The sequence below is a fragment of the Melospiza melodia genome, chromosome 3 (genome assembly GCF_035770615.1).
Source record: "Melospiza melodia melodia isolate bMelMel2 chromosome 3, bMelMel2.pri, whole genome shotgun sequence".
Classification (NCBI taxonomy): domain Eukaryota; kingdom Metazoa; phylum Chordata; class Aves; order Passeriformes; family Passerellidae; genus Melospiza; species Melospiza melodia.
In genome coordinates this window covers 126,365,329-126,653,686 of record NC_086196.1, presented here as the reverse complement: position 1 = coordinate 126,653,686, position 288,358 = coordinate 126,365,329, and the positions used below count along the sequence as shown (strand labels likewise).

Sequence of the window (288,358 nt, the reverse complement as noted above, 5' to 3'; positions counted from 1 at the left end):
GCACCATAGCAAGCTGTTTTAAGTGTGCCTTTTAAAGCCTTTACTAAAGAAAACAGGAAAAAATATATATTCTGATGCTTCTTTCTATACAGGGCCATTAGAAATGAGCAAGAAAACGTTCAGAAGGGGTTGATTTTGTCACTGCAAGTACACTTACAGCAATACAAACCTGGATCAATTAGTGAGGACAACAGATCTCTCTGATCTTGGTAAGGTGATAACAGGAGACATCTGAACTCTCACGTTTCAGGGGATGCTCAGTCCCTACTTGAATTACTGTTGTTATTTCCAAAGCAGCCAGGGCCCTGCAAGTTTGACTTCATGTTCTTAACAAAGAATGTGTTTCACATAGAAACACACACAAATAAAGACACAGAGATACTTGAAAACATGGGAACAAAAGGGTTTTTAAGATATGGTAAATTAATTGCTGTGCAATACCAAGTTTAAAAGCAGTTGCTTAATACAATCCAAGAGATACAAATCATGGCACAGCTCTAGATGTTAAACCATGCATGTGTGACCATACAGTAATTTCAGCAGTGAATGACAGCCAAAATATTCAGCTTCAGAATATTTAGAGTTTTTGAAAAGTAAATAAAGTATCTCAGGTTCTCACTGAGAATGTGAAAAACAAACATCCTTACTGGAGAAAACTGTCACAACTCAGGTATCCCAATATTGTCGCCAACCAAGGAAATCTTCGTATGGAGAAAGGTAGAAAAAGTAATAAACTTGGACAGACATAGCAGCAAAGTGTTCCGAAACACTCAGAGCCAGGGTGTGAACAAAAACATTATTGATGCCATACCATTTATATATATATGTATAGGCAAATATTAGAGTGTAATTTACCAGTACTTTTAGGTAATACTTTAGTAATGCAGTTTTTCACTGCTGTGTTTTATCTGTCTCTGAAAACTGCTAATGCTCATGCATATTAAACTGTTATCTGGTGGAAAATGCTAAAATATTACAGGTTAAAAATACATACTTGTTCTTTATATGTGCCCTTCGAGCTAATTCTGTCTTCTAGCAAGAGTATCTAAAAGCAGCAAGAATAAGCATTCAAGGTAATAGTTTTCTTTATGGATCTTCTTCTCTTAGCGGTGCAGCAGATGAAGTAACAAGGAATCTGCCCAGCAGGTGAATTTCTATTAAAGGCTTTCTGTGTCTTGGCAGCAGCTCACAGCATTGACATTCTTTCACAAAACACTTTGTATCAAGGAATCAGCATTTTTCTAGCGACAAGTCATTTAATAAAATTCCTGACTTGGTCCAAGTACAATGCCTAAACAACAGCGATGCAGTTAGGATGGTTTAAAAGGTGTGCCAGAATGTAAGTTTATTGCCATCTGTAAAAAAATCTGCAGCACACACAAAGGATGGTGGCTCTCTGGAGAAAACAAGAGGTTATTGTCTTTGCAGCCTCATGATTTTGCTCTGCTCCTCAACCTCTCATGAGGCAGAATGTTTCCTGCACATCCCAGAATCACTCTTCTGAATGGGAGCCTCATGCTTTCTAAGCTAAACAGCTTCAGCCCTGGCTGACACCCGTGCCTGCTTCTAGTCTGCCATTAGTCAGCACGTGGTCAGACCTGCCCTGTAAAAGCACGATCACATCAAAGCACGGTTTCACACCACTGGACACATCCAACACCCTCATGTGAAGAATGCATTTGTTTCACATCTGCCCCAACCTGCTTTTATATTCCTCACTGCTTAGCAAATAAAGCCTCCTGCAACACAAAGTACACTCCGGGCTGATGCTCAACATATTACCTCTGTGGTGAAAAGGCTTCACAGGCTGTCAAATAAATTCTTCTTAGGACACCATCGTAAATTTCCATTAAGCTATAGGAAATAAAATGTTTTATAATGTATTTCCAAAGACATAGTCATTTGTCCTCTGAGTGCCCCAAGAATGTTTACAAACTGCTGTGCAGGCTGGATAGTAAAGCAGTTCTGGTTAAAAGGTCAGTTTAAGGGTTTAGGGCAATAATGGCCCAGTTTATAGAAGTGAGGAATAAGAGGCCATAGAAAGGTAAGGGCTCGAAATGAAGCATAATAGAAACTACAATTTCACTCAGTTGTTCTACAGGAATGAACAACATCACCCACTCGACTTCCCCCTGCTGCCCAGAAGGCCCTTATTACAGCTGCAGTTTATAAGGTTGATCACTTGAAGGTAGAAAATTTCCCTTTCTAAGGGCAAGTATGCAAACTACCCAGGTAAGTTTGAACAATAAATAAACTGACCTGCATACTTCAGGAAAATTTAAAAAAAAAAAAAAAAAAGCGTTGGAAAGAGAGGATCTTCAATTCATAAAGGGATGATGGATTTTTTTTATTAAGCGAATAACAGAAATCTGAGACTTTCTGTTCCAGCTCTGTCACAGGCCCTTTTGTGACCCTGACCTGTGGTCTGAATGCATTTCTCTTGAAGTCAACACGAGTTTCATAACTGTCTTTACAAGAATCAGCATGATTTAAGAAATTTCAGCAGCACTTGTTGACCTCATATCCATCATGGAGCAGCACGATGCAGACACTCAGCACTGAGGCTGTGCTCGTGGCATTCAGCTGGTGCAGCCTGGCCCCTTCCCACACAGAGATCCCAGCTGGATGAAAAGAGTGTTACCCAGTGCCATGCTGTGCCCGTGCTAGTAATCTCTCCCTCTCAGCCTATCTACACAAGAGACATCTTGACATTATAACAAAGAGAGTAAATGAAAGACAGACACTTGACGACCGGGCCTGGCAGCTGGCCATTCCACAGGAGTCAGTGCAATAAATGACAGTGCAAACTCAAGCATAGTCTAAATCATCATTGCAGAAGTTTGTCTCATTTTCTTTCCTTCTATAGGAATTGCCCTTTGTTACTGTGAGTGTGGGAACACCAAAATCACCAATATTTTACGTAACAGACTTAATTTAGATTACAACACATTTGATCTGATTGAACTGAACAGCTTTTTGACCTTAACGCTGCCTGATTTAGATTTATTTTAGAAGGGATACCTTCCAAATGAAAAAAAACATACTCCAAGTTGAAGGAAAACATTTTTAATTTAAGTCTAGTACAGCCTAGAACAAGGGTTTGAAAACCACGTCTCCATGATTTTCACTGCTGTCCAAGCTGACAGCCTGCAATGTCCTCCTTCTGCCCCCAACCGCCACCCCAAATTCTAGGCTCCCCCAAAATCCCCCATGTGTCACCTCCTCCTTCCTTTCCATCAGAATTCGGGGTTTGGGGGAGTTTTTGTGGGGGTCCTCAAGGTCAAGGAGGACAAAAACAAGGTCCCCACTCCCCCCACTGGGACCTCCAAATCCCACCCTGCAACCCCCTAATTCCCTGGGATTCCCCCCAATATTACCATCCCAAGCTTTTTATAAATATTGGAATTTGTGGTTGAAGTGTCTTAGGTGTGTTTTGGGGAGATTGAGGGGGGTTGGGGGGTCCTGGATGGATTTTGAATGGTCCTGAATGGATTCTGGGGGGGGTTCTGAATAGATTTTGAGAGTTCTAGGGACAAAAAAAAAAGCAAAAATCAACAATAGGCAGCAAAATTACTCTGGAATGTGCAGAAGATTTGTGCAGCATACGGACTTCAAGTAAGATGCCCAACAAATCTGAAAAATATATTGCCCAATGCATCAAATGCAGCTGAACATTCATTAGACAATATCAATGGGTATTTATCTATTTAATTTATCCTGGCTTCATATACGATTGTATGATAATAAAGACCTGGGTCATGAAAGCTTTACTGGAAACTAAAACATTGAATAAAAATATGTCATGTTTATGAATGCTTTCCAGGATTTCATACTTGCTCCTGCTCCAGAGATAATGCTATTTTCTGTTTTGCAGGCCAAATGCTAGGAAGCTTTTTTTTTCCCAGCTTGTTTTTAATAATACTTTTTGTATGAGAGTTGAGTTCATGACCCTCTTGGCCGGTAGGAAGGGACTGTCCTGTCCACAGTCCTTCCCTTCCCTCTCTGCCAGAGTGATGTGTGTGAGAGCCTGGGAACCAGAGCATGGACAAGAACTGGGACCCCGTCACCTCTCCATGTTCTTTCTGTCCCTTTCCTTCCCTCCCAAGAGAGCCTGAGACACTGTCTTCTCACCCTTCAGCTGGGAGGGAGGAAAGGGAAGAGCTCCAGCAGCAGATAAAGACACAGGGCACTCAAAGCATGGCAAGTGCTGGTTCTAAGGTGTCTCTGACTAATGGGGCTGCCTGGCCCTTTTGTGGGAAGGCAAAATGTCCCATTAGAGCAAGGCTGTGACATTGACAGCCAAAGGCAGGCCTTCTCCTTGCCCACATCCTCATGGTGAAATCCCTCCCCTCCATCCCCTCTGAAAACCTGCTCACAGCAACCACAGGCACGGTGGCACTTGAGTCCTGTGAATTACTCAGCTGCTCTCCATGACAGACATGCCCTTGATGGCTGACAGAAAATATGACAAGAAATGGCTTTTTGAGGTAGGAATTCTTCCCGACTCCCCTCCCGTACGGCAGCAAGCACCGCAGACAGGGAGCCATTTGTAGCTGTCACAATGTGTCCTGCCATTATTGCAACATTAAACTTGAATTATGGAGCTGCAAAAAGGTGGTGAGTTTTTGAAAGCATGAGGATAATCTCACCCTGCCATACATTTACACACTTCCCAAGACTCCAGATAAACACTGAAATGTAACTTGGTTGTTTTTTTCACAGTCCTCAATTGCTTTGTGCCAAATAGCAAGGCTACTAGGAAATCTTTTCTGAGAAATTTTCAAAAGCTTTCTAAAAAAACACAGTGCTTCCCAATTGTGGAGGGTATATCTAAAAACGCAGCAAGAGTGTCTGCAAAATGAAGACTTAAAATAAATCTATAGTCTTCCAGGAAGCTTAGTAGAATAAAAGTCTTTTTCTATCCCAGGAGAAAACATCTTTTAAAGAGGACTTTGTTGGTTTGATTTGGTTTGGTTAGGTTGGGGTTTTTTCCCTACTTTTTACATTATTTTGTTAAGGAATCTGGAAATAATCTTTTCAACAAAAAATAATTTTAATTTATGGATTTGATACTGTGATTTGGGATATCTTGTATTTCATGAACACATTTTGCTTTCATCAGATACAGACATTTGTCATTATAGAACACTTACCATTTAATAAAAAATAATTTCAAGGAAAAATTTGGTTCTGACTGTTTCTAAGCTTAAATTCCCCTCTGGAATTTTGTCTGCCATTTGAAAAGAGTTACCGTACTTCTACTTATATACAGCCACAAGAATTTCTAATAAGAAGTGCTTACTAAGAATTCAGTAAAAAGACATTCTCCAGGTAGAAAATCTAGCACAACTTACATTAAAGTAAGTGTTGTAGCCTGACTTTACAATTTATCTATCAGAATTTTTCAAGAGAAACTCAAAGCTAAATAAATTGTGCTTGAGAGAATGGAAGTCATCTGGGTAGGCAATGGATTAGTGATGGCAGATAATTGACCTGGCTAAGCAATGGATTATAGATAATGATATTCACAATATTCAAAAATAATCCACAACAAAATAAAACACTGATATTTTAATGATAGGTGGTTAACACCCAGATCAAAGCTAATCAAATTTATTTTTACAAATTAATTATCTGAAAACTTTAGCAGTAAATTATCTGTAGATAGGCTGTGATATTTTTGTAGTGTTTAATGACTACATTTTAGCCAGGGGTTTATTCACAAATTGGTGAACAAGAGCTCATTATTTATGACTGCCCCTGCGAATCACACAGGACAATTTCTGTTCCAGAACTGGGTGACCAGCACTCTGGGATTATGCAAATCATATTAAAGTAGGAAAATGGGATTCTCCTTTTTTTTACAAACTATATTCAGTGAACATTGCAGCACCAAAATAGAAAAAAAGCTTTAAAAAGACTATCCTGAGAGAACATTTTTGTACAAATATTTCTGTAACAAGTTACTTAATTTTCCTGATACTCCTGTTTTCATATATATTCATAAATAAAATCTCACACTCCAAAGTTGTGCAGGCACACAAATAAGATGCCAGAGGGAAAATAAGCTTTTTAGACAAGAACATTTACACACATTATTTGGCAACAGTTACACCCAGCTGAGCCTTACACACCTGAGCCGCCACACACACACACCAAGGAAGTGCATCAAAACCATTTCAGAGGCAATTACAGCAGGAAGAAGGAGTGAAGAGAAAGTTGTCTATTATATACATACAGGGGGAAAAAAAACGAAAGAAAGAAACACTGCAAAACCACTTCAAGATGACTTTCATATTCTCTGGAAAGAAAATTCTCTTTCCAGACTGCAAGTTCAACATTTTGAAGTTCCAAGGTGGTGGAAACTTAGGCCTGCAGGGAAATTCCTGGCACAATCTTCCCATGGCAGGGAATTGTTTTTCTGACAAGAAGCAAGAAGTGATGAAAGATGTTCTTAGGCCCTGAATTAGTTTTGGTTTCCTCACTACAGTCAGATACTGAAATTAAAATAAAACGCTACCAAGGTCCAAGAAAAAGGAAGATGCAAAGATTTTCTGTAATAAAATTAGATATAGGAATTACATTTCTGTTTAACTCTTGCTTATCATATGCTTTTATATGCTTAAACTAGCATCTACTTGTGCAAACCCATGGAATCATAGAATCATAAGGGTTAGAAAAGATCTTTAAAATCATGAAGTCCACCATTAACCTGGCACTTTCAATTCCACCTCTAAGCAATGTGTCTTAGCACCACCATAGTACTAGCATGTAAAAAATACACTCTCTAGACAGCTGAAGAAAACCTCTAAGTTTCAAGATCTTTGCAGAAGTTGTAGCTCTGTGTCAAAAATCCTTGTCTCCAAACCCTCTTCTCCAAACTATTCAAACTTTATCTGAACCTATGTGAAAGGACAGCAAGAGGTTAACTAGGATTCCAGCAATATACAGAAGACTTCAAGGAATATCTCCTTTAAATCAGTAACTAACATGATCTCCCAGCACTCATGACTGCACAAAGCTAGCAGCTGTTTGGTCCATGGAGAAGACAGGAGAGAATGGAAGTCCACGAGAAACTTCCTTCCTTTATGACTCCAGGATCACTGTGTCATCACAGGGTAATGGAAAAATTCAGGCTGCAAGGGACTGCAGGGGGTCTCTAACCCAGGTGAAAGCTGGGTCACTGATCTCCACAGACCATGAACCAGCTCACAGCTGGCACCACTTTGAGACCCTTATGTACTACCGTCCCTAAGAAATTGCCTGGGAGATTGTACCTCGTCCTATCAGACTGTGACCCTATCAGTCTGACCATGGTGAGCCATGACTTTGTGGACACCTGAACAGGTCAGATACATCTGAGGATTTCAGTGAGTGCCAAAAGCAATACTCTATTTCCTTCAATCCTCCCCACAGGTCTTTCACCCTGCATTCTCTTTGTTTAAGGCAGAGGACAGACACTTGGTCCCAGAGCCTGCCTTCTTCTCCATGCCTAGGGCTTTGTATAAAGGCAGTTCTGTGCTGCAGTGCTGAGACTATTTATAAATGAAGGGATGTAGCACAGTTAGGTGCCAGTTCTGCACCTAGATTAGAAGAATTATTGTCTTCTGACACAAAACCAAGGCACTACCCTTCATGGAATTCTTTATGCAAGTAATCATATCCAGCCACATATGCTTAAGCAAAACATAGGACAAAGGAAGTGAAAGCAAATTGAAACCACAAAACTGTACACTGATCATCCTGTGTCACTTGCTGACAGAAGAATAAATAAGAAACTGGAAAATGTCATTAGTTCAGCTTGCAATATTGAAGAGGAGTTCATATAGAAAAAGAGCATGGGAACATGCATAACACCACACCATCATTTTTAAGTTTTATTTGAAGAACAAAATCATACCTGACAATTTACATTTGGCCTGTTGTCACTCTTTTTCTGCATCCTCAATGTCTTCTGAATTATGGACTGTATTTCTCAACAGAAAATTGTTTTTATCTTTATTTCTTTGAAATCCTGTCACTGCTTTAAAACTGAGAATTACTGGAAAATATCAGCACACTCACTTAGAAAAAGCTGATGGTCTTCCATCTCAGGTGAGAGCACCAAATAAGACATTCGTGGATTTCAAATAACATTAGCAATTATGCTTTTTTTTCTAGTTAGGTATAGTTTCTGCTGCTTCCTCTACTCCCTGTAAGAAACTGATATTTTTCTCTAGTGAACCAAATATTGTCTGGCTGTCTCTGATATTTTTATCCTTTTTGGAGAGATTTTCCCACCTGATAAAAACTTCACTTAAAAATGAAGGGGGAGTTTATAGATAGCATCTGCAGTATGTAAGCCCCAAAAATGCAGTGTGGAAATCGGGAGCAGGAAGACAGAAGCACAAGCATAAAAGGGGTGGGGTTTTTTTCTGTTTTCTGTAAATATATAACAACTCTTTTAGCGCACCCCAACCACTGCCAGAGGACCCCACAGACCTCATCTACAAAGGATCTCTGTCTTACATTTCTTCTGTAGGGGGCAAATGATCTGTGAGGTTATCCATACTCTCAGTTTCTAAACAGAGTTGATTGGGTTCATGTAACAGAAAAATACCACTAACTTGCAGTGTTAGCTTATGATTTAGGACAAGGGGAATGATTTTTTTCTCCATTGCAAACTTGACTGTATGATCTTCAGTAAGTTGCCTCACCTTCCTGTGCTACCATTTCTCATCTGTAAAGTCAGGACAATAGCATTTTCCAGGTATACTGTGAGGAAAAATACATTAAAGACTGGGAGATTGCCCCGGTAGTACAGCAGTTGGAACATAAAGGAGCCAAAATAGAGTTTTGCTATTGAAGGTTGTCATTAAAATACTGAGTAGTGCTCCTTATTAGAGCTGGCTGGAACACTTCCCATCAAATACATACTGATTTCATCATTTGGCTTTCATCAGAGCCAAAAGCTTTTTTAAAAATCTCAGTTTTGACAATGTTTTTGAAGGAAAGGTTTCTTTGATGAGTGCTGGACACCTCAGTTATTTCCAGAGACAGGGGTCATGCTTTTCAAAGCATCTAAGAGGTTTATCTTTGACCCTATGAAGAAGAAAAGGTTGAAACCTAAAAGGCTACTATGCTACACAATCACCATTGTCCAGCCGGTCCTGCCACTCCTGACTCAGAACACAATGGGGAGAAGAACTCCTGTGCAAAGCAAAGAGAGTGCCTCTTCCAAAAAGGCCATGGAAATGAAAACTGTTGGGCAGGGTTTTCAGCAACTGCCAGCTAATCCATTCAGAGTCAGCCAAAGTGCTTGGTCTGACCTACCAACTTTGGCATAAGTATGAGCTGCAGCCTGATTATTCAAACCATGATTATTTAAACCTGTAGGTACATGCAGTTGCCTTCCATCTACATTTTTCTATTTTTTTCCCCAGTCCCACATCAAGGATATACAATTCCATTTGCACAACATTGGGGCAGTCTGATCCTGGGGAAGTTTTGCAACTTTTTTTTCAGTTTCTATACGCACACTTTGAAGAAGTGTCCCTCATGCCCAGCAGCTCAATAGTTCAAGCAATGCCATTGCCTCTGCAAATTTTTTCTTTTTTTTTTTTTTTTTAAGGGTCTAGCACTAATTTAAGTGTAACCTAATTTAAAGCACATCTATACTGGTACCAGCTGTATCAGGGAGCATATGGATGGATGTGATGGTTTCATTGTCTAGCTTAATGTTCAACAGGCATTACTGTAGAACAAAAAAAAAAATAAAATAATTTAAAAGAATTTTTTTTTTTAAATCCGCAGAAAAACATCTAATTACCTTCCTACCCCCTAGAAATGCCTTCAGGTTTCTATCTGGCTGTGACCTGCTTGGTCTGAGACGGGCGCAAACCCCTCTGTGCGGGAGCGGGGGAAGGAGCGCGAGTGCGGGACTGAAGGGCTCAGGCTCCACCTAGTGGGAACAGCCTCCCTTCCCTCGTAAAATCCGCTCCTGCGAGGGCAGACCGTGCTCCCACACGCGGCTGAGGGCTGGCGATCACCCCCAGCAAGGACAGCTGGAAGGACAGATCCCTGTTTAGAGGCAGTGCTGCTCCCGGGCTGACCCGATGGCACGGCTCCTGCGCTCGGCATCCCGGTGACGCTCAGCATCCTGGGCTTTCCCTGCATCCCAGATGACGAGCTGATCTCTCAGCATACTGAGCCAGTGGGCTGGAGGTAAAGGGCACAATTTGAGCCAAACTGTTTGCTGGGATCTGCACATCCCCCAGAGGACCAAAAATGACTCTCTACTTCCAAAGCATTTCAGGGCAGAATGATTCTTCATAAGCAAATGTGGACTTTCCCTCCAATGTTCAGTCTCTGTCTCCTTTCTCCCTGAGGCAGCAACTCAAAGAAAATGACCCTCAAAGGGTATGATTTTCTGCTTCACACAAAGCTTGTTATCCTGGGGCTGCTTTGTCTGTTTCCTCTCTTCTATTCTCTTTCTCCCCTCCCCTCTCCAGAACAAAAAAGATCATACATCTCATCAGGATCTGTCTTCATGGGAGATTCTTTTTTTTCCTTCTTTTGACAACTTTCTTTTCATAAGGAGAAAAAGTGTATTTTTTTTCCATATAATTGTATTCTGCTTTGAGTACTTTGATATAGTAACGACTGTCATGAAGTAGATACGCTGCTTGCTGTTTTACGAAAAAGACATTTAATCTGAAGTGCTAATCATTTAGTCTCATGACTTTTCCCATCTGTTACAAGCTTCTTATTTTTGGTGGGAGGGGGTTAATTCTGGACTTTTATTTTGTGGGCCAAGTTTCGGATTAATTATCTCTAGTGGAAAAAATCTGTGCCTAGCACGTTAAAAATAGCCCTTCCTGAATTCATTTTTCTTTTTAAGGAATTTTAAAGTCCTTCATTTTCGCCTCTGTAGAAAGTAATTTTTTGTAATTATGATCTAAGGATAGGAGAGAGTCAAAGATTCAGGGAGATCTAACATCTTTTATTAGACTGAAATAGATAGAAAGAAGAACCAAGACACCACACACACACCTAACACCTGAAGGATGCCCTGCAGACCCCAGAGCAGTCTTTTTGCAGTGAAAATAATATAGATATTCTTCAGCTCCCATTGTATTTCTTCAAACAACTGACAGCATTGCAAGGAGTGTCTTAACAGGTTTTGTGTCTTTCTAGCTAACAGTAAACAAGAATACCAAATCAAAACCTGAACACTGGATTTTCCACAGACCATTAAGTTGGACTCCATTTTAAAAATTAAAGTTATGCAGTGAAATTGTTAAAAAGCCCTTTTCATACCCACATCCTGACAAAATTAAAGATCATGTCTGACATTGCAGAGGTCTAACAGTTCAGCTGAGTATGTGAATAGCTTCTCTGCTATCTCCCGGCGTTGGTCACATCACTTATCTGTGCAAGTGTGTTTGGGCCCCTCTCTGGCTCTGTTGCAACCCAAAATAAATTCTCTCAGCTTTCAGCTGGATAAAGGTTTATGTACAAATCCAGCAGAAGGGATCTAAAAAGGCAGGCAGCTCTAGGAGATGTTTGGGCTTGGATACAAGGCTGTGCTATAGATGCTTGGACACAAACAGCATTTTGCCTGCACAGACTCAGCATAGGAGAGATACTGTGACCCTGCAGAAGAGGGACACAGGACCAGGCAACCCAATTGCTGGCATGCAGGCATGCATGAACCAGCAGCAATGACACTGTATGCTGCCAACAGTCTCACAAAGCACTCCTAGAGGTTTGCTATTTTCTCTCCTTGTCTTTGCAAGATCTGAGTTATGCTTTCTGTATTATTTGTTAGTGGCATTTGGTTGTGTTCATACTACTTACTGTGTTTGCTGCTGCTTGACTACTTTTGCATGCTGTTCCTGCTTTTGCTAAGTAATGAGGAGATTCTTTCTTCTATGAAACCTGCTGCATTAAGTAGCCTGTCTTTCATCCCCTCCATGCTTAAACAAAAAAGCTTGAGCTGCTAGTCTAAGGATTTTTGAGACATTTAAGGCTTCATTTTCTCTCTACTCTGCTATTGTATCCCATCACATTTATCTCCTGCCAAAGAGAAGCAGGATCAGGGCCCATTGTAAGCTAGGAGAAAATAAAATTTCCAATTTAAGTTTCACCTCTGCAGGGTAAGGGGCTAGAAAGACAAATTTTGCATGGGAGAGAAAGCAAGCAGTATGGGGTAGAATTGTACCCATCAAATGAAAGCTTTGCTCAGAGAGTTGGTAGATTTTGTGAGGGACCACTTGCCCAGGAATCAGAAAACCAATCTTTCCTTCTATGCTAGCTCACAGAATTTGAAGAAAGCAGTAAGAAAGAGAAGCCACCCACAAGAGATGAGATGTCTTTATCCTGAAGGCAGATAATGAGTTTGTTCATGGGCTCATCACAAGCTTTCTCTGCCACTCCTTCCTCCTCAGAGCAAGGGCTCCACTCATTCTTCCCCCTCTCCAGTGTGGGGATGCTCCCACAGGAGACAGTCCTCCATAAACCTGACCAATGTGAGTCTCTCCCAGGGGCTGCAGTTCTTCATTAACTGCTCCAGTGTGGGTCCCCTGTGGGGTGACATGGCAGTCCCTCAGGAACAGGCTGCTCCAGTGTGGGTCCCCTGTGGGGTGACATGGCAGTCCCTCAGGAACAGGCTGCTCCAATGTGAGTCCCTCCCATGGGGTGACATGGCAGTCCCTCAGGAACAGGCTGCTCCAGTGTGGGTCCCCTGTGGGGTGACATGGCAATCCTTCAGGAACAGGCTGCTCCAGTGTGGGTCCCTCCCATAGGGTGACATGGCAGTCCCTCAGGAACAGGCTGCTCCAATGTGAGTCCCTCCCATGGGATGACATGGCAGTCCCTCAGGAACAGGCTGCTCCAGTGTGGGTCCCCTGTGGGGTGACATGGCAGTCCCTCAGGAACAGGCTGCTCCAGTGTGGGTCCCTCCCATGGGGTGACATGGCAATCCTTCAGGAACAGGCTGCTCCAGTGTGGGTCCCCTGTGGGGTGACATGGCAATCCTTCAGGAACAGGCTGCTCCAGTGTGGGCCCCCTGTGGGGTGACATGGCAGTCCTTCAGGAACAGGCTGCTCCAGTGTGGGTCCCTCCCATGGGGTGACATGGCAGTCCTTCAGGAACAGGCTGCTCCAGTGTGGGCCCCCTGTGGGGTGACATGGCAATCCTTCGGGAACAGGCTGCTCCAGTGTGGGTCCCTCCCATGGGGTGACATGGCAGTCCTTCAGGAACAGGCTGCTCCAGTGTGGGCCCCCTGTGGGGTGACATGGCAATCCTTCAGGAACAGGCTGCTCCAGTGTGGGTCCCCTGTGGGGTGACATGGCAGTCCTTCAGGAACAGGCTGCTCCAGTGTGGGTCCCCTGTGGGGTCACAAGTCCTGCTCTGGTGTGGACTTCTCTTTCCAATGGGTCGTAGATTCTGCCAGAATCCAGGACAGGCTTCCCACAGGGTCACAGCCTCCTTTGGCCATCCACCCATTTCAGTGTGGCATTCTCAGTCTGGTCAATATCTGACCCACTGAGGATCTCCATGGTCTTCATCAGGGGCTGCAGTGGAATCTCAGCTCTGGCACCTGGAGTACTTCCTCCTTATCCTTCTTCACTGGCCTTGGTGTCTGCAGAGCTGTTTCTCACACTGTTCTCTCTTGTCTCTCGTGTTACAGGTTGTTGTACAGGTTTTCTGCCCTTCCCCTTCTTAACTCTATTATTCCAGAGACACTACTACCATCACTGATCACCCTGGCCTTGGCCACCAGCAGGTTCATCTTGGAGCCAGCTGGAATTGGCTCTGCTGGACACAGAGGGAGCTTCTGGCAGTTTCTCACAGAAGCTACCCCTGTAGCCCCCCCACTACCAAAACCTTGTCAAGTGAACACAAGACAAGTAAATATAATAATATTCTTTTTCAGGTATTGTATTTATTTATGTTTTGAAAATATTGCAGACTTTCTGTGCTAGTTTCATTTCTTTCTCATTAAAAGGACAGGTGGAAAAAATGTCAGCAGCTATTTCAAATACATAAAGTTCCACACCTGCATAAATGTCTGGAAGACTTAAGGAACAGCCTGTGGGTGGTTTTGTTCTCTGCGTTGGTTTGAATCTCCTAATAAAATAAATTTTCAACAAATATAATGGTAGATGCAGAACATTATTACTGAACGTGTGCATACAGATGTTACATCTGAGGTATATTAAATAAGCTGTACCACCTGATGAATGGCTTGTGCATGTACAGGCAGGAACCAGGTGAGTTAATGAAAAACTGCTATAATTAGGTGACCTTTTTCATAGTGCATGAAAGATTGAAATTTTGTTTGAATAGGTGAAGTTAAAAAAAGGTATTTCTGTCAATTCCTAAAATAGATATTCTCTTAATATATGGCACCCTGTATCGAAAGAAGCAAAGCTCTTTCATAAATACAGGTTCACCAAATGTTGTCAGTGAGTACTTCTGATTTTTAAGGCCATTGCCACTTACATAAGTAATTTTGTTGTTTCTTTTTCTTTTACTGCTTATTTACAAATCAGTGAGAACCTTAAAATATTAGGTTGTGGTTTTTTTGTTGTTGGTTTTTTTTTTGTTTTTTTGGTTTTTTTTTTTTTTGCTTATTTTTATCCAATTACCAGTGGTCTTCATATGGATAAAAACCAAGTCAGTAGCATGTGGGAAGTGCAAGAGGACTGAGCTCACCCAGGCTCCTGGCCTCCAGTCCCCCAAGCCCTCTTTCCTCCATCTCCTCACACTGACCCTGCTTCTGGTCTTTTGGGTGTCCCAAACAAATCACCTGAAGACTTATTCCCAAGGCACCAATCTTTTAAATGGTATGGGCTCATGAACTGTCCATGTGAAAATATTGGTGGTTTTCCCTGGGTTTCCAGTATCACAGGCTGCAGGCTTTTCTAGGAAAGATTTTGCAGCAGAATAGAAGTTTCCATTACATCATGCATGGAACAACTTTAATATTGATCTAATGTTTTATACAAGGAAATAGTGTAATACTGCTTTATAAAAATGACTTTCAAATGCTAAATGTCAGCATTTTTAAGAAATGTGAGAACAACTGTACCTGGTCAGAGACAAGGTCAGTCTAATTTAGCATTCTGTCTCCAAGAGTACCCAATTCCCTAAGTGCTTTGTAAAAAGTGTAAGAGGTAGGCAAGCATAGTGAGATGCTCACTGAGGTTACTCTCCCAGCCTACAGTAATCTGCAACTCAGGAGCTTTTGGCATCAGGCTTAATGAAAAATACCAGGAAAGCAATAACATGTCAAAGTAAAGCATGCACAAGCCTATTGCTTTATATATTCTCATATATAAATTGAAAACACATATAAGTCTCTCAGTCTGATCCCAAGACCCTTCAAGCAGAAATTTATTTCAAATTTCTTTTTAGTCTTACTAAGAGATAAACCTCTTGCTAGCCAGCCCTCTTCATCTTCCTCATCAGTTCTCATCACGAATAAATTTAAACGTTGAGTGACCCAAGGTAAGTGGTTAAGCAGCAAGGATAAACAACATAAAATGAAGCTTTGCTGGTAATATTCTGGAAATTTAGACTCAAAGCACCTGTGTGTCAGAAGGGGCCAATGTATCCAGCAGATCTTGTGCCAAAATTGTTAAAAATTACTGCTCAAGGTTAGGCATCTAGAGCTAGGTGCGTAAAAGCATTGGTGCACAATAACAGCCATTGGTACTCTGCCATCAGAAGCCTCAGCCACAAAGCTGGGCAATTCTATACAATTCATGGCATGGGAGACAACCATTAAGGAATCAGATTTATAGGGAAAAAAAAAAAGAAATTTAAAGCTTTATGCCTCAGATTGTCATCCTTAAAAACCCTTACCAGCTGCAGCCTAAATCTGGATATACCTAGAATCTATTCCTAACTTCATTTTTCACCTTAATGTACTTCAGGTCCCTGGAGTAGTTCTGAATTTGTGTTGTGTATTTCCCAGTATGCCTGGTTTTGATACTCGTGGTTGTCTGGGGACATCTGAATAAGCGCCTATAATGAAGAAAAAAGGCACCTTCCTGTGAGAGCTCTTATAAACAACAAGTTTATAAGAGCTTGGAGGTGCTCTTTATATGAGTTTAGAGGTGGTCTCACAGCACCGCTGGAAACTGTAGCTTCTTATAGATCAGGCTCCAAAAGGAAAGTACTGAATTGGACAGGACCTCTGATCCAGCCACTGCCCTGAACCTGTTTCTCAGGGGACTGTATCTGCATGCAAGATACTTTTCCTAAAATTACTGGAAATGCTTCTGTCAGATTGCTGTGCCTCTTTCCTTGAGCATGTATCCCTGGACCCTCTCTCAGAAACAGTCGCTAAAGTATTTCATTCAAATGAAATTAATTTTGCAGTCAATCAGAGATGGTCATTTCTTTTCACCCAAAAGCCTGGCAGGATGCTCTTGAGGAGAGGTAGCAGATTTCAGTTCTTTCTCTTTTCTCACACTGAAAGGATTTGAATTTATGTATAACATTCCCACCGCAGTGACTCAGGTACCAGGCAAAAATGTATTTTGGAAAAAAAATCCCCTCCTTTGAAGTGTTCAGCTTTGTATAAAGCACGTCAATGGCTACTGAAGCCCAGTTTGCAACCACCTCTGGCATTAGCTGTTTCAATTTTTCAAGGATGTCCTTTGGTAGCAGTGGCAGTCTGTGTGGGCTAAAGTCTGTTTACAGCCATTTGCAGGTAAAGAAGGCAGTCCTCCCTGTGTGTGTCTTTTACATTCATTTCATACACTTTTGTTCCTTTGCCCAGCTCTGAAATAGAAGAAGCACACCGGGAAAAGTGTGATTGAGGTTTACCTAAGTGTTTGGATTGTTTCTTCCATTCTGTCAGCATAGCTTTAAAACAGAAAATATCTCCACTACAAGATTTGCCTGAAACAATATCAACAGCAGCAAGAAAAGATAATGCTTGAGTACAAGCCTAGCTTATTCTTTTACTAATCTGTTTCTTGATACAAGTAAATCCCTGAAAGGGATCTTCTTTTTTCTTTTCCATGGCTTATGATTTATAAGAGATTGAGAAATGCATCCTCTTTTAGTGTTGCAAGATCTTTTGAAATCCATAGATAGGTATTGCTATGGTAGCATGATTAATATGCCATAGTCCAGAGTGAAGTCTATGAACATTTTTTTAATGTAAAAGGTGTAACTGGAGGAAAATTAGACAATAAGCTTGAAATGAGATGGCAATCTTAGTATTAAGCACTATTATAAAATAAACACTATTTGCATATAAATATAATCTAAAGTACTAACATTGTCATGAAGCAAAAGTATTTATTGCTAGCAGCAAAAATATAAACAGTTCTTGAGGTTGCAAAATAATTACATTTGAAAACACACTTTCCCCAAAGAGGGAATTTTACAAATGTCAACACCAAAGCCAAACCATGTTTGCATTATTATTCTAATGTGCCTTTCTGTTCTGTTTTGTTTCTTTCTTTTACATTTACTTTTTTTTTATAATTCCTTACCTGATCACTCTTATTCCCAGTTGTGCTTTGTCATCACAGCCTTTTGTTATCCTTCATTACTCCTTATAACAGTGCCTTTTCTCCTTGAGATTTCTTTGGTTTTGCCTTTTTCTTCCATGTTGTCCCTTTCAGACATGGATGATTTGGCTTTTCAGTGTCTCTTCAAACGCCAGAGGAAACTTAAAAACACCATCTCTAAACTACCACCAATATCACACTGCCACATCAGAGAAAGCTGGGATGATTTGGAGGTGAAGACACTTAAAGATATCCTTTTGATCTACTGATTCAGACATGACCCGAGGAGTGAGACAGCTTCTGTCCTTCTGTCCCCCACCTGCCCCACTCCCCCCTGATGATGATTTCTCTCTCGTTTCTTTCATGGAATGTTCAGGCAGTCCAGAACAGATTTTCAGTGCCTAACTTCCAAGTTCCTGCTTCCTTGAATAGCAGGTAGGCTGTTATTTAGGAAGATCATTGGGAACATTGAGGGGTTGGACTGGATGGCCTTTAAAGGTGTCCTGCAAGCCAAACTATATTACGGTTCTTTGATTCTAAATGAGGCACTTTCAGCAAGAGTCAACTAGTCTATGTCCTGGTTGAGCTCCACATGCTACAGTATTCATGGCCAGCATGATGCCAAGACTTTAAATTAACACTCAATATTTGCCACCTTTAGATATTTAGATCCAGACTGCAGCAAGGAACCTTTTGCCCATCTAACATTAGCACTTAGCTAACAGTGGTATCTGATATATATTTTATCATACATATCATAAGTAACACATGCCTAAGGATATACCTTTATATTCTTGTTATATACAGCTTGAAATGGTGATTCCAGTACTGGCACTGACTTCCCTAAAAGGTATCACAGACAGTCTGGCAATTTTCAGGTCATCCATAGAGGCAGCACATGCCATTTAGCATCCTAGGTTTTCGTGAAAAGATGCAGCAAAAAGCCTCCCCTGACTTCCATGTGCACACACATGCCCAGAGATGCACAAACTCACAAGTTTTGTCAGTGTTATCTAGGTTCATCCCCTTAAGAGGCCTCATAAGTTACATATATTGCAGTGCCACACACCACAATATATCATAAGTCTGTTTATGGATCTGCTCTTTTTGTTTAGAGCACTTACATGGAAGACACAGACTCTAGATCAATTGTTTCTTTCACTTAAATTAATCTCTTCCTAATTTAAGAATTCTTGAATTGATGTTGTTTTTCTCTGGTTAATAATGAAGGAGAAAATAGTGTAATGACTTGGTCATGAGACCTGGTATTAACTAGTCACATTTGTAATGAAAATACAGGGAACAGGTTTACCACATTAGACAAGAGACTTACACAAAGGTGGAGTTGATATTCATGTAATAAATTGCAGATCCATGTGATAAATTACATTTATCATGCACCTTTGACTGACTTACCTGGGTTCTGCCTACTAATCTATCTCTGTCAATATTCATTCCAGCACTCTTAACCTGTGAGCAGTTCTCAAGTGTCTGCTATTTTTTAATTATCTGTCACCAAAAAAAAAAAAAAAGGTTTTTTGTTCACCAAAAAATGAACAAATTCCTCTCAAATTACATTCTGTTAAGGAGAAAGATGTGGAATACTCAGTTCTGAAGCAAAGAGATGTCTGAGGTTCTCCTTAGTCTCAAAAATGCAGAAGAAGCATATTCCTTTCAAGGGAAAATTACTGGTAGAAAGCTCTCTCCATCTGAATTGGCAAATGTTTCTAGCTGGCATATGCTAGACCTCAAGAGTGGAAGACAGTGATTTATAGGCAAGTTGCTTAAGATCATTTAGAGGTTCAGAACTGTATCAGTAGTCATTCTGAGCCCTATGTAGTTGTCTCATATTATTAAGTTAATTTAGCTTTAATATAGAAGGAAGTGCAATAACAGTATCAATTTAAAAAATCATAAAACCCCCTGAACCATTTCTGAAATAATTTTTGTGTTAAATTTGTAACATAGCATAACTGCATATGTGTTATAAAGTTTTTATTGGCACTCATTAAGGATGATCTCTGTGATAAAGTCAGGAATAAACCACAACTCATGCATACTGTACCTGAGTCCACACACCACTTGGCTAAAAAACACTTGATTTTGTTTATAGAATGAGTATCTGCAAATGCTTTCACCAGCTAAGAATCTACCTCCAAAATACTTAAACATCTTCACTTTTTTTACTTTACTTTTCTTTCTTTTACTTTATTTTCTAAAAATATTTTAATGTGTGTATGATTGAGAAAGAGATAAAAGGGACACATGCTAATGAAAGTGTTCAGACTTTGTACTATATATCTAAGTGCACACTTCCAAAAGGGACTGCCAATTGGTTTTATTCTTATGTATTTTAGAAAAATCACAGTCTAGCAGAGTTTGCATTATTTATTAAATTAATTTGATGATGAATCCCTAATTTCAGTCATTTAGAATTGTGCACATATTTGCTGATTTATTCACAGACATGGAGAGACACATACACTTCTTCACAGCACCCAAATACAAGCATCCTGTGTAGAAAATTTTAAACTTAATGACTTAATTTTGGTGCTGTTACAACCAGCTATACACAGAGTTTTCCAATTGGGAAAATTTCATTTATAAGTCCCTGACACTTGAGCTGCTTGTATTATAGCACATGTTTTTTTTGAGAGCAAAATTACCTACTGCTGTAGATTAGGGTTCAAATTGCAATAAAAAAAAATTAATCCTAAATTAACCAAAAATCAAATTAAATTTATCCAATGGACAGTTTTTGCAAGAGTAATCATGTGAAAAAACTATTCCCAAGAAACATTTTACTTCATAGAATGCTCACAAAGAGTGTTCAGATATTTGTGTTGGCTGGTTAAGTGTATCAAGTAATATTATGTTGCTTTTGGACTGCATGATTTTTTCTTTTTTTTAGTTAATCAGCAGACTACATAAAGGAACTAAAAAATGCAGAATCCATAACAAAATCCAACACCAGCTTCAAAAAGATATTTGATTATTAGACAGTAAATTTGCTTATCTGGAATTTTTCACATTAGTCGTTCTCATTTGATGAATATTTGCAGAAAGCAAACTCAGATATTATATCAACATGCTTGAAGTAAATTTATTTTAAAATCTGAATGAAGATATGTAATGTTTGCCTAGAGCTAAAAGAAATAGGGTTATGAACACATCATAAATACTATGCAAAGCTTTGAATTCTGTTGCTGAGACGCATTATCAAAGGTCATGCTATCAAGCAAGACATAAAACACAATTTTAGGATCATCTCTTATCTGAAAGTTCAGAGCAGTTAGAAATTATAAATTTTAAAGTGATTCCCACACAAGCATACCCATGTTTTGGGGATTACTTCAGTGTCGTCAAATACAATGCTGAAGCAAAATTGTTTTTCTGCATTTTTTCTACATTTATAAAGTTTTTCTTCTTCTAATAAAATTCATGTTGCAAAACATATAATGATCTTCTGCATATACTTCTAAAGATTATGTGCTATGTAGTTATACACATGCACAGGATGTTTTTCTTCAAAGTTTTCTCTGTTAACAAGGATTCTGAACCATACATATGCTACACACATATAAACCAATACACTTGTGCCCAAAGGAAACAGGAAAACATTTATTTATTTTCTTTTTAAGAAGCTTCCAATTTTGGAAATTTTTTATGGGCTATTCTAGTATTTTCTTTTGAAATAAGTAAAGCAGGAAGATGTTGTATAAAACAATAATCATTATTTTTAAGACTTTTTTTTAAGACTCAACCAGTGGATAAAAATTGAGAGCAAAGGGGAAAACTGCTATTCTCTCTTAAATATTATCTGTATACATGGTTATCATTGTCTTTGACTGTGGAACATCAGATTCTCATACATATAGTGGAGGCACCATCAAAATGTATCTTGGTTAAAATTCTCAAGATCACAGTGGAAAGAACCAAATCCTTCAGGGTGTTTTTTGTCAGGAAAGACATAAAAAATGTTGGGATCCTTTTCTAAGCAAAGCACTTCTGCCCTTTGTGAGTGGCAGACCTTTGAGAAGGGAAACTGCTAGATTGTTCTTTAACTGAAGCAAAGGTTCAATTTAGCTGTTTTCTTGTTGCCAAGAGAGAAACTTAAGTATATCAGCTTTCATGTTTTGTGAGAAATGAAAAAGTATAGAACTGGATTACTTTCAGGTTTTTTTTCAGGTCTGGGGTCAACCACGAGCAGCTTTTGGGTCAATCTCCCTGCATTACAATCTCTGTGCATCCAGAGTTTTCCCTCCATCTACGTAAGGCTGGCTGACAGTGGCAGTACTTTGCACTGCTTTCGTAAAGGTTGATGAGGTGATGTATCAAATTGGCAGGATTTTGTAGTGCTGGCAAAGCACAGACATAAGATAGGCCAAAAATCTCAGTCCCAACTGGCGTGTGCAGTGTTAACACCAGGAGTAATTTGTTTTCAGCATTTTTTTGCATTGATAAGAGTCAAGAGAGAAAAAGAAGTATGTTTAGTTGAGTGGAAGATAACAAACATGCAGTGCCACGTTCCCTCTGTGTGCTCTTTGTTATCAGCAGGACTAGTGGCATTATGTACTGTACAATGAAAGATAACCATAGAGTGAGAGATAGCTGGCTTTGTAGCTCTATTGATTAAACAGGACAGCAGGCTAATCAGAAAAAATGTAACAGGGATGGGAGTCAAGCCACTTGGAAAGTGTGAAAGATGATGGCTACACTTGAAATGCTAATTTTTTAATAAGATTGTACTGCAGAAAACTGCTTCCTAGATTATTTGTTTTTATTTAAAAAAACCCAAACCTATGCACAGAGATGTATCCTTCCATTGCCAATTTGCAATGATAATAACCATACATGTATCTGAGAAGGCCACAAGACAATTTACAATACAGGTTTGAAGCCTTCATAAATAAAATTCACTGGTCTAGAGTTTTGCTACATACCAGAATTTACATGGGGGTCACCTGTGAAAAAAATGGATATACCAACTACCTAAAGACTTTAGGGAAGGTTTTTGCATATAGAAATACTTAAAGAAAATACTTCAGAAACCAGTCATGTCAAAAATGAACACACAACCAAAAACTCACAACCAAAAAAACCCCAAAAAATCAAACAACAACAAACCCACAACTTTAAGATCTCATTAAGGCCTTTGTGACTATTTTATGACTTTTTATTTATTTATTGCTTATCTCAGCTCTAAGCATGTAGACTAATATTTTTCACGGCGTATATCTGTCTCAAGATGAATTTGCTTGTAGGTTGTGCATTTGTATAATTTTTCTTCCAGGCTCTTGCTCAGTCTGGGCCTAGGAAGGGACAGATCCAGACTGGAATGCAATGGGTGGGGTAGGTGTATGGCTGCAGAAATTTGGGCCAGCTCTGCAGGACCAGCCTAGAATTATGAGGATTCAGAGGTAAATTCATTATTTTCCCGCTTGACTTTTGACTTTGAGGTCTGTGCTGCATCTCCTGGAGGCACAATATAGAGTCTCACCTGACGTGCTCTGCATCAGAGTGAAAGATTTCCCTGGAAAAGGCTCTTTCCATGCTACTAATATCTCTGTTCTAATTTTATCAGATTGCTCGTGTTCCTTTGAGGCTTCATTCATGATTCCCTCTGGTGGGGTGTAATCTACTGTATCTCTGATCCATCTCTCCCTGCTAGGATCTTCCTCTGCTACCTGCTGTCTCGCAACATAGCAATTTACTATTGATAATGTTACTGCCGGTAGCTGGATATGATGACTCAGTGTAGCAATTTTGGCTCTTTCTTGCCAGTATATGTTGCCAAGGATTCATAGGCACTTCTTTCAGAGTTCATACTTGCCCCAGAAACATGGGAGGGGAAAAGTCACAGGAGGCACAGCACATGCATTTCTGTGTTGGTGAATGTGTCAGTTCCCAGCTCTCTGGGAAGACATATTTTAGGTGCATATTGGATGTTAAATACATTGCTTTAACCTTTCTTTATCCTTTTCCATACAGAATGATGTCATTTAGAAGCAACTGATAGAGCAATTTATACTACATCTTTGAAAAATTGAATTTAATAAACAGCAACAGCTTAGTAGTTTTAACAAATCTGCTCATTCCTCCACTCCTTCACTCCTTCACTCCCGCCTTTGCCAGGTTCCTGGAGCCTACAGCAGCCCCTTGGCAATATTCAGCATTTAGACTGCGAATTGTCCTTTGTCTTCGAGGAACACAAATACTCCCAGGCAGATTCTGGGTTTATCCTGAACTGGGAGGTGAGTCATGATAAAGTAAAGGTCACATCGATGATTTGCAGCTTGATCCTGCAGCCACTGAAGTCAGTGCCTAACCCTTGTTCCTTTAAGAGGAGGAAGATTTGAGCCCAAAGCTTTGTTATGCAGCTGAAGGTATAGTGCTGTGTGCCTTTTCTGTTTTTTTTACATAGAAGCAACCTCAAGACCTTTGTCCAAAATTCTTCTAATTTGGTAGAGCAAGTAATATCAAGAAGTTTTTAGCTGAGGCTTGGATCTTTCAGCAATTTTTTTTATTAGAAATCAGTTTGATTGCAGAGATCAGTTTGATGGTCATGAATTTTAAATTGAAAGTATCAGAACCTGTTTTTTTCTCCAATTATCCCCTGCTGTCAATTCAGCGTTTAATTAATAAATTAGCCACTTCATCTGCTTTTTCAGAACTCACTGAATCAAAAATATTTTTAAGTTATTATCAAAGAAGGCAATTATACAGGTTGATTCATTAAGATACTAGCAGGTTGATTCATTAGGATACTAGCACCACCAATGTTTAAATTATTTGGTGCTCAAACAAATTTTGTCCATGACATGATCAGAGTGTGCCTAAGTCCCACTAACCAGTCAGTGCCTGCTCCCCATGAACACGGGGTGTGGTGAAAGAGAATTCATTTTTAATATCAACCCAAAGCTGCTAGTCATTCTGGTCGGAGTACACACTACATCTTTACTCAAGAGTCAGAGGTTTACTTTATCTTGTGCCTGCCTGTGCATTGCTTCCCTCATTATGCATAACGCCAGAGTATCCCAGAGATTTTACAGACTGCATTATGCAGTGTTTTCACCAGTTGACCAATAATACTACCCCACTTTTTGCTAGGTACGTGTGTTCATAGCTGCTCAAATCCCTTCAAGAGCATAAGATTAATAAAATTAACCTTACCAAAAAATCTTCTGTGCAGTTAATTTCAAATTGCTCCCTTTTCACCCCTATTATAATATCTTGAAGACTTTGCTTCAGGCATGGGCATTTTCACTCATGGATTTACATGATTTTGCACCTGTCGTTGAGCACAAGGTCCCATTGTCAGCCAAAAAGCAAGTGACCAACCTGAAATCAATTGGCACATCCCCAAATTTAATTAAACTTCTCTCCTCAACTCTAGAGGAAACTGATTTCCCTCATTATTGCTTATGTGGATAATATGTAAAAATTAATTCACCTTCACTAAGTTATCACTGCATTGAGCAGACAACACAGACATAATGTTTTTAAAAGTAATGAAATAGGTTCATCAGCAGTTAATGTTAATGTTTTGTGTCATTGCAATCTCATGTGCAGTTCTGGACAGAATTATTCAGCTTTGCAGCTGCAAGATGCAGGTCAGCTGCTCAAGGGTTTGCAAAGGTTTTGTCATAAGGCACTATTTACACAGAGTTTTCTGTTTAAAGAAAAGGAATGCAAAAAATGTGGGAGGTCTTCCTCTCTGTGGGAGGTGAGAGGAAGATCCCTGCAGTGGCCCTGCAGGTCAGGAACACTGTCCTGGTGTTGCCTTTGCTGGTAACGAGCCGCAGGTTTTCACCGAGCTTTCAAGGTCTCAAGGTTTGTCAGGATCCATTTGTCTGAACCTTTCTTTAACTGCAGTCAACTCTGTTTTAACATGTTAGCCGTAAGAGTAGTGTGTCTAATGACCAGTGCTAACAATACTATCAAGTAGTTATGCTGTGGTGAATTAGGTATTTATTACTCTAATGTAGCAATATGCTGAAGAGGAAAAGAAACCTAGTACAGCAGCAGGTGTCTTAAGAAGTGGAGATACAGGATGTGATGTAGACCAGCAGGCAGGGAATGGTAAGAGATGAGAAGTTGGCCAACACCTGAGACTGTAAGAGAGTAACCATGACACTGTTAAACAATGCAAATATGGAGTTGAAAAAAATGAGGTTTAAGTGTAGCAAAGACTAAGAATTTAACAGCCATGGAATGGAACAGAAATTCAGATACAATGTCCAGCTGTAGACCAAGAGAAAGCAAGATACAACAGCATGTTGTAAACTTATAAAATGGCATCTAGTTAATCCAAATAAATAAATAAAGTCACATGAGGGGAAGCAGAAGCCATTGATATCGGACCATCATCGTCCCAGAACAGGATTCAAGATGCCAGTGGCTTATACTCTGATATACACATCCTGGCTGTTGTCACAGGACAAGGAGTGCCTGAAAGCATCTGGAAAAATATCAGGACTGTATCTGAGTAGATCTAACTCATTAGACTATTCTGGTAAACAGTGTGAAAAAAAAGATCACAGGTAATAATCAAAGCTGAACTGTTAAATCTACATCCTTGTAACATGTTTGGGGGAAAGGCTAGAAAGTCATAGCAACCAAGGTATTGACAGCTAATTTAGTCTTAAACAGAGAGAAAAGTCCAAGGCATTTGGCCTTCAACTACATGGCCAACAAAGCTATTGACAGCTTATTCTGACCACATACCCTAGAAAGCAATAAATATTTGAGACAGTAGTGCCGTGGAGTGAACATATCCTCAAATGCCTAGTGCTGGGCAGAAATTTGAGCCCAAGTTAGCACCATTATTTGTGGAAGCCAGGCCACATGTAAAGGCTTGGACACAGTCACCAGCTGTAGTGAGTGTCTGGCATCCTCAACTCCATGGTGCAGGCTGAGACTGGACCAAGGCAGCAGGGCTTTTTTTGATGTGAATGTGACTGCAGTGTGTGTGCATGGTAAAATAGCAATCTTGGAATAGAAACCACTAGCCACCTGCTATGCCCATCCCACTCAGTAAATGAATTTTACATTTTATGTCAGTGAGTGCTGTCGTTCGAGCCCTGAGGTTGCTAAGGACCCTTCCCATGATCATTCCCAAAGCCCCTCCACAGCAGGTGGGTCCAGTGACCCAAGGGGTCCCTGCTTGGCTCCCCACACACCTCACTCACACACAGTAAGACCAGGTTTCCTTACCAGTTCAACCCCAGGACAGCATCTTAAAGATAGTTACAATTCTTATGGGATGTGAGCAAGATTTTGTAATCTCACAGAATGGGTTTTTTTCTGATGTCAGTAATATAAGAGTTCTTTCACCTATTCACACAGTGATGTGATCAGCTAGTTGACTGTGTTGATGCTCTCAGGCCTCTATTGCATATAAATGGCAGATAAATAAATTTATCTGCAAAGATGCTTGTGAAGTAATAGCAAGAGAATTTAACAATCAAACTTAAGGGCAGAAATCAGCGCATAAATTCATACTCAATTTCTCAGACTTACTTCAATATTTTAACCTGAAGAGTTAGAGGTGATTATAACAGTCTAGACAAGGCTGGAAGATGTGAATCCACTTTGATCACCTTGATAAAGAGGAAAAAATAAAAGGCTTAATCTGCTCATCAGCTGGAAACACAAGAAGTAATTTCTCATAGGTATGATCAGATGCCTTTTGGATATCTGATTGTGAGAGCTGGAAGATAGTCTTCCATTCCTTGGTCTGCAGACCATCTTGGACAATTCAGAACAGATATTACCAATCACAACAAAGCCAATCCAAAACAGATTTCCTTCTCCAGTGAAAGGGATATCTGCTGTTTTCCTTTCTGTCTTGCCTTACTGGTGTTGCAAGATGTTTATGAAGGTACTCCTATCATTTTTGCTTCAGGTGGCCAGCTTAGGTTAACGGAAAAGGGTAAACGCTTCCAGAGTAAAATCCATAGCATAAGTTATAGCATTTTAAATATCATGCTGTTTCCTTGTGATTTGCAAAGCTATATTCCAGTCCTGAGATCTAAAATTCTTCTCTATATAACAGAAGCAGGCTGCAAGTATGGTTTTTAGCTCTGGAATGTGGAGCATGGCTGTTACCTACTACTTCTTAAATTACTGAACTGAGAAAATTAAGGTGAATACTAAATTCATGTTAAGGTAGGTAACTGGACAGACAGAATGAGTTCAACAATTACTTGTGAAAGTTAATCATGGCCAAACTCCAGCAGGTATTATTACCTACCTGAATTTCCCCTGTACTTTCAATTAAATTTTATCTTCACTTCCTCCTGTTAAAACACTACTGTGTAATATTGCTGTCCCAGAAGGAGTCACTGTTCTTTCAAGGGAAACTGTATTTCAGCAGCAAGCCCAGCAATCTTTGTAGGGTCTCTGAGAAGTTCTTGGTATCCTTCTGGGTACACGCTTCTATAAAAATGCAAAGTATAACAGTATGCAATGCTATCACTCTGCTATTCATAAAAAGGAAAAAGAAAGTAGGTCAGTGTGTGAAGAACACAGGACGTTGGGAATGCTACCAAATACAGCTTCTGCTTAATGCAAATGAGGCCACACTAAGTGTCCCAACAGAGGTGCTCCTTTTTAAGGATGCCAGACAGCATCAACTAAGAGGTGCAGGGCACCAAAACTTTGGTTTCGATTTGTGTATATTTCCAAGTGGAAAGATAAATAGACTTCCCAATAATCTTACTGACTCTAAGGTGTTAGAACTGCTCTAGAGAAAATCTGTGTTAATATGAGCATGGAGGTCTCTTCTTAAGATATCTGTAGGCACTACATACATTCATATACCATAATGCACATAATGTTTTGATTGAGGTTTTTTTTAAGCTGGCTATAATAGTAATAATGACTTCAGTGCTCAGTATTTCCTAGGGACTAATGACCAGCTGGGATTAATGACCTGAAATGTAGCTGCAGGCCATCAACTCATCCCAGACAACCATTAATCCTATGGAACTACCAGTGCCTCTACTGTTATTGCTTAATTTAGTCTCCCTAATTTCAGCATAGCTTTAAAAACCTTGCTGCAGCCACTGAGCAGCTCCGTATTTTATTAGCCCTGCATTTCTACTGCTGAGCACAGGTTGTTTTCCTAGCTGCTGATCAACTCTAAACACTGAATGGACGTTATTAAAACTTGGTTATCAAGCTGCTGAGCATCTCCAGACATCTAAATATTTTATGTGTGTTTGCTTTGAGTGGCCCTGAGCAATTAATACATTGTTTCATTAGGAGGGCTTTTTACTAACCACTAAGTGACTCTAAACACCTAATATATTTCACAAGAAGTTTGTATTCCAGCCATCGAGCAGCTTTAAACACTAAATTGGCGTCATACATTTAAAAAAGAAATCACTCAGTGTTATACATTTCTCACAAGTAATTTCCTGTCTCTACCCTTCTTAACATTATTATTTCATTTTATGGGGTTTTTTTCAGCTGATACATTCCCATTTAGCTTGTTGGACCTCCAGTACCGTTCATTGAAAAGCTTGGAGCGTCACTGGAATTGGCTTTGCTTCATTTCCATCATCTAATACAAAGAAAAGATGACCCACAGGAGGCAATACAGACCTTAGTTTCCTTTCAGCAACAAATTAAGGAACTAGAAAATTACTGTGTTGCTTTGAACAAGGCAATAATTCAGACTTTAGACTTAAAAATAACCTGTGGTGTATCCCTGCATATGCAACCACCAGCAGCATGACAATCAAAATGACATTGATTCAGTAGGTGCTCTTAATCATCATTACAGGTCTCCAGCCCAGTGCTGTCAACACCAAGATAGGCCAACATCTGCTCTCAGGCATTTCAGCACACAGCCCTCCACACTGTTGTGTGTGTGCCAAGGCTTTGGTAGCAGGGGGGCTGCAGGGCTGGTTTCTGGGCGGTGCTGCCAGAAGAGCCTCCACATCCAACTGAGCCAAAGCCAGGAGGCTCCAGGATGGACCTGCCACAGGTCAAGGCTGGGCCAATCAGCAGTGGTGGTAGTGCCTCTGGGATAATGGATTTAAGGGGAAAAGTTATTGTACAGGAGCAAACTGCAGCAGAGAAGAGAGTGATAATATGCGAGAGGAGCAACTATACCAAGGTCAGTGCAGAAGGAGTGGGAGGAGGTGATCCAGGTACTGGAGCTGAGATTCCCCTGCAGCCCCTGGTGCAGCCCATGGTGAAGCAGCTGTGCCCCTGCAGCACATGCAGATCCACAGTGTAGCAGATTTCCACCTTCAGCCCATAAAGGATCCTACGCCAAAGCAGGTGGATGGTCAAAGGAGGCCGTGACCCCATGGGAAGCCTGTGCTGGATCAGGCTCCTGCCAGGACATGCAGACACTCAGGAAGAGGAGCCCACGCTGGAGCAGGTTTGCGGGCAAAACCTGTGACCCTGCAGGGGTCCCACCCTGGAGCAGCCTGTTCCCATAGAACTGCACCCTGTGGGAATGCTCGCCTTGGAGAAGCTGGTGAAGGACTGTCTCCTGCGGGACAGATCCCACACTGGAGCAGGGAAGAGCCTGAGGAGACCTCCCCCGAGGCAGAGGGAGTGGCAGAGACAAGGTGTGATGAACTGGCGGTCACTGTCACTGCTCATCTCCCCATCCTGCTGGCAGGGAAGAGGCCGAGCAATCAGGAGGGAAGTTGAGCCTGGGAAAAGGGAGGTGTAGGGGAAAATGCTTGTGAGATTTGGTTTTATTTCTCACTGCCCTACTCTGATTTGATTGGTAATAAATTAAATTCATTTTTCCCAAGTCATGTCTGTTTTACCCATGACAGTAAATGGTGAGTGATGTCTCCCTGTGCTTATCTTGACCCATGAGCATTTCATTGTATTTTCTCTCCCATGTCCAACTGAGAAGGAGAGTGATAGAGCAGTATTTGTGGGCACGTTTACAGGAAAAATTACTAAGGAAAATTAAAAAAAAATTTGTTAAGGAGCACATAAAAAAAGAAAAATATGAAAATCAGATTTCCATCTTTTAAAAATAATTTAGAAATTTGTCCTAAGACAATATAGGCATGGATTCAGAAGAATGGAACATTGATGTAACCAAATAAACATGTATTTTTCAATTATTGTCTCACAAGTAATGTTTTTAGAGCTCAGCCTGATTGCACACACCATCTGTCTTCTAACATAATACAGAAATATACTCTCTAATCATATCAGTTGGATTAACTGAATTCAAAATATAGGTTGTATCATTACCTTAGATATTATCCAATTTGATAATCATGGTATAGAACTGTATCCAGTACAAATTTAGAGGTATTTTACCAGGACACACCAGGAGTGTTTTGATTTGTCTAAGTCTCCTCAGGCATTCCTGGTATTCAACAGTTCTGCATTGGTTCTGCAGCAAGAATGGCAAGGCAATTCTTACATTCAAATTATATCTAGTGCAAAATACTTCAAAACTTTGCAATAAGATCTTGCCTTATAATATTTGGATTGCTAGTTATGCATCAGCTTCAACTGCAAATATCTGTCTCTGTGCTGATACACCAGGGCATGAGTCAAGGAATGAGCCAGTATGGGAGAAATGATTGTAGATTATTACTTGGATAACTCCAGTGTTTTCAGTTCTGTGCATTAAAAAATTGACTTTGGATGCTCTGCTTTGGCAAACTTGTAACTCAGACTGATATCTTGTGTGGAGCTGAGTTTGCAGGACTGTATGCAGGACTGCATACAAGAACATGCTTGAATTTCACTTTCAAGCCTCCAATCTCTATTACTTTCCTGAAGTCCTGTCAAAATTACGTGGTTCCCAGGAATCATCTCTGGGACTATAGACTGTTACTTCTGGACCAAATTCATTTTGGCCTACTCCTCATGGGAGGTTTTTGTTTGGGTTTTTTATTTTTTACCTTCCAGGCACTGAAAACCCATATATTTCAAAGCTGAATAACAATTTTTCTTTGGCATGCATATTTTATTTTGCAAACACATGTGGTTTTCATGCAGTTAATATTTTAAGTTTAGAAAGCCTAAAATAAACACAACAAAAATCAAAATCCAAGTAAAGACCTTTAAAAATAAAGGGTATAATGGAAATATAAACCGACCCTCAGTTCTGTAAATACAGAAGCATAACTGTGTTGACTTTGGGTTAGGTTCAGTTCAGAGAGGATGAATGCAATATTTATTTCAGCATGAACTGCAAGCATTGAAGTTACTACCAGTTATAAGTGAAGTCAGTCCTATGATAATCAAAATCATAATTGAAGAATATATTGTCATGAGAGCAATACATTATTCTTGTATTAAAGAGGGAAATACATTATTCTTGCATTGAAAAGGAAGCCTGTCTCTTTTCTCTTACTGTGATTAATGCTCCGAATTTTTAATGTACTTAAGTCTTCCAGAGTTATAATTTCTAGACCTTTACAACAAAAACATGTCTGCTGCAACAAAATAAAATAAATTAAAAAAAGAACAGACAATATTACATTCAAAAAGAGAGATACACTGTTTAAGTTATTTTTTCAGCACTGTCTGATCAAGTATGTTTTACTAATACAGTCTTAAGTGTTGGGATTAGTAGAGGCTTCTATATATAGTTCTGAAGTAGGTCAAAAGTTCCTTTGGATGCATGCATCCTAACAAACCAACAATAAAAATTTGCACCATGATGCACTTTCTGGGGAAAGCCATAGGTTTTACAAGTTCCTTGTCTGTGATGGCGCTATGTGAACTTAAAAGTACAACAGTTGCACTGACAAAATCCATAAATAGCAGAGATTTGCCTGTCTTCTCTGGTAATTAAATTTCATAAGACTGCACTGGAAAAAAAACATATACCTCATTTGGCACAACCCAGCATGTCAAAGGCAAACTTCTCATCAAAAACACTTGTTTTTAAAATTGTTTTTGAAAACAGTCATTTCTGCTAAAAACAGGATAAAACCATTCTCTATAAGTACACTGGCACATCTCTATGTGATGTCATTTTTAATTTTTATTATTTAATAAAGACCAGTTCTTTATTTGTGAGCTCTTAAGAAAAACCTCATGATCAGAAAGCTCTTAAGTTCTGCTTTTGATCCAATTAGTAAATGCAACAAAGATTTTCCCACTGATTTTCAACAAGTTGCTGTACTGCAAATAGTTTTGTTGTATCTAATTGACATGGTCTTAAAGGATATGAAATAGACTGTTTGTGAATATAACCTGAAGTTAAATCAGAGATTTCAAACAACCTTTTATTTCACTATGATATTGTTCCTTCTACAAAGAGATGTTTAACAGAAAAGATCTCAGTCTTTTCTCTTTTTTCATTCATCAGTATATTTCTCAAAGCTTTTGTCAGTCATGGGTTTTTTTCTTTTTTCCATTATATCATTCTCATTTACTTTAGTTCTTTTCTCTTGTTATCTTAAAATTTTTCCATCTAAAAAATCAAATTACACAGTGCCTGTTTCTTAAGACTTTCTAAGATAACAGTGGTCTCAGTCAGCCATTCATTTCTTAAAAATCCTAGATTAACCTTTTGCAAATATGTTGCCTCTGAAACAAATCTGCCTGTTGGGTTCTGCACAGGCTGCTCTTTATTCAAATTGGACACATGTAAGTCTTGTCTTAGGTCAAAAATGGAAATTACACCAGTACTGTCTTCACCCTTTCCCAATGCTAAATATAATGGCATTACTCCACAGTTTATTATGACTATTGACATATCTGTTGGAAATATCCCAGAGTAGAAGACAGTTGGAAAGACAACCTTGCAACCAGAAGCAGCACAAGCTGGTGCAGAAGACGCAGGTGGTGTCTTGTTTCACAGCATAGTGCCAACACTTAGTTTTGGCATGAATCTGCATAAAATCTTAGAATTGCTCCACTTTAAGGAAATGTTTGATGGCTTTGTAATACCTCTCTGCCAGACACATCTCAGGGTACTGATGACACTCCTAAGACACTGAGGTACTCCCTGTGCTCTAGGTAACCTCATCTTTAACTAGAAGTGCTATATCTGGTTTCTTGCCCTCTGTTTCACAGTTGTTGCTATGCCTAGGTACAACCAATCTTTTTTCACTGCAGTAGTTCAAGAAAGGTTTGGGAAATACTCACATGAAAATTCAGACTTGTTTATGCAAAATGTTTCCAAGGAAACCATGACTCCTTTGCACCTCCTTCTCTGGAAAATTGTCTGTTCCTTTAGAGTACCAATGTGGTAGGTAGTGATCGGTGTGTAGCCTAAAATGCCCAGTCTTGTCAAGGAGGGGGTCACAGGTGAGAATGAGTAACTTAGAAGTAGAAGCAGTAACAAGGTAAAACATGCTGAGTTAGAGTGTGGCTTTGAAAACTGCCAAAGCACCATTATTAGTTCTGAGCCCAGGAAACTCTCATAAATGTGCAAGCAATCAAGAGTACAACCTGATAAACCCTTAGGTATTAGAAACTCTACTGTTTGCAATTTGACCATCATTGTCTAAAATCCACTCTGCCATAGTAAAAATTACTGCTCCGAATTCAGAAGTGAAGAAAGCACCAAATTTTCTTCCAATGTGTAAACAGTGGGTGAGCATTGCATTCCCTTTAATTCACTGAACCTAAGGTCGTCAATTCACATACTAAATAGAAAAGCTGTCTGATGGCTTAACTTGAGCTTGACCACCAGACCACTTAAACTAGGTCTCTTAAACTAGAATCACACATAGGTCACCATTCTCCTACCATTCCCAAGGTTTTCAACCATGTAAAAAGCTGAACTCGGTACACTTGTAATAAACAGTTCCCCCCTCATTTCTATTACATAATTTCTAATTCACAGGTTGAATGTCAGAGTACCATGTCACTATCTATCACCAAATTCTTTTAAATTGAAGAACAATTCTTTTTCTTTGTTGAAATATTCACATAATAAAAATGATCAAGATAAGAATCCACACAATTTTTCACAGAAATGTCTTAGATTGTAATAAATCCTGTGATTTCCAGTACTCTGCAGGTTCCCCACAACCTGTTCCTCTTTTCCACACCTCCATTTAACAAGTCTTCTTTGTGGGGATTTAGAAGCATCACTTATAGTATACTTCATTAAACTTTCCATGAGAATTAAATGCTGGAAAAAGAATTTGGAGGAAGCATCCGGAATATGGTCAGCACATAGGCGACTAGAATTTTTATGCCTGTTCTTTAAAATACTTTTCCTAATTTAAGACCAGCTTATTTTTATGGGCATGAGTCTTAGCTGGAAATTAGCCAGCATTCAGACCATGGAAACCTTTCTTATTGAAGAAAGCAAAGCAGTGATCAGTAAGCACAGCAGTGAGATTAGTTCAGTTGGTTGGAGCACGGTGCTAATAACCCCAAGTTTGGGAGTCTGACCCCCATATAGTCCATTAACTTAAGAGTTTGACTCAGTGATCCTTTTAGGTTCCTTCCACTTCAGAATATTCTGGGATTCCTTTCTGTAATTTTTTTATCCTTCTCCCTATTGAAGCAACTGCCCTTCTTCCTAGCTCCTAGCTCCTGCTTCCTAGCTCATGCCAGAGACTGTGCAGAGGGTCCCACCTCTAACCAAGACCCCAAATTTCTGCACTCGGCTCTTGCCTTGCACCAGGTTTTAACAGAATAGAAAAAAAGTATAATTTGAGATTGGGGCCTTAAATAGGACATCTGGTTTGACTTGCATCTGGAAGGAACAACAGTTCAGCCAAAAAAAAGCTCTTGTGATGTAATTAAACACATCTGTGAGAAAAAATGTATTGAGTAATATGAAAGGTTCAGTAATATTGGGCTAGGAGGACTCTCAGGAAATGAGGCAGCTAGTCAAGACAGCCTTGAAGTCTGGAGAAGAAAAAGCAGTATGTACAGAATGCAGATTTCTTATATATTCTTCAATTGAATCACAGAACTGAATGTATGTGCCAAACAAAGTTAAAATGGAACCTTTGAAGAGTCAATGTAAAGATGCACAAACAATAACCATCAGAAAAACCAAAACATAATTTTGCAGAAATTGAATTGAAGACCAAGAAAAAATATAAGAAATTATTGGATTTTTCTGGTACGCAAGTTTCTGCATAAGAACTTGCATGAGATCCTTTGGAATATTATTGAGTGGCAGTCAATATAAAAGTGCCAACCTCATCTTTCCTGTAATCAATTTAAGTTTTCTTGTCCTCAGTAATCCATTGGGGTTCTGCTAGAAAGCCAGATTGTCAAAAACAGAGATGCCAAAGTTCTTTAACAAGAGGACCAGGATATAAAAGAAGATATCAGAGTGTATTTACAGAAATTACTCCTCTTAAAACTGAAAAATTAAATTTCAGATACTGAGCATGGAAATAATTAAAGGAAAATGTCCTGTGAAGAAGTACTGAAAAGGTTATGGCTTTTACATCATCACAAACATGTTCTGGCACAAATCCTTTCAAAATATATGTTTAATGTGTAACAGTGAGAGAACAGCTGAACAAGATGAAACAAACTAGAATGAGCAAATGTGCAAAGGGCTTCTATCATTAAAATCCCTTGATATTAAGAATGTTAAAGAGCCTTCAATGCAGTTTTCTGGAGAACAACATTAACAATATCTTCTGTCCCTCTGTAACAAATGGAAACTTTTTAATTTTTTCTGTAGGATTTAGGTTTATGTAACCAATCCAGTAGGACTGACTGAATCACACTTTGTGCTGTACTTTGTCATTATGCTTTACCAATACATCTCTAATAGAACATTTTGCTTGTTTGTTTGTTTGTTTGTTTTGTTTAAATAGCAGGATCCTGGATTAAGCACATCTTCATGTTGAGACACAATTCAAAACAGAGTATCTAGGAAAGTCTGAAAAGTCACAGTTGTGGGGTGATAACCAGATTATATGTGTAAGTTTTATTTGGTCTCTTATTGGACTCACATTTGTCTCTCACTACACTTTTTCTCATGAGAATTCAAACATCACAGTTTGATTTGTTCTCTGTTTGTGCAAAAAAAGGCAAAGTATGGCTGGGAATGATGCTGCAGCAGCACTGACTAGGATCTCTGAATGCTTTAATGTGATGCCCAGAAGAACTTGCTTCTGGGAACATCAGGCAGAGAAATAAAAACCATGAGTGATTTAAGCACATTTCCTCTTTGGAAAGTTATTCTATAAACATGGAAGTGCTTTATCCAACAGATGTGTAAACTTTGTGTCTTTTGAGCCATTATATCTGCTTATCTAAAGAATATGATTTATTGTATTCTATTCCCATGAAAGAGAGAAATCTGCAATATATGTACAATGTTAGAAATAAGGTAATCCTGACTTGCATATGATTAAAATAATTTTTAACTGAGGGACAACTCTGAAATATTCAGAACATACACACACTACATCCTAAGCATGTAAGCAGTCACAGGGAAATTATTGTGTAAGTATAAATTAAGCAGTGACCAGGGAAACATTCAAATATCATAAAAGAGGTTACTGGTCTCTGTTGAAGTAGATAAAGTAATAGCTTTGGAATGCAGAACAGTTAAAACAACAGTCTAACATGAGAAACATACTGCAATTAGAAAAGAGACAACTTCTTAACAAAATTAACTGAATAAATCTGAAGAGAAAGAAATAGGAATACAATAAGCATAAAAATTTGCAATACCATCTTTTAGATTGCAAACACACTTGCAGGTGACCAAATTTCCAGCAACACTATTTTTCTGTTCACTAACATCAGCATTTTTGACCTTCTCACTATTACAATATATTGATGGACTGACTATTTCACATCCTCCTCACAAAGTACCAAAATTAGAAATGGAGGAGATTGAAAACAGCTAACACACCAAATAGAAAACATTGAATAGGTCTAAGTCACAGACTTTGCTGTAATCCTTTCTGGAATATATGCAGAGGCAGAGCAGTCCATGTTTCATTTCTGTGCTAATCATTGTAAAAATTCTGTGAAATGTCAGTCTGTGAACACATTCACACAGCAAAATCACTTTGTGAAAAAAGGAAAGTAAAAATTCAATCCATATTTACAGAATTTACAGTATACTTAAAGTTGACTAATTCTTTAGTCCGTCTATACACAAAATGACAGGAATGGGCTATTAAAACCAAAACAGACTGAAATTGATAATCTTCTTGTGCACTTTCCAAAAAACTGTCAAAACCTTCAGACAGAAACCTCTTCTTATTGGGAATACTGAACCCTTGGCTACTCATCCTAATTAAAATGTAATTAGGTAAGTGTAATTAGGTAATAATACCACTCAAAACACTTAGCCTGTTTTCCACAATTGAATCCACAGTTGAGCTCACTATGGCATAAAATTCTGAACTCAGATCTCCTGACACTAATTGCATCTTCACCCCAATTTAATCTGACGTGTAGGCAGAAGCCTAGAGCTGCCAGGAATATGTATGGTATGAACTGTGAGAGAGGTCTGGGAAGAACATCCATGACCCCTATGGTGGATGTGCAACAAAGGTAATGTAAATATGACTGCTACGAGTATCTACTTCATGGAAACAAATCTGGTTATTTCAAGGAAAAATGGAATAACCCATTTAGTCCTTGAGGCTTCCTGTCACATAATTTCAGTCATCTGAAAGACAGATATGTCTTTTAAGGTAGTCTTTTTCACTGCCTCTCTAGTCAACAAAAAGAGGCAGGAGATCAAATAATCATTCATTTCACACAAGTGCAAAGTTTAAAACAAATGGAAGGAGCTGCTTTCTTCCTCAACCTGGACTACCAAGAAGAGCTGGCAGAAATGAATTTTTACTAGATCTGCACTTCTAAGATCAATAAAGTGATATGGAACCTGCCTTACCTGCAGCCAATGTCTCCAACTACAACCTCACCATCAGCTTCTCATGTCTAAGGCAATAAATAGAAAATGATAGATGGCCTTAATCAAACATCACATAATATCTTTCACCTCATCAGAGTTTCAGGTTCACTGAAGAGACCCTCAGAAGTCCATTTCAAAACAGTGAAACTGCTCCACCCTTCCCAGGCCAGCCACATCACTGCCTGGCCTTAGCTGCAGTCTGATTTACCTGGAGCAGACCTCAGGGCTAAAGGAGCACGTATGTGTGTGTGCATGCACACACAAGCACAAACACATCACTGTCTGCTTGCAAACCTCTGCAGTAAAAATGCCCAAGCCCTCAGGCCATGCTAAGTGGGCAGCTCTAGTTAACACCGGCACCATCCACAATCTGCTGCAGACAGAAAAGGCTGCCATGAGCTCCATGGTCAAATATTCCTTCAGGGCAACCTGCTGCCTTCCCTGTTTTCTTAGTGTGTACAACTATTAATGTTGTATATTCCTAGAGAAAAGCACCTTGATGACAAACAGCCACTCCAGCTTAATGTATGCAAAACTAGGGTGCTGGAGCCATTCAGACAGGCAACAAAGAGCTGCTTGGACAAATGAACTCATCTCCCAGCCAGAATAAATGCAGTCACTTTTATATTGTGTCATTCAGCTTCTGTGAAGCCTTCAGAGCCTGCTGAATTAGTTAGTAGTTGCCTGTTATAAAATCACTGCCTGTGATTGCAGTGCATGCTTTCCTTTTCTCAAATGCAAGTGCTTTTTTTCTACCCCTTTATCATCTCACACACTCCAGCCTCTTCTGGGGACCATTCCAAGGTTTGGCATTTATGCCAAAATTTTAAAGGGATCAGCACCCGCCTACCACAATTACATCATGATCTGCAATGGTAAATGGACTCCTAAAGGAAAATGCACATTAAACAAAAAAAACAAAACCACTATAAAAAGACCACCTCAACAGGACAATCATGCTTATCTCCGTAATAGCATCCTGTTCAAGATGTTGTAAAGTTTAGGTCAATTACATAATAAGGTATTAGAGGAGAGAAGAAAAATGAAAACAGGGTTTTGTTTGTGATTATGCTTTCATATGAATAATGTTCAAAGGTCAAGAACTAGAACTGAAAATTGTTGGATACCAAGAAATTATATCTTTGTACTTTTATCCTTCTTCTGGCTGTCAAACAATATATCCACCTTAGCTGGCTAGTTTTTATCATTCCTTGAAAATGCAATCATACACATAATATATCAAGCATGCTGCTCACTAATTAAATTTAGAAATTATTAGAAATACTTGACATTAAAAGATTTAAATTAATTTTTTGAATCCTAATGAGTACATTTTTTAATTTAGTATTGTGTGTGTATTTCTCTTGAGGATCTACTGAGGATAGAGGGCATTAAAAAAATAATTGGCTTTAAACCCTGGTAGATTAATGTTTTGTCATGATTTACACTGTCTGTTTTGTATTCAGCTCTAAAGTTGTTTTCCCCTCTCTGAATCATGTATTGATAATTCAAATGTAAGGTTATAATAATGAGAGCAAAATAAGTTAATCACTACATTAATGTCTTTTTTTTTAATAATCACTTTATCACATGCCTGAACAATCTTTTCCTTAAAAATATCTTAAACATATCCTGAAAGAATAGACAGACATATTCTTCTGTGATCAATGGAAAAGTGGATAAAAAATATTAAACTCTATTAAACTTCATGTTATGTTAATATTTTGTTTGAATGCTTTTTCTGAGATGTTTTAAAACATAAAATATTTATGCTTTTAAATAGCTCAGAAAATCACCACCAAGCAGATTTTAAAATGCTATACATTTATCTTTCATTTTTGGTAAGAAATAAATCATAAAAAATTATGTAAAATCTTTTACTAGTTAAAAAAAACCAGTCAATTTTCCGTCAGTCATACCTAAGAGCCTCTTAGGTCTTCCTCTTTGAAGAAATACATTAAAGGGGGTTAGAGGTTTCACAAATAAATTGGTTGGTAAGCAATATCAATGGTGCCCTAGATTGACCCCATCTATAATTGTTTGCATATCATTGCAGTAAAAGCAACAACGTGTTTAATCTCTGTGTGTTTATTTTGATCTATATATGGACCTTAAAGGTCAATGTGATTTACTCACATTTACTGTTGGTTTTTAAAAATGCTGAATAAAGTGATGGAAAGGTGTTAGAAGGCATTTGCAATTAGGAGAGAAAATGACAGTCTGCATGGAACTGCTTACTCACAGTTTTATCACAAGGGTGTTTGGGGCTTTTTCTACTCTATTTTCACAAAGCTTTATAACTCACAGCTTGAGAGAAATATATCAAAGCATTTTTTGCCTTCAGTAAATGGGTGGCAGGACTAATCTTTCCTCCCTGGATCTTACATGATCATGACTATTATAAAATTATGGGAATAGAGAACACAAGGAATACAATATTTTGCACTACCCTGGTTTTGGGTTTAGTTTGGGGCTTTTTCCTGGGAATTTAAATTACATTGTTAGAATTACTGGACTCTTACCAAAACTGAGGAGGAATATCAGAGTACTCCCTAAACATCAACCCGCTGAAGTAAAAAATTTCCTATTCGCTTCAAGAGATTTTGGTTTTCTCTGTACCCTGAAAAGACTTCCAAGTCACAAAACCTAGTGTTCAATCAGAGGGAAATTGCTCAGCTTTCAAATTTTAAGTTGATTCTACTTTACTATTCTGTCTTAGTCAGTATTTTATTCCATTAGGAATTTCTACATGAAATTAAAATAAGAGAAGAAATGAAAAGTAGAAGAAAGAAGTCAGAACAGAAAGCATGAAGAAAAAGAAAATATGAAGACAGGAAAAAAAAAAAAAAACACAGAAAAGAAAAAGACCAAAAGCAGCAAACAAAAGTAGGAGGAAGACAACAAGTCTTCAATACAGTATAACCCATAAGCAAGTCTGTAACTTTAACCACATGAATAGAGGAGCAGAAATCAAAGTCCCATTCAAAACTGAACTAACTATACCCCAAATGGAACATATTGCTGAACCAGTTCCTCTGAGACCAACAGATAATGGGAAGGACTGATCTGAGAAAACATTTTTCCAGCTCTCAAGCTTTGATGAAATCCAATGGCAACATCACATCTGCAGATAAAATTTTTAAATTAAGAAGTTGCAGCTTTTCAAAATAGACTAATGCCTGATTATGGCAAAGCAGTGCTTAGGGAGGGAGCATGGTCAACATTTCTTGTCCTAAATCCAGAGGTTTCTCAAGAGCAGTGGCAATAATAATTCTATTCAGAGATTAGGCTGATAGTTTTACTGAGCTTTTTCTTCTGCCACAACAACCTAAACAAGGTCCTTCACTTGGGACTTTATGATTCAGCATCAAAATCAGCTCCTTTACTGAACCCAGTCAGAATAGTTTCTGATAGAAAAATTGGATATGAAATCCCTATTTTGAAGCTGCTCCAGAAACATGATATTTTGCATGCAGGATTTCAGGATCATGCCCTGACAGCATGACAGGAAGACCTGGAGCAATCCCATCATCCTAAATTTTATTTACAGCTGAGGATAGTCAGAGTAGGAGTTATTCTCTATCATTTCTTGGCTAATTTCCTGCATGCAAAAGCTCTGCTAAGCTCCTAAGAAAGTTCCTGCTGCCTACCTCCTTATTAGAGTCCCAGGATAGCAAAACATTCAAGTTCAGGTTTAAACAATACCCAGAGGTCTAAAATATATGCTGAGGTGCTCTGCAGAATCAGGACTTGAAGCTGGAGCTTTTCATGGAGTCAAGAGATTTCCTGCCCTCAATCCATGTTGTTGAATGCCCAGTACTGCAAATCAGCTTAGCTGATTTCATCCGCAGTCAAGCTGTAATTTTTCTGTTTGTTACTTTACAGGGGCAGCTTGTCTAGCAAGTGTACTCAGCCATCTCTCTTGATATATCTCCTATTTTGCTGAATACCGTGAGCTGCTGAGCAGTTGCTCTGAGAAGTTGTATCTCCCCAGGGTGCAACAGCATTGAAAAATGCCAGTTGCCATTTTTCATTTGTTCCTCAGAGGGACAAGCTCCTTTTGGCCACAAGTACAGATTTTGAAATTCCTTGATTCACTGCAGCCTATTTAAACCATGTATCCAGGCCAGAGAGCTGCCAGAGTCAGATGCAGCCCTCCTAGCTAGAGCACAAGCTTCACAGGGAGCCAGGTGAAAAATTCCTTGCTACCATCAGTGTAAGCAATTCCTGCCTTTCATCATCATTTCCCCAGGGGGAAAAGCAGCCTGGACAATCTGATGGATGTTTAGCAACCACAGGCCTGATGCCCAGGAGCTCACACAGGAGTTCTTTGCTGCAATCATAGACCTGGAGCAGAGAGCAGATCAGGAATGAGCAAAAGCAGTGTCCTTTGCATCTCACATTTCTGTACTCTCCTGCTTCTTTCAGGCCACGTTATCAAATACACTTAGACATTTGCAAGTGGATTTTTAGATAGCACTAGGATAACCACTGATTTGTCTGAGTCTCTTGAACAGATTTGTTTACTATCAGGACAATAACAATACCTGAGAATTATTTATCATGAAAATGCATACTTGGTTTTGACTAAAAATTGTGATTGTCATATCCGGTTTACCTTCTTACTTGCCAAGTCAGCAAGTAATAAATGGACCCAACTAATAATACAAAACTGCAATTTATACCAAATCATTTTCAACCAAATCTTTTTACTTCATGCACTTCTACCAGATTGAACCCAAACTTTTCTCGGAAAATAAAAATAACAAATATTTGAAAGCAGGCAATTATCTTTAGTAAGACATTCCTTATCTGAAAAAAATGCACTTGATATGGTTTTAAAAATGAATTAATTTAAGGGAACACATTAATTCTAAGGGAAATATTTCATCCAAATTATGTTCATCTAGCAAAGCTTAATTTGGTTGCTTATATGTGTCTGGATAACTAAATGCTTTCTTGCCTTTCAGACTTGTCCCATTTTGAAATATTAGGTATATAATTGCTAAGTGTACTTTCCTATTTACAGAAAAATGCCACTAAATTTTTCTTGTCCATCTATAAGCTTTTGGCAAGAGTTGATACAACTGTGGTATAAGGTGATTAGTAAAGTAAAGGCAAGTAAAGGAGTAATTAATCAAACCACATAAGTAAGTAAGAGTAAAAAATAATGCAAAAATGACAAGAATAATCTAAACTACTTGTGCTTTGGCACCACTGAAAACTGACCAGAGAAAAAGACTAAAAAGTTCATGAATGTGCTCCAATTAATCTGTATGCACAATGCAATGCTCTTTAGTTTGGTTCATTTAAATCTGAAATTCCCTTCCCTGTTGATGTCAGCTAGTTAGCCAAGATGGTGCATTACTGTTATGATCACTGCAGCGCATATAATTTAGATTTATCTCTTTAGGGACTCAGCTCCACCCCCTGCTAGCTAATATGCTCACCATGTTTAATGATGCAAAAAATTTCCCTGAGTACAGGTTATTTATCTTTATCAGGGGCTGCTTTCGGCTGGCTGTCAGTTATCAGCCAGAATATTTGTTCCTAAATGGTTTGTACTCATCCATATTCCAGGGCAATTCTGAGGCCCATATTATCACTGATGTTTGCAATAAAAGTGTTTCAGTTCTTCAGATACACCTTAGTAATACTGATTTATGAGTCTGGACTGGCTGTATTTCTGATGCAGTGATATGAACCCTGAAATATCTATAACTGTCATGGAAGTGAAATATCTATCCAAAATCTCAGAAACAAAACCCACTTGTATGGGTCTTGAAGAAATATGAGGAATGAAGATCTTTCTTTGAATACATTTTGAGGGGAATGAGTCAGAAGTGTGTTTTTTAAACTGAAGGTCTGTAGAAAAAAAAAATAAAATTAAGAACAGACCAATGAAAAGAAGACAGATGAAAGTGTGAGGTAAAGGACCAGTGAGAAAGCAACAAGTTGGGACAGAGAGGTAGGGAGAATAAAAGGAAAGAAACAAGAAAAGAAAGAATTTTGACTGTACCAGATGAGTGAACGCTTTGAGCCTATAAGATGGAAAATGATAGTTGGAAAAGCAGAAAACTTAAGTTTTTCACTTGAAAGTACTTTCCTGCACAGCAACATGAACTAGCACTCAGCTTAAAAGTGAGATGCAGATATCCCAAGTGAAGAAAGAGTTCAAAATCCTGAATGTAGCTCTGCAGCACAGACATGAGCATTATGCTACAGTTCAAAGATGAAACCAGTGAGTCTGGCAAGTAAGAAAGAATAAAGACACGAAGTTAAGTAAATTTCAATTTTTTATAGTTTTAACTAGGATGAAAAAAAGAGCAGCAACTGCGTGTCAGATTTGATGTATGCAGTATAATAGGCCGGATTTTCTTTTCATGGCATGCAAACATCTGTGGCACAGAGATTCCCAAGCTCACAACAACCAGGCCTGTTCCAAAACTGGAAGCAAGAAAGCCAGACACGCTCTCCCCAGGGTGGCATGCTGAGATAACACAGCTTCACTGCTTCCCAGACCTGAGCTCATGCCTGAGCTATGCTGGAGAGCCACACCAGCTTGTTCAGCACAAGTTCAGGTGTCTCCAACAAAACACATACTTCAGAGAGTAAGAAAAGTTAATTCCCCAGTTTACAATCCTCACCTGTGTCTATAAAGACACAATAACACCGTTATTCTCTTCTTACTCTCTGTGCACCCACTTAGAAAGGCAGAGAAATAGAATCATAAAATCACAGAATGGTTTGGATTGGAAGAGACCTGAAAGATCATCTAGTTCAATCTTCCTACCTGAGACAGGGACACCTTCCACATAGACCAGATTCCTCAAAGCCAGTCACACAACCAGAGAAGTTGCCATCCATAATTCAAACAAAATTTGGTGTTGAAGCTGGCACATAAAAGGTTGCCTTCAACTCAGGAACGTGCATAAGTGTTGACTGAACAATTTTTATTCCAAAACATTCATATAGCAGACAGGTGCTCCCTAGGGGCAGCACATGCCTGCTGCATCGTGCACACAAAGGATTTTGTAACCACCAACTACAGTCATTGTCCTTGGTCTAGGCTTAGGCACACAATGGCCATTCTTCTGACTGCAGTTCTGCCAGCAAAGAAAGCTGCCATTCAGGAGATAATGGAATATAACCAGAATTCGTGACAATGTCAGGAGTTGCTCATGGGCTTGTCTCTCTTCCCCCTTGTGCTTCACATTTCTCTGTGGCTCAGGTGTGTGTGAGGGTAAAGATCTGTGCTCAAAAATGTCTCCTCTGCCATGATGAAGTAGGGGGTGCCTGCTTATTGAGGAGGCTTTTAACAATAATCAATCTTTCCTGATTATACCACAGGATCAAACAGTTAGGAACACCAGAAATAAAGTGAGTAACAAGAGAGGTTCAAAAGAAGAATAAATCCCTTTGTTGACTTTTGAGAAGATAAAATGCCTGGCAAATTTGAATGCATCAGATTTGGATAAATTTCCTGAATCCTTATGGTGAAAATGAGAATGTACCTTGGATATGTGTAAAAGCATTTTGCACTGAACTTTCTTGGTTTTAAACTGTTTGCAACACTGAAGCTGTTACAGGTTTAAATTATTTATGATTTTTTAAATATGAAAGAAAAAATATACCCTAACACTGCAGAAAATATGATTCATTTCTTTCAAAAGCCTCTTAAGTGTTTTCAGCTTACATCACGTACAAATGTTAATATCACAACCAGAAAACAGGGTGTAGAATGGAAATACAACACACACACTTGGAATCCACTTTTGTTGCTTTAAGATGATATATTTGTTTGATTTCTACCACGACATGCTCTTCCTGCTCTGAAGTTTTCCAGAAGTCTGGATTAATGACAAAATGATCTCCCATATAAACTTCCACAATGATAATAACATATGCTGGCATAGACAGAATACTGCTACAGTACCACTGAGAGCCTCTGAGAGTGTGAAATAAAGGCACAGCACTCAAAAAATAACTTAATTTGTATTTTATTTCCAGTATTACTGAGGTAAATATTTAGGGACTTAACTAACTGACCATTTAGTGCTAATAGGATGATATTTAATATTCACATGCTATGATAAGTATTTGAAATACTCACTCTGTGGTGTTAGATAAATTCTCTATTAGACCCGTCCTTGATAATGGGCATATTGTTTCTGAGTGCAATTTCTGAATTATTTAGAAAAGAGACGTTTTTCTACTGAGACATAAAATGAACTGCAGATTTTCTGCAAGTTCTTATTACCATTAGGTCTAGACCACATTATGGCCAAATTATGGTGAAAACCCTTGAATAAAGTAATTTAACAGGAAGCTGTTAACCTGTTAAAGCACCAAGAAATACAGATCAAACTGAAATGAGTTTTAGTTGTATGCTTCTTGATTCAACTATTTAGATAATGTACTTTCATTTAGATCAGCAGCTAAATGTGTTAAGGATAATAGCCTTTCTTGTGCAGGTATAATGAGACATCAGAGCAGTGGCACAGAATAGCAGCAAAGAAGAAGGGGAAAAAAGAAGTTCTGATGCCTGAGGTTTTCTTGTGACAGACTCTTTTTTGAAAGAATGTGACTATGGAAGCAACAAGTATTTATGTCAGACACTTTCATACAGCTGGAAAACATGAATCTGTCACCTGATGAAAACTGATTATGGGCCATCAAGCTCAGAAGTAGAAATTCTATGTTATTGACTGAAAAAATGCACAAAGTGCACAACATAGAGAAAGGTATTTATGCATAATCCATCTCTTTTCTTAAGTAAAAAATAAGCAAATATTCAAGTTCAATTTTCTTCCCTCCTCCACCCTATCATACATAAAATCAGATCAAAAACTTTAAAGGATGAGACACTTTAAGCATACTCTTCACTCGAAACTTCCTCTAACTATGTCTAATATGTCTTCAAAAAATCTAGTTCAAACTGGCTACTTATTTTCCAGTGGTAAAATTTCTTCTTTAAGTACATTAATATACATTACAATAGTGATAATATGATTTTATTTTCTTTGTGTATTTACATTGTGGCTTAAGCCACACATTTTTTACTTCCCTAACTCACTTTGTTTATATAACAGCTGACCTCAAAACAATGTAGAAACACTTCTGACTTCCTCAATTTTTATCTTTTTTATCAAAATTTGCACACATGTCATATACTATGCCAGAAATATTATTGATCTTGAACAAAGAAAAAATCCTGGAAAATATAAAGGGAAACTTTAGCCTGTACTTAACTCCATACAGAAGGATTCTGATGAATAGAAATCCCTAAACGGGGATGATATTATCAACCCTACTACTATATGACTGCTATTAGTAGAGCCAGCAAAAATGCAGCTTTTCTATTTTTCAAGATCTTTCACTATTTCAAAATTTTTCTTTACTGAACATGAAATGAAAATTTCTATTTTTAGGGTAAAGTACCAGGTGGACTGCATCCATTTGGTTACTCATTTTTTCATCCTATACCAGTTGCAGTAAGTTGTTATACATCATTCAAGGCAGGGCAGAACATGATGCACAATATGTTTACTGTCTACCCCTCCTGGCTTGCTAGGTTACATGAGATATGTGTGCAAATTTAGAATAACAAATAGGGCATTTACATGTGAGCTATTCACACAGATATTGTCCTTTTTTTGCAAACAGAAGGAGCAGCTATGATGAACAATCTGTTTAACTTAATTTATATGTTTACTCACTTTGCAATGCCATAGATCAAGCCCTAGGAATGACTGTTTCTTTCCACTAACCAGCATGAGCAGTTTTGCACTGCTCTTGGTTTTGTGTCATAGGACACTTCAAATAATTTTTACCTTGGATTTACTTTTTTTATTCTGTATTTGAAAAATCTTTACTAAAACAGCAGCTGCACAGATATTACAGGTAGCATGCTTTTTATTTAGTAATTTCTCTTCTGTCTCTAATTTGCGTTTCAATAAAAAAGTTTAGTGCTCAGCACCTTGTGCAAAAAGAGCAAAAGTAGCTTCTGTATACTAACCAAAGTTCTGCGTATTTCAGTAGCCCAGGAAAATTGTTCCAGGAATACTGAGACCACTGATAATTTTTCTTATTGTTGCTATTGCCATTATAATTACAGGAAGCCAAGGTGAAACCTGGACCCCGCTTGGACGCAGCACTGCAGAATGAAGTACAGATCAAAGGACAAAACTGGTAGCCCTGCTGAATAGAGCAGACAGAAATCCAAAAATTTTCAGTCTCTAAGACAGAAGGTACATCTTTTTCTCTTGCCTAAAGGATTTGAATTATCTTTTGTCTACTATATTTCCTATGTGCTTTAGCCATTGGGAAGGGCTTTTTTTCTTTTTCTTTCAAGATAGGCATGATCATAAAAGAAAAAAGGGAGGACACGGCAAAAATCTCCAGGGAATTAGAAGGAGGTATTGCAAACTACTATTAGCACTATGCCTTGTGTTTTAGGAAGAAAACATTGAGAGAAAAAAAAACATTGTGGGATTTTTTTTGCAAAATACTCGTAGAAGCTATGAGAGATACAAAATATCATAACAATATATTAGAGGCAACAGTAGGGTACCGGAGATTGTCCTGATAGCTTACATAAAATTGAAAGCTCATGCTCTCAGATGTAGAAAACAGATGAAAGAATTATTTCTGTGTAGTGATAAATAGAAATACAAGTAAACCTACCTGGCTGGCATTCCAAAGCTGGGAATAGGAAACAAAGGAGGACCTTCACTTCCTAGCTGATGTTCTGAAACCACCAACAGGCTATCTATCTATCTATCTATCTATCTATCTATCTATCTATCTATCTATCTATCTATCTATCTATCTAGGTGCATTGCAGGATGTGTAACGTGGCCAAATGGAGCAGATGAAAGTGGGTTTTTTTTTTGTTTTGCCTTGACTGTTAGCAGTTAGGTAATATACTTACATTTTCAGAACTACTGTACACAAATTATACTAAACATTAATTGTATCATGGGTTGTACTTTTTTGTAAAGTGTCTGGGAGTATACTGTACTTTTTTTGCTAGGATTGCTTGTGTGGATTTTTATATTTCTATTATCCACTGTGTGAGTTTCTTGTTGCTTTTTTACCCACTTTCACAAAATATTGATCATTCGTAGTTTCCACTGACTTGAGAAACACCAACAAATTCCCTGTCTTACCGGGGAGTTTAGTTTCTTTGGTGTCTTCTGTTTTGAAAGAATACTATTATTTCAATGCTTTGCATGATCAGAGATTAAAGTGTCTCAGATTCCACACACAAGGACGCATCCATCCAAAAGTGGTATCCATCCCATGGAAAATCTCAGTAATTTTTTGTCATCCTGAAGTGAAACACAGCATAAAAATTTACTCACACTCCAAGGATATGCTTAAAGGCAATGAATGATCTTAAGAAGCTTCAGTTCATATGAAAACCAGTGTCTGGTACACATGAACTTTAAACTCCCATGAGACACTATGGCAGCTCAGTTAGGCAGAGGCTGTTGATGCCATCCAAAAAAAAAAAAATGGACTGTTAATATTTTTTTTGAGGAAGATTACAGTAGATCAAGTCATTAAAACATATTTTTCTATTAACTTTTTAAAAATAAATTTATATTTTCAAATGCCACTGATATTTTAAGAATGGAGTATTTAGGAATGTGTCCACAAAAGCTATGATTTGTAACAGATAGAGGCTAAAATGATAAAAAAGGAAGAAGAAAAGCATGCAAAAAAAATAGCCACTTCAGAGTTTTTCAATATAAAGTATGATTCTGTTCAAATTCTGTTGAGGTAGCTGAGAATCTTTCCCAGACATTCAGAGATCTTTGGTTCACACTATATAGATGCTCACTGTGTCATAGTAATCTCTTTTGTTTCCTATGCATTAAGAAGATTTTTTTATTACATTAATCCTTCCCATACAGTAGATTTTGAGGTCTTCTCTAAGTCTAAAATTTGACTTGAAGTATGAGATTGGATAGTAATAAATTAAAAAAGAAGTACTTTTTCTGGATATAAGCAGGAATTTAAGTTCTGCTAGAGTTTTCATCAAGCATAACTCCAACCCTGTTAAGTCTCACACTATTAGAATGCTTCTACATATAATAAATAACAGTTGTGCTAAGAGATGCAAGTGTCAGAGCTTTATTCATGTTTTGTATCCCCTAAGTAATGTAGAATACAAGAACACTTAACTAAGTGAATTATGGATCTTCTGTAAACACAAAATAGAAATCTGCCACCAGAGAAGCACAGCAATGACTGATTCCAGGTAAATGTTATTCTAAAGTAAAATGAGACAAATTTGGTACAAAGCACTCTGCTTTCCCCTTGTGTTTGTCTTTGTAGCCAAATTACAAAACCATTTGAAGGTAAAAAAGTTTCTAAGAGGCAGCAAAATTAACTCACTGCCTGTTTTGACCATACCAGAACTCCAGGAAGGAAAGGGCTCTGGGGTGTCTACAGCAGAATTCCCTGGCCTCTGAGCATTATTTGGGATGCCATTAGGGAAACTTAGGGCTGCTACTGCTTTCTGAAAGGCATAGAGAGTAGTTCTACTATCTCAGATCTCCAGCCTTGCTTCCCTTCCTTCCCTTCCCACACTGGGAAAAAAACATTACTCCAACAAGATCTCATCTGCTATCCTTTAGCAACAATATTTGGATTTTATTTGTACCACTGTGAAGCTTTGAAGAAGCTCTGCTGTAGCATATGGGTTGATCTTCCCTCTTTATCTGTGAGCATCATCCAATGCCTGGAAACATCCCTCCAGAAGCCTTGTTAAGTATCTGGCTCCAGGGATGCCATGGCACTCCGAGGTTCCCAGTCACATAATTTTGTTTGCAGCATTTGTAAGACATTTAAGATTCTTCATCATTAAATTTGACCCTCCCAATCCACCACATTTTATTCTGATCAGTCAAGTGTTTGGAACAACAGGAGGTAGCACATTTTTATTTTAACCTTACATGTCTTTTTCTTAGGCCACAGGAAGCTGACAATAACTGTAATGTGAAGCTTACTCCTACTTAGCCAGAACTCCCAAAGAAACCAGATGGAAATTCAGACTATTAAAGAAGAAAGGAGGGAAATATGTTCGGAAGGAAATATATATGTAATGTGTGTAATTGGGCCTACTTTCTGAAGTCATGCTCCCTCGTGCCTATTACTTTCACTCAAGGGTGTCTCAATAAGTGGCACTGTAACTTATTTTGGTGTTTCTTTCAGTAGAATTTAAAGGCATTTATCATGCTGAAATTCTTAGAGCAGCACACTCTGTTTGGTATCATTAAATCTCATTAGCAATCAACATTTAAAAAACATTTTCTCAGGGTTTTTTCCTTGATACCCATACATATAGCTTTCCCATAATTAAGCAGGTTTATTAGTTTCACATCGTGGGTGGAATGGAATTTTAAATAACATCCATTTCTTTCAGAAATAAATAGGAGTCTGAAATGAAAAAGTCCTCAGCTGGCTGTTGCTATAAGGGTGAGGAAAAGGATGGGATGACAATAATGCAAAATTTACTGTGCTGTATTGCTGAGAAAAGGGTGGAAGGTTTTCAATCAACACAAGCCTCAGCAAAGAATGATCACTTCTGTGACAGGCTGTGAAATCCAATTTCTGATGAACACAGATCTAACCTTTCAAGGAGGTTTCACAGAAGGTTAATTTCACTCAAACACTGAACTCAAACCTGGGTGTAACCTGCTGAAACTGGAACATGAAGATGCTTGAAATGTTTGGGGATGCGAAATTGTGCCCAGGGAGAGGGAGACTTGGAGGCCTGGTGTTTTTTTCAGCCCTGTTGCTGCCACTTCTCAGCACACAGGATGTTCAGCACCAAGGGAAATGTTAAGGGTTTAGATTTTAAAAAATATATTTGTTAACATACTTGTGTTAGTGAAGATGGGCGGGGTTGTGGTTTCCAAATTTGTTTCCCTTTGTTTAAGAAATTAGAAGCACACATCAGCCCTGCACCAGGATCTGTTTTGTTGACTTACAAAGAGGAAACAGAAAGCCAAGCCTAACTCAAAAAAAGCGATTAAAAGCAGACATTTTTCTTCTTCAAGAATTCCCAAGTGTACAAGTCCAACAAACACTGTACCCAGGAAGTTCTGCCTTTGCTCTGACTCTAAGTCACATTTGAACTCTTTCTGTAAGATTTCAGCACACAGAGAACATGTCTTGAAACCAATAAACCAGCCCCACCTTGTGTAACCAGGAAAATCCACCAGTTGACAGGGGAGTGTCTGAACTCCTTAGACACAATAAATAGACACAAAGTAGTAAATAAAGTAACATCCAAGCTCATAATATTAATATTAAAAAGTTCTTATATGATTATCTAACAGTACAATGAAACTTGAGGGACTACTAAGGTTACCAATTTTTACACACCAGAAAATTAAAATATAGATGCATACTTCAGCTTAGAGCAGAAAATGCTCAAATTCTGCAAGGCATTTAAGCTCTTTGATTGAGCACACTCTGATTTACACCAGATTTAAGCTTTATTCACCACTTGGGAACATCTTACAAGGAAAAAGGAGGGTTTACCCTTGTGCATCCTACAAAGAAAGATGGAGGGTTTACCCTTCTGTCACTTTGGCACTCCCCTTTTGATAAGCCTTCTTATCTGGCATCAACATCAGAGCTGCATTCATCGTTGTCTCTGTGCTGAGCTGTGTAAGGGGAACATCTAATTGCAGATCAGTCAAAGTGTTTACTTTTTTCTATAGTGGAAAAGCAATAAAAGTAGTTTCTAAAACTACACAAATGGAGTGTGCTTGGCTGGAAGGAACATGGAGATCTGATGATGGCACCAGAAAATAAAAATAATCCTTCCTGTTCTGTCTAAAATATTAATTGCTTTGCAAGTTAGAATTGCATTATTTGCTTCCTTGCTTAGCAGGTCATTGCTCCCAGTGAGCACCTGCCATTGACTGTTTGGACCATGAGGACATATCCTTAATTTTAAACTGCTGCCATTAGCTAGCCAGCTTCTGGTTTTTTGCCTGAACATCATTCTTTTCCCTTGCTATTTTCTCTTCCTCACTGGCAATTCAGACCTTGGGACTACTGCAATTCTCCCCCTAGACATTTAGCTTCAGGAGAAGTATACATACATCTGTGTAGTAGGGAGAAGAGGAACACCTGATGGGAGCTTTAGACTGACCAAATGTCTTCTAAAATGGAGAATGTAAAACTTTCCTCAGATGAAATCAGTGGTACCTCTTCTGTTGGCCTTCGTCACACTGTGGAAAGCTCTGATCTCTCTCCAGGCAGCAGAGCAAATCTGTAACAAAGGGCACCAGATGGGAGGCAGGAATTTCCATTTCTAGCCAGCCTACTGTGAGAATCCTGCCTTTCCTATTCTGAAAAGTCTTGTCATCTCTCAAAATGCAGCTGGAATTTCTCACATCAAAAACAAGTCTGGACTGCTGATAGGTGAAAATTGCAGAGTGGTGGGGTGCTTTTCTGTACAGTGAACCTACACACTCACTGTGCCAGCTACCCCTCTGCCCAGCATTAACTCCAGGTCTGATAAGACATGGGAAGAAGTGATGGGTGTTATCAGTCAACCTGCATCAGGCTCAGCATGCATTAAAGAAAGGGTTGTGATGGGAGCTCTGACAACTTTAATCAATCTACTGCTTCTCCAGACTTGTTCCTACACATGCCTGCAGACCTCCTGCTTCCTCTGTGGCTGTGCCAAGCCTCAGATTTCACAGCGCCAGTCTGTAAAGACCATGCTGTTCATCATCCATCATGAACTCAGGAGTAGGGTGCCCTAACTTTACTGTACAGCTTTGAAATGGATCCTGTAGTGAATAATGACTCTCCATTTATTTCTGATATGATCTAAAACACATTTCCTTCTTTGCTGTACATCTACTTTCCATCCCTGCTTTCCGTCTTATTTTTAAACTTTACCATGGAGCTCCATATGGTGTATAAGATTAAAACTGTTGCACAAAGAAGGCAATGCATTTTGTTGTGCTGATCCTCATCCCACCATATCGAACTGCTATGAGAAGAGGGGAGGTTGTTGTAGAAAAGGAAAAACAAGGCAAAATCTTCTGCTAACCACAAATCACATTCTCTGCAAATCTGGAGACGAGGAAGTCACAGTCAACAGCCATATTGGTTAAAAATCTTCTGTAGCACAGAAATTCCCAAAATAGAGTTAGGCTGCATATAGCAGACAAAATTAATTCCTACTATAATGTATCTTAATTCAGTTCAGAAGAACTTGGACCAATATTATCTAACTTCAAAGTTATTTCTACAAGGAAGAGCTACAACTTGGTGACATTTATAATGGAACTCCACAGAATGAGAACAAAGACTCAGACTTCCAAACGTGTACCACAGAAGCAATTGTATCACCAGCAATATGGATGGGAGGAATAAGCTTATACAATTAAATAAATATGAAATCTTTCAATTAAAGTTAAAGTCTTAGAAGTGCGATTTCATGAACAGTTGGCAGGAGCTGCTGTATTTTTAAGATAATAACAATCAATTCTTCCTGTACAATAAAAATAGTTATAAGAGAAAAATCACTCAAAACTGAAATGTAAGAGGACAAAAGGTCATAAATTGCAATAGAAACCCCTAGGGAATCTGAAAATGTATAGGGGTTGGGGGTTTTAAAAAATTGTCTAGCTATTGAAGAAAAATATTGTATTAACAAATGGACAAATGAGACTAGAGCTATCCCTCAGAGTCGCTTCATCAACCACAATCATATGAAGAATCCAATGTACCTTTTTGAAAAGTAGTTGAAATACTGAATCTGCTAAAGCAGAGAACAAGCCTTTGTTAGCTACTTTTGAAGGTCATCAGTAGCTTTTAGTGTATAGGACGTTTTTACAACAATTAGATCAAAACTGAGATTGAAACTGTTGGTGGATTTCATAAGTTAGAATGACATCAATAGTTGACTCCTAGAGGGCACTGCCTGGGAACAAGGGTTTTATTCTAAAAAAATCTCGCTTCCACTTGGAGCACCACTGGAAACGGACATTAATTTTACGTGGTAACAAATGATTGTTTGTTCATTTTAAATTTAAAGGACATTTGAAAAAAGACAGCTTCATTTTGGTCACCTTGGGTGTTGAAAACCTGAAAACCCCTGTTGCTTGTGCAACTCCTGAGCAGTCATGTGGATCCTAATAATCAAAACAGATGCACATACAATGTCTTTGGCATGGCTGTCCTTATACCATCTGTTAGGCTAAGTTTGCACACTAAGAAGATATAAACCCAATACTAAGAGGTTGTAACTTCAAAACTGAGGTGACCCTCAACAAGCAGGCCTTCAAATCAATGCTAGCATGTCCTGTCTGTGAAAAAGAACTCATTTTATAGTGCTCACAAGTTCCATTAAATGGCATTCCAAATATAAATGCTGTGGATATCAAAAATCTCAGCTCCTTTAGACCACAGCAGCATGCAGAATGTAAAACATAAAGACTTGAGGAACAAGAAAAATTCAGTTTGCCCAACAGGCCTGCCAAATTTTATTCTTCCTTATATCATGTGAGCAGGAAGGAAAGTAATTATTATTTTTCTACATGACACTAAATCCTTTTGCAACTGACAGGCTGAACAAATGCTACACATGTTTCATTTAGCCAAAAGGCTAGTTTCTGGTTGATAGCATAATGGATGATTCATTACTTCAAAAAAGAACCCTGCAAGAAAACAAAGAAAAATGTCATGTTGATGAGGTGCTAAAACAACTGCTGTTTCATGCACTAACAGTATCTGAAACATTGTCTTCTGCTGCATTAGCAGGATATATATTTTTAACAAGACCATTAAAAGGAAGCCAATTACCTCTATTTACTTGTGATTTTAAACTGAAAATGTTCATGTCACTACCTTTTAATTCCTGGAGTCCTCTCCCACAACGTTTCTGGTGCCTCTGTTAGCCTCTGGCACCTGGAGTGTAGACATTACATGCAAACATGCCAAGGTAGGTTCCTGTTAAAACCAGTATGAACTCACGTTAAAAAGGTGGTGTAGCAATGTCAGTTCTGGCAATAACAGTGGCTCTGTGAAGTCACAAAAGAACCTCCCTCCTGAGGGAAGAAACTCCCCTCACCCATTTCCACAGACATGGATTACCTTGCACTCATGAAATTTTTTTCCTTCAGTCTGAGCCATCAACTAATGATGAGGATGAATCAAAGACTTGGAAATAAAAAGACACATGCTGCAGGTAGTGGGTAACACGTTAAAACTCATTAAGCAGGTTGCTCACAGCCAATGGACTAATTTTTTTTCAAAGTCATGACGTCCAAAACAAATTTCAAGTGCAAAAATCATGAAGATTGGAAGCTGAGTGTGCCACTGCAGAAAACTGAAAATGGCATCATCCACTCATGGGTCTGTGAAGTTCTTCCCAATTTTCTCACTGTGTTTTTGAAACAGTTAAATCTGCAGCATTGTCATCACATTGCAACAAAAGATATACTTAGGGAATTAGAAGATTCAAGTTAGTAAAATCTGTGATTATTTTTAAAAAAGCACAGAGAGAACATATATACATAAATATAGCATATGGGCAGGAGTAAATACCTTACTGTGTGAAATTAATTACTTGTTTATTTAAGGGATTAAAGATGTAAAGGATTGGGTAAATTGAAGAAAATAAATGTATATAAGAGGCTTCCAAGTAGAGTGACAGTAAGATTCATACAGCTTCAAAGCAATTCTCAAATGAAGAGATAAAAGTCCATTACATCCAGTGTTCAGCCATCATGCAAGAAAAGCACTGGCAAATGCACATAGGAGGATTAATTTCCCTTGTTAAAGAAAAGGGTGTGCTTTCTTAACTGCAGTGTTAGGCAACATCCCCTGTATTCATTATATTTCTAGCTTTAAAAACTGAGACACTCCATTTTATAAGCATGAAGTTCAGCACTCAACCTTGGTGAAAGAAGGTTTTATTGCACAGACCTAGCACAACTTTTAATATTCATTGTTATATTCTCTTCCAAAGGAGTAACACACATCCAGCAATACTGCATATATTATCACACACTGTAACACAAGGTAGAGAAAAATTATTTTCTGAGATGCTTTGGTCTTTTCTTATTAATAGGATATTGGTCCAGAGATAATATGCATAAAGGTTTCTCTGCTACTTGTTGCATGTCACTGACACTGGAAAGAAATATGACTGAGCATATTTGAGCAAACTCCCATATACTTGGTAGGAAATTTTTCTGAGGTCTCCTTTTGACATAATTGCTTATAATAAAGACAGTTAATCTGTTCTTATTTTTGCCCTTAGTAACCAAAATCTCTTTGTGCCTGAGGATCTATCCAACAGTCAATTTCTTTGGATCGTATTACCCTTTACCTGATGAATGCAATTACTCATGGTGATAAGTAACACAGGCTGCACTCCTAATTTTAATGCTCCTTCACTGACTTAAGGACCCTAAGGACTTAAGGTTCCAGTCTTCATTCTAGCTGACAGCTTGCTTTCAATTTTACTCTGCCTACAGCACATTGCAATTTTTCCAGAAACAAAGGAAATCTTAGAAAGCACCAGTAAAGCTAACCCCATCATTTCCTGACATAATTCCTCAGAAATTACCATTTTTTAAAGTTTCAGAATTTTCACTAAATCCCATTTAGAGGTTTTCAAAATCAGGAAGGTGTCTTTTCTCGGTCAAAATGTCTTTTAGGGGATAACAGAATTAACAGACAATTATGTTTCCAAATGAGAAGCATAACACGAAAAGCTCTTGAACTGAGCTAAATGAAACATTTTGACAGACCCAATCAGATGTTCCTCCCCACTGGATTTTCAGTTCACTCTTGCAAAATATCAGTTTTTCAGTTCCAAATGAGACAGTGCCAACATTAAAAATTTTTATAGTTCTTCTCTTACTCAAGCTGTCAAGCTGATATTTTAAATAAATCAGTACATGTCCAGTCTGTCAGAATTTATTTCAAAACTATTGCCCCAACTATTTTTTTAACAACTGTCAAGCCTTTGGCATTGACAAGTTGGGAACTGTTCATGAACTTGGTATGTCATGCACATCTCCTGGAGTGTGAAGGGTCCAGAAGCAGTGTGACCACATTAGCACAGTGTCACAGCTGAGGAGATAATCCTCTCTGCTGGGTTTATTAGTTGAAGAGGGTCCATGCCATATGCACCCTGCCTCTGATCTCAGAGAAAACGTGGCCAGAGACACTGAGAGTTTGCCCTCCCATCTTCCTCTTACACTGTGTCTCCCCTTGGTTGCAGTCTACGTGGCAATAGCTGAAATCCTCATAGCTTCCATTCATTGCCTCTCACTTCAACCATGGTTCTGAAAAAGTCCATTTTCCTGGCAAGGCTGCTGAGTGGCCTCTTGTGCAGCTGGGACTCTGAGCTAACAACGTCCCCCTTTTTCTTGAGGAATTGAATAGCAAAACAAAATTGCAGTATCATGATGGGCAAATCTCAATCTGTTTTAATAGCAGCTTTCTGATCATGGTTTTCCCCTAAAATATAGATTCACTCTGACTCCTATCCAGGATATTTTAAAACACTGGAAAAAAGGTCTATAGAAAATCCCTTCCCTTTCCTCTTTACCCCCCAAAATGGACACTTGTGGTTCCAACTCATCAGGTCACACTAAGAAGGCTTTTAAATAACCCTGGCTGAGGCTGAAGCTTCTTTTGAAGGAAAAATCAATGGGTTGTTTTATTTTTTAAAGTGTTCTAATTCTACCATTCACAGTATAAAGAGTGGCTGTAGGTAAAGAAAAAGACGACTTCTCCCCCTAACCTCTGCCAACCTGATACTTTTTCCCTTTTGAATGCCTTTAGCCTGAGCTATGGAGACTTCAAAGACTTCAAAGGCAGCTGATACTGCTGCTGGGGCTGACACTGAAAATGCTGGATTCAGCAGAGAATGCAAATGTTATGGAAGATCTTAATTTGTTTCAAAAGAATGGTGTCTTTTATTCATTTCAAATGAATTTAAAGGAGTATCCTAAAACAAGCAAACAAACAAAAACAGAAGAGGGAAAAATCACAGGATGAAGGAATCAGTGTGCAGCAAACAAGTTGCATTTTCTGCCGTATTCAGCACACACTGAGGAGACAGGACATTAGGTATGGCTCTCTCTGGGGTTTCCCCAAGCTGAGAAGGCAGAGCACAGTCAGTCAGCATCTATTTCTTTCTTAGGTGCCTCTGCCCATCATATTCAGGCTGGTTCCTAAACCTTGGCCCTGCAGCTGCTCCAGGCTGTAGCACAAGGGCAGAGAGGCCCACAGAGTGTCCCAGAGGGTACTGGAGGGTCATGGTGCTGGAGGAATCAGGGGCAAAGCCATCACAGGCACAGGGCTCTCTGCTGTGCCACTGGCAAGGGCTACAGGGAGGTGAGGTGAGCTGAGCTGCTGAGGATGAAGTCATAGGCAAGTTCACAGATTAACTAGGGAGAGAGCCCATCTTATTTCTGTTCTGGATCCATTACAGATCCTGAGAGAAAATCCTGTGAAATAAGTTAGGCAGCCCTTTGCTTCTCATGTGTCAGCTGAGCTGTCCCTTTCTAACTGATTTCTTGCCATCTGTGGGGATCCCCGCATCATGTCTGCTGCTGTGTGATCCAACATCTGCTGCAGAGGTCAGAAACTTGGTTAACAAAACATGCAATCTCTACTATTCATTAGGATTTACTGGTGGAATTATCAAAATAATCCTAAAATGCTAATGCTTTATTTATAGAGATACCTGAGAGTCTAGCAGAACCTCCTGAAAAATTCATTAGGTTTGGATACCATGTGAATTTTATTTCAGGCATTATGCTTTTAAGTGCAGCATCATAGCATTTTAACAAGTGCATATTAGCTGTAATAGGTAGGCAATGCAATTAATGCAAAGGGGCTCCACATCTTTTATTACAGAGGATTGTGGGGTTTCAATTTTGGGTTTAAACAATTTAAATAACCACCTTGAAATGGTTTGAGTAAGAGCCCTTCAAAATGAAAAATTATTGTCTTAGCTGGTTTTGGATGAACTACTCTGGTAAAAGTAGTATTGTTTAATTTTCATTTTGAATTAAAGACCTGGAAAGCTGAGTAATACACAGGCTAATTCTGACCTGAGCTGTGCTTCTGCTCATCTGAGTGCTATAAAAATGTATTAAAAGAGAAATTATTTTGTGTACTGTGCTGTACTTCAACATTTAACTCTCAGTAGGCTATAAAATCACTTCCAAGATAATGAAATTACAAAAGAATTTTAATTCCATTTTCAATCCCTTATCATCACAAATTACTAAAAGAAGATCATCAAAATATGATGAGTGATATTGCTACTTTCCCTCGTTTGATGACCAGGGCTTTTTGACTGGAATACCTGCAAAAAACTTGCAGGTAATTTATATAAGGCATAGTGCAGAAAATCATTAAATATGCACCTGGGTACATCAGTTTATGCATTATAAAAACACTTGTGTTAGAAAGGATTCTGAGTAGAATAGACAAAATAATAGTAAATAGTGAAAACAATAACTAGGTAAGACAGTAATAACAAATATCATCACAGTAATGGTTAAGGGTAAAAAGACAAAATTATATACTCCAAGTGTCAGATCAATAAAAAATTAAGTATGTTTTGTGCTATTTCAAAGAAAAAGAAAATGCTCTTCCCTGAAAAATGTAAAATATTCAAGGGTGAATTCTTTTTTTCTTCTTCCTGGGCCAAAGTTCACAGTCTTCGTTCAAGCCAAATTTTCACCAGAAGTAGTAGAGGCTTTCAGACTTTACTTTCTTTTTCACAGTTAGGCAGAGGCAGAAGCAGAGGCCTTACACGGCTGATGCAAAAGTTACCGGCCTGTTACAAAGCAGAACTTAATATAATTCTTCCATGAAGACAGGGTGCATGGCTGGATGTACAGGTCATTTTAAGCTTCTGCACCTTTCAAACGCTGGTTTGAGCTAAAGTTAAAGACTAAGACATTTGTAAAGACCCAGTAAATGAAGGGAATCTTCTCAAAGATCAAGGAATGAAATTTCCAACAACCCGAGAGTAGTTTCCTGTTGGAGAAACAATGACCCTAGGTACCTAAAAGGTGTTTAAGTAGAAATGTCTAGACACACACAGACACCAAAAAAAAAACCCAAGAAAATTCCCTGGACAATTGTCCAGGCAGTTTCCCACACACAGTTCAGCACACACTGTTAGATTGAGCATATCTTGCTTAAGCTCAAGTTCAGTGCAAAGCACAACAGAGCAGCTCAGGGAATTCTCAGGGAAAGGCTTTTAATTATCACATGCAAGCAAGAGATAGGACCAGTCCAAACTTGTGGGAGTGGGCAGCGTATGGTGGGTGGGCAAAGCAAAACACTGTGCCTCCTGCAGCAGCCCCCAGTCCTGGCCAAGCACTGTCTGCGCTTCTGCAAAGACCACCACATGTGGATGACCACCACAGTGACCTGTGACCTTCATCTCCTATGAGAGACCATCTCTGGGATCCAAAGCAGTTCACAACCTTCCCTCTAAGCTGGGATGTAACTTCTGAGAAGGAGCACAACCAGAGGCCTTGACCTCTTCTTGTACTGGACCCTACCCACACAAATCTGCCTATTTATGCATTACAGCCCATCACCCAAAAACAAGGCTGTGTGATCCCTAAGTTTTGGTCCCACTTCCAGTTGCAGTTGGTACAATTTATCCAATTACTTGTAAGAATAAAATGTGTAAAAACAGGGGCTAAGTGACAATAGAGGAAAAGAGAAATAAAACAATGTGCTCAAGTCTCTAGAGCTGGACACAGTCTGAGCCTGCAGCTGAACTTTCCCACAACCCTGGTCAATGCTTTAGGTTCTGCCTCCTTTAAAAAATAGAGAAGCTAAACCAGATAAGAGAGACAAGGGAAAATATAATGGAAATGTGTCATGGTTGTTTGTTTCAGAAATACAGCTATAGTAGTCAGTTTTGTAGTGATTTATACCTGCTTAGCAGATGCCTTTTTTAAGCTCTCATACTTGTTCCCAAATAACCTGTGAAGATAAGTCAGGAGTGCTCTTCCAGATGGAGACTTGAATCATATTTCATTTCTTGTGCAATGCTCCTGCGTTCTGTGTTTAGCAGGTTTCTGTCCTTATTTTATTTAGTTTAGTACAACTTTTTAGGCTAACACAGATAAATTTATGAGTCACATTTATTTACACCCCTAAAACAGCTCTGTTGTGATATATGTGATGGATACTGAAAGAGAAGTGATTCCAGAAGCTGCTCGGGCGTCTGTGTATCTGTGCCAAATTCCACATTATATTTATCTCTCAGCTATCGCCCAAACACAGGCTCAGTTCATACTAAACACTCTTTGTGTTTCCTCAATATTTTCTCTTAACTACATCCATAAAATACAAATTGCAAATTACCTTTACCTTCTGTCACCTCTCTTTAGCAGCTGTCCTCCATTTCCTTTCTTTCTTTGCTTTATTCATCCTAGTGTTGCCACACTGTATAAAAGTTAAACTAAAGAAGAATCTGCCTTCAGGTGTAACTGCCTTTTCCCTCCACATTTAACATGTCACTGATTAAATTACATGCCAAGTGATCCCATTATGTCTTATGGGAGTTCCATTATTGGTTGCAGAAAGCAATGGCAAGGTGAATAAGTAGAAGTGATTTGCCAAAAAATGGACCAATGATGAACAAATCATTTAACATCTACAACTAACTTGCACAGTAGGGCACTTCCATTCAAAGCTATGGCCACGAACAATATCATCAATTCTGTTTTAAAGATATAACCCCTGTGTCATTTTCTTACCCCAAAGAAGCCAAGTCCTTCAGAGAGATTCACAAGTTTATTTGGTTTAATTTCAAAGCAAGTAGACTTCCCAAGGTTCTTTAAGCTGTTTACATAGGTTCCTCTAGGAAGAGAAAACCCTCTGGGAGGTCTAAAACTGCCAAATAAAAATGAAGGTTGTTCACAACTAACTTGCATTAGTCCAGAAAAAATCAGGGACTAGGAAACTTTTTAAGACATTAGGCATAGATGGGTGTGATGATTTAAGAGACATGTATTTGAAGGGTGGACTATTCTGTGCATAAGGAATTGGCTGGATGATCATAGCCAGAGAGTTTTATTTTAACAGCTCTGTGTCCAGGTGGATTCCAGTGATGGCTGGTGTTGCTCAGATCCCTCTCTTGGGACAAGTGTTCTTCAATACCTTTTTCAATTACATAGACAAAGAGATCAGCAGCATCCTCAGCAAGTTTGCAGGTGACACGAAGCTGAGTGGTGCAATTGACACAACTCAAGGAAGGGATGGTATCCAAGGGGACCTGTACAAATGTGAGAAGCAGCAGGTCCAAGTGCATAGTGCTGCAGTGGGTTGGGGCAATCCCAGACATGAGTACAGACTGGGAGGAGAACTCACAGAGAGCAGCCCTGCAGAGAAGGACTTTGGGTTCTCATGGACATGAGCCAACAATGTGTACTTGCAGCCCAAAAATCCAACCCCGTCCTGGGTCGTACCACAAAAAATGTAGCCAGCAGGTTGAGAAAGGTGATTCTTCCCCTCTCCTTTGCTCTTGTGAGACTCCACCTGGAGTGTTGCATCCAGCTCTGGGATCCCGATGTGCTAAGGTCATGGACTTGTTGCCGTGAGTCCAGAGGAGGGCCATGAAGTCGGTCAGCAGGCTGGAGCACCTCTCCCATAAAAACAGGCTGAGAGTAAGGGTTGTTCAGCTTGGAGAAGACTAGACCCATGGGAGATCTTACAGCACCTTCCAGTGCTTAAAGCACGCTTTTAGAAAAGAAGAGGAGCAACTATTTACATGGGCATATAGTAATAGAATAAGGGAAAATGGTTTTGAACTAAAGAGGAGATTCAGATTAGATGCCAAGAAATCTTATTCAGAAGGTGATGAGACTCTGGAACAGGTTTCCCAGTGAACTTGTGAATGCCTCATCCCTGGGGCAGTTCAAGGTCAGGCTGGATGCATCCCTGAGCAACCTGACCTAGTGGAAAATGTCCCCACCTATGGCATAGGGGTTGGAACTAGATGATTTCTAAGATCCTTTTCAACTCAAGCCATCCTACGACTCAATGATTACACAAAGTTTTTTTGGCATTGATTTTTTTGGCAATGCCAAGCACTGGTACAGATTTCTGTCAAAGAGCTTTTCATCCTCACATCTGTTCCAGTGTAAATGAACATCTGGCCTGGCTGTCAAAGACACAGGGATTCAATAGGAAACACATAACCAACAGGCCAGGTGACTGGAAGAAAGAAAACTGACCAACCAAACAAGCAAAAAACCAAAAACCCCCAAACTGGTGTGATCTGAGTATTAGAACTAGGATTTCAGGAGTTTTGTCTATAAGCCACGCTGAAAGGATTTTTATCCCCATTTGCATAGGGTTGGCACTGAGCTCCCAAACCTGTACTTGGATGGGACCTTAATGGCACACTGCTTGAGCCTGATTTTAAAGACTTGTAATATGAATGTTCTTGTTAATTTTTCTTGTTTGGATAGGGAGTGAAGAGGTGACATTTCCCCAGTTATGAACATGTGAATCATCATTCCTTTAAAAATATGCTTTTTCCATTTCAGATCTAAAGTTTTATATTTTCTGACGTCTCAGGTAGTTGTTAGGAGCAGTTAATACTCAGTTCATATTTTTACACTCATTAAAAAAGTTTTAACTTAAATTTTAAGTTGGAAAGCCACCAGAAAGCCAGAAGATTAGGTTTTACTTTCAGCAGGACATCACCACAGAAACCTCTCAGAAATTTCTGTTTGAACTGTGGTATATGTTTCAGAGGGACACTCAATCCTAAAATAAAGGGTCCACATGTTGGAGAATCAATCACATTCTTAGGTAAGTTATGTCTATGTTTAACTACCATCATTGTTAAAAATCAGTTCCGTGCTTCAAATCTAAATTTGTCTTGACTCAGCTTCCAACTGCTGAATCTCATTATGGTTTTTTACTGATAGATTAAATAACTGGCTATGAGAAATCTGTTCCTCAGGTAGGTACTCACAGACCAAAATTAAACCATTCCTTAGCCTTCTTTCAGCAAAATAAGTAGAGGAATCTTCTTAAATTTCTCAGTATGAAATAGGTTTTCCAAACCCAGAATCTTTCATTGACCTGATTTATTACTTCTCACTATTCAGAATGGTTTTAAACTGCAGCACTGGAAAGCTCTCCTGTGTGAAATTATCAGTTGTGCTGACTATAACCATTTTAAATGCAATTATTTTTAGGGACTTTCCAACCTTTTATGTGTGTATCTTGTTTAGAGACATCTGAAGTTCAGCAGAACCAGACAGATATGTTGTAATGCTGTTACATGCTAGTTTGAAGCTAACCACAGAATATTATTCTCAGCAAGAGGCCAGTTGTTTTATGTTATTTCCATATTTCCTGGTGGGTAGATAAGCAAATATGTTTGGGAGACAAATGCATCTAGGGGAGGTGAATAACTGTGCTGCTAGATACTCTTTTTGGTGCTGAACTCTGACAATCCATATTTAGGTGTCGACAACAGAACATGTAAGAGAAGCCTGACTAAGAGATCACCTGTTTTGCATTTAAAATCCAAGGGTGAGCAGCTCAAACCACATGTAAAGAAAAGATAATACTTATGTTTGATCCATACAGCCCTCTCCTCTCATTGCTGCTGCTCCTGCTGAGGAAGGTGTCAGCTCTCCACTGAGGCAGAGGGAGTTTTTACCTGCTCTCTTCACCCACATATTATTTTACTCACTGTTCTTCATTTTTATTAGGTTATCTTACCATCATAGAATTTTGCCTACATGTCTGGGAAGATTTGAACCAGAGCTAATAAAATAAAATAATTTCTGACAAAGGTGATAAGCGTCTTACTTTTTTGTCCATTTTTTACTTTGTAAAATAGTTTGCAAAGAAAAACAGAAAAAATTCTCAGCTTTGAAATTAAAATAAAACAGAGGTTGTGGCATATTTTTTCTTTGTCTCCTTTATCTGTTCTGACAGAAATTGTGTTCTCTCTTTACAGCAATAAAATGAAAATATAGGTCATACTAAATAGGTCTTTATCTAAATGGAAAGGACAATGTCTCTGTGATATAAAAAAGACAAAACCACTTTTGGCAAAAAAGTACCACCTCCCCAAGCAAAAATGCCTGTGTTGAGATGTCAAGACCACACACAGCTTAACTAGCGCTGTGCTATTGATCTTCCCAAATGTCTGTGGCCTGTGCCAGCTATTCCTATCCCTGCTAAACTTGGCTTTACCCTCTTGAATTCACTCCTTCCCACCTTTATTTGCACTTGTCAGTGAGAGAAATAGCAGCTGACAGAAGGAAATAGTTTGTGTCATCTATATCAGAGTTGAGCTCAGGCTCATTTGTATTCTCAGTGAGGTATTTAGTGGGCACTTGAACTTGAGGTGTCATGGTTCTCCCAGTGAGAGCCGTGTGGTGATACCCTCGGTTCAATTCTCTCTGTTCTTCTGTTTCTTTGTGAGTTAATCTGCTGTAGCATCAAAATGCCAATTGCTGAAGCTATGCAATACCAGGGAAGGTTTTTCACTACTGTCACTGGACACAACAATAAATACACATCAATATAATCAGGATTTTTAGTGACCCAAATCCAGCTCCACTACTCCAGATCAGTGTATTAATTTTAGAAAGGCCAGAGAACACCTTTAAGGGAAAACAAAGGGAAGATACTAAGTGCTAATTGTTCAGCACAGTACATGGTAATTAACTTAGCCATGCAGTTCCCATTACTGTTAATAGGAATCAGATGGCTAGATCCCTGTGCTAAAAATGAAGTTTTAAATAGATATCTGCATGTGTGCCAAGCACAAAAATCAAGGTAGCAGAAAATCTCTGTGAGGAAGATGCAAACACTGAGGCACTGGAGGCATCTAGAAAGGTTACAGAAGGACTTGTGAAACTGGGGCAAAATTTTACCATGAGATCATTTACTGGAAGTAGTTTTCTTACAAATTGTATAAGGTTTTAGAGAACAGCATGTGCACTAGCTGGGAACAGAAGTCTTCAAAGGCAGGGGAACAGCTGTGTTATGCAGAAGACATGAGGAGAGTGGGGGCAGGCAGGCTGCAACAGGACCACACAGGAGTACACAGCCTTGACTTGCTGCCCAGGAAACTCCACAAAGACACTTGGTGGTGGGACAGAAAAAGGCATGGCTTTAGCTGCTGAATTTATAACTGATTCTCAAGCCTGGCTTACTGGCCTAAACTCCTTCAGAAGACTGGGATAATACATGAGCTACTTACTCCCTGTAGAACACATGGCAAGCATATGCTGCAACATATAAATTTCTCATTAAAATTTAAGAATATAGATGAGGCATTCAAAGCAAAGACCTGAAATCAACTGAATTTTTAAAATTCAAACCAATATTTTGTTAGATATATTCCTTATACACAAATATAAAAATGAAGATGATAAAGAGACATATTTTTTTCATTGAAGGTCAGCTCTGCTGAAACAAGGGATATCAAATCTACAGTCTGGAATTATATAAATGTTGTAGGTAATTGGTTATGTACAGTTGTTACTAAAACTATTTTTTATTAATTTCCACATAATAATTAAGCCCAAATTAAGGTATTTACATTACTAGATGGCATCAAATAATGAAACAAGACTCAGGGTCTGAAGAATAAGGACTACTCAGTTGCCATGACAAAGTGAGAAATCTGTGCCCAAGTCTGGACATTTATTGACTCAGATACACAAAGGGAAAAGAATCAAAACAAAATAAAGAGTCTTCTCAAACTAAAATAGAGTTTCTGCATGAAGGAAAAAGTATCAAACTGTATCAAAACGCTTTTTTCAGAGAAAGGATTTTGGATACACTCTCTGATTCTGTCTAGTAATCTTTCTTCATCAGGATGAAAGAGCTAGTTCTGTTGTTCAGGTATGAGCTCTGAATGATAGTTTCTTTTCCTGTCTTTGAAAAAACAGGCAGACATGGTTACAAAAGGGAAAAAAGATACACAAAGGTGAAGGAAGTACGGCTTTTATTGATGTTCTCAGGCTTCATGGCAGCTGTCAGGTTACAAACAGACCATTCTGGGCTGCCAAAGGCAGCTGGTATGCTCTTACCCTGAACTTTATCTTGCTGTTCTCATCTGAGTAGGCTGATCAGGGTACTTGCCCAGCCACACTCTCCCAGACCGTGTTTTCTTGCCTTTGGGATGCTATGAAATGGTAGAAGGGGTATTGGCTGACTTACAGGCATCTCAGCATAATCACAGGGCAAACCCTGCTTCTATTCCCTTCCAATGCTGTGGCACATTCAGCACCCTCTCTACACCTTCTCTGAAACCCCCCCTGTGCGCATGGGCTTGTGCCAGCCACAGCTCCAGTGATGAGGCCAAGCCTTTCCTGAACACAGGAGCTGCTTTTACACCAGTAAGTTAAACAGGTTACTGACAAATGGCAAGATGCAGTGCAAGTATGCATTCCTTTCCCTGCCCCCCTAAATGAGGTGAGCCCCCCTGTACTGCTTTTTAGGGACAGTCCCAGGCCTGTGTTATCCTTTCAGCTATGGCCAGGTGTTACCAGTGACAGAACTAGCTGAGCCTGGCCAGAGAGAGTCCTGCCACACCACTGCTGCAGATGTGCCAGCAGCACCCTGGCTGGACCTGGCCTGGTTCAGCTCACTAGAACAGGAAAAGCAAAGAGACTGGTTGAGAGATCTGATCCACAGCGTTACAGACTGGATGCCACATGCTGGCTGCACAGCAGAGGCTGCGAGGCAGCCACTCCTCAGGACCCTGTTGTAAGCCCTTGAGTTCCTTTGGTCACCACTGACAGAGGATTTGAACAAAGAATGATTTTATTACAACTCAGGATTCAGCACTGTACTAAGCTGGCTGTATAGTGAAGCAGTACCTCTGCAGACAGGTATCCAAATATCAAGATCTGCAAAGGACTTCAGTGTTGTGAAACTGAGCCATGCTTTTTGGTGACGATGCTTGGCCTGCTCTTTCTGAGATATCAGGATTGTGCTCCCCAGGAGCACAAACTCAGCATCAAATTGGAATATTTCTTTCTTTGCCCTCTTTTCTGGCTCCAGTTACACCACATTGATTTCATCCCTGTGAAAGACCAGGACACTCTTAAGAGTGCAGAATATGCAGTTTTAAATTCAGACTCAGATGTCACACTTGCTAGGCAGGTGCTGTGTAGAAAAGGCACAGCTCTTTCTCCATCTGGGTCTCTGAAGAGAGGAAAGGAGCTAGAGAACCACCACAAAGGATGAGTTAGTACCGCAGAGCAGAAGGATGCTTTTGTGTTACATTAAGTGCTAAATTCTGGGATATGGGTAATTTTATGAGAAAAGTGGCATTTAAGACACCATTCTCCTTTCTGAACATTCACTTTGGACTATCTCTGGCCTCCTCCCAGTCACTGTGGCCAGCTTCTCCATTCGCTGCACAGGGCTGTGGATGTTTCTGGGGTCTGTGTACTCCATCCCTAAAACTGCAAGACTTGCTAACCCTGCAAGGCCCATGCTTGTTTGTGAATTTGGGTCTGACTGTCCTTGCTTCCAGTTACCTCTCAACTGAACAGCAAAAGCCATTTAACAGACCAGTGAGCTTGGTCCTTTCAAGTCAGTCGGAAATGAGTTGCCCTCAGAAACCATTCTTCCCTTTTGTCCTCTCATCAGGATTTTGCAGTTATCCTTTTTCAGCCCTAACTGTGGCTATTTAGAACTTGAGTCTTTTGTACTGATATGTCACTGCCACAGAAGTGCGCAGATTTGATTATCTTTCTGATCCTTGTGAGTAATCTCATTTCAAACTTTGACCTCCCACAGGCACCGGCTCCTTTTGACATCAAAGCCAGCTCTTTATCACGGAAGTAGCTTAGCCTTATGGCAAAATTATCGATCGCAGATGACTTATATGCTTTCCCTGCTGTGCTTTATCAAAAGCCGATCCACTCTTTTGTTGCCTCTTTTGAAAATTAGGTTGAATTTTTTACTGTCTCAAGTAGCTGGCTCTATGCTGGTTTATAACTTTTCAGGAATTGTCTCCATCTCTCTTCTTTTTGCATGCCTGTCTTCCCTTCCTTGCACTTTGCACCACTATTGCTGGGCACCTCAAAGGCAAGCTGGCACATTGCCTAGGATCCCCCTTTGTAATCCAGACTTTGTGGTAGGGTGCAGTTTCTGCCCACCATAAGTGTCTGTCTGTACTCAACAGACTTGCTCTCTGGAAAACAGCCCTCCTGTGGGAGAACGGGCAAGGCCTCCCTCTAAACCTGAGCAAGCCTCTGGCTTTACTTTCTTTCTCATTGTCTTTCATTTCTTTTGGATGCACCACAGGCCAGGATGAATCTCATCACCTCTATGAGCTGTCACTTGTGACTAAGACATCCATTGATATATCCAGTGGCTAAGGTGATTATGTTTGCATTGCCACATACACAAATGTTTCCTGGAAGGCTCACCAATATCTTAAAAGATAATTTATCACAATTGACAGGTTCCCATTTTTTAGATAATAGGCCTAATTCATCTGGCTGTGATCAGTTCCTTTTCTCAGTAGAATTTTCTTCAATTTTGGCCAGAATCCAATAATTCTTTTCTGGGGCTAATGATGCATTGAATGAATGTATCTGTTTACCAATGCCAGCCTCTTCTATCAAATAAAATTACTTTTGCTACCTTCATGTACTCAACAATTTTCTTAGACTTTTCCTAAAAGGGTAATGACAAGTTTGATACTGTAAGCCAAAAATTAAATAACTACCTTATGTTCTAGCTTCAAGATCTTAAGTAGTCTATTCTTCCAGTTTTAAGAAATTGCTCCTGACAGCCTTTCCCCTTCAGTGCTTTATTCCATTCAATTTCACTTACAACGTTCTGCCTGCTTCCAAAGTATTAGGGAGTAAGTGACCATTGAACACAGACTCTTCAAATCAAGGTTGAGCTGCAGAGCAAAAAACAGAAAAGAAGCCCGGCAGCATTTTCTACCCCTTTATACAAAAGGGCCCAACATGGTGCTTCCCCAGAATTAACTCAAGCCCACATCTCAATTAGAATTTTTCTCCAGTTGCAGGATTGGCATGGCTTTATAGGGATGGCTGATGACATTGCACAGGATGAAATGTGAGCTAAGGGAACATGAAGCTTCAGTCTGTACATCTGGCAAATCAGAACTCCATAGGAAGAACTGCCTGCCCAGCAAGTGTCACCTGCTGAGAGTGATACTGCAACCATGGCCCCACACTCCCCTAAGTCTGGCTATGACTGCTTAATTTAGTACCTTCATTATCATCTGCATTTATTGTCAGAATGTGGAGTTAGAGCTGTAACTGACTTTTTTTTTCTTTTTGTAAGAATGCTGATGATATGATGTTACAACAATAGAGAATGCTGAAGTTTTAGGACTAAAGAAGAATAGAGTGTAGTTGAACAATATCTTTTAAAAGTTTTTTTGAAATAAGCCATGATTCTTATGCTCAAATGAATATAAACAAAAGAAAATAGCATGCTAACAATAAATGGAAACATTCTATCTCAAATCTCATACAACACATGCATAGATGCCTGCATAAAACTATGAACTACCTCATTATTTGAAGAAATGGGAAACATGCTCAAGGACATTTTAGCTAAGAGAAATGAAGATATAAAAAAGTTAACATTTACATGTATCTATTTATAGAAATAAGAAGTATGAACACACATATGTGCACATTACTGTGAATCTTTCCTCACTGCTCTTAATGTGCTACTTTTCTTCACTGAACAGTTCTGTCAGAATAAAGACCCTATCTACGTACAAATAATGCTCTCTGAACAGTGAGTCCACTGTTTGGTCGTATTTATGTCTCTGATACCAGACAAATGCAACAAACTGGACATCATTGATAGGAAATACTGCTTCCAAAACCTAGAAAATGAAAATATTTCTGATTTCAAGGTGAATATTGAGAATAGATTTTGAATCTTTCTTACACATTAGATGATTTGTGACACTATTCCAAACTTGCCTTTTTCCAGTTCAAATTCTGTATTTTTTCTTATATTTTAAATTATTACTAACATAAATAACCTAGGCTGAAGACACAACCATCCCATTAGGACCAGTTTTAGAGGGTTGTACTATAATCACATTCTGACATTTAACACAACACACATAATTTGAGACAATTACAATTCTGGGTCAAATCCAAAACTGATTTATAAGAGGTAAAAGTTAGGCTCTTAATACATAATTGCACCCTCAGGAATAAAACAAAGCATAATAAGGTGATAAGGTGTAAATTAGACTAAAATATATGTTCACCTTTCGGGTTCTTTACAGCTTCAAAGCAAAGCCCATTTAAATTAAAGGAAATTTTACCAAATTTCATGGTATTTGGATTCAAAATTATCGTAAAATACTTTCTACATTATTTGAAATGAATCAATTGCACCTAGAAAGAATAAGGGATTCTGATTTTTTCAAATTATCCTACCCTGTGCACACAGTTAAATCTGACAAAATGATGAGGTGACAGGTTTTTCTCTCTTCCTCCCTCCAGGTAAGAAGTTAAGTATGACAGTCATTAAAGGACTTCAGTCAGGCGCTTGATGGATTTGGGTGCAGATACATCCATTTGTATGTTTTCCATTTCCCTTTGGATTTTTTCCTCTAGCCAACTATACCAAAAACGATCAGCTCACACTTCACTTTCGTGCATGACACAAAATTCCAGGCACAATCTGCCAATGCCAAAAAATCCTGTCTTTGGTGGAATCTATCAAGAGGTCCCTTACAAGCACTCTGAGCATTTAGCATCCATCACCAGCAATCACCACCAGCATCACTGTTCCCACTGGTGTGGACAGGGAGAGGTGATGCCACCACAGCCAGAGCAGTGACCTGATCACTATGTGCTGGCAGCACACCTGTGGTCACACACCCATACTTTGTTGTTGGTCATACTGGATCGCAAAATCCAGAACACGCTGCTGATTTTAGCTGAAATCTTCATATTTCTAGGAATTTTTAAAGCTCTCCATAAAGTGCTGATCTGCCTTGTCCAGAACTGCCACTTGGAGATGGGAAAGCTGGGGTGTCCTGCTTGCAGAACACCTTCCAGATTCACAAATGACCTCAAAGGGATTGGCTACCTAGAACAGATGGCCAAGCAGAGGGCAGCCCCTACAAACCATGTGCTCTCATAGTACACATGAGGCAGATCCAGGTGCTTTCTGGAGGCTGGTTGGCATAGAGGTCCCCTGTGACAGCTCATTCCCACCACTACAGCCACCATCTCCTGGTCAGGGAACTGCTGAGTAGCCTGTGGTAGGACTGGAAGAGAAGCAGTAGGTAAGAAAAAGGTTCTTGTGTCTGAGTGTAAGGCACAGTACGAGCCAAGAGCTGGATAACATTTACAGAGGACACCCTCAAGATAAAGCAGCTCTCAGTTCCCAGTCTTGCAGAATGCTGTTTGACATCTGCTTCCAGCAAGGCTTTGGTCCCCCAGCATGAGACAGCTGATCCTTGCCTTTGGGGTGCTGTGGATCACAATGCATGCTGCTGAGGCACTGAAGTTAAGAGTGCTCAGAAAGCTAAAAAAAAGCAGGGCAGTCCAAGTCACAGAGTTATCAGAGACTTGGCTGACCTAGGCCTTTGAGCCAGTACCTCTGCTCTGTGCTGTGGGATCAGCACTCCCTCCACTGAATAAGTGTAGCTGTGTCCTGTGCAATTTGTAAACACAGTTGCAAAAAAGAGTGATATAGCACGTTTTCATATTTTATGTAGGTCCAGTCAGAAAGCAACTAATTGCCATTATTCTTTTAAGTAGGAAAAAGAGATTTCAATATAATATTACAAAAGAATTGGAGCATATGAGTAACAGGCATATTATGTATTATCTATGTTTGTTATAGAGATATATATGTATACAAAATCTAATTGTCATGGGACTTGGGTCTAAGACTTTTAACCTATTCCCTCTGCCTTGATTTTCCTCATGAGAGAATTTCCCCTTTTGGAGATGGAATAATTATTATCCTTAGGAAATGTACTCTTTTTTGAACATAAGTTCAAAAAGCTGTGCTTTAAACATTCTCAGAGTCCTTGAAACCAAATAACTGATTCATTCTGTCATTTTCATCATCTTTGAAAACTCTAATGAATGCTTGAATAAAATAAGTCTTATATTAGCATTTATTTTATCTAAGTGCCTTGGGAGTGGAAATTAGTGACTTCCATTTTATCACTCAACCTTTTCCTTAATTCAATTCACATGTTTGTCAGCAGCATTGAACCTCCTTATATAGGCACGAGATGCTGGCTTTTTACAAAATTATTCTGTGATCAAATATAATTGCCGGGGGTTTTGCACCTATATCAAATTAATTATGGCCCTTCCTTTCCTTGCATTGAAAATACATGGTTATTCCAACCTAGCCATTTTGTCTGAAGGTCAGCACAGCCCTCTGGGATGCAATGTTTCCCACAGGTGCTTTCCTCCCTTCTTTTCCAAGATATGTCATCACAGAGGCCTCCTCGTCTGTGGAAATTGCACTGCTACTGGAGAGTGGCACAGAAGATTTGCTTGAAAATCCTGATTTAAATTTATGGTTTTATAACGCCAGATATACTCAAATATTTTATTTTTTAAAATAAAAATACAGACATGTGTGCACATATATGTAGGTTGCATTTGTCTTTGGGAGTTTACTGTGCAAGAAATCAAGGGAAGCTAATCTAGTTCACTAGATCCTGTGCCTGGTTCTCAGGCTGAACTCTGCAAATGGAGCCAAATGAAATGTCTCACAGACACCAAATGCCCACTAAGTTGACTAGGAAGGATTTAAGAGAGCTTTTTAGGGGAGTTATCAGCTAGTCTTCCTTAGTTGGCCTCCTTAGCAGTGCATAATCCAATATTGTGCCTTTCACAGGAGTCTTTAGTCTTTATTTTATTGGCAGAAATAAAACTCCCTAATTCTGCAATAATTCCAGGATCACAGGAAACCCAGATCTTCCATTCCCTCTACTTTGACTAAATCTTTTATAAGGAATTTTAATTTTCAAAGAGCAATCAGCAAACAGATCAGCTAATCCTTTTAAATATTGACTGGGAAAGTACACATGGATTCCCACAATGTACACATACAGGCTTGTCTGCTGCGGCATTCCAAATCTGTGGCATATTTTTTCCAATTTTGCCACTTTATTCTTAGTCTGCAGGGATTAGGAAAAGAATCGAAGAGAAAAATTAGTCTGGTATATGTAGCAATCTGCATCTACTTTCCTATAATAAAATCTGAGTCTTTAAGAAATAGGCTATTAAGTTTCATCTTCCAGCAATATTTTTGCTCATTATTTATTATTATAGGCTGAATTTCCTTAAGGAGCCTAAAAGATTTTGCTGTCAAAATGTCAATTAAATTAAGAAAAATGTTTTCACTTAATGCTAGCGATTTCTCTTTAAAATTTTGTTCTTCATACATAATAAATAAGACACTATTAACCATTGCTGCCTAACATCATAATTTGATTTCCCACAGGAGCATGATGACAGAAGTGACTCTCATCTTTGGGTGACTTTCAAAAGAGGAGACAAGGTTAGAGACCTTACCTGAGTGTGCGACTTTAGACACTTAAGAGGCAAGGTAGATAAAAGTTTGTTAAATGAAAAATGGATGGCCTTTTCCTCACAGACTGGAATGTATTCCCCTTGATGAGAAAGGAAATTGTGATGGGAATCTGGGACATCCTGAAATCTTAATGCAGGAATTGGGCTCCTGAGTAGCAACTCATAGCAAGCCAGAACCAAGCAGCAGCTCACTGCTTATTAAAGCATTAGTGGAGTATTGAATTCTAGCAGCAGAAATTACTCATTTTTTTGGACATAATTTATTTCTTTTCAGACAGCCACTGACCCTGAAATTCCACTTGTATGAGTTTTGGATTTTTTCACTGAGTGGGACAGCACTGGAGTCTTCTATTTCCTTAATTTGTGGATTTGTGTTCAGTGATTTCAGTCGTGTGTTTCTTTGCTTCTTTGCTTTGCTTTGCTTCAAAGTGTGATTCCCTTTGGGGTCCCTTGACTCCTGTCAGCGGAACAAACTGTAGCCCTGGTCACCCACTGGTAAACCAGGTACAGATAAAGTGTCACTTCCCAAAGCCAGCAAACTTAAAGGTACCACATTTACCTCTTCCAGAATGAAACTGTAAAAGGTAAAATTAAGATTTGATTTGCATTTCTGAAAATTATTTCTCTAAAAGGAATGTAATTTTGGATTCAGAGGTTTGGAGGGTTTTTTCCCCTTTCTGCTATGCACTGGTTCAGCTATCTGGAAATGGAAATAGAAACTAGGGGGTGATTCTGCTGCTTTTTTTTTTTTTTTTAGTAGACTCTGCTGTGCTGGCAGTATTTTCTCACCTTATCAAGTAATCTATTTTTACAGGTATGCAGACTTTTATAAATTTTTCTCTACATAGAGTGAAAAGGCTTGTTAGTTAACTGAGTCCTGCCTCTTTTTTTGAGGAAACTAAAACAATAACAAAGACTTCAAATAAGCAAGGACTTTTGGACAGGAAACAGCTGAAAAAGAATCTTTAAAGTATTTCAGATTAACTAACTCCAAAAATAAAAGCTATATAAACCAAGGTGTTTTCTGATTTAACTTATAAAATAAAAATTGGAAATCTGTTGAGTAAATAAATGAAAAATAGAATCCTGCATCTGCAGTCTATCCATCTGTTGCCCTGTCTCCAGCTGCAGCCACCTCTGATGTTTCTGAATGACAAGGAAAAAAATAAAGGCAAACAAAGACATGAGCCCTGAGAATACATCTCCCCAGTGCATAAAAGAAATCTTTTCTCTTCACTAATCCCCTGAAGTCTTGATAAATTTTGGTTGCAGTGGTTTTCTTAACACAGGGTTCCAGGTGTTATGGGCACTCTTGGAGCTGTGCATAATTTATTACTCTTTCCCTCAGAAAGAGAAAGAGGACATGAATAAAGGATTCATACATTTATAAGCATTAAGATCAGAAAGTACCAAAACAACAACTCCAACTAAGTCCCTGGACCTACTGGACACAGAATTTGGCCCAGAGGCAGATTAAATTATATCTCATAGAAGGATTTAATTACGTCTATCTTTAAAGATCTAAATCCATGTTGAGTTGTCCCTGTCCTGTCCCCCTCCAGCCTTTTTAGGAGACTGTTACTTAGTTTAATTATCCTCTCTGCTAGCAAGATATGAGTAACTTCAAGGCCTAATTTGTCTAAGTCTTTACAATAGATCTTGTCAGGTCTTTGTCAACTAGCTCAAAAAGACCCTGCTATTGGATCTCTTTCCCATGTGTAAGCACCTAGACATGATCAATCCACTTCTCCATCTCCTCTCAGATAAGCTGAAGAGGCTGAACTCTTTAAGCCTCACGTAGCACAACTTGTTTTCCAGCTGCAGGATCAAACCTCCCAAACCTTTCATCTCTGGCGCTGTTATTAGGCTGCACCACTACCTTGGAATGTACAAGAGCTCTTCAAAGGATTTTAGACTGACCATCTGATATTCACACTGAAGCACTCTCTGAGGGGATTTAGATATTTCTTTTGATTCAGATCTTGGCTTTAAGAAGCTGATGGCTATGGCTGGTTTAGGGCTCAGTAATGGCTTTGCCACAAGTGAGCAGGAGAGCAGCTCACTGCTGTGGAAGGCAGATGTGCCTCCAGGTTTCTCCCTGCTATGCAGAAAATATTCCTGGTACCATTATTTTACTCCCTCTATCCCAGAAAACACAGCCCTGGATAGATATAAGGAGTATAAGGAACAGCAAAACTCTGCTTGCACATTATAAAACATATTGTAGGAATGAAGAAGGGAATTCAGCAACCCCCAAGAAGTGTCTCTCTTCTACAGGTTACAAGCCTTAATTAAAAAAAAAAAAAAAAAAAAAAAAAAAAAAAAAAAAAAAAAAAGTACTAGGGGGACAAGAACACAAATACACAAATGCAGAAATGCGCATAAACACATCAAGTGACATTGCAAATACAAGCACATGTGATCTAGACCAACAATTTTCAAAACACTTCTATACTCAATGAGGGTCTAATGCATTTTCAGGGACATTTCAAATCATTCCCTTTTGGAGGGTGTGCCCCAGAGTCCAGAAATATGGAATGTCATTCCATGTTTTTCCACTGATTTATGTGAGTTCTAATTAGATCCTCATTCTATGAGGGTTTAAACTTCTAAAGGTATCATTAAATTCACTACTTATTTTGTGCTATCCTCTGACTCAGTTTCTAAATGGGATGCATTTTAAACTCATTTTACACTTCTAGTGTGTTATAAACTAATTTACAAGTAAATAGTACTATAATTTAGGAAATAGTTGACCATATATCCCCCTAAAGTTCTATACACTTTTCAAAGGATGAGTAGGCTTGAGTCAGAATAAGTGTAATTGAGAACAATGAAAGGCATTGTGTGAAAGTTCCTGTACATGTATAGGTCTGCCACTTAATAAAATTAAAACTATAAAAATAATTAATATAAACTGAAAGTAAACTCTTGGGTCTCATCTCTGATTTTCTCACATCCTCGTTGTAGATTTCAAACGTTGACAAATGAATCAGCGTGTCTCAGACAAGGGCTGTGATTACAGATATTTTATGCAAGGAAACAAAATAGAACATCTTTACACAGACCAGGTCCCTTGCTTGACAAGATTTTAATATACTTCTCACACACACAGAATCACAGTAGCAGCTCAGTGCCATGTTTATTTCCTCACCTCACAGATGGAATATGTTTTTTTCACCTTTCACATGATGCAGCACATCCCAAGAGAGATTTAAACCTCTTTTTCCTGGCTCCCATGTTCATTTATCAACATCTGACTTCATTGTTTTCTAAAATCACCCCTGAGAAGGCAGTCTGAATATCAATTTGTAATAAACAGCAAGAATTTGTTGCTGTCAAGGTGTCACAGTGCAAAATAATGCATGATTTTTCCAGACACATCTGAAGCTTAAGTAACCTACCCAACAGTCCTCAGCCACGAGGAAAGAACCACGTCACCAGCTCTGCCTCCTGTGTTTGATGCCTCTCCCCTCTGCTCTCTCAATGCAATAACATGAGGTGCTTATTCTAATTTTTGAAGCACACTGCTTAATCTGCAGTATCCAAACAGTATCATTTGCATGTGAAAACTCAGTACTGATAAAGTAAATGCTTTTTCTGAATAAACTTGTGTTGCTGACACCAAAGCCCATTTTGGCACAAAGGAACATGTAACGAGAAAAGGAAATCAGTTCCCCCGTTTTGTCCAGCAGGATCTCACAATTTGCAAAGTTCTGTCCATTGTTTCTCATGAGTAGAGGTCCCCAGGTGAGCAGCATGAGGTGGGACTGAAGCAGTGCAGGGCAGACCTGAGGGTTTGTCCCAACACTGGGGGCAAGACGATCATGCGCCCCCAAACAAATCAAGAACGGAATTCACAAGGGTTGCAATGCAGAAGGTCATACAGTATTTGTGTCCTCTTGGGCTCTTGGTCACTGGCCATGGCTTGGAGAGCTTGTACAGCTTCCAGAAAACACCTGGAGACCTGACCTCCTGTTTTCCTTTTAATGAACAAAGGGAAATTTAAGCCCCCAAATCACAGATGAACTCTGCAAGCTTCAGCGTAGGAGTTCTGAATCATCAGCTTCCAGTCTCCCACATACAGCCCTACCTAGCGCTCCAAGTGCTTTATCTTAACTCATGTTCCATCAATTCCTAATAGTTTAAATGCAACAAAATAAACCTTTGATATGTTTGGTCTCTATAAAGATTGCAGTTACCTGGCAAACATAATAACAAAGTTAGCTTATTACAGCAGCAGCAACAGCCGCATAACAATTTGCATTCTAGATCCATGTCCTCATTTCTTATAACCTTCAGGTGTTCAAAAGAGGTGCCTCATACAGAGCTATTAATTCTTTATTTAGGCACCTTGACTTTAAATGTACTGAGTACCTCTTGGCTCTGATGAATGTCAAATAGCATTCAGATTTGGAAGATTGCATTAATTTCTTTTTTCTTTTTTTTTTTTTTTTCAGGTCTCTGATTCTGTCCTTGAAGGAAAGGCAACCTTTTATATACGTTTATGTATATGTCTGCATTGTGCTAATAGTAACACTAATTTTACCCTTATAATAGTATCAATAATAACATCAAAAGGAGCCAGGGGTATGGTGTTTTAAAAGAAAAGCTAACAAGCAAACCAGGAGGAGAATGGCCCAACCAGCTATTAAAGTTACCAGCGTTTAGGTTTCACAGGAAATACAAAATTTCCTATTGAAAAAATAGCCAGGTTTATTACCAGCTGATTTGCAACACAAACATGAAGAGACACAGGTGTGCATTTATGTACTTTATGTTTTGCATTTCAAGGTTTGTCATTCACATTAATGTTTACATATTTAACTGTTACTTTGCACTAATGTTTTCAGACTCATTTAAAAATGCAAGCCTCAATTCTTCTGTTGCATATTCCTTTATTCCTTTGTTGCACACAAGAAACAGAATTAACTACGGAGTACTGATGTCGTGGCTTTACAACAAGCATTGAAGCAGTAAGATTGCGCTTTCAGGTGTCTGACACAGAGAGGGATTCGTCATATGGATGATTAGTACCTGAACATAAGGATGTGGACAAAAATTTGAAACCATTTGGGAGCTAATGAAACTCTTATATAGCTAGTAGGGGGAAATTCTCAAGGGCTTCAGCACAGGGAAGGAAAATAAATTGCCTGAAGTCACCCAGAGAGCTTTTACAAGGAACAACAGATGAGAACAAAAAGTTGAGTAGGCAACTGGACAAGTTTGTAGAAAAAGTTTTTTGTTTTTTTTTATTGGAAATGTCTTTTAATTGCCGTCTTTTCTGAATCCTGACAAGCAAATTAAGGTATTCAGGGTAATGGAAGAAAGAAAGAATGTTTGAAGGAGAATGAGAGAGAGAGAAGGAGTGTAAGAAAATACCATTTATCTGAGAGGGACTGAGGTGATGACCAGGAAGGTCTTTTCAGCAGTGCAGAGTTTAGAGTGGTCCAGATGGAAGATCTCTGAAGGCCTTTGTATTGCTCAGCTCTCAGCCTTTTTTCTGCCTTTTTTTTCAGAAAAAAATCAGGTTTTGCTCATTTTTCTTTCATTATGGAGAGTATTTTTTTCCCTACTCCTTATACCTGTTCTACAATAAATACCTTCTTAGACATAGACTCCATTTCATTTTAGGTACTGCCAGTTCAAACGTTGAAGTCTTTTGCAAGTTGGGAGTTAAATCCAAATGTTCAATTAATAAGAGACTCAAATTCTGATTAAGTGACCTGTAATTCACTCATCTGCCCTCATATTCATTTTCTAAGGATAATTATTAAATAAACATCCCTTTTTAACTGATTATCTTTTGACCCAAATATGATGTAGGGCTTTGGTAACTTTATACTTAAAATGAACTCAAAAAGAAAACAAAATAAAGAACAGTGATTTTAATAACATACATTATACCAGCAACATTTCATAGAATTAAAAATTGTAATTTTTGGAAAAGGGTTAGCTTGAAATATTTTGTTTAAGCAAAAAGGAGGCTTCTGTCTTACAGAAATAATACTCAGGGAATAGAGTAGAACTCTGCTGTACTTAGTTATCTGGCCAAGTCCCAGACATTCAGGATTAGCTTAAAGTACTCCAGCAAGTTAAAAAACCCTCATAGAGTATCAAGACCCACTCAGATCATCAATGGTAAATTTGATAGAATAGAAAGAACTAAAAAGACATTGCTCAGGTGGGGAACTCATTTCTTGCATCTTGTACTCTTTTTTTTTCAAAAAGAAGTGCCAAAGGCCTTCTGAAAAACAGAAAATGTGCAATTTCTTTCACAAACATAGATCTATGCTTTGTTTTCTTATTGTTGTTGACAGAATCCTTCATTATGCCCTTAAAGAATCATTTTATGTTTATTTGTACTGTCTATACAGATTTGGAGATTTGTTTTATGAATTGCCAGAGAGTGATGTCTTTTTTTAATAAAAGTTTATTACACTTTGATTGATTTCCCTGATATTCATTTTGTGTGTCTGTGTTATAGAAACTCATTTTTGTTCTAAAACCCAAATTACTCTAACTAATGTACCAGAGGAGCACCGTAACTGTTTGCAATTGACAAAGCAAAATGTTTCACAGCTTTATTTGTCAATGCAGATACCATGGAAAAATCATTGAGGGGTAGTTTGCCAGGATCCTTATTTATTAATTCATGGAGGTTTGCAAGAATAACTCATGAGTTTGAAACAGCACAAATGTCAGAAAGAGCTCAGCCACCTGATCATCCTACCACAAATTAACAAATTACTCTACATCTTGTGTGGTGGTGGGTATGTTAAATGCATACAATATGCAAGCATTTACTAGCAACAAATAAATATATATTTAAAATGTTAACTTACCTTAGCACACAGTACAAGACGCTTCCACTGTAAACCAAATATATTCATATTTTCCATAAGCTAAAGGCATATGTAAATACAGTTCCTGTGTCTCTGCTGATGTTTGAGAACTTGCTAAACACCAGTAAATTGAGCACAACTCAGAAATATATGGAAGAACGGCATTGTTGGATTTCCTCATTTTGAAACTCCATATTATTTGCCATCATTTGCAATTGTTCTGGATAACATTAAAATTGCATGTGCTTCATCACCTGGTAAGTCAATTTTTTTCTCCCAATAGAGTACCTTCTTTAACTCAAGTAATGTTTTCAAAAAGTGTCAATGTCTTTTTAGTGAGGCAGAATGGGATGAAATTAAATCTTTCAATGAAACCTGAGGTGTGTGGTATTCCCTCAGTGCTGGTTGAGATTCTCACATTACCTATGGGACAGCAAGATTAGACAAACACACTGAACATATTCGGTAGATACTTTTAGGGAATAATCATCAAAAGAGTTTTGTCTTGCCTTGTATTGCTTCACCTGCTCTCTGAGCAGCGTTCCACATCTCAACAGAGACTGCAGCCACTGATTATTACTGATTATTGCACAGCCAGACATTCACCCTCACTGAAGGACACAACTGAGCTGGCAGGCTTCATCTTGAAGAGAAAGAAATTGGCAACACTTGTTCAGCAACCTTTGGTGAACGGTGGTGAGGCAGCGTGACTTCAGCTGCTGAAAGGACAAAGCTGCCAGGCCCTGCTAGCAAGAGATAGGAATTAAGCCATGAAACTAATGAACAGCAGAGGAGCTGGAAAGCAAGGTTACCCTGTCCTTCTCCTGTTGAGATCGTCCTGGATTTTAATTGTCTGTCCTGCCTCCTGTGCAGTCAATAGCAGCTATTACACATGGTTAAAACAGATTTCTGTACAGATGTGCTGTCCTGAGAAAAGACACAGTGGGCCACCCTGCTGCCTTCCAGTAGTGAATACCAGAAGTGCTCTGGGCAATCTAGATTTGAAGTCAGCTTTTCTTTGGGCAGCACTTAGGCCATGTCATGTCCAGAGGTCCTTTCCAACACAAACTGTGAATCTGTTCCAGTCATTCCCCTCCAGTACTTGGCACCAAGAAATGGCAATGGTGCTGCATTGATCTGTGCTGACCATATTATCATAAAAGCACTCCAGCATCAGGAACGTGGGTTGAAAGCTGGGACTCCTTTTGATTAGAGCTGACATGGGTCTGGTCTCCCTTAGAGGGAAGAAATCACAAAGAATGTTCTTGATAGCAGTGAGATTGCCATGCTACAGAAAACACATCAGATCAGCCAGTTCATTGTTTTCACATAGCTTTGTTTCTTTTTCCTTTAAAGGCTCTTGCTCCCATTGCTATTACACCTCATTCCACCCTCATAAGGGAGGTAATACTCAATTACACAGCATTGCTGTAGGTAGTGCATGCCCATGCTGTCATGTGCAGGCACTCCTCTGCTTTCTGGGGCTTCCCAGGCATTCCAGAGCCCTTTTTTTAATCCATCAGCCAGCATTTGAGACAGAATCTGGAAATTATTTTGCTGCCAAAAGTGTACAAGGGAGGTGAGAGACAATCTGTCGGTTTCTGCTAGAGTAAACACAAAGAACCATTCTCTCATCTAGTAAAACAATAAGATTAGTCCTTTTATCATTAATTTTTTTCTCTCCTTCACTGCTTTGTAAACACTGCTTGTATGACTTTGCCTCTTATCGTCTGCAAACGGAGTCTGCTTTTGTTGAAGCAGTGTCAATCACAAGGGTTTTCCTGCTCATATACTTAGTGATATGACTGATTGAAAAAGAAGACAGCCTTTCATTTGGGTCTGCAATATGTGACATAGTCACTGTTGGAAATATGAGGGAGGGAAAGAAAACAAAGGGAACAATTTGGTAAAATATAACCCCAAGTCCACTTGCTCTGTCAAAGAGATTAAGATTAAACTGAAGGAGGTCAAAGCTATTAACATTTAGACTATAGAGTATATAAGAAATTAGTGTCTCATTAGATATTGGCTTTCTAATTGGAGAGAAGTTTGTTTCTAATTCTTTATGTAAACAACAGCACTAGTAAAAGCTTGGGTGGTCTCAGCATTGTAACCCAGTGGACATATTTGATCCACATCAACCTGAAGAAAATGTCCTCGATGACCAAACTTGCATTTAAATTGTAAATATGTCTCTTGATTCCTTTTTGCCAACTGTGACAGCATTTGCAAAGGGAAAACTTCACAGTGATACTCTGGGGCTGCTTTAAATTTGTTTTCCCAAATGCCAAATTCTCCTTCACACCATACACTTAGTTGCAATCTTATTTATGTTCAGCTCTTTGGACCAAGCAAAAAGATTACTGCAGCCACTAGGAAGGAGCACAGACATGACTTGATTGTTAATTAATTCCCATAGCAAGAGTGACTCTTACACAAGTCAGATTATTTATGGAATATCTTTTGCATTTTCAAATCACATTATTATCTGATTTTACAGTGTTCTCTATCGCATCCTGTCCTGAATCCAATGGCAAGTGAAACAAGGGAAAGTAAATTAGATATCAGCCAGCAGGGTTAGTCATTGGAAGGTGATTTGGTTAATGCTTAGTTGCACTGACCCAATCCATACCTCATGACTGTATTTTGCAGATCTGGTGTGATGGGCTGACCCTGGTTAGATGTCAGGGGCCCACCAAGCCACTCTATCACTCCCCTTGTCAACAGGATGGGGGGGAAGAAAATAAGATGAAAAATAACCTAATGGATCAAGACAAAGTCACTTTAACAAAACAAACACTTAGGTGGAAGCAAAGGAAAACAAAATATTTATTCTCTATTCCCCATGAGCAGACAATGACCAATCACTTCCTGGGAAGCAGGACTTCAGTATGCATAGTGTTTTCTTTGGAAGACAAGGGTAATAATAAATGCTCCCTCTCCTCTTTTCTCTTAGCTTTTATTGCTAAGTATGATATACCCCTCTGGTCAGCTTGGCTTAGCTGTCCTAGCTGTGTCCCTTCCTAAAATCTTTCCCACCCTCAACCTACTGGTCAGAGAAGAATGTTCACAGAATCACAGAACTGCAGTGTCACTGAATCACAGAATCACTAGGCTGGAAGAGACCCTTAAGATCTTCAAGTCCAACCCATGCCCTAACACCTCATCTAAACCATGGCACTGAGTGCCACATCCAATCTCTTTTGAAACACATTCAGGGATGGTGACTCCACACTCTCCCAGGGCAGATGATTTCAGTACTTTATCACCCTTTCTGTAAAAAACTTTTTGCTAAAAGAAGTTGAATAGAATTGATGCTGTGTGTTGGACATATTTGATGCTGCGTGAGCCAAAGCACTGGTGTCTATTCTCAACACCTTTCTAGCTACCAATACAAAGCACAGAACTGTGAGGGTTGCTGTTGGGGAAATTTACTCCATCTCACCCAGACCCAATACATCTGATAATCTCCCACTGCATTAGCATGTTTTCTGAAGATTAACAAGTTTTGATTTGGTATGTGAGCAGCATAACAAGCAAACTCATACAAGGGGATGGATGAGTGCAGGAAGAGTGATGTTGTGGTCCTGTCCTCCTACACTCTGCCATTATTCCTGGTGTGATCTGCCAGAACTTCATATTTTTCCACAGCTTGTACTGCTACAGGGGGATAGGCAAACAATCACAGGAAAAGGATCATGCAAAGTTTGAACTGGAAATAATCCTTATAAATTCATTTGGGCTGCTCTGCTAAAATTTGAGCCATAGGTTTTTAACCCTACAAAAGTGTGGATGCTGGAAAAGGCCAGTGTTCAGTGATCTGTCCCACAGAAAGACCATTACTATGAACCTTCCTGATCCACTGGCCAGTCTCTGTCATCCACTTAGTGGGATTTCTTGCATCACCAGAGGAAGCCCTACATCTAAAACTGCAGTTTAATCATCACCATTTTGCAGTGAATGAATACATTTCCTTGCCCAAACAGCTGCAGCCCAGGGCTTCCTACAAACCTCTTTGAGCACAGAGGGCAGCCCCTCACTGTGATGCCCTTAACCGCGCTATCGCCTCAGCTTTTAAAACTCATTGCAATCCTTTGATATGAGGAAGGCAGTGTGTGTGAAATTCTCACCCTCCCTTTGGAGCACAGCCTCACTGAGTACAGTGAGGGTCATCAAAGCTTTTCAGGCCCAATTGCCTACAAGTTCCATGTGGCTGTCACCTGACACTGTTTTATCTTTTCACCTTCCACTGGTCCATCACTCCATGCCCACTGACACAACAATATTGCCACCACAGAAATCATTGCTAGTCTGCCCAGATCTCATTTGGCCAGATGCTTGTGAAAGCAGGAGAGTGTCACATTACTATCTCATTAGTTAATCCAGTTGGCAATGCTGAGCACACTAGTTTTCTAATGGAAAAGATGGTACGAAATATTTTCAGGGAGAAGAGTTTTCTTCAAACAGATGAATATTTTGTTATTTTGAAAGGAGCAGGACAGTTTATGTTAAGTTTTGAAAGAAATAAAAATAAAATGAGGCAAAAGCACTGGGGTCATATATACTGATGTGTATTCATAAAACGTTTGGCACTGGAGAGCCTACATTTTTCACCAAAAAAGTAATTTCACAAATCTCCATTCTCCAAGAAATGCATTTGCCTGAGCATTTAGAGGCCACAGAAAAATAGATTTTTATTGTTATTAATTATAGTGACAGTCCTGAAGGAAAAAGGTCATTTTATGAAAAACAGATGATTTTGAAGAGAAACACTAAGTGACTAAAATTACTAACTCTGTTGAACATTGATGTAATTTGAAAGATGAACTCATAACTGCAAAAAAATACATTATAAGGTTTCAAATTTAAATATATACAAGTGTATTTTAAATGTTTAACATAAACAAACCAAAGATGAACAGAATCATAAGTGAGGTAGCTTCAGAGTGTTCTAAAAAAGCCCTAGCAGGAAACAACTCCAAATGAAATCATCTTGCCTATCTCAAGCCAGAAAGCTGGCTGTAATTTCTTACTTTTTCTGTTAACAGTAACAATACAGCATCAGATCCTAGAACCACCAAAATTAGCAGTGTCTCCCACTCAAGAACCAGTTTCCTGGATTCTAGGGTACAAGTGATACTGAAGCCTGACTCTCTAAACCACCTTGCCATCTGGCAATCTATTGGTGAGAGCAACAAGAAAGCATGGAAAGATGAGACAGGCACTCTGCCCTTTTTAAAATATCAGTTGGGGTGGAACTGTTAACACATTCCACTTGTTATCCATTCCTTTTCCTTGGGAAAGATTCTTCGGGGAACTAGTTCTCTCCTTCTAAATTCCATTTAGTCATGAAAATAGGGCAGAAGAAATATGATAAAACTAGGAAATAGGCTCAAAGACATAAGTAATTCTTAGTCTGCAACTTGGTCTGTTACACAAGAGGTACAAAAAATATGGGGGTTTTGTGTACATTATTAATGCCTTCTACAAGTAATTATCAGAAGAAGAGGGAAAAACTATCACCTTAAGTAAGTATCCATAAAACAAGAAGAAAAATAAACCATGCAGTGTCAGCACTTCGATATGAACAGCATGGTTTGGAGTTTTCATGCCACCAAATTAATATATCCCTGGAATAAGCCATAAATTATAAGTTCCTTTAAAAGTGCTGCATTCAACATTTTTGGAAAGCTGTATCACATTATTTTATCTTTATAGATGAAAATAAAATATCATAGATGTAGACTTAAGGAATCAGCAGTAGTTTAGATAAAAGGGATCATGATTTGCTTCTGTTTTTTATATACAATCAGAATTAAGTCTGGAGCAGTAATATGTATATTTGATGGATTGCAAGAGCCAATTTTGCAAAGCTGAAAACAATTATGAGCTAAATCATTTGGGAGAAAGAAATTAGACAGGAAATGTGGATAATAACTGGAAAGTGTTTAAAAACATTTTAGCAGAGGTTTAAAAAAAAGAGTCAAAGCTGGACTAAATGTTGACTTGCATAAAAGTGAAACAGCTATGTAAATCAAAATAATTACACCAAAAAAAAAAAAGACATTTATTAGAATATGAATTAGACAGAAAATAAGAACTACAGAAAATTGATAAGGATGGAAGCAAGAAGTAAGGTTTTCCATCAGAGTTAAGGATAACAAGAAAGATTTGTGGTCTTGACTACACACAACTGTAGCCATCTTAATAATATATGCAAAAATTTGTATATTGTGTAAATAAATCTGATCTCTCTTGGAAGGAAAAACAGAAAATCAGTTCTCCTATAAGAGAACAATGCACTGCTGTTCATTCCAGTAAATCAGGAGAATGTTAAATAGCAATTTAAATCAGTAGATCTGCAGGATTTAAAACCCAAGAGATTTGAAAAAGCTGGCTGAAGAAAATTCCAAACCATGGATACTGCTTTTTGCTAAGTCTGAGATGTCCCAAGAAGGACAGGAAAAAAAAAAGTGCAAACAGCTCACCAGTTTTATTTTTTTAAGTTACATGTGTAACCCAGGTGATTGAAGCCCTTTCAGTCTGAGCTGAAATCATAATGTAAAATCTAATAGAGGGCTAGGGGTGTGTGTGCAATTCACCCTAAGCAAAATGGTTTAGTAGAAACAAGAAGTTCTCATAAGCCTTCCTGAAAAATTCAGCATATTTACTGCCTTAGGAAGTAAAAAATAAGACAAATGTTGCCAGGCATATAAAAGACAAAGTGGGCCAGCAAATCGAAGTCCTTCAAAGTCTGCAAAGAACCTGTGAACAAAAACAGCACTAGCATCAGAAAAGTCAGTTTCTGCCAGAGCCCATACAGGTGTGAATAACCTTCCCACAGAATAAAGCACATTTGAAAAGCGGATCCTTCATCTTTTGTAGTCACACTTTTTAAGGCCCCCAAATTTGGCAGTTTTTGTAAACTTGTCTCTTCATTTCAAATGTCCTTTTTTCCAAGATGATTTTCAGGCAAGGTTTTTCTGGCCTAGATGCAGGGGAGAAAGTCTTCAGTGAACCTGGTACTGTTTACTGAGGGTCACTCAGAACAAATGTTTTCTGTATTAATACAATTCTGAAACGGTGAACTAGCTCCTAACCAGGTAACAAAGTGAATAATTGGTACAACTTGCTAACTGGTTAGGGTTAACTGTGTGTAACATCTCCATTGATTTATGACTGTCAGGTTCACAGGTTACTTAGATTGTTCAATTTAGCACTTTTCCCCAGCTTTCAATTGAACATTTTGAACCAGGTGTTCAATGGATTGATCGATACAAAGTACAATAGGTCTCTGCACCAGTCCATAAACAAAGCTGATTTTTATAGCCTTGGTGTGATTTAAACCTTTCACACTTTAAAACATTCTGCAGCACTCTTGCCATGTAAGCATATGCTTCTCTTCACTTTCCTTAATTGACATCAGATTGTGCCTGAGCAACACGCAGGGCAATGAAAGCTGCTGTGTGCCTGGAGGGCCTGATCCTGCAAATGTGTGTGCCTGACACTGCATGCAGGTAAGTAACTCCTTTGATCCCAGTGAGGCTATTCACATATATAACCCTGTTAAGGGGAATTAGTTGTAAGGGAAGGACTGACATTTGAATATTGAGCTTTGTGGTTAGGGAGAGCTTTCCTAGCACTCAGAGGTCATGGGGAAAGGCAAGTCTCATTTGCTCAAAGTGACTTACGCAATTTGCACGAATTCTCCATATGTCAGGTTCCCTCCTCCCCATAAAAACAATCTCATATGTTCACCTTTGCAGCTTGCCCCCCACCTTGTGACTGTACGTATCACATGCCATTTTGTAGGGATTCATGTTCACCTGCCAGCTGAATTTGACTTCTGGCTCAGGGAGGAAAAGGCAGAACATCAGGAGAGAATTGAAATACAGATGCAAGCCCCAGGAGTCGTCAGTCTGTAGACCCCTTACTGGATGCCAAACTCTGGGTCTGCACCAGAGCATTTGAGCGAACACACCAGATATCTCATCCCCCATTGCATGATTTGGCCCAGCTTTTACTCTTTCAATTAGCAAAAACTAGGGTTTCAAAGGTTTGGAGAATGAAGACCTTGAATCAGGTTTTGAGGAGGACCTCACTCTCAGTGCCGCTTGGAGTGCCGATGGCAGAGCAGGGGAGGCTCTTCAGTTCTGAAGCCAGGGTTACTCTCATGAGGGAGCTGAAGAGGAAAGGGCTGCTCCCACTTTCTTTCCCCAGCACATGTCACTGACCTGCCGTTCACACATACACACCCATCCTGAGTAAGTGCTGCTTGTCTGGCTGACCTTCGCCGGAGATTTCTCCAGTACAGAGAGAGTCTGTCTGAGTAAATATCCCTCAGGCATGTGGAAAATGGGTAGGGATAACAGATGAAGTCAACACATGGAAGAATTTACTGTCTTACCCGGAGGTAAGAGGCAGATCCTCCTTAAGTACTTAAACAACTACAAATGTTTTCAACTCAGTGTTGGTATAAAATAATAATGAAAATAACCAGTCCTCCTTCCTTTTAAAAAGTGGGAAGAGAAGAGGAGGGAAGGGATAGGGGGCAGAGAAAGGTGAGGGGGGAGGAAGGAGAAGGGGAAGAGGAAAAAAGGATAGCTCTCTGAGCTATCACCACAACGCATCTTTCATCTCGCACACTAAAAAGGCACAGAAAACGTGAAACAGTTGCAAAAGTCTTAAAGAGCAAGTTAAATGACTACCACAGACCGGGATCTTTTAATATCTATTGAGCTGAGTGTCACAGACTGCACATATTTTTGCATTTAACACAGCTTTAAATAGTATACATAAATGCATGTCATTGAGCAGTGACAGGAGAATCAGGCAAGTACTTTTACTTTAAAAATATCTTCCTTCTGTGTTGCTGTTTCACCTTGAAAAAGTGCCATATTCAGCATCCCAGGCCCTGGTCCCTGAGCACCTTCCTTTGACATCAGTCCCTGTGGATCAGCCTCTTTGAGCCGAGAAGAAGTGTTTGAGAACAGGTCAAGTTTGGCCTCAGAGGGTGTATTTTGAATCAGCTTTCTCATGTTCTTACTCCATCAAAACCTGTGAAAAGGAAATGAATCACGTTTGGATTTCTGCAAGAAGTTGGGGATTATGCAAAGTATTTCCTGGTACATTATAAGGAGAAATGCTTATTTTTATAAATAATGTATTTATCTAAAACTGTAGCCAAATAAAAGGCTCCCATTCCTTAGCAGTTAGATGCAGAAACTGCCATAATTTAACAAACTGCAAATGAAAACATAACTCCTTTATGAAGCTACCCTCATAAAATAGATTTTGTTACAAGAAGAACTTGCTGTAAAATAGAAACAGCACTAAGAGCAGAACAGTGTAAGTCTGGAATGAGATTTTACCTTAAATGCTATTCAGAAAATGAAAAGAATCATTAAATATATTACAAGCTATTACTAGAACAATCCATCCAAGTATTTTTTATTGCCATCTTCTCTTACAAACTCATTGAAAATTTTGAGGGAAAGAGGCCGGAAAATCAAGAAACAGCTAGTTTCATAAGGAATTAATATATTTTTATTGATGATTTCAAGGCCAGTAGAGCTGCCACCAATGACCTGGGTGAGGCCCAGCGTTGCCCCTTAGGCACTGTAGAACTGGACAGCTGAGTCACAATGAATCTTTGTGACACTGATGTTCACTTTATCAGAAAAGGAGAGAGTCTGATGATGGTTTAGCCATTTTATTGTTGCCAGTGTCCAGATCTTAACTCACTTGAATGTGAGGACGCTCCTTCTAGAGCTACATTTGCACCTGTGCAGTGTTTGCACAGTGTTTAGCACAGTGGGCTGCTTTCAGCTCTTGGAGACCAAAGACACTACGGTTCTGCTGCTAGTTATGATGAGCATGGATATGTTGGTTTTCATTCAGGAAAAGGTTGCTAGATTGTCATTAAGTGACAGACCCAAAAACAAGACAGAAAAATTGAATGGAATCATAAAATACAGAATATGCTGAGTTAGAGGGAACACACAAAGATAATTAAAGTCCAACTCCTGGCTCTGCACAAGACACCCCAAGAAACACACTACGTGCCTCAGAGCATTGTTTAAATGCTTCTTGAACTCTGTCAGGCTTGGGCTGTGACCACTGCCCTTGGGACCCTGTTCCAGTGCCCAACTTCCTTCTGGGTGAAGAATCTTTTCCTAATATCCAGCCTAAACCTCCCTGGCACAGCTTCAGGACATTCCCTTGGGTCCCTACATTGGTCACCAGAGGAGACATCAGCGCCTGTCCCTCTGGACCCTCTCCTGGGGAAGCTGCAGACTGCAATAAGGTCTCCACCTTCTCCACTCTCAATATCCCTCTGACAGAAAGTTGTCCAGCCATTTATCCGCTAAATAGCTTGTAGACAATAGTAGTGTATAATTAGAATCACTGGCATTTTGGTTATTTTTAAGCACAGGATTTACCTGAAAATAGCCATACATATGTTGCATTGATTAGAATACCACACTGTTTTAATTTTAAATTAACTTTTAAAATAAAAATTGGTGTAATAAAATACAAGTATTTTTTTATTTTGGTGTAGAGACAGTTGCATATGAAAATTATTTATAACTAGTTTATAACATTTGACAATCCCATTCTTGATCAAAATTAGAGTAAAGATATTTACTAATTTAAAAATTCACAAATTAAGCCCTTTGAAAACTTTTGTACAAACAACTTCAGATCCTCAATTTCTAAATTTTTAATGGTTGTTTATGAAGTTCATTTTTATTTTTTGGTCATATCCCTAAAAGAACCCCAAACTATTAAACAAATGTTAGGCTGAGCTGTGTCCAGACAACAATAATAAATTCTGCAAAAATGGTCTTTTTGAAACTCTTCATTATTAGGGCACCTCTTATAAAAATATATCTGCCCTGCAATATCTCAAATCTATTAATGTCTGTTATAAATTTCCGCTTTCTGCACTGGAATGAAAGACACAGAACTGCACTTCAAGGAATTAAATTCCATAGCCAGGTAGCTTAATTTGCCAATCCGTTTCATCCATAAAACATAGTCTACACACATGGATCACATTATTGGGAATTCAAAGGTGAATGAGAAAGAGCAGCTGAGTGAATAAGGAACAGAGGATGCAGGCATATCCCAAAAGCTTTTTCTAAACAAGTATCGAAAATCTTAAAATTAAACCACCACTGTACCAAATGGTCTCAGTCAGATACAAAATGAGCCATATTCAGCCATAAGCAAGGCCAGACCTCTTGAAACTGAGTGTTACAGAAAGGTCTCAGCTCCAGAAAAACTCCAGTGGCGTGTTAAACAAAATGAGACATTAGCATTTAGACACAGACAAAACAGCCTGGGATGTAAACCTGCCCTAAGTTCCTGGCAGCTTCAGACAGAAAACACACAAATAGATGAAAACCTATTTTAATTACTCACCAGAAAGCTGAAAGAACAAAGTAACTCACTTTTATAATGGCATTTTCTGGAAAGAAAATATTCCCAATTCAAAGAACAGCTGATGAAAAAATTTCAAGACAACTTCAGTTAGAAAAATCACAGTTACTACTTTATAAACAGCATTTAAATGGTACTCTGAAGGCATTCCTAGGAAGACTGCATCTGCCAGTAAACTGTCCCAGGTCATCTGTAGAGCACTGGTCAAACACAAGACCTGAAGCCTGGTCAGCCTTTTATTAAGAGAAGGACCTTTTTGAGAACTGTAGAGCAAATTAATTGATTTGGTTTCAGGTAAGACTATCTCAACCCCTGTTTCCCACATTGCCTCCTGCTGTGGAAATATTACCTTGTCATGTATACAGTGCAGAGAGCTTCAGGATGTAATGAATATTGAGCCAACATTTCTCTTAGTGGCCAGTTTTATAAATGTGGGCAGGCAATCATATGCACATGCACTAATCAAGCTTCACTCTTTCCACAGGAGGCTGCTTAAAGAGATATATGATAGTAGGATTTGTTCTATGTTGCTCAGGGACTAGGGAACAGATGGAGAAAATTTAATTCCCAGGGCCTATGGCTGCTAGGGGATTCCCTCGTGCCACTTAAGTCTTTGAAGTAAAAAGAAAGAAAGTTTCTCAAACCACAAAAAGAAAATTTTACTCCCTACTAACTTGTCTATTTATTTTAAAAAACTCTTTCAGCAGAGAAAACATTTCTCTGCAGCAGATATAACAGCTGCCCCAAATCCGTGGAGCAATCCCATGGTGTACACTTGTGGCTGTCCTGCCAATTTCCTTTTTAACTAAACCACAAAATGATGGGATGCCAACCACAAGAGAGCAAATTATTCTGATGTTCAGCACTTACGTGTGGAGAATATTAACTGACCCCTTTTTTTGATTAATTGGACCTTTTAATGCCATTAGGGACAGGGTTAGGTTATAGTTTCCTACTGAGTGGGACAGGCAAGTGGCACAAAGCGCTTATAAATCACCCCCAGCTCACAGGGGCTTCAGCAGCCGTGTAAATTTACAGATGTGGACAAAATAAAAGTTAATTGTGTTGTTAGTCACATAAACAGAAACACATAGACAAGTGTTACTTTGAAGAAAACAAGCTAATTTTAATAATGGTAAATGCAGTTGTTATTGACGACAGCTGGCTGCTGGACTGAATCATCTCAGGGTTCTCAGTCAGAGTTCAGGAAAGCCAGCAGGGCTTGGCAATGTAGCACAGGAGTCACCAGCACAAAGTGTCAGACAAGTGTGGCTGTCACCAGGCAAGGGGTGATGTCTAGGACATAGCTGTCCACTCTGAGAAGCCTCCTGCCAGGGAATGCTGCTTGTTTATTGCACTTTGAGCAACCAAAAATGCAAGTATTGAGGCTGCTGCCAGGAGAGGACTGAAGACAAGTCAACAAGAACCAAATTCTTGTCCTTTTTAAAGCCATGGGGTTTGCTTCTCTTCTCTCCTCTGGCCTCTAATTTCCAGTCAATATCTAAGAGAACAAATGAAGATAATATTTAACCTGCAATTTAAGCCATGGCAGAAGAAAAAGTGACCAAAGTAGTGTTGGGGATATTTTAGCTAACAGAGCAGTTAGCTGCTCTTTTGTTGACTCAGCTTAAAAGAGTGAAAAATGTTTGTATTTATTTTAGGAAAACATCAAAGGAGCATCCTTCCAACCCTGACTATAGCCTCTAGGTACTTGTGGTGATTACTGCAATAGTAGCTCTTTTTTGAACTTATTCCTTGGAATAGGAGTCTAGTTTCTTTGGTCTTTCCTCTTCTATCTCACCCTGTCAGAGAGTGGAAGAAAACAGTTGCATCCCTGAAATTAAAGTCCATACAAAGACTCATTTTCAGGTTTCAGTTCAATACATACAAGGACTTATTTGCAGGTTTCAGTTCCCAGTGTGGAGCTGGAATGGGATGAAGGGGGATTTAATTGTGTTATAATATCCCTGCCAGAGGAGCAGTCTGGAAAATTACATAGCATTAGGATATAATCTCCCCTCTATCTTATGACCCCCATCTTCTCACTTCACCTGCTCCAGTCCCTCAGAAAGTGGCCAGCCCAGCTGAAGGAGGGTGTTTGCAGGCTGCATCAATCCAAGAATGAGAATTGGACTTACAGCCCCTTTGTGGGAACCTACCTTGAGGCGCTCCCTGAATTTGCAGCAAAATTTCACCCTACACATGGCCTCTTCACCAAAGTTCCTCATTCAGTGGCTTAAACTGTTGGTTTCCACCAAAACTAGTGCAAACCCCAACTTGTGCCATAGCATCCTCCAGCTACAGGTGGGGAGAGTGCAGACACAAACCCTGTGAGATCCTGCACGCTCTCCCTTCACCCACCCTTGTGTCCTAAACCCACAGCGGGACAGCCAAATGCCAGGCACTGAGGGCATGCAGCCCCATCCCACCCTGCAGGAAGCAGCAAAGGTCAGGGACAAGGAGATGATCCTCTTGGGGAGAATCTAGGTGAACATTCCATGCAAGGAAGCGTGCAGCATTTAACCTCATGGCTGTCTCTATGCAGAGATCAAATTGCCCCTTCTCTGGCAGAGCCTAGCACAGGGACATCCCCAGGCTACAGGGATCATCTGGGCTCAGCAGAGAGGGACTGTAGCCCCAAGAGAGGGGGTGAGAGGCGAAAGCTGCTTGGTTCCCTCTCCTACATGCTGCCCCAATGCACAGGAAAATTAACAGCAGAAAAAGGCACGTGAAAAAACGAGAAGTAAAAAGGCACGTGAAAAAAGGAGAAGTGCACTTCACAAACGAGGAGGGAGAGGCAGGACAAACTCCTGCTCTCAGGTCCAATTCCTTTCATGTATACTTCCTGGGGCAGTACAGTTATGTGCCTGCCTAATAACTCAGTCTAGCTCCAGGTAAGCAGTCATTAGTTTTCTTGGGAAATGCTCAAGCAGTAAGATACAAAAAGTGGGTAAATTTATTCAGTCCTCAGTGCTGAAGTATATATAGAGATGTATAGATAATGCACATAAAAACACAGATACAGGGGTACACACACATAGAGAATAATAAAAATAGATAAATCTGGTACTACTTTCTGTAGGGTTGGAATGGAAAGAAAGAAAAAGAGGGGGACATATGAATTTAATAAGCTCAGGCATAATTGCCATGAGTAAATGTTAATGCATAGGGATGAACTTTTATTTTTACTTTATACATATTAATAGGCTGCCTCTTTGTGAAAGAGTGACATCAGACATTGATAAATTTGACAGAAGTGAAAGGAAAAAATGGTTGCACTATTAGGAACATTCCTGAGGTGGTGTTGAACGGTGGCTTTGATATATCAGCCTTCAGTTTCTGAGCACATTCGTATTAACTTGTGTGTACATCCAGAATTCAAATGAGCTGCTCCCTTAGATGCTGACTTTTAGCAGCAGTCCCACCAGACAGGCTGAAATCAAACCTACAGTTTCAGAATGTGGTGTAGTATAATTTTCTCAGTACAGTTTGTGCCTGCTGACTCTCTCAGAAGATTAGAGAAAGAGGAAGCATATTGCAGGTCGCTAAAGATCCACACAAGGCTGAAGAGTGAAAAAGAATCTTCAATGAACACACTGCTCCAAGTACACCCTCCTATGCCAAGAGATCCATGCAAGGCTGTGTTTATAATATTGCTGAAAACAGAGAGATGACAAATTCCTTGGAATGCATTCACTTAAAGGCAAGTGAGTGCTAACCACTGACATCTGAATGCCTCAAAATCATCTGAACATTGGTGCATTGCCCAGCATGGATGCTCTTTATAACCCTTCAGGAAACCTCTGAGAAAACAGTGCTACACCTGCAAGATATGTATTTGTCTAGAAACATCCTACCAGTACAGTAAGTGTCTGAGAATCTTACAGTAAAGCCAGCATGCACAGGTGCATCACATGGCTTGGGATTCACAGTGAGGAATAAATAAAAAGCTGAATCCATGCATCTTTTTCTCATTAGTCCATTGCTTTTAAAAACTAGACACCAGGAGGCTGGAATTTTAAGGTGGGAGTTAATACTACTGACACACACTTCTGAGCAGCTTCAAACCAAAGGGGGGATAAAAAACAAAATACAACCAAGAAAGGAAAATATTTGGGAAGTGGTAAAGAAGGCAGCCATAGAAAATGAATATATAAAGAGAAGAAACAGAGATGAGTGAATGTGTGCTAGATTATATTAATTATTTTACCAGAAAATTTTGGTTTGAAATTTGAGCAATTCAGTGAGATTTCTGTTATAATGTCTGCTTGCAAAAGACAAAAGGAAAATTCTTTTTAAAAAAGTAAAGTATTGAATAACCAATTTCCCCTCCTTTTCCTCATTAGAGTGCAAGTACTCCCTTTGGAGACAGATACAAAAATTAGAAATAAATATTCACCTTTCTGTTCAATGCATAGGAATTAGGTTTTTATCCACTTTTTATCTAGTTTCATACAACAGTTAAAATATTGGATTTTTTTCCCTTTTATAAATATCAGTCTCCTTTTGGTAAGCAAATGTAGGACACCATCTATATTTTTACCTTTTTTTTTCAGGTGTCAACCATAAGACTTCTGGAGAATTAATTAGCCTGTATAGCCAAGATTATGAGTAGCAAATTAGTAACAAAAATTAGCTCTTCTATGCAAAAAAAAACCCAAGCATTTGAATCTATTCAAGACAAACAGTTTTTATCAGACCTACTGTATATTTGAACCTCTCAATGCCTAGTATCACAGCATGCCTAGTAGTTAAAGATAATTAAAGTAATAATACACCTGCTAACTGTGGAGATACTGTGCCTAGCATCAGACTGCTTAGAATTACTAACACAAACTGGCTGAAGGGTTGAGGATGCGGTTTGCATGTTCCTGCTGGCAAAGAGAAGCCTCAACCCTCATCCTGTCATCAGTGAAATAAGGCAAGAGTCCTTTCATTTCAGAGCAGAGGCCACAGCCTAACAGACCAACCATCTCACTGATTTTCTTCTTCATCATCAGGTGGACCAATTTCCCTCTTTTTGAACTGCCAGAAACAAGTGGCTTTTTATTAATATCTCTCTTAAAAGTACTCCAACTGCTTACTTGTGCTCTAAATTGCTGCTAAGTGATTAATTCATCTTTTACCTTCTCTTAAAGAAGCAAGCCTCTTCAAGACGGGACCTGAGTTTCCCTCACCCCACGTTTTCAGCATCATCAACATCAGCATTTTAAGTAAGCATCACTGTCTAAAGAGCAGATTGCTTATGCATGACAGAAGTGCTCAAATACTGTGCTCCTATTCAGCAAAAAATATATTCAAAGACCATAGATAAGCAGAAAGACATTATTTAAAAGATCCTGTTTTTAGTAAGCAATATGCTTACTGTAAGGAGAGAGGTGTTTTATTTAACTGGCAATGACTACACTTACTCTGAGCTGGCAATAGCCTGCAACAACAAACACATCCAAGTGTTTTATGCAGCCCTGGATACTCATTTTCCTCCTCCTGCAGATACATTCTTTCTATGTGTCCAGTGGCTAGAAGCCAAGAAACTCATTTCACGCTTGGTAATTCATTGCTAATCAGCGCTAATCTGTTTGGGAAAACATGTATGGCTCAAGCACAGAGAATCAGATCACTTTGGCTGCTTTGTTGGTGACAGTTCACCACCAAGAGCAGCTCTCTGACCTCTTCCATGGGACCCACATCAAGGTTCACTTACTCATGTAAGTTGTTCCATACAAAGAATTTTTCTTTTTGAGATGTGGACATTTAAAATGAAAATAATAATGAATTTTGGTACAATGTGCACCAATTTCACAATTCACATCTCTGGGATCAGTAATCACTACTAATACAAGTTTACCACTGCAAAGCTTGTGGGAGCCTTCCTTGGTCCTACAGAAATATACTTAAATGAAAAAAAAAAGGGGGGGAGAGAGCTTTGTAAGGAAGGCGCCAGCTTTGCTTTGAATTTTTGGCACTTGAATTTCTATGGGGCAGATATCCATCAGCCCAACATGTTATATGGGCAACGATTAGGAGCAAAATTTGTATCACAGAATCACAGAATATGTTGAGTTGAAAGGAACACACAAGGATCATTGAGTCCTGCTCATGGCCCTGCACAGCACCATCCCCACAAGTCACACCATGTGCCAAAGAGCATCATCCAAATATCTCTCAAGCTCTGTCAGGCTTGGTACAGTGACACTTCCCTGATGAGCCTGTTCCAGTGCCCAACCACTCTTCTGGGTGAAGAACCTTTTTCTAATACCCAACCTAAACGTCCCCTGACACAATTTCTGGCCATTCCCTTGGCCATTCCCTGTCACTGGTGACCACAGAGAAGAGATCAGTGCCTGTGCCTCCTCTTCCCCTCACAAGGAAGTTGTGACAGCAGTGAGTGAGGTCTCCCCTCAGTCTCCTCTGGACTAAACAGACCAAGTGACCTCAGCAGCTCCTCATACAGCTTCACCTCCAACCTTTCACCATCCTCATGGCCCTCCTTTGGAGAAGGCCATTAAGGTCCCCAATGGTTTAATGTCTTTTATGTATTGTGCCACCCAAAACTGCCCCCGGCACTTAAGGTGAGGCTGCCCCAGTGCAGAGCAGGACAATCCCCTCCCTTGCCCAGCTGGTGATGCTGTGCCTGATGCCCCTGAGGACATGCTTGGCCCTCCTGGCTGCCATAGCACTGTTGGCTCATGTTCAACTTGCCAGAACCCCCAGGTCCCTCTCATGGGACTGCATTCCCCAGTCTGTATGTACATCCAGGGGCGGTCCACAAACACAACCCTGAAAATTGCAGCTTCCCCATAAAAACAAATGTTGACTGGGAAATAAATGGAAACAAATACCCCAAACTTAGTGAAATCTACCAACACTTGGCTTTGAAATCCTGGGAAGACGCTCAGACAACAAATATTGATTTTACTTCATGCAAAATAATGTTTATGTTACTGCTGCAAGATTCCGTCCCTGATACTTTCCCGTAGGCGTTGAGCCATATGTTCCTGCAGTACAGCAGAGGCACAATTGAGCTCCTCTGCGGGACGGCGCCCTGCCAACGCCAGCGCTCTCCCAGGCAGCAGCACTGCAGAGAGGAGCCAAGGCACACGCAGGCTGTGGGCACTCCTGCGTCTCACCCTCCATCCCAGGGCTGGATTTTGAGCCGAGGCTGCTGAGGCATGTCTCAGCTCAGCTTGACGGATCTCTCGGGTGGTTATTCAAATGCGATGTTGTCCCAGTCTCATCTGGATCGCCTGCATGACAGCATTTCCCACTCATCCAGCTTTTTTTTTTAGTCATTAAAAATAAGACAGCGCAAGCCTCTGAGAAACCTGTCTGTAAAATAAAGGTCTGCATTAAAGCCAGGTATGAAAAACTGTCTTCCTGACAAGCAGTTGCTATTTGGAGGTGCATCTATCTCTCAGGGAATCGGTTATGTGCCAGCAACAGAGAAACAATCCCATACAAACAGCAACATTAGGGGAATCTTAAGGCCAAAATTTAAGCACTAAAAAGACAGAGCGCACCTCAGGAAAAGCTAGATTAGCTACCTTATCACTGCTTGCAAGCATGCATACAATATTACAGCCCTTAATTAAGCAGACATGTTTTCTCTCTGATAGAATGAATCAGATGGTCTTCTAGATTTTTTGTGTTTAGCATATATTAACAATTTTTCTCTTTTCTGTGTGTCCATCATTTAATTAGCATAAAAGTCCCCTAATCCAATGTTTGCTTGGTCATCTTCATGACATATACTCCTATCTCAAAGGTACTCATTTTAATGATTTCATCAGTACAGATGTACAATGCATTCCACAAGACATTTTTCTCTTAAGAGACAGATGTACTTCTTAGCAGTAATTCATTACTTATTAACTCGCAAGCTGTTTTTCAGACAAATAAGCTCACAGTTCCATTACTAGTATCTTTTAATGATGTTTCTGTTTCAGATTGCTTTATCATTGGAGTCTAATCCAAATTTCACTGAACTTTCCCATTAATTTTAGTGAAAGGTTCTGTTCTTCATTTTCCAAGCAGCTCAAAGCACATCTCAGGAAAATCTGTACACTATTTATTCAAAAAGACATTTTAAAATAGAAAGCAAAATATTTCTTTAGCATTAAATCGCTTCTCTAATGAGCAAAACCTCCTACAGAGGTTTTTCACTAGTTAGCTGAGAGCACATCCTAGAATACAGTAAGTGAAAGAAACCTGCATGCTGAATGATGAATGGGAGCAGGGTGTTTTCAGAATTACTTCAGAGGGCAGCACAAATGAGTTTCATATGTAGCCTTGCAAAATCATCATGTTGGGCAAATTTGAAAACTTATTCAATATGGTATTGTTAAGCCTGAGAACAGATAGATTACTGAGGGTGTTAGAAGAATAAGGTGATCTCTGGATCTCTGGGCTATTCACCAGTTATTCCATGCTTCTAAACACAACAATGAATCTTGAAAGATTTCATGCTAGGGAACACAGTCTGTAAAGAGACATAACACTGAAAGGCAGAATCTCTGTAGAGTGACCCTTTCCTTTATTGCATTCTCCTGAGATTCCACCTGGATTACTGCATCCAACTCTGGAGCACCCAAATTAAGAAGGACACCGACCTGTTAGACAGCTTCAGAGGAGGGCTACTACAGTGATCAGAGGGCTGAAACATTCCTCCTATGAAGTCAGACTGAAAGAGTTGGGTTGCTCAGCCTGGAAAAAAGAAGGCTTCAAGAAGACCTTACAGCAGCCTTCCAGTCCATAAAGGGGACTACAAGAAAGCAGCAGAAGGACTAATCACAAGGACATGTAGTGATAGAACAAGGGGAAAATGGCTTTACACTAAAAGAGGGCAGGCTTAGATTAGATATTAGGAAGAAATTCTTTACTGTGAGGGTGGTGAGGAACTGGAACTAGCTGCCCAGAGGAGTTGTGGATGCCCCATCCCTGGAAGTGTTCAAGGCCAGATTGGATTGGGCTTTGGGCAACCTGATCTAGTGAAAGGTGTCCCTGCCATGGCACGGGAGTTGGAAGTAAATGATCCTTAAGGTTCCTTGCAACTCAGGGCATTCTGTGACTGCCCTGCAATTCTCTGTACTAAGCATATTTCTGATTACTGGAGCCCTGAACTTCACACTGCAAAGGACTTAGGTCTTTGAGGACCTTCTGAAAACCCTAACTTATTTTATAAAGTCCTTGATCTTGTGCATTTTACAACCACAAACCTCTCCAATCATGCCCACTCATTAAATTGATTGGTACAAACTATGAGCACGTGTGAAAGCCAAATCAAACTGGGATTTCCCTGTGATAAACATGGTGATCAGAAAATGCCAAAAGGGAATAATCTGTTTAGGCATGAAGCAGGAATGTCAATATACCCCCAGTTCAGTGGTCATCCTTAATGGTTATGAGATTTCAATACTTCTATCATGATTCACTCTTGAAAGGAATTCTAAAACTTTTAAAGGATACTGAGAATATTGCTGTGTAGAGAATACACCCATATCTTACCTCTTGATTTCCTCCTCTCACTTTTCTCCAAACTTAAAAATTCTGGTGTTTTTTGCTGTTAAGTAGATTCTATGGTTTCAATGATTTGGAAAGAGTAAATGAGAAATTTTTAAAAATTAAGTATTTTAAACATTAACTTCATAACTATGTTTTATTAAATTAGGAATATTAAGTACTAGTCCCTCATACTTCATACAAAGAGAAGGGAGGAATTATCCTAAGGGCACCTTATCATGGGGGACAGCTATGCTTTTCAAAATAGTCAACCAGCAAAATACTAATTATCTATAATTTATATTTTTTTTCTATAGGGTGGGACTGCTGATTGACCCCGTGGTTATTAGAAACTGAGAGGACTTCTTAGACAATCAATTTTCTTTCCTTGTCACAACAAACTTATTCCCTGTAGTTTCTTCTGTAATTACTTATTCAGCAGTTTATTAAAACATAAAAAAGAAAAGCACTTGTCATTCTTTTCTGAACTTTTACAAAAGAATGAAGAGATTTAAGCAAGAGAAAAAAAAGAGATCCTGTACTCCTGTCTTATCAATATCAGAAAGTCATCCTAATAAGGATTATTCCTACACTGACACCACAGCTCTTCCTGTTTCTATAAAACTATTCACAAGTTGCATATATTTCCATATTTGATCTGCATTAATATTAAAATCCTCCTGAAGTTTCTGGAAAGATTTACATGTTTTATCATCAGATAAATCCTTTATTATCTTGTCCCAAAAGTTCATTCTTCTTTAAAATGCAATAAATATTTAATTTGAACAAACAAAGCAAAAGCAATTAAGGAAAAGAGGTGCCCTAAGAAAAAAAAGAAATCTGAAGATTGAATTCACAACTGCATTTGCTGTCTGTGTAAGAATTTCTAGAGTCAATATCAAATAGAAAAAGAAGTAGCAAACACCAAATCTCATATGTAGAAGTCAGAAGATATACCAGGGTATTATCCTCAAGCATTACATTACCATGCACTGATATATTGGATGGATGAGTAGCAGAAGAGACAGGATATTGCTGTGGTTGCTGGAGACAGAATGCAAGAGGCAGGTGGCATGACAGGACTGAATAGACAGCAAACCCTCTGATAACCCTGGCAGGAGGAAGTGGTAAGCAAAACTCAGTATCTTTTGGACTTTGTTTCCCAGGAGCTAGAAGGTGTTGAAAGGTTTTATTTATTTATAGTCAATCCTTTGGAGTTATAAATCTCACAAGAAGCTGCTCAGGAGACCAGAGACTTCTCAAGAACATCACACCTTGTTTTGCTTCAGCACTTTGCATCCACCTTCCTAGAAGCGTGCAGAGGTTTGCATGGAGGGAGGCATTAACAAGAGAACAGGGGGAAGAGAGGAGGACCCAGAAGCTCTTCTTTCATTTGTGCAAAAATACTACAAGAAAAGAGTGAAATAGATTTAAAGGGAGATAATGATAAAAGTGTTGGGACTTGTGTCTGAGGCAAATTTCATTGTCTTTAAACATAGCCTAGATCTCAAATACAATTTCTATTTCACTCAGAATATACACAGCAAATGCTGCTGGTCTCACTCCTGATCTTTCCAAGCAGTTTTCTCCTACAGTAAAAAAAAAAAAATTCATCTTTATCTTATTTGACTATCTCTCTTTTTGTCCCTGCTGTGCCTTGCAATCCCCATCTCTGTGCCATCTGTCAGTGAGACAGGCCAGGGAAATACAGAACCACTGGTACTTACAGCTCTTGAAACTTCTGGATAAATCATTAGAGAACATGCTATAGGGAACAACTTCACAATGACAAGGAAATAAAATCAATTTTATAATAAGTATTCTCGAATTCTTTTTTCCATAGGGTCAATCCTCAGTCATTCCCATAGAAAACTCTACCCAAGAGGGAGGAAAAGAGAAAAATTGTCTGAGGTTTCCCTCTGAGAACATTTACTTCTTCCTTGGAAGTGTGGGAATTTGCTCTCCATGCTCTGTGGAGCAATGGTGAGGGGATTAGTCTACAACTCCATTAGATTTTCCCAGAGCCACAGAGGCTGTGCAATTTCTGGCTCTTTTGTAAATGATAGTTTGCTCAAAAGGCCTCCTGTTACACTTGAAATATAGGACAGGAGTTACCACTTTAGCTATAGACCCACACAGAGAACCCAGAGACAGAGGAGTGAGGTGGTGCCTTGGGGTGCACAAACACTTTTAATTTATAAACCATGCAAAAAAAAAAACAACAGGGGTTGGGGGGCTCTCAGGTAAAGATTACATGGAAAAATATGTTTTCTATTGACATTGTTACTTTAGAGTGGAGTTGAAAGTTTCCTGAATAGGAAATCAGCATCTAAACTAGCACTAAAACATTGGTGCATCATGCAGGACAACACTGGGCTTTAGTACAGATCTTATTCTCATATAAAAAGCCACCAAGCCACTGTGCCTCTAGGATTGCCATCTGCAGAACACATAATCTTTAACATGTCACAAGTCTTTCTTGCTCTCAGAATTCGTTTCATGTGATATCCTTCTCCTTCTATTTCCATTTCAGAGTAAGCTCTTTTACCTCCTCCCACTCCACTAAAATGTTGATGTGTCCCGGCAGCTGAAGGTAAGGGGGAGTCACTGATGTTGTCATGCTTGTGGAAACACTGTGCAGATGACCCACCATGCTGACTACCTGAAGACTGCTTTTTTGATCTGGTACTCACATTTTCTCCTCCTTTGCTACCTCCCAAACATGTCCATGTGTCATTCTCTGTGTGCAACACTGGTTTTCAGGATTTTTTTCTATGTGCAAAGAGTTTTGACTGAGGTCACTGGGTTTTGTTTTGAAGACCCCAGGATTTAATTTGTCCTTTCATACCTGCAAAGAAGGCAAAGTTCCATATCAGTATCATTCATCAAATCTGTGATTTCATGATGGTAAAATGGTGGATGTGAATCTTATTACCACAGTTGTTCCCTTGAGCCTCGGTGGTGGAAAAAAAGGGCATCAAACCATATATGAGTAATTGCTGTAGTCTTTGAGGTCCCTCTGTTGTACTCATATAAATGGAGCATCAGCAAAAATTATTATCAGGTCAGGTAACTCTAAGGGTGAGATCCTCAGCAGATGTGAATCACTATCACTCTAATTAAAAAAAAAAAAGGTCACCATTAATGTCACTTTGAGATTTGGATTTAGGAAGCATTTATCTTACTCTGCTCATCCGAATTTATGAGGAACCTGTACTTAAAAATTAAATTGCATTTGAGAGTCAGGAAAAAAATCAGCTTTACATGAACAATTAAATGTGACAAAACTGTACCAAACAAAATTCAGGACTCTTGAATTGCTAGGTAATTTATCTTAAAGAACATGCAAAAAGGTGTTTCACTGTCATAAGAAGTTGTCTGGTGATAACATCAAAGCTAACATAATACCACTGCTGTTACCCTTCAAAAAAAACTTTATCTGCAGTTAAAAGGATAAACTGGGCACATTAGAAAGGTAATCAAAAATCTAAAATTAAATAGTTTTTAGTGTCCAGTTAAATTAAATGAGTAATGGAACAATCTAAGAAAATACAGCATTTCATTTCATGACTATTAAATGGATGGCTATTGGTGCTTGTTATGATTATAAAATCAAACTTCAGATACTCACATCTCCCCACTTTTCAACTGTTCCAAAGTTATAGCTCTGTCACTTCTCTATAGTACAAAAATACAACACAGCTTCTTGCAATTTCCTGAGACACTGCACCTGTAATATATTCATGCTAATTGCTCGAAACTCATGCATACAGATGACAAAAGAAGCTGAGCGGCAATTCAGCTTTTTCATGCAAAGGAAACATAATTGTTTTATAATATGCTGTAAGTTTTGAACCTGCAGGTTAAGTATTCATTTAATTACTTAGGGAGAGGTTGCACTTCTACTCCTCTCCATGTAGAAGAGGCATACTGCATTGGTGCTATGCCAGGAGAAGGGTGAAGAGGAGCTCAGATTTTGAGTTTTCCTTCCTGTCTCTCTTCTTCCTGCATCTCTTCTTCCTGCATCTCTCCCTTTCCCCTTATTGCTTCCAGTGCCTCTGCTCATCCACTTGCCACTGATATTTTCAGAAAAAAAGTTATTCAAGCCAAATATGTTGAAGAGCAAATAGAGGAAGAGGAGAAGAAATGTGTTTCCTGCACAGACATATGGTTTCAACACAGGTACCTGGTTTCAACACAGGTATTGCAAGTCTCCTAAATAAGATCATTTACTAGTTAAGGGATTTTATTTCAGACCCTATCAACAGAATGGCAGGAAAAAGAATGGTTTCAATACAAAGTCAAAAGTATTTTGGGTTTCTGATAAGAGACCTACTTGTCGCTGCAACAGCAGACCTGGCAAGATGCATCAGTAGCAACCAAGTATCTCCTTTGGCTCATATCATTGAAGTCTGCGTTTTACAAAATTGAGGAAACAATTGAAAAATTTACATCTAGATTTGTGCGATCCAGTAGTTGTAATATATTGTCTGCACCACACAGAGTCATTAACTTTGTCTAAATGTACTTACTACATTAAAAAAATCATCAAATGTCCTGAACATGGCTTAAATTTTCAAAAGACTTCAAGTAATTCAAAGGACCAGTTTCCATTTGTACACTCCAAGTAGTAAAGAGACTTAACAGAATTAAGCAATACATCTTCCTTATAGTCCTAAACACACCTCTTACAATACTCACACAATTTTTCTGTGGATAGGCATATAATTATGGAGGCAACAGAAACCTGCTGAGCAGTGTATGGATCACACTAGTAACAAAAAAAATTCAGGTGAAAGGAATGGTGCTCATATGTGTCCAGAGAGACAAAGTCTCTGTTTAGAGCCATTAAACTCCTAAATAATCTCAGCCACTTGTATGATACAAAACACCAGATCTACATTTTTAAAGATGTAATGGTAGCCCCAGAGATATAAGAGCTTTGGGGTTAGATCACCTTGTGATAGTGTGGAGAACGGAGTCCAACTGCTCCTTCTGACCAAACCACAGCCTGAGCCTGAGTTCAAACCAGCACCCCAAGACAGAATCCCAACAGTCAGCATTCCCTGGGGTAGGAAAATTCTCTCAGACACCAACACAAGAGTTTCCCCTCCTCATAGAAATTATTTGATATGCAAAGGACTGAGGTAAGGAAGAGTGTCTTTAACCCCAGTGACTAGGAAATGTATCTAAGATGGGTGTTCAACTCCACATCTGATAGGTATCACTGCTCCAGAGCAGGAATCTGAACCTGGCTCTTCTACCTTTCTCTCACAGCTACATTTACTTTGAGCATGTTGAGACCATGCTGGTAACATCAGGTCCATAGCAAAGACAGTCCCATTTTGAAGGCTTCAAGGTTTTAACCACAGCAGTCCTTGAAGTAGATCTCAATATTTAGGTGAGTTTGGACAGCAAAATCTTGAGCATATGCAAAACATAACATGCTAAACTAATAGTCAGGAGATAAGTGACAGCTGAGGAGTAATTATTCCAATGGTAGATGAATGCTGGGACAAGGTGATGCCTACATTCTGCAGCAGATTATGATGACAGAAAAGCTTTGAGCTGACTTTCACAGTACATCCACAGAGTTCAGCACAGCACCATGCAGAGACAGTCACACAGGTCTCAAAGGCAGCCTAGCCTTTTTGGTATGGCAGAACATGCATTATTAAATTCAATCCCTGTTTCTCAGCAGAGCTAATTAGTTCAGGTGCAGCTCAACGCTGCTATAATTATACTCCATCTGCTTCCAGAGCTAGCTAGTTTGGGTGCTGAGAGCTTGGAAATTTCTCTGCAGTACCCCCTCATGGGAGAGGGCATGATACTATTATGTCCTTAGGCGTGAAAAGAGATGGATTGACGCTTTGGTCTCTTTGATGATGCCAGCCTTAGCAGCCTAAATCCTGCCGAGTTAAATCCTCTCAAGGGACAGATTTTTTTAAGATGTTTAAATAGCTAAAGCCCCAGGTATGGCCCCAGTGAGATTTTTGAAAAATGCCTCATAAGCACTAAGTGTTTCTTGGTGGTAAATGACTCTGTAAGGCAGCGCTGCAGTGAGAGCCCCATGTCAGACACCCAGCCGAGGCAGTCTGTCGCAGGCAGCAGCCCACGGTGCCCCAGCTCTCACCAAAACTTTGTTGTGCTCAGGTTGGCTCTGCTGCCTTGCAATCCAGCGTGTAAGTGCTAAGACTCATTTGGCTACACAGAGAATATCAAGCCTGTCTGCTTCTCAAGAAACAGATAGTGACAACTCAGATGAATGCTAATTTAGCACGCAGTATTTGCTCGCTTTAAAATGAAGCCTGGATCCAAAGACTACTGCAGAGAATAGACTATCTCTCCTCCATGTCAATTCATATTGGATCAGGCCTTGAATTTGTGGCATGAAGCAATTAGTATAAAATAGATTAGGCAACAACTTCCTTTATTCAGTTGTACAAGTTTTTTCAAGATGAACTGATTGCCCACATTTGTTTCATACAGGCAGCTAAATCATCAATACCAACAAGACTGGCATTAATCAACAGAATTACCTCCTCACTCTCACAGGCATTTAGCCTCATATCACTTCACAAAGGCTGTCAGGGACTGTCTGTAGCTTCAAGCACAATACAGCAGCTCCACAGCATGTTTTTCCAGACACTGGAGTCATCCATATGCATTTGGCCTGCAAGCTTTTCAGCAGCACACTCAAATGAGAACATTTTCAGTGACCACATGAACCCTGCAGCATGTTCTCCCCCCATCTGCTTTGTTTGTCCACTCACCACCACATATAGGTACCTGTAGATACATATGTGCATATGTGACCAGGGAGTGTGTTCTGCTTCCATGTGTGCTGTGCAGGTGTGACTGACACCTGCATTTAACAGGATGGCATCTATGTGAGCATCTGTGTCACTGCCATTATTAATTTGACACTCCACACTGCTGTCAGTGCCAGCTCTCCCAGTATTTTTCTCTCAGCCTCTGCTTGCTTTCTGCTTTCCAGGGGCACTGGCTAAGGCTGCTGAGACTGTTAGACATTGATTGAAACTCAGCCAGTTTCTACTTATTTAACCAATATGCAGACATTACTTTATGAAATTATTTTAGAAAGTGACAAAGGGAGCTGCCCCACATCACCAGCTCTTAGGAGAAGAGCTCTGCATTTCTGCTCTGGTTCGGTTATGGCTGTCTCACTGCCAAGCTACTCTCAGAGTGCAGACAGCTTCCTATGCCTTTTCAGACATGAAATAATTACTTGTTTTATATATATATATAAAGAGTGCTGCCTATTACATGTGTATATTCAGTCTTGCTGTCCTATCTCTCACACTGCACTGCAGCTTTGGACCATGTGAATGGAATGCTGTGAGGTGGCACCCCAAATGCCTGTGTGAGCCCAGCCCTGTGCCCCAGCTCCACAGCCATCCCCACCAGTACCCTGTGCCACCCCACAGCACTGGGCTCACTTGCTCTGAGGAACTCTGGCTCTCTTAGGACACTCCATCAATGGCAGCAGGCTCCCACAAGGCAGATCAGACTGAAAGGCAGTAATTAGTGACTGAGGTGGTAGAGAGCTGGTATAAGGGATTTTTGCCCATTTCTGTGCAAGGCTAGCAGTTTAACTCAAAGCATCCCCTGCAGTGGTTTAGATTGTTAAAGCCTGACTGTACTGAACAGAGGGAGGACTCGCAGGCAGTCACGGCAGAGAGGCATTTTGAGAAGCTGTCTCCACTCAGTCACCTCATCTAGGCTGTGAGTGACTCAAGCCTGTGCAGTGTACATTCGAGCAGGTTAGTTAAAACCACTGACAAATAAAAATAACCTCCCTGGTTTTGCACTGGGCAGTGGAAAAAATGTCACACAAATGATGAAGCTCAGCTGAGAAACCAAACCTAAGAACTGAAAGTCTGGCTTTGGCTGTGGAATGAGCTGGACGCAATAAAAAGGGATCAGGTTGTTCTCAGGTCTGAAGCTCAGCATTAAGGTGTGGGCCAAAATAAAACTCTCTTAGACATGACCATAAGTCATTCAAGAAGTCTCATGAGCTTCACAGCTCCCCTGATGACCAACAGGTCAAAGACAAATGCAGCAAAGGAAAAGGAGTTTTCCAGAACTCAGAATTAATTTTTGCTTTACCTTTTTTCCTTGGTTCTTCCTTTCCTTCTTTATCATTTTGTAACCTTCTCTCTGTAGAAAGAGAAATTTCATTTCAGTGTCTGCTTTAGCTTTAAATTTGAAACTTTCAATTTTTATTTTCCACCTCTCATTAATATGTTGCAGATGACTTATTTTATTAATTGCCATATATTTTACTAGTTTATTTATTTTTCTGGGAAATAAATACTTTCCTGACCTGTTCCAGTCTTGTACTAATGCTTAGCCAAATATCTTAAGGCAGTGAAGGAAAAAACAAACAGCTGAACATCTGCTGAAAAGGTTGGAAGGGTGAATAATCTTTAATAGCTTCTAATGAGCTTCCAGAAATATACTGCAAAGGAGCAATGCACAGATATGAGTTCTAAACCCCTTACTTTTAAGAGCATCCTGCTCAGTTATTTCACTCATTTACAGGCAGGAGCAAACTCAGATGCAAGAATATGTTGCCAGGTATGTTTAAAATGCACCCTACAAGGACATATCTCTTTCTTCAAGCAATCATTAATTGTGCTTAGCACTGCCCCTGCCTTTATGTTTTATTGGTACAACTCAGGTCAGGAAGACAGGAAGGAGTCCCTTATCAGAGCTGAAGCTCTCCATCATTTTGGGGCACCATTTGTCTGTCTTGGAGCTCCACAGAGGCAAACTGAGTGAGTACACATAGGAGCCCACCTGCAACCTGCATCCAAAGGTTCCTTTGGTGATGCAGATCAGTGCTGCTCCTCGAAGAGAGCATTAGAACAACAGGCTCAGCAGTTGAGGCAGCTGTACAGGCATAGAAAAAGTGTTGCTACTATTCCCCTACTTATTGGCCAAAGCAGTAGCATGGAGGTTGCTGAAGAGTGTACCCTTCTCTTTGTCTTGCATTTCAATTTCTCCTCTTTGGGCTGCGCTCATTTCAGCCACATACACCTGCCTACCATGCTCAGGCAGAGCATATAAGTAAATGCAACACAAGGAAAGTCAATAGTTTCACTCACTCACAATAGAAGTGAATTTAGCCATAAATCAATAAAGAAAGGCAAAATGTTCTCTACGTGCCTGTTCTTGCTGCTGTCCTTCATCTGAAGAGTTCAGCCCCACTTAGAGAATCAATGTATCAATAGAGAGTAAACTGTGTTTTCAATAAAACTGAAGATGTGCACAGATTCAGCATTATATGATTATTAATTTCCAAAGTTAGACACAAGCTTTTAACAGTTTCCACTAAATCTCCAAATGAAATTGAAGCACTTGGATAATCATCAAAAAATACTATATTAAAATACTCTCCTCCATCCCTCTCCATGTGCAGAAGCAACTTGGCATACTCCTAGGCAAGCAAGGATACACTCTTGACTGAAAGCAATGGTGCTTCACTGCCTCTTATTTCTGGGACAGCCCTAAGCTCATTCTGCCACCTTGTGTGATCAACATATAATACAGCACAGTCTCATTTTCAGGTCCATATTTCTTATTCCACTCCATTAAGTCTCGCCTCTTATTTAGTACTCCTCCAAGCTGGGAGTCTGTTAAACTATGTGCAGATAACCACTCATCTCTGATATTCTAATACGGACTGCCAGGACGAAGCAAATTTAATGTTCCATTCATACTCCACCTCCCTAAAAGCCACTTAGTTTTATTAGAGAAGTGAATAATTCTTATTAATTATATGAAAGAATGTTCATTCTGTTAGCTTATTGTTAGACAGTGGTTCTCTTGCACTTCATTGAAATTATTTGCTAAATAATGCCTATGAATATTTTTAGCTGGTATTATCCATTCAAAGCAATTTGTTGAAAACAAAAATTCAATTCTTCAAAAAAAAAACACCTTGACCTGTGTGACTAGCCACTCCTTCTCTTATGGCCTATTATTTCACCTTTATAGAAATAGTTTCTTTACATTTAACCTGACTGGAAAACTGTGAATGTTAGAAAAACATTTGGCTTTCAGTGTAAAATGTCTGTTGAAAGAAAATACAAAGGTAGTCTTTCAGAAAGTGTGACCACTGTTTTCTCAATGTTTCTAATTTTTGCTGCTGTGTTCAGTCGTGACATTACAAAGAAAAAGGTTTTTAAAAAAAAGCAAAAGCGTTTAATGAATACCCCAGTTAAAGCCTGTAGGATATAAGTCTTTGTTTTGATTAGCTGAATGAATTCAAATATCTTGTTCTGGAAACAGCCAAAGCATTCCTCAAGTTCATCTACACAAACTGTCTGAAGCTTTAGTTCAGCTACCAGGAGAGGCTCCGCAAGGGATTCACAGAGCCAGGAATGGCATCTGGTACAATGTAAAAATCAATAATGCTGCATGAAGCTGTTACCTACGGGCGTCATCTCTCTTCTGAGCACCAGCAAGTGCCCACATGCATCGTAGGTACTGAAACACATAAATGTGACACCAGCTGCCAGTGCAGAGGGACACTTCTCCCTGTCCACAGGAAGGCACTCAGTGCATCCAGTTTTTAAATGCCTGTGAGCCTGTGTGTGCTGATCCGCCGTTCAGCAAAGGTGACAGAAGGCAGGAGCCAGACAAAACAATTATCAAAAGCTCCTGCTAAATCCTACAAATGCAGATGTTGACATCTTTTATTGCCTTATGCTTGTCAGATACAGAACTACATTTCTTATCAAAGTGAACTACGACTCAGACTTAATTAACCAGAACTGTGGCGCCTACAAGATCTATGCTAAAAGCATAGTGAGTGCAGTCAAAGCAAAATTCATTCCTGTAGTCTGGTGTTAATGCCTTTTACACAGGGAAATAATTATAGCTAAAAGCTGATGTTTTCACTTCATACTTACAGAATACAATTCCTCTTACAGAATCTCATCATCACCTTAACTCGTGGCTGTGGTCAGAAAACTGTTTATGTTAACATCATACCATTTTACTCCCCATATATTCTGCAAGTAATCAAATCACAGGGCTGATCTCCAGTCCTTCTGTGAGGAGAAACAATCGAGGCAGGAAGATTCACAGTGATTTTAATAAGAACCAGGGAAAATATGTCTACAAGATACAAACTCAAAAAAATATGCAATTTGCATGTCAGAGACAGCTTTAGTAAATTTGGAATTTGGCAAAAATCTTCAGGCCACACAAATATCCTTCCACAACTAATAATGAACCAATTTCAGAACAATTTCTTTTGTTTCTTGAATGACCCTGTACAAAATTTTGACCTTTCTTTTACAAGATTTTTACTAAAAGGATTAATAAATATATATATCTAAAACCAAAACTGAAATTTTTGCCTCCAACTGTATGTTTCAGGTTGACCTAAAAGGGAAAATCATATTAAAATATGATTGAAAAGTACAGCCTTCAAAATATGTTACACACAGTTCTAATTTCAAAAGGCTTTGGCTCAAGTTTCAAAAGCACAGAGCAACCCTACAATGTGCATAATTATCCTGGTATAAGGGAACATAGAGTAAAGGGACCCGTAAAGTTTGAATCCCTTTACAGGCTCTTGCAGAGCCCTTGGCAAGTCATTTCATTCCCTTATATCTCTATTTCCCTGTCTATTAAGTCAGGGCAATAATACCTACCTTCCCCGAAGAGGTGACAGTAATTAAGTCAATGTTTAGCATAGCACTTTCAAGACGCAAATCCCTGCATTAAAGTTCTAAGTACTGTTATTATTATCATCATTATCACCGATTATCATTAGGCTAAAGCTACTGTTTAATTCTGTATGTTCTCATTCTGAGAGATACATTCAACTACCATTGTAAGCTAATTATACCATCTACTCTTAAGTATAGGAGTACAAAAGCATACCTTCTGCTGCATTTGCAGTCTGTTCCCACTTTCAAATTCTCTTTGTGTAAAGGGAAGTATATTCTTAACTAATGCCTTAAGGAAGTTTGCATGGTATTGCCAAATTAGCTCATTGCAATTAGTATCTCAGGTTTCTCTGCAATCCCAGGAAAATAGCAGTAGCCACAAACGCAGTTAATAATGATGACTTTGTAAAACAGAACTGGAGGCTGATATTGAAAGGGCTGTCAAAGAGCAAAAGGCTGCATTTCAAATGACCTTTAAATCCGCTGCGACTCCTGCGGAGGATAAGAGGTAACATGAGTGACAAGAAAGGCTTTTCCAGCTCACCAGATTTCACCAGGTCAAAGAAGCATTTGTAATGAATAAATAAATAGATAATTCATCCCCCAGCTGTTTCGGCAACTTTACAGATATGAGAGCAGGTAGGAAGCAGGTCTGTGAAGCTGGATGGATTTCAGAGACCTGAAAAACTGTTAGAGAACCAAAGAACTGAGCCCAAGTTGTTCATTATGCAGGACAGAAAGGAACAGAAATTTGCCCACAGGGCTTCAGATGCACTATGTATCTGTGAAAGCTGAGGCTTTAAAATGCCAGTGTCAAAAGTACTTTCCTAAAGTACTTTCCTAAAATCGTCTTGACTCAGTTTCCTCTGGTTTTGCTCACAGGAACATGCAGCCATGCCCCCCTCTCTGCTCTGGAAAAATAAATGTGTATGAACTTCAATATGAACTTCCAGATGGGCACAAAGGCGGCCAACACCTCAAAGCCTAGCTCTGACACAGACAGACACAAAGACACACAGAAAGACACACACTAAAGAGGTGGTGTGTCACACTTCCACATGCAGCTATGGAGAAAACCACTCTTCTCCTTGTGATTGTTTATGCATGAGGACAGCACATTAGTGTAAATAAATAACTGGTTTTTAACAGATATTGAAATTTTACAACTGTCATCCTTGAAATAACATATTCAAGATGAGACATTTTGTAACAAAAGTGTTTTACATTTACACAATCTTTCTACTTAGTATTATCAATGCAAAAATATTTCTGAAGTCAAATAATTAAAAGTGCATGAAAAGATTAAGAAACAAAGTAAATGTTACTTTTTATAGGGAAGGAAACTGAAACATGGAGACTAAAATCTGTATCTATTCTTAGCCAGCTGGATGAGACAAATAAGGGCTCACATTGTCAGTCCTGGCATATCACAGGTATACCAACCATTTGAGGAACACTGTGGCTCCAGTCTCTCCATGTATCAGGGAATCTCTGTGCTGCAGGGAAGCCTTTTGCTGCAGCCTGGGTCTCACCCATACCAGAGGGCAGGCAAAGGCAGCTGCAGTGCTCACCAGGATCCTAAATGCCAGGCAAGCGCTTCCCAGCTAATAATTAAGAATAGTCTGAAGCACAGGGACTGGTGGGAACTCTTTCCTCTCCCAAAGAAACCTTTCTGTCAATTAATGTGACTCAATATCCACCCCTACATAGGTTTTCCTGTTTTATCCAACCGTCCCATAGAATTTCCCTATGGAAGGACATTCAAGACATTTTTGCTCAATCATATTGAGAAAAAGTGATCAATGAAGCTTTTTCAAAGGAGAAGGCATAAATTACTTCTCTAATGTAAATATGGTGCTGAGAAATGAATGGACAGTATTGAATGGCATTATTACCCAGGAGAATGGGAGAAAAGTCATAAAACGCACACACACATAGACAGTTGTCCATCTGCTCTCTGTCTTTATTTAGGTCTTGTAGAAAGCTATCCTCAGGTAGGGTGGAACTGGCTGTTGGTAGAAGTAACTTTTTATAATTTCAATAAGAAAAGAGAAAGAAATATGCATTGTAAGAAGAGAATTCTTCATATTAATGGTATGTGCATGGTCATGCAGTGCTATCAGCCACTATAACTCAAGTGAAAAAGATTTATTGGTAAGCCAGTATATCCCCTTGCTAAAGTTCCATGCAAGTCATTTCTTCTTTTGATTAAAACATAAAAACAGCCTAATTTTCCCTATATGAGAAATCCAAGGAACAACCTAGAAGCATTATCTCTGTCAGGCAGCTATCAACTGCCTTTCCTTCTTTGTCTGGCATTCTGGCATTCTAAAGTACATTTAAGCATTACCACACTGTTTTAAAAGATAGTGAAAGTGGGGTAGGATCAGGCTGTTCAATAACATCTCAGATGGTTCTCATTCTTTAAAACCAATGCAATTTAAAACCTGTGCAATATGATCAACTTACTGACAAGTTGCAAAATATAATTAATTGTAAAATATCATGTCTTATCATATATAGTATAAAAAATATTTATCACTGTAGTTAAAAATTATGTAGTTCTAGTTCCCAGACAAAACACAACTATAATTCCTTATTTTATTACTTCATTGTTTCTCTTTTAATTAACATTTGAATAGGTTCAGGAGTGGATGAAATTACAAGTCTAACCCCTGCCAAATCTTCAAAACCCCTGGACATTTGTATCTATCTCATTCTGTTACTCAAAGCATCAAACTGATAGTACTGGAAATTAAATTGACCAATTTATTCATCACTGAAGCAGGGCTTAAACCTCAGCAACGTGATTGCCATCATGTCAGTGCTGTCAATGACCTGAGTCTTGAGTTTCAGAGATCGCCCCAGTAACACTCGATAATAAGTGGCAAAACATTATTACTTCCTTTGGTACTCATTATAAAAACATTAATTGGGGTGAAAGGTAATCCACTTCATATGCTAAGTCATGGATCTTCTCTAAGGGTGGACAAGGGGAATTGCAAGACTAAGTATGTCATCATGATTTGTTGCCACAAAATTTCCTTGAAGTTTGAATGAACGGACTTCTAGAGGGCATCACAACAAGGAAAAGCATTTAAATTATCAGGTCTGGCCTGAAAGGTCAGATTTGATTTTTCATCAAAATGAAAACATAACAGAAATGGGATGAGCTCTGACAAAGTGTCTGCACAATTTATGCAGCCCACTTTTTCCATTATCCTGTTTTGACTAGTTTAACTTTATTTATTTTAGGGAAGCACTACATGGCTCACACATTGCAAGTAGTTAAAATTCATGGTTCTTTTACCACACCACCCCTATTTTCTCTCCCTTTTAAGTACTGTTTTCATAAAAAAAAAAGGCCAAAAGAAAAAAAAACCAACCCACACCATCACCAATTTTCTACAGTTTGACTCCTGTTGCAGAAAAGCATTAAACTCACAGCCAGGAAGCTGTTTTCCCCCTTCTCAAGTGCTGTCACCCTACTTCTTTAAGCTCTGTTTTATCAGTTGCATAGAATTTTTTTTCTTCATTTCAAAGAGCACATTAAACTCTCATTAACAGAAAGGGGAATTAAGCATGCACAGTTAGAAAACTAATAAAAAAATTCTGCACTAAGCACAGAAACAGGATTCCCCTGACAAATGTGTATTCACTAAGAAATATCACTGCAGGTAACAAATAAACTCCCTTGGCTAAGTCAGATATCATTTCCAAGGTTTTCTCAAAGCAGGCTCTCTCTTGGAGACATTTCAGCAGGAAAGAATGGGTTCTGCTCAGCCTGGGTTTATCTTGAAATTCTGGACTTTCATGTTCACAGAACAATAATGTTTGAAAAAACCAAAAATTTAAATTAAATCCCACACCTCATAAGGAGGCATCTCAGGGGCCAGCTACTGGCAGGGCTGGAGAGAATGCTGCTGCCAAATGGAAAATGTGATCTGGCAAGTGGACCTGAAATCTTAGATTTTGAACTTGGCAGATCTGAAAAGTCTTGGCATTTGGTTTTAAGGTCCTGGAATGCGAAGCTTGCAAACAAAGTTTTTCCCCATAAGAGCATAAAAAGCACCTTTAATATGTGTAAAGCAAACTTCCATCTGCCCTTCTTATAAACAGACCTGGTGTGTTTTGCTGAGTATGAAGTAGCCTGTAGAAATCATTGATTTTGCCTAGATATCCTATATTCATCTTTCTTTGTCTCATATGGGGCCCCTGTGACTTTTTGACCTTCCCATAAATTTTAGCATCATGCGGAAGGTCAAACAGTCAGGGAAAGCAAAAAAAGGATTAAAAAAAGAAAGAGCTGCAGTGGATGGAGAATTATCATCATAAGCTTATTATATATTTCAAACACTGCAGACTTTAATGGCAGCAAGCTTTTAAAAGTTCAGCCACTGCTTTTACTGGTATAAAGGGATACTGTTATTTTTTTCCATCTGATTTTTAATACCACTAATCCAAAGAGTTACTAAAGTCTTTCTGAAAAGTTATATGAACTATTTAAAATATTTTTCATTCATTTAAAATATTTTTTAAAATTAAAAATATTATTTTTGAAAGTTTCCTATTGTTCACTTGTACCCTTGACAACAGGAAAGAGTCACTACACTATTTGCCTCTCTGTGTTCATCTTGGCCAGAATCCTCTCTGCATTTTCTGGCTTTCAGTTTTTTCTTCCCCCCCTCTCCCCTCTTCCCTCCCCCCAATTTTTTTTACAGGAAAGAGAGGGAACAGGCAGTACTGGCAAAGCACAGCTTTGAAAGTAAATAAAGACGTGGTTGCTGTCTATTTAGTGGCAACATATTCTCATTATTGGTATTGTTAGTGTCATCTTTACCAGCATTATAGCTGGAGCCTAAGCATCTAAGAGACACAATTGTTTTCATAAGTCACATCTCTCCTGCAATTTGCTTAAATGCTGTGAGTGAGTAATTTATCCTGTTAATATCTTGTTCAGCTATTGAGAAGTAGGAGTTAGAAACCACAGAAAAGAAGCCAAAGACATAAGGTGCAAAGGAATTTTAAAAATTGTTCTGTAGCTGAGCCAACCCACCTTGGACCCTGCATGTGCAGAAAGTCTCCAGCCCATGAATCATCTATATAGCATGCTGTGGTCCACTGTGCAAGCTGTAGAGAAACACATGCCAAAAGCTGATCTCCAAAGCCTCAGACAGCTTAGTCGGTATAAATTATCTCTTAGGATGAATTATTCTGCCTTGATTTGAGAATTTGACACTCTCTCCATTTGTAAGTTGCTTCCTTCATCCTTTGCATGTGTTAGCATAGTACTGGAATACATTTAAAATCACAAGAGGTCCATTCCCATTAGTCTGTAAGGGTATTTCATGTAAGTTTTTCTTTGTTTCTAAGTATTCTTTTGCCCAGGTTTTTTTTCCCCTCATTTATCCTGAAAAAGGAAGAGAAAATGGCATAAGCCCTTTGTAATGTTTCACCCTTTCTTTCTTTTTCACTCTTACCTTTACAAGACCACAATATTACCATTTATTCCTCTTCTCATTCACTTGAAACTACATTTTTTAAAAACTTCTCTTTGGATTTACTAGATAAAACATGCATACCTTCCAGTCAGAACTGTTTATTGTCAGTGAGTTTTATAGGTGAAAACCACAGATGTATAGTTTCTAATAAAACAAAAATGAAATTTTATTTCACGCCCCCAGTTGAGCAAACCAGAGAAGCCCTGTTCTGATGCAATGCCTGGGATAGCTGGGACAGTCTGCCCCACAGGAGAACACAGCAAGCTTCTCACACCAGTCTCCCGAGGATACACAGGTGATTTCGGATTCAAATCCTTTCTCCATCTCTCTCCTGAGGATTTCCCCTTCATGAGAGAAATCTCCTGCTGATGCAGAACTACTGTGCTGGAACTCACAGTGCACCCCTCCTGGATACTGGGCTGGGGTGATGCTCTCCAGGATGATAAACTGGCACCTCCAAGGAGGATTTCACTCACAGGCTCACAGGCTAATTTAAAGGAGTGCCTAGCTACAGTAAGATGTATCAGCAAAGACTACTGAAAAAATAATGGGCTTTTAAAAGAAGACATATTCCAGAAATTATCTGCAATCTCCTCCAAAATCCTGTTACACTTGACAGATATTCAGCCAGGATACAGGTAAATCTCAGAGTTAGCCAAAGGCACTGGACTTCAGGGTCTGTTGAAATTCTGAGTTTATTTCCATGAGAAAAAAAAAAACCTATTTCATTTTCATTCATTTATCAAGCGATGACCATAATATCAAAATAATATATAATTGCCAGACTAATGAATACCAGGGATAAATGGCCTTGCCATCCCACAGTTAGTCTCTGCTACTCTTTAGCCAAACTTGGTCCCTAAAAAATGTATGCCTTCCTGAGATTCCCTGAAAGCCAACATTACAGTGAGTGAGACAGCAAAGTGAGCATAAAAAGCAACTGCACAGGTTGGTGTTAAACTACCCAGTTAGACAGACTGGGGAAAGTATGACTTTTTGGGAAAAAACCTCATAAGTGCCGCAAGACAACTTACTGACACAAAAATAGATAAAGGTACCACAAGAAGATAACTTGGTACTATCACATTTTATTCTTTACAATCTCTGAACACCCTTAAATATCTAAAACACCCTGAAGCCAACATTCGGAAGTGGAAGACTTTGACAAAGAATTGAGCTTGCTCCCTGCTTCAGCACATACAGGATCTTGTACATGACCAACATGAAAGGCGGCTGCCGCGGCAGACCTTTGATGCTGCCCGTGCCCTCCAGTGCCGACACATCCGTCTGCAGAGGCAGCTCCTCTTGACAGACACTCGTTCTGGACCTGCATGCATAAGTTCAGAGGCAGAAGCCATAAAACTTTCTCAAACACTTCACAAGTTCACACAGCAGAAGCTTGCTGGTGGATTTGGCCATTGTTTAAGGCTCTCTGAAAACAGATGGAAACATGATGTCTTCTCACGAGTTTCGTTCCCACATTATTGCCACAGATGGTGCTCTCGTACCTTTGAAGAATAGCTCTTCTTTCTTACATAAGCAATAACATGATGCAAACTATTCCACATTACTGCTGATATAACTGATCTCAAGAAATTACTGCTGAGACATTACAATGTTCTACCATTTATTGCTCTCTGCCCCTCCCAGAACAATATTCTGTTTCTCCATTTAATCCCCTTGTACTCAAAACCAAGAACAGGCAAGAACACACGCTGAAATATCAAATCAGGTATTTATCTAAAATTCCTTCTCAAACAGTTCCTATGCCCTTACTGAGTGATTCTATGAATGTCAGTGTTTACTGAAAATTAAGGAAATATTTTTTCAAATTATTTGATTAAAATATTGTTCTGTTCCCTGTGGGAGATTTTTGTCTTTTCTTCCCACCCCACCCCCTCCCCCCCACTATGAACAAGTAACTGGATAATTATATTTCAACCTCCCAAGGCCTCATTCTCCAAATCAATCTAAATAATAAATCAAGCACCAATGGGAGACATCTTGGTTGTCACAAAAGGCCTCTAGATTTCAGTATCCAGAATGTCATACAGCATTTGCACTGTTGTTGCTGTACATTTGCAACTCTTAAACAATGACTTCACTGTTATTTTCTGCTCATGAATATAGGAAAAATCAGGTCCTGTTTACACAGAAAAGAATTTGAAAACCTCCAAGAGGAAAAATGCTTCCTAGTCCTCATTTACATCAACCATCCACTTGCTAAGGAAGCATACAATTCAGCAAGCTCTAAAAATTGAACTGCCTTATTATCACAGTAAATAAATCAAAAATTCATGCAATCAGTCAGTTGTGCCTGTTGATCACCATCTGGCAAACCTGAAGTCCAGTCCAGACAATGACCTCTGGCCTCTAGGTGAAGTGCAGCCTGCTACTTATCATCTATGCTTTCCACACCTGGCTGCTGCTGAAGCAGGTTGACTGCACTTTTAACACATGCAAATTAAGTAATTTTCCTTGGTCACCTCAAAGCCCTCCCATGTGCCCCAGAGGGTCCATGCCTATATCATACTGTGATTTTGGGGTTCACTTCTTCAGGTCAAAATGTCTGAAACGGTAGGATGGCTGCATTATGGTTTGCCACCAGAGAGGTTTTGTGGTGTGGTGAGTATTCTACACGTGGTAGGGTCTGTCATGATGGAGAACAAAAAAGCCTGAGCACAACAGACCCTCTGGATGGTGCTGGAAGTCTACAGAGTGGTGAAATCCATTTAGTTGTACACATGTTGCCCACAAGGCAAAATATTCTTTAATATCCACGTGAACATGGCCACAAACAATTGTTTGAGCACTCTTCAGAGAGTATCCTGAGTGGAAATTTCTGTGAAGAGCCAGGAAAGCTGGGCCCTAGAGCATACTGGGGAGTTATTTTTTAGCCATCTGGGAACTTTGAAATCAAATGGGGGAGACGAAATTTTAGAAGGTTCTACTTATTCTGGCTTTGTGACTCACGAGAGTTTCACGACTGGAAAAATTTCTGTTATAACCTACAGTAAAAATGTTATTCACTTATAATTACGGGGGGGCATCACCTTTGCTAAGTTCCATTGTGCAAAGAATAAATAAAAGAAATAATCTAGAAGTGTATAAATTTCTGTTGCCTGAGATATTATATATTTAATTACATAATTTTAGCTAGTTTCTTCAAGTATTTCCATTGTGTCTTTTCTGATTCATGAAGAGGGATATTTTGATTGAATTTCTCCTTAGACATGGTCCTTTGTTGGCTTTTGTGGCTGATGCCAACTTTCTTTAGGGCCTGATCAAACTCCCACTGAAGTTAAAGACTTTCAGTAACATCAGTAGGAGGAACTGAGATCATATAAGTGTTGAGGATAAAATTTAACTCCAGAGTAGAAAAGTAACTGCACTGTCCATATACCTGTGAAGACAAGATTTTCTACAAACTTCTGAAAACCAAAGATATATGTCAGATACTCATATAATATAATTAAAATGATACAGTAAGCGAATATGTATTTCTAAAAATTGACTCTACTGTTGCTAGATAGACAGATAATTCAATAGATACATTGAATTCCCATGGCTTAAGGGACGTTTTGTACTTCAGATCAAAGATCAATAGAAAAATCTGATTGTATTGCAGACAAGATTAAAAGAAGCATACCCACTTCAACAGGTCCCCTCTCTACCTTCATCTGCACAGAAATCTTAATGGGTTTTGTATGGAAAGTTTAACAGGAAAGTCTGAAAACTTCTTCAATTCCCACCTGTGCTGGCATGCAGGTCTGAGGTGATAGAAGGAGCAGATAAATCTTTTGGGGCAGAAAGCTCTCCAGCAGCCAAGACTGTCTTAAGCTAAAGGGCAGCCTTGAGAAAGACTCGTTACAGTATTATGTTCTTTACACTGACAGACTTGAGATATGTGTAAGAAGCTGGAAAAGAAAGGACTTTTAGCCAAATTAAATGTGCTACTCCATGTTTTAACTGTTTGAGCGTAAAAAAAAATAAGGGTTTGTCTAGATCTTAGAAATTTTGGTGTGTGTAAACAGAGAAGACATCCTCCATTCCTAAATGGAGGCCATTTGTTGCTGGCCAGTTGTTAAAATTATATTTAACCTTCTGGATTTAAAAAAAAAAAAACAGATTATGGAAAATCATTTTAACTCTTCACTTTTAATATATCTTGAGAGAAACAGAAGTTTCTTAATTTGCATTTTCAGAAGTAGATCATTTTGCAAAACATAAAAAAGAATGTGAAATGCAAAAGAATAATGAAATCCCACAAAATCATTGGAAAAAGCATATCCAGGTAAAGCAAGAATAACATGGAGACCTGTTGTCCTATCAAGAGGAATCAAGCCAAAAGATCTCAGATGTATATTAATGTTTGTAAGTGTATCCCAAGTGCAGGTTCTTTGTTCATTCCATTATTACAGGAAAGTGTAACTTGGCTGAAAGTAAGAACACATGACAGGCCCCTGCAATAAGTTAAAACATTGTTGTGTAATAAAGTGTCCGTGTTCAGCATATATGACTCAGTCATCATGCTTACAAATGTTGTCAGTCATGATGTAAAATTCTGTTTAGAATAAGACAGAGGCATTTTATTCAAATGCATCACTTCCTCAATGAGAAATGCAACATGCCTAAATGAGAAAATGCAACATGCCTAAACTTGCACCTGCAAGATTACACTGATTTGCCAGAATAATTTATCAGTATATACATAAATCCACTCATATATATTTGGGAATGCTCAAGAGAAACCTTAGGGTTTGCTTCTTGAGAAAACAAACAGGAGAAAAGGAACCACAGGACTGATGAAGAGCAGTATGTTTAATTCAAGGAAGGGAAACTTCAGCAGTGCTATCATCAGGTAGACAATCAATTTCATGGGAGAAATTTGTTCGAGTGAATAATTTTGGTTTAGATCTCATTCTGGACATAATAGCTGTCTAGTACCATGCATTACTCTTGCCAAAATCAGATCATAAGAGCATTTATTTGAGAAAGGTGTTTAAGTGTGCTAAACATTTAGGTAAGTTTAAGCACTGTCCTGAATCAGGATGAAAAATAACCTGTATCCCCTTTTGTGAATCTTTAACACTTTTTCACTATTCTCTTCTGTTGTTATTATTCTCATTATAATTGTGCAGCAATGGATCACCTAATATCACTGACATTTGTATTCCAGTGACAAAAGCTTTACTTAGAAAATGCCACATGCCAGCTGCCTTCAAAAGATTTCAGGCTCAAAATACATTTTGACAAACTCCAAGCAGGGGTTCAGCCCTCACAAGTACACTGGTGGGCTGAATTCACAGAAGACAAAAATAACCCAGCCAGATTCCAGAGCCTCCAGTGTCTTCAGTGTTTGAGCTAAACAGTTTGATATGGAGAAATAAACAGTGGGGCAAAGAGAGAGAACTGGAAACTTTTCTCAGTCAAATGAATTCTCCATTATCCTGGAGATTTCTATAAGGGACGGTTGCTCTATTAAATACATTACAATCCATCTATCTTTCCACGTAACATTGTCACAGTACTTAAAGGGTTCGGGGTTCTGTTATCTCTATTTTATAGGTGAAACAAGAAACACAGAGGTTCTAAGTGATCTCAAGTTAGGCTGAAAACCTGAGCCATGTGTAGGAACTGAATCTCTCCGGTCCCAGTCAAACCCTTTAGACATGAGATGCTCTTTCTTCAGCTGGTACAGGGCTATCAAGCACTGCTAATACCCACTGGCCATGTCTCCATTAGCAAATGAAATGAGAGCTGGATTCCTCCTTGGCTTCAAGGCCAGCTGACACTGCATGGTTCCGAGCTGCACAGCCAAGTTCTTGTGCCCAAAATGGGGAATTCATGTTCAAGTTCTTTGCCAAGAGCGCTAACTCCCAACCTATGTCCACTCCAGTGTTGCTTGGGAGAACACTCCTTAGCGCTGGCCAAAATTCTGACAAAACCTGTGCTAACAATGTAACAGCAAACACGATTCCAAAGCAGAGTCTGGGGCTATTCCCTGACCATCTCTGGCCTGCTCATAAACGTGTAGTCTTGTTTTCCAGATATCAATTGTTTGGAGGCTTTGTCTGTTGAGAACACAAAGAGTTGTAAGGCCCCTGCCAACAAAGTTGAACTGCAAGCATTTCCTTTTGCTTTCCCAAGGTTCCTATTAGTCAGTGAATTCTCAGTATTATCATGGTTTGCATCAAACCTTTACCCAGTTGTAATGCTCAGAAAATGAGATACATCTTGAAGTTTCATGCCCAAATGCAACTTCAGGCGTAAGATACAGCACTAAAACTCTATTCTTGTCTCTTCTGCCTGCAGTTGGAAAGTTTGGAGACACAAAAATCAATGTCCTATTGTTCAGAGATTTCTTTTTCCATGTTTCTTTGTGCACTGGAGGGAGAATATTCATTTCTCTCTTGTTTGAAATGCATTATTTAGTTATTATTCATTTACTAGCCTAAGACAAAGCTAAAGTATGGCATTAGTGTTCTAAAATCCTATTGATTACCAGTACAAAATGAAAATATATAATTGATGAAAACATCAGGATCCTATGGAGACTTACAGTTCAAAAGGTTAAAAGGAAATGCTGATCTCTCGAAAAAATTTGATCTACATGCAGCCAAACTAAGCTGAGTGTCTAAGCAAGCTGGGAGAGACAAGACAGAGCAGCTTGTTTGTTTTTCATCTGTAGTAAAAATACAATGGCTGTAATTTGAAAAGAGCAAGTGCCACATTTGTGTAAAGTCTTCTGTTTATTCTTCAGTTCATTGCTAGCAATACAGCTTTCTCTATTGCAAATAAACTGTCTCATCTCCATTCCTCACTCCCAGGACTGTTGGGGCTGTGGCAAGCCTGGAAGCTGCATTGCAGTCCTACTGAAGGAAAGTGACAGGCTTTGCTGCTGGGTATGCCCTGTTACCACTTGGTAAGTAATGTTCTCAAACCTCAGAGGCAGAGATATGTCTATCAGTGCACCTAGAAGGATATTGCTACAAAAAGAGTTTTGGTAAGGAAGAGTGCTGGGGGTGGGGGGAAACAGAAAACACTTTCCTCTCTTGGAAGGAGATGGACACCTGGTAGTTACCAGGTGCTGCTGTTCATTGCCATGGAGATTTATACATTCAAATTGTGTCCACCTTTCCTCAGAAGTCCACAGGCTGCCCTAGGAGCAAAACACTCAAGGCTAGATTAAATCATCCTTCCCTTTACTACTGAGTGTCTCCAAAATTAGTAACTTCCCTTCTTCTCTGCTGTGATTGTGATACCAGCTGGTTTGTGTAGGAATATCAGAAATGTTTTGGTGACTTCTCAGGTTTTACCCGCGACCAAGAGCCGCAGATGAATAGGGTTTGCTTTCTCTTATCAACCAGAAGTAACTGGGAAAGGGTAAGAGAAGGATGAAGGCCATCATATGAAAGTAGTAGTTTAGTCTCTCACTAAAAAAAAGATGGCATATGATGGAAAGTTGTCACAGTTTATTCTCTGGTCCATTGCTAAGATGGTTGTCTACTAAACATTCAGTCACTGAAGGAGAACCAGCTCTTCAAAGGGACTCCCTTCCTCCTCATTCCAGGCAAAGAAGATGAAATATAAAGGCAAAAATATATTTTCATCTCTATCCCTTCAGCTGTCTCAGGCACACCAAGCATCTGTCATTGAATCAATGGAAACCAGCAAAGCACAGAGAAGAATATATTTGTCTGTATCTATTTCCTTTTGGAAAGTAAGAACATAAGAATATCTGTGTCAGGAAAGATGAAAGGTCCATCCATCTTGGGATGCTCTCTGATGTGGTCAGTATCAAAAGTGTCCAAAATATATTAGGATAAACAGGAGACAGCAGTTCCCCACAGCTTTCTGCAGCCTGAGCCTACAGAATTTCTTAAACTCAAGGTCATTTCTTTGTGTTCCATAATCCAGAATGGATGCTTCATCCAGAAATTTTTCTATTATGTGTTTTACAACCATCTAACTTTTCTCACCCATAATCCCCTTGGAAAAGGGTCCTGCAGTTTAATTGTATGTTAGGTAAAAAACTAAGTCTACGGCAATTATACAGTGAGAAACTCAGTAATTGCTCCCTTTTCACAACTGCATTGCTTGCCATCACATCCCCACACCCCTGGTTCAGGATGAAGAGTGTTAGTCTATTCAACCTCTCCATGTACTGAAAGTATTACATACCTTTGATCATTTCCACAGCTCTTCTTTGGGTTTGCTACAGGCTTTTTTGAGATGGGTTGATCAGAACTAAATACAATAGCAGAAAGGAGCTCAACGTGAATTCACACAGGGGCATAATCATATGAGATATTCTGAAGCTTCCTAGAGTTGGAAAATCAGCATCCCAAGAGCCTAGTAAGCTATTTATGTTCCCAACACAACTCCAAGATAATGGAGCAACATGACCCTCAATTCTGCTGACAAAAATGGAAGCCTGGTGAACCAAATGTACCAATCAATAACTTACCACTCATTTCATCAGCAGTGTATTTGTTTAAACAGAGAGAGTTATGTGCCTAAAGACATTGGTAAATTTAAACCTGAGAGACAAATTTGCCCGAGGTCAGAGAGGCAGCCTGTGATGGATAAAGGAATTGAAAGCAGGTCTCCTATATCTCACATTAATGCCATAATCACTCACCCTCTCTCATCCTCTGTGCCCGTTACCGACATTTAACATTTTTACCCATTGTATTTATCTGTCATCTCTGAAATCCTTATGTGTTTCTAGACAGAATATAACAAAACTTTCTCACTTTTAAAATCAAAAGGCTATGTAATGAAGGGGGCTTAAATTTTCCTAAACTGAGATTTGGGTTAAAAGGAATGTAGAGATTATGAGCTGCCTGCATATTCATTTCACTGCATTCTTCAGTACTTTGGAAAAAGGGGGAAAAAAGACATAATGTTTACTAGCTCTACCACTGTTGCTCTTGCCAACTGAAAGCACTTAAATTCCCTTCCTACAGCTGCCCCTGCTGCAGACTTCTGAAACAAAGAAAACTGAAATAAAAGAGCAAAGAGCATAACAGCTACCAAGTTGCTGCTTTAAAGTTTAGCTCTGTATTTAAAGGTTGAAAGGTTTGAAAATGTGCCATTAAAATATACCACAGGCATCTACTTGGGTAGAGTTCAGCTTGCACACTCTCCCTTCTATTGACAGCAACGATCCAGAGTCAGGTTTTTTCAATCAGGCTAGGAATTCACTGTTCAATTTACCAGGTTTGCTTTTGGCCTGAAAGAGGGCATATAAATTAAAAGCATACCCCAATAAGACATAAGCTTTGATGTCTAATAGGGTTCTGTGAATTCATTATTTTAATATTTTAGATTTATAATCAGAAGGCTAACCATTTTGCTCCGCTCTACGTAATACGTTTTTCATGGTCCCTTTCCCAGCTCTCTCTGACAAATGTTGTACTCAGATCACATTCATTAATACTGGGGATGTTTTTCAAGCCCTAGAGTACTAAGATTAGGGAAGATTTGAAACAGCAACTTTCCTAGGTATTAAAAATATAGTTCAAAAGAAGTTTAGGGACCTTTGCATCGCTTGAAATATTTATCTTTAATAATGTATCAGCATAAATCTGCTGAAGAAATTACTTTGAAAGGTGTATAATATCTAGCAATGGAGAAATTGGGAAAAAAAAGGCTAAAGAAAAGGGAAAGAACTAGTTTAGAAGAAACTCCTCAAGGTGAGACTTGATACAGGACATTCATAGGTTCAATTTTTTGAAAAAATTGCTGTCACAACTTAAAAGTTGTTCATCCTCTACTGTCTACTTGTACAGTAGAGCACTGAAGCATCACAACATTCCCTTTTGAGCAAAGCAATTAAAACAGTCCCTCAGATTTTTCTAAACCTAAAAAGCTGGTCCTCCTTTTGAACAACCAGTCTACATAGGTAGGATAAATAAAATAGCATGGTTTATCTGCTTTTCCATTCCCTTGACATGAAATGGTCAGAAAAGTAGTTCAGGTGGGTAGCTATTATGAGTTTGCATTTGCTTTGCTTTGATGAAGCAATAAAAATCAGTGGGATGATATCAGCATCTGCAATTCAAGACAATCATCAGGGTCACAACCTGTCCCCAGCAAAGTATGGAAATGTCACATTAGTTCTTTCATGTTAAATCCATCATGCTCTCAGTTGTAGCTAGGTCAGCAGTTACAGGACAGTCATCTTTTCAATTGCTCTGTAATGTTTTTATTTTTCAACTGCTCTGTAGAATTAATTAGACATGGAACTGCAGAATTAATCCTCAATTCTTTTTTTTTTTTTTTTTTTTTTTTTTTTTTTGGAGTATTTGCCTCACAAAAACTTTTTGTACTTCACTTTATTTTTGGAGAAGACCTAACACGCAGAATTTTCCCTTCTGCTATTTTCACTGTATAGTAGTTGAGCAGTGACTGAAAGCAACTCCACATTTATGGAGCTATTCATCTTCTTGAATTTGCTTTGTTCATATTACTATAAGATAAGGTACTCCTACTTCTCTCCAAAATTTTTAGATTTGCACTGCATCACTTAGGATTATCCTTAATTAAAGAGGAAAAAAACACCAGGTGAAATGTTTTTATATATAATGGCAACTTTTCCTTCTGGCATCTGTCATATAGGGGGAACAGAAAGAGAAAAGCAGGTCTGAGACCAAATCACTGCTGGCTTTAGAAAGTTAAACTCTATCAACAAGACCTTTCTCTGAAGAACCTCTCATATTATAGCATCAGTTTCTCATTGTCTTTGTGAGATTCTGATCAAGAGATCCAAACTCATTACAGGTAATTGATATCTGGAACTATACATGTCCCCATTTTCCTAGGTCATGACTTATGTACTTGTATCTGGTCATTTTATGGATATACATTTTCAAGTGAACAGTGTTAATGAGGTGAAAAAGCTCCAACCGAAGTCACAGAATTACAGAATGGTTTGGATTAGTAGAGACCTTAACAGATCATCCAGTCCAAACTCCCTGACATAGGCAAGGGCACCTTTTAGTGGTTCAGGTTGCTGAAAGCCTTGACCAGTCCCACCTTGAACACTTTCAGGGAGGGGACGTCCACAACTACCCTGGAAAATCTGCTTCCGTGAAACATTCTCACTTAAATTTTCTTCCTTATATCCAGTTTAAATCTACCCTCTTTCAGTTTCAAACCATTATCCCTTGTCAGGTCACCAGAGGCCTTCATAAAGAAGTTTCTCCCTCTCTTTCTCTTAAGTCCCATCAAGTACTGAAAATTCTCCCCAGCAAGGTCTCTCCAGAGCCTTCTCTTTTCCACGCGGGACAACCCCAACTGACTAAGTGTGTCTTCAGACCAGAGGATCCAACACTCTGAAAATTTTCATAGCCCTCATCTGGGTCCGCTTTAATAGGTCCCTTGTATCTGTAAATATGTTTTTTAGATATTTTAAAACAAATTAAATGCAATTGAAAAAAATCTCAAAAAAACCCCAGAAAATTGGGAGTTTTAGTGTCTTCAAAAAATAGGCTGTGAGGAAATGAGCTGCATTGCAAAGGACCAAAACATGCCAAAACTAAGCTCACAGATGTTGCAAAAGCAGGGGAAAAAGTCAAGGAGGAAGACAAATCTTGGAGGGGAAGATATGAGGGACATGGCAAGGATACTTAAAAAAAAAATAAAAAAAGGAAAAAAGTCTTTCCCTAAGTCAAAGCCATCAAAAGGCATGGCATGCCATCAAGGGCAGGGACGTGCACCAAAGATTCCTCTATTGGTCCCCATTGAAATTGCAAGATTCCTTTTCCTTTCCTGAAAGGAAATTTCTTGCTGGAATTATTAAAAGCAGTATGAATAACAGTATTAGAGTGGATTAAAGCCCTATCTGCTGCCTAGGACCCTTCTTTAGTGTAGCAATATACCAATCAATAGTGCTCCAACAAGTGTTTCTAGACCACTTGGTTTTTATTAATTAATACTAATTGATTTTGCACTTTTAGCAAAGAATACATTTAAAGAGAAAATAGTTCATGCCATAGGTACTCAGAGGATGCCATTAAAGGCATCCATATTCTTCTCTCTAGGCAGCTTATTTTTTAATTTTTGGAAATTATTCCCCAAAGGCAGTCATCAGGGTTCAAAAAGATGGGATGACAAACCATAAGGGTATGACATACACCTTTCTTTTAAAAATAACAACTAGGCAGTTGAGCAAAATTACATTCAAAGAGATATACTTAAGAAAGGTAACACAGTTATAAGAAAATTATTTTCATCAGCATCAACAGTAGTCATAATCTGAGAGGTTTTAAGGAGCAATTTTTTTTTGTGGCTTTGAACTTGGTTAAGAAGGAGGATAATCAACAATGGAAATTTTAAATCATACTCCTCAAGAAATTAACAATATATCATCCAGGTCCAGGTCATACATAACTTTTTAATGAATTTCTGTTGTGAAACTGGAGAATAAAGTACAGATGTCCCCTTCTGCTTACTGAAAGTTTTATTACTTTCCAGCAGAGTGATAAAAGACAAATATCAGACCAAGCTTTGTAAGGAGCCACAGAGGCAATTTGGGAAATTACAGACTAATGAGTCTGATTAACATACCAGAAAATTCATTTGCCTCCTAATTAGCATAAAATATAATAGAAGCTAGAACAGGTGAGCATATGAATAACTGCAACATGCTGGGGCAGAATCAACATCATTTATATAATTCAAGAGAAAGAGATTTAAAGGACATAGTGAGAAAACAGTGTTTCAGTTGGTATAATGCAGCATGCATTCAAAATAGAAGAAAACCCAAACACAGACTTTAAATGAGGTCCTTCAGCAGCAGTTACAAAGACAAATTAAGGTGGCACAATGTAAGAGAGAAGACCTTTCAGGGATTAATAATAGTTTGGAGGACAGGAAGCAACAGGTTGGAACAAATTATTCCTTCTCAGAAGGTAGGGAATTTGCCAGCACGAGTACCTCAAAAATCAATGCTGGGACCAATGTGGTTCAATAAACTAATGAATGAAAGTAAAAGAATAGTGAGGTCTGACCAACTCTGACGTTGGCCTTCTTGGCTCTCCATGGCAAATTCAAGAATAAACCTGGAACAGGAAGTAGAAGGTCTTGGGTCTTGAAGCAGATGGCAAGTCACTTGTAAGTGATGGAAAAAGAGTTAGTAGAATGAAGCAAAGCAAGAGAAAAGAATGAACAGGACTGGAAGCATTACCATTCCATCCCCTGTCTCAAGAATTGGTTGTTTCTAATATGTTAGATTATCCTTAACAGATGTGGTGGGAAAGCCTCCAAAGACATAGCAGCATTAGGAAAACACACAGCTCAGCTGATTCAGATTCCCTTCTGTCCCTTCCCTTAGGAACCTAAACCCAACATAAGCCTTTCTTGCTGCAGCTCAAACCTATTGAAACACACCATGAATGCAGAGAGCAGTTACTCACAGAAGGCTTTCACATCTTACAGGTTTATTGTCATAATCTCACATTTATCATGCAATGAGGTACTCTAGACCAGTTCATACTCATGGTTCTCCAGTGTGTCCAAGCAGAGCAAAAACATTATGTCACACAACTTGCAAACTTCCTTCAGCTTATAGTTCTCACTGTAAAGTTTGTCCTTGTGTAACAGCAAGACATTGTTGACTCTTGTTCAGGTTGTTATCACTATATTCACAGACTCTTTCCTGAAGGACTGTTGCTTAATCAGTTGTTTCCCATCCCGTATTTGTGTAGGCAATTATCACTGCCTAACTGAATATCCCTATTGATTTAAAGGTTTTTATTAGAAACTATTTCATCATTTCACTGAGATAATTTTGAATTCCAACTTTGTTCTCCAGAGGATTTGCAGTGCCTCCCAGCTTTGTGATAATGCCAAGTTTAGAACATTGGTAAAGTTCAGAAACACTGACCAGAAAAGTCCCAAAGCATTCTGGCTAGAGCTCTGTTTCTATTTAGACAATAACCACAAAGAGTTAGTGTATAGATGTGGCTATCAACCAATTTCATTACCTCCCTTCTGAACTTTTGTGAAGACCATGTTTATCTAAAGAAGACACGCATTTCTTGCTTCTATCCTATCCACGTGGATTGTTATCACACAAAGATACTGAATTTCTTTACTAACTTTTTTTCCTCTCAAGTCTTTTTTGTTGTTAAACACCTTTTTATCTTCAAGGTGAATGCAGTACAGGTTTTGTTCATACGTTGTTCCAGAATTTTGCTGAACTTAAATTAAGGCCTATTTTTCCCTTTTATAAATATAAAAAGGAAAAAATGTCTAGTTTTTTAGTGATTCTTTGTTGTGGTTCTTTTCGGTGCTATGGTTATCAACCATGTAATAAACATAAGCACTGGTATTTTCAAGTTCTTTAAATATCCCTTGGTGATATTAGTCAGTTCTATTCAGCTGAAGACACCTAACATTTCTAAGACTTAAATTTCTTTCCCGTTTTAGACTTGAAACCTCTTTTTCAATTGGTACTAGTTATGCTGTAATTTCCTCCAAGCAGTTTACAAAGACTGATGCAAAAAGGACAACACAACCCTCTAATTCTTCTTACCCTCTTCTTGTAGCAGTTTTACTGCATAGGAGAAAAAGAAACTTATTACATTGGTATTTCCCTTACTAATTACATATACATGGAAAGATGGCCTATTACTCCTAATATCCTCTGCCAGGTATATCCTACTCTGAGCCATGGCCCATTTTTTGCCTCACTGTATTCTGTTTCAGTCATCTTTCAATGCTGAATCTGACTCAGAAGTTTTGTGTGTATGTGTGTGCATGTGTGTGTGTGTTTGTGTCCACATGTTAGAGATTATCAGCGACCTCACCATCTAACAGAGGTGGCTTCTGAAATGCTTCCTCTTGTGCTGTGTCACAGCTGAGCTGCTTTTTCTGTCCATGTCCTCATTACCATCTCTTCAAACACACCACTCTGCATTTAAGGGGTTTTTTTCTTAAAAATATCTGTTGTCTTGTTCATCTCCTTCCTTCCCTTCCTATATTAATGCTACCATTTTTTGTGGTGGTTTAAGCCACACTCCAGTTTCCCATGTCTCAAACTGTAGTTTTGTATCTGTTAATCACTTCTTCCATTGCTTTTACTTACCATTTTTCTAAATCAAAAGTTTGTTGCTTCCATGTGTGACAAACTTGATCGGCCATTGCTTGAAATTACAGTAGGAGTCAACTCAGACACATGGGCAAATTTAATGGGATGGTAAACACAATTTCCAGGGAGGTCATGGCCCAGAAATCTATTGGAATGTTCCTAAAGTATTAAAAAGCATATGAAAAAGTATACTCCAGAAAACACCTTCTCCCCTGCCCCTTTACACAATTCCACCACATGCCCCTCTCAAACATCTCTCTGGGGATAGAAAGGAAGTCCCCCTCATGATATCAAGAATTAATTACTAGTTAAGGGCTATAAAATTAATAATATGAATAAATTTTAAATTTTCATATTTTAGGAAAGTAGCCAACAATGGTTTACTGTGTTAAAGCTAATGCTCCTCAGCACATTTATGAACGGGTTACTTAAGTTTTCTGATTATTCAAAATCACTCACTTGTGAACTGACTGTGAAGGGCTGCAGGAGATACCTGTTTCAAAGTGAAGAGGTAATAACACACCAAATGAAATCCCCTGTCAGTAAATACAAAGCAAAGAACAAGAGAGGGAAATAACCACACAATGTAGATACACCAATGCATTCCAAATTAATTATTATCAATTATAAAAAGATCTTGCTCTCATCTCAAAAAAATTTCATGTTCAGCAGCAGACTTAAAATAAAAAGGAACAACAGAAGAGGAAAAATAAAAATGAACAAAGCAGGCAGCATAATTACATGACTCTGTTACATGGTATGCTCTACTGTACCTCATCCCCCAAAAATTAAGGACAACAATTGTTCACCATATCTTATAACCCAGTAACTAGGGACAACTTAAAATCAAAAAAAGAAGGTTTAGAGCATCTGAAAATTAAGAACTGCCTACATAGGTTCCATAATGGATTTGGAGGTTTGTTATGGAACAAACTGCACCATTCACAGAAGTCTCCATCAAGATGATTACAACAATACAAAGCCACCTTTGACTCAAGGAACCTTTAAATTCTCAAGTGCTGCCTGAAGTGAATTTGTACATCATTTGTCTAACATTTTTTCCCTCACCATTCACACTATAAAGGTAGAATAATAGGCAGATGGTATCTGATGCAGTGCAACTGCCTTTAAATAACTGGAAATATATGCTATTACCCTGTTCCTAATTTCAGTGCTGTAGATTTGCAGTATAGCACATTTTACTTCACAAGCAAAATAGGAGGGTCTACTGAGCTGGAAGAGTTCTTTTTTAAGGCTGCACCATGAGTGAGTTTTCATAGAAATTAAGTTCTTCTTCCAAAAAAAAAAAAAAAAAAAAAAAAAAAAAAAAAAAAAAAACAAGAAAAAAACCACCAAAACAAAAAAAAAAAAAAAAAAAAAAATTTAAAACAATAAGGAAGAAAAAGAAAAAAGAAAATAAGAAGAAAATGAAGACACAAAGAGGGGATAGGATATGAAGGAACCAGTGGAAATGTAAGACTGTACAAGCAAAGACTGGGGCAATTGGCACCAAAAGGGTGAAAGTCGAGGCTATCTCCTGCACAGTTATCATGATCTAATGCAGGCAAAAATTAAGGTGATGGAATTAGAGTGGCAGAAGCAGGAGATGGAGCCCATGAGGTGAGGATAGAAGAAAGACAAGTAAGGAGGGTGGATACAAACAATGGGGCGAGAGTCACAGCTGAGTGGCAGGGGAACCATTACAGCTAGCACTGTATACACATAATGAGATATACCTATTGCTACCTTGCTGGATTTATACAAATATTGCAGAAACATGAGGCTCCCAGTGGAAGAAAAAGTGCTACATTGCCATCTACAGCAGAAAAAAGGAAAGTATAGAAAAATATTGTATGAACACAGCTGCTTTGGAATGTTAAAAAAAATCCAGTTAAAACAGAGAACTGTTCAGAACTTCTTCAACCAGGAAATCCTCAGAAGCAGCAAGGATGCTTTTTTTCAAAACCTCACATGAAGGGGAACCCCCAGCCACAACAGGACTGGCAGATGAGCCTCAAAGTATTAGGCCAGAGAGAAAAAGAGCTACAGGAAGAAAATGCTTGATTTGACAAGACAAATCTCACTAGTTACCTTTCTAAAAGTGCAAGAAGCTTTGCAAAGAAGACCGACCCACTGAGGATTTTGCTGTTTTTTAAACTAATCCGAATAAATCAGTTTGGGTCTAACAGAATATAATGAAAGAGTATTCAATTTCTAAATCAATTTTCATGCCCTTGATATATTTGCATTTTCTCTGCAGCAACATAAATTCAAGCCTGTAAGTTCTTATTATTAATAAAAACAAAGATAAATATCATTTCACTCTGAAATAGCTATAAGAAAAAAAAAATGTTAAATAAATGGATAAGGAAAGCCTTTCAAGGTATTCTTCACAAGCTCAACAGCTTCACAAATTAACTTCCCACCTTGTAAATTTTAAGAGATGTACAAAATCCAAACTAGGACAATGTGTGAAACCGCAGCCAGCCAAACTGTGCCCTGAATTGCACTACCACTGGCTGAAGCCTTATACCTGTGTCAGAAATGCAGCTGTTGGAATGAAGAGAGTTTTACTCATCTTATCTGTTTGTGAGATGCTAAAATCAGCAAAGCACACATTTAGTGATAGGAGAATTAGTAGCAGGGTGGCAGGCGGGAGAGGAAGGCAGGGAAGTGGTGCTGCCCCTCAGAGCCCTTTCCTTGCACTGTCACCGTGATGCACAACAAAAAAATGCACCACTTGCAGCATGCCACGAAGCACAGCAATACCTTTAGGTCCTTAAAGCATCAGTATCCATGCCAGTCCCTACAACACTCAATTTACAATCTGACAGGGCACCTGGTAAACTCCGAACCGCTCTGCTGTCTTCCCTGTGCAAGCTCCACAAATCTGGTAAGTCACAACAGTCAGAACTGTTTGTTTAGAACAGAGCAAGAGCAAAATTGAATTACTTCCTGTTATTAGAGAAATTTGTCCCAGAGGAAGGTGTTGAAACTGCTGAAGCAAGAAAGTGAGAGAGCATTTTATGGCTCACTGCATTATGAATGGTCTATGAATACACAGACAAAGTACTCTCCAAAGCTACCAGACTCCAAGACATGAGCTCCATGTTTGATTAAAAGATTATAAATGGTCATACACACACTCCAGCTCTGTTCTCAAACAGTTTATGACTCCTTTCCATTTTATAGTACTCAGTGGCAAAGTTTGCCTAGTCTAGGCATGCACTGAGGCTCCCAATGTTTACCTTAGTTGATTCTAGCTGACATGTTTGAAAATTATTGCATCTATTTGTTCTGCTAGATGTTTTGTCCTTGCTTATACTCCCTAATTCCTCACTTCTCCTATTATTAGCCCTATGACTAAAGGCTTTAATTTATTCACCATAGAACTTTTACAAATGTTTTCTGTCATTCAGTACACGTTGTCTCGATTGTCTCCTGGTATCTCTAGGGTGTAGTAACAATCAAATATATCAAAATTTACACTATATATTACTTCATATGTCTGTCTTAGACTTTAGCTATTGAACTTCTATGCACTTTAATAAAGCAGACCTTTCCCTACTGAAATTATTCAATCATTAAACTTTAATAGTTGGTGTGAGTCCACATAACATCAAAGTGCACAACCAGGATTGTTAGCAGATACAGACAAATGTAATCAAGACACATCTTAGTACCTCAAAAAATATGAAGAAAAAATTACCAAAATAAGCAAGACAATCCCTGCCTTCTTTTTAAATCCTTTTGCCTTCAAGTTCCATCTCTGTTTTCCTCCTCTATGTTTCTTTTATGTTCACACTTTCATCTGCAAGTGGTTTTTTTAGCACCATCTTCACACAGGTATACCTTAATTTTGAGAAAGAAATTATAAACAAATCAATATATCACTTAATAATGACAGGTTCCCACTGAAGTGCCCTCACTTGTGGGCATAAAAGAAAAACATCTATCACATGTATGAGAAAAGTTTCACTGTCTTTCCTCCCTAAAAATTCTCAGAATTCGTGTCAGAATTTCAATGGATTTGACTTCTTGTAAATTCATTTCTGATACTCTTAAGCAACGTTCCCTACAGTTGCTAAAGTTTCTGAATATTCAGATGTTGTCTGAACAACCATCTCTGGTGGATTTTGCTGTCATGACTAGAAGATTCAAAGCATGGACTTCCCTTCCAAAGCCAACACCTCTGCATATTTGCTTTTAAGACCTGCTATCTGAAATTTATATCTGTATAAAATTTCCTTGCTGCAGTAGGGGAATAGCCAGCAGGTATCCTCTGCAAATGTTTTGTAAAGGAATCACTTAAAGGAGAATTAGCTTGTTCAGATTCAACATTGAATGGTATGAAATAAAAAGAACACAAAAAATCTTAATAAACCTAAAATAATTGCTATACATAGTAAGGAAGCAATTGGTAAAAGTCAACAAATCCAAATTCTGACAGCAGGTTCTCTGATTGCAGGGTTGTTTTGTTTGTTTTTTTTCTGTGACATGTATTGTTAAAATTATTTTAGATCAATTTTGCATTAACAGGCATTGTCTAGTCCATGAGAAACACCTGCAGCTCTCCTTCCTTAGCCACCTCTTACAATCTGACAATAATATCAAAGAGCAAATGTTTTGAAAAGGATCTGGAAATGAACAGAAAGCTAATTAAACCATTTTAGACTCTAAAGTGAAGATTAAAATACAAGTTTCCTTGTATCCTTACAGACAAATTAGGGAAAAAGGCATCAAAATAGAATCTACACAGACATGCTACAGTCTGATAGAAAAATCTAAGTGGTATATAAAAAGAAATATTAAATTAAAGGCCTACTGATGTTGGGAAAATGCACATAACAGACATAGTACCTTACTGACTTTTTCCCAAGTATCACTGTGATGAACTGCTAAAATTTTTTTGGAAGCAGCCAAAAGTCTAACATCAAAGAGAAGTTTTTGATCTCCTTCCCAAGCTCTGGTACTAGAGAACTGCATTAGGAAAGAAGTCTACCTCCTTCAAAATGTAAATGTGCTTTTCTGACTAAGAGACCACCTAGTTATTGTGATGATTGCTTCTAGCTAGCCGGCAAGTAGCAAGCTTCTGGAGGCTAAAAAGAGAGCATGTCATAGCCACAGCTGTCATAATGAGGCACACCTACTACCTTTTTCTCCTTGCCTCAAACAGTACTCAGCTTCAGAAATCATTCTTTCATAAAAGGATAGCAAGATCATTTCAGTCTATATTCATATCACTAAATCTATACAAATGCATTCTAAAACATTAGTTGCACTCATTACAATCACTTTACCAGCCTGAGCATTTTTACATACAGTACTGAATTAATATCTGCTTTCCTCAATAATTCTTCTGCACCTTCAATAACTGCATTCTGTAGAATTTTTTAGGTCTTTTCTATTTCAAAAAATTGAATATGGCTCATTGGAAACTAAAATTGGCAGGTTAAGCACCACCTTGTATTTTTATGGTTTGCATGCATGTAATGAGAATGAGATTTATGTCCCTAACCTTGAAATATTCTGAACCAATTATTTACTTAATATTTATGTTAAATTATCTATGATTGCAGCACTGACTATGAAAGCAACCAGAAAAAAATCTGCAGGTGGCCTGTAAAGCTAATTTTGAAGTTAGCTGTACTAAGCTCAGGCAGTGGTCTCACGGAATATTAATGTAGTGCTATAAACTACAGTACCCTCAGGGTGTTCACCTGCCATGGAATTTAATTTACTTCATATCTCATCTAATAGACTGAATCTCATCTATTAGGTAAATATAATGTGAATACGTTTCCTTGTTTCTCTAAGGAGTTTATTGGTAAAACGTGGAGAGGCATTCCCATAGAATCTTCTACTGCTATAATTAGCTTGAAATTGAGCTATTGTGCCCTTTTCTGTATTAAGGAATATAGAATGTACAGCCTAGGTACAAAATAACACCAAGCCCAGAGCCGATGCAGCAGCTGCATTGCTCACACAACAGCTTTGTGTTTATTCTCTTTATTGCAAAGAGGAAAAATTAGAGCGAGCTGTGGGGATTTGAGCCAGAGGCCGCTGTGCCAAGAACGGCACCAGCCAGGAGAAGCTCTGCCCAGGGACAGCACTGTGCTCTGCCCTTGGTAGCTAAGTGGCACATTCTCCTGTCTAAGGATGGGATTGTGTGAATGGTTAAGTTGCCTGAAAACAAATCTGGCATTGTCTGCAGCCAGCATGTTGGCACAACTTCAGCAGTGGGAGAGGCTTCAAAGATGCTCTGTTCCTCTGCACTTCTTGCAGTGTCTAGTGCCTGGCTGTAGCAGTGCTGTGCAAGTGGCATTTGCTCCCAGTGCATCCAAAGCATCCTGAAACAGCAGCTTGCTGGCAGGTTGATATGCAGCTCACAGAGAGCACATTTTCTGGAAAAAACTTCAAGGGGCTTGTAGAGTAGAGAGGAGCAGGCTTTCTGATTAGCTCTTCTCATATTAAAAACTATCCTGGTAAGAAGAAGACCATAGCAAATTTTGCTCCTTGTACTCTTTTGTGTGCGACCTGCTGCTGCATAACACTGTATACATTTGGTTTGTTATTCTCAGCCTGGGTTCACAACAGGGTTGTTTAACCCCAACTCTACTCCTAGGATTCATTCCTTCCTGCCACTCTGTCTGTCAAATTGACAGACTCATACACACTTTTCCAAAAAAATCATAAGGGAATATAATCTTAGTGAAATCCCAGAGCAAGCTCATTTATCATTGGTCTGTACTTCTGTGCATAAAATTCTGTCAGCCTAACTCCCAGGGACTGGTCCTTCAGAAAAGCTAGTAGGGGTAGGGAATTTAGGCACCTGACATGGTAAGTTTTCTCTTTCTGTGTATGCCATTTATGAACTCGACTTAGTTGGTATGTCAAACAGTGGAAAAAGACATGCAGGATGCATAAAAGCAGAAAAATGTGTCCCAAAAACAGCTTTAGAGAAGGAGAATGAGAAAAAGATAGAACCCATGGGCAACTTAAAAAATAAAAAGTAGATGTTATAGTTCACTGAATCAAATATGACATTATAGTGCAGAGGAAATTGAATTCATCTGTACTCGATAAGGGTGGCTTCATTATTCACTTGTGTCTTTGCTTAGTTGTGACACTCATGACTGATGAGACCATCCCCATCTCATGAAGATAAATTCAATATCCGTAGTATCATTCTAATATATTCTCTATATATAGAGAATGCATTTAATGGATGGTGGTGGGATAGTATTTTTATCTTCAGACTCATGAAAGGAAGGAGCACAATTTCCTGGAGCTGACACTTAGAGCAAGTTTATATGGCCACCTTTTCACAACTGTGTTGACGGTGAAAGTGCTGTTATGGGGACAGAGGAGAGAGAGTAGCACAGAGGTTAACTTCACTGATTTGTCATCTAAGATCTGAATCCAGAATTAGATCAAAATGGAGCAGAGATTTAGCTACTGTGTCCTCATTTTGATAAGATATTTGTCTATGTATGGGCATACAGTTATCACAATGCAGTCAGTTAGAAGCACCACTGAAATGGCCTGACATTAATCCAGTGCTGCTCACTGCTGTAACTTTCCTCCTCTTTCTCCATTCAAACAGTTTTCCAAAGCAGTGAAATATTTCTCCTTGATGAGGCCTCTGACTCACACCTCCTCCCTCCTTCAGTAGCATCCTATATTCATACACAGTTATAGCAGACCAGTTTAGAAATGTGGAAATCCTGGAAGATGTTGAGCAGAAGTCAACCCAGAAGAAATGTGATTAATAAGTAAAGCATATAGGAAGGGGTCAAAGGTAGCTATCATAAATTTAATTTACTACACATCTGTAATTTATCACAACTCTGTCCAGAGTGTTCACATACCTCTTCATGAGCAAGATTTCTCCTGCTAGATCCAGGGGGAAGAGAGAGAGCTCAGGCCAGCACAGGTTTCTAAAATGCCATTTCTGTTCATGCTGCTGCTAATGCAAGTACACACCCACATGTACACCCAGAACAAATACTGGTACAGCTGGCCACTCCAAAACACAGAACTTTCTGTCAGAAAACTTCTGTCTAGATTGGGACAGAGGTCCATTAATTCAGTATTCATACACTTACAACAAGACAAGTGAGAGATTTTACTGACAGGTAGAAGAAATATTGAAGAAGAAAAGTCTGAAATAAGCTGCACACACAGAATTTTCTTTCAAATCCCATCATTTGGCAGCTGGCATACATCCACTGCATAATGATTTATATAACTTCAGCATTGTTCAGTTTGTCAGTGTCTTCATCACAGCCACTTTGAGAGTTCCATACGCAACCATTAAAGTCTGCTTCAGGCTGAAACTTGGCACACAAATGCATAAGGAAGCTAAAGTAAGAAACAGTTACTTTAATTTCTTAGAAAATTATTACATACTGCCTCTCTTCTGGAGTATAGAATATAAATTGCTTTGAGTACCATATGCACAAATTATTAACAGAATAATTAATTCTTCTTGTTTGGCCTAAAGTTGTAATTATATAAAGCAGATATTTTGTCATCATCTACATAACAGAACCAGAATTTGTTAAGCATATTACTCCACCAGACAATCAGTAGCAAAGAGGTGCCATACAAAAATATATGAGTTGTATAGCCAAATGAAATGCGAATTTTAAACTAAGGTTTTCAATAGATAACAAGGAAACAAATGGGGGAAAGTGATGAAGCAAAATAAACAAAAAGAAACTCCCACAAAACAAATACTTTGCTTTTTTTTTTTCATTTCAGTTTGCAAATGTGTAGTACGGCTGTAGTGATTTGGTTTTATGTACAAAGAGCCCTTTGCTGATCATCTCAACTACTTTTCACTGCTGTAAGTCCTGATTCACTGAAATAAAGCTGCACATTATTCTCAGATTCCAGGAGAAATGTAGAAAAGCTATTTTTGTAACTAGAACTTAAAGAGCAATGTCTTTTGTAATTCAGTGAATTCAGGTTAATTTACACCATTTAAAGAACTGCCCCATTAACTTGCAGTGACATTTTCTAGTAAGCTTTAATGAAATTTTACATATCGTTTTTTTCTTCTCATTTTCAATATAGAATTTAATTGATAGGAGAAATAAAATATTATCAGGTAAACTCCTTTCAAATGGAAGTATCACTTTCCAAGTGATAGACTGTCCACCTAGTTGACTCCCCATAAAGCCTCTATTCAGACATGTTTAATATTGATGTTACACTTTTTATTAAAGATTTTCAAGATACCACAGAATTTTTAAATCTTATATACGAAAATGTTTGACAGCATAAAAAATTAGGAAGATGCAAAAATGTGGGGTTTTTTCTCCACACACGCTGAGTTGCAGATTTTTCCTACTGTATAGAACAGACTTCCTCCTGCAGTTCAGACAAAACAAATGCTTAAACTAAAACCTTAATTCTGATCATTAAAGAGAAAGGTATGGTTAATACACCACAAACCAGAGAAAAATATGTTGTCTCATTAGTGGCACTTTGATCCGATTTCTTCTGTATGTTCTCACTTTACAAAAAGTGTGCATTCCAGAGCAGAGGGAGCACACCCCTGGCCTCCCCACTCCATGCAATTCCAGCTCAGCAGCACTCCACACACATTCACTCCCCACTCCATGCAACTCCAGCTCAGCAGCACTCCACACACATTCACTCCCCACTCCATGCAACTCCAGCTCAGCAGCACTCCACACACGTTCATTCCCCAACGCTGCACTGGAAACGCAACCGCTCTAATTACGGCATGAGCATGTCCTGTGGAACCGATACTAGTTCATTAATTAGAAGATGAACGTAATTGATTATTTCAACAGCAAGGCTAAACACAAGGGTAGTCCCACAGAGAGATCTGTAGGGGGAGATCTGTCCAAGGTGTGCCCTTGACTTCATTCCTTGTCCCAGGAGGTGGCTTTAACAGAACACAGCCTAACGAGGTAATAATTACAGATTACTGTTAGTGATATTTAAGTCATTGGTGACCTGTTCCCCTTAGCAAATTGTTCCAGAGCTGATGTGTATTTCAGAGCCGTATTTGCCACTTGCAGCCATCAGCCAGACACTTTGACAGACAATTGACACATGGAGGTACATTGGCTCTCTCTTCTGATGATGTTCCGGTCAGATAATGCTCAGATTCAATCTTACCTTTGCTGTTGATATGTCACAGTGGCTTGATAAGTGTGTGTTATCATTTCTCCCCTGGTGTGGCAACAGAAATCTTTTGAACAAAGGAAGACTGAGCACTGAGTGAGACACCTCTGCTTGTGCCACCATCCTTATCATTGTCACTGAACACACGGCTTACCCAGAAGGCATATTGAAGATGAAAATCCCTTTGGGCAACTTGTGAACAGATATGCAAACCCAGCCCCTACATTTTGGCATTTAGACCCTACACATTCTCTCAAATGCTATTCTGTGTTAGATGACGAACCCCTAATTAGGATCACCAAAGGCCTAATTAGAGCAAAGGCTTAAACCAGTCCATTCATGTTTTAAAAAATGCAGCACCTTTTCTGGAAACATCAAGCCAGCATTGCCAAACTGGAGCAATCACATCCTTCCTTCTCTTTTGCCTTTTCACAGGCTGATTTAAAGGTTACTGCATCTGGCTTAATTCAAACATTGTGCTCAGTCCAGATGGTGGTTGACACAAGTCTTGTTCTGGCAGTAGAGGCACCAACACCACTGTGGAGGGCAAGGACAATGACAGAGTCTCTTGAGACCTTTCAGGCTGTAAGAAGCAGCCAGCTGTCACACTGGAACAGTACATACAACACATCTTCTCAGATGGAGGTGGTCCCTTTCATGATTATTGCCTGGTGAACCAGCCAGAGTTCATCCAGAAAGGCACCAAGAGGGCTGAAGTTACCAGCTAAACCCTGGGCTGTTGGACATTGGTACGAGGGCACTGATCTCCATAAACATATGCTGATGGATGTGTATTAAGGATTCTCTCTGTTACCTTGCCTGAAATGATTAAATCAATACAGATTCTTTGATATGGACACTGTAGACAACAACAATATTAGTCTCAATAAAATGATACTGAGGGGAAAGTCCTTTTCGGTTTCTTTATTTGATTAAAGCGTTTCTGGCTCAATGTCTCCTGCATAGTATCCCATGATGTAACTGAATAACGAGATTGAAACGGAAAGCTGTTTCTAAGTAAGTGAATACTTCACTGGGGCTTTTGTTCTTATTTAGTACAGTTTAACAATTCCTTCCATTCACTGAACACAAATGCCTGAGAAACCTGGAATACCCACTATGCCTGGGCATGGCTATACTCCATAGCCCATCATGTTTGGAAGCACATTTGTAACAGATAAGAATCCAAAATGGTAAAAGTAAACACTTAGGTCAAATTCTTCTCTTGCTCAGACACACACATTAACTCCAGAATATTTGTGTGTGCCACTGGGATAAAAAAAATCTTTGTCTTTTTTTATTGTGTCAAGAAGTCAAAGGAAAGCACTTGACAGCTTGTGTGCTGCTCACTGTTGAACTCTAAATGTCACTATTGGATTTTTTTCTTTCCTATATAGTCTGCTTTGTTCAGAGTAACTGATGATAGCAGTGAAAAAAAACCCAGAACTTCCTCAGTTTTAAACAGAACCCTGTTGAATTAGATTAATATTATATGTTTATTAAATAAACTGACAGTGTAGATGAGCATTAATAATTGGAAACTAAACATTATTAATTAAATCCCTGCTGCAAGTGAAGCCAATAAGAATAGGGTTAGGTCAAATACACCTAAGGGAAAGAATGATTTGATCTAGTGATCAAATGGATGCAGATGTTTAAGGATATGGTCCTTATTAAGCTGCTCCTTTAGTCTGCAATGAAATCTAACTTATAACACATATGAGGCTGACGAGATAATTCATCTCCTTTTAAGCAAGATGTAAGTTATGTATATGTCACAAAGACAAAAAACAGCTTGCAGTCACAAAGATAAAAAACAGCTTGCACTTTTTCCTTATTTAACTACTATTTCTAAATGTCATGTTTCCAGAGCCTTGCAAATCCACTCAGCAAAGCTGGCTACAACATTTGTTATATGCTATGGGTGATAGATATAATCCTGTAATTTCCAATGCAATAATGAGAGGTTTAATTTTCCATTTCTTTGCCCTGTGAGATGGTGTCTGGCTTTGAATGCTCATTTATGTCTGCATGAGTACACAAACCTGATCTACATCATTGTGAAGTCAATACCTGCTCCGACTTCTTTTTTCATTGTTATAAAGCAAAGCCTGACCTGTAATTCAAAGACATAAGAAAAAGTTTATCCCATCAGGAGTCTCTCTCTTCTTTACTTTAAATCTCCTCTAATATGAGGACTCATTGAAGGAGCTGTTAAGAACTGTATCCGTTTGTAAAAGGTTGCCTTCCTTCCTTCTCTGCGACACTCCGTGAAAGGTTAACAATAATTTTAAACTTTGTAAACCAGCACGTTTGCAAACTTGCTAAAGTAACATGCATTTTTTCCTGAAAGACAGAAAATCCCTATCAAATCTGAGACTAATTCACAAGGGACTTAACACAGAAAGAAGCCAGAGCAGTTCCTCCCCACTGCCAGAGGCTGCTGGGACGTGAGAGCTGGATGATTTCCACCGCCAAGGGAGAAGAGGGGGAGGCAAGGCAAAGGGCCAGGAAAACAGTCTTTGTTCTCTCACACAGAAAAGATAGTATGGAGGGCTGCTATTCTCTTTTCTCACTAAGGAGCCTTTCCATCTTCCAGCTACCCAGAAAGAGCTTTCTTCTTTTCCCCTCAATTTTGGAAGCGTGGAGGTAGGTTTGGATAGAGCTGAGAACAGTAACAGCTTATTGTCCAGTATTTTTTGTCCAGAACAAGCTGAAAACCTCAAAAGTTAAATATAAAACACATTTATCTATCTCTCTTTTTATTGTGCTGAGAAGTGGTTGTAGTCTTTTACAACACAGAGTAAAATGGCTTATCTTTAATGCTTGGACTCCCTTTGAGTATATCAGCCAACTAGGGCTGTCTGTGTTTGTACATGCTTGTGTGTGAATACCAGTGAAAAACTGTCCATTACAATAGTGGAAAGAACAGACCAAAACAAATTTTTTCATCAAATATAGTTGTATGTGTGGAAAGGTTCTCAAAATATAGTTTTCTAACAGTAATGTCTTATTTTAATTTTTACTTTTTTTTTTTTTTTTGGTGGGGGGGAACCACAAACATGTGAAAGCAAAAAGAGTTTAAAAAGAAAACACACACACACAAAACTATTTTAGCCAAAGGCTGAAGATTTTTGCAGGGAAATATGAACATACATCTTTTAACTGAGATAAAACATCTCAGCAGTCCCATAAGAAAATGCTTCACTTTGGTTCACTGTTCAATACAATCCTTGTAAGCTGTCACAACACTTCATAAGAACTGTATTTTAGGAGCCAAACACCCCCATTTCCACAAAGCAGCATACTTCCTCTAAACTGCATTCCAACCACAGTTCCCATTTTGTACTGCAAAAAGTCCCTGAAGTAATCTGTGCTGCAGTACAGACAAGGAATGCTGACCCATCGAGGTGAATGAAGTGTGAGCTATTTGCACTTCAAATGGTGGGAAAACCACTGTTGTGCTTTAGAAAAATACAGTTTAGAAAAAACTCAAAAATTTAAAACTACAGTTTTTAACATCGAATTGTCCCAAGATGGTACCTCTTGGTTTGGTTAAATAAACCAAGACAGTGTAAATTATATTGGAACAACTTGAAATAAATATTTTGCATTTTATTTTCAATCAAGTTTTTTTCATGTTTTAAAAGAAAAAAATAGTCTTCCAAGAAGAGTAGGGACACATTTTAATAATCTCTACTATTTATGTAGTGGGACAGAATTTGTACCAGTTTATTCTGGTACAAGTTGGGTTTAAACCTAGCGTACAATTGTGAAATTAAGTTCTGGGCCATTGAAGTGACACTGTATACTCAGATCATAAACTCCATTCTCAAGTTTAGTACCGTGGCCTGGACTGCCAGTACAGGATGTCATACACTGGCATGTCACAGAAGGTCCCTAGGATACCCTACTCCTCCTCCTTCAGCTCTGTGCAGGGCAATGCAGGAAAGACCTTCAAACTCTTTACTATGCCCTTGCTCATACAAAATTTGCAAGGTTTCCAGTTTATCTGGGGAAGGATTTTCAAGGAAGAAATTTTGATATGCAGTTGAGAAAATCCAAACACCCCTTTAGGTATGTATGTATGCCAACTATAGTAATAAAAACAAGGATGACTTCTACTTCACAGTTTCCCAGATCTGCATAAGTTTTGTCTGCATATTTTTACATACCCATTTCTCCAAGGTAGTAGAGTAAATATATTTATGCCATTTTATATGTGAGTTTTCCTCTGGTTTGTTAAAGCCACAGAAGCCACAAAGCAAATTTTTGGATTCCTGTTCTCCTTTTCATCATGGGTCAAATGTCTCTTCAAATCCCATAGCTCTTTGTGAGGCAGTTTTGGTATGCTTGGATAAAACCAAGCACAAGTGAAGTAAAACACAGTTTTCCTGAGCATAATAGAGACTTGCTTATTCTGGAACAACTCCATATATTATTAAAACCATACTACTACCATAATTAGGTTAAAAAAAGAAAAATAAACCACACAGACCCATGGTTGTAATTATGTTTATCTTTATGTAATATCTTGTTATCAGTACAACTGCTGCCCTGCCATTAAGTTGCTTGGTCCCTGAAAATTTACTGACAGGCACTAGTGAGGGATGTATGCACCAACAAAGTTACTCATCCATGCTCCAGCCCCCACACCCTCCTTGAATTCTTTCATTATTTCTGTAACATTTTGTTTGCTATTAGGATTACATGATTTATTTGTTCAGATTGGGAAGTCTCTTCTTGATGAGCTGCTGTGTTCAGTAAACAGCTCCCAACAACAAACAAGGATTTAAATAATCACTGTGTAATCAGTAGGCACCAGCACATCGGATCTCATCTCTTCAAATCCAGGTAGCTGTCTGTCAAATCACGTTTATCAAACTAAAAGTTAGATGTTTAACTGCATCAGAATCATTCCACTCACTTCCTAAGGAGTGAATTTACTAGAAAAGAGTACTGGGCTTCCTGGGTTTGCATGGATTCTGCTGCAATGGGACAGTCTTGAATTAACCATGAAAGTCCCAAGCAACACAAGGAGTAACAAGACCAGAGTACTGAGCAGTACTGACTGGTTATCCCCTAGTTTGGTTTGTGCCTAGGAGGGAGCATTAGAATAACCAAGTATTAGTCCAACAAAAGTCAGCCCCAATTAGACATCTTTCCAGCAGCTGCAGTCAGTATCTTTTGGGTTTGTCAGCTTATTTGATACAAAGATGCCCACAAGCTCTCAAGGAGCTCAAACAATAATGAAAGGAACCTGTGAACTACAAGGTGTATGCACAAGTCAGTGAGTGAGTCCAAACAGTAGATGGTCACAGGCTATTCACCAAGCTTCCTAATGTGAAAGGATTCTTAGTATTTAATCTATAAAGAGGAGGTGAAGAGTAGGTAGAAGGAAAACATGTTAGATGAGATAAAGAAAATCCTGACTATCAATAAAGAAAAAGTGGGCACTTGAAGTGATCACTCTAGAGCATAGAAAGTGATTTTTAAATTACTTATCGGATTAGTGGGAGCTAATCTGTCAAGTAGAAACAAATTCACATAGATATATCATAAATTAAATATTCTCTTGTCATTGAAGCTGCTTTCGATTGTTGGTGGAGATTTTTTTTCATCAGAAGGAGACAGATTATTGCATTGATTTCAGCCTCCAGAATGCATTCTCTAATTACATAATTTTAATTGTCTGGCATTTTTATTTGTATGAATTTCAAAGGTATTGACATGAGTTAGAAAGAAAATCCAGCCTCAAATGTGAAAAAGAGTCAGCTGCAATCCTGTTAGGCAGCGTACTAAAACACAAGCTGAAGCATGTGCTTAAACCCATATAAACTCAATAAAGTGTGTAACCTGTGTTTCATCTTGCCCCTAATGGGACTGAAATAAGTGCAAAGCAGCACATGAACCTACACATCTGTCCTTGGAGCTGCTGAAGGTGTGCACTGCACTCTACCAAGGCATGCAAGAAGAAAGACTCAGGGATCTCATCTTACTAACATTTCAAGAATTTGTTGCTCAGTTGCTGTTTGTTTTCTCTGAAATGTTACTGTGCAGAGCACTTTTGCCAGCTGCAATCTGATTAGGTATCACCTTTTCCATAACACTGCCAAGCCAGTCAAACTCTGGTATAGAGAGAGCCTAACCTTTTGTAGATCTCATAATAAACAACTCCAAGTTTCGGGAGAAAATCTCTGATAGAGAGACCCTGACTACAGCTTGTAAATCAAAGCACTCAGATAAGATGTGAGAGCCAGACCTCTCAGAGTTGATCATGCTGACAGCTGAGCTTTGAATTCTTACTTTATAAATCACTTCCTTACCAGGCATCTCCAAAATCAGGATTTGTAAGCCAAGGGGAAAAAAAAGAAGACGTAGTTTTATTTTGGATTTATTGGTATGATTTGGAAATCTGTTCTAGGACTTACAGATCTGATTTAAGATTTGTTAATCCCGTTTAGGATATGGAAATTTTTTCTCTGACTTACCGTGTACTGAAATGCTTCAGTAAAAACTGAAATAAAAATTACTGGTTTAAAAAGATGGTTTATAAATCAAGGGTTTGCAGTTAAGATTTGCTGGCAGTTTCTATAAACTGCACAGTTCATTTATAACTCAGCCTCTTACAATGGCAGATTTATAAATCCAACTTGCAAATTGTCAGACAACTTATAGGCTCAATTCTAATCTGAGAAACAACAGATGTGCTTCCCTGTGTTTCAAAATCCCGTCCTTTTCCATTGCCTGCATCCCCTGCGGCCATCTCGCTTTCACCAGGGAGGAGAGAAGGGAAGAAAGAGACCTCCTGCATCACCATCACCCTGCCAGAAAAGGAAGAAAGGAGAAAAGGGAAGGGAGAAACAGGAGATGAAATTAGGGTTACAGTTCCTGTGTCCTGTTGCACAGCCTTCTGGAGCAGCCTGAGCTCTCTCCTGCAATTCTACCTGGTACCTGGGGGCATGAAGAAATCAGGTAATCCTAACTCATTCCCAGGCTGCCAGGCCATAGGCACAGGGAAAAATTTAACTTCATGTACAAAACAGTGGAAAACTGGACCTAGCAGGAGCAAACCAGAGCAAGCTGAGGATTTTTTTTCAACACTCCCAATGATGTCTGCCTGTCTAGTTCAGATTACAACGAGGAACTTCTGGGAGAAACCCTGGCCCTGTGACAGCAAATATCCCATTGATTTCACAAGGGTAGGATTTCACCCTATAAAAAGGGCACTGGCCAGATTCACAGGAATGCTCTGCCTGCCCCACATCACCCTGGTCACAGCAAACAGCTGTAAACTCACATCTCTGCTGCAGCAGCCCCCTCTCCCCAGGGAGGAGAACTGGGAGCCAGGAGCCAGGGCTGTGGCAGCATCCTGAGGCTCCAAGGCACTGCCAGGGCTGTGTCTGCCCTCCCCACAGCCCTGTCCATGAGGAAAGTGCAGAAAGCAGCATTCCTCAGTAATTACAAGAAAATTTACACATGTACTGGGAGTTAGTACTGCTTCCTTTCAGGCAGTTTTACAGTAGCCATCAGATTTTATCCTGAAGCTGAGGGTAATAACAATGAAATAATAGCACTATTAAATAGCACATTTTTTTTTCCTAGAATGATTGTTTTTTATACTGTGTGAAAACTTGTTTTGGTAAGCAATGGCTACTTCTAGATCCTATGCAGGAGGTACTAAAATACATTAATGCCTTCTGACTTTTTCTGAATGTCTATCTTCTTGGACTTGACATCAGAAAAAGTCAAAAGCTTTTAAAAGTGACCTAACATATTTTATTGTCTACTATATTTGAAATTCAATTTATTCTCTACTATATTTTGAATTTCAAAGTTTCATCACTGACTTCCTGCTCTCTATTACTGCAATGCTTTTTTTCCCTTGAATTGCTTGTTGCCTTGGATTTCTTACAAAACAAAATAAATACAAAGATGCTAGCAAATATAAATTTCATAATTTCTTCTTTCATACTGGACTATTACTGCTCTGACACGTCGGGTCACCAGATATTACCGCGCCTGAGTGGGTCACAGCTGGTGAGAGAGAGACGGTGAATCTTGTTTCTTGAATCAGAAGGCTGATTTATTAAAATATCATATAGAATACATTATAACTATACTAATATGAATAAAGAGAGGTTTGCAGAGCAGCTAGGCTAGGCTAAGAATCGATAGAAAGAATCTATAACAAAGTTGTGTTCAAGGACTGAGTCCCTGGCTTACACTTTGTGATTGGCCCTTAATTATAAACAAAGAAAATGAGCCAATCAAGGTGCGTCCCATTACATTCCACAGCAGCTGATAATAATTGTTTATGTTGTCTTCTGAGGCCTCTGGCCTCCAGAAGACGCAGAAATCCGAAAGAAAGGATTTCTGTGGAGAAATGTCTGTGACACTGGACAGCATTTTAAAGTCAAAGACCTGATCATTGGAAAACTCAGCAAATATTCATGAGTGTGTATGTGTGTGTGTGTATATATATACCTACATGGAGCTAAATTTTCAGGTACTTTAAGTACATAGAGGATAAACTGCACATTGAACTGACTTTAAATAGTATTACAAGGGGAATTGAAGCAAGCAGTGCAATTAGAAACAGGAAAATTTCCTTAAATAGCTTGGTGCCTAACTTAATGCTCAATTCCACATGCAAAATAAATCTGAACTAGAGGATAGAATTGTAAGAAAAATGGTTAGTATTCTATAAAGTGCTAAGTCAGCTCTTTATATACTATACATTTAAAATATATGAAAATCAATGCATGAAAACAGATGTCTTTTTCATTGTGTATTTCAAAGTATAGAGCCTCACTCTCCCCTCATGCATGTCTGACAGACACAGAGACCTACAGAAGTTTGGCCTTTTCCCTCATGTTTAGCCTAAATAAAAAATGGTAAGAAGAATAGATTTGCAAGGAGAAATAATCTGTGGGAGGCCTCTGAAAGTCAGCTCTCACATCAGAGGTGAGGAATTGTAGCTACAGTTGGGGAAACACTATAAATAATTGCTTTAACAAACAGATGGTGCAATTTAATAGAAATTGAGGTTTTTCACGTAATTATCTTGCAGGTGATGAATGAAATAGACCTTTACAGACAGCAGCCCAACTGACCTGTTGCAGTGCTGGAACTGCTATTTTCCTTGCTCCTTCTTTTCTCCTCTTCTTTGGGGAACACAAGAACAGTTCACCCATGTCAGTAACACTCAGACTCAACCTAGAGGCTATTTCTAGACTGAAGACAAAAGGCATTTCTTAATGTGCCCTGCAATCCCAGTGCTCTGACTCCACCTCAGGAGACAGAACAAGCCATATCCACTTTCCTGGGTTCCCTTTAAATGGAGAGACACAGGAGGGACAGGGACATCCCCTGCAGCACTACGTGGGGCACAACTCTGGAACCCAGGGGAAGAGGCAACAACACAGCCAACAACCCCTACAAACAGAGTTCTTCTCTGAGGGTGTAAAGTATCTGTTGCTAAGCTCTCTTGGCAAAATCAAGGAAAATAAAAGGGGTTTTCTATAGCTGCAGTACAAAGAACACATTGCAAAATCATAAAATCCATAGCATGAGGAGAGGAGTAGGAAGCACAACATTGTGGCTGCAATTGTACAGTTTTATGGAGCGATGAATTTCAGCTCTGCAGAGGACCAAAGACCTAACAGTGAGCATCTTTTATTTAAAGTTTAAGTTGAAGGATTTAGGCCTAAAGTTAAACTGAACATTTTCTAAAATTCTAAGCGTCAAGAGCGCCATCTGATCTACTCCAGCATCAGCAGAGATAAAGGTCAAGGGAGTAGAAATGATAGAGGACAAAAATAGTGGCAAGAGAGAGAAAGCTCCTGGCTTGCCTGTGAAGTAAAAACACATACCTACCAGGCTGCTAGCAGAGAAGCAGACCATTAGCCTGCGGTCTTCATTTGTCTGCTCTAACAGTACCAAGCCCAGCAAGAAAAACAACTCTGCAAGGAACTGAATACATTCCATACCTGTGATACCTAAGCTTTTTTGCTTTATCAGTCCATTCATTTTTCATTCCATAAAGATGAAGCTAACTTGTTCACTACAATTGTTAGGAAAATCTCAGATCACCTAGGAACAGTAGCTACACAGTACAATATGCTTTTTTTGTGGAAAAATCCATACACTGAATACATTTGAATACATTTGAGTTCAATTAAATTTCAAAATTTTTTTTAAAAAGGAGCAGTACTAACAAAAAATTGTAAACAATTTTATATATATATTCCATCACCAGCAGTGGCAGCAGTAAACACTTTTATTGAAGGTTTCAAAAACTATGAAATGAGACAAAAGTGTCCTTATAAAGCTTTGGTAAGTTTGTCATTTACTCTGTTAACTTTTTTCCAAAGGTCACTTCAACAGGCATGATTAGACTACAGCTCCATGGGAGCAGTGGAAATTAGCTTCAGTGTTTGTCTCATTGATGAAGTTCTGAGTATGCTGGTAGAATTGCAATAAGCATATGTGCCTAATAATAAGCACATGTGCTGCTTGCCATCTTGAAAGCAAACTCTTCAGCTAAATCATCTGATCTATTCCTTTGCAATCCCCTTCCCCCACAACTGGCTGGGTAACTCAAAACAGATCTCCTGGAAATGTCTGTACTTCAAGTAAGAGCTATAAGGACTTGTCCTTCTTCTGGAAAGCACTAACATTGCAAGTTTAAAGCACCTGATGCCTTTACCTTTCCACCTATAGGGCCTCACATGGGTTCGAGAGTAAAGATGCCTCATTGTTCATCAACAGTCTAAAGCTAACCAGGGTTTATGGCAAAAAACTCACTGTCAGCCTGCCAGCTGATATTCACTTTTCTCTTCAGGGCAACAGTAAAGCTGGAGCACAGGAATCTAACACAGGTGAAAACACTGCCATACAAGCCCCAAAGTAGCAGGGGAAAGGCTCTTCCTTCAGCCAGGTGTGGGACTGACCCCAGAATCACAAATTCTATGTAAACTGTGATTCTATCCAAATCTCAAACACTAGTATCATGAAACCTTTGGCCCAATAAAGGAAAATCTGGATTCTGGCAAGACTGTCAAAGGCCTTGTTATTTATTCTGTACCATGGTTTAAAACAAATGTCCTGTCTCACACAGAAAGGAAAGAGTGCTATCTAATTCAACTTCTACCCATATTATTACAATGCTGTTGCTCTCCTGTAGCTGAAAAACGCCTTCAAAGTCAGGCATGGAAGGCAAATTAATTACTTTACATGGGACCTCCCAAGGAGTTAAATACAGCTTTCCATCACTCTTCTCAGATGTGGGAAGGCTGGGAGTATTGCTAGCCCAAAACCTTTCTGAGCAGGGATAAAGCAGCACATTGGGCTTTGCCTTTGCTGAGGTGATGCCCATACCCCATTCCTCCCCCTGGGCCTGTATCCCACCCCACAGTGGCCACCAGTCCTTGGCATGCTGCAGGCAATGCTCCTGATCCCTCTCCTGGAGCCCCAGTCCAGCCCCAGGATGGTCAAATGGCTGGAAGGGCCACCTGGAGGATTGGGGAAGTGCGGCGAGGGTGTATCTGGGCTGGGATGGTCAGTGTCCGGCTAGCAGGGGCAGGCTGACACCCTGCTGCAATCCAGTGCGAGCACCCCTCGGCGTCTGAGGGCCTCGGGCTGTGCTCGCCTGCGGACCAGTCTCGCTGCCAACACGAGGGGAATAAGGAGCTGAACTCTCGATGGGGTCAAGTCAGGTTTAATGTGAAGCCCAAGGCAACAACCAGGGAGAGACAAGGAATGGAGAGTGGAACAAGGTTATAAAGGGAGAGGGTGTTTCAGGGAGGGGTTTACACAGAACCAATAAGGGAGAATGTGGGAGTGAACCTAACATAAGGGAAAAGGCGTTAGGGAAAACCCAATCAATACAAAGTAAGGGAGGGGCCCCGGGACCACAGCCAATCATAACCCCCCTACGGAAGAAGATTCTGGAAACTGGGGAGGAGTGGGGGGTGATTGACTGGGCCCAGGAAGGAGAAAAAGTGTACTCATAAGGAGATGAGGGGGAGGAGGCATTATATAACTTAAAAGACTGACAATACCAGCGGCGGGAAAACTGGGGAGGGCAGAACCATTTATATAAAATGGGGGGAACAATACAAAAATGGGGGAGTAATACAGAAAACTTAACAAACACACTACAACAGGGAAGGGCCCACAAAGTCAATCAAAGGGGATTTAACCCAGCGTGGTAAGCATGTGCCCTACCACCTCTTGGAATTTCTATCAGCTGAACACCACTGGAACCAGGAGTGGTACTGATACCTGTTCTTTTCCACACTTTTTCTGTCTCTTCTTTTTCTTCTAAGTCCCTCTTCTTGAAGCTTTGAGTAAGGTAAAGTCAGAGAGGCTTGGAGTTGAATGGGCTAAGTTAATGCCTTGTGAAGTGCTTTATGTTCACTGATTGCTGCTCTAAACTTCTGCCAAAGCCCTCTGATTTTCTGAAGTTGCCACTAAAGTTCTTTTTGTTGTTTTGACCTCTTGAGAATATCTTGTCTGTATTTCTCCTGTGACTCAGGGTACATAAAATACCCTAAACTGCTGTCAGAGGCTCGTTGAGCAAGTTTCCTGGGGCCTTGCACTGGGACACCAGAGAAAAATGCTGGAACTCTGGCTCTTGATGAAGCATGACCAAATTTCTATGGCTTCATAGGTTAAGGTTACTCTGTCAACTGAGCCAACCTAGTCCATAATGTGAGTGCTTTTGGTGCATTTCAGTCACAACTGCTGTCTTCTCGGCAAAAAATGCATTGAAGTTTGACAAGCTTAAAATTTGGCATTAAACTTTTAGCATTTTACATTAAACTGAGGTGTGCTCAGAGCATAAAGGTAACTGTGGCAGAATGACTTCTCAGGTCATCATAATTTAATTGTGACTACTTGAGCCCCAAGAAGTGATAACTCAAAAGTTTGAAAACATTTCAAAAGTTCCACTTTATTGAAAATTGAGAGAAAATATTTTAACCATTACAGAGAGTAAAATGATAAATGGATCAGTCTTCACTAGCAAACAGTAGTAATTAGGTCATACCTCATTTCTTTATTAGAGAAAGGCTTTGGTGTTTAATCATCATTACATAATCATTTAGTCTTCTCCAATCTCTGCCTTTACAGATATTGTAAACTTGGGCCCTGATGCTTCAAATGGTTCTATGCAGGAGGAACCCCATGATCAGTATTTGAATCAGCTACATGATTCTTGCTTTATACCATATTTTCATTTTACAGTCTGTGTTCATATGATAACACAGATAAAATTCCCTGAAGGATTCTAAGAGAAAAGTTCAAAACTGAAATGTCTTTATATGAAGACACTGCTACAAAAATGAGAGAGTCTGAAATCACTAGTAAGGCACAAGACAAAGCACAGCCCAGGGCATAATACCATCCTGGAGAATGTCCAATCTCCCTCTATTGTCTGAAGACAGATGTGCAATTCACCAGATGGACCATGTGTTTGCTTTAGCACAGATCAGTATTGAACTGCTCATTTTCTGAAATAAGCCTCTGAAATCCAAAAAGAATGGAAAACATAATGAATGAGTTCTTAGAGAAATAAACAATGTCAAATCCTCTGAGCCTATGGTTTTCCTTCATGACAGACATTGTCTTAAGCCCACTTCCTCTTAAAGGAACCCAGAAGGTTCTTACTGGCTGCTAAAAATGTAAGTTAGCAGCCACTTACGAGGTCAGTAATGATAAAATCAGTAAGACTTACTCTAACAGGAATTTTTCTTTCCCAAGACATTGAAAATTATTTTGCCTTACAGCAATTACTACAAGGAGGAAAATGAGATGTTGCCTCTGTCAGCTTCCTTAGTGAGACAAGGCGAGTTCACACTTCACCACCTGATAACAAATAGCTCTCCATGAAACACAGGCTCACCTTCTCTTCAGGGGTGTTGGACTATTCTACTTTTCACAAGGAAAAGGAAAAGCAAGTAAAAAGTGTTAAATGTTTCCAAAAACCCAAAGACATTTTAATTGGAATAAAAACAGCCTCAGGGTAGGGTGCCTTTTCTTCAGGCATTTTAGTGCATGTAAAACAAGTTTCCTTCCTAACCACAGGCAGTAAGACCTAAGGCCAACTCAAAGGTGTAATGACAGCCCAACACTGTATTTTAAAAGTAGAAATGCTTAACCATGGTCTTTACCTAAGGGTCCCCACTTGAGGGAATCAGAAAAATAGCCAAAGGAAACTCAGCAGGACTGCTTTAATAAAAACATGAACCTACCCTCCAAACTCTTGTCTCTCTTTCCCACCTTTACCTCTTTTTGTTAAATCTGATGGAATACATTTGGTTGAGCCTCTAAGCCTCCTTCTGCTCACACCACTAAAAATGGAAAGCCTCCTGAGCAGCCCTTCAAGCCCTGTAAGCTCCCAGGAGCAGCAGAGTGGTGTAAACTCAGGACTCTACACAGTGAAAATCACCTGCCTGACCCAGCTGTTGAGCAAATGTCATCATTCCTAGGTCATTGCAGCTTTTTTTAAATTTCCTCTGCTGCTTGGCTATAGTTGTCACATTTGTCCTCAGGTAAGACAGGGAGCAACCTGCTGTTGCAGAAAGGAGAGTTTTTTCTTCCTTCTTTCTGCAGGCACATTCACTCAGCAACATAGTCCTGTGTTCTCAATTTCAGTAGTCCTGGTGCACCATGAACTCTTCCCCTCTCCTTTCTTTTTTTATTTTTTTTTTCTTTTTTTTTTTTTTTTATGCCTTTGCTAAACCACCTTTGGCCATTCATTGTGTTGAAGGAAGGGAAAACTGATAGCAGTGGTAAACAGGGAATGCAAGAGCAAAACTACCCCTTCTGGCATCTGGAAGTCTGGAAACTCTTGGAGCAGCACAGTTATCTTGTCAAATAACATCCTTGTATGACACACACTTTCAACTTCATTCTTCATGTTCTATTCACAAGGTGTCAGATAACTATTAGGTAGTTAGAAATTAAAATAAATAGAAAGCCCCACAAGCTCTGTAGACAAGAAACACTAGAAAATATTGACAATACTAAATAGGAAGTTGTCAGCAGCCGCTGAAATGTATAACGTAACATAATGGATCCAAACTCAAAAAATTCTCCTTTCACATGAGCTTTTGACAAAGTTCCTGCTTTTCTGTTTCCTACAGCACTGGCTGAAGAAACACTAACCTTTTGAACTCATTCTGCTAGCTGAGCAATAAAGAGAAAGGGAGGAGGCAATCAGAGCCCTCACAACAGAGCACAGACAACACGTATCATATACAACCATACCAATATGCATGGGAAGATGGTTCCATGCCTCCATGAGCTGGACAGAGAGGATGTGTCCTGTAATATTATTTCTGGCGGAAAGTGCCCATACGAGCACGATATATATATTTCACATGCACAGAATTGAAAACCAAAACTAAACCAAAGAAACCACAGAGCTTAATTGAGATAATTAGGTACTTTTATGACCCAATACATCCCATCTAAAGTACATGTTGGAAACTGTTCTTGTCCTAAAATTGCCTGGTTTTCTCCATTAGGACAGAGAGATTATCCTGGCTAGCTTAGGTGTAGTGGTTTATATCCCAAACACATGGCAGGCAAGGTGCAACAATTATCAAAGGTTGTGACAATATCCTAAGGTAAACATGGTGTGACTTAATCTAGGTTGGAGCTCCCAAATACCTTCACTTTAAGCATACCCAAATACCTTTACTTTGCATTCCTTAGCTCTAGGTTTCCCTTTCTCATTCACATCCCTCTGATGTGCCCTTCACCACAGCTCCTTTTACCCCACACACCCTTCTTTCCCATTTCTCTTCTAGAGATGCCTCCATCTTTGCCATTGGCTTTCACTGTATTAAAGTGTATTTGGGTTGTTTTTGTTGGCCTGTGTGCAAGGAGATGTGAGACATATCCTCTGCAAAGCCTTCTAAACTAAAAATCACTAATCTGTGATGGCAGGTGACTAGACTCAGTGACTCAGGCAGTGCCTTCTGTATAAAATCTTCTGTTTCAGGCAGAGAGCAGATTTTTTACATGCTACTTTTCACCCTTCTGTTATGGAGGGCCAGTATGCACTGCTAAAGCATTGCAGTATTACCAAAACCATGAAAAATATATTTATACCTAATGTCCTCTGATTGCCTTGTAACTGTAAAAGTGACAAAATGGCATTTAGATTACCACAATGAAGGAATTTTGAACAGACACGACTGAGATGTAAATACAGGTGTTGTTTTCTGACAGCTTCTTACTCTGTTGCTGTCCTAATCTCAGCACTGCTACCCCAAGCTAAGGGGATGGTAGTCATAAGCTAAGTGGCCATTACAACCTACTCAATATAGGCATTAGTATGTACTCTTTACGTGCAGTATATAGAAAACTAGTGGAAGAAATAGGGAGGAAATCACATTTGGTTTTGTATTTAATTGAGTGATTTTCTTTATAATGGCTCTCTGGAGCCCATTCACTTTATCGTGGGTTTAATTTACATCAGGAGATAGTCGGAAATTACGCTGTTCCTGAAGGAAGCACTGGCTGGAATCTCTCACCCTGGCAGCAAGGTGACATTCGATCCATTCCAAAGGGCATCACGGGAGTGCAGGAACGCTTCCCTGCTTCCAGAGAGCCTCTTCTAATGACCAAACTTCAGAAACATTTGACATACAGCTCCGTGCCTAGGAGCACGTGAATATTTTAAATGCTGTTTATAAGAATCAAAGCTGTGCTAAAATGCCTATTTGCCCCCTGCTGCTTAGCAATATTAAAGATTAGAGCCAATTGTTTTGTATACTGAAGAGCCTATAATGGTTTCTAGAGAAGAACATGTCAGCAAACTATATAAGGTTCCTATTAAATTTTTGTTGCTGTGGACTGCTGACTTGGGTCATTATACACTTAAATTGAGTTATTGTCATTGTTATATAATGAAACAGAGAGCTTTTTGCCTCCAGTAATGTAGCATATCTTTTAAAGAATGAGTTCTCCTGACTGATTTATAAAATAGTTCTGTTTGCATTACAGTACAGGCTGCTGGGTGTTTCAAAGTGATTTAGATGAACTGTCCTAAGAGTTCGTGCATATTTCGAAAGACAAATAACAGAGTCTTGTGTGAACCTGCTTCCAATAATCTTTGAAATTTATTGAGTGACAGAGAAAGACATTGTAAAATTACAACTCTCCTCTCTCCCATAATCTAAGAATGTTTCATTCCAAAAAAGGGTCTTAAGGATTTGTGAGGGTTTTTTAATTCCCGATAATCATTTGTTCAGATTTAAAAACGGGACTTGTCCTGTTTTCTTCATTCCAGGAAGATTTGTCTTTCAAAGTCTCAGAGTTTTATTCTTTAGAAACAGTTATGTTAACACTTTTAAATTTGAACAAAGAATGTGAACATTGGAAAGATCAGATGGCCATAAAAATTAACTACTTCAAGCTACTTTATTTCAAACTAACTATACTGCTGGGGGACACCATAACCATTCCTTTTCACCATTGTCTTTGCTGGAGCCAGGATTTTACTCTGCACATTTTCCACAGTTTTTTCCCCTTAGATGCATCTAATGGCAGTTCAAGACAGGATGAAAGCATCTACACATATGCTATTTTACTTAAATTCTTTTAATTCCCCATGCGATGTCTCTGAAGAGCAGCTGTATTTTAAGAGAAATTCCACAGGGAGTAGTAAAAGAACCCAAATCAGCAGATGCAGGAATATCTGACTGGAAGAGTTTCATTCCCATAAGTCTTAGACAAGAATATATTCAAGTGATACAGGCTTATGCTAAACTCTTCCTGAGTCTGCAGTTTGGCTAAAAAATAGAGAGTCTTTTTGTTTTCTCTCCACTCCCCTCACATACTTCATAGCCTTTCTCTGCAGCTTTTCTGGCTTCAAGTATCTTTTACAAACACAGGTCACTGGAGTTGTGCAGTAATAGTGAAGATCACATCCAGTTACATCTCCTTTTCCCTCCCTCTGTCAGCAGATACATCCTAGAATTGAATTTTCTTTCCATAGCATTGCATCATTTCTATTCCTTGTGTCATTCTTTGATCAAGCTTTCTCCTATCTCTGTTCTCATGTTAAGGTTCCAAATCATAGTAGAAAATCTTTATTTGACACTTGTATTTCAGATTTTAAATTCCATCCTCTTTCTGTGATCACAGTTCTCAAGGTCATCCAATTTTGCCACTGTCATATTATGATCCTCTTCTGCAATAATGATGCCTCCTCAATTTAAACCATCAGCAAAATTCATTTGGGCTCTAAATATTGAGCCTTTACACAGACATAAATTAAAAGATTGTAGGAGATATTTTCAAATAGTTTCTCCAGAGGAAGTCTAACAATAACATCCCACTACCCTATATCACAAATATGGCTATATCCTTTTTTCAGACAGTTCCTCTCCTGACAGTTGGGGATTTTTTTTTATCATTATCAATTTTATCTAATCAGAAATTCATATACTATTTTACTGCAGCTCTGATTACTTAAGTATACTGTATTTACCTTGAAAACAATTCATTATAGTAAAGAAGGTGAGAGGATATGCTTGCAGATTTCTACTCTGGTAAAATGTTTTTACATTTTATCCAATCCTTCAATTGTTTTGATATCCTAATTATTATTTTTCTCAAAATATGTTTTTAACTTTATAATGTTCAGCTATAGGTTTCTCTGATTACTTTTCCCTACAGATTCTATACCCAATACAGAACCACTTTGAAACCAAGAAAACTACTGAAAAACTTGAAACTGGATCTGTGGTTCTGTGGGTTCATTTTTCACAATTCTTCAATAACAATTATCTGCTGCCTTGAAATTATCTTTTCTTTCACTTTGGACATTCCTAGGGTACCCATTAAAGTGAACACTGACACAGCTGCATTTCCAACATATTTCCCTCCCTTTCCTGGAGGGACTGAAATTCTAAACTCATTTTCCGTGTTTGACTTATTTACGAGTTTCCTTTACAGACAAGTCTATGAATATCTCACTCTGCTGCTCTCCTTGGCCTAATCCCTTCTTTGGAAGCACTCCTCTCCCATTCAGACTGAGAACTCTGCGGGCTCTCCTTTGTCTGTTCTCTCACTCAGATTGAAAGACAGCAGCGCCATTCAATTCAAAGTAATTTTGTGTTATAGCCTTTGGTCAACCATCTTCATGCAAAATCAAGCTTAAAATAGCATCAGCAATTGCTAGTTCAGTGACTACTGGGGAAAAAAATTAAAAGGCTGCATTTATAAATAAGGTGGTGATGGACTTCTTCACAGCATTTTTTTTCTAATTTATCCTGGATAAGTTAGGATTTAGTTAAATTAATACATTTCCAGTGCTATTTATCGTTCTGAAATCAATAGCAGATCCACAGGTACAGCCAAATCAAGGTCTGATGGTCCATTGCCAATATTATAGCTTTTATCACCTTTCTAAAAGTAATTTTGACTACAAGATAGTTTTATCCACTGTATTTGTTTTTTGGTTTGTTTGGGTGAGTGTTGTGTTTATCACAACTTCTGAGTGAAGATAATCTCATTGATTCTGATCATTTAGACTCTGAATATATCCCTGGTCCAGCCACAGCCACCTCTCTTTCATCTGTGATATTCAGCTTAATTCTGTACATTAACAGTTCTAATGTCTCCATTTCTTGGCCCACACCCTTGCATGGGTATTTCATGTATTGCCTTGTGGCCAGCCTCAACCCAGTACCTACCTATTCAAAGTAACCATTTTTTTTTTGTTTGTTTTTCCCATTTCCTGATATTCGTGTAATGAACTTGTAATTATTGTAGCAAAAATAATTCTCATATAAAGATTTTACAGGTATCTCAGCGCTATCATCTCCTGTCATTTAACAGTTTAGATTTTTTTTTCATTCTTGCAAATCAGAATACAAGTATTCTAGTTGTTCAAATAAAATACATCTGCAAAGAAAAGATTTTTCTATGAATGTGTTCTGAAAATACCTGCCTTTCTTTGATCCATGATTTGATCTCTGTTACTTTGTCATTCTTAGAGCCTCTGTCAGGGATATTGAACAGACAGAATCACAAATGAGTAAAGTTGTAAGGGACCACACTGGGTCATTGGGTTTAACCTCCCCACTCAAGCAGAATCATCCTAGAACACAATTCCTGGGATTGTGAGGGAGACACCACAAAATCTCCAGGAAATCTGTGTCACACACACAGTAAAGAAGTTCTTCCTTCTATTCAGGTGGAACTCCCAGTGCATTATCTTCTGCCCTGCGTTTCTTGTCCTGCTGTTTGGTACAACATTTCATTGAAAGTCTCTCAAGTCTTCTGGTTTTGATTGTTTTGATCCATTCCTGGGTATGTCCAGCTGAATCTGGATATATAATTTATTCTGTAGTGGAAAACAGGCAGTCATTTTTGCCCTACTGTGTGGAGATGTTCAGCATGGTACGGAGGGCTTAAGCCAGCTTTCTTAAGAGCTTGAACTCTTAGCATTAACCACGTTTGAAGAGTGCACAGACGACCAATGTTTGAGGGTATTAAATACAGTTTAGAAAATTTGTCTCTTTTTTAATGCCTAGACAGGTGCTGGAGTTTTTTATTGTTGGGTTTTGCATTGCTTGTGGGGGTTTATTTATGGTGGTTGCTGAATACCACAAAATTTTAAAATACTGACATAATCACTGGCATTTGTCTATAATGACAAAAATAAACCTCTCCAATATTCTCACTTTTGTGTAGCTTTATATTTTTCCAGCAAGCATTCTCTTCAGTAAGTCTCACATTATTTAGCATTGCAGATTCTGAGGCATTCCCACCCTATTCATGTGATTAACAGATATAGTAAGTGGATACATCTGTATGTTTTAACAAAAACTTCTGGAGTTCCATGAATATTTTTGAAGTGCAAATGGCAAAATCCTTTGCAAGAGTCAACAAAATAAAGCTCACGTGTAAATTTATATTTATAAAAATATATAAAAGAATGAAAAGGTTATGCACCAAGTCTTAGTATTTAGCCTCAATCCATCAATATCCATTGCCAATGACATCTCTATCAAGGGACCCACTTAAATCAAACATCCTTTCTTCTGGCAAAGATTTCTGCAGAACCACCAGCCTTAGCAGCCAACACACACACAGGTTTTACCAGTCCAGAGGCAGAGTGAATGTGACACAGGAGTTCTTCACTGAGAATGAGTTTTCACAAGAGTGCTGAGCTGGTCTAACAGCTTCCTACCACTAAAAATATGGTTCAGCTTTCCCCTTTTTCTCAATCTCAGCTGTGTGTACTTACCACTTCCTTTGTGCTAGCTCCAACAGTTTGATGACTCAATTCAGCTCACTCAGCAAGCAAAAAAAGAGAGATAATTTTCTGCCTGTTGAATAAGCTGACATGTCTCATCAAGGGGTCAGACTGGCTTCAGAGACAGCAAAAGAAAATGTACAGGATCACACAGCCAGAGTGCAATAAGAAAGGAAGGCACAGGCTCTCCTGGGCTGGTAAATTAGCACAACCATCTTCTGAAATGCATATTTCTTGTCATCCACACCTCAGCACTGAAAATGGGACTGATAACATGTGTATTGTCAGATTTATTCCAGGTGTTCTACTCTCCATACACCACCTTGTTAAATTCGGGCGGACACCTCAGGAGTTTATCTGAACATAAACAAAACTCTACTGCCTAATCAGTAGCTGAAACACTCACAATGTTCACATCTTTCTTTCCAACAGGATAATCAGATATCAATTTTCCCTTAATAATTTTCTTCTCGCTGGAAGCTACAGTCTCTGATGGTATGTGAAGAATTAAACCAGTCCCATAAGATCCTGTATCTTATATGCAAATTTCATTAAAAATACTTAAAATATCTGCCTAATATTAGGCATTGTAAGTAGTGTTAGCTCTGGTAGTAGTGGTTTCATTTGTCACAGAGACAGCACAGGATCACACTTAGCAGCCTAGCAGTGGAGGTATTTGTATTCATAAATAAACATCCTTTTTGAAATGTGTGTCCCATGCAAAAAAATTAACAAAAAACCCCAACAACCTAAAAAGTCTAAAAAGTCAGGAAATCTTACTTTAGTGAGTTAATGAAACAGTAATAAGAAAATACACCCTTTTTTCCTTATTACGTCTGTTACACAAAGCATAAAAACTATTAATGAGGTCCCTATACCTGAGGCTGTGAGTCATGTGTTCAGTTTTGGGCCACTCACTACCAGAAGGACATTGGGGCGCTGAAGCATGTCCAGAAAAAGGCAACAAAGCTGGTGAAGGGTCTGGAGCACATGTCCTGTGAGGGGAAACTGAGGGATTTGGGGCTGTTTAGCCTGGAGAAAAGGAGGCCCAGAGGGGACCTTATTTTTCTCTATAACTACCTGAGAGAAGGGAGTACCAAGCAGAACCAGTCTCTTCTCCCAAGCAACCAGGGACAGGACAAGAGGAAACAGCCTTAAGTTACCCCAGGGAGGTTTAAGTTGGAGAGGAACAAGTATTTCCTCATGTAAGGTAATGTTAAACATGGGAACAGGCTGTCCAGGGGAGTGCTGGATCCCTATCCCTGGAAGCATTTTAAAAGGTATGGATGTTGCACTTAGGATGTTACACATGTTGCATGATTTAGTTGTGGGCTTGACAGTGCTGGGTTAACAGTTGGACCCAATGATCTGAGAGGTCTTTTCCAACCTAAATGATCCCATGATTCTATTTTATCTGTTGATCCACAGCTCACTGATTGCTGTATCTCATGCTTTTTTTATTAAGAAGCTGGAGAGGAAAGCTGTCCATTAGATTTGTGAGACAAGGTGCTCATTGGGTCAAAGACTCTCTGTGGGGAGTAGAGGTCAGCCCCCAAGCACACTTACCTTTTGGATTCCAGGGTGGAAAAAAGCAGAGACTCTGGGGATCAGGACAAACAACTGGGGTTAAAATCAAAGACCAGATTTTTATATAGTGTCTGCTGTAACCTGGGAAGACACTAAAACTGAAAGCAGAGCTCGAGGAAAGGACCTGTCCTTCAAGGAGCAATGGTTAAGAGAAATAGTTGTTTACAAAGCTTTTCATTTCTGTTCTTCTGTAGCAGACTTCAATTATCTCAGTTTCAAACCTAATGTATTCAAAGCTGGTCCAGTAAACAAGGTTTTTGATACTCAATGCCCTTTCACACCCACTGGAGGAGAAAGGTGCAGGCAGCTCCTCCTTGGTGCTTTGGCTTATTGTACATTCTGTCTCACTTTGATCAGCAGGCTGTGCCCACTGCTAACCACCCCTGACATCTCCACACTGAATCCTGGCAGGCCAACCCTCCTTCTTTAGAGCAGCTTCTGCCCCATCTCAGCCCCCTGACACAGGACCTGCCTGACAGGAACAGCTCCACCACATTCCCTGGAAACTGTTCCAGCCTTGCCCTGCGCTCTGCAGTTAAAACCCCAGCCCCTCTGAGCCAGACAATCTGATATTTCACTCCACCCAGGGGCTAGGCATAGCCTTTATCTCTGCATTTAAGATGCCTTTATTCTTTTTAAATTAAAAACTCTAAAATATTGATTCACATCAAGCAAAACTGCAACAGGAATTCTAAGTCTAATATAAAATATTATTCAAAGACTAAAAACTTTTTCATGAATAAGCTTTCTGCACACTTGAGAGCAAAATATGACATACTGAACCCAAAAGTAATATAAATCTTTGAGAAAGACAAATTTCCTAGTCAGCAAAAATTTGCTGAAGTTGTATACTTTTCACAAAGAAATTAAATCACTGAGCTGCTCTGGAATCCTTTATAGCTAATAATTAAAAATCTAAAATCTTATTTTCTTCCTGTAATAAATATAGCTAACAATCGAGATAGATGAGAAAAAACTAGAAAGGTTTGTAGGATGATTTAAGTTGAAGGAGTTACTACATCAATATTTTGTACTCTAAAAAGGGCATGCATCATTAAAAAAGAAGACTTTATAATTAATATGTTTTCATACAACCTACCTTATTTCCCCTGAGATTACTAACCAAACCCTTTTAAAAATCGATTAGTTCAAGCACTTAGCCTAGTACCACTTCAGAATGTAGCAAGACAGATATTAGCTGAATTTAAAACTACAGCAACTTTATTTTTAATTACTTTCCAAAATGCCAGATTTACATGTTATCAAATACATTTCCATGGCAGAACTGACCAGTAAGCATTTTTGGACAGGGCAAGAAAAATTAATTATATTCTTTCTAAAAAATTCACTTAGCATTCAGAACACCTGCATTGTTGTCAGGGATAATAAATGTGATTAAACTTGTATAAATTTCACTACATTAACCAGTACAATAACTCAATAGCTTTGTTGAACTTAGCTGATGCCATACATTGCAACACTGTAGTACCCAAGCATAATGTAGGAGAGTGCTAGGAAAAAAGTATGATTTTCAAAGGGAAGAATTGCAGCCTGCCAAAGACAAATTCACCTTCTTAAGCTGCCAGTAAAAAGGAAATTTCTGTGACTGAGACATTTTAACAAAAAAATTTTAATCATACATCATGCACTGTTAAGGCGTAGTAATACAATTGTCCTGCTTGTGATAATATATTAATTCTCAGGGTCTGGCTGTTTTTATTAAGAAGAAAAAATTTGTAACAGAACATGGTTTGTGCTTTGAGGCACTGGAGTTGGCTGAACCTGGGGGAATTATGCACTGTCCCAAAGCCATTCCACAGCAGGCTTATGAAACAAGAAGAGTGTTTGGTGCATACAATAAAGCCATACTGCTAACAATTGACACCTGCATCCTGAACAGATAACAAAACATAAATAGATGTATTTCTAGGCAAAAGATTTTTTTCTTTTATTGAGTTGAAGTTCCAGACTCCAGACAGCTGTCTAGGCTGGCAATGAAGCACCCCAAACATCTCTCAGAAACCTGGTACCTGGTGCATGTCGGGAGGTGCACGCCATGAGACAGGAGGAGCTGACCCTGGAGATCCCTGATGGGTGCTCCCGTTCATCCAATGGGAATTTGCTCAGTGCAAGAGAAGGAGATACTGAAAGCACAGGTTTGATGTGTCTCTGAAGTTAGAGAGTGCAAACCAGAGCGTCACGGCTCACCTAGAACCAAGGGATGGACTATGGATATCTGCACAGGACAATTTCTCCTGCTTAATATTGCCTTTTACAAAAAAATATGCCCTTCTCTATGGTGCTTGTTTCTCTGTCTGTTGACTACAGGTGTAGCTTAGATGATGAGAAAAGGTGATTTGCCTGCATTTAGAAAATACTGAAGGAGACCTCACTCTGACCTAAGCTTTGCATTTTTCCAAAAGGGTATGCAAGATTCACTGGAGCCACGCCCAACCTCTCCACCTTAGAAATACAGTTCTTAATAATCAGACAAGAGTGCTTGAGAACCTCGCTGCTCAAGTGCAATGCAGATGATGTGCAAACAAGAGCCAAGAATGGGGATGTGTGGTCTTTGTTGTTGACTCAGTCAATAAAGATGCATAATTTAGAAATAGTGGAGTCAAAACTGAGGAATGAAAATGAAGTGACAGATGTGCTTATTAGAATGTCTGGTCAAACTTGGCACATCTCATTACTCATTCCTAGATAATGTTCAAAAGTTACAAATATCATGAAGGGAGAAAAATACCCAGGGACCTTGAGTTAGCTGATATGAAAAGGGTAAGTTATCGAAGGAGGGTTGCAAGTAGAGAAGCATATGCAATGATGCCAAGAAATTCAGAGAATGAGGAGAAGGCTGAAGGATGAGAAACCATTTACAGGAAAGCTTCTTATCCTTTTAAAAAACCCATCTCAATTAGTATAATACCTCTTTGAAGTGCCACAAATATTTTGTGGTGAGGCAGATTGCTGTGGCTGTCTGGGGGGCACTGTTGAATGATTTCTTTATTTATGTTATGGCCATGAGGAGGGAGACCAAAAATATTTCCATTCACAGGCCACACATCCTACATTAAGGTGTAACACAGCCATTTCTGAGGCAAAACATTCAAATTGCCTTGTAAGACAAGGTGATGTCTTATGATAATTCACTAATTGAAATTCTAGGAATAATGGAAATAAATTATTCCAGGGATTATTTAATCTATAGGAAACTGGCAAAAGTAAGCAAAGACTAAGTCTTGTATCAGTCTACTCAACTAGAGGTTCCTTCTTTCTCTTTTGTATGGAAGACTGATATATATTGTACCTATCAGCGTTGTAGCTGAGCATCTTTTACCATAGAAAATTTGAATACGATGTTGACAGAAGAAAAACACTACATAACAAATCCTGTTTCCTGCAGCACAGAACTCGAACCATTATCACCAAATCTTAGCTTTGTCCTGTAGGAAGGCCCTGGTTTAAGCTTTAGATAAATCCAAATATTTTGGTCAGAACTTGGCCCATTCATCATGTAGTTCCCCAGCTCTGGGGAAAATGAAAGATGAGGAGAAAAAGTCCTCATCTGAGTAGCAAAGTGACTGGAAAGTCAAGATACCTGTCTCTTCCTTCCATGTGGGAAAGCCCCCTAAGCTCTTTTTTCCCATCTCTTTCCCTTCCAGGCCCAAGAGGAGCCCAAGAAACTACAATTTGTCCTCTTCTCAAGGAGTGGGTAATGTAAGGTACCACAGGAGGACCTGTGGAGTAACAATTCCTGGGTGCTTAAAGGTAGGCAGATAGACAGAAATGAGACTAGGGACCAGAACTGCATTTCCCTAAACCTATGGTGAAGAAATAACATTATTTGTAGAATTACAGCACACATGCATGCACATACATGCACACACACACAAACCATGGCATGGGCAAAGGGAGTTCAAAAATTAACAAACCCAAAATATAATATACTCTTTCAAAAAGCAAATATTCATATATGGGGGGCAGTCTCAAATTATGGGGCCTGACTCATGATTTTTGAAACTTTGTTATTAGCAGCACAGCCCTTCATGCTGTAATTACAGCACTCTTAATTAGATTGGGAGATCGCTCCAAGATTCTTGAGACAACTTCTGTAACAAATATAGACACCCTCAAGGCAGTCATATACATTTATGGAAACAGCAATTTAAATAGCAGCTATAAATGGATCAAGAGGATCTGATGACATCATCACAATGAAAAAGTATTTTTGACACCACCATATGAAAAATTATTTTAAAAGTGAGACTTTTTTTTCACTACATCAAAACACACTGATGTGATTTAAAATCACTCTTGAGGGAAACAAAGGCTGTTTTTTCACTCATCTACTAGATCTATATAGAAGTTTATTAAGAAGTTGTGACACCAGAGATAGTTCTGCACACCCTTGTTGGAGCAGTAGGAAGCTATTAAATGCAACCTTGACACGGCATTCTTTGCTGCAGTTGCTCCGTGCATGAGGTTAACAGTTTTTATGATGAGATTTTAAGCACATTCCTTTATGCTCTTCTTGTTTTCCATTTCTTTCCCAGCGTCCACTTTGCTAGACACTAACTTGGTTTTAGCAAATATGAAACAAAGATTGCATTGCCTTGCCAAATTCCCTCCTACCAAATTACTGAATTACTAAAGGCAATCCCTGTTTCAGTAGACCTTGGTTGTTTTGCTTGACTTCCAGCAGGTGTCCAATTAAGTCTGAAAAATGTATATGATATTCCCTTTCCATTGATAGTTCTAGAATTAAACTGATGAGATCTCTAGAGAAGGATCATCAGTGTTACACCTTTCATCTTTAATTACACCAGTTGAAGATGAATGAATGTACCAGAAGGATCCCAGCTGGGAAGTAGCACGCTTATTAGATAGTTGATAATTTAATATACACTCTGAATTCTGATTATTTTCTTAAAACATCTGAGGAGCTTTCAACATATGACAAGATTGTAGTACTTATTCAGCTGAACATTGACTGTGCCCTTTTCCTTTTAAAAGATGCTGCTCAGATGTAGGCAAAGAACTGTGAGCATATAGAACAAAGAATTTCAGACAAGGTGAGTCAAAGGTCCTGGTTAATGCATTCAATCTGTTGTTTCTAACAATTGTATGAACATCTAAGAGACCGCATAGAGAAGCAGAGCAGAAGACTCCTAGAGGACTCCTGGAGTCTCACCATAGAAGAATCAGTCCCTCTGCTCCAATGCTGTAGCTCCAGCTCCTCCTCATGTATTTTAGTCCTGAGAATGCTTCATTGAAAATGAAATGCTAAATGAGTTCAACTTCAGAGTGAAAAAGAGCAAAACAGACTTGCTAGGTAGAGCCTGTAATATAGATACCTAATATTAGGTCTCAGCCACTAGAGGTTGAGAGCTACTTGCCTGGACCTCTTGTAGGCTGTTGAGAGCCATAGGTCTGGAAATAACTCCTTTCATGTTCAGAAAGAGGTAATAAAAGAGATCAGATAGTACTGCAAAAGTACCATGCTTAGGGGCCAGCATGAATGTTGCTGAATTATTTCAGTATTACATTCTTAAAAAATACTCAAGTCTTGCTCAAAGCCAGACACAGTTAAGTAAAAGTACTGGATTTTGTTCAGATGTCTCAAGCTAAGTAAGAACATTGTAGCAGGATGCTCTGCCTAAGCAAGGATACAACAGCTCAAAACTTGCATCTTTTTACAGGTTGATGGCTTGAACAAGGAGAGTTTGCCCTGTGTTGGAGCAAAGAGGGTCTGCTGATTTTAGTATTGGTGAATGCTGGGATCAGTTTGACCAAACCATCAGGCCCCACCACAAGGATGTGCAAGACACTCCCTGAGGCTGGGACCAGTGAGGAAATACAAGCACTGATACAAAAGTGAGAGTCAGAAGTGTTTGGCAGTAAAAAACACAGAGCTGCTAATAACTTCTTTCAGCACAAAGCATCTTTCGCTGAGTAAATCTGACAAAACATAATCTTAAAAATATGTATGGCTGACAGTCCATCACTTTAGAAGGCCAGTCCCACTTTGCATGGTGAGGCCCTTGAGCAGACACCCCTGAGTTGTGTGATGGTCCTTCCTTGAGGTTATTTCTTGAGTCTGAGAGAAAGAGATTTGCTCACAGTCATTAATAATTGGTTTTTCTAGTTTTAATATTATTGCTTCAATATAATTGCATTCATATAATTGCTTCAATATTGCTTCAAAAATAGCACTATACTAGTAATTATACCATGCTGCATGGTAAATAATTCTGATTAATCTCTTTTTTTGTCTAATTATTATCATTTTTAATTACCTCAGATAAATAATTCATTTTAATTATATAAATATATCTGAGTGGCCATCTTTAATCCTGCAGGAAAAAGTTTTATAAAAGTTCAATTATACCTGCATAATCATTTAGACATGAACTGTTGACTGAGCCTGGGAAGATTCAGTCACACCAAGGCTCCACTCTGAGAGCAGTTACAAAAGCAAGGAGGTCCTGTCTGCACCTTGTGACTCAATGGGAGGAACTTCTCTAACAAATTCTGTCTGAAGCTCCCACTCTGCCCCAATCACATTAATTTGTTTTTACTTAAGTAAACTCACTGGCATATGAGCAGTGCCTTTTTCAGTTGTTCAGGGCTTGTCTTAGAAGGGAAAAGGTACAAATGATAGCCTGGCACCTGTGCTTTGTCATTCTAGCCTCCAGCTGAGTCTAACAGAGCTGCTGCAGAAAGCATATCCTCCACAACAGAAACTAAATCTTAGGTCCTCTACTTACTTCTATTCATGGGTAGGCACAGAACAGAACAGAGGTGATTTGAAATAATTATAGAGGAAGCTTGAGAAGTCCTTCCACTGGGCATATTCTTATGCTTCCAGTCTTTCCACTGGGCAAATTCTTATTAATTTGCTGCTTCTTTTTCCAAAAGGAGACAACTCAGAGTACCAGGCATAAGCCTGCTTAAGGATCAAATACATTGAAAGAAAAACATCCACTGAAACCTAAAAAGTAAGTCATGGGTAGCACTAAGGTCCCACAATTTTTTGATAGGATGCACGATTCTGTAAACATAAAATCCAGCCACAATATTCTTTTACTTGTCTTTTCTACCAAGTATTGGCTAGTAGGATTGTCTAGCAGTCAAAAAATATCAGAAAATATTGACTCTTCTTTCTGTCCTGGAAATCAAAGAACATTGTGGCATTTTAAAAAATATTGTGATGTGTGCTTCATTTAAATTCTAAAGAACTTGAAAGTAGATATTGTCCAGTGCCACGTTTAAAGTAATCAGATGTAATATTTGTAGTTACTTTGAGAAACATGAAATGAGACCCTACACAGATGTACAGCAAGATTTACAGAAACATATGTACACAGCCACAAGTGCCTTACACTCTTTGTTTTTCTATACAGAAAGAATCTATTCTGCTATTTCAGATTCAGTCTGTTATCAATTAAAAGTGTTTTACAGCTCCAACACAAAATCAGTCAACCAAGGGGGTTGGTAAATGTGTTATTTATATAGTTATTTGTTAAAATGAGCTTCACTGCATTATAGAATGTTAAGACAAATTGTTGTGCCCTTTAGATTCATTAGAGATGACAAAATACTAAATAAATCTTAAATAAGTATTCACCTTTCATCACACAGGAACATAAATGGTTAGATCTTATCAACAGGGGACTCTTTTTAATCTTCCTTTATTAACCATAGGAAAAAAATTGCTGCTTTTCCTGCCTTCTTTTTTTAAAAAAGTCAAATAATTCTTGGCATGGCAGGGGAGAGTTAAAGAAGATCATCTTTCAAGTGAGGAGCAGATCAGTCTCAGTGAAGGAAAGCCTAACCAGCCTTACTGACTCTGGCCTGCCAGGTACTGTCTCACAGAGAGACTTCAGTGAAGTGTCAAAGGCAAACCAGCACTTTATAAGGGTACTTTATTGTGCACAAGCAAGGAGTGCATTATCTTATCATCTGCTTTTATAACTTCCTGCTTCATTGTGCTGCAGATTAAAAAAAAAAAAAGGATATAAATGTCATCTTCTGTGTCATTAACCTAAAATCTATTAGAATTTTATTAGAAAATAAGTAGCAAGACAGTACAGCTACATTTCCTCCCTTATGCTGTGCTAAATTGCTTGTGAAAGTGATATATTACAACTCTTACTCTACATCTATTGCAAAACATGGAAGAGAAGCCCACATACTGTGTACATTAAATGGTAATGTTAAATTGGCAATGAAGCAATGCACATCTCCTTAAATCTCCAAACAGGGTCTACAAATTTCGCTTTTGAAGGATAAAGATAAATAAAGAAATTGCTTCCACCTAGGACTAAACAAATGATACTAGTAAGCTTCCTTGTTGATATACCCAGGTCACAAGCTATTAACCTTTTTTTAAAGATAACTTTTTTGAAGACTAACCAAAAAAGAAAATGCTCTTGTATTTCTCTGCTCAGGGCAGGCAGCTCCTTTATTATTAAAAGTCAGAAGTCTTCAGAAAGAAAATAGATTTCTGAGCCAATAATTTAGAGTCTATGGAAAGTTATTAAGGTTTCTGCAAAACAGAAAAGGTCTCAGTTCATTTGGGTTTTTTAATCATACATATTGGAAAGCAGAATTCAGGAGGGATTCAATTTATTCCTGAGTTACTGGTCAGCACAAGGTTAAATAAAGAGGCAAGTTATGTGTGGACTTCAGGCTCCCTCTTTAAGGGTCAGTCTTACCCCAAATGGAGCACATGAAGAAACTGCAAAGGGTAGATCCAAAAAGTCAAAACATTACATCAGCATGTAGCAGGTTTAAGCCTCTCTAGGGAGCTGTCTGCTCACAAGTAAATTTGGCACCTTGAAATTTAGCCATTCTCCCAGAAGGACACAGGTAGCCTCTGTAAAGATCCCATTTCTAATTCTCCTGCTCCCATGGCTGTGGATAGTGATGATAGTGCATAAAGCATTCAAGCTGAACAAAAAAGCACCAGGAGAAATTAAAGCTCTTCAGGCTGGACCTGCTGTTGCAGACTATAACTGACCCATCCAACACTGGCTGCTGTTTTCCAGCCTTTGGAGATTTGAGCATGTGTAGTGGGACAGAGATTTCAGAAACTGAAGCAGCCTGCAGGTACAAGCTGAACCAGCCCATTCTCAATCCAGTCTTAGCTCAGTTTAAACTGGGACTAAAATCCTTCCAGCTTTGATCCAAGTTCAAGCCCATAATTAACATGACTGTGCCCAACAATCCCTCGGAGCATTTAACACTGAAAAAAATGCTGTGTTTGAAAACAGGAATGTGACAAAGGCATGTGGCAAAGGTAAAGCATCCAGCTCAGCCAGAGGGATAACCCCTGCTCCCCCAGCAGCACAGGCACTCTTCACTCTTGCAGCACAATGCCACAGGGTCCTCTTACTACTCACATCTGACTTGAGAGGATGGATAGGTGCTGCAGCACTGTGTAGGTGATGCTGTGCTATAGAAATCAAGCAGAAGCATGAGAAAAAACTAAGCTCTCTGCTACCTACATACACCCCAGATGTACAAAAACTCATACATATTTCTACAGTGATGCACCCCACAGGACTGCCAGGGTTCAAAATATATATAAAGGCCTCTGCTGTACAAAAATGTGTTGTTCCATGTTGTAAAACAAAGACCAGAAGAATAGAGCCAAGTGAGCACAAGAAGTACCTGAATTGATAAGCACCCAACTACCAAGCATAATGGCCTTGAATCATGGTGCAGAAATGCGGGCTATTCCTGCCCACACCAGGGCTGGGGAGAGGCAGAGGAGGGTTGGGAGCAGGAGAGGCTTCACATGATGTGTATGTTCTAGAAAGTTTAGACAGGTCCTGTGCTCAATAGCACCCCAGCAAGGATGTTCCTTTATGGTCAACTCAGCATTCTGAAGAGGTAACTGTTTGCTGGTTCAGTCCCAAACTGACTATAATGATTTCAAAGTTAAAGTTTTGTGTCTGTCTCTATCTCAGGTAAAAAACCCCAAGATCTGAACCGGTAATATGCTTAGAATTAGTGCTAGGTTTAGCTAATTGTGAAGAAATGAGGGGATAAATACCCCCACATATGGATAATTACATCAGTTTTTCCTCAGAGTTAACAAATTGTACCTGATTGTCTTTGTCCTGAGACAGAAAAAATAACTGGGTGTTCAAAAGTACTGGGGTTGCTGCTTCTGTCACAAAGGCTGTTGGCGAGCACTTTTCATCAAAGGACATTTGGTGTCTGCATCCACACCCTTCACATTCTGCTGCCAAAGCAATGTCAGCCTGGGTCATCTGCCTTCAAGGCAACTTTAACTTGGGAACATTTCTTCAAAAGATACTAAAAATGATTTACATTTTTCCTTACTAAATCAGCATTTTTGGTATCATTTGTGTCAGTGCCAACTTCCTCTCATTCTTCACCTGTGTTCTGGCCTCCCTTTCCCCTCCCTTGTGTGCTCCTGAATATCACTTGCATGCCAAGAAACCCATATTGATGAATGCAAAGTTTTTTTGCTTATTAGAGGAAACTATATTATGCAGATTCCTATGCAACCTGCAGTAAATTTTTTTCTAACATTGGCTTATATCTTTCATGAATAGGAGTAATTTTTCTGAATAGGATACTTCCTTTACAAATGGCAAATACCCCAGATTTGGACTTCTTGGTCATTACATTTTTTGTCTCAAGCAGTTAATGCCAAGATGACAGAAAGTGGCACACTGTGACCTCTATCCTGCCAGGAGGAGGTTGAGACTTGATGCAGAATTTTGGACTTGGAACAAGCACTCAGATACTGTGGTGATTATTTCACACTGATTACTGTTCTTTACTGCTGATATTTTCCCTGACTGGTTAACTTTTCCCATTCATGTACCTCTTCTATCAAGGTAAATTATTAAACAATTCATTCCATTTTCTTGAGGGCTGTTGGTTTAGTTTGGGGTTGTTTACCCTTTCCCAAAAACACATTTAAGTTACCTTGCAGCAGTGTGCAGCAGAAATCACAGTGCAATTTCAGGAGGAGTTAATGGCAAGAATTGCACATTACTCATATCTCACAGAACTTGATAATAAGTTATTATTCCTCATCCTCAGGGGGACAAACTGAGCTATGAGAAGTGATTGCTGAGATATCCCAGTGCTTTTGCAGGCACAATGGTGTGAATGTTTCCAGTCTGGCTCAGCATACTGTCTTCACTTACATTTACTGCCAATGCCAAGCACACAACATGAGGGCACTGAAGTCCTTTCAGATGTTGATGACTCACACTCTCTAAATACGTAACATGCCCCGACAAATCCACCTTCCCAAAGAAGGCACCAAATGCCATTAGATAAAGCAGATGTTTCTAGGCAACCTGACCATGACCGTGAAGTGACCCCATCTATTTTGGATTTATCAAATCATCAAAGGCTCCTGCTCCTGCCAATAAGACTTGGAACAGGCGATTCAAAGAGGTCATTATATAATGACCAGCTGCCTGAGCCAACTGAGGCAGAAAATGCTGCCTACAGGGGATTGGGGCTCTTCCTGAGGGAAGAGGAGCCCCTGGGAGCCAAGGGGACACAGAACAGCCAGTGTCCTCTCCTTCCAGGGTGCTGATCCACCACATCTGAGAGGAGTGAGCCCAAGGACTGCAGCAGCCATCAACCAGCCAGGGACCATCAGGCAAAGTGAATGAGTCAGACCTGGCGTCTATGCAGGAAGAACTTTTTGGGAGCAGGGGGAGGCAGGGATGGGGATCTGACAGGAGCACACATCTGAGATAATTCCAGAAAATCCCATCTGGAAGTCAAACAGAAAGACTCTGAGCAACCTTCAACATTTCTGAGTCAAAAGCGAGGACCTGTACTGAAATGGAACTCCTTATCCATAGGCAGGGCATGCATGGGTGATAATGGCAACAGAGGCATTTGGATGCTCTTATGGTCCTGAGAGCATCCTTCCCCTTTTAAAAGGCAATAAATACCAAGGTTAACCATAGCCAGCTTCCACAATGCTTTCTTATTGTACACACACCAGAACACAGATAATCACAAACATCTGGAGGGTAGCAGCTCCAGTCAGCCACCTAACACATCATACTAAGTCAGATACCAGATATCAACCACAGTGTCCAAAACAGACATTAAAGCAAAAAAAAAGAACTCAGCCTTTGCAATTTTATTCCCAAAAAATCCTGGATCTCCGAGATCTAGCAATACAACTTGTTACCATAGAAAATCCATAGCTCACTTACTAAGCAAAGATGCCTGAGCTGCAACCATATAAGTCCTGATTATGTCAAAATGGCAATGAGGAATACAGAATGGGTAGTACTCCCAGACATCCACTCAGTAACCTATCAGGAGTGTTACATATGAATTATGTGAAACAAAATGTTGGAGGTGAAACAAGCTATCTGATAAAGAAGCATTGTAGCAGTTCATTAGAAATGTGGGCTGTGTCAAGCCCCTGATTGTAATTACACATGGAATGGATTCTATAGATATGAGGGAGAAATGAAAGCAGATGACTGCACAGAAAAGACTCTTTATGGAGTGCTCAGGCACTAAGAACTTCTCAGGCAACAGTCCTTTTCTGCTTGAGTGCTATTTCCAAGTGGTTTATATTTGGTTCTCAGAGACTTACACAATCAAAACCTGGAGTTAAGATGATGGTTCCACATCAGACAAGTAGCTAAAAGCAGTTTTCAATCCCTGTATTAGGCATATTCTTTTTCAAAATGTATTAAGCATCTAGTTTACTAAATAGTCACCACAAACAATACCAAACTGTCAGTAGGGAGGAAAATCTTTTGATACCTAACATATCCTGTTGCCTTTGAGAATTTTATGGTGCTATAATGCCTTACCAATTCTGGTGTAAACAGGGACAGCACCCAAAAAAAGGGCAAAATCAGCAATTAATTTGGGCAACAGAGCCTGAAAAGTGCAAATTTCTATAAAATCAGGAGTGCTGCTGCCACTGTGGAGGAAGGGTGAGACTGCCTGGAGCAGGCAACTCCACAGGCTCAGCTGCTCCCCAGGCTCTGGTCTGCATCTCCCCCTGTTTCCTCACCCTCCCTTCCCCGTCCTCTCTCTCTCTTTCTCTTCAGAAGCCCCCTGTCCTCCTGGTGCAAATCCTGCTGTGGCTGACACTGCCCAGAAGACAGAGCAGGTTCTTGGAGTGACAGGAGAGAATCACTACACTCAGTTTGGTGGAAATCTGCTGATGCAAAATCAGCCTTCAGTGCTGCCATGCAGCATGCTGCTGTAGCCCCAGTAATAACTGACTTGGCAAAATTCTTTTCCAGACAATCTAGCTCAAAAATGGCAAACAGACTCTTTCTGTGTTGTTTACCTGCTAGGAAGCAGGGAATAAATGAAGCATGCATGTGCATGTGGACAACTTTTTTATATTGGGAAAGTTACCTGTCCTTCACTTTCTCATTTATTAAACTTACTTTGACAGTTTCTTGCACACATGCTTGGACAATTTTTAAAAGTATCATCAATCTAAGTACAGCTGAGTTGCTCTCTCACCTCCCTATCCAGACTTTGACTGAACAGTTTCTTTTAATAAATGAGTGATATGGCTGGGTGTTATCAACCTACTGTAACATTTAATAGATATTCATAACATATATTAATCATGAGCAAGTTTACAAAGGATTCAATCCTGCAAGGTGTGGAGAACACTCGATTCTCCTTGAAGTGAGTGACAGCAGAAAGGGTGAGATTTTTGTCCTTCCAGGTTCTGCATTACAAATGCCAAGTCTTCCTTCTGGACATTAAAAATGTGAGCACAGCTTTCTGAAGCAATGTATGAGCCATTTGGTCAGTTTTTTTTTACAGATACCCTGTTTCATTGTAGACAGAAAACCTGGTTTTGTTTCAAAATTTTTAGCACAAACAAAAGCCTTCCATCAAATTTATCCCAGGTACAGTTCTGCTCTTTAGCAGAACTTTCTGCATTTTCCCTACTTGCTTCAAATCATAGCAATACTGTTTCCCCTAGAAACACTCACATAGAAAATGGTAGCGTTCACATTCCTTTCCACATGCAAAACTCAGAAAAACTTCACCAATTAAAAACCAATCAAGTACGTAAGAACAATAACACAGCTTCCTAAAGTCTAGCAACCTATTAAAGTGAAGTACAGAATTACAATTAAGATTAATGGGAGAGAACTAGAATGAATTTCAATCAGTTCTATTTCAAATGCATGTGGGATCCCGTTCATCATTTATACGAAATTATCAAATCTAACCTCATTACTGTTATTTCTTCCCTATATTGGGATTTTAAAAATAAAGTTCCAATTCCTAACATAAAATAGTAGAGAAAGAAAATAAGAATGCTGAATTGTAGTAAAATACTGTTTGTTGAGACTTTTTTTCATAACAGGAAGATGGCACAGCTGCAATACACATGAGTCTGTTGACTAGATATCCACCAATTTGTCTGGTTTGTGTACAGACATATTCTGACAGCTGTTCAGCCACTTCTTGACACTGTATTGTAATGCTAGATATTCCACAAAAGATTACAAAATATGCCACCCAAGTTCTTTATACCACAGAAGATTATGTTCTTTTCCCCCAGACAGTATTCCAGTTCTGTAGTTCCTTTCTATCTTGAAAAATGTGATCTCCAGTACTATCTGCAAACTTGCAGCTTGGGTGGGGTAACCTGCTTTTTCACTTTCAAACTGAAGAGGTTACAGGTAAGGTCTTATATCTCTGCAGATTATATTGATCAACAAACCTTTTATCTGAGAGGATAGGATTGACTAGTGAGCACCTTCATCATAAGCAGCACTGAGTCATAAGCAGTCAAAAAAAATCTGTGATTTTCCAGTTACTTCATTCTTCTGAAAACTTCTGAAAGTATTTAACATGATAAGAAGTATATACTTTCTCTTACATCACCAGAGTGAGTGAAAAATCACTGGAAAGCAATTGTTGTGTCTTAGGAATGGCACTCTCCAATTCAGTACCTTCTCCATCCCCCAAACAAGGCTTTCTGAATGCAGACACCACCTGCTTGTTCCTCACCCCATGCCCTCCCCCTTCCCACCCAGGGGAAGGAGTTCAGAATTGGAGCCACAAAAAGGTGAAATTTACAGGCTGAGATGGGAACAATTTACAGGAAACAGCAATGACATAAGATAATGAACAGTGACACCAACAACATTAATAACAAAAGCTATAAGACAAAGAAACAACTTACACAGAAAAATCGCAACAAAATACCAACCTTCCCCCCCCAAAATGCCAGTCCCTTACTTCTGCCCCTTCAAGCCCAAGATAGTATCAAATAACATTATCCCTCCTCCTGGCTACTACCAAAATATTAACCCTGTCCTGCCCAAAACTAGTTCCCCAACATATCTGTTTACTTTTCCAGACAGCAAAAGGTTGAACTCAAAACTAGGTACAAGCCTAGGAATGGAATACTTGGGCAGCTGAAGGAGGTTACGCTACAGCCCCTGACCAATGTGACTAATTATATTCAAAAATATTTTACTTTTGCTTTTTCCGTAGTTATACTTTGGGCTCATTTGTTTGCAATGTTCTGTGTTATAATTGTTTTGCCTCCATAGCACATGATGAAGTGTCAAATCAGATGATACTGTAAACTGGCAGAATATTTAAGAACCATCACGACTTTCTTCACCCTCTTCTGCCTTCTATATATAAATGTCTCTTTGTCTCCTTCAAGACAATCTAGGCTATTTTAGGGGTTCTTTACCTCTAGACATGCTTTCAAATCTCATTATGCAAATCCAGTATGTGACACATAAGCAAAAATAAAATATATTCAAGTTATTAAATGCAAATCTGAATTCTTTAAAATAGGAGTTAGATATCCAGTAATAGAAATTAGAACTGTTAACCGAGAATCAATTTTCCAGCTGTCAGTTTAGCAAACAACAGTGAAAGTTTTTTAATCAACTCAGTTGGCTACCTGATGTTTCTTTTTAACAAGAGCCATTTTTCCCATGACAGGTTATTGGGAGGAGGCATGACAAACCCCATATACATGAGTAGAATGCCTGAAACTGGACACATCCTGCTAGCAACAGCCCCTGAAGATCCCAGATCTGACACCCTGCAAAGAGGTCAAGCAGGAAAAGAAGGTATCCAATGCTGAATGAGAAAAGGAAATGAGGGAAACTGTAGTCACAGTGAGCAGAAAAAACAGATGGTGGCAGTAGGCTGTAGGATTGTTGATTTTGGTTTGTAATTACAACTGGCAATCATTTTCAACCACTGCTGCTTTTTTTTTAATTATTCCACTTTGATTGCAATTACCAGCCAAAATCAACAATCCCAGTAACAGAGCCCAGAGTTTTCTGATGAAATGGTTAAACTCCCAAGTGTTTTCACCCAGACCTACAAACCTGCAATTTAACAGGAAAACTTATTAACAAGAAAACTTTTTGGATCACAAGTTGTATGCCAATGTATTCGTAGCCTAGAACCATGAGTGTAAGAAGATTACAGTGAGGACAGTTGAGACTTTCTTTTGGAAGTTGAATTACAATCAGGAAAGGCAGCACTCACCAAAGTGCAAACAATTCCATGCACTGTTTTGCTGTAGAGCATAGTTTAGGGCAAATGAGTGTCTCAAGATGAACCAAAGCCTGAGGTTTTCCAAAGTAGTGACATTTTTTGAAAATATCATGTTGACTTCTACCTCATTGGAAACTGTGCGGTGTACGCAATAAAACTCATCAAATTTCTTAAGCATTTGCAAGTAGGGCAGGAGTGTTTTGGAGTCAGCCAACAACACAGGCTCACACGGGATGCAAAAAATCCATTTTGAGCATATTAGGGGTGATTGTGAGCACATAAGTGGAAATCAAGTCAAATTAATTTCTTTTTTCTGCTAAATAACATCTTTCACCTCACTGTTGCTCTTAAGAAGGATCTCATCTTGAAAGGAAAATAAGAACAGACTCAGCAGAAATGTTTTAGAAAACCCTACTGAAATTGCCTCAAGAGCACTTCTAATCCTTCTCCTCACTGAACTATACCCAAGCCATGCCAGATAGACAAGTTCTTCACATGGAGATTCCTTATCCTTTCACAGATTGTGCTAAAGATTTCCTGTCCTTGTTCTCATTATATTATTCCTAACTTTCAGTGGAAATCCCCATTACACCAGTTAAAGCCTGTTATTTCTTATTCTATCAGTAGACTGTGAAAGGAACAGTTTTCCACCCTCCTTTAAGTTGTGCAAAACTGTTATGTTTCCTGATAATCTTCTTCTTTCTTTACTTAACCATTCCAATTTCTTAAGCCTTTCTTCATAAATCTCATTGTCTGCTCCTACAATTGCTGTTTTCAGTAATCTCTCTAGTTGAGCCAGGTGTTTGTTAAAAGTTAGTACTCAAAACTGGGCATAATATTCTAAATGAACCTTTACCAAAACTTAATAGACTAGAAGATGATTTCAAATACCCTACAGGCAATACTCTTGTGTAACTAACCTATTAACTCCCAACAAAATCACTTTTTTTCTTATCCTGTTCAGTAGGTTATTCACTGTGACGGGAGATTCAGCCTAACCTCTTATTCTCCAGTGAGGAGGATACTCAATTATCCAGCTTCTTATTCTCTCTCTCTGGGTGTAAGAAGATTATTCCTGTCCAAGCATAATATCTTGAAATTCTTCTTGTTGAACTGCTGCCTTAGACTGCATCTTTAATGTGTCAAATTCTTTCTCAAGACTAATCCTGTCCTACAGTTTGCTCCTTAAATATTGATATCTAATGAAAGTTCACAAAAAATATTGAACAGTGATAGTGAACTTTTAAAAACTTTTTAAATGCAGTTTTCCAAAGAGAGTGCAACTAGTCTTATTATAATCTGTAGAGTGATTTCTTAGCCAGCTTATGAAATGTCATGAGAGATAAAATCAGAATTTGTCAGGAGAAAGCAGCGTGTCATAGCCTGTTTCTTTCCTATCTATAAGGGTAGTTATTATTTAGTTCCAGAAGAAAATTAGACCTCTGACATAACCTGATTTTGGAAAATCTATAATGGCTCTTAGTTCATCTCCTCATCATCCTCCAGATCTTTAAAGATACTTTGAATATTTGTTCCAGTATTGCTGCAGAAACTAAAGCCTAGCAGACTAAAGCATTGATTCAAACAGTGGTGTAAGTGCAAGGCACATCATGGTACTTTCCAGTGCAATTCTGGTCAGCTGGAGTGAGTAGGTGCACAGCAGTCTGACTTGCAGCAGCCACTGGCATTTGGGGGTTGTAGTGGAGCTCGTGGATGTAAATATTCACAAGTGGAATGAGAGCTGGGATCGTGTCACGTGCCAAGAGGAGCCACCATCGAAGACATCAGAAGAGCAGACAGCACTCCAATGTAGGTCACAGCATCATCTCCCTTCTTCTCTTCATGTGCACATTGGAGGTCAAATGTAGACTGAAAGTGAGGTAATGATGCATCTGGTGGGTTACTGCACCCTGCACCTTGTGAGACCTCCCACCCTGTCGTGCTTACCTGCAGCTGCCCTTGCTGCACCTGCTGATGACTGCCAGCCTGCCTTTGCCCAAAGCCCCAGGCAGACCTACAGGTGGGACAAATGGCTCCTTTGCTCTCTATTTTCTTCTCAGTTCCTCATTCTGTAAATAATGAAATCTCTCTCTCCACCATGCCTCTCCCTTTCTCTGAGCAATGCAATTGGAGCTGTGTCAGGGCAGCTAGTCCTTTCTTTGCTCTGATTGAATAATAATGAAAGGATGGGAAACAAAGACCAGAAGCTTTTGAGATTAATCCCCCTTCTGTTCTCAGCTGTCAGACTTACTTATTTTTTCCTTTTTTCAGCTAAATCAGTTCATTATACTACAAATCTTTACTCTGAATGAAAGATTAAACTCAGGTATTTTATTTTCATCAGGGCATAATATTCAGCACAGAATAATTGGCTAGAGTTTCATCTGGATATTTGTATTCAAATTCCAGTAAAACCTTACTGACTATTTCCATTTTTTTTTGAATTCCTTAGGATCTTACTGTAGTAGACTCCTGGCAATTGGAATCTTTCGCTCAATTATACCTATCTCTACATCTGAGATGTCATGTTTTCATGAAGCCTCTTTAAACAATCAAGAAAATGAAAATGTCTTCAGGGTTACCTTGTAATAAAACAGTAATAGAAAAGAAAAAATCTGTAACCTAAGTGTTTGTCCTTGACATAGTAATTTTTTTCTACAATGAGAAGGAAAAAAAAGAGAAAGGAGAAAAAAAAGACGCAGTAAACAAGAAAAGGCTTTCAGACTACATTTAACTGCTTTGAAGCCAACAATAAACTTACCACAGTTAAACTAGAAGGCCAACAAGGCATAAGGTCATCAAAACCAAGGCTCATTGAGCCAGTGTGTTTGGATAGATGCCATTTCCACTTTGTCAGTATGAAGAGTGCTATATTGAACAGAGAGAACAGAGCTCATGCTGACATAAAATTAAAACCAAAAAACATCAGGTCTATTGTGGTGATCTCACAAGGAGCAGCTATGCATTAGTAAACTCTCTGGTGTTACTATTGAATCTACCTTGATGTTTGTTACTGATTACTTTATTGATAGTGTCTTTTTTAAAAAGACATTATCACACAGGGAATGTATTTTCTCAACTGAGAAAAACTGGCTTTATGCCACTTCTGCTCTACCCAAAATCGACCCAACAGTAGCTTTGGGATTTAATTTAAATAGAGATAGACAAAGCATGACAAAAGCATACCACATAACAACCCAACATGGGCCTCTGATAATACACAAATTTTTGCTGCTGAAACAAATCAGAATATTTCTGGACTTAGGCTTTCTGCTCATGTTTTGCTTTGTTTTCTCTTAAAAAAATATTCTCAATTTAGAAGTAAAATACTACTATAAAATTCTGCTCAAAAAATAATAAAAGACAATGGGACTGACTGGTGTTTGGAGCCCTTGAAAAGTTATGCCTTTTATTAATGCCTAAAAATATTTTTGAAGCATTTCAGGTTATTTCTCTCAGAGGTGTCCGATTTTCATGATATAAAGGTCATGGGAAGAATTCATCTCAGAATAGGTCCTGCAAAGGCCATTATGTTGATTCCTTTGCTCTTATGAATGGACAGTATTTCAGACACATTTTTAGTATATGCAGTGCAAAGCTAAGTTTAGTCCTTGTGCTCTATGATACAGGCAGTCCATTGACTTTGGGCAGGAGAATCCTAATGAGAATTACCAGAAATACTGCTTGGATCAGCAGTGGCACTAACAAGTTTGAAAGGTACAAGGCTAGCAGTGTCCTCTGAAGGTGGAAATTTATAACTCACCTCTTCTTCAGGTTACTCATGTCTTGTCTGATTAATATCCTTCCGGGGATTTTTTCAGTTTCTTCCTTTGTTCGAGCTTAGTTTCTCTTGCTTATACCACTGCTGGGAGAAAAATATTCTACCATGAGAAACATGCAACTAGGAAATACAACAAGTACAATGTCCAGTGAGAGCAGTGGCAAAGGTTTGCTCAAAGGATGATGCTGAGCAGGGGCTGGAGATTCAACCATGGTGCCTCAAACCCACTGCTCAGGCAGGACTGGGGAAAGCCTTCCACATAGGCTACCAGCAGGCATGATCCTAAAAAGACAAAACAGATTTTACATCTGGAGAAATGAGGGTCTTTATCACAAGTGAGTGAGTGAACAACAGAGAGGAATAAGTGAGAAAACCAGGACGTGGTCCTGAGCAACTGAGTCAAGTGGAAGGTGTCCCTGCCCCTGGCAGGGGGATTGGAACAAGATGATCTTTGAGGTCCCTTTCAAGGCAAATTATTCTATTATTTTTTATTATTCTGAGCTGGCTAAAAACTATCCAAGATGTCCTGAACCTGAACAAGCCCTCTTTGGTTAGAGCAAGAGCAGGTTGCCCTGTTTACATCCTGCAGGCATGTCTAGGGACAGTTCTGACACATGTCAATGCAATTGTGATTTCAAATACACCCTAGAGAGCTCTAGATTGCAGTAATATTAACAAACAGCCCACCAAGCTCTGAAATCCTATAGAACCCTGTGGGATGTGTGGACCTAACAAACATCCTTGCCTTTCAACATCCCAGGCAGGCAGGCAAACACGATGCCATTATCAAAAATGCCAAACCAAATTTTAACACTACTGAAAACTTCATAAAAGTCAGTGAAGAAATCTTTCTTCTGTTTACTATTAATGGTTGCAAGATAACCTTTATTTATAGTGTCTTTGGGACTTATTCAGTAGGATGTAGTGACACTGATGAGAAGGATTATTTATTGTTTATACAGTTGTTTAAAGATGAAGGCTGCATAAATACTCTGGAAAGTATAATTCCATGAAAAAATCTTTTAATAATACATCAAAATACTTCCTGCATTAAAGTTATTCCGGACTCACTCTTTGCATCACAAGCCACATTTGCAATGCTCAGAAGGCCTGACTGTATCCTTTTTCACACAGCATCTGATATGCAGTCAATGCAAGAAAATCATGGTTTCTATCTGGTATTCATGTAGTGTCAATAATCTGCAAGACATATTGACATCTTTTGAAAAACCAAGGAAACCGTGGGCTTGTTTGACAGAATTTAAAAAAGAAAGTTTCAAAACATACATTAATGGGCCATAGAACTTGCATTCAGAAGTGATAAAATGGTATGATAAGGATTACATGAGCAACAAGTCCTTCCTATTTTGGTAAGCACATTAAAATATACCATGTTATTACTAGGTTGTGCATAAGCTCAGAAATGTCTTAAGTAATGAAAAACACACTTTTGTTCATAATTTCCAAAACAAATGTAAAAAGAAAGTTTATACACCCAAGACGCAAGTCAGACAATACCGAACACTGCAAAATCTCTGGGTATCACCTTCTGTTCCTACTCTTTCATTCTTGTCACTAGTACCCCAAGCAAATACATTGATCACAGGATAGTTTCCACCACTTTTGTCCTCACTTTACGCCAAGACCACCAACAATAATGATTTAGTGATCAGTTAGACATGTGAACTATTCATATATGACAGAACAATTCACGCCAGAAACCACTCACACTGGAAGGACCTGCTCTTTGGCCCATGAGCTCTATTGTCTCATGTTCAGTGAAAATTTGACTTATTTAATTCCTTTATGTCTACTGAATACAAATTTTTATAAATTTGAAGAGCATTATACCAAACACAATTGAAATCATTCTCCATCATGTTTCTTTTTCCTCTAAGCTCCAGGTCCCAGGGTCCAACTTTTTCCAGAGGTAGTGTGCAGTCTAGTTTTCAATGAATCAATAACCTCTAATCAATAAAGCATCTCTAGGGGTTGATTTTAAACACCAAAAATGAATCTGTCTCAGGAGGCACCATTCATCTGTGTTCACTGCAGAGCTGACTGCTCAGACCAGACACTGACTTCTGGTGTCCAGCATCAGGGAAACTGAGTGCTGAACTAAGCTACAGCAGTACTTAGCCCATAACCTATTGCTTTTTCAGAAACTAAAAGTTTGGGAAGATGAAATGCTGTCTTTCTGAAGCCAGTAAATTAATCATAAAATCATAGAAAGTTTAAGAGTTGCTATGGTTTTAAAGATCATCTAGTCCCAGCCTCACTGCCCTGTGCAGGGACATCTCCCACTTGACCAGGTTGCTCAAGGCTTTATCCAACCTGGCTTTGAACGCCACCAGGGTTGGGGCATCTGCAACCTCCCCGGGTTCAGAGAGGTTTAGACCTGTCCAAGTGTCTGAACACACCTCACAGTGAAAAATTTTTATTTTGTTTTTAATGGAGGATTGGGAGAAAAAATGTCTTTATCTTGTGGGAGTCATGGGAACAGAACAAAGAGCCTTTTCGGCTTTTTCTGTGGAAAGCAATCCTCAGTGATATAACTCCTCAGAAATTTTTTGTATGCTGAAAAAGATTTTCCGTTAAACTTTTCTGGGCAAATCCATCTGGGGTGTATTAAGACAAATCTAGTTATACTGATCTATTACTTCTGTCTGAGCACTTAGTTTTCTTCAATTTAAAAACAACATAAGGGAGTAGGAAAATCTTTAAGCAATGAGACATGACATACTATACCATGCTGTACTGTTGATTAATGTGTATCCCAGGTGGATGGGGAGTAAGATAAGTGCCTACACCATATGTGGTGAGTACATTAATCAATATTAACGTGTATTAACAGGTACAGAGCGAGAGTACTGAAGAAGAGCTGGTTTTGGAGCACAATCCTACCGTGATGGCAATGGGGGATTGAAATTTGTTGACACGAGGAGTCAGCCTGACCTCTGAGACTGTGATCCTAGACAAGCACGTGCATTTGATGGACTCCACACCACAGGATGTTGCAGAAGCTAAAAGCTTACATGGATCCAAGGAGAAGAAGGGCAAGTTCACGGATCAGAAATTTTTTCAGGCTGTAAATTTAAAGAAATATCTCCAGGTCAGGAAGTTTCTGAGCTGCAAATGATTGGAAGCAGGGGGAAGCCTAAGTATCACATACAGTTCACCCTGGATTTATCCTCTTTCCTAGATACCTCCTTTTGATGGCCATCAGGGACTGGGTAAAGAGCTGGAGAGCCATGTGGTACAATCCCATTCAGTGCTCCTCTAGTCTGGTGTTTTATATCCTAAATTTGCAGCATACATTGAGTCCTCATTAAGTCTGTGCAAGTTGTTCGATGTTCAGATTGGAGCAGTGTGTGCAACTGCATGCACACCTCCACTGACCCACTGAACAGCACTGAGACTCAGGTACCTGCCTCACTGCAAACACTGGCAGGAATTCAGCATGGTCTCCTACCACTGAGACCTGGTACCACCAAATGTGCTGCCAGCATCTCCCGTGTCAGAGCTCCGGTGAGGCACTGAGCCTGGAGAGTTACTGTCTGCCTGAAGGTAGAAAATCAGCCAAGAGACATAAGTCAGTGCAGTACGGGACACTTGAGGAACAGCACCACTGCTCCACACACAGGAGAGGACTGGGATTTTCAGGAATGAGGCAGCAGCACTTGCTCTCTGCTGAGTTCAGAAACATCCCCATTTTCCACCCTGCCAGACAGAGACCTAATAACACAACTGCCACATTAGGGAAACCAAAGAAACAACAATAACATATTGCTTATTGGAGCATATTAACATGCCCCTCAGCAGTCTCATTATGACTGTTAAACTTTTACCTAAGATACCGAATTAAATGCGTTTTTTATTTATGGCCTCCTCTCTAGACTCTCTGTTACTTACAGCCCTTCCTACTAGCACAGGAACCAGAGTGGTTCAACAGCCCAACAGTAAAACAATGCTGTCAACTTTCAAATTAAATTAAGCTTCTCTAATGTTTCTAATTTAATGTATTAATGCACATGACAAAGCAAAGATTTCGGGTTGGCTTTTGTGTGATTCACGTAGTCCTGTGTTTCAAAATCTTTTTTGAGATGCTGAAGTGGCATTTAAATTATAATTTCCACTGATCAGTTAACTAACATTTGAATGTTGATCTTTTTCCATCACTATAATTTTGAATTTAAAGAACTTTCTATTTTAAAGGTGAAGAACTCTAAAAACTGCACATGGCAGTAAAACATCTCAGCTATGTTTCATCCTTTGTCTCCATTCTAGGCAATATGAGGGAGCATCTGTAGCTTGCATCCAGCTATTAGGATCTGTCCCTGTGTTGATCAATAAAGACCTCACGACTTTACTTTACACTTCAGTTCCAAGCCTTAACTACTCAGTAGACAGCCTGTAATTTCAGCAAGGGAAGAGACCGCCTGCAGGTGTTGAATTAGTGCACTATGAAAGCTGAACTCTGCTGTGTTGCAATGGAGTTAAAATCAGGCTTCTCTGCTCTTGCTGGCAGTATTCAGCTCCCAGTATATTTCTGACTTTGGATACATAGGCTACCCAGTAATTTTGTCACATCTTGAGAATAGAGCAGAGGTAAAAATCCATTAGAGTCTTACAGCCATAGGTCGTATTTACCATTTGCTAACAGTCTATTGTGTTGTGAAAGGAGCCTGCTTCTCTAGTCCCACCACAGAAAGTTTCTTTTGTCTCACTAAAACTCTCAGAAAGGAACTCAAAACCAAAAAACGTCACTGATTTCTTAGGAAAATAATGTAAATTGTGATGTTAACCAGAAAAATATCCTCAGTAAAATCAAACTTTGGGAAAAATGTATTTTGAAAGAAAAATGTTTTAATTATAATTTTTTAAATTTTAAAATCAGAGCTGAAACATTGTACTGAGTGTTTTCAATGCCACTGATCCACTGACTTTGGATGAGAAAATTAACACAGGCAGTGAAGAAAAGCCATCATCAATGCAGCTGTTTTTTAAGCAGACACCTGCTCAGCTATGCCTCTGTGGGTCACATCTAGTTGCCAGTCCATATGTGTGACATTTCTGAGGCCAGATTGCAGCTTCATCTCCCAGTACCTCAGTAAAGCCGAGGAAATTTAGATGTCTCACTAAGGCCATGTTGACACCTGTCTCTGCTCCTAACCTGTACCACTGAGCCACCCCATGGGGAGAAAGAGGAAAACCTTCAGTACTGAGGTGGAGATGAAGACGTCTGCTCAATATTTTGAGTACAGCTGCTCTGTTCCCCAGAGCAAGTTTGCAAGTCCTGAGTAGAGCTAGTCATCAAGGTGAGGTGATGTAGGCAGCTGCCTCAGGCAGCAGGCTGCCAGGTAGAAATCAGCCTTTGCTGTGACTACAGCTGGAAACATGAAGGGCAGCAGCTACTTCTGGGTGGGAGAATGAGGAGACTTATTCAAGAAACAACCACCAATCCCCTCTTCCTCTCAGCAATGATAAATCAGGCTCCCCAGGGGTCTTCCTCTATTTTCTCCACCTTAGTTTTACTTCTCTCCTTGCTAAGAAATCTTACATGCAAAGAAACAGACTCTCCCCAGATAACTGCTACAGATTTTGATGTCCCAGTGAGTGATACAGCTTATGCTACCTGTGACCTTCTGCAAAGCCAGGCCAGGCCAAATGTTCTAGCTAACAAATCTAGTTAACAAATTGTGTCAGTCCCCTAATATGCACTGGAGTTCACAGCCTTCCACAGTCAGAACAGCACAGGCTGGAAGGGGTCTCCCAAAGTCACCTTGTTCAACATCCCACTTGAAGCAGACCCACCACAAGCACTAGTCCAGCTTTGCCCACCTAGGGCAAATATCCAATAGTAGAGATCACACAATCTTTCTGAGCAACCTGTTCCAGTGTGGCACTTATGGCACAAGCTTTTTCCTAATGACAAACCTTAATGCAGCCTCTCCCTGCTGCCCCTGGTTGTATGACCTGCCACCACTGTCAAGTACTGCAGTTCTATCATCCTTGTGACTGGCCTCCAACCAATCTACCTTGGTCTAGGTGCAACATCACCAGCATGGACTGGGGAAGAGTTATTTTCCTTAGTCTACCCACCACACTCCTCCCAACATACTCTGCATGATGTGCCTCCCTTTCAATGAGGCTGCATTGTCACCTCCTATTCATTTTGGTATTCACCCAGTTCTTTTCAGCAGTTACCACTTGGACAGCCAGCTCTCAGTATTATTGGTAAGCATATTTTAAGCAGAGGAGCAGATCAGGAATAAAAATATGCAAAACACATCCATAGGAGTTCAAAAATAACATGTTCCATTCCCATTATCCACTTGTTCTCCCTTCTGTACTCACACTGCCCACACTAGGCTCTGCCCTGTGTTATTATTAAATTCAGCTGTTAGAACTGCCAGTACCAAAGCATTCACAGATGCTTTTAAAAACAGGTTTAAAATCATGATGTTCCAAATGTAAATGGGACAACTACTATTGGTTTGATCATTATTTATACATGTTCATACAGCCTGAGTGTATGTAGGGCAGGGGAAAGTCTTCAGTATATTTCCCTGCTATGTCCACACAAGCAGGAAGTGCAGCCCAATAAAGAGGGATTTTTTGAGTGAAAGAGTGCTGAAGACTCAGCTTACACTTTACCAGAATTTCAGGGCATTTTATTTCTGACTAGCTCCAGTCTATTCCTATGGATTTGATCAGCCATGAACAAAGTGAATTAGGTACAAAGTGAGCGTACACCTTTCATTTTACTTTTATGTACTCCAAGATGTCTCTACAATGTGAACTCAATCTTGTAAACTGTAAAGATTATGATTTGTGCTCCAGAGGTACTCTCCTGATTTGAACAAAAATGCTAATGCAGAGGTATATGAGTTTCTTCTTTGTGTACTTCCTGACCCTACTCCTTGTGTCTCAATAGCAGGAAAAATACAATCACTTAGATTGGAAAACACCTTAAGATCATCAAGTCTAACCTTTAACTAAACCATGTCTCAAAGTGCCACATCTACACATCTTTTAAATACTTCCAGGGATGGTTACTCCACCACAAGGCAGGCTGTTAAGGGAAAGGAGAAAGACAGAAAAATATTTGTGGTAGAACACAGGCATTCTGACTGAAAATGATATCTCATGTCTATCAACGTGTGTTTCATTTTACTTTCCCTGACTTGAGCTTGGCTTGCACTCAGTTATTCATTTTGCATCATTCAAACAGAAACAAAACAGATGAGAATGTTAAATATAATTATATAAAATGCCGTACTCTGAGGTCCTGAGAATCACTGTGATTACAAGAAAATTTTAGATGTTCAGTACCATTTTCTTTATCTCATGCCTTCAGTTGAAGAACCATTATTGTTTCCTTCTCTGCCTCACACTTTTCATTGCCCCTTTTTTGCAGCATGTGCAAACTTACATCCTTCCTGAAGCATTGAAGGTTGCTCAGTTTATTTACATCCAGTAGTACATTGATACTTTCCACTGTGCAATATGAGGTCCTAGCTAATCCTTGGACACTAATTTAGTTGAATAGGATAGTTACAACTCTCTGTCATTGCTAAAGTTAATGATCTGATACTTTACAAGACAAGAGACATTTAAAATGAAATTGATTGTATTAATAGTTTTATTGAGCAATATTAACAGAAGTGTGTTGTTCCACAGTGTCCTCAAGCAAAGCCTTTCTTGGCACATTAATGGTGACATAATGCCCAAATCCATAGTAAGAGACCCATTTTGTTTCTATAAAATACAATTACGGGTAGCCTAAAATTATACATCAGAAACTGAGAATCCCACTCTGCTTGAAAGCCCCCTCTTCTGTGGGAATGTATGGATGTATGGATAACTACTGCATGCAAATCACTGCATTGTACTGACAGACTGTGTTTCCAGCTGTCTGTGCTAGAGAAGAAGAATATCTGGTGGAAATGGACTAATTAATTTGCTTCTGATGTACTGAAGTATCTGGGATCCCATTTGATATTAGGGAGGGGAAGGTAGCCAGCACCTTGAAAAATAAGACTTTTTCAAAGCAGTGATATTAGTGTGTTTCAAGTCTATGCAATGAGTGCTGAAGAGCGCCCGGTGAGGAAGGCAAGAGGGAAGGGAGCTGAGAAGAGCAGGTATACTCTACTTGAGACAGTCAAAATGGACTAGTTTCATAGCCATAATTTAAAGCTGTTGAAAAGTAACCCACACCTTACTTACTATTTCAGTCTCTGGACCTAAAATTACTTATTCAAGCCAAAAGTTTTCTCAGCTAGAGGAATGCTGCACTGGCCCTCATGCATATGGCCCTCATGCATATCAAATAATCAGTTTCTCACACAGATCACAGCCCAAATTCAAAAACAAACTTCTCTTCTCACAATGGCCGTATCATTGAAGGTCAAGTTGAATGCCAAGTATCATTGAAAAATTGCAGAAATTTCAATTTTAAAATTTTCTCCATGTCCGACTGCCAAGTGATCCAACCGGTGTTTCCAGCTCATATATGCAGGCATCCTCTGTGAAGCTGCATATCACTATGTACGGCTATGGTCAATCACCTAGTATAATTTTCAGCAGAAGCAATAGGGTTGTCTGGCACAGTTAAAGGTGTACTGATGAAGAGAGAGCGTCTTTGCTACATTACTTTAACAACCCAAACAACAGAAAGCAGAGGAAAATACAGTTCAACAAAATTTTTCATCTCCATCTGCCCTTAGCATTGTGTATATTTGCCTACCATGACACATCTAGGGAAGAAAACTGAGGATATACATGGGATAATAAAATAATGAATTCTGTCTGTAAAGTGCTAAGCCAGACCAGCCCTCAGAGAGTTCTACTTCAGGTGCTGTGATTGTTTTTCTCTCCCAATTAGTTTATCTCTACTGATAGCAACCTGAATTGCACAACACTCCCTCACTGTTAGACATCATAGAAGTCACAAGTTGTGTAAGAGGCAAACACAGCAAGCAGTCTGATTACCACAGAATCATAGTATGGGCTTGGGTTGGAAGGTAATCTTGAACTTCATCTATGTCAAATCTCCTTGCCATAGGACACTTTCCAGTTGACCAGGTTGCTCAAAGCCCCATCCAACCTGGTCTTGAACACTTCAGGAATGGGGCATCCACAAATCTGGGCAACTTGTTCCAGTGTCTCACTACCGTCGCAATGAAGAATCTCTTCCTAAAATCTAATCTACATTTACTCTACCACTCAGAAGAGATATTTTGGATGAGCTTTGAACCTTGTAGCAATGGTCAAAACTGTGGCTTCCAAAGGCTTCAAGTTTACAGCTTGTCATCTCTCATAGTTTATTCAAATAAAAGTGCCAGCCAGTCTGTGGGATGTGGTGAGCATGCCCATAACCACTGAAGCAAAAGGCTTGTGGGGCATTGCCTTGGAGGAGTAAGAGTCTAGCAGATCACCTCAGCAGCCTTTAGTTGCACAGAGTTCTGGCACCCTGCTAGATCTACAAATAGAAAAGGCAATAAAGACCATCCCAACTAATAGGATAAAGAAGCCTACATGGCAAACACTTCTGCCATTTCTTCTGTGTTTTGCTGCTTTCTCCCCAGGTACAAATGATTTCCTGTGCCTACAATTTTCAAGAGAGTGTTGGAAACTGTGTAGGATGCAGCAAAGCTTGACAGCAATCCAGCAAGGTGGGCAGCTGAAAAAGGAGGCAGAGGCAATCAGGGGAGAACTGCAGACAATTGTTCCACAGCTGAATTGTGAGCCTGCGCCTGTGAACTAAAAAATCTATCTCAGATAATTGACATTTATTTGATTGAAACAGCAGGGTGCCCTCCATCAGAATGGGAGGAGACCATATGGAACAACAGTATGAGTGGAGATAATGTTTGTCTGCTGAGTGTGTCAATGTGTTTAGAGATTATTCATCGGGCTCTAGGGATTCCAGTATGGTAATGTTTCAGCTAAATTAGAATCAGATTAATTGCTCTAATCTAATGGAAAGACAATGTTTATCAAATTATTGCTTCTTCACCACATGATATTGTGGTGTCATTACTCTTTGAGTTAAAAAAAAAATAAAATAAAAAGGCTCTCTTGTATCACATCTGCTCATGAGCTCCTTAACAGTGTTGATTACTGCACAAGAGAGACAGTGCAGTTTATAACTCCATAAAGAAATTAATGAATTAGAGTGAAAGTTTGGTAGAAAACAAATTCTCCATACTGTGGGTAGACCTGAAACTCCATTAATTGGAATGACTTTGTCTCATTTGGGACTTGGGCTTTTTTTGGAGGGACTTTATTTTTGTTCAAATTTTGATACTTTTTTGCCTCTTTTAAATTTTATTTTAGTGGAATGAGCTTGGTTTTTTCATAGAGCGTAGCACTAAAATGGAACCATATTGTAAAAAAGTTAATGTTTTCCTCATTTTCTTTCATCTTCTCTAAGTTGCATCTAAAAATTGCAAGGAAATTACTAAAAATATTGAGTGTGCAGACAAGATGACTAAAATCCTTTAGATATACTTGCTATTATTTAATGCTTAGGGCCATTTTAGATCACCTCTCAAATGTCAACCCAGAGGAGATACAGAGCTTTCCAGCTACCTTAAAACTGAATGGAAACCTGCAGTTCTGGTAGCACTACACTGTAAGTGCTGAGTACCTCATAAAGTAAGATTCTCCTTTAATCTTTCCAGAGCCTGACCGGTGCAATAGCCTCCAAAGATGTCTTTTAAAAGCTGGTTCCAGGCTTTTTACCCTTGGCATTTTAGAACACTTTCAATATATGTTATACATACTAAAACACAACATTAAAATATTAGCCCTTTTAAAACTTTATCTAGTAAACACAATCCTCACAAGGAGTAGAAGCATGACCTCTTCTCAAAAGTGCTAGTAAACCCACCAGGAATACCTCTCCATGCTGATTTTCTACTGTGTTGCCCTGACTTGATGCTACTGAAAAGCACTGGGACTTTTTCACAGGACTTTGTGTATCACACCAGAACAATAGAAGACAGTCAGGCACTTTGTCTCAGCCTAATTTATAATGGTGACATGGTGTTTGTGAGGCATTCAGGCTACATGCTTAAGAGAGCACTGAACAAATATTTTTTAGGCTTCTATAGTAACTAATAGTTTTTCCTGCCTCAAAAGGGTCGTATATCCTCTCGAAACATATTTCACTGAAATTCTATTTAAATGAAAGTTAATACCTTTGTTAATCAAGTGTTCATAATGCCTATTAAAACACATGGTTTATAAAAGTGGGCTAAATGCAACCACAAAAGTGATTGAACACTGAGCAGAAAGCACTGCTTATTCATTCTCTCCCCAGTAGCTTTCTCTCCCAGGTACAATTTGGCACAAAGATGCCAAGATTTTAAGGCCAGGACCTGTGCTGGCAGGATATTTGTTGTGCTTGTATTCTAGGATTCAGAGTTTCCATAACCCATTTCCCTCCACATGCATTTTTCTCAGACTTACACAGCAAAGCTTTCTGGAGAGACAAACTCTCCTTCAATCTTTCTTATTTGTGAGACATCAGAAGTTCATGGCAACTCTCCCATATAAAACTTTGAGTTTTCAAGCCTTATTTTATAAACATAGATCAAAAGTGTAGTGACGTGGAATGCAAATTGGGCTGCAAAAACCAGATGCACTCTGAAGCCAAGATGACACAGCCCTAGGCACTTGCTCTTTTCCGAGTTTCAATACAAAGCTGTTGTTAAGCCCTTTTTGGATACCGAGTTTTTTATAAGTCTGTTTGAAACTAACAGAGAATCTGCCCTGTTTCCCAGAGTCTTCCGACTACTTTTGAAGTGAGTAAGGCTCCAGAAGGAGCCACGGTGGATGGCAGACAGACACTTACCCTGTCATCACTTGGTGCTTGGATCTCACTTGGTACCTTTTGTTCCGAGAGCTCCAGCAAGAGCTTCCCCATTGTTTGCCCTGCTGTAGGAGCTGTGAACTTCCAGCCCAGCCACTCCCTGCTGGGCTCCTGAGCTCTGTACAGCACAAAGATCCACAGTCACGTCGTGCTGGGCACGGAAACACACTTCTCACAGATATATATAACTTAAGGATGATGCAGCTTGCTGAGGAATACTGTGACTCACTGTATAACCCACATCATAAAAACACCATTCAGGAAAAATATACTAGTTTAGTATGGATCTATAAGCTTTGAAATACAGATGGCTAATCTAAATGCTTAATTTAAATAAATGACTTATTCATGATCTTTAAATTATCCACTACCATTATTTGGAAATGATTTAAAGTAGCTGTAGTCCCACACGGGAGAAATGGTGACATGCTGTTGGGCCTTTGCTGGTAAAATATACGGATTTATCTGTTTTGAAGCAAAAAAATGTTGTACACATAGGACACTCCATGTGGTAATGAATTAGAAGATTTGCAAACTAGCAGCAGGGAATAGTGTTTCTGAAGAAAAGTCCTTTACTAGAATCGGCAGGGTACTCCAAAATTGCTATTATTACTATCTATTAAAAATTGCAGTGTTAAAAATGCATAGAATGCTCTACAGAAAGATTAATGTTATGGTTTATTCCTTGCTCTTAAAAGAATTTAAAACACAGTTCTGCCTCTGGAGACATTGTTGCCATACTCACAATAGCCTGAAGAACCCTACAAAGTCGACAGAAGTTGCAGGCCATGATAAAGAGCATGGCTGGGCATTGATTTAATATAGGCAAAACAAGAAAAAAATGTAAGAAAAGCAAAATAATCAGATCTGAGAATTTTGACCTCTTCTTATAGTCTGGTTTAATTGCACTGTATGAAATTCTGCTTTCATTGGGAGTCAATACAAGTTTTATCATCTATTTAAATGCAAATTCAATTGACTTCAAGGAGGTTTCCCCAGTTTCATTTGTGTGTGTATATAGATACACATATTTTAAACAAACAACAGGAGTAAATTTTGGAAAATAGATCATGCATAAAAATACATGATCTTCTCTATAGAGAGTCAGAGGTAGCTTTAGACCTAAGAATGACTGCAGTGAAGGGAGAATAAGAACTACCACCCTACTTACTTTCCTTTAGTATTTCTTCATTGCTTAGGAACTGTACCAGCAGAGCAGAAGCCTGTGCTGGCATGACTTGGTAAATATCTCACAACTTTAATATTCAACCATGGCATCTGCAGAGCCATCACAAACTGTTGCAACAACATGTATGAGGACATACATTTTCAATTACATAGATTTTTTTAAATCTCTGACACAGATATGTAAAGTATTCGGGGAACAGATTATATATATGCTATAAAGGCAGCAGAGTAGTTTTAAAAGCACAAGGGCAACTTTTCACTGTTCAATAACTCAATTTTTATCTAATTACTGCAAATTATAATGCAATTTCTGAGCCAACAATATTGTTGTAACTGATTTTCTGCTTGAGCTGTACAAACACTAAAAAACACCTGAAACTGGCAAGCTCATGTGTGTAATTGAAAAAAACCCATTTCTGGTAAGCAAAATGTGCCAAGGTTTTTCACCTAAAGCAAATTATTACAGGTGTTAATAAAACCTATTTAAATAGCTTTCCTAGTACATGAGAAACTTTTTATATAGCTCTGGATATGGCTCTTTAGTTTTATTTTATGGGAGCCTAGTAATTGCAGTAGAAATAAAGTGACCATAGAATTCAGTATTGCAGGATTGATGGCTCCTGTAAAGGGATAAACATTGCTGTTTGTCACAGTTGCAGACTTTAAAGACTCACTTGTACTTCTCATCTATGTCTCAAAAAAACCCCAAAAACCAAAAACTAAAAAGAGCCCACAACACTTCTTCAATTGATTTTCCCTTTGTCACTGTCGCAGATATGTTTTCCCTATTTTGACATGTAGTTGTAATTCTATTAGCAGCCCATTGACTGCCCTGTGAAATTGATCTGTGTTGGGCTAGCTGGGTCTTCTTAAACTAGGTGATTTATTGCTTCTGCCTGCTAAAAAAAAAAAAAAATTAAAAATAAGAAAAAAGAAAAAAATAAGAAGTATTTTGCCTCCATGGTCAACAAAGTACCTAAATAGTCTCTGAAAATAAATAAATTTTAGTTTGGCTGCTGGCTGTCCCAGTGGCAGACAAGCTGTGACATCTTGCCAGCAGCTTTACTGAGATGCCTCCTGTTGCTGGCATGTAAAAATGATTGTCAATTTCCCTTATTCATTTACCTCAATGCCTCATATATAAACTAGATCTCATTTACCCAAAATGTCCTCAGCATCAATCTATTGGGTTTACCTAATTTTGTGATTTCTCACTGGGCTGCCCAACTGCCTGACACTGGAGAACAAGTTGAAACCTATTCAATGCCTATCCACTGCTGCAGACAGAAAACTTGGTGCACTTACCATTGTTGCCATTCTAGTTTAGGTCAAGAAAGAGGTTAGCATCATACTCACCTTATGCAGTGGCATATGACCTATAATTTACCCAGGTCTAAAATGATGTCCTGGAACTTTAGATTATGTTCTGATATCTGCTTTAATTGCACTAATTCTTTCCTCTGGATCAGAAAAATAAATTCCTTTTCTACTAGCCGTCAGTAAAATTTATGTTGTTTCAGGTTGATGTGTGGAACTTTTCTATTATCTGAAAACGTGAATTTTTGATTGTGGATACAAAGAGATGAAGAATACTTTAATGTACTTGGTTATCTTAACCAAAAGTCAGTTTCTAGCTGTGTTTTCTCATAGGCAGTGTAACCAAGCAGAGATTTAAAGAAGGAGAAACACTTTTTTTCCAAATTTGGTACCCTTGCTTTTTACATAATGATAGTCATTCATTTTTTCATCAAGCATGTGCAATTTGTTAATGAATCCTGGACTATTTTTATCGTATACTAGAAAGGGTTACAAAACTACAGAGATGCTGTATTGTGTGTGGTCATCAGGAAGAAAGCTGACCCACCCAAAATGTTGCAGTAGTGAGTTCTTTTTGTCCCAGTCTTTTTTCCTTCTGACTCATTTTAAGATCCATTACAGATCTAAGAGAGCATCTTAATGCTGACTCAAAAGGCCCAAGGGGTAAAAAAAAAGTAACCCAGAAGCTGTGTGACTTCAAAAACTGAGAAAGATGCCTAGAAGAAAGTACAAAAGTATGCACTGAAGATAAAGGAAGAAAATTCAATAATATCCACTTGAAATGGCACAAAATAATAATGCTGGAGGTGGCTATTAGAGTTGATACACTATACTTAGTAAAGAAAGAATATACCAAATAAAAGACTGAGATGAGGGAAAAAAGAAGCTGTCTTGCAACACCTACATCAGAAAAAGGATCTAGGACATCTGGGCTTTATTTAGTCCTTTCAAATATTAAAGCCTAAAGAAAAACACAGACCATTGCTTGAGATAACACCTTTTAGAAACTGGAGTAAGGAATTTGAACAAACTAGCAGAATTTTCTCAGGTAAAATTCCAATGAAACATCTCAGAACACAGTGATTGTAGTAATTGTAGGTAAAAGAAACAATACTAGTGAAAATAGCAGAGCCTGAAAACCAGCAGTGGGCAAAAAGGGGTGCATTCAGGGCAGGTTTTGGACAGGACCTTCATTCCACAGACACAAAGCTCCCTGCTGACATGACACCCCCAAAGACCTCAGACTGTATGGTAAAGCAACCCCCTGAATAGAGATGACAATGGAATTGAGACTGGATGACCTCCCACTTTTCAGGTCTATTCACTCTCACCCATAGTTGTTTTCTCTGTCGGAGTGGCCCAGGCTTTTGTCAAAAGATAGGGAGACATTTCCCAGCAGGACCTGGGTCTTGGGTTAGGGTCCTCAAAAAGTCTTCAAAGCCCTACTTATTTTAAAACTAAGCATTGACTTTCTTCCTTGAATTTTACATTGCCAGAGGTAGCAGTAATTTTGTTACAGAACATGTTGACTGCCAGAGAACAGTTAGTGAGATGTTCTGGATGAAATTGAATTGGGTTACTCATTATCACAGGAGAAGCTGTCCTTTTGAGAATCTATTGAATCCATTATTACTTGCAGAGGAGACCTTTTGTAACACTGATAAATGTCAAATGCATGGGAGTCTCCACAGAAAACAAGGATTTGCTAGCCCTGGCAGTTGCCCAGTATGGCATTTTACACTGACTTCAGCTGAGTATAAATATAGAATGTGTATAAAGGACATTGGCCTCTCACAGCAAGGACACTCTGAGTTGAATTTAGTTATACAAAAAACAGGTTCTAAGGGAGACTGTGTAGCACAAAAAATTCTTCCTTCCTCCTCTTTTCCCAAAGGATGGGACCTTCAAGCAAACTCATGTTTTTTCCTGTCTTGGAGGTGTATGTAAAGATGGTAGACTGGAGAAATGCAGTGAAGAAAACACAAATATGAAGATACCAGCAGGGGTTGTCAGCCCAAGGGGTGGAAGGAAACTGTAAAGTATCAACTTTACAGAACTAAAAGAGGCAGCAGGTTCAAAATGAGCAAAAGGGTGGGTGACAACAGCAGCAAACTCTACCAATACTTGAGACATCTTTGCCACAAGAGGCAGTCACACGTATCTCTGAACAACAGGCTTCTCTTGTAACGGTGATGTTTAAAGGGCAATTCTAGCTCACTTGTGTATCTGACTTTCACCTAGATTTTCCTCACCAGAAGCGGCGTTCATGTCATACACAGGTCCACACAGCAGACATGAGTACATCTGAGTTTATCAGAGCAGTTCAGAAAGCAACTTTTTAGCCTGCTTTTGGTCAGATGAATGAACTCCACTGATGATCTGTGGGATCTCAGCACCTCAGGATGGAGGTGCAGAGTGGCCAAGAACACCCTTGGGGGGCTCGGGAGTCCTGGAATGTTGCCAGAAGTGTCTGGTAGCAGGACTTTGATCCTACACAGCAGACGACACCTGTATGAGGACTGGGAGGATTTCACTGGGGTGAATGGTGAAGGGATAAGTTAATTAGAGTGCAGAACACAGGGTTTAGGATTTCTGTACAGGGGGGTCTAAAGAAGTAAGATGGAGGAATTGGGGCATGTCCTGTCCTTCTTCTTCTTCTTCTTGGCCTCCATCTTCTGTGGTGATGGTGGCACTTTGGGATTGGTCATTACTAGAAGTGCACCGGTTAATAAGGGTAGAAGGTATTGGGGAAAAATTATAAATATTGTGTACGTAACTTCGGGTATAAAGATAAGTGACCGCCCCGGGGGCTCGCAGTGTGCTCATGGCTGGCTTGCTGGACAGACCTCTGTTGGGCTGAAAGAAAATCTTTTAGATAAACAATTAATAAACACCGAGACCGAAACAAGATCAGAAGTCTCTCCTCGTCCTTTGAAGCGCGGGCTGTCCAAGGCCACCCTGGGCCTTTCCAGGCCACCTAAACAGCCGAGAAACCGACAATGATCTTGGTTTGATCATCAGTGACCACTACAGCAAACTTGACACCTTCTTGCCTAAAATCAGACAAATCAGTCAAGCAGTTCTCTGAAAGAAAGTCCCCAAGCTCACTGAGTAGTGGAGACATGTCCTCTTAAGCACTTTTAGACTTAATTTAGGAGTCCTATAGAAAAAAAAACTTGTTAGGAATGGTAAGGAAACAATGCAGAAAGTGATTAATGGGGAGCTTGATTTGTTTTGCAAGACAGAACAAATCCTCAAGTTCGAACTGCAGTAAACCTCGTCCAGCTTTTGAAGTGAATACAGTCTGTTTGTCTTCACTGAACTGAATCCTCGAGATACAACAGCTGATTAAAGACTGCAAAAGTCTGTAAATACTTTGACAAATATTGATATTTAATCCTGTGATGCTCACTTGGCTAGTTGGCTAAGTCCTGCCTCATTTACTCCTGTGATGCTGCAAATGACTGTGATGATCTCATCATCTGAAACTCCTAATAAAACAGCTACTCCAAGATGTATGAAGAGGATCTTTCTGATATAAAAACTAAAGAAATTACTTTTGATAAACAAGGGAAAATGGAATCACTCACAGCACATGCTTACCTTTGCTAGATATCTGGGAAGAATATTTCCCAAAAAACCTTTTCATTAAAATGAACAATAAAACAAATTATCTAATTTAGAGCTGACTCATAGCAGAGAAATATTATCAAAAATTGCACTCTGCCAGAGTCAAACTATTTACACCACTTAGACCAATCTGGCCTAAAATACTTAAAACATGGTTAGTTGGATGCTTCCAGTCTGATGCCTCACATTATAATGTAAGATTTACATCCTTAGGAATATTTTTTCTATGTCTTTTCCTAATTCACGGTGCCACTGGCAGCAAATATCTAGGTACCAATTTTTCAAATTACACCTAAAGTCTAACGATGGTATCAATTTTTATTATTTTCCTATCCACTTGATAGGTTTACACAAAGGTTATAAACACAACACAAGTCAGCAAGCAAAGGTACATAATTAAGATGCATCCAAGATACCCCATGCAGCAAGTAAATATTTTCTTTTTAATTATATTATTACCTGGGTTTGTGTTACTAAATTGCTACACAATTTCATATATAATTGATTTTCCAAGAAAAGTATTACTGAAGTGATTCTGTAGTTCAAAACAGCATGAACCTAATAATACACAAACAATTTCTATCTCACAGCCTATAGTGGTGCATGGTATTTGTATGCTGAAAAAAAACATTCCTTCATATTAACAGTAATTTTGAATGTAACATAAAAATTCAATGACTTTTTTTCTCTTTATTTGTTAAGAAAGATACTAACAGTGCCTCCTGTGAGGATATATTTTGTAGCTTCTTTTGCAGATTATGAAAATAGTTGTGAGGAAATATTTGGATAAAGGAAGACAAAGCTCCAGGTAGCAGTAGATTTCATACTGAGTTGATAAATGCAATTAGGGATCAGAAGGATGAACAATTACTTCAGGGGACTTTTGATACCAGAATGCAATATCAGATGATTAGAAAACTGGAAAATATCATCTTTTCTCTTTGCAGACACATCCAGCAGCCTCAGCACAAGTGAGAAAACCATTGTGCTATGGCAGTGGATATTGCCTGCCCTGAAGTGTTCACAGGCCCAGTAATCAAATATGAGCCTAAAGGAATACCTGCCAGATCTTGAGAAACTGAAAAGATAACCTTACCCCAGCACAAGGCAAGGAGTGTTGTGAAGAGTTAAAATGAAGAAGATTTGAGGGATATCCTCCTTGGCTTAGAGAGTTTGAGATGGGTGAAAACTTTTTCCCCTGTGCCAGAGAAGAGTGTGGATGCAGATGGTACCACTGCAGTTCTGATGAAAGGTAGATGCACTTCACAGCCACTTTTAATGAAGGAACTATGAATGAACCAATGTTAATATCTTGCCAAACCAATTATAGCAATATCACAGGGTTTATGTTACTAATTGCCAATATTTCCTGTCTAATTGATTCTCTGAGAGCAATATTGCCGGCAGCATTCCACCACTGCTGAGAGATGCTGAGCACCTGGGCACTGCCAACTGCCTGAGCTCCTGCCACCTACAGAGGATGCTCAGCCTCCACCAGACTGTGAGGCATGGAATGGGTCCCAACAGTCCTTCAGAGCTGAAGCTTTTGTTTTTGAGGAAAAAGTAAACTGAACATGGTAATGATAACTTAGCATCCTATTTGGACTCTTACAACTTGAAGAAAAAAAACCAAATGAGATAATAAAACCTGTGCTGATTAGCTAAGCAACACTAACTCAGTTTTTGTTTCTATTATATGGCTAATAGTCTCTTTTGAACAGGTTTGATTCTTGTATCTGTTTGCATTAGAGTCAATTTGTGGTATGAGATTGGTATTATTTATTGAATGCTAGACCCAGCTACAAAGTTAAAACTATGAAAATCTTCTGTGAATTTAATTACACTACTGTGAGACACAGTGTTGTATAGATGCTATAAATTAAGTTTAGCAAGTATGATTGGTGTGGTGAATTGTTAAATGGAGGTACCAGATCCATGAAGTTTCTCAGTCATTTCAAAAACTTTGTGGACTGTTGTTTTGACCTGCATTGACCAGACATTTTGAACTTTCTTATTTTATACAGGTATGCATTTAAAATCAAGTCAACTTAACCTAAATATGTAAGGATAATCTAAGCCTGAAAATGTTCAGACTTGGAGGCAGCTTAGTATTCAGTATCAGTGAGCAATGTGATTGTGTGTTGGCGACTCTTTAATACATTTGATGCTGCAGAATTTTTTTCATTACTAAAAATACTTAGTATTCTGAAAGGCAGAATAAATTTGATAGCAACAAACATTAGCGACTTTTTCTATTTTGTCTAAACCTTTCTGCTCTAAGTGTTACAGACAGTTTCTCTCTTCTTGATCCAATATGTAATTGACAGCTCAGCCCAATGTCCTTCTCTATCTCTTGATTTTTCCCTGGCTGCTAATAGCATACACCTTTTTATACAGCCTCAGTCTATTAACCAAGTGTCTGACCTTGTGGGATGCTGAACACCTGCTGGAATAGACTCGGTGCCCGTAATTCTCATTGATTTCATTAGGAGGAGGGAGAACTTGGCCTCTCCCAGGTCATTTAGGCTTACCTCATTCGTAAAGACAGAGCTCATGGTGGACTCCTGCTGTTCCAGAAGGTCAGACCATCATCAGAGGTAGCTGCTTCCAGAGCACCCAACTTGGAACTGATGCCAAACAACATTAATTCTCAGGAAATAGAAATTAGGAGCACAGCTCCTCTTCATTCCTTGTGCAGTCAGTGGAGGGAAATGTTAAGAAGTGCCCCACTGGGTCTCACCAGTAATTCATTTACCCCACTATCATGCTGCTGACTTGCACAAGAAGAGAGATACTACTAAGGAAAACACACAAGCCAGGCTGTTTCTACTGCCTTTTTTTTACATAGCCCCAGCACCAACAGCTTTTGCTGGAGGTGTGTCAGAAGGAATGTTCCTACCTCTGATACTTGTCTCTAGATCCAGCAGTGGAGGGTTTGGTGAATAGCAGCAGTTCTGTCTTTATCTTGTCTAGTACCCTGGTGACTTCAGAAACCTCAGGCTTACCCAGCAGCCTTTTCCTCTCCAGCTGAAGTATTCCACATCTTCAAACCCCTCCTCATCAGGCAGCTGTCCCTATTAATTATTCTACTCACCCTTGTCTACATCGCCCCTAGCCCTCCCATGTCTTTCTTGAAACTGGGCTAGAAGTGCTTACAGTGGTCAAAAATGGGGCACACCAAAGGTATAAAAGCAAAATGGTGCCTTCTGCTTACTCTGAGTGATGGAGGATCTGATCTGCAAAGCTTTGTGTTTATATGCCAGTGACCTGCAGCAGCCACGTACATCTAGCCAGTCACCTCAACCTCCTTTTAGGAAGTAGGTCCCTTCAGGCATGAGCCATCTGATTTAAATTTTTATCCATTTTAAGATTAAATAAACAGTACCTTCTAGGTGCCTGCTCCTTCCTGCTGGCTGTAAAAGTAGATTACACAGATAAGGCAGTTATGTGTGCCTGGGCTATGGCTGCATTTTGTTGAGTATAAGAACCTCTTCTGGTGTGCCTCTGATTTCCACAGCCACTCCCTGCCTCCTTGCACTGGGATATGGGGAGAAGCAATGTAAGGATGGGGTCCTGAAGCAATCTAAGGATGGGGTCTTGAAGCATCCTGCAGTGAATTAAAACTTGCTTTGATCCAGGCAGGTGTCAGAGAAAAATGAGGGATGTTCATGTAGGCTACAGGTTTTCTGGGCCAGTTTTGGTTAAAAGGCAGGGGGTTTGGAAAACAACAAACAAACAAACCCCATATTTGAATCTTAATAGTTTGCATAGTCATGCGAATGAGAATATAGACTAGTGATAAAGGAATACTGAAATTGCTCTAATGAAGCCTGCAACTAAGAACAATGAAAGGGGAAAAGACAGATAAATAACATTTTCTTTTGCTTTGCCCTTTTCTGGAAAGCATGTTTTTTGTTTCACGAATATAACTAGTTTATAATAAAGTGTAGGAAGTGCCAGAGAGAAGAAAAGGTTGAGTGCTAACTGCTATACCACCTATTATTTTATTTTCCATTTACTATTGCAAGATTGACTCTTCCTGCTTTAGTTTACATGCATAAATTCAGCGCTACTCAAGAAAATAATTTTGAGGGTTTCATTTAAAAGAAAAAGAAGAAAGAATTAGTATATGAAAAGATAAAAACTATCGCTACCCTCCAGTCCAGCCTTGTTGAAGTATCCTTTAAGCTTCAACAGTGATTAACCTGCAGCAAGACACTTCACGTGTGATTTATTAGGCACCTTGTTTTGGTTTTAGTGAACTTTCCTGTGAGGGAGCACGTTACCATCACCTCTGAAACACAGTTAGTCACAACCTCTAGCTGTGGAGACACAAGCATCCCTTCATAATATTTACTTACTGCGTTATTTATTTGCAATTCTCAAGGTAGTAAACTAATAAGCTCTCACGAAAGTGATAATATTCTTTAACTGGCATCACTAAATCACGTAATAATTAACTACAAAATTTTAAAAACCTAGGAATTGCAAAGATCAAAGGTGAAAGCTAAGAAGTACATATTAGAAATAACAACAGATGACGCCAGAATGAAAAAAAAGTGAAAACACAAGGAGTTTGTAGTTTGTGACTTAAGAGACACCTTCCAGAGAAGTAAAATCATGTATTCGTTATGTAGTCATCATTTGTACCAAATTCTTTATATAAATTATATCAAATTTTAAAAGTAAAAAATATTTCAAAATTTATTTGCTGAAATTTAAGATGCAGTTACTAGAAACTATTTGTTCTCCACCATGTGGTATGTTAGCTATGAACCTGTAAAACAGAATTCACCTCATAATGTAATAGCACATGTACCAATGTTCAACCACAAATGCAGCGGTGACATCTAAGCTGTACAGTACTCCTTATCAGGTCCAAACAAGGCTGTTACAGCCTTCCCAGCAGATAAGAAATAAGAAATGAAGGATGGATAACAATATGGCTTATGCCAACTGTTTATGCTCTTTTCTCTTCCCGTTTGTAACTGAATGAGTGAAACCGAAAGTCAACAAAAACAGCTATCGACATGCTTTTCTGTTCCTTTGTTTTTTGGGGGTTTCTGCCCTGGCTCTAGACAGGATTAGGTTGGAACACTGCACCACAAAGAAATGTATTGGCTCACTGAGCACCTAGGATTAGAAGTTTCATCTCCTGTAAACTTCAAGGATTTCCAAGACTTGTTCGTCAGAGCAGTATACTTCCAGATGATGTCTGGGAAGTTGATATCTCCCATAAGGACAAGGGCTACTGATTCAGATTTTCCTAATTGTCTACAGAATCATCAATGCTTTCATTCTGGCTGGGCGAACAGTAGTAGGCACCCACTACAACATTTTCTTTCTTCTAGTCCTCACACAGAGCCCCTGTCATCACTAACTGTAAGGACTGTGCAGTCAAACCTCTTACATGTAGTGCAAAACTTGCTTGCCCTGCCCATTACTCATGAACAACCTGCAGCACTCCATCCCAGCATTCCAGTCACAGGACTCATTCCACCGAGTGATATCACTAACACCAGTGATCTCATAGCTCAGATAGCTGACAAATGCTTCCAGATCATGCTCCTTGATCCTCAAATGCACTTCTAAAAATGCATGCCATGACAGTATTACTGCTTTTTCCCTTCTTTTTGACTGATGAATAAATATTTTAGGGAGTCTTCTCTCAAACTGCAGCAAAGCTGATGTGGACAGTATATAATTATTGTGGAAGAACTGAGTGATTGCTATCAATCTGTCCTTTGGTCTATTAACAATTAGAGTAATGAGGGAAGCTGCTGAATCTGCTAATCATATGCTATGTATTCACATTTTCTCTTCTCTTGTTTTCATGGGGGTTTTTTTTTGTGAAATTGTTACCTGAAATCAATAGGATTTTTCCACTGACAATTGAAAATACTCCCTGAAATGTCCTGAACTGCTATGCAGAAATTTCTTGCTATAGAGAAAGAAGAGAAAGGCCAAGCTGAGTAAAGAAGTTCATTTTGTTCAGACAAGAAACAAAGTGTACTTTTTCTTTCCCTAAACAAAGCATTTTTAAGAGCAGGATAGAGGACATTTAAATCAATAACCATTAAGAAGCACAAAGCTGCTAAAAGAATATATCTTTGGAGAAAGAAATTATCAGGCTCGGCAAAGAAATAACTGAGTGAAATTCTATTTATGCAGGAGAGATCCAAATTAGATGATCCTAATAGGCCTTTTTGGCAATGCAGTCTGAAAAACTATGAAACATGAGAACAAAATAAATAGTGCTCATCCCTGTCACAGCTTTTACAGAACGCTTCCCCAGTGACAAAAATACTTCACTCATTCGCTTACTGCACTGAATTTATTGTTTTTCTACATATAGTTTATTAGATTAAGTTTGTCAAATTGTCACAATCATGGTTTCGATGACTTAAATTCCAAGTCTTTCTCCTCTTTTCAAAGTGATATATAGAAGAAAGCAAACACAACATCCACACCAACTGACAGCTTTGTCAAGAGCTTGAGACAAAGCGGATATAGGGGCAGGATGGGTAAATAACACTACTGGGAGTAAAGGATGTTCAATAGACATTAGAGTAACCACAAGAGCCTGGAAGCTTCCTCACAGGAAAAGGAGATCCACAATCAACTGAGAATACACAAAGCCCAGGAGGCAATAACTGGATCTTGCAGATGCCCTTGGGAGTTTTGTTGTTCATTGTGGTGAGCTTCATACTATTAAATACTGAATAGCTACTTTGATTGTCACATGAAAAGTGTTAAAACATGGAGCTAGATCCTGCCTAGATCAATGCTGGAAGACTTATATGGTCAAGAAAATATGCAGTCTCAAACATCTGGAAATCTCACTCTCTGTCCATTAATGATTGGATTTCCAAGGTCTTTAAAAAAAATTCTATTTCCCTGTAAAAGATGGAGGGACCACCCCCTGCTATCCCTCCGTGGAAAGACAGCATTTCTCTTCCTGCCTGATGTGGGTTCTCTTGAGCTGCTAGAAGAAAATGGGCTATGACATCCCACAGCCTGGCCTGTAAAAGAGGGTAAAGCACAAATGGCCTCTGTGGTGGCTGCAAAGAGTCCATTCCTCCCCCTGATCCCACCCTAGTGGGTTACCATGTACTGGCCTCTAGAGCTAAGCAAACATTGCAGGCCTAATTCAGGAAAGGCTACTTCACTTCCTATGGACAATCCCCAGAGGATGAAGAAATACTCCATATTTCCACTGGAACAGCTCAGGAGAGTTAAGTTTTTCAGGAAATGCACTCAGTATTGTGCTTCTGTGCAGCTGACCAAGCATCAGGAGACTTATATCAACGTACAGATATCAGGTAAGCTTCTCTAAGTGCCTCTGCATCTTAGGGTTAAGAGCACCATGACATAAGCCTCAGATTTCTTCTTAAATTCCATAAAGGATATCTAAATACATGTAATCCCTCCAGAACATGATGACACAAAAGATATTGCTGTGCTCATGGTCTAAGAATATATTGCTTCTCTTCACTGGCAATACATTACAATCTTTAGAATTATAAATAAGTGCCCACCTTTTTGTTTCTTTTTTTACTTTTTTTTTTTACCTTTTTTTTAAAACTTCTTATTTTAGGCAATGGCTTACTTGCAAAACAAAAATCATGTATTGATCATTTGGACAGAGGGAGTGCACCATTCTGGGACATAGCATTTTCATGCCACAAATTGCATTTCAAAGTAAATGAAGATTGAGATTTCCTCACAAGTAAGAGCACTGTGATGTGAATGAGTTCATCACAGATGGGGGCTAGTTCAAGAACTTGAAGGAATAATTTTTAGTGTAAAATTGAATATTGGAATTTCATTAAGCTTAAAATTAACACAATTTATTTCCAAATAGTATCAATCATAGTTACTACAGTTCTGCTTCTGATTGCTTTGATACATTCATCACCCATTTGGAACATAAGTAGAAGCTTAACATACTCACAATTGTTTTTTGTCAATTGACAAAGAAGTTACTGAAACAAAATAAAAATTAAGTTGCAGCTTTGAATGATGCAAATGATGCAGTCAATATTCCAGCCATGGTTAAAAATTCTGATTACATAAAGGTATATTATCAGAGTGGAAGTAAAGGCATGGGGAGAAAAAGCAGCATCTAATCCCTCTTTTAAGCAACTTCAATAAACTTCACTGTAGTTATACCACTGCCAGGATTAACCAACAAACTTTGAATTAAAGTATAACAACATTATTGCATTTTTTTTCTTTTAATCCTTGATGAGAGAAAGAAATTGTACAGACACCAGGAGCACAAAAATAATTGTTACATTTATGATTCTCCAATTATGGCTTATAGGGACTGCTTCTTAGCCATCTCTTTGGTCTTATGAAGGTTTTATAACAAGGCTTTTGAATAAAACAAGCGTTTTCAATAGCACCAGTAAAATAATCACATAATTTTGTAAAAGAGGAATTTTCATTTTGCTTTGATTCATGTTACAACTTATAGAGAATCAACCTTCTATTTGTTCAGATAGCTTAATCCTCACTTATGTTCTTAGTTCAAGTGGATACAAAGAAAAAATCCTCCTAGGACTGTTTTTTTCTATTTCCACTTCTCCCTGTAGCATTGTTGGAAAGAGAACAAACTTTGGAAGGAATGAAGTCTTAAACAGAGAAGAAATGCAAATCCTGTTGCATACTCTGCTCATCCTGAACTACTCTCATAGGGGTCCAGGCTAGAAAAATATCTTCTTTACATCTCAATGTAGGCTGAGACAGTCAACCCTGAACCCAGTCACAAGTTACCATATGTCAGCTTGGTCAGGTCAGCAGGAAGGGATTGCTGAGGGTTTCTACGTCCGTTTGCTTTACAGTTGATGCTGACTTCTTCAGAATGGCAGAAAAATTAGTAGCTCACAAATTTTCCCAAGGAAAATTGTTGCTGATTCTCTGCCTGATCTAATAGACTATTCTGTGTGAAGATTCTATACCCAAACACAGATAAAAACAGGAATCAAAATAGAGAACTGGCCAAGATGACATTATTTATTCATAAATTAAAAGATTATTCATAAATCATAGATTAGATTACATATGATATGATATGATATGATATGATATGATATGATATGATATGATATGATATGATATGATATGATGAGTTAATCTGACTTTCCCCCACAGAACTTTAGCAGCAGATTCCTATACCAAGTCTATAATGTCTCTGTGAGCTATAGCCTGTATCTGAGAATCAGATTGCAAAGACTCAGGCAGCTGAAAAGATCATATTCCAAGTTAAGTCAATTTATGGATTAATTATCCTCAATACTTAAACAACACATCATGTTTGTTAGTCTTATCTTCTGACTGTTGGATCCCATAATGCCTTTCCACTGCACTAAAGACCTATCTCTACAAACACCTTCCTTACATAAGTGTAAATAATAATGAATTCACTCTTAATATCCTCTTTGGAGAATCAAAATGCATGCAGTTTCTTGCACCTCTAAATTTAAGACTTGAAACTTTTTTGTTAAATCTTGGTGAATGATTTGTGACAAGGGCCCTAAGATTCCCATGGTTTTCAGTATCCTCCTTGAAGGTATTCCAGCCTGATTTATTAGTAGTCCCATAAAGATGTCCCCAACACTGAACAATGTGAGACACCAGTTTCCTGTTTGTGCTTGATATTTCTCCCTTTCACAACTAAATACTGTGTTTGCCCTCTGTCCTTAGCACTGCCCAGTGAATTCCCCATTCAGTGTCTAAGTATACCCCTACCCTTTGTTCAGCAACACGTATTTAAGGATATAACTCTTGATTTTTTTTTAAAATCACAATTGGCCCAATTTTGCTAACACATGAGTTGTTCTGATGAACCTCTGCTATTAAAGAGGCACAACTCAAAGAGCCATATTCCAACCAGCATCAGTGTACAGAACTCCTTACCAATTTGTGGTGTGACATCAGCTGACACAAATTAAAAATCTGGCCTCCTGCATTCAACACAAGACATTCTTAAAGCCATTTCTCCCACAATCCTTCACATCATATTCTACCAAATAGGACAGAAAGAGAGCAAGAGTCAAGAGTTCCACTGGTTTTCCCCCAAACACATCTGGAATGTAGGTAGATGACCTGTTTGTCATGTTGACAATAATCATGGAGACCTGACCAGCTGAAATGGAGGCTCAGTTAATTGCTGAAAGAAGGATAATGCAGATTTTGTCCTTTAGTGGAGCAAAACTTATTCATTCTGCCTAGCACTTCATCCATTGTGCTGGAAAAATACTAAGAAAAAAAATCTAAACTTATGTAATACTTATATTTGTGCACCCCAGTGCACAATGACAAGGTTTTGGGTTTTTTTATCCTGACAGTTACTTTAAGTTTTAACAAAAACACATTTTTGTAACATGCCCCTTTCTAACCTGGAAAGCTTTTCAGCTCTAGAAATCCTTTTGGTTAATAAGGGTCATCATCAGGGACTAAAAGGGACAAAGAGGGATTTTAATGTGAAATCAGAGACAGCAATGAGAAGCAAGACACTTGAGAAATCCGCCAATGTTCATGCCATAGAAAATAGTGGACCTAAATTATAGGCCTATTAAAGCACAGAGATATTGCACTCAAGGTGTTAAAATAACCAATTAAACATGCAGTTTTACTCCTGCAAAAATACAGAGCATGTCTGTGGAAAAAAATACCACTGTCAAGAATTCACCATGACTGCTAGAAATCAAAATAAATAAATAGCTTTAATTGGAAAAAGAATATTTGAAACCACAGTGCAGTTTTGTGGGCAAAGCAAATCTGTTAGCCAGTCTTTTAATAAGTCCACATTGTACTGGATTCAATTTAGGTTTTCTGTGAACATAGACATAACCTGTTAATAATTTAACATACCTCTGGTAAAGTAGGAATGCAGTAAATAAAAGGTAAACTAATAAAACAAAAGCAGTGCTTTGTTTTTGCAACTAGATGGTAAATTAATGGAAAAGATTGCTATCACAGCACAATTCTGAAAATGTTATACACACAGAAATCATGAGATCAAAAATTTATTATTCTAAGAGAGGGATTAGCTTTATCATGTAGCATACTACAAATGACATGCTTTGATTCTGGAATGATTTTTATGTATAGTGTGTCCTCTCAGTCCAGCTCAGCAGCATTGCTGTGGGAATTTAATTTTTTTTTAATTCTTCACTGCATCTCTCTACAATTCTTTCTCTACATTTTTTGTTCTCCAGACAGAAGCAGTGCATACATGATAATGATACATGTTCTGAAGAAATGATTAAGGAACATAAATACAAGGTCAAACCAGAGGTTTCATACACTCTAAGTACTGCATATTAGTGCAACAAAATTTATTGTATTTATTTGAATGAAGAATGAGAGATAGCTCATAGTTGCATCAGAGGTGAAAAAGCACTTTGCATTAGTTAATCTACCTTGGTATGTTACACCTGCTGATTGTTCCAAGCTTTGCTCTGAGTGAAGGTGACGGAGGCTATGGAGCACCAGCTCTCCCTGAAGGCAGCAGGACACCAAATCTGCTCCCTCCTGACCCCTCAGGGCACCAGGCCCCATCTGAATCAGCCCAACAAGCCCAGACACTGACTGGCCCCTTTCCTGGAGATGGGACAGCCTCCCTGGGCTTCAGCTGTTCCCAGCGTTCAGGATCCAGACAGCCTGGGCACCTTCTTCACCTGAAGTTTATTCATTATTTATTTTTTATTTATTTTTTTATCATTTCCATTATTTCCTTTGCCCTTCAATCTCACTCTTCTCTGCCTAGAAGCAGCTTATAGGCCCAGGGAGGTTCCAGCTGCCAGCACATTTCTGGCTGCATTTGTCACACTCACAGCACTGCGGGTCTGCAGACAGACCCCTTTTGAACAACCCTGGAGGCCAGTGCTGCTCCAGCTCAAAGGAAAGGCACTCTGAGGAGCACAGCCATCCTCTATGGGATAATTCTCCTATTTGTCAAGCTCTCGTTACCTTCCTCCCATAAATCTTTCCAGTTTCCTTTCCAACACAGTGGAAACTTAAACTGGGCCTGCCTCCACTGTTAAACTTCCACTGAAGGCAAAACTTTGAGTGTAATATATTCTGCCACTTGGGAAAAGCAAGGATTTGAATATTAAATAGAGCTCCATAATCCATAGCCATGTAATTGTATGTTACGCCAGGAACTTCTGCTAACAACGGAATTCAGGCAGAGGCACCAAGCTGACATGGAGACAGAGGCTGCTGCTGGGAAAATCCAGGGAAAGGGATGTTTAGGAGGAAAGGGGGAGGGAAGAGAGAGGAATGTCACTGAGAAATACGTGAGTCCTGGAAAAGCAGTAACAGAGAGCTGCTGGGAACGTAAGAGGTGAAGACAGACCAGTCAAGGAGGCTTTGTGGCAATATTGCTATGGGAATCCTGGAAGAGCCTGCTGGAGTAGGTGGCTGATGGCACCCAAAGAGACCTCAGGAGGGAAACACAAAGACTGGAGCACTGTTTTGGTAGTGTATTCCCCTGAAAGTCTTACCTACCCTCAGAGGGAAGTGGGAAGTTGAAAAAATCACTCAAGTGTATCATATCTTTTTTGTGTGATGCATATCTCTAACAAATATGGAAGAGTTTTAGATAAGTAGTGCAGGGGCACATGGCAGGAGAAAGGCAGATGAAGCCTTCCATGAGGAACTTGAACAGAGGCAGAAATAAGCTTGAGAGCTGCTGTCCTCTAATCTGTCCAGCATGGACTCCCCACACAGGGCTGTGATGTGTTCCCTTACACCAGGAGGATGCAGGTGCTGTGAGAAGATGGTGGGGCCAGATGTGGCCAGACGCAGCAGAAAAGGTAGGATTTTCTTGCAAAGCTGTAAGCCTTGCCAGGCATTTGGGCTGAGCTTTGCTAGAGGGTTGCAGATTCTGTGTTTTCCGTATGGTGATAAGCTCACACAAGCTGCAGTGAAGGCACTGGAACATGTCTGCTTTTCTTATTTCCCTTATACTACATGTCCCTTCTCATTAGACATGAGAGGATCACATTTCCAGTTTAGGATGCATGAGTGAGAACAAGGACAGAAAGATAAGAGAATTGTGCAAAGCCTCATCCCTCTGCTTTTTATTACCCTTGTCATCTATCAAGATACTGACTGCTTCTCTTGCTTTTTCTTTTTTTTCTTTTTTTTTCCTCCAGCATATTTGTAAATGTTATTTACTTATTGTCACTAGCTCCTCCAGGCTGTCTACTTTAATTTTATATCACAAATTGTGACCGGCAGCATTTTGTTGCTGCTGCTTTCTTTATTAATTTGTATCTTACTACTCCAGCAACAATAAACAGTCTTCGGCCCTCACATAATTTGTGCTTCATTTTGGATCCAAATGTTACAGGAATATTGACAGAATTCCAAGCCTAGCAGGGAAGGGATGGTACTGTAGGCATTGCTATGGCATACCCACACTTTTGATTCAAGTTCTGAGCCCTTTAACACAGAGGAAAAGATTATGCAACAGTATCATTACCAGAACTATCACATTTCTCTTCACATCACTAAGCATCATCATCAGCACATTTTGAAATTTTTTTCTAGCATTTAGAGTTTCCATAGGTCAAGTTATATAGACCTAAAAATAATGCTTTACCCTTTAAGCACTTTGGACAGAAATTTTTTTCTGAGTCCTGAGCAGTTCAGAAAATCTTCCTTGAGCCAATTTACTATGCAGGGTTTATGCCTTCAGAATTATTATTCTACTCATGTGATTGGCCTTGCCAAGTTTCTCTAGAGTCAACATGTCTATGTTTATGTACCACTGAATTGACTATTTTTTATCTGGGAATACGGTAATGGGATTAGAAGCTTGACTCTTTCTCTATTTATTACTGTGTTTCTGACAGTTCTCATTCCTAATTCTCTTAATTTGGACCATCACATTATCTACAACCAGCCTGTAAACCTGAATGCAATGGTCTGAATATTAAAAATTACTGAAATCATCTTCCCTTTCCACACTTGATCTTCTTTAAATACCCATGTCTCACCACAAATAAAATTCGTAAGAGCAATTCTTAGTCCTGTCTCTGTGCAGTAGTGCTAATAAAAGCAATAAAAACCATAGGTTTTGTCATTAAAAACTTTCTGTGTGTGCAGAGTAGGTATTTATACTATGGGATGTTTATTCATGTCTCTTACCAGCAATAATGAATAAGCTATATTCTATGAAGGGAAGTTCTCCAGACACATTTGCTACAGGGATCCCCAGAAGGCACACAATAGTGCAACAGCTCTGGATTTCTATTCTTTCTCACTACCATGAATTGAAACTACAGTCTCTACTGTACAATATAGTAAATTAAAACATAAAACAGATATAGCTTAGGGGAATAAGAGGAAGGAAGAAAGGCCAGAAATCTGTGATATTAACCCAAAAGAATTAATTTGTTTTCAAATGTGTTTAATTCCTATAGGCTTGAGTTACCATGTTTTAAAGAACCACTCTTTTTCTTAAAGGTATTAGTCAGGGTACAGGCGCTGCAAGATAAAAACAAGATTGGATAAATGTGCCTGTGGCTCAGATCAACACCCGATAAGCAAAAATCTGCCTGTCATTATGGCTGCTTTGTATGCCATCATTGCTGATCCCTGAGTGCAAGGATTCATGGCATTATCACAGCTTCTTTCTCTAGACCTAAATGCTGGCTTCACCACCATTTGTTTTTTTATTATTATACAGTAGGAAAATTGAAAGGCTCACACTGCCCACACACACTGGCTGATGCATTTGTACTCAGCAGTCAGAGCCAAAGGTTGTCTAAATGATACACAGAGTGATGCTTTGAAAATTCATGGCAAAATGAGATCTCCCTCTCATTTCTAAATTACTGTTCTTCCTACTTGCAAATGTTTAAGAGGCATCCACACTAGGAAACAATCTTTTTTGCTATTCAAGGCTGACCATTCAAATTAGGACATTTTTTTCCCATCACATCATCAATTCAAAAAGAAAAAAACCCTCTCTATAGGATTTGTTGTACTAGAAATATATAGTGAAAATATCATAAAAAGGCCATTAATGACTATTAATTCTTTGGGGTTTTAAAGTAATTTATGTAAAACACTATTATATTTTTACTGAATTTGTTCAGGTTTTTTAATAGGCTTTAAGGCTAGAAGGGGACTACCAAATCATTTATTCTGACCTCCTGTATTACTGATGAAATAGCATCCAGTTAGTCCTGTCTTGAGCCCATTGCATTTGTCTGAGTCACACACACCTTTCAGCTTCAGCTCATTCATTCTGAGGGATCCCTGGGTAGAATTGCTTTTTCAAAATATGGATGGAAGTTACATTTGAATTGGAAAGGAAGGAATCCTGTCGCTGATTTTTTCTAGAGAAAAAAAGGACAGAAATTATGAGAAATACAATTCCTGTAAAGCATTTGAAAACATGGAAATATTGATTACCAGGATTCCTCTTAACAAGTAAAGCTATAAATTGTTATCTGTTGTTCCCTAAGCCTCAACAGTCTTTCCCATGGCCTGAACTAATTACAGTGATCTAATTAGGTCACAATTTTTGAAACTAGCAAGTCATAAGACCTCTTGTATTTTTTGAGGTGTCTCTTCTGATATGAAACAAATTGCATCCCAGAAGTGCCTAGTTCTCTTCAGTAATTAATGAAGAAAGACAATTAGCTCAGTTACAGACAGCTGTGCTTGGGCAGATGAGTTTTATTCACAATGACTCGGTATTTAGCTGTCAAAAGGAACAAAAAATTAAAAGACCATTATGTAGCATTTCTCTGCTTCACATAAAGCTCAGGGGATCCTCAATACAGTGCATATGAGAACCTGGGATGAACTGCAAATTTAGCCTGTTAAAAGATCTGGCAGGTAGTGCTGTCCTGCCTAGAAGAAAAAGTCATGAGGAACAGGCTAAAACGTTGTCTATTCAGGGTTAGAAGCACCTAACAAGTGCCAATAAGGAAAATGCTTATCCTTCAACAGAATTCTTAAAAGACAGGGCTCTGCAGGAAATAATTCTCTCTCAAGACTTTGTGAGCATCTTTGTGCACCCATGAAATGGCTGGACCAGACAATACAGGCCATAATCCAGCAGTGACACACAGCACAGTGCAGCCCTCACTATCCACCACTCTTGCTCAAATCATGGCTGCACCTCCGTGGTGGCTGAGCCCACTGACAGCAACCCCAAACTGCTAATGGACCACACACCACTGAAAAGTGGAAAAGGTGCCACAAGTGGCCATACCTCTGCTATTGTTGTGGGAAATGCTGGGGAATGGGGGAAGGCAAATATACGGGCCTTTCAACCCCAGAAGACAAAAATAGCTTGTGTTTGAAAAGTGACTGGACAACCTGAAGCCTGTGAGATACAGAGGATTATGTTGGAGGCTCTGCAGCAGACTTCAAAAAGTTTTAGTTACAATGCAATTACCTTCTTTTGACGCTGTATGCCCACAGTATTTCATTTAGGTTTGGATTTCTCACTCACACCAAGCTCCCAAGGAGCCATATCCATCGATAATGCTTTCTTTTATCTCTGATTGGTTTAAAAACTCCATCCTAAGCAAGTCCAGATTAGTTATATATGCCATCATCAACTCCCATCTGGATTGTACCAGTGCATTTTATTTGAACATGAAGTAATCAGACCTTCAGAGATACCTACTAGCTGATTACAGTGAACAAATTATATTACTTTCTCCACTGACTCCACAAAATATTGAATTAAACTCAAGATTGCAGTGTTTATATTCAAAGTACTCCTGGGACCTCACAAAGTTCTGTCACAATGAAGCCTTATGGAGTAAGAAGAAAAAGTTATTTGCCTGAAAAAGAACTGCTTTGTGGTCTAATTTGCAGCTCCTGAATTCCACCAAGCATCCCACAACTTCCTCCAAAGTCTATTTTATACTTACCTAAAAAACTAAAGATTCTACAAAAAACAAAGCTCATGAACATTAACCCCTTCTCCCCAGGGGTGAACTGGGAGAACAAATGTTATTTATGGCAGTAAATACTTCAGGATTTTAATGACAGTAAAACTGCTACCACAGTGAACACGTTCTAGATGTTGCCATCTCTGACAAAAATTGTCATCTTCAGATGGATTAATAATCATAGAAATTACTCTAATTCTTCTTCCTTTGCTACTTGTTATTCAGCTACTCTTTTCCTGGCTTATTGCAGTTAGAGTTCTGGAATGGACCAGAGAAAGTACATGCAAATAATCTCTTGCATTTACAATGAAATAAAATAGCAATATATACTGTGAATAACTTGATTCTATCAGAAGTTACAATTTCTCAGGCAGACACACGAAGGACAGATTTTCCCCAGTTTACTTCTGCTTAGGAAAGACTCACTTGTCCCCCTTCTCCACCAGACCACTCCTGAGGTTTATTACTAGCTGAAAGATTGTATCTGTAATAATATTATTTTCCTACAAGGTAGTGCCCACCAGGAATAACAGATTTAATCATGTTTGAGCTTAGACAACTGTTAGTACACACCACAAGAATTCGTTCCTGCCAGTTTTAATGATTCTGTCCGAGTGTTTACAGAGCCTGTTTCACAAAAGTGCTAACTTGCTTTCCAAACCTTTCACACATAAGAAACTGGGGAAGGGGGGAAAGAGAGAGAAAGAGAAAAAAAAACAACTTTCCACACAGAGAACAAAGATGCAAAAATTTTGCTGTCAGTTAGGGAAATACTGGAACTAGTTGTGCATGGGGATTTGGGAAATTTTCAAGGATCATCTCCCCCAAAACAGACTCCACGCTTTCCTCTTGTTTTTCAGTCACCTTTAGGAGAGTGTTAGTTCTAAAGGTTGGATTTCAAATTGTCCCGTGATGAGGGGCAAGGCAGAGTGACTCTCTGGTGGGGAGGGCTGTAAGAGGGGACCTGGCAGCCATCAGAGCACAACAGCCATTAACAGCTCTTCCTGAAGAGCCAAGGCAGGGGAACAGCAAGCATTGCTCCTGAAAACAAATTCATCAATGTCACTGTCGTCCTTGCTAGCTCAGATGCACAGCTTTCAGCTGGCATATTTATTATTAATTATTATTAAATTTATTTATTTAAGTGTGCTTTGCATAGATAGACACATTGTCAGTCACCAAGGACTTAATATCTAAATTAGTTAGGACAAACAAACACGAGATGAAACAACACTGTAACAAAGAGCATGTGAGGGGATTACTAATGAAGAGAGAAAGAGAAAACTGTTTGAAGTGGTGAGTTGAGTCTTTAAAGAAGAACCCACAGATTTTAAAACCAGTGATTATGATCATTAGAATAATCTAGGACAACCATTTTATATGATGCTGAAAACAGTCTGTAATGTCAAAATGGACATTCACTGAAATATTTCAACCTAGGTCTTGAACCCACCTCACAGGAGCAATTCAATTCCATGTCTATTCACCTCTTTCTGGGATTATTGTGCTTCCTAAAGAATAGGAAAAAATACTCAGAAGATGAGGACAAAAATATTTTCCGGGTATTGGAAAAAGGATCCAAATTCTAAAGAGCAACAAGAACAGAAAAGAAGGCAAGGGAATAAATGGAGCAAGTGGATTTAGAGGGAACCAGAGGATGCCTGCTCAGGTGAGAAACACACAGAGTGATCATAGGGTAATCGGCCTTATAGGGTTTTAAAGAGCTAACGGTTAAAAGGGCTGGAGGTAGAAAGACAGTGCAGAATTAATATTATATGTTTAGAGTAGCTGAGAGAGAAGCATAATAACTGTATCAGCAAAGCACCACTAGATAAAACAACGAGGAATGAGTAGGGCATGAAGGCCAAATGAGATCTAAAGTGTCTCTGGCTCCTTAATAAAGAAAGGCTTTTATCTGAGGTCTTTTCCATTTCCAGATAGACCAGACCAGCAATTTCTATCATTTATTAGATAAATCAGAACCCATTCTTCAGTGGGTGACTAGATAAATGTTTGAATTCTTCCAAAAATGATAAAAGCAGAAGAGGAAAGTACAAGGACTCCCAAGCATTGAAGGTCAGCTACTTCACCCTGGAGCATCCTGTAGACTTGGTTAAAGCAACTGAAAAATTATAGGAGAATAAGAGACTTTTGAAAGGTCATTTTATTGGATCTATTCCCTCTTAACTACATTATTAAAAGATTTCTTCTCATATGGATCCTGCTGTCCCCTTCGTGGTCATCTCCAATTGGCAACCTTTCAATTTCTTTCTATAATATGAAAGCTGTGCTTTAGTAGAGGTTCTCTAAAGCCAAAATGGCTCATAAAACATGGGGTTTCTGGTTGCTTTACATCAGTCTGCAGATGTTTCAGAGTGCATGTGAGTTGAGTCTGGCTTGTGCAGGTGTGAGTCCAGCTTAATAGTTTTCTTAGGCTTCAGAAACGGACCATTTAGGAATAGAAACCAAAACTGGAAGCCAGAGGGCAAATATTTTCAACATCTGCTACTCTTTGTGTGATATTCCTCTGCTTTCAGAAGTAGGATTCTTAGAATTGTTTTGTATGGCTTTGATTCAATCTCTGAAGTGCATTTCTGTAACAAAGAAATACTGTTGCTGGGATCTAGTGTCATGGGAAACAAGATTCTCAGATTATAGGGCATAGCACGCCTTCCTTTCCTGCTCCTAGCTATGTAGCTCACTTTTCCCCCTGCAAAGATGACTTGTGGCACTGACAGCAAATTCTGACATAGAAAAATGATGTCGGAGAAGCATTTAATCTCTTTTCACCTGTTCTTTATGAACTCTAAGTCCTGGAAACAAGAACCATACCCATGTTATTAAATATCCCTACCAGCAATCCTGTCTATGTACTACTGGCGAACCACTTCAGTGCGATTCCTTCGAGCATATTTTTCCCATCCTGCAGTCTCAAGAGCCTAGCTGAGACACATGCTTATTCTTGTTAGATCTCATTCAAGCACATTTGAGACATTGCTACCAGGTCCAGAACACTTTTCCCAGGGCACTGGATATATTTTTCTCTCCATCAAGAAAAAAATGAAAATCTAAAAAAAGCCCAGAGAAAGTGTAATTTTAAGCATTCACATTTGCAGGAAAGTCCCAGAATTCAGGGAACTTCTTTGTGATAAGGGAAAATAGTAGGAAGAAAGAAGCCTTTATCAACAATAATACATGGAGATTGTTCAAAAGCAGAGCCAAAAGCTGAAAATGCTGATAGGTCATTTTTCAAGTAGGGTGTGCAGACATTTAATAGACCATAACTTCATGCTTTGAGAAGATATAATCATAGAGAAATTCTTTGCTTGGGATCTGATGCCTAAAGAAAGGGTGCCAATTTGTAAATGTACAGAATGTCTGAGCAGAAGTGCTTTGTGTACCTCTTCCTATCCTGCTTTCATGTTACCTCTGGCACCACAACACTACCATAATGCTGGTAACAGATCCCACAGATCTGTTTTGCAAGCACTACTTGCCAGAAGACCAAGGTCCTTTCAGTTTTTTTAGCCCCTATCTTGTCTCCCCTTATCCAGGTCTACCACACCCTCATCTCAGTGTGGGAAAGCCATATATTCCAAAAAGAGGAGTATCTCCTGCTGTGTTTCCACCCTAGCAGAATCAGTTCTATCCTCTGACCTAGAGGCCATGAAGGGCAAGCTGTTAACATTGACAAGTCCTGTTTGTGGATTCAAGGCATTCACTCTGCCTCCAAACAGGTTGTATTGTGACACATGATGGCACCCCCTTATTTTGGGACTTTCTTGGGGTCTCTCACTTTTCTGATCCACCTTGTTGTCCCTGACCTTCAATGGAGCAAAAGAACTTAGAGTGGGATGCAGTTTGAAAGGAAGGTTTGAAAGGTAATAGAAACACTCAACTCTCCAATTTCTCCCATTCATGAAGAATATATAGAAAACCCAGAGAAAACTAAATAACTTATTCTTAGAAAACTCTTAGAAATCACTAAATAAGGCATAGACCAATGAACATTTCTAAATAATAGTTAATGTGAGTCTCCATATGTGTTAATTTTTTATTTTTTAAATACAACTGGAGCCCATTTTTATTTTCCTTCCGGCTTTTAAGTATAGATTGTTCATGACACTTGATAACTTGTACAACCAGCATCTGTAGAGTAACTGCATTATCAAGCTGCCTATGGTATGTCCTTGCACAGGGGGCGAATAGAAACAGCCACACAGAGAAACACAATGGATGAAAGGCTGGGCCATAATACCAGCAGTTTGTGTTTCTTAAAAATGAGCAAAAACCTACCTGAGTCCATCCTTAGCTTTGAGCATAAGGATTATTCACTGTATCCCAGTGGCTGCATTGATACTGATGAATGCAATGGACCAAGGTCTGTCCTCTGCTCTGGAGACCAATATTCCCTGCACAGCACATATCAATACAGCTGAACTCCCTTCCATGCAAAGTAAGGGCTACAGCCAAACCCTGACAAACTGTCTGGGGAGCCCTTAGCCCTGCCAAGGACTATGCTGACCATTTAGCAGCATGCAGACCCCCAGACCCAGGCCAGGGCTCAGGTGTTCCCTAGTCTTATTCCACTTCCTAAAATAAATTATAAACTACAAACTGCAGTAGTATAGAAGTATAGACATGACCACAGAAAAGTTATGAAATGCAATGGTGGGGTGCAAACACATACAGCTGCTCACAATAGATCCTACAGACCTCTGCAAGCAACTGGAATAACCCCAGGTACTGCCACAGAGCTAGGTTAAAACTATTAATTATGTTTTGTTCCTGTACTTGACAGTGGTTAGGTCCGTTTTCAGGAGAGAAAAAACTGCATTCTCCTAAATACTTAATGTTTATTTTTTTTTTATGTCTGTAATGAATTGTAGGTACCTCTTTACTTATGTATAAAGGGGACAAACAAAGATTAATTTCTGAACAAACATACAACAGCTATTGTTTTAGTTAGAAAACAGAGGAGTCTGAAACAAAGTAATTTTTTTTAATGTAATAAAAGGTGAAAAAGTCTAAACAAAAATAATGGAGATTTTTATGACAATTACAACTTGCAATAAAATTTATTTGTAATGAGAAAAAAGTTGGGAAAAAGCACATTTAAAAAAGACTCTTAAGAACATTGTGCAACGACATTTGATTTTAACACTGAAGCTTTCTTCTTTGGAAACAAAAATCTGTCTTTAAAACATGTGCAGAAGGGGGTACAAATATAAATCACTAGAGCCAAAACAAGAGCTGTATAGTCAGTACCACAGTACCACCTTGTGGGGAAATAAAAATGGCTTCAGCATTGACTTCTTCCACTGCACAGTTTCAGGAAATACTCATCATATAAACATAAAATTATAACTAAGACAAATGAAAGAGACCCAGACATCAGCAATGTATGTGATGCATGATTTCTCCCAGGGTCAAATTACTCTTTTTGAAGAACCCATGTTCCAGATGAAATCTTTCAGAAGTCTACTGTAAAAACTTCCTGGAAGAAAAATGTATCCTTTTACATTTGCCTGCATTCTTTACTTGACTTCCATTTGTTTCAAATTTATTTCTCTAGTTACACTGAATCAAGAGAACAATTGCATCAGGCATGTCAAATTCCACCCACACAAAATGCTTCATAAAGTTAAAGGCTATGACACAAATAAACTAATGCCAGGATCTTTGAGATGACTTTTTTATTGCTTTTCTGCAACTGATGTAGATATTAGAGACAGTAATATTCCTGACTACATCTGAAGAAATAAGGTTATCAAATCCTCAGATCCCCAAAGGGAATTTTCATCTGCCTTTCTCCATTTCTTTCACATAATGAAAGAAATTTGTATGATTAAGTAATTGCTGGTTGTCAGAAGAAGTAGTTGCCCAGCCATCATATTTTAAGAGCTGTATTAAATGCAATTTTCACCCTTTCAAATATAACTTCTTATAGGCATCTCTGAATTTAATGAATCCATAATAAAGCAGAACAACTAGCTCTTTCTTTCCCAAGTTGTTTGGATGTTGACCAATGGGGCAGGGGGAGATGGGGAGAGGAGTATTCTTTAGGGGATTTTGTTGGGCTATTTTATATTTTCCTCCAATATATAAACAAAGTTTCAACTTGCTTTTCTTCTTGCTGTGGAGAACATGCCATTGATGGGAACAGTGCAGAAACAAACTCACAAGAAATTAACAAAATTGTATTCAGGTTTACTCTTCACACAGAACTAGGTTGTGACATTTAGACTTCTAGAGTTTGAGGACTCATCCACGTACAGCTATTTTACTAAGACTGATACTGGCTTTACCTGGGCTGGGGTGAGATCCCAATAGTGGGATTCCCTTCACCTTACTTTCATTAAGAAATTGGGTGAGGAGCCCAATTGCCACACATACCTACCTAACATCATCTCAGATTCCCCAGAATATGTTCCCTGGACCTTCAGCTCTTGACCTGCATCACATTTACCAGCCCCATGCAGAGGTCACAGAATCCCTGGGGATCTTTAAAGTCACCAAATGACTATTAGTAGGAAGCTGAACCAAGCCCTAGAAGTCTAACTGAAGTTTGTCACAGGGGCTTGCAGTAGAGAAAAAGACATCTCCAAAGAGTAATTTGGGAAGCAATGCCCTCTGAAGACACCTGTCTCTCCTTACTGATCAAAGAAGGAACTTTGAAACTAAGTGGGAACTAACTTCCAGGGAATCATATTTTGATGAGATTAAACTGAAAGTTAATGTATAACAGTTTATAGACTTGTTCTCTCTTTTTGCATCCTGACAATATTGGCATTGTTGGCTGTTGTTTGGGTTGCATGTCGTACATAGGATTTATACAGTGTGATCTGGCCTATAATGCATACATTATTCCAGGATACCAGTAAGCTCAGATGCCATTAGTGGTGGCAGTACCAGCAACTGGGGTCTGATTGCCAGGGATGGTTCATGTGCATGAACAGTCCCTCTGCACCCAGCTGCTCTTCTATGATCACATGCTCTCTTCCCAGTGAAGGCAGCACCTCTCTTTTCCAAATATGCATTTAATTTGCCAGAAAGACAGAAAAAAATATGCCTCCCTCTCAACAGGTTCTCCACAAACCAACACCCTAAAATCATGGCATCACACAAATTCCTCAAGTTCAATCTCCACATTCCCAGTCTCCATCTCAGTAGATCTGGCACACATCCCAGAAGCAGATGATTTTCCAGAAGATGCCACCACCAGGCACATGGAACTTGGAGGGCCTGCCATGCCACTAGCCATGTATGCCCCACAGTCTGGGAGACCCACAGACATTCTCAGATAAAAAGTATGCAAGTCCTGAAGTTAACATTTCAGAGTAGCTTTGAAGTTTTGAGTTTTCTACCACAAAACCACGAGATCTATGTATATATTTTTTTCACTAATTTTCCTTCATCTTCATGAGTAGAGCCCAACAGACACAGATTGAGATTCCCAAGAGGCACATGCTGCTGGGTCTCATCTAGGTAAATTAATTAGACAATGAAATGTTGAGATTATGCCAAAAATTAGGTCTTAGCAAGCTAACTGGCTCATCACATCTATTACATTGATCTGTTGAAGCAACAGCTATAGTAATGGCCTGAAGAAGGCTGTATTTATGAAACAGGACTAGAAGCTTCTAGTCTAGAAGAAGTTCTTTCCTTTCTAGAGGAAACACCAAAAAAATTTGTGATTTATCACTTCCATATTTACTGTGACTTTTGACTATAGTCTTATTTAATTGGGAGCATCATGTATAAAGCAGAAGAAAATGACTGTATTTCATTACAAACAAGTGATACAATGATATATACTGTTTACTTCCTTCTCCTATAATTTTATTTGCTTTATTCTTCCACTGATAGAAATGTGTTGTCTTGATTACAGATTATTTTTACTGATCATTTTTTAGATACCTTCTAGAAAGAAATACTGTCCTAATGATGCATGGCAAAGCATGTTAACAAGTACCTCTTTAAAAGAACCAGATCTTTTTGATTTTTGTTTTACATTATAGAACACTGACTTACAGCATACATAACATGTGAGTCAAATATCAATTAGAAATATGATTATCTGGTGGCATCTTTGGGTCCTCCATGTGCATTCATAGGCTGTTTTCCAAACACATCCACAAGCAACAAGAAAGCAGAGCCACACAGAGGACATGCCTGTGCACCCAACCAGGCTGAAGCTGCAGGTCCATGTTCCACACTCGTTCCATTGGTTATTACAAACCACACAAGAATCAGGGAGCCTTCTGTGAGATGTTTCCAGCCTGCTAGCATATCCTTAGGAACATAGTACAGCCAAGGTTGGAAGGATCCTTGAAAGATTATCTGGTCCAACCTTGTGCAGAAAAGGGAGGCTAGATGAGATTATGTAGCACCCTGTCCAGTTGTGTCTTGAAAACATCCAGTGAAGGCAACTTCACCGTGAGCCTGGATACTGTTCTAGGCAATGGTTATTCTCACTGTAAAAAAACTCTCTTGTGCATCACTACTAAGCCTGTTCTATCTGCGCCTCGCATACTGCACAGCCATCGCACTTCCCCCACACACTACAAACCACATAAAACAGTGACGCACTAACAAGCCAACCAACATCACAATCGCTATCTTACTACAACTAGCACCCATTGTACCTTTTCTTCCCTATGAAGAGAGGGACTCCATCCTCTCTGGAGAAGACCTTTAAGTATTAGAATACTTGTGATGAGATCCTCTCTTGAGCCTCTTCTTCTCAGGGAGAAAAGGACTAACTGCTTCAGACTTTCCTCATACAAGTTCTCCATTCAATGAAAAGCTCTCTATGTTCTGTGTTTCTGCCAGCTCTAGCTGGTAGGAAACCAGAAAGTAAGAGCATCTATTCCTGTTTCTCATTTAAATAGCAGAACAGATCTTCTAGAAGAAAAACTTTAAAGGTAAGTTCCTCATACACAAGAGCCTTAGTGTATGAGCTCAGACTACATGTCTTATCCCCATTTTGTGATGAAGATCATGAACAGCTTCCCCTCTTATTTCCAGTCTACTGCTCCCATGTTTTGTGATACTCCACCCACTTTTGGGTCTTGTATAAAACACACAAGGCTGTAAACTCCCTTTCCCAATATTGTGTTAAAAATCACACCTGCACCAATTCCTTTCACATGCTCTGATTCATTAATTAGAAGCTTTAAAATGAAAAATAATTATATTACTTCCCCAAGAAATAAAATATCAAAAATTTCTCCTACTTCCAATTTCACTTCCTTCTTTAGAATACCACCTTACTCACACAATTCAATGCATTACTTTCTTAATCTTAAGAACATGCAGTTCATTCCAATCTATATTCAGGTAAAGAAATACCACAGTAAGAATTTCTTACATTATTTACACTTTTAATAGCACATTTTTATTCAACATATGATTAGAAAATACTTCCTTGGGAAATTAATACAATACTTTGCTTTCACAGATAGTTATGACAAATAAATGATTTAATTAATCAGGACCATCCAGTGAAGTGACTTGCCCCAGTTGCAAGGAATATTTACAGGTCTCCAACCTGCATGCATTAACAGGGTTCTTGTGCAAAAAGGAGTTTCCTTTTACTTGAATATCACTTTCCATCAGTACTGTTTATCTTCACAATATCTTTATCTTTCCAATCTCTTTAAACAGAGGCAACATATATCCTATCTGTCTTTGCTTTGCAAGATTAAACATGCCAAGTTGTTTTATATTCCCTTCTGTGTTAATCCCTCTCTTATCTTGACCATCTTTGTAGCTTTTTTCTGCAACTAGTTAGGTCTCAATTCATTTTTCTTGGAAAGCAGGTACCAACACAGTTGGGCCTTTCAGATGAGGTCTGCATAAACTTTTATAGCTTTATTGGATATGTCAAATGGGATATATAAGCTTACACATTTTCTAGATGCATTACCTACAACACTCACAGTCCTCCTAAAACCAGTTAAACCATGCAAGTTGTAATCTTCTTCACCTCGTCTTCGTAAACCTTTCACAGGATAACAAGATGTCATGAGTTCTCAAATTAATTTATGAATGTGTATTCTAATATTTTAAATACTAGCCACTTTATTTCTCTTATCCTTGGAGTCATCTAATTTCTCCCATTTGATATTCTTATCCTTCTCTCCATTAACTATGCTGTCTAAACTTGCATCTTCAGAATCACTGTCATACTCCTAATTCTTTTATCAACACTGTTAATGAAATTACTAAGCTTTCTCTCAAAATTCAATCCTGAAAAGATTTTATTAGTAACTTCATTCCAATACTTCCCTTTTGATAGTCTCTACTGTCTCCTAACCACTCCCCTACTTTCTTTACCCATTTTCAGTTCTTCTAATGATTCTTATCATGTCCAGCTTAATTAACAATTTCCCACAAGACAATATATCAAATACATTCAAGATAGAATAGTTCTACCCTTTCTCCTTGCCTAAAAATATCACTGAATATCTCAAAAATGATCTTTTGTTAATCTGAGATAATTGACCTTTGATTAAAAGGATGTGACATTTCATTCCATTTACCTCCATGCTCTTTATTATTCTCTCCATTACATTTTATTTTAAAGCCTACTGAGAGCAGAGCAAAAGACACTTAGATGTCTGGATCTGTTCTTGCATCTTTCTAAAATACCTTTGCTACTTTATAGCTGACTACATTTACACCTCTGCCTAACACATCTTCCATCAGCAATTTCACGTACTGTATCTTTCAGACCTCTCAGTTCAAGATCAGCCAGTCTACAGCCATCTGTCTCCTTTTTCTCTGTGCTAAATTTGTTACTATCTTTCTCCCCCTGGCCACTTAGCCCACCCGGCTGCTGATAGCTGCACCAGAGAAAATGTGTTTGTTTGGTTACAGGTCTGAATCTAGGTAGGCTCTCACCTTTGCTGAGCCCTTACTGCACAGTTGCTGCATCATTTGACTTTCCTGGCTCTCTTGGTGGTTTAGACTGCTGGAAAACTCTGGGAGATCTAACATGTCCCAGACTAGGAGGCAAAATAAAGTGAAGAAACAAATGTGATTATTTGAGTTTCTGTAATACTCATACAACAGAACTTTTCCTTTTACTAAAGTGAATACAATTCCTTGCATACAACTGAGTTTGCTATTTAGCAAAGCAGCTCATGCATTTATTTTGCAAGGCTTTTTTAGTTTGTTTTTTTTAATAGATGTATTTTATCACAAATAATAGGGAACACCACCACTGAAGGAATTAATAGCTATTTGGAAGATTTTACATACTATGGGGAAGTCTTCCCAGACTGCAAAAGAAGCAATAAAAATACATGAAGCATGCTGGGGGTGCTATCTCAGTGTATTTGGCAGAACACACACAAGGGTGTTCCCATCAAGGTTCCCAAGACTGCAACCATTAATGCAGGACATAATTGAAGAAATCATTGAGATTCAAAGTGGAATCTGACACACACACAATATTGCAACCTGCTCTTGGGAAATATTAATGTACAAGCCAAAGGAGTTGCATGAGAAGAATTAGGCAACAACTTGGCCATGCAGAGAAACAGAAGTCTCTCAATATCATCACAGTGATTTGTCCTCATGAGATATTTCCACTGTTCCTGCACTGGAAGGAGTGTTAGCATTCAAAAACACCTAATCATGGGGGATTAGATGCAGTGCTTTTTATTAAGAGCTCTGGGAATCGGGGTATATTCAACCCAAATCTGATTCCAACCATACATCCGAAATGATCATGTTTTATACTCTTTCACGTTAATTATTAAACTTATATTGTTCTATTGTATACATAAATTTAGCCCCTCTCAGAATTTCCAACGTAGTTTCTCATTATTCTTCTTATGGTTATATAATAATTACATTTAATTACTAAACAATCATCACATCTAACAATTATATAATTTATCATACTGCTTATGCAGGTGCAGTTAGTCTGGGAAAGCACAAAGCCTAACATTTTAGATTCTATCTATCTTTAACTTTTTCCAGGGCTCCACTATCAGGAGCAGTGGGCTTCTCTGGGGAACCTCCCAGCTGGGACATGAATTTGTGGGGCACATGTGTGTTTCATAGTGTTCTCCATACTACAGTCACCAGGAACCTGCTCTTTAATCACAAAGGGTTCCCACAAACTGAAATAACATAACTTCATATTTACAGGACAATATTTAACAGGGACAAAATAGAGTCAGATGTGGCAGAAACATATTCCTGCGCTTAATCTAGAAGGGAACGTTTTTTGTTGTAGGCATTCCAGTTATAGATACCATTCAATATGTTCCACCACTGTTTTCTAGTTTCAATCCTCAATCACCTAAAGTGTGACATTTTAACCAATTTTTTTTAAATGCATATACTGAAAAAACAACACAAGTTAAAGTCTTTTGAAAGAAGAAATCACTTAGCTTTTTTCTAATTAGGTCAGTGGAAAATAATTCACCCCTCTTTAAAAATTGTCAGAGTAATTTTAAGGCAGATGGACGAAGGGTAGTCAGGATAATGTATCTGTGCCTTTGTCTGTATTCATGAAAATGTGTCCAAATTCCAAACTGTACAATTCCATATTATATTGGATAAATTTTCATTAGCATATGCAGATATTAGGGTTAAACCTCAGGTCTGTTAAGCTGTCCAGGTGGACTTTGTTTATATTTTGCATCAGACTTACTGCTGTCTCTTTTGTAAAAAACACAGCCCTACACTCTAAGACAGGTGTGACAAAAAGCTCCACAGCAGCTGCCTCAGATTGGAATATTTGTGCACACTCTGGACATGGTACCCAGACCTTTCCACCAGTCTTCAAGCAACCTCCCAGGCAAGGCAACCACTTTTCAGTGTTAGAGAGAGGCTGAGACCCAGAATGTGGACTTCCCAGGTTCTAGGTTTTTCTTCTAAACACAAGAAACATTCTTCTCCAAGACAAGCACAGCAGGTGCAGCTTTTCTTTTCCTTTTTCTCCTGTATCTGTTGAATAAATATTTTGGGACTGTACAAGCAGCACCCAGTCCACAAAACAGCTAATCTTAACTAATTAAGACTGTGTCAGTCAGGAAAAAAGAAAAAAAAAATATCAATATTACTACATACTTAAAACCCCTCCTGATCTTCACACCAGTGACATTTTGATAATGATGATGACTCTGCCTTCACAAAGAAAGAGCTCATTATTTTTGAGATACATATTTCCACATCAATTTCTGAGAGGAAATGAACCTTACAAGCAGCTATAATTGGAATGCTCTCTTCTGCTGTCTTAATACCCATCAAAAAAATGTAACAAAGGTAACAGAAAAATCTCTCCACTGAAAAACAGAAGACTGCAACTGCCATCTGCCTGATACATACCCTCAAGAGAGGCCTGTGAAACATAACAGAAAGCCAAATATTCAGTTATATTTACCAGAGAGCACCAACTGCCACCCCCTGAAATACAACCATGCACTTGACATTCTTTCTAAAAAAAACTACTGATGCAGTTCACCTTTCCCAATGCATATGTGCCCAAAAAAGAAATAAAATATTAAGCTTTTGGCCGGAGATCGTGCTCATGATTGCAACTAAGTATCAGGATGATGGATTTCAAGTATCCAGTGATAGATTTTCACACCTCCCTTTCTTTTCATTCAAGGTTTATCCTTGGCTTCAGTTGACTTCAGGTGTTTCGTGTCTTGATCTACAAGTTTTTAGAGAACTGAAGCAGTATGAAGCCAGTATGAACCAGACTGAAAGGAGTCTGGTTTTCATTGGACTTGCAGTTTTCTCAATACCTCAGAAATCCATATTCCTAATCTTCCAATAATCAATATATTGCACACTCCAGCAGCTGAGACAGCAGCAGCAGCTGCTTACACAAGTGATACACCTTCCTGTGAGAAGTTGTGAGGTCCAGGTATAAACACGGTTCTTTATGACTGTGTCAAAGCATGACTAAGAGGAGCACTAATAGTGGCTTTTGAGAAAATGAAAATCAAATGCTTCACTGGGTATAAGGGAGTGCCAGGGTCAGTATGAACATCCAAACCTATAAACAAGCTGAGAAAGTAGGGGCTCTGCATAACGTCACTGCTGGATGAAGCAGGTATTAGCCAGATTTTGTGGTACTTGGACTAACAGAAGATTCTTTAGATCTTTCTACACCAAACCATATCAGAAAATCAAAAAGCAACAGCAGAAACAGCACATTCAGCATATGAGTCTGCTCCCCACGCACACACAGATTGCTTGGGCAATGTAATTGCACCAACCCCACCAGCCCTGCATACGAGTTTCATCTTGCATGCAACAGAGTCAACACGTACTGTGACTGCTTGGCTGCGATTTCTGGATTGGTGTACATCTGAGAATCCTGGACAAATTACAAAAGCTGACAGAAAAATACAGGAGGGGAGCAAACAACCCTTAATAGCAACCTGTCACAAAGTGCAGTAGCTCAGATAGAGGTACTTTCACTTTGGCTTTTCTGACAACAGCTGAGCCACCGTAAGATTAAGTCACTTCCCACATTCATCCTTGATTTTTTTTTCCTAGTTAACTGCTTAAGCGGCTTTCTCAGGCTAGCTCTGTGAACCAGATCTCTCCATATTTATGAGATTTCCTTGTGAGGCACAGACATTCACTATCATGCTAGCAGAGGAAGATCTAGGAAAGCTTACTAGATCTACTAAAATTACATACTATTAATAGTATTGTATAATAACATAACTTTTTATATATAGCCCAAAGGCTAAACATATCAAAATGAAGCACAGCTGTTTCAGTGGAACACAGCAGCTCTATTCACTCATCTCAGCAGTGATTTCACACCATGGACTGCCCTGAAGCATCAGTCTGTCACATTTACCACCGAAACGCTAATGGGGTGGGTGCTGCAGCCAAAAGCAGGAGCAGGAGCAGGAGCAGCAGACAGCCCGGGCAAAGAGTGGGTCAAGACTCCCTTGGAGAGGGAGCGGTTAGGGTATACGTTCATGCTCTATCCCTTTCTTACTATGTGTTTACATCAACCGCTCCGTTCTCCCTCGCTCCACAGCCACCCTCCTAAACACAGGTTTCCCCTGAGAAAGCACCGCTGTGCTGAGAAAGCACAAGGCCTGCCCTTGTCCCGAGACCCCGTACACCTCCTGCCCTGGACAAATACAAACACAGGGGAAGGGCCTGCGCCCGGCACTCGCATGGCGGTGACACGCAGCCCCGGGATGGTGCCGTGTCCGGCAGCCGCCCGGAGCGCGGGGAGCCCCGCCGGACTGAGCCCGGCAGCCCCGGCTGGGACGCGCGGCCGGGGCTCTGCCCGCGGCTCCGGCTGGCGGCAGGAACAGGAAGCGGGGCCGGGCAGGGGCCGCGGCTGCTCCCCCTGGCGGCAGCGGGCGGCGGGGCGGGGCGGGGGCGGTGCCACCGCCAGGCCGTGGCCCCGCCGCGGTCGCCCGAGAGGCCGCTGCTGCCGACGCTTCCCCGCCCGCCCCCGCCTGGCGCTCCCTCCCTCCCTTCCTTACTCTTTCGCTCCGTCCCTCCCTCCTCGGCCGGGCAGCAGGAAGCGGCTCTGATGTCAGCGGCCGCGGCGCGGCTCTGAGCGGCTCCCCCACCCCCGCCGCGGCCCCCTCTCCCGCTGCCGCCGCTGGGGCTGGCGGCGGAGCCCGGCTGCGGCCCCGGGGGCGCCGCCTTCTCTCGCCCGGGGACGCGCGGCCGAGGCGGTCCCGAGCTGCGCAGAGGCCGCGGCCTAGGGCAGTCGGCGCGGCGCCCCGCGGGGGTGCGGGAGGGCGCGGGATGCGCAGCGGCGGCGCCGGGGCCTGTGCCCGCCGCCAGTGAGGCCCGAGGGCGCCGCGGATGCGGCCCCGGCGGCGCCTCGGCCAGGCCCGCCCCGACCTGCGCCCGGAACCGCCGCCGAGCCCCGCGTAGCCCCGGCTCCGGCCCTCGGCTGCCCGGTGCCGGACCCTCGCGTAGCCCCGGCCCCCTCTCCTCCCTGCGGTGAAAGAGGAGGCATGTCCGCTGCCGCCTCCGCTGAAATGATTGAAACCCCCCCGGTCCTCAACTTCGAAGAAATCGACTACAAAGAGATCGAGGTGGAAGAGGTGAGTGAGGGTCCCGCCGTCCCCCTGGCTCCCCGGGCGCGGCCAGCCTGGCCCCGCCGCGCAGAGCCCGCGGTTCTCCTGCCCGGCCCCGCGCTGCGGACGGGCCCGCGGGGGCTCCGCGGGTGCGCCGGGATGCCGCGGCCCCCGGTGTACCTGAGCGGGGCTTCTGTGCTCCCGTGGATGCTACGGCGGCTGGCACCAGCGAACAAAGGCGGTCTGGCTGGGAGCGGAGGTGCCAGCTTACTCCTGCCGGCCCTGCTGCTGGATGCCTTACTGTGGAGTTTTATTTAAACGAGATAGATTTGTTCAGGACTTTAAAAGTTTCGCCGCCCATTTTGCCACTCACTTTAGTACGGGTGGCAAGCATAGTTGTCAGGAGAGAACTGTTAATTCTAATCTTTCTTTTAGATCTCTATGCCCCTGCTTTCACCTTCTGCCACCAAACTGAGCCATTGTATATGTGATGATCATACCACTCTTAATGATTTGCTAAATTTACAGCTCTGTGAGCTGTAAGGATAAACAGGTTTTTTTTTTCTTAACACAGGCTATTGGTGTTGCACTCATCGATGTTTACCATTTCATTTGTGACCTGTGCCTGTTATGTAGAAAGTGACATTCAGTTATTGTATAATAAAATTGGAAGGAATCTTTTCTTCTGTGAAATTCACATAGTGAAATTATTTCAGGTGTATCTTTCATCTGTCAGGGGTCCTGTAAAAGTGAGGTGGGTGCCATCTAGGGTAGCTTGTGTGCTTTAATAAAGGGCTCCATAGTCTCTGTATACTACAGTGTTGTTTGACTCTCAGAATTACTCAAAAATATTGCTGCTGTTTTTTCCTTTGTTGTCTGCTAAATTCTCTACAGGAATTAAGTTTCTTCATATAGATCCATAACAAATTTGATGAGGCCAGCTTGTAGAGTCTGGGCCTAACAGGCATCCAAGACTGCTGAAACAGTCCCTGTGCTTTTATTTGTAGATTACCATCTTTCTTTTAGAGTAATAATTATCCTGTTTTCCTTAAAAAGTTTGTGTGGAAGTGGAGTTTTATGTAGTAGCTTTTATAAGTAAAATCTGCATCGCAGATTTTTACAGTACTTTGCTAGATACTGGTTTGTTCTTAATATCCTACTGGGCTTGGGTCACCTGGGGTTAATTCAGGGACCTTAAAATCTGCCATGGAGCACCAGGGCACCTGCTGTATTCAGTTAGTATTCTGGTGACTTTGGCTTTCACCATAGCAAGCACTGGGCACTGGAAATTTTCAGAAGACAATATATTTCAAAAGATTGCCTCTATCTCTTTTTGTGAATTTGGCAACCATAAAGATTTTTGTTTCTGTAAGTCTAGTTGTTCTGCCATCCTTTATGCATTTAACTCTTCTGAAGTGAAGGTATTTTTTGTTGTTTTTGCAACACTTACTAATAGCTGGGCATCAAATCACATGTTTTGGGAGAAATATAATTTCTCACCCAATGAAGAAAGTTTAAGTGGGTTGTCCATTGTAAAAAGGTACCCAGTGATGCCTCATTGAAGTGAGTACCACATCTGCTGTGTTAGACATAGCCCTTTGAATTAATAAAGTGCTGTACAAATCTTTAATCCTCACAACACCCTTGGGGAGGTGTTAGCAAGGATTGTATTGCTGTTTTACATATGGGAGATGTGGAGCTGCCTAGTGTGTAATTGGTGTAACTAGAGTCTGCCATTCTAAGGTTTGGTGCTCAGAGCTTGATTGTGTCCCACACGTGTGCCTGGGGCTCACAGAAACAGAACTGTCAGTACAAAAATGTATCTCGAGACAAAGCTTAAGTAGAAATTTGTTTAATGCAGTTGTTGTTATTCTAAACGCAGTATCTTCGTAGAGATACAAAACTCATGTGATGTAAGCAAGACAACTTTGATAGTGTTGTCTCCATGAAAAAATCTGGTCACAGCTGGCATAGCATTTTGAGTGTAGCTGTCTTCCCAGAAGTTCTTAGAGGCAAAGGGAATACCCTAGTGTTGAACAAAGTCTAAATGTCATTGCACAGAGGAAGAAATAAGACCCGCTTTACAAGAAAACAGATGGATTGAAGATCCTACTTAGGCCTTGCTTTTCTGAGCTGTGGGTGTTGACCTCTTACTCACGATGCAGTTTCAGCACAAATAGTCAACTTTGTAGTCATAACAAAACACACATCCTTACTGAGGATTTTCTGTGCTCTCACTTTAGGCTCAGAGGTTTTCAAGGATTTTAAGTGGCTGTAATATCTCAAAATGGTCATATTTGTGCTTGGCAAACATCTAATGTTTCAAAATGGAGTGTTAAGAGATCTACACTGGAAACTCAACTGCTTTTATAATCATAGCTTTGCTGTTGTATTATCAAGGCTCTCTTGTCAGCAGATAGCAGTCCCACTCTGCCACTGGTTTATTAATAGATATTGAAGTTCTGGAATACTTGCAGGCACAGAGAACTTGCTAATAAATGTGAGATCTTTAAGTGCACTTTCATTGGGTTTGTCTGAACTCTACTGAGATAAAAACAAGAATATACCATATTTTGGTTTAGCTACCATGCACATGACTAACTGTAGTGTTACTTCCCACCAGTCAAACACATCTTCAGTTTCAGAATGCCTTTTTGTTATTTCAAGTGCTTAAAATGAAGTAAACCATAGAGACAATTATTATGAAAGAGTTGGAGTCAAATCAAAATTGATGTGACACAGCAGGAGCATCTTCAAAGCTAGAAGGGGAAAAACAACACAACTTTTGTTCAACAGAAGTGCTCTCTATTTCACTATGCAAATTTTTGATTGTGAAAATGGCAATTTAGTTTTTAGTATTGTATAGAAAAATCATTAGAAACTGAAAAAATAAAATCTAATGTAGCTGAAATCAAGTCAACAATAAAAAGCTTAATAGCCTTGTTTTAAAATCTCATATTTGAATCTAGAACAACACTCTGGTTGTTGAAAACTCCTCTTCCCAGGGGAGTTTCCACATCTAAGCTAAAACAGTCTTTGGTTTTTAATTGTTCTGGCAGCCTACTCCTTGCCACTCTTTCCTGAAAATTCCACAGGCTTTCCTCCACCAGGTAACTGGGTAAGAGTCCCATACATGACCGAAACAGAGACCTCTCCATCACATGATGTGTGTGTGCTTGGATTGCACAGCCAGAGGTACATGTCTGGTCATGTGTACTGCAACCCTGCCCAGTCACTGCCTGATGCAGACAAGTTAAAAAACTAATGCCATATTTGCATAGGTGCAAGTTACTTTTGGATGGTCTGAAATGTAAATTATTTGAAAACTGTTGTTTAATGCTCTACTGGTATATTGCAGTTTACTGAAGTTTCTTTTCAACAATCTATTTGGGCAGTAGTTAATTCTAAGAGAGTTAGGGTCATGTTTTCTTTGAGATGAAGAGATAAGCTTTATAAATATTTATTTTAGAAAATTTACTTAAGGTCCCAGCAACTAAGGAGATGGAATTTATAGTATATCCACCTATCTTAGATATTTTCTAAATAGTTCATTAATGTCATTAACTGAGTAGTGTGCTGGGAACTACATGCGTTCCTTCCAATTCTGGAGCAAAACAAGAGAATGAAGAATACAGCAAGGCAACTGGGTTTTGCTTCCCTTTATATAGTTAACTTTTAAAAAGTTAGTGAGTTGCAGTGTCTGATTATGTCCATTACAAGGTAAAGCAGATTTGTGTGAGTTGCTGTTGAACATGGAGATGTTACTGCCTCCGTTGTTTGTGTGTCCTGGGAGATCATCCCCACTTGTAGAATACCAGTCTGAAAACTTGGAAGAAATTTGGAGAAGAACCAGATGTGATTTGAGATCTGAACAGCATTATTGGATAACTGAGATGAGTACAGAAGGATTGGTTCTCAAAAACCAAGGGTGGTAGTTAGAAATCCATTTGAACTCAGTCAAATTTCTCAGCCTTTTTCAGTTATACATCAAGGTGCAAAGCTGGGTATTCAAAAACAAAGGCGAAAAATAAGTACATGGTGAAAACATATGCCAGTATTTTCTCTGATTTTAGTCTAAATGATTTCTGGAATAATTCAAATAACTACTTAAATGTAGTTTAATTACACCAATAGAAGATTCTCTTCATTCATTTATGCAAGAAAATAGCTGGAATGTCAGCTGGGGTGTGAATTTATAGCAAAAGTGATGCAACACCTATTCCATGTGGATGAAATTTACTAGTGAGTTAGAAGATAGCTAATAAGCTAGTTAAACTCTTAATGTGGCACTTTACACTCATTTCTACAAATGCAGATACATTCAGTGAATCAGTTTGTATCCTGTAAAAGAGACTCATACTTCATAAAGAACACATGGGAAAGAAACCTCACAGATCTTCCTGTTTCAGTGATGAAAGCAAGATCCATATTTATGAGATCATATGAAAAAAAGAAAAAAAACTGATACAACAGAGCAAATTTCACATTTCACCCAGTGTATTGTTACCAGTATTTTACTAGTTGCAGAATACTTGTTTGTTTTCAGGTTTGGCTTTTTCCAAAGACCAGTAGTTTTAGACAGCACCAGCCCAGAGAGCTCATGTTAGAGTCCTGTACCCTGAGTGCCTCATTATCCAACATCTTGTTTCTAAAACAATAATTCACTCTCTGGGCTGCTCTAACAGAACAAATTGATTCATACTATCAGAAAGTTGTTTTGTTAATGTTTTTTAATTGCCACTAATTAAAATGAGTTCAGTTCTCGAGACAGATGTATAAAATCCTATCAGTGCATAAAAGCTTTTCAATATGTGATAAACCAGAATGAAAGTATAACCTGATAAACTGTTATCTTTGCGATGCATGCATTTCTTGGAATGGCTTGAGCTATCAAAATGCAGGGAGGGGTTGGTTGCATGTTCAGAGCCAAGGAAGAATTTCTGGAAACATAATTTTCGAGAGCAGGCTGCATGGAGTTCTGAGTAACCTGGTCTAGTGGAAGGTGTCCCTGCCCACGATGAGGGATTGGAACTAGAAGATGTTTGGGGTCCCTTCCAATCCAAACCATTCTGTGCTTCTATAGTTTCAGGAACATGTATGATGATACTTTGATTCTTCATAAACAAGTTCTAAAGAAGCTGAAAAGAGAATTAGTTCTTAAAACAGAACTAAATTCAGATAGACCAGCCACTTAATGAAAACTGTACAGTGTTATACAGCTCTAACAGATGAAACCCTAGATAGGAGCCAACTGTATGAGTTTCTCAAGCAGAATTTTCCTATATTAAGAATCTAAGTTGATTTTTAATAACCACTTTCAGGGAGAAATATTTTTTCTTCCGTGTTTTGCATAACTTCTAAGTTCATACTTGGAAACTAAATCTAAACTAAATTACTTAGTTTACTTCAAATTAGTAGGGTTGCTTCCAGGGGTTTTGGGGGTGGGGGAGTGGAGAGGATTTGGAGGTTCTTCATTGCTGTATGAATCCCAGAAAGGAAAAGCAACATTTAGAGTTGTGCTGACACTAGTACAAATAAACTTAACCAGTCAAAGAACATAGCTGTAAGAATTGGCAGATAGATCTGAGCTCCTTCCTAAAAGTGCTGCCAGGGTATTGGCCACAGTCATTTGTGGCACGGGGCCGATTTGCTTCAACCTACTTAATAAAGCATAGCACACACAGAGGAACTGAAGCTGGAATTTGACGCTGGTTGAATGAATGATGGAAAGTGTAGGAATATAATTTTAGAAGCTCTAAACTGTTGTTCATGGCTTCTTTTGGCACTTTTTAAAAATTTAAGCTACATCTGCCATGCATTTCACATATGTGAAAAACTGAAAATATTAGTATTCGTTATTGGTACTGCTGGAGCTCTGGTAGACAGAGAGAGTAGAAGCAACTGAATTTTAAAATGTGAATCTTTTTTGTGTTTTTTAGAACACATAATAGAACTTTTTTTTCCACTCTCTCTCATGTAGTATCTGGAGCTTGAGAGATCCAAACATACATCCCATTTCATTAGCAAATATACCAGTAAACAAAGCAATATAGATATTAAAGATAACTTAAAGCCTGTTGTCATTTTGGAAGCACAGATTTTGTTGGGTTTCTGGTTTTGGATTTTTGTAACTGCTTGTTCTGCCTTCCAAAATCGTAAATGAGCAGTCATACAGTAGATACAGCAAATTATGAAGTCAGTTCTCTAAAGAATACTATGTCTGCTAACCAGGGAGCTATTATATTTTATTGCTGTCTTATATATCCAGCAAGGTTTTTTTTAGAAATAAAAGCACTAAGTATCCAGCATGCAGAACTACCTTACATGGAAACTTTATGGATAAAGAGAAAAACTTTGCATTTTTATGTTTTTGAGTTAATAGAAAACTTGTGGAGTTTATGCAAAGTTGAAATTAATTTTTCCAAAGTTTTAATATTTGTTAGGGAATTATAGTGCATCTGAATAAATAGAGATGCATTTTTCTTGTTTTACTGGGGGAGGGGAAATTTTTGGTCACATCCCTTAGGACAAAATACATCCTTAAGCTCTTAACATATCTGCAGTCTCTATTTCCTGCATGATTTCTAGTCTACATAACTTACCAGTCAGTATAGTCTACATACTTACAAGTCAGTATCATGTATCTTTGTTTATGTACAGCATTTGATACTATTTGTACACAGAGACAGAGGTAATGCTTGTTCCAGGGTTCTTGTATGGTTCATATTCTTTAAATAAGACTCTAAATACATTATCTGGAAAACATGCAAGTGGCACTGTCCTTCACCATGTCACTTTGTCGCACAGTAAAATGTAACTTTTTACTGGTATGTATTTTACAGGTAGAAGAATAAATTTTAATACACTTCTCAATCTTTGAACCTCTTTAAGTATTACTTCAGTTTAAAATGGTTTGTGTCATGTACCAAGTGTTTTTTGACAAACTTAATTCTCTTCTGTGATAAAGGTAGAAGCAGACTTGTTCTTACTCTATTTCTTATCTACCCTATATCTTCCTTTTTTTTTCCTAGAAGATATTTAAAGAAACAGAATCTTTTACTAAAAGAATGTGTTTATTTTTAGATCATTTTCCAAATAAACACAGTGCTACAGATCAACTGCTGTTTATTGATTTGTTGTGTCAATGATTCCATTAACTGTGCTTCATATAATTCCGAATATGCGCTGTTGCCCAAGCATATGGTGTGGCACCAGCAGCAGGGGACAAGAAGGAATGAGCATGAAGAAACTAAAGTTCAGGCACTGCCTCCCTCCTGTGATATTAAGTTACCTAGTTCCAGCACGAGGTGCTGAAGGAAACTATATAGTGTTTAAACTGTTCTGACAATATCTAAGACTTACTCCTTTAAAGAATAAATTTAAGGGAAGAAAATTATATGTAAATGGATTCCACCACAAGCTGCATTCTGTTGATTATAAAGGGGTTTTTGCTATGAGTAATATACTTTTTCCAGATTAAGTAGGAAAAGCACACTGAGTTTTCACATATGGGAAACCAATTTGTATTGGATCTGTCATTGTTTCTGATGGTTGCTCCTTTCATTTGCCATCCAAGAGCCTGAACTGCTTTAATGGAGGATCAGCTCTTCTGTTTTCCCTGTATCCTAGGTAAATATTCACTGCATCCATGTCCTCTTCTCAAGTTTAACCTTCTGCCTAAGCAGGCAACAAGTCACTGATAAATTGTTATGAAACCTTGACTGCATAATCATTTATCAAACTATTTTCACGAGTAATAAAATTTACATACTTGGTGGTCTCACAGCTTTCCATTACATAATTGAGGTTTAGATTGCCTGGTAGACTCTTCCTCTTGGTGCACAACACTGATTTTTATTTTTTTTTTAATTATTATTTTTTTCCAGTCATCAGTGGGACTTCTTAAAGAACATCTAATTCTTGGAATTTATTCCACTTTTCAGCTAAAACCCAAATATTGTGACATTCATGGCTCAATGTAAAACACCACATGGGGCATTATACTCGTTTCTGTGAGTCTCTTCAGTTATTAGAAATATTATTTAAAAATACAACAGCATTAAAAAATAATGGTTTCTTTAGTATATTAATTGGAAGTACATGTACCAGTTCTCAGGATGAAACATGCAAATAGTCATGAATTTTTCTGCAGGGAAGTAGTATGCGTTTATATTGATTTATGAGCTGAATTTACCATGTGGAATCAAATGGAAGAGATGCATGGAGTTTCTTTTTTTTGTTATACATCTCAAAAATATAAATAAAATATAAATAAAATGTATAGAAATATATGTAGTATATATTGCATATTGATAATATTAAAATAATATACATAATGTATATAGTGTATGTGTTTATATTGACATATACAAGGCTTTTCAGCAGGCAAAGATACAACTAGCCAGAAAAAAAGTAAGCCTGACCCATCACAAACTGTTGTAGGTAATTCAGGCTAAGTGGAAAAAAAAAGTCAAATTACTTCATTAAATTTTTAGACCAGTCTTTTAACTGACACATATGCACTGCTTTCAAATCACTCTTTTTGTTTCTGTCATTGGATTAAATGTAACAGTTACAGTTGAAAACTCTGAAAGCATGTGAGAAAAGGTATATTAAGAAAAGGAACCTTCTAAAAGGTGTCTCACAGAGACTTGAACCATTAGGCCAATTGTATCCACCTAGGATAATTCATTTTATGCCCATCTCCTTTTCCCTAAGTGAAAGGGAGTGTTCTTCCCACTCGGTTGGGTAACCCTGTTTGGATTTCTTCAGTGTAGGGGAGCAGCAGATGTGGAACTAACTGTATTGCTTCTGCCAATACACTTCATCCTTCACAAGCTGCTCTGTGGCATCCTTCTGTCATTAACTCTTCTTAGTATTTCCCTGGTGCTTGCATTTATGTGCTCACTAATCACCATTTCTGTGAAATGCGGTCTTACAGCACACACACTGACTGATGAGATGTTCCTTATTCTGTAGGTCTGATCATGTGCTGTACAAGATGGGTAGGGGCTTTCTAATGGAGAATTTTTGTGATGGTGGGGGGCCTGCCAGCCCCTAGAAAGTGAGCAATTTTATTCAAAACATGGTCTGAGAGAAAAGGAAATAACAAGGAAGACTGTTCAGGACTTTTATGTCTTCCAGTGACTCATTGTTTCCAGTTTGTTTATATGTACTATTTTTGTAGGCTGCTCATCTATCATTCATGGCTTGGTGTTTCCAACCTCACGTGTGGAATGCAAGAAAATAGTTAGTGTGTGTTACATCAGGACAAGATGTAAGAAGGCAACACAAAGTGCAAGGCACTTTGGCTGGGGGATGAGGTTACAATCAACAGGTTCTGTTCTTAAACAGAGCAGAATTAGGCATGTTCTGTGCATCTCCTGGGCATGTCTTTTCACAGACTCTGTGAACCACTGCTGTGGAAAGTAAACGTGAGATGGCAGGAACTCCTGGAAGGCAAAGTGCATGCTGTAATGTAAAAGAGAAAAATATTTCTTACAGTAAAAAGGAAACCAGAAGAAGAAAGTGCCTTTGATCACCATGGCTCTCGGGGGCAGCTGTACCTTATATCCACATGAAACTTTTAAGAAATATTAAGCATAATTTCCCTCTTTCTATCTTTCTTAATGTAAGATCTTGATGGGGTTTTTTAATTTATATTTTTCATCTCTTCACATTGGGGCCTTGATTGCAGACTTTCTCATATCCATCATGACAGGTCTTGAGTTATGCATCTACAGCCCTTACCATCCCATTCCCAGGGGAAATCAGTTTCACTGTTTATTTATTTGGGAAGCACATAGTAAGAACCTAACCCAAGGATTACATAAATGGAAGTCAGCCCCTTGTTTCTCCTCCTCTCTCCTACTTCTCATCTTGCCTGCCCTGCATTTTTTGGATTTGGAGGAGCTCCTTTTCCTTCTGTGCCTGTGTGTGCCTTGGGTTTCCTCCTCTTCATCATTTTCTTTTGAGCATATGAGTAACAACGTACTTGTCTGTGCTTTCCTGTAGTGGCTGCAGTCACTGCTTTGGCAATACCTTCATTTCAATTTTACATCTCACATACATGTTTTGTCATTATTCCTGTATGTTGCCATTTTTCCTTTGAGGAATAATTAAAAGAAGTGGATTTTCAATTAAACATTATGTGTAATTCACCAGTAACTGAAAGTGACCTTCTTTCTATCTTGCTTTTTTTATTTCTATGCTTGGTTTCAAAGAGCTGCTCAAAATAATGGTGGTGTTCACAGCAAAGGTTAAGGATTACTTGAACACTATAATATGCAGTAGCAGCTACTACTGCTTTTGCAACTTTATAGTGAAGAGTTATGACTCTTGTCTGGGGTTGTTTTTATCCATCATTTTAGGCAATGTTATTTCCAAATAAGCTAGAAAGCAGACTTCAACAGAAATAGGGATAACTTAGTTCATAGACACTTTTTTGGAGGACTTGCAGGATAATTTACTGCTATCACACTCTTGAGTCATCTATGAGAAAATGAACTGATAACTTAGCACATGGAACATCTTGTCCCAATTTCATCATGGTCCTGTGCAATTGTGTATACATTTAAATTTCAGAAGTCTTAATTCCTGTTTTTTTTTAGCAAGAATGAACAAATACAGCAGATAGGTGTCATTTCAGGGGTGAAACCTGAAGAGAAAAAAAATAAGGTCTCATTCCTCTAATTTTCTTCTGAGCAAATCTTGTTCTAAATAATTGAGATTCTACTTTTCTGAGACACTGTCACTGCACATTAGTAATAAAATTTTTTTTGTATGTGTGTTTTCCAATTCTTGCCTAAATGATCACTTGGGCAAGCTTAGCTAAGTCTAGTTATGCTTTAATGGCATAGTATTCAATTCCTACTGCAAAACTTGAGCCTGTGTATCTTCAGTTTTCTAAATTAAGGTTTTTTTCTTGTTAAATTAAGTTAAATTAAGTTAAATTAAGTTTGTGAAGTCCTACGCAGCGAATGAAACTGTTTCAAATTTTAACTCCAATGTTTTATATTTTGATCTAGGTTGTTGGAAGAGGAGCCTTTGGTGTAGTCTGCAAGGCAAAATGGCGAGCTAAAGATGTAGCCATTAAACAGATAGAAAGTGAATCTGAAAGAAAAGCCTTCATTGTAGAGGTACAGTATGTGTGATGGAAAATATAAGGTTTGGTAGAGCTTGTCTCATGAAATTCACGGGTGCACTCAGTGTACTAAAAGCTGTGTCTTTATCACAAGAGAAATGCTGCCTGCAGTACCCAGTTCAGGCCTGGACCCTTGTCTTGCAGAGCAGGAGACCTGCCAAAGCACATTGCAGCTCCTTTAGTTTGCTTCTCATAAAAGCTGAAAAGCAAGAGTGTGGGAGAGACAGGGCACACAAGTAGGGAAATAACAGTTTTTAGATTCTGTCCCAGTGTGAAGTCAGGGTGCAGCTGGAATACCCACCAAAGCCCTGAAGTTGATTAAACACTTCCAGAGGCCACAGCATAGGTTCTCCAGTTCAATCAGGTTGATATTTGAAACTGTTTCTGAGGTTTTTCAGCGGTTCTAATAATTTGATAAATTTTTTTTCTTCTGTGCAAGTACATTGCTACCTTAAAGGCAATTACTGTTTTCATTCAATGTCTGCTTATTAAAAACATCTTAAGTAGTTCAGATACACTGATAAACTTCCCAAGATACATAATATTTTCTAGAATCAAAAGCTTAGTTAAAATGACATCTATTGTCACATGCTGCTTAGTATTTATTCAGTTATAGCTTAGAATGTTCAGGATACACAAGATATGTTAAAAATAAAACTCTTAAATTTCGAACTAGCTTTTACAAAATGTGACACTAAAAGGGCTGAAAAAAACATGTTTGTGGTAGGCCTTTCTGTAAATATTTATATGTTGTTCATCATGATGGAAAGTTTTTAAGGTTATTAATTTGAGTCTGGTTTAACGCTGAGTAAATCCAATCAGTCTTCTGGGATTTTTGTGTTCAAAAGAGATCTGAGTAGATAATCCCAGAAATGCTTCAGTAATTACTGCTATTTGGGAAACCCTGCTCAGTGCAAGCATCGGTTGAAATACTTCATTCTGATTTTTTGGATCTTCTGAAAGTGTGTAGAAAAAATAGCATTTACTCCAAAGACAGTGTAAAGTACTTCAGCAGTCTGTGTACAGGGAAAAAATTCCTTTTTGCTTGCTTCTACTGTGTACTAGTAAAAAGATCCAAATGCAAAATAATGCAGTTGTCAGTACAAACAGTAATAGGTTCGTGGTACTGTGTCATTTTAATATTAAATTATTTTATGGGGTTGTGGGCTTGGGGACTTTAGAACTTTTGTCCTCTATATTGTCAAAACAGACAATATGATTCTGATTTTTTTAATTTAATCAGATAATTTTTATGTAGTCCCAGAATTGAAGGCTTCAGGAAGAGCACCAAATCTATAGACATCATAGTTGCACAGTGCTTGTGTCCTGAGTGACTTTAGCCTGTATTTTAGACAAAAATACTTTTGTTAAACATAATTTCATAAAACTTTCTTTTAAAATACATGTCCACTTTGACACAAACCTGACTACATAAATTAAATGCAAAGAGTGACATAAATCTTGTAATTTGTGAAATCACCATCTGGAGTTATGCAGACATAGAAGACTGTACTTGCTGTTGTATTATTTATAGCTATGAAAATAAAGCATTAGCCTTTTTTTCCTGTAGTTTGAAACTCTGATTTGTATTGCAGCTTCGACAACTGTCACGGGTAAACCATCCCAATATTGTCAAGTTATATGGAGCCTGCCTAAACCCAGTAAGTTATAGCTTATGTCAGTATGACAAAAGGTAACTAGCTTAACATATGCAAGCATTAATGCACAGAACATATATTTTGTATTAAAAATGCATCTTTTTTATATTTTTCATGTTTTAGCCATAATAAGTAAATACACAGATATGTAGGGTGGTTGATATTTTCAGATATTTGTTTTTCCTTTCTAATGCTATAAAAATTAAATTCTTTCAAGAACACCTCAAATCTGTTTCTCATCACCAGTTATAGTTCAGTTTGAAAAACTGGTATCTAGTCTATTACATAATGTAATTACATTCATATCTACAATCCTATTAATTGCAAATCAATACAAAAAGAAATGCAGTATCAATACAAGACTGTGTCTTGTAAATCAGCTCCTATTTTCACACATGTAATTTTCAGGATTTACTTGCCTTCTGCCACAGCTGCAAAGAGTCTTACGAATTCTCTAAGCAGAAAAGAGGGTACTGTGACAGGACAGATGTATCCTTAGCTAATTCTTGTATGGACTATTTAATTGCTTAAAATAATGCTGCATCCCTTTTCTTTCTTTGTACTAGTGAAATTCTTCTGGCATAGTATTTCACAATTTTTTTTTTTTTGTAAGCCACTAAAGGTATAAAGGACAATGAATTGCAGTTGGAAAACAGTATTTGCTTTTTAAGTCTGAGGAGGAGGGAGGTCGTTCTTTTATTTTCTAACTTCCAGTGAGAACTAAGTGTTCTGATTTTTCTTACATGTAAATACATACATTTCAAACTGACTGATGTATTTTGCATTAGCTTAGGGATGGGGGCTTTGCAATTGCTCTCAAAGAACCTCTCTTTCAGCTTACAAAAGCTATTTTCTGCCTCTGCGTTGAAAATATGCCTATTTTTTTGTCCCCTTCCCCCAAAGGTGTGTCTTGTTATGGAGTATGCTGAAGGAGGTTCTCTATACAATGGTGAGTATCATTTCAGCTTCCTGGAGTTAAAGTGCTACTATTAGGGCAAACATGTAAACTACAAGTTGTTTCATAAATATGAAATTCAGTAGAGACCATTCTTGGAGCTATTCAGAAGCCACCTGAACACAGTCCAGGGCAACTGGCTGGAGGTGGCCTGCTTTACCTGCTTGGTGGACTTCCAGAGATCTCTTCCAACTATTATATGGTTCTTTGAAATTCTTAAAATAATGTAAGGAGAAAGGAGTGTGCATTTTAAAACATCTTTTCAGTTCACTGGTTTGTTCTTGATAGCAGTTTCTTATATTTTATACAAGTAATGTAAGGTTTTCCAGTGGAACATCTGAAAAAATTCTTCCCTAATTTGTAAATTCCCTGGGCATTTGTTTAACATAGACTCTACCAGGGATAGCTGAGAATAAGCAACACTTTTCATATTGAATTTTAACATAAATTATTATGGAAAATGTACTAAAAAAGATGGGAAATATTTTGACATTTCTGTTATTTTAACAGTCTGCAGAAAGGTATTTTTAGTTCAGTAATGAGGTGTTGATGATTACTTAGATTCCACAGAGCTTTCTGACTGGTATTTTGTTAACTCCATTGTATCTGTTGTAATATGCAATAAAGTTCTTTTTAGTTTGTGCCTTTGTTTTGCAGTGCTGCATGGTGCTGAACCTCTGCCTCATTATACTGCTGCACATGCCATGAGTTGGTGTTTACAATGTTCCCAAGGAGTGGCATATCTCCACAGTATGAAACCAAAGGCTCTAATTCACAGAGACCTGAAACCACCAAAGTAGGTTTAGAGCTCTTTTTTCGTTTTTTCTTACAGTTGGATTTAAGATCATTTAGAATAGCTTTATTGCATTTAAAAGGAATACCTTTAATTGGTACTAACACTTAGATTAACTGTATTCCAAATTAAAGCTGTGCATATGAAACTTCAGTTGCAGAATGATGATTTATGATACACAAAACTAACTGTATTCAGTTACTTTCTGTTCAATTGGAAAAATACCCTGCTCTTGCAGGGTATGTGTTGTCATCTTTTTGCAGGGGTTCCATACTGTTGTCTTCTTATCACAAAAGTTTCGTACCTTCTTGGTGTTTCTCATGGGCATCTCCTCAGAGCACTGACTCTTTCTTCTTCACAAAGTAGCCACCTGACTCCAATTCCCTTCTTAACAACCCATCCCACTCTTTTATAGCACTCTTCTTCTCTTTGGTTACAGCTGTGGCCTGTTAAAGTCAGGCCTGTTCCTAATCTTTGATAATGGGCCCAGCTGCAGCTCCTTAGGGGCAAGATTACTTTCTACACTATCTTTATTTTCTTATATTCTCTCCCCCTACAGATATCCATAATGGAAGAGGATTTTATTAGGAATAGGGCTTCTAATCAGAGGCATTTAAAATCTTCCAGTTTTGGAATGGTTGTGGTTGTGGTGTGATCTTTTTTGCCACATGGCCATCCTCCTTTATCCCCTCCTTCTGCTTTTTCCACTACCCCTGCCAGAAGCTCCCATCACTTTCCACCAAAACAAAATTTCATAGTTTCCTGCCCAGTCAGTTTGTTATCCAGTTCATTTTACAGCTTCAGATCTGGCTCCACAGATTAGATAGAAACAGATATTTGAGCATCAGCAGAATCATCCCTTTTTGGTGGTAATTTGCAGTTATTACCAGATAAAATTATAATATGAAGCCACAATTTAAATCTTTAGTCCTTTCTTGTATTCCCCAGTTTTGATTTAGAGAGTTCACATGTAACTTGAAGTGCTTCCATTTAAATAAATAGCTACATTGATTGACATTGGTGGGAGTCTTGATTGTTTTTCTTTTGGTAAAATTGTTACAGCATTTGTTGGTTTTCAGCCCCTGGCATCTGAAAGTCTGCTTTTGTCAGTATATGCTTAATGGTTTACTATGGCTAAAGATATTTATTTAAGATCTAGCATATAGAAATGTTAATAAATTACATCATATATTGGGTTATTTTAAAGTATGTAATATGTTCACATTAGACACAAACGACATTCTTTATTTCCCAGATTATAAAATATTCTTTTTCTTTTTTGACAGTTTGCTCTTGGTAGCTGGGGGGACAGTTCTAAAAATCTGTGACTTTGGTACAGCCTGTGATATTCAAACACACATGACCAACAACAAAGGAAGTGCTGCTTGGATGGCACCTGAAGTTTTTGAAGGTAATAAAAATTCAGTGTTAATATTACATTTTCTTTATAGGGATGCAACTGTGAATTAATGTGGTGTAAGAATAAGAGTGTCATGTAGTCCTTAAAATAAAGTTTACTAAAAACTGAAAGAGTTTTGGCAGAAGTCTAACTTTTTAAAAAAATCTCTACAAGTGTAAATTGTCAAATAATTGTGCAGAGGTTTGAAGAACAGCACTGAACAAATTCTCTCATGTTATTACTAGATAGTTATTTACGTGAAGATGTAGAACCTTTATTCGTCATTGCTGAGATTTACATAGGGAATACATTTAGACAGCAGCAGTTCCTTATTTTGTAAGTCAGTAAAATACAGCCAGAGGGCTCTTTCCCCACAGTTTTGCTGTTTCTAAGATTCTTAAATCATTTCTAACTCTTCTGTCATTTAAATACACTGTCATTACTTTCACTCCCTACTCTGATTAGCTTTTAACTTTAGAATTTCCCTGTTAGTCTAAATTGAACATAATTGCTTTCTTTTTTCATCCCCCACTTTCTTGTAACTCCCATCTTCACCTGCTTTTTGTGTAATCTAAAGATTTGATGTACTTCCTCTTTCCTACATACTGAAGAACATGTTAATACCAGTTAATGTGGTTATGTAGAAAAACAAGCTATTTCTTGGAGTGTAATTGGGGAAGACTGATGATACTTGATAATTAGATACCTATAATTGCTGCATGATTTTCAAAGAAATAAACTCATAGATATTAAATTGCAGACTAAACACCTTTTAATCTGTCTGTACCTTAATTACCAATGCAATTTAGCAGTGGTCTGGAAGAGTCACCCTCCTGCTTTAGGATGCACGTGTCCTTGATTTGATATATTTGGCAAGTGCCAATGTGCAGCAGTGGTTTCCCAGATTCTGGATCCAGGTGACCTCTTTTCTTTTTACTGTCCTTATTCCAGAGACTGTCCATATACAGTTTTAATATTCCTCTCAAACATCACCTTTGGAACTTTTGTCCTGAAGGTACCATTTTCTTCCACATATTGCTTAGAGTACCAACTGGAGGATTATTTGTTTCACTCAAATGCCTGAAAATTTTCCATTATGTCATTTTATATTCAGGCACTTCCTCTGTTTTTTTAGCCAGGACTGCTTCTTTTCTTAACGCTTGTTTTCTATTAAATTAAATAAATAGGAGATTTTTTTTTTTTCTTTTAGAAATAAGCAATTGAACAATCACTGTTAAAGATAGATTTTTTTTCATAAAAAAACTTAATATAAAATGAGTATAAATAAGTGTATTGTAATAGGGATTTGCAGTTCATATCCTAGTTCCTCTAGTGTATGAATCCAGCAAGGTAGAAAGAAATCTTGTATTGCAGATATTATTGGACAGCACAAGAAGCCTTCAGTTTACAGTTGTTTTTATGTGCTTTTAACTGAAAGCATTTACTGATAAATAGACAAATCATTATAAAAACACAAGTATCAAGGAGAGGAAGGAATTTAGTATGATGCATCTTCTACAATGCAGCATATCAAATTACACTTAGAATAGTCATTAAACTACTAAAAATAACCACTTTAAATGGCAAAATTATTAAAAATTCCTTTGCTTGTGTTACTCCAGCAGAATTCAACAATGGAATAAAGGCTAATATTAATTTGATCCTATTCTAGTACAAGGTTTCTAGGTGACAACAATAAAGGCATGAAAAGCATCTGTTGCAGAACATGTTGCTTAGTGAACTAGTTACTGTAATATTAAGAATTTTTCCCCCATTTTAAACCTACGGCTTTAGGGCACTTAAAGCCTTGTACAGTTCAAATAATCTAAATAAAAACAATATGCTATAGATCAGGATGAAATAAAAGAGAGCAATTCTGATATAAGAACTCCCATTAGAAGAAACTTTTTAAAATAATTAAATTGCTTTGGGATAATAAGGGAAAAATACAGAATACTTTCTCGCTTCTTTTGGACTCTCACTTTTCAGAATTAGTCCAAGACTTCTCAGCCATAAAGTAGAATTCCATTGCTCAAATAGGGGAATAGTACTACTTTAGTTTTATAGGCTGTGTGCTACAGAAGTTCTGTGACTGCATAGATGAGACTATTTTGCTTTCCTTAGTGATCTGCCATTGTTTACATAACTTTTTTTCCCCAACATTTTTGAAAATAAGCTGACTGATAAAGCTGACTTTTTCTTCTTCATACCTTTTGAACTCATTAGCCACATTCAGCTACTTTGATACAGGTGTAAAGAGTTTTTGAGATCCATATTCTTAGAGAGTTTTGTAAAGTCCAAATTAGTGCCTTCACTTAAAGAGGGCTTGTGGCTCATGCTGTGGCCTGTTTCTTGTGTTTTCCTTGCAAACTGGCTGGACTGGAAGAACTGACCAGAGAACAGGCTGTTGGCCTTGCAGTTTGTCAGAGGTAGGGGGGCAGAGGAACTTGGCTCACAGGTAGTGGATGGAGCCTGTTGCAACTATTGCTATATGGTGGGTATTCACATGGAACTAGACTTCTTTAATTCCACTGTTACTGAAATGATTAGTCTGAATAATACTTTCTGATTAGGGATAAACAAAAAAATCTTTTGGCCAATATCTGCCAATTTTAATCCTTGTTTGAAGATAGGTGAGCAAATTTCCTATAATTCCTATTCACACATATATATTCTTATGTCATTAGCCATTCACATTTCTTAGCATTTGCATGAGTTATGGTTGCAAAGCATACATTCTTTCTTTGTAGCCTCTGAACATTTTTATTTATTATTCTATATCTCCAACCTGTCTTCAGCACCTTAGGAGTCTTAGAAATATTGAATTTATGGTCAAAGAATTTTAATTAAGTAATGACATTCCAAAAAGAATAAGAATAATAAACAAGGAGGAAATAAGATGGCAAGGAATTGAGGACTCTCCTGTTTTGTTCATGTGGTAACTTAGTTGTTCTTCTGAAGACCTGTAATTAATTAAGAGTAATGGATATAACAGATGTTATTGGCTGGCATATTGTGACTAAGGTTGGAAGAAGTGAATTGAAGAATATTTAGAGGAAGCAAACATAATCAATTAAACCCTGAATGCAAGAGATTTTTAAAACCTAATAAATTGCCGTTTATATCAAAAAGAAAAGTGATGCATTTTATCATTTCAAGATGACTCCAAATGGAAAGGATTGATTCCCAGAGAGGGGCATTCTTAACAGTCATACTGTCAAGTGATTTCAGATTTAAGTTAGCATGAATCAGTCAGCTTTAGAAAACTGTTTTTTCTCAGCAAACTAAATGTGAAGTGAAAGTAATATGTAAAGCTATTTATTTATTTATTGGAGCAAGCTGGCCAGGGGAGTGGTGGAGTCAGCATCCCTGGAAGCATGGAAGAAGTGACTCAGCATGACACTTAGTGCTGTGGTTTAGTGGACATTATGGTGTTTAGTGAAAGGTTGGATTCAGTGATCTTGGAGCTCTTTTCCAGCCTGATTCTATGATCTGCTCAAACTATTTCTTTTTGACATGTTACATAGAAAAGAGTCAAATTATATTGATGGCTTTCTTCCAGGTAGCAATTACAGTGAAAAATGTGACGTTTTCAGCTGGGGTATTATTCTCTGGGAGGTAATCACCCGTAGGAAACCTTTTGATGAGATTGGTGGTCCAGCTTTCCGGATAATGTGGGCAGTTCACAATGGTGAGTTGAAAATACTTTATTTGAAGTTGTGTATATGACCTATAAATTTGCTAAACATTCTTAACTGTACAGCTTTAAATTACTGGTGTTTCCATTTTGTGCTTCATTGGATTTGCATTTTTGTCACAAAGACTAAATAGATACTGCCACTTTGTGTCACTGTGGCTTTTGATTTACTTGGCTGCTACAGTGTTTGCTACAGTGTAACTGGTGTATGAACGAAGGATAAAGAGTAATGTCCTCGTTATTGCAACATTCCGTTTTAAAAGTGATCTGAGAAAAACCTCTTACCTGACTGAATGATGGTTTTATTAGCTGCATTGTCTTTCTTTTACCTTTTTTTTTTTTTAATTGGATGTTTACAAGAAATGTGTAACTTTAAGTAACTTAACCTGTGTTTATAAATCTTAGAAACTATGAAACCTCCTCCAGGAACATTAGGCATTAAACATGTTATTTTTGTTTTTCATCCGTCATGTTTTGGGGTTTGGTTTTTTTTTATTCTGTTGTTTGAATGGTTTTACCTTTATGCCTAGGTACCTGCACTCATGGAGCAGCACTCTACCGTGCTAGGTGCTATGCAGAACAGATTTTCAGGAGCTTAGACTATGAACAGGACACAGTGGTTGTGTTCAAATGGACTGCTTTCTTTAAAGCAGTAGTGTAACATTGGTCAGTGTAGTAGAGTAAACTGTAGTATCTTCATGCTAGAGGTGTAATTTCTTTGCTGCTGTGTTTTTAGGTACTATGGCAAATTTCTTGAGTAATAAAGTAATGATAGTGAAGTAGTTCACTGAATATCTGCAGAGAGTTTCTGCCATTTGTGAGAGACAACATCAAGGCAAGCGCCAACTTTTTGGAAGAAAAAATTAGCAAACAAGCAATGAAGGCTGGTACTCTGCCTAAGTGTCATTGCTTCAGTAGTAAATGATAGAAGCATAAGGTGGGCACAGGCATATCCTGTTCAAAGAACAGAATGGGGCAGACAGAGACAGAATCAATTAATATTATAGTCTTAATAAAGCATATAGAGAGATGTTTGCAAATGCCATTTTTGAGTGAAGAATGAGATTCTCCAGTTTTTCAAGGACACTGGGTGTTGAGATTATGAGTGATGTGTGCCTTGCATAAAAGTATTTACTGTAAAACTAAGTGTAAATCTAGTACTAAATTTGGAGGCCTCAGTAAGGTGTGGGAGTATACCTTAAAATTCACTGTCTCTACCTACTTTTGCTTTAAAATTTTATCTTCTTTATCTTTTTCCATTTCCTTTTTCTTAAGAAGGAAAGTTAGTTAGTGCACTTCATCTCACTTAAAACTATTGTGGCATTCTTACTTCATGTATTACTTGTTCTGTTTAATATATTCTTGAATACTTACTGCTTTCTTTGCAAACCATCTCTATATCGCATCTATCCAGCACAACTGGTTGTCCATGAATTGTTCTCATAGAAATTGTAATAATAGGAGGAACTTGAAGCATAAAACAGCTGAATATTTATACAATAGTTGAAGTAAAATGTTATTAAAAATGAGTATAGACCATGAAAAAGTCACACAAAATTGGTAGTTCCAGGGCCTGATAATTTTTCAGGATGTTCTTAGGTGCAGCTTTCAAAATCAGCTTTCAAAAATACTTTAAGTCTTTTGGGTTTTTCTGTTTGTTTGGGGTTTTTTTTGTTGTTGTTTGTTTTTTTTGTTTTTTTTTTTTAATTTTGTTTTTTGTTTGTTTGGGGTTTTTTTTGTTTTGGCTTTTTTTTTTTTTTTTTCTTGTAAATACAGCATTAGGAACCAAAGACTGTTATTACTTGCTTTCTAATTTGGCCTAGAACTTTATTCTTCAGAAAGAAGTAACATTTCATTAGCCTTTGTAATATGCTGTATTTGGTCAGTCAGTGAATGTATTCAAACTTGTACTGAAGGAAAAGTTTGATTTTTTTTTCTACTGCTGCTGTGTAGTGCAAAGGACCTTTTCTTGTCAGTTTTTTATTTGTAAGAGAGAAAATTAAGTACAAGCCAGTTCATCCATATTACTATTAGTTCTGCATTTTCCTTTATTTATATAGCAAAATACTGGAGCAAGATCAGACACCTTCAGTTGTTTTAGAGTCTGTTTAAAAGTGTTTTCTAATTTCAATTGCAGGTACTCGGCCACCACTGATCAAAAATTTACCTAAACCAATTGAGAGTTTGATGACCCGTTGTTGGTCCAAGGATCCCTCACAACGGCCATCCATGGAGGAAATTGTTAAAATAATGACACACTTGATGCGGGTATAAAAATTTATTTAAGTATTTTAAGCATTTCTTAAACTATTAAGATGGAAAATTGATGTACAAAAAGTATGCTTTTCGTCCCACTCCAAAGGTGGGCTTGCGTGTTTTCTTTTGCCTCTCTGTTTTGACAAATATTACCAAATTATTGAAGGGAAATAATTAATCTTATATACATATATATATGTTTATATTTCCTCTTTGAAGGAGTATAATAACTCATAATAGATTTGAGAAAATAAACAAAGTCATAGGTGTATCTAATGTATTACATTATTAAAAATAATCACATTTACTTATCTTCTAAATAAATTATTATAAATGTAATATATAATTTACACTTATAAATTATGAGGTACTATTTAAATAGTTTTAAAACAATTGTAATTACTTTTTAATTAAATAATTACTGGTTTTTCGCAGTACTTTCCAGGAGCTGATGAACCTCTGCAATATCCTTGCCAGTATTCAGATGAAGGCCAAAGCAACTCTGCCACTAGCACAGGTACATTTGTATAAGTTAGAGAAAAAGAACAGCAACATGAAATGATGCAGATAGATTGTAAAGCATGTTCTTACATTGATTTTGAACTCAAAATGGAAAATACTTCCAAAATCTTAAACATCAGCAGACTCCATTTATTTTGTTAATACCTCATACTTAGTGTTCTCAGTCAAATGGTTTTGCTGAAGTGTACTTGTAATGAAGAAAAAGCTTATAATAAAAGCTCTCTCCAAATGCCAGGTTTAATGTCTCCATTTTTTCCCCATGTATTTTGCTAGCAATTGACACTCTTTTACTCATATGTAATGTTTAGGAGTTGTCAATTTAAAATGTTTCACCATTCTTGAAAGCTGCATCTGATTTAAGTTGCAATCTCCACGATTCAAACTTGCATTTGTTTTATGATAAGTTGCATGTAAATACAGTAATTTAAAATAAGTGCAAGAAAAATCACTAGAAATTTCATTGGATGGAACAAAATGGGGGCTAGATTTTCACGTAGTTTTGCCCTCAAAGAAATCCTTTTTTTAATAATAGTAAAAAATCATTTAGTTTTCTCATTGTTTAGAGTACATTTTTTTCCACTTAGGTAGTTTTTTATTTTAGATGTCTCCAGCTTCCTCTGCTTGGTTAAATTATTTTCTATCACCAAAGAAATTGCAGCTATTTTGGATAAACTGACTACTTTGCAGCTGACTACTGACTTTACTGACTTTACTGACTACTTTGCAGCTTAGTGATCTTTATATTAAAAATATATTTGCAGCTTTAGCATTTCACTAACTTTAGTAGTTTTTCTTCACCTCTCAGCACATGATTTTAAGTCAATTTATCACATCAAACCATGAATAGATATTGGCTGATATTTTTCAGGTGTTTGGACTGCTCTGTAGTTAATGATGGTCTTTGTCATTAATTGTGAATGAGGTTGCTGTTATGTTGTTAATATAACAGCTACCCTAAAAATTTCAAAGAAAGGTAAAGATTGACTTCAGAATGTTATCATACTATTTAGATACATATCCTTTTTTCACTCCTCTTGCTTCTTATACTAATTGATCTGTAGCAGTCTTGCTACTTGTCTTTCATTAAAAGTTTTTTAAAGTGTTGCTTTAAAGGCAAGTTAGACATCTGAGAGCTTTGCTGTGAAGAGATGCACTTCAGTATTTTTAGTAGACATTCTCAAATGCTTTTCCTTGTTACTGCTTTCTAGGTTCATTCATGGACATCACTTCTACAAACACAAGTAACAAGAGCGATGCTAACATGGAGCCAAGTGACTTCCAAGGAGCTTCTACCAATGACACTATTAAACGTTTAGAATCAAAATTGGCACAGCAAATCAAAACTACAGCCAAGCAGCCGGTAAGCCAACGGGTGCAATTTTGAGCCGTAGTAAAAAAATGGACATGGGTAGACCTAAGTGTTGTGTCTGTTTTGAAACATGTGTCCTCATTCAAAATAGTGCAAAATTGAATCCAGTTAGTTATAGGAGAAGAATATAGAGGAAAAGGGACAGAAAAATGTTGTACGGTGCCAAAAAGGTAAGCTGGAAGGCTCTAATTTTAATCTAATAAATCCCTTTAAATACATCTCCAATGTATTTAAAGGGATTTGTTAGATTTAAAAAGTATGTTTGAAAATTGTTGCCTTGATTTATAATCAAAATACTGGTATGACATGAAGGGATTAAACATTTTAGGTGAATTTTCAAGTAGAATTCAAGCAGAATTTTAAAATACAAAGATTCTCTTATGACAATATTGGCCTAATTCTGCTGATTTTTTTATCTGTGTGAAGTTAGATTGTTTTCAAAGCTGCAGATATTTCATTTGTTTATACCAATTATTGCCATTTATTGTGTTATGAATTTTAAATCTTGTCCCTTTGAAAATGCATACTGTAGAAACATACTGGTGCATACTATGGAGGGGCTTGTGCAGAATTTTCTTTTCACAAGGTGTGACTGTTATACAGGGTGACCCTGGCCGTTTGAGCTTGCCCCCATCCCGTGGGAGCAGCGTTGAGAGCTTGTCAGATGTTCGCGCACGACCACCGTCCGCCCTTGTTTCCGGAGAAGCCAAAAGGATGAGCGCTGACATGTCTGAAATAGAAGCAAGAATAGCTTCCATCACAGGTAAAATTTAATGATGTTTGGGGAGTAGACTAAAGAACTGGAAAGAAATAAAGGAGGAAGAAAAATGTAAAACATGCATAGTCTTACACAAAATTGACAACAGTAGCTATATGAAAATACTTAAAGTTTTCCTGTAGTCTTGATTGTCCTTTATTAATTGTGGGGGGAAAATGCCTTTATTTATGGTTATACACTCAGCAAGACTGAGTATTTTAATTGAGTATTTAAAAAGTTTTAGAGATTTTGTTGAATTAGATTTTTACCTTTTTTAAAAAAGCGTTATGAGAATTCTAAATATCAGTCCTATTCCAAATGCACAACTTTCTCCTTTTTATCTGAAATAGTTATTTCATCTCTGTTAGCATAATTATTTATATAATAACATATTCTTCAGGGTTGGCTCTATAATACTTCTGAAATTAAAAGGCAGGTTTAAAGTTCATGTTCCCAAATAAGTGTAAAAATCCACTGTGACAGACTTCAAAATGAGAAACATAATTAGATTTTATTCACCCGGTTAAGAAAGCATTGTTGTCTTTTGTTAAAAACAAGCTACAGGTGTTTTGCCAGGTTTCCTTCAGATATAAACTGTCATCTCTAAACCTTAAATCATTGAGAGAATTAGAATTTATCTGTACGTATAAATACATAATTTTATGGTGAAAGCAATCTTGATTCATCCCAGAAGAGTGAATTAATAAAAATGTGTACACTTGGCAAACACTTTCTTGTCTCTTTTCTTCATCAAAGATACTGTTTGTTAATATATGTAAACTTCAGGTTTTAAGTTCCATATGTGAAAGTTTTTTGTGTTATGATATACAAGCACAGATTTAAATAATTAAACAAAATTACTTTGGTTAGTTCAGGGTTATTTAGCTGTTTGAGTACTTTTATACCAGTATTAAAATTAGGGTAGTTGAGTAGCTGCAATTAGTAAGAAATTACACATCCAAATTCTGGCTTTCTTGTGCACCATGGCTATTTCATTTTTGTTCTTCATTGTGTTATGGTTACTCCAGGATCTTGTTGTATTAAATACTGAGGTACTGAAATAATATTTATCTTGCCCTATTTTTTTTTTACTTTAATGTTTTTATTTTAAAGCCTTATTCCAAAATCTGTCTATTGTATTGTCAGTCTTTGACTGGATGACTGTGTAGCACATCTCACCCTGAATATCTATAAAGGTTTCTTAACACAGAAGGCAGCTGTGTACTTATCTGGTAATAACACTGTGCTGGTTTTATTTTAAAACATGTCAGGACTCACTTTGGTCACTGACATTCTTAATGATTGACATTATCAGAGATAGCCTGGCCCTCCTTTGTAAGAGTTTTTAATTTTCCTAGTTTGTCTTCTTTAAGTACATTGCTCTGAAATAATAATTACTATTCAGAATAATCTAAGGGCTTTTTGGTGGTTTTTGTTATGACTGAAGGGTTTCTTTTTCTTGAAATAAAAGTACATATTGAACATACAATTTTTGGTTTGGGGTTCTTTGGATAATTTTTGGGAAATCACTTCATGCAGTACTGGACTATGAGAAATTAAGTCAAGCACATCTGACCATAACTTTTTCAAAAAGAGGTGAAACAGCACTGTATTGGTTTCTTTTTTTAATCTTGTTAACCATGTGACAGAAATAATATGCTGTGAACCTGAAAAAAATTGCATGGCTGGGTGAGGATTGGGCTGTTGTTAAATCAAGTTGAAAATTATTTAATCTTGTTCCATCGTCCTCTGGATTAATTGTAAGAGTAAATCATGTAATGCACATCACCATCACTTACTGAGACAGGTATGCTACAGTGTTCTACCCTCTGGAGATGCATTCAGATTTTTCTCTAAATAGGAACTATTTATCTTAAACTACAGAAGTGGTGAAATAAAAAAAAATACAATTAGATTTTATTTCAAGGTGTATAATGTTTCTTGAACATTATTCAAAAATTTAAAAGCTGGTAGTTATATCCAGTTTTCAAAACAAAAAATCTTCACTGGAAGGACAAAAGAGTAACTGGCAGGAATGATTATCAAATGTAGTAAAAGTAAATATTTTTTCAGAGATAGATAAGATTTCCTTTGAAAGGGGGTGATTTAAAGAAGCAGAAATACCTAGCTATTAGACTTTTTAATAAAATAGTTTGTGCCTAACACTAAAGAGAAAATGTTAGTTATGTTCAGGCAGTCAAGTTGTTTTGTTTTTTTTTCTGAATGTATAGGTGAATTGAAATTATTTAATTTGTTTTCTGTTTGGATAATTACATTTGGTTTTCCCTTCTGTGTTGCCATGCTGCTTTCTGTGTTTGACTTTTGTGTTGCTAACTATAACTAATTACACTGTGTTGTAATGATGGCTAGTTCTGCATTTTTTGCTTTTTAACAGTTGCTTTACTATGTGTAAGCATGAGTGGAAGGCAATGCAGTTTATTCTGCATGACACATTTTTGCATGAACTCTAGTTTAACCAAATATATGAAAAATGCAGTATTAGGAATTTAATAATTTTGCTCTTGCCGTTTTAGTGTTTTGCATGTGTATTGTATATGTGTATTTTTTCAGCCTATTCCAAGCCTAAACGAGGCCATCGTAAAACTGCTTCATTTGGCAACATTCTGGATGTCCCTGAGATCATCATACCAGGTATCGCAGACCAGGTGAACGGGTCAGTTGGTAAAGATGCCGGAATAATGATCAGACTGCTGAAATACTTCTTGCTCCAGTTGCTTTAGGGCAGGCCCAGAAATTATCCCACTAAATTTTTCATAATGCTTCAGTAAAGAGGAGTATGATATTTTATTACAAACTTACTTTTATCAGTAAATTGCTCAGTCTTCTAATTCAAATTTACTTCTACTGATAAAGGACGTTTTCCCTTAAGATCTTGGTGTTCAGAGTCTTCTTATAGAGGAAAACTATATATGCAGTCTTGTATTACAGTACCTCATTTGGTGAAAATGGAACTAAGTTGAAAAATTCCTGTCTAGGTAATTGTTTTGCCCTGATCTTTGTTGTGTTTAGGCTCCCATTTTTAATCAGATCATAGTGGAAAGAAAACCTAAGATAAATGATGTACAGAACTTTAAATCCATGTGATATTTGTGATTAAAACATTAACACTTAGTCTGTGTAATTCTTATATTTGAGTACACTTTTCTAGGGCTAAAATGTGTGTGCATGAGGTTTCACTGTTGTGTTTAAGTTAATGCCAACTAAAATTACTAGGAGAGGCTTTTGATAGGAAAAAAATTAATATAATCAGGCACCATGGATGGGAACATCATTTGGGAATTTAATGAATAATTCTCATGTATTCCAAGTCTTTTTTTAGTTAGTAGAATGACATTTTTCTTTCTTTCATTTCATACTTCTCAAAGCCTAAAAATAAGTATAATCAATCCCAAACTGTGATAGGCATACCATTAACAGTATGCAAGTCACTTCAGAGTGATATGTCAGGAGCAGAAAATGAGGAAATGTGAGTAAAAGTATCTAGGAATCCACTTAAAACCATGGCCCTCCTCTTCTAAATTTCTGTCATCTGAGGAAGTTTCCTTGTATATCTTGATATTGTTAGGTATTAAAAAGTTGAATGCAAAAGATAATTTTGTACAAAGGTTTCTTTCAAATAACTTTATTGAAGATTATAGTAAAAATACAGAATATGAGAAAGTAGATTCCAAAGAGCAATAACACCCATGAAAAAGCAAACCTCTTTGGCACTGAGGCTAACAAATTGGCAAGAAAGTTTACTAGAGTAGCTTTCCACTGTAACTCTCAAGCAGTCCTGGCCTGCACTGACATAAACGAAATCCTGAGAAAGAAGGAAAGCAAAAGTAAAGACATCTGTCCAGTTTCAGTGTTAACTCATGACGAGAACCTGGTAACTAAACTCTAGAAGCTGATAAGTGCCTCTTGTCTCCATACACTCACTGTCTGTCCATAAAAACATGAGGCTTCCAAGAAGCTTTGAAACTTTTAAGCAATAATGAAGAAGTCAGTGAAATAAAATACAATGTTGTTTTCACAAAACAGATTGTATTGTACCAGTCTATTGGTTTCTTAGGCAGAGGCAGTCATTAAAAATTCTTCACCTGGTCTATTTTAATTGAACTTGACAGGATGAGAATTTCAAGAATTTGGAATGCATGTGAAAGAAATAGAAACCTGTCAAAATAAAAAAAAGGTATAGGGTTGGAGCAAGCATATTAAGGAGTTTTCTCAAAATTTATTCCTAAAGTATTTAAGTGAAATGAGTTTAAGTTAATGCTTTATCAGAAGCAACTATTCATTAAGAGGAGGATTAGAATATCACATAGGAAGAATTTTGCTGTGACTGAATAGAAATAGGGTAAAATCCAGGGTCATGCACTAACAACAATTTCTGTTTATAAGATGACATGAGATCATAGCACATGCATGCAGATTAATTCTAGGTAGTGTGAGCCGTGAATTTAATGTAGTTGTGAAAAACTGTGAAATCTTAAGGTGCATTTCTAGGAAAAATAAAGAAGCACTGACACTATTACTGGCCCTTGTTGAGTGTGAATCAGGAGTTGAACATACTCTTCTGGTCAGCCATATAAAAGAAACATACATGCACTCAGATAATATGAAGAAGAGTTACTAGGATAAGAGGGATATAGAGAGTATAAAAACAAATCTGAAAGCATGACTTTTTTTAGCTCACAAAGTGAAAGCTGAGAATGAATAATTATTTTCTGTAGATGAATCTGCTGCTAAAAACTAGGAAGAGATGACTACTTAAGCTAAAAGACAGTATTGGCACTACAGAAAAAATATGTAAATTGTCTGCAAATAAATCTGGGCTTTATATTGAAAATTTTCCGGTTGTCAGAACAGCTTTCCAGTAATAATCCCAAAGCCAGAAAAAAATGAGATTAATCATTACATGACAGAACATGATCATCTGCCCAGTAAACTAATTACATTCATCTGTATATTTCTCACTTCTTTCCTTTCTTTACTCTTTCAGCACAAAGCTCTCAGTTCTGGCCTCTAAACACTTTTCACTTTCTAGCCCCCTAAGCTTCCAAGCCCCCCAAACTGTTACCGCCATCTCAATCCCACCCAGTTACGTTCCATGCTGCTTCTGCCACAGACCCAGCTCCTGCAGCTTTCCCCGGGCGCGTCCCTCGGTGGGGCGAGCAGCTCGTCCCTGTCCTTGGAGCCGCACAAGCGCCGGTCTGTGCTGCTGCCTGGAGTTGTGCTGAGCACATGGCACAGCAGCTGCTGCCCAGAGAGGGGAAGCACCAGGCAGGCATGTTACCGTGAGTCAGCTGCTTTGGGCAGGGCTATTTTGGAAGTATGAGTGCTACATCTGCTATCATTGGGGGTTTTCGTAATGCGTTGCCTCAACTGCATTTCGTCCATGAACTGATTATGCTTCCAAGGTCGTAAAATACAAACTTTATCAATTAAAGGTAAAATATTGTCAGAAGGGAAAGTTTTTAGAATATATTTGCTCTTCTTTCTAAGTAAGTACTGTAAGAGTGAAGAGAGCTATTTGTTCATTTAAGATGGTATTTTGTGTTACTAGCTTACAAAACTTAAAAACTGAAAGATGGGTCAAAAAATTCCTCCTTTGTGTAACAGCTTAGCAAATGAGTTTGCAGTGGTGGTATTGTGTAACCAGCCTAGTGCTGTATCAGTTCTTTTTTTTTTCATTTATAGTATTTATAGTACAGGTTATAAGCACCAACTTTATTTTTATATGCATATTTATATATAAAAAACCCTAATAAGTCCAAAAAGTTTAAGTATCCTTACGTTTAAAGAAACAAAAAAAAAAATCTGAATTCTAGTTTGTGTACTTTTTTGGTAGAAACCATTCAAGCAGCATCTAGCAAATATACCTACAAGTACAGCCTTCTCTTCACTGGCAATGTTAGACATCTCGTGCATTTGGCATGTGTGCATTTGGCTTTGTAATTTTGTCATCTGAAACTGTGCCACAGCGTTACAATTTTTATAGCATTGACGCTGCATAAATGATTACTCGAGATAGACACATTTTGTAGAGGGTCTTTAGAAGGTAGATAGGAATTATGGATGCTGTAGGTCTGTAGTTTTTCTATCTACTTTTAAAATCAATGTATGCCAGAAATCCCACTCTTGTCTTCCCAGATCACTTAATTCATCTGGAATTCAGATCAATGTTTTAACTTCTTCGTCTTATAGCAGTGTTGCAGTCACTTAATCATCCTGCACTGTGAGAGAGGCTTGAGCCCTGTAGGTGTGTAAGGAAGAGAGAGGACTGTGAGTAAATAAGAAAGTGTAAAAGGAGATGCAAGTATCTGCTAAAGGGCAGGGAGAAGAGGTCATAGCTGGTCTGGATATTTGGCGGCTGGGTGGGGGTGGTGATCAAAAGCTTAGTAAGTTGTACAATTTATTTTTGCCTAGAGTATGTGGGGCAGGACGTGATGGAAGTTTCCTGTTCCTTTAGAATTTAATTTTAGAAAATAAACAACACTGTGTGAAATGGGTTGTTCTGAGGCCATGAAGTATATTTGTGTCTTTTGCTTTTTAATCTTAAAATCCTGTAAACCACCAAAAGCCTGACACTGTGCATCAAGTTACTGTGGATTAACTTCTGTCCATGTACAAATCTCTTAGTTTTATAATGAGGAAAAAATATTTTTAAATAGACATAGAGGTAAGAACAAGATCAAAACTGGGAGAGGAAAGCATATAGAAGTACCCATGAGCTTTTCAAATAAATATTTTTTGTTGTGTTGTACAGCGTATTTTTCAATTGAAATTTGTATTGAATCTGGAGCAATAAGTATTTGTTGATTCGTAGTCTGTTTCTGCCTTGTTGAAGCTATTTGCCAGATGTCTGCAGTATTATACTAATTAAAATGGCATTGCCTAGTTGAGCTTGCTCTTCCCTCATGCTACTAACTTGAAGATATTTCATTTAAAGGTGTTCATTTTTTACAACAGTAGTTTTGGCCCCTCTTTCCCCCCCACCCCTTCACTTCCCGCAAGGCATTTTCTTTTCTTTCTTGCACCCCACCCTGATTATTTTAACATTTTGGCAGCCATGTTCTAATATTTCAGCAACACATGCACTGGGTTCTTTAAATTCACAAATGTTGCTAATCTGAAATGAGAATTTCAGATATTTTTGCAAGCCTATTTCAGCTGAGCTAATTTTATAACAATGTTGTTGAATGAAATGTGCACATAAATTTGTATCAGTTGTGGGTGGATTGCACATATGTTGCATATTGAGATAAGCTGTGGCAGCCAGATGAAGTATCCACAGCACAGAATTCTATTAAATGTATATAATCTTGTTTGTTAAACTATTGCGTAGAGAAAAAGTTCACTGCAAATGAACAAGTTCAGACATTTTGACATAGATTTGTAATTCACAAGATCCCCATATGAAAGCATTAAACAAACTTAGCTGTTGTTGCTTAGGTAAGTATATACTTTCCCTGAATTTCGGAAGCAAAATACTAAGACCACAGAACAGTTGCAATTCAAATCCGTTTGTAGTCAGACCAAAAAGTATATTCCTGTTTTAGAATCCTGCTTGACTTTCTTATATGGTTGTTTCTTAAAGTACCTTCTATAAATTTTAAAACATCATGAAAAATTGATAGTGACACTAAGCATTTTGTACTGCTGTTTTGTGGTAGTGTGCTCCTATGTGTAATAATACATATATTTAAAAACTTAAAGGCTTATCAAATATATCAGTTAATATTAAATAGTCTTACATTTTTGTAGTAACTGTTGCAATTCAAAACATGTGTCAGGATAGGCTTGGAGTCGTGGGAATTATGCTGAATGAGAAGTATCTAAAAGGTCAGCAGTGTGATGCCTTTTGCAGGGCTTTGAGTGAGCTGTGTTGGTGGCTGAGTGTGGGGCTGCTGGGCGAGGGGCTGCCATGGCTGCAGTACATGTTTCAGATGCTCCCCTCCAGCAGCAGAGTTACGTAATGCAGAGCTAAGAGCAAGAATTTTGAGCATTGTCAGCTGTTACTGGGGACATTTTGGTGTTTCCTTTTGGACAGCTGACTTGCTCTCATGAGATAATATAAACAATCACTGTAATAAAAATCAAAGTAGTCAGGGAGATTCTGTTGCATAATCTCCTTTTATTTTTAAGGAGATTTTGTTTCCTGAAAATGCCTTTGATTGCTTGTCAGTGCTAAAATTTAAACTGTTTTATGTAGCTGTCACTGGTGGATAATTGCGAACAGGTGGAAGAAGAGGAAAAGATTACAGCATTGTGCTTCGTAGGTTGATGGTGAGATGTGATTTAGTTGAACGGTCCCCTTTTCACACTTCTCAGAGCATGAGAACAGGACATAGTTTCGTTCCCCTGAAGGAGACAGGAGAGCAGAAGGAAGCGCTTTCACTTCTTACTTTTCTTGAGGGGAGCGTCACGCAGGCAGGAGTCCTTGCTGTGTTCCTTGAGCAAGCCAAAGAGCAACAGGTTAAAGCTGGCAGCCTGTTATCTTTGTGGTTTAGCTTTTAGAAATCCCCATAACGTAACGCACTTGAAATAGATGTCGTCATCAGCTCCTGCCCCAAGTACTAAGCCTGACCAAATACATGTGACAGAAGATGGTGGAGTAGAGTGCAGCAGCTATTCATGTGGTAGGAGTGGTTATTGTATTAGGGTATACTTTTTGTTGACAGGCCAGCATGTTTTGAGTTAAAATTCTGCAGCTGTCTCTCCCCCTCTCTCACTTTGTCTCTGTGGATTTGTACAAATTCCAAGCTCCTCTGCAACAGTCGCACCCTTCTTATTTTGTTCTGAATATATTTCACTGGTTTGTTTTTGTTTTGTTTTTTTCCCAGCAGGAAACGGACAGCAGAGGCGCAGATCCATTCAAGATCTTAGTGTTGCTGGAACAGAGTCCAGTCAGGTAATGTCCTTCTCATCTCTTCTTTGCCTTTCAGTAAAGTCAGCACCAAATCTGTACTGGGGAACTGATCTGGAAATCTTCACCTTTGATGCTTTCATAGAAATGATGTGGAAGCTTGGCAGACTGTAGTGTTGTTTGTATTGCACTGAAATGAGATTCCATGAGAGTAGCTGTGAATGAGCTCTAGATGAGAAGCATTTTCTGTACAGCTTATGCAGTATTTACCACTTTTATGTACACATGTTTTTTTGTGTACTGTTTAATTTGACTGAGGGCACATGTTACACAGGAAAGCCTTTTCATCTTTCCGTATGTAGGAAATAATTGTAATTACTACTTATTGTGTAAAACAGTTATATATAGACTCACTTTCTGCACAAAAATAAAAAGCATGTGCATCAGTATAATAAATGTTACTTATTATCAATTTCTGAATTCTGAATAGTAAATTACAGAGATATCTCTCTATTTCGTGTGAAGTATTTACAGCAGGGTGTTGTCAAAAAGTTTTGTTTTAAAAGAATACTATTTCAAAAAGATATTTTATAATAACATCGCTATTTGACTGGTATTGTAAATGCCATGGAAACAGAGACAGTGGTATGCTACATAACATGCTCCTAGTTTCATTTCAGTTTTAAATGAGAAAAGTATAGCTAATGTGTTTTTTTCAGATGTGGTTATTTTGTGTTTTTAATTGCTTCAACAATTCACAGAGGCTATTTGGTCCTTAGTGTGAATTCTCAATTTTGAGATTCCTACTATTATTTGAGTGTGGGATACTGGTGCTTAGCATATTGATCAGGTTAATCAGGTTTCCTTATTAAGCAGCCTACTACAATAATATAAAATGGGTGGTAATTCTTGGGGGGTGTAATTGTCAGGAAAATAGCCTTTGATTTTTCTTTAATTCCATGGAGTATGAAAGCCACAGAAACCTCATCAAGCCTGTAGGTATTAGTAAATTTACTGTGTACATTTATCAGAAGATAACAAGTCTACACAATATATTTTAATATCTTCAGAGAAAACAGGTTTGTTAGAAAAAAATTAATCTGCAAAATTTAGGAACTAATTTAGCCTATTCATTTAATTGTAGAATTATAATTATGCAAGACTTGAGGGAAAAAATTAAGTGACAATACATCAGTTATACCAAATTGTGCTGATTGATGTATGAATATATTTAATTAGAGCTTTTTTATTTAAAAGTTTTCATTCTGTTCATTTTAATGAATGGTTGATATTTCAAATTTTCATCGTTTCCTTCATATCTTAATAACTATTATTATAATCTTTATTTGAAAGCTGTTCTACTGCCTGTATGGGTGTTCTAGCTAAATTGTCATTGTGAACAGAATGATATAGAAATTTTGTTTTATGTTTACCTCACCAATATCTCCTGTGGGTCTATAGAAGTACCAGAGTGATATTTTACTTTCATACTTTTAATAGTGTACATATTGGAAATGTAAGTGGAAGAATTACAATTGACTGTTGCTATCCTGCAGTTTCTTTGGAAACATGGTAAAATCTGGAAAACATAATATTTTAACGCGCATGAAAAAGGCAGTTTCAAAGATATTTTTGCACTGACCATATAAACAAATAATGAATATTTATCCCCTTTTTGATGGGAAGAGAGATAGAGGAGTCTGCTGAAACTAATGCTAACTTTTGATGTACACATGCTTGTATATTAAAAAAAATTGGAAAACAATGAAGAAACAGAGCACAATGTAATTATGGCTAAAGACTTAAGATTAATCTTTATGGGTTTCTATACATCTGGACCTCAGTGCCTTGATTTTTTATTTAAAATTTTGAGCTACTATCCATATAAGCAATCTATGAGACAAAGCAGAAAAAACATCTGAGTGATATAGCTCGGGTGAGTTTATCCAATCTCCCCATATGCACTGTACCATATCTAGGGTATCCTTTCTAATGTGAAAATCCCCTTCCCCTCCCTCCCTTCATTGCAAACATCTTCTTCCCCGCATTCCATTCTCCCTTACACCCACTCTGAGGCACAGCCTTCTTCACCAAGCAGCCATGGCCCCTCTGCTCCCTCACCCAGGCCATGAAAGGCCCTATCCCACTCAAAATGGAAGGATTGCCACGGTGCCTCTTCTCTGGCTTTTAACTATTTGACACAGTAAAACTGATCAGAAATATTTTTACTGAATGTATTTTTCCTGCAAATTGCTGCTGTATCTATAGAAAATGGTTTCTGTTGCTACTACAGGTTTTTAATTAGAAAGGTTTTTCCAATTCAGAATGGAATTTTTGTTAAGGTGAAGGAAAACACCAGGCTTGTATATAAATAAATATATGTATCTATTATTAATTATATATTTTTATATATGGGTGCTTACCTGAAAGGAGTAGTCCAAGACTCTTGGTCCTGTTACCTGTTTGTCTGTTTTCATTTGACCACCTTGTATGTTTTATGATTTTATGTCTGTTTTATGTCTGTGTGCTCTTTGTGTGGCTTGTATGGCTGACAATTACTATGTTTATGTTGTTGAGACACTTAAGGTGCTTAACAGCATTGCTCTTACTGGTGTTCTCAACAGCAGACAATAATAGTGCTTTGCAGAGGGTTTTGCTGCTCAGCATCAACAGTTTAGATAGGAAATTTGGTAGGTCAAGGGTTTTCCATCTTTGGATCAGCTGTTAGAGTGATTTGGTGTTGAGAACACATGTTCAGGTCTGAATTTTCACAGATTTTAGCACTTGGTGACCTTAGACTGGTCCTTACTGCAAGTGACATAAGCATCACTGATGCAGCTGTCCCTTCTAAAATCAAATGCTACATTTTCATTTGTTTCTGTCTATATACTGTGATTCTCTGTCAATTTCTTTTTTTTGGAACGGAATTGTTTTTTCTGCCTATTTCTCTGTACATGCACTTTAAAACATTTTAGTGTGTCCTCTATCTGGTGCTATTGCTCTTGCCTAAACACCTTTCCAACATAGAAACATGTGCAGTCTCTTAACTGCAACGACTAATATTTTTGGGGATTTCAAGTAACACAGCAAATTGCCATTAATACTGCATGCAGTGTTTACAAAATGTCATGTTTTATATGGATACTGAGAAATATATCTGGCATAGTGACCCAAGATCTGCAGGTTGTGATCTGATGCTCAGTGTGGTATCCATCTCCTTGCCTGTGTGTCTTTTATTGTTTTGGATGTTTTGTACTCATCTTTCACAGTACTACCATAAACCCCAAAACTACCTGCTTCCTCTTTTAAACACTGTTTTGTTTTGTTTTGGGATTGTTGTTTTTGGGGGAGAGGGGGTGTTGTAACTGTTGCAGAGCCTCCATAACTTTTACAGTATACTTTGAAGTGAAAAAAATTACTATATTAAAGAAAGCCATGTGCTGATGTGGGGAGTTAAGAAGCAAGGTCATAATGTACATGCCCACATGCATGCAAACTAAGTGGGATAATTTGGGGATCTGATATTGCACAGATGAATCATTCTGTCCATGAGATTGTGAAATTTGTCACAGATGCACATTTGGGTTTTTTTCTCCCCTTTCACAGCAAGATAAAATTCACAGCTGAGATGAAGAAACAGGACTAGTAATGATGATTTCTTTAAATCATGTTGCCTGTTTAAATTAAGCTTCAGGGAAGATTATTATTCAGAATATGCCTGCTTTTCAAGACTGTAAGTCTTTGAGAAATGGCAGTTAAGAATGCCATGAGAGTTTGACCACCTGGCAAAGATGATTTGAGAGTAACCTGCTAGCAAGTCTGGAGGAAGCAAGGATGAAGGGGTACAGAAACTGATTGCCAAAGTCCAGACAATGGACTTTACCTGTCAGAGGGGCTGCTGCCATGCAGGTGGCCTAAAGCATCTCACTCAACAAACTCTCAAAACACTGTAATCTAACCAGTGTTCAGTTTGGGAAACTTCCCTTCGGCTTCATAGTATTTTTTAGATATGCTTCAGATGTGATTCCTTCATTTCTACATCTACTGAATTTCATGTAAATAAAGATATCAAAGAAATGTGGTTTTGATTGGTGGACCAAAACAATCTGGTAAAGCACTGAGAAGTTACCGTAACTAGAGTATTTCTCAGGTGCCTTTCACTATCCACTATGATACACAACAAATCTCTTTTTGCTTAAAGGTCTTTTATGCTGTTACAAGTGCTTTCTCTATCTTCTGATCTTTTACATCAGCAGGGTGTGTTTATCATTCATGTTTGAGGACGCTAACAGTAAGCTCAGCAACTTAAATCTTACTTAATGTCAACAAAAACTCCAACACAAAAGATTTTTCAAAATGTCTGATGCCATCATCTTGATAATATCCATCAAATTATTTCTACAGTTTATTGTCTTGTTTCTAGATATTAACATAAAGCACAAAATGCTTAATAAACATCACAGAAGAAAGAGTATGCATTTGAAATAATGGATGTTTCAGTGTGTATAATCTTGTTATTCTTTGGATCATTACTGGGCCAGAATCCTGAATTTTAAAGCTTAAATTAAAATAGGATATTTGGAAATAAAGTCATAAAGAAATATAGTTTCTAGTTAATGTATATTTGAGTGCTAATTTTGAATAATGGAGTCATTTAATGAATCATTTCATGATAAATACACCATCTTGAAAATAGTTGTATTTTACTAGCATCTTTCCTTTTACTTCATTTTTTTCTGAGAAACTTGCTGGGGCTTATAGTCTTAAATCCATTCATGTGTTAATTTAATGTCACTGAGGGGGTATGTGAAATAGAAACATATATACTGTAAATAACATTTCTGAGAAAGCAGCTTAGGAGAATAATGAAATCTGTATTATGTTTTTGTGCTTTGGTAAACAAAAACATTGGAGGAGTCAAACAGTACATGAAAAAGCAAGCTTCAGAGTTTTGGTTTAGTTCTTAAACTGCTTCATGAGGGAGCGTGTACTCATTTTCTGATTGATGTGCTTCAATTGACTGATCCTTTTTGATTAGGCTCTTTTTTCGCGTTTTCTGAAGATTAATCAAATAACCTCTGAGTTAACAAAAGAAACAGAAGAAAACTGTAGATTAATACATGGTAGTCTAGTGCAGCTACTAAGCTGTATTCCTTTTATTGAATGTAGTTCCATTCATTAATTAAATGTTGGAAACAAACTTTATTTCCTCTTTATGTTACAGAGCTGCTAGATTTCACTGAACAATGGTGCAAAAATCACTAGACATATTGTCATGATTTTCTATAAAGGTCTTGAACACAGTGTTCAGCATTGCTTTTTGTTATGCTGAATAGGAAAGTTGTATCAATTTCTTTTACACAGTAAAGAAGAAATGGGGATGAAATTATCCCTGCAATGCATGTAAAGTTGACCAAACCAGTAGGAGAGCATTCAGGGTAAAAGCTTGGGGAGGGAAAGGGGAAAGTGTTTTTAAGGAGGATTATAAGTTCATATTTCTTCAATTTCTTTTTTTTTTTAATGAACTTCTCGAAAAATCTTCTGTTAACTTGTCATTTTGTTTTATTTTGTCATTTCAGGAGAGTAGAAACAGCAGTAGATCATCTAGTCCTAGTGTGAGAATGATCACTACCTCGGGACCAACCTCTGAAAAGCCAACACGTAATCCATGGACACCAGATGATGCAGGTAATCCTTTGTTTATTCTGTAAATTTTTTGCCTGTAAAAAAATTTAAATATTTATTTGATTGTGGTATGGGGTGTGTGCTCAGACATTAATAAAAGTAAGCAATGATGATCATGATTTTTTTAAGTTCTGCTTAAATCCAATCATTACATTACTGCCTTGTTTTTCACATACACTGTAAGAATACTTATTTATAAATTGGTAAATTACATAAACTTGTAAATATTTTGCTTGTAAGGAGGCACTGTAAATTGCAGTAATAATAATACTTAATGAACATCTTGTTAGCCGTCATTTTTTAGTGTGGTTTTGGAGAATTAGGGGAATAGACATCTTAGAACATTTTAGTCTTGTCCAGTTGTATTTTCAATGCACATTTAAAGATTTCATTGCCCTGACATCTGGAATTAAATGTTATGTAGGTAAGTATCGTCTGTAGTAGGTTACTCCTGTTTACCACCTCTTGTTATTTTGCTTATGCAGGATGTAGATGTGCACACAAAATTGCTGGTTTTGAATGCACTAACACGTGTCTGTAGAGACATTGTAAATACTTCTACTGTAGCATCACTGTTCTTTTGTTATGAAATAGGATAAAGAACTAAGATAATTGAATAGTTCAGTTTGATTTTAAAAGTCATAATGTATTCTGTTATGAAAAGAACCAGTACTGTAATGCAGGAAAAATGGATCCCCACAAATTCAGTTTTAGAGTATAAATAAAAATTACATTTTTGATACCAAAATGTACATGTTGAATCTTAAATTAAGTCTCAAGATGGTACCTCAGAGTGCCTCAAATGCTGTAATCTTTTTCTTGTGATCTTTTCATCTTGATGATCAGAATCTTTTCCTCTAACCAACTGCAAAATGGAAACTCTTGGTAACTGACTCTTGCACAAGCATATGTATATATACATAAATATGTATGTATATTTGCACACTTGCATTTTACTGAATATGAGGTGATTATGTAAGATGTACTTTTCTTTTTTACCCATGTTAGTGGGAGGACAACACACTCTTGTGTTTTGCTTCCTTATTTTCTTCTTTCTGTCCTTTGTTGCTTTGCCTGACCACAAGTCAGTGGCTTGTCACTCATAACTTTCCCAAGCCCTTTCCCACTGCTGCAGCCCACCCTGGGCCCTCTTGTGCAGCATGGAACCTGAGTTGCTTTAGGCAGTGAGCACTAATGGGAATTGCTGCCTCACATTGGAAGCAAGCTCTTACCCAGTCAAGAGTTCATTGGAAACCAAAAGCTGCAAATCATAAACCAGTGCAACAAAAGTTTGTGCCAAGTTTTTGGTCTTAAATGCAGCACAGCACTGGAGCTAAAAGTCAAGTTTGTTTTCTGGCCCACAGAAATTGGTCACCTTATACTCAGGTAAATACAGAATGTGCCATATGTATAGTTTTTTCTTGTTAGGTTTATGTAGGCCATGCACAAAGAATTGTTCAAATTTCTGAGAGAAATAATACTGGTTTTCTGTAAAAGATGCAATGTTTTAATTTAATGATGCAAAGTGATAAAACAAGGATGCAGCCCTATCTGGTCAATCAGGAAGAATTTGCAATTCTGTGATGTGGTGCTGAAACACTTGGGAATGTAGCATTGACATGTAGTGATGTATTTTTGAAGCATGGCAATTCATTGTCGCAATATCCGTATATGGCAATAGTCTGATGTAGGGAAGGACTTCTCATGTTGATTGCATTTAAGATACCATGGTTAAGTCTCTGGTTTTAGGGTTGTTTCCTTTTTCTTTTTCCTTTTTGTTTTTACCACCTTTCAGTTTCCTTACAAGCATACACTTAACCACTTTTTCTCCATTCCCACCCTCTTATTTCTGTTTCCTTTTGAAGCTGCTCTTGGAAATAGCATAGTCTTTGAGGGCAACACCTTAGTTTCTCTACCACGACTACTCTGTGGCAGGTGCTTTTGGGGTATGGGTAAGCAGCCCCTTTTTTTTCCCACCTACCCTCCTCCATATAATCCTCTAGTAGCAATTATGCGGCTGTAAAATCAGTAGTTTCTCCATGTGTCTTTACTCCTGTGTCTCTTAAAGCTTAACAGTAACCTTGTGATCCCCAGATTGTGGGCTACTGAAAGATAAGAATGCAGAAACATACTAAATCTGGAATGAAAGCTCTAGAGAAATCCAGAGCAACTGCAGTGTAAGAAGAGAGCAGCCATGCCCAGGAGACAGACCGATTATTGGATTTTTTGCTACCCACAAAGTATCTGTATGGAGCAGAGAAGATGCCCTAGAGCATGTTGTGAGGAAGATACTTAGAGACCTCACTGGGAGCAGGTTTCAAAACTGAGCAGGAGGTTGTGCTTATTTTATTTTGGCAGAGCTGATTTGCACAGCTTCTAATTTTAAAATCATTAGATGCATGGGCTGGCTGGCTGATCCTTCATAAACAAGAATGAAATGGCAAATTTTTTATAAACAGAAATGATCGCAAACTGTACAAAAATGGTGTTATTAAAATCTGTGTGCTGTTACATGGCTTCTAGAAGTGTAGGTTGGTAACCATAATTTTTTTTCTTGATGTGATAGACCATACTTTTGATGTTCTTAACTATCAGAAAAACAAAATGATTCATCTGCCTTGGGATTGGAACGCTGCTATTTCCATCTGCTTATCCACATTCAGATTGTGTATTGTGTAATTACTTAGACTTCTTGGTTTTGTCCTGTAAGAATAGAATTAACTCTTTTTAAATACATTAAAGTTTTCTTGGTGTTTTTACAGAGACCAATGGGTCAGATAACTCCATCCCAATGGCATATCTCACATTGGATCATCAATTACAGGTAATAAATATACAGTTTATTAGATTCTCAAGTTTGCATTTCATTCTAACATGTGACTTGGGGGCTGCAAAATATAGTGCCACATATTTACCTGGGTTTATGTTCTGTCTAATTTTTGACCAAGGCTAAAAAAATATATTATGTAATCTGAGATTGGTTGACTCAGGTTTGATCAAGCTATTAAAAACAAGCCCTGGGAAACATGATCCCTAAAACCAAATATAAGCTGAGTTTGACTGTCAAAATAAGACATTATTTGCTTGAGTGTTACTGAATCAAATTGTTGTATACACTTTATTTTTTGTGTGTGGGATTAAATGTTGCTCTGATTTTTGTGACAAGTGTCAGATTAACAACTTCAGATTTGAGTAAACTTTGACATCAGTGCAGTAACATTTTCCAGGGGATGGTTTAACACTTATTTTTAAATGCTTACTGGTTTTTAAAAGACTGTTATAAATACACTGCAGAGACATTCTAACACACTATTTACTAAGATATCAGTTCATTAGTCTTTTACATGTCTGATTTATTTTCAGCCTCTAGCACCATGCCCAAACTCCAAAGAATCTATGGCTGTGTTTGAGCAGCACTGCAAAATGGCACAAGAATATATGAAAGTTCAGACAGAAATCGCATTGCTGTTGCAGAGGAAGTAAGTGAAATGTGTTTAACCTTTTCTGTTCTTCTATGTCTTTCCTATCCACAAAGTCTGTGTATAATAATAAAAATACATAGTAAAAAGTAAATGATAAGTCACTGTGACTATTATTTCTGGCTTTATGAAGTAGCATTTCGTAGGGCATAATTATTTTCCAACCTTAAACTCAGGAATACTGAGCTGCTCAGTACGGATGAAATATTTAGAGCAAGTAATTGAAAGTTCTAATCAATATCAAGACTCTTCTTCTGGACAAGTCCTACATAAGTAGTAACAAACTGGTAATGTTTGATTTTATCATCTCAAATGAAACACCTGAACTGTTAAAGAACCTTGGAATTTAATTTGCTAGACTGTCCATTGAAGTATTTTCAGTTGTAATTTATAGAGAATTGTTTAGCCTAACAGATTATAGAATTTTGGGTAATATGTCAGTGTTGCTCATTGCAGTTAGTTTTAATCATATCTCTGACTTCTGTCAAGCACTGCATTTACAACTGTATTATCAACATTCATCTTAGATTTTTCTGCCATGGCTTCAGGACCTGATGCTTAAAAGCTGTTATGTGCCTTCTCCTTGTGTGTTGGAAATAAAGTCTTTCCTCTTGCAGTGTTTACATGTATAAGTAAAGCAGCTGCACATATTGTTGTATTAGGTCAAAAATTATTGCTGATTCAGAATTTGAGTTCATAACAAGTTCTATTATGTTCTGTTTCCTGATGCTGGGGATCAGTTCAGAGGTCATAGTCGTGCACTAGACCAAATAATGAGCTTGTGACCCACCAGTGTCCAAGCCACTGGCAGCTGTTAATAAAGATCTTGCCTTGGTATTTGTGGATTAGCTAATGAGAAAAATGTGTGTACCTTTTGTACCATAGAAATAGCATACAGAATGGGAGGAAAATGTTACTGTAAGATTGAACTCCTGTCACATATTCACTTTGGGCTTAGTATTCTGTGAACAATTTGGTTTTTTAACATGTAACTAGGATTTTTAGATTTAGATGCTAGAGTTAATATCTTAATTTTGATTCTATTTATGTTGTCCCCAATGGTCAGTAAATTATTTAAAATATATTTATTTCAAAACTGTTAATTTTCTGCTTTTAGATTCCTATTGGGTTTTTTTTCTAGGAAGTTTGTGTTCACATTTCTTCCAAACTGTTTTTTCTTAGTCAGAATGTAATTGTCAATAAGTGTTAAAACACAAAAAATTGTTGTGATGGATGAATTTAATGCTGGTTAAGGTAGTTATTAGTTCAAACCTCATATAATTACTAAATTTTCTTTAACTGTAATTAAAAACCATATGGCAACGATTAATTAACTTTCTCCTTTGCTGTTTTGTTGCAAAAATATTGCTGGCAGCTTTCCTTCTTGTCACTTCATAACAAAATATTAAAACAAACTGCTACATCAGTTTTGCAGAATAAATTATAACAAGATTATCAGTGTGTGTAGGCCTCTAAAATCTTTGCTAAAAAAACATGTTGAACACTTACAGCATAAATAATGGGAAATGCCAGTTACAGAAGTAATTTCCTTGATTCTACTTTTCCACCGCTTTAATAAGTTCAAGTCCAGATAGAAAATAGCACTTCACTAAAAAGTTACAGAAATTACTGCAATTTTGTATTTGAAGTTTTAATAGATTTAAACCTTTTAGAGATTTAAAATGTGCATATAGATATTTAAAATTGGAGTTGAATATATTAATGAAATTTTGTGTGGCTCCTTAAGTATTTTACTGTGACCTGTAAAACTACATCTGAAAGACATTATCTGAAGGATAGGTTTAGAGACTGAGGCTCAGTCCTCAGCTGTTTTAAAGTTTAAATGTGGATTTGATTTGGAAGGGAATTTTTCCCCAGACTACATCAAAGAATAACATTCTTTTGTCAACTTCTTTTGCACAGAATGTCACCAGCTGTGAGTTCAGATTGATAATCAAATACTGATTTGAAACATATGAAGTCATCTACACACAAATGAAAACAGAACATAAATGACAATGACTTTTTTTTTCCCATTTCAGACAAGAACTAATAGCAGAACTGGACCAGGATGAAAAAGACCAGCAAAATACATCCCGTCTGGTACAAGAACATAAAAAGCTGTTAGATGAAAACAAAAGTCTCTCAACATACTATCAGCAATGCAAAAAACAATTAGAGGTCATCAGAAATCAGCAACAGAAGCGGCCAGGCACATCATGATTTCCTGGGACCTTTCGAATGAAAAATATGCACAGAAAAGACTGATTTTTTTTTTTATTGTTATTATTATCCCTTATTATGACAACTCATGAGTGTTAGCTTCTTGGTGTGATCTGTACGTGTCTGCTACACATAACATCATTTAATTTTCTTTTTCCTAGGTGAAATCCAGTTCAACAGGTTAATTGAATAGAGTGAAAAAACAGTGACTTGAATTAACCAATAGCCCTCAATTTAAAGCAAGAAGAGTGGCTGTTTGCATGCTCCTTGTGTGAAGGCTAGCCTAACAAGTGTTGAGGAGGCTGCTAAATTGTGAGAACTTATTTTTAGTTTTTGGTGTTGCCTCAGTAAGAGCAAAAAAGAAAAGACTTTCCTGTTTAAGAATGGTTTTGTTCCAGTGTCTCATCTCAAACTATTATTATGATGATTATTTTCATAATAAACTGAAACATGCAGCAAGCTGCAGAGGTGATGTTGGCTGATCAGAGTAATTCATGATGCATTAGTGGTGCCTTTTACCTGTAGACAGTGTATTTTTCCACATGCAAAATGGTAGGCAAGCTGATGCCAGCATTCTCAGTTCAGTGCTTGATAGCCCTGCATTTTGACTAATATATTTCTTGTAATCTTGCATTCATAAAATATTTGAAGTAAAAGGCTGTATTTTGTTTACTTTCTTGGGGTGAATGACATGCAGTTTTATTTAAATATGGGCCAAAAGTTAGGAAGGTGATCACTTTACACAATACACACTTTACACTTTATACATGGGACAGAATTGGTCCCTTGTGTAAAAGAGATATCATCAAAAATATGTAAAAGTGTGTTTCAAACTTTTAAAACTTTTGTCCCTCTATAATCTTTGAAAGAAAATTCAGAAAGAAAATTAATACACTACTTGAAATACTTTCTCCCTCTATGTTTTTGCTCCGTTATTGATTTTGTTTCAAGAGGTTTTTTTTCTTAAAGTTATTTGATGAAAAGCATTTACCATAAATGTAAATAAGTTTGTTTTAGATAGAGTGGGGAAAGAGTGTGGGGAAATTACTTTATTTTAAATAGCAAATTATAAAATGGAGTTGAGTATTCGAATAGTGGAAATTATTAAGAAAATGAGGGAAATAGCTTAGATCTCCATCAGGAATCTCAGTTATTCCACACATTTGAACATAGCTCAGAGGAAGCTCATTACAGAATGCCTGCTGCCTTTGTGACTGAAGAGTTGCATTTAATGAGGTGGAGTGGAATATGTAATGCTCAGTGTTGATATTTACCGTTATTACATAGGAGAAAATAATTACTTGTTTACATAGAAGATTGATTGTTTGGATTATGAATTAACTTTTAACTGGTACAAAAATGAGACACTTCTATATACAATGCTAAATTACTCCTTATATACATACATAAGTTCTTGATGTTCTCAGTTACAGGCAGGGTTTTAATAACACTTGTTTGCAAAATTAAAATAGGAAATTGAAGTTTAGCTGCTGAGCCCTATAAATAACAGAGAAGTAATCTGAAATTCAAAGTACACTTATTTCAAATGAATAGTTACTCATACCCATGAGCAGAACTTGGAAAAACCTTAAAGGGAAAAAACCTCATACTATTTTCTCTTTCTCGTCCTGCCTACTTGATAAAAACCATTACTACAGTTGTGCTTATCTGTGAACAGCCAAGAGGACGAACAACTTACTGGACATCCTGTCTTGAAAATAAATCTATTGTTGGCAAAGCTTTGGGAGTTAGAAACCTTTCCCTCATTTTATTTAAATAAAGGAAGGGTTCTCATTCCCAAAACCTTAACAGATAATTTGATTAGTTAGCTGAAACTGATATTGGGATCAACTTAAGGGCACACATATTTATAGCAAAATGTAATTGAGGGAGAAAATAACTCTAGTATTAGGAATAGCACAAGTTATCCAAAGCATTGCTGTTCACATACATCTGTCTATCTACCAAAATGGAGACACTCAGTGATCAGCAGCTTACTTAACATATGCTGAAGCATTAAGTAGAGCAGAATAAATACTGATGCTCAACTTCAGAGGCATTGATAGTTACATACACAAAATCATTTCTCAGGACAGTTTTTACATTTTTGCTGTGTAGTAAAAGAGATATGCTTAAGGTCAATCTGTTGTATGTGAAAAGTCACTTTATGGCAAGGTTTGAATAATCGAAGTGAATGCAGTGAAAAATTAATGGTACATAATACAAAAGTAATTTCTACAAATTGTTAATGATTTTCCAGGGTTTACATCAAAAAGGGTCTCAGATTATAAAATAAGTGCTGTGCTACCATGCATTGTTGGCTTCAATCAATAGTTTGGTTTTATCACTTAATTTTCAAAAGAAATTTGGAGTTTGACTTTTTGCCTTCAAATTCTCCTTTTCTTAATTTTACTAAAAATTTCAAAAATACTTGCCCAGATTTCTCACTGAAGTTTTCCATATGAAAAAATTTGTTTTTCATAAAAAAAAACTCTAAGGGTAAAACACGGCAGCTTGGGCTACGAAGAGTTTTAACAGCTTATCTTTCAGTGACCTTTATTGTTTTCATAAGGCTCTTGTTTTAAAGTTGTTTACAAATGTGCTTTTATTCTTCTGTTAAACTATTTGGACTGTTCAGGAACTTTTTTCGTGTACTCTTCTGTTCAGTTAAAGCTGTTCCTCTAATAATGGAGGTGAAACATCTAGTTCGGGCTGGGCACTGCCTTCTCAGAAAAGGTAACAGGCTCTGCTTTTTGTTACAGTCTGTGTTCTGTAAGATATTTTGTAATTGAAGTATGCTTCTGTATACTATGCAGTTCTTCCAAAAATGCTTTTTTAGGCTTTTTGGTTTGTTATTTTTTCTGATGAGGAGTTGAAGATTGTAATTCAAAACTTGTACATAAAATGGTGAATGATTTCATATGATTCAGGAATGAGCAGTGTGGCTTTCTGTTACAGGGTTTAACTGCTTTGTCAGGAGTCCAATTAATAAAAGCTGAGAGACTTCCACAAACATGTAGTAATGCCCCAACACTTGCCAGAGCATCCATGATCTCTCATGGAATCCCACACTGGGTGGAAGATAATCATCCTGCAGTTGTTCCCACTGCTGAAAAAAATTCTTTT

The 288,358-nt window shown here is 38.5% G+C and overlaps 1 protein-coding gene and 2 long non-coding RNA genes across 10 annotated transcripts; 1 reads left to right on the top strand and 2 right to left on the bottom strand.

The window, feature by feature from the left end:
- Positions 1–87,406: 87,406 nt before the first annotated feature.
- Positions 87,407–239,980, bottom strand: LOC134416403 (uncharacterized). Of its 2 annotated transcripts, XR_010027261.1 has the most exons (8): positions 239,876–239,980; positions 189,414–189,515; positions 188,412–188,518; positions 111,881–111,931; positions 107,382–107,480; positions 106,686–106,865; positions 106,444–106,598; positions 98,590–101,581 (listed from the first exon to the last, which is right to left on the bottom strand). It is a non-coding gene; the product is annotated as an uncharacterized LOC134416403 (long non-coding RNA). The 2 variants fall into 2 exon arrangements; XR_010027260.1 differs by lacking the exons at positions 98,590–101,581; positions 106,444–106,598; positions 106,686–106,865; positions 107,382–107,480; positions 188,412–188,518 and adding exons at positions 87,407–91,864; positions 94,235–94,313.
- Positions 239,981–240,230: 250 nt separating this feature from the next.
- MAP3K7 (mitogen-activated protein kinase kinase kinase 7) lies at positions 240,231–288,157 on the top strand. Of its 7 annotated transcripts, none has more exons than XM_063153020.1 (18): positions 240,231–240,451; positions 251,452–251,562; positions 253,163–253,228; positions 254,129–254,174; positions 254,838–254,976; positions 256,260–256,384; positions 259,935–260,063; positions 262,207–262,337; positions 262,761–262,842; positions 264,056–264,207; positions 264,820–264,979; positions 267,344–267,382; positions 267,545–267,625; positions 273,826–273,890; positions 279,425–279,533; positions 282,293–282,354; positions 282,894–283,009; positions 285,052–288,157. In XM_063153020.1, the coding sequence occupies exons 1-18, from the start codon at positions 240,362–240,364 to the stop codon at positions 285,230–285,232; spliced, it is 1,884 nt and encodes a 627-aa protein (XP_063009090.1). In that variant the 5' UTR covers positions 240,231–240,361; the 3' UTR covers positions 285,233–288,157. The 7 variants fall into 7 exon arrangements, with proteins under 7 accessions (XP_063009090.1, XP_063009089.1, XP_063009092.1 ...); XM_063153019.1 differs by having other exon boundaries at positions 273,823–273,890; XM_063153025.1 differs by lacking the exon at positions 267,344–267,382 and adding an exon at positions 281,396–281,482 and having other exon boundaries at positions 240,267–240,451; positions 273,823–273,890.
- LOC134416401 (uncharacterized) lies at positions 268,601–270,227 on the bottom strand. Its single transcript, XR_010027259.1, has 2 exons — positions 270,107–270,227; positions 268,601–269,149 (listed from the first exon to the last, which is right to left on the bottom strand). It is a non-coding gene; the product is annotated as an uncharacterized LOC134416401 (long non-coding RNA).
- Positions 288,158–288,358: the final 201 nt, after the last annotated feature.

Bases quoted from the DNA above. Each gene is read 5' to 3' on its own strand.
- MAP3K7 (XM_063153025.1), top strand. From the start codon at position 240,362: ATGTCCGCTGCCGCCTCCGCTGAAATGATTGAAACCCCCCCGGTCCTC. The intron at 251,563-253,162 runs GTACAGTATGTG...TTTGTATTGCAG, and splicing joins GAAAAGCCTTCATTGTAGAG to CTTCGACAACTGTCACGGGT. The intron at 264,208-264,819 runs GTAAGCCAACGG...ACTGTTATACAG, and splicing joins AAACTACAGCCAAGCAGCCG to GGTGACCCTGGCCGTTTGAG.